The sequence below is a fragment of the Carettochelys insculpta genome, chromosome 11, assembly GCF_033958435.1.
Source record: "Carettochelys insculpta isolate YL-2023 chromosome 11, ASM3395843v1, whole genome shotgun sequence".
Lineage (NCBI taxonomy): Eukaryota > Metazoa > Chordata > Testudines > Carettochelyidae > Carettochelys > Carettochelys insculpta.
In genome coordinates, this window is record NC_134147.1 from 16637658 (window position 1) to 16866477 (window position 228820).

At 53.6% G+C, this 228820-nt stretch overlaps 10 protein-coding genes, 1 long non-coding RNA gene and 8 other non-coding genes across 24 annotated transcripts; 14 read left to right on the forward strand and 5 right to left on the reverse strand.

Annotated features, from left to right (window-relative positions):
* Nucleotides 1-24931: 24931 nt before the first annotated feature.
* LOC142019391 (small nucleolar RNA SNORD26) lies at nucleotides 24932-25007 on the forward strand. Its single transcript, XR_012647053.1, has one exon. It is a non-coding gene; the product is annotated as a small nucleolar RNA SNORD26 (small nucleolar RNA).
* A 3657-nt stretch (nucleotides 25008-28664) lies between these two features.
* On the forward strand, nucleotides 28665-28733 carry LOC142019390 (small nucleolar RNA SNORD27). Its single transcript, XR_012647052.1, has one exon. It is a non-coding gene; the product is annotated as a small nucleolar RNA SNORD27 (small nucleolar RNA).
* Nucleotides 28734-28952: 219 nt separating this feature from the next.
* On the forward strand, nucleotides 28953-29030 carry LOC142019407 (small nucleolar RNA SNORD28). The gene has a single exon (XR_012647066.1). It is a non-coding gene; the product is annotated as a small nucleolar RNA SNORD28 (small nucleolar RNA).
* Nucleotides 29031-29436: 406 nt separating this feature from the next.
* Nucleotides 29437-29564, forward strand: LOC142019394 (small nucleolar RNA SNORD22). Its single transcript, XR_012647056.1, has one exon. It is a non-coding gene; the product is annotated as a small nucleolar RNA SNORD22 (small nucleolar RNA).
* A 347-nt stretch (nucleotides 29565-29911) lies between these two features.
* On the forward strand, nucleotides 29912-29981 carry LOC142019392 (small nucleolar RNA SNORD30). Its single transcript, XR_012647054.1, has one exon. It is a non-coding gene; the product is annotated as a small nucleolar RNA SNORD30 (small nucleolar RNA).
* A 348-nt stretch (nucleotides 29982-30329) lies between these two features.
* LOC142019406 (small nucleolar RNA SNORD29) lies at nucleotides 30330-30401 on the forward strand. Its single transcript, XR_012647065.1, has one exon. It is a non-coding gene; the product is annotated as a small nucleolar RNA SNORD29 (small nucleolar RNA).
* A 239-nt stretch (nucleotides 30402-30640) lies between these two features.
* Nucleotides 30641-30707, forward strand: LOC142019393 (small nucleolar RNA SNORD31). The gene has a single exon (XR_012647055.1). It is a non-coding gene; the product is annotated as a small nucleolar RNA SNORD31 (small nucleolar RNA).
* A 250-nt stretch (nucleotides 30708-30957) lies between these two features.
* On the forward strand, nucleotides 30958-31083 carry LOC142019395 (small nucleolar RNA SNORD22). The gene has a single exon (XR_012647057.1). It is a non-coding gene; the product is annotated as a small nucleolar RNA SNORD22 (small nucleolar RNA).
* A 4096-nt stretch (nucleotides 31084-35179) lies between these two features.
* Nucleotides 35180-42690, forward strand: WDR74 (WD repeat domain 74). 2 transcript variants are annotated; one of them, XM_075005742.1, is made up of 11 exons: nucleotides 35180-35428; nucleotides 35515-35621; nucleotides 35816-35937; nucleotides 36648-36711; nucleotides 36916-37059; nucleotides 37414-37515; nucleotides 38294-38394; nucleotides 38763-38818; nucleotides 39116-39258; nucleotides 39428-39484; nucleotides 39732-42690. In XM_075005742.1, the coding sequence occupies exons 1-11, from the start codon at nucleotides 35368-35370 to the stop codon at nucleotides 39909-39911; spliced, it is 1137 nt and encodes a 378-aa protein (XP_074861843.1). In that variant the 5' UTR covers nucleotides 35180-35367; the 3' UTR covers nucleotides 39912-42690. The 2 variants fall into 2 exon arrangements, with proteins under 2 accessions (XP_074861843.1, XP_074861842.1); XM_075005741.1 differs by having other exon boundaries at nucleotides 35184-35428; nucleotides 39729-42690.
* A 14540-nt stretch (nucleotides 42691-57230) lies between these two features.
* STX5 (syntaxin 5) lies at nucleotides 57231-64714 on the forward strand. The gene is made up of 12 exons (XM_075005042.1): nucleotides 57231-57359; nucleotides 58051-58112; nucleotides 59377-59587; nucleotides 59697-59767; nucleotides 60053-60108; nucleotides 60446-60516; nucleotides 60721-60837; nucleotides 60990-61046; nucleotides 61156-61237; nucleotides 61454-61554; nucleotides 61649-61770; nucleotides 62006-64714. The coding sequence occupies exons 3-12, from the start codon at nucleotides 59396-59398 to the stop codon at nucleotides 62163-62165; spliced, it is 1029 nt and encodes a 342-aa protein (XP_074861143.1). The 5' UTR covers nucleotides 57231-57359; nucleotides 58051-58112; nucleotides 59377-59395; the 3' UTR covers nucleotides 62166-64714.
* Nucleotides 64715-67936: 3222 nt separating this feature from the next.
* NXF1 (nuclear RNA export factor 1) lies at nucleotides 67937-79364 on the forward strand. Of its 2 annotated transcripts, none has more exons than XM_075006179.1 (21): nucleotides 67937-68078; nucleotides 68480-68693; nucleotides 69052-69217; nucleotides 69500-69583; nucleotides 69863-69967; nucleotides 70280-70360; nucleotides 70933-71002; nucleotides 71098-71186; nucleotides 71303-71410; nucleotides 71493-71602; nucleotides 73301-73337; nucleotides 73429-73497; nucleotides 73680-73735; nucleotides 73906-74013; nucleotides 74468-74526; nucleotides 74802-74917; nucleotides 75138-75180; nucleotides 75327-75399; nucleotides 76951-77133; nucleotides 77229-77289; nucleotides 78379-79364. In XM_075006179.1, exons 1-21 carry the CDS (start codon nucleotides 68048-68050, stop codon nucleotides 78415-78417), a joined length of 1902 nt encoding a protein of 633 aa, XP_074862280.1. In that variant the 5' UTR covers nucleotides 67937-68047; the 3' UTR covers nucleotides 78418-79364. The 2 variants fall into 2 exon arrangements, with proteins under 2 accessions (XP_074862280.1, XP_074862282.1); XM_075006181.1 differs by having other exon boundaries at nucleotides 74471-74526.
* On the reverse strand, nucleotides 75457-79844 carry LOC142019372 (uncharacterized). The gene is made up of 4 exons (XR_012647045.1): nucleotides 79809-79844; nucleotides 78115-78248; nucleotides 76726-76876; nucleotides 75457-76641 (listed from the first exon to the last, which is right to left on the reverse strand). It is a non-coding gene; the product is annotated as an uncharacterized LOC142019372 (long non-coding RNA).
* Nucleotides 79519-80860, forward strand: TMEM223 (transmembrane protein 223). Its single transcript, XM_075006184.1, has 2 exons — nucleotides 79519-79893; nucleotides 80363-80860. The coding sequence occupies exons 1-2, from the start codon at nucleotides 79578-79580 to the stop codon at nucleotides 80653-80655; spliced, it is 609 nt and encodes a 202-aa protein (XP_074862285.1). The 5' UTR covers nucleotides 79519-79577; the 3' UTR covers nucleotides 80656-80860.
* A 404-nt stretch (nucleotides 80861-81264) lies between these two features.
* On the reverse strand, nucleotides 81265-96905 carry LOC142018891 (serine/threonine-protein kinase D1-like). Its single transcript, XM_075005095.1, has 18 exons — nucleotides 96765-96905; nucleotides 94775-94913; nucleotides 94382-94510; nucleotides 93916-94070; nucleotides 93392-93587; nucleotides 92549-92632; nucleotides 91362-91515; nucleotides 90953-91076; nucleotides 90276-90353; nucleotides 89874-90123; nucleotides 89435-89463; nucleotides 88831-88903; nucleotides 88373-88479; nucleotides 87762-87923; nucleotides 87143-87241; nucleotides 86639-86906; nucleotides 85937-86022; nucleotides 81265-81456 (listed from the first exon to the last, which is right to left on the reverse strand). Exons 1-18 carry the CDS (start codon nucleotides 96903-96905, stop codon nucleotides 81265-81267), a joined length of 2466 nt encoding a protein of 821 aa, XP_074861196.1.
* Nucleotides 96906-111235: 14330 nt separating this feature from the next.
* ZDHHC24 (zDHHC palmitoyltransferase 24) lies at nucleotides 111236-118706 on the reverse strand. 2 transcript variants are annotated; one of them, XR_012647030.1, is made up of 4 exons: nucleotides 118378-118706; nucleotides 117339-117616; nucleotides 115097-116736; nucleotides 111236-111864 (listed from the first exon to the last, which is right to left on the reverse strand). XR_012647030.1 is itself a non-coding variant. In XM_075005871.1 (4 exons), exons 1-3 carry the CDS (start codon nucleotides 118653-118655, stop codon nucleotides 116426-116428), a joined length of 867 nt encoding a protein of 288 aa, XP_074861972.1. In that variant the 5' UTR covers nucleotides 118656-118706; the 3' UTR covers nucleotides 111236-111864; nucleotides 116424-116425. The 2 variants fall into 2 exon arrangements, 1 of the variants encoding a protein (XP_074861972.1); XM_075005871.1 differs by having other exon boundaries at nucleotides 116424-116736.
* A 2110-nt stretch (nucleotides 118707-120816) lies between these two features.
* On the forward strand, nucleotides 120817-154595 carry ACTN3 (actinin alpha 3). The gene is made up of 21 exons (XM_075005259.1): nucleotides 120817-121131; nucleotides 133484-133598; nucleotides 134064-134183; nucleotides 134672-134758; nucleotides 136600-136687; nucleotides 136964-137042; nucleotides 137478-137559; nucleotides 139646-139731; nucleotides 140356-140448; nucleotides 140955-141185; nucleotides 141743-141890; nucleotides 142921-143071; nucleotides 144049-144157; nucleotides 144304-144444; nucleotides 145084-145266; nucleotides 145582-145716; nucleotides 148560-148739; nucleotides 149029-149175; nucleotides 153002-153067; nucleotides 153190-153348; nucleotides 153897-154595. Exons 1-21 carry the CDS (start codon nucleotides 121000-121002, stop codon nucleotides 154053-154055), a joined length of 2691 nt encoding a protein of 896 aa, XP_074861360.1. The 5' UTR covers nucleotides 120817-120999; the 3' UTR covers nucleotides 154056-154595.
* Nucleotides 154596-159822: 5227 nt separating this feature from the next.
* Nucleotides 159823-172288, reverse strand: RCE1 (Ras converting CAAX endopeptidase 1). Of its 2 annotated transcripts, none has more exons than XM_075006183.1 (8): nucleotides 171952-172288; nucleotides 171174-171268; nucleotides 169696-169775; nucleotides 169059-169137; nucleotides 168445-168612; nucleotides 160884-160955; nucleotides 160300-160362; nucleotides 159823-160140 (listed from the first exon to the last, which is right to left on the reverse strand). In XM_075006183.1, exons 1-8 carry the CDS (start codon nucleotides 172203-172205, stop codon nucleotides 159911-159913), a joined length of 1041 nt encoding a protein of 346 aa, XP_074862284.1. In that variant the 5' UTR covers nucleotides 172206-172288; the 3' UTR covers nucleotides 159823-159910. The 2 variants fall into 2 exon arrangements, with proteins under 2 accessions (XP_074862284.1, XP_074862283.1); XM_075006182.1 differs by having other exon boundaries at nucleotides 169696-169779; nucleotides 171166-171268; nucleotides 171952-172286.
* A 5658-nt stretch (nucleotides 172289-177946) lies between these two features.
* TOP6BL (TOP6B like initiator of meiotic double strand breaks) lies at nucleotides 177947-212448 on the reverse strand. The gene is made up of 18 exons (XM_075005920.1): nucleotides 212386-212448; nucleotides 209657-209798; nucleotides 209516-209569; nucleotides 207672-207781; nucleotides 206484-206567; nucleotides 206172-206227; nucleotides 204601-204672; nucleotides 194264-194468; nucleotides 193208-193355; nucleotides 190225-190371; nucleotides 188577-188698; nucleotides 187806-187916; nucleotides 184524-184622; nucleotides 183438-183676; nucleotides 182989-183155; nucleotides 181827-181944; nucleotides 180654-180737; nucleotides 177947-178143 (listed from the first exon to the last, which is right to left on the reverse strand). Exons 1-14 carry the CDS (start codon nucleotides 212446-212448, stop codon nucleotides 183575-183577), a joined length of 1515 nt encoding a protein of 504 aa, XP_074862021.1. The 3' UTR covers nucleotides 177947-178143; nucleotides 180654-180737; nucleotides 181827-181944; nucleotides 182989-183155; nucleotides 183438-183574.
* Nucleotides 212449-219739: 7291 nt separating this feature from the next.
* Nucleotides 219740-228443, forward strand: LOC142018987 (acylphosphatase-2-like). 2 transcript variants are annotated; one of them, XM_075005289.1, is made up of 5 exons: nucleotides 219740-219843; nucleotides 221591-221685; nucleotides 223763-223779; nucleotides 225570-225679; nucleotides 227843-228443. In XM_075005289.1, exons 2-5 carry the CDS (start codon nucleotides 221631-221633, stop codon nucleotides 227955-227957), a joined length of 297 nt encoding a protein of 98 aa, XP_074861390.1. In that variant the 5' UTR covers nucleotides 219740-219843; nucleotides 221591-221630; the 3' UTR covers nucleotides 227958-228443. The 2 variants fall into 2 exon arrangements, with proteins under 2 accessions (XP_074861390.1, XP_074861391.1); XM_075005290.1 differs by lacking the exon at nucleotides 223763-223779.
* The last annotated feature ends 377 nt before the right edge of the window (nucleotides 228444-228820 follow it).

Here is a 228820-nt window from a genome sequence, read left to right on the forward strand (position 1 = left end):
TCAAGCTGGGCAGCCCCCAGCCAATAGGGTACTGTCCCGCCACAGTTCACCTGCCTCGCTGGGTGCATGAGGCTTAAGGTTCCTGAACCTGACAAGTGACTGAAATTTGGGCACCAGGCAAACCAATAAGAAAATCAACAAGAAATGAGAAATCAACAATTTTAAGCTTGCTTGCTGGAATGTGCGGACCATGCTGAACGGCTTGGCTGAAGATCTTCAGGCCATCAGTGACACCCGAAAGACCGCTGTCATCCACGAGGAACTGAAGAGGCTCCGAGTTGGTATTGCTGCACTGCAAGAGACGCGACTCGCAGATTCAGGATCTCTAAAGGAAAAGGACTACACCTTTTTCTGGCAGGGTAAAGCCCAAGAAGAACCCAGACAGCATGGTGTTGCCTTTGCTGTCAAACACCCTTCTACAAATGGTGGAATTAGTCATGGGCGGATCCGAAAGACTTCTTCAGATCACGCTTCAAACTTGCGCTGGTCCCGTCCACCTGATCAGCGCTTATGCTCCAACCCTGTACGCCACACCAGAAGTAAAAGACAAGTTCTATGACATGCTTAGTGTTGCTGTAGCACAAATACCTGCTCGTGAACAACTGTACATCTTGGGTGACTTCAATGCAAGAGTTGGAGCTGATGGGGCCTCATGGCCTTCCTGCTTAGGACACTTCGGTGTGGGAAAAATGGATGACAATAGACAGCGTCTCCTTGAACTGTGCACATACCACGATCTGTGCATCACAAACACATTCTTCCAAACAAAGCCACAGCACAGTGTCATGGAGACACCCACGCTTGAAGCATTGGCATCAACTAGACGTGGTCATCACTAGGCATAATAACCTCAAAAATGTCCTTCTGACGTGCAGCTATCATAGTGCTGACTGTGATACAGATCACTCGCTAGTTTGCTCCAAGCTCAAGCTGAGACCCAAGAAGCTGTACTGCTCTAAACCTGCTGGAAGGCCCCGCATTGACTCCAGAAAGACGGCAAACTCGGAGAAAGCTGAAAAGTTCAGAGAGACCCTCCAGGAAAATCTGCGCAGCGGCCCTGGGGGCGCCGATGCGACATCCAAATGGCAACATCTGAGGGATACAGTTTACAACACGGCCTTGTCGGTGTTTGGAAGAAGAGCTAGAAACTCGAATGACTGGTTCGAAGCTAACTCCGATGAGATGATTCCAGTCATTGAAAAGAAGCGCGTTGCACTCCTGGAGTACAAACGCTCACCGAGCCAGAGTACCCAGCAAACACTTAGAGTGGCCAGAAGAACAGTACAGCAGACAGCCAGGCGCTGTGCCAACAACCACTGGCTCCAGCTATGCAGCAGCATCCAGAACTGTGCTGACTTTGGTAATCTCAGAGGAACGTACGAGGGTATGAAGAAGGCATTAGGACCCACCCAGAACAAGATGGCACCTCTGAAATCTAAATCTGGTGAAGTCATTGCTGACAAACCCAAACAGATGGAGCGCTGGGTTGAGCACTACTTCGAGCTGTACTCACGCGAGAACGTTGTGGTTGACACAGCCCTCGATGTCGTCGAGCTCCTACCAGTAATGGACAAACTGAATCAAGAACCGACTGTGGATAAACTGAAGAGAGCCATCGACAGCATTGCAGCAGGAAAGGCCCCTGGCCAGGACGGCATACCACCAGAGGTAATCGAGTGTGCCGCGGACACACTCCTGGAACCCCTACATGAGCTGCTGTGCCTGTGCTGGAAAGAGGGTGAGGTTCCACAGGATATGCGCGACGCTAACATTGTAACGTTGTATGAGAACAAAGGAGACAGAAGCGACTGCAACAACTACCGTGGAATCTCCCTCCTAAGCGTCACTGGTAAACTGTTCGCTTGCGTCATCCTTGGCAGACTGCTGAGAGGGTGTACCCCGAATCGCAGTGCGGATTCCGCGCAGAGAGGTCTACCGTTGACATTGTCTTCTCTCTAAGGCAGCTGCAGGAGAAGTGCAGGGAGCAGAGGAAGCCACTCTACATAGCCTTCATTGACCTGACCAAGGCCTTTGACTTAGTCAGCAGGGATGATCTGTTCAAACTGCTCCACAAGATAGGCTGTCCTCCACGGTTACTCAAGATGATCCAGTTGTTCCACGAAGACATGAGAGGAACCATCCAATATGACGGCCCATTATCGGATGCTTTCAGAATCAGGAGCGGCGTCAAACAAGGATGCGTGCTTGCTCCGACGTTGTTCGGGATCTTCTTCGCACTCCTCCTGAAGCATGCCTTAGGATCTTCAACAGAGGGCATCTTGCTGCACACAAGATCTGATGGGAAACTGTGTAATCTTGCAAGGCTGAAAGCTAAGTCTAAGGTGCGGGAAGTCCTCATCAGAGACATGCTGTTCTCGGACGATGCTGCTGTAGTGTCTCACGCAGAAGACCAGCTTCAAAAACTGCTGGATCAGTTCTCCAAAGCGTGCAAGGACTTTGGGCTTACCATCAGCCTAAAGAAGACAAACGTACTCGGTCAGGATGTTGCTGAATCCCCATCAATCAGCATTGACAACCATACGTTAGAGGTCGTCCACGAGTTCGTTTACCTCGGGTCCACCGTCACTGACACCCTGTCATTGGACACTGAGCTAAATAGGAGGATCGGAAAAGCGGCCACAACTCTGTCCAGACTGAGCAAGAGAGTGTGGAATAACAACAAGCTGTACACTCACACCAAAATGCAAGTCTACAGAGCCTGCATCCTCAGCACCCTCCTTGATGGCAGCAAGACTTGGACCCTGTATGCCCGCCAGGAAAAGAGGCTGAACGTCTTGCACTTGCGCTGCCTCAGGCGCATCCTTGGAATATCATGGAAGGACAGAGTGACCAACACCGCCGTCCTCAAGCAAGCTGGAATCCCAACCATGCACACCCTCCTCAGGCAGTGTCGGCTCCGCTGACTTGGCCACGTCCACAGGATGAGTGATGGAAGGATTCCAAAAGACATCCTGTATGGTGAGCTAGCCTCTGGCAAAAGACCTCCTGGATGCCCCCAGTTGCGCTACAAAGATGTCTGCAAGAGAGACCTAAGAGAGAGAGACATCTAGCTGGACAAATGGGAAGAACTAGCAGACGACCGCAGCAGATGGAGGCAGGGGTTACACAAGGGCCTTCAGAAGGGCGAGGTGAGGATCAGACAGCTAGCCGAGGAGAAGCGAGCGCACAGAAAGCACACTAAGGACTTGCCAGACACCCACCACATCTGCAAGAGATGCAGCAAAGACTGTCACTCTCGTGTGGGTCTTCATAGTCACAGTAGACGCTGTAAATGAAGTCCTCGATTTAAAACTACAAAGGGTGTGATCCATAGTCTATGCAGACTGAAGGATGCCTACTACTACTAAGAACAGATTAAATGAGTTTTATTGAGGGAATGTTTTAAATACAGCAAGGAGCATAACAAATTAACATACACAAGAATATATCATCTGAGAAACCAGAACAGGCTATGGAGCGTAGTATACGGTAAACAGTATCTTAGTACTTACACAAGGATCCCATCTAGTCTCAGATAGACGAAACACAGTTACAAATAGCAGATAATATAAAATATCGGCCTCTTAACCAATCCTTACCCTGAGAAGAAAAAGGGAGAATATTTTACAAGTAACAGACAATATAAGATATTGGCCTTTTGATCAATCCCAATCCCTAGGGGAAAATCAAAAAGGGGGGTATTTTACAGATAATAGACAATAAAAAAAATATCAGCTTATTGGCCAATCCCTGAGAGAAAAGGAGAGAAGAAAAAAGAAATCTTTGAACATAAAACTCCCCAACCCATTAAGTGCCAGGGAGAACAGAATAAAATAAAATTAAATAATTAAATAAAACAATACAATAAGAGAAAAAAATAAAAATAGATAAAATAAGAAAAGAAAAAAAAAACACAAAGGAGCTTGATAATCACCTGTCACAATATTGGCGATGGCCCGTGATATGCTCTATGTAAATGTCCCTGGACCACCTAATGGCATCAGACACCATCAGCCTGTGCATCATTCGTGCATAATAGCGACTGACCTCGCAGGCCTCCAGTACCTCATCATTCAGAGGGTCCCAGGCACCCAATGCCCCCACGAGCAATGCATGGACCGCCACCGAGTCGCCCCGGGACCGCAGGGTGTCCGCCAACGGGGCATCCTTTTGTAGTTTCTTGGCCCGGGCATCGCGGAAGGCCACCATGGGGTTTTCAAAGGGTTCCGTTATGTCCACGATGAGGACCTTCTTGGACCGCTCATCCATCACGACGATGTCCGGCCGCAGAAGGCTGTCAGTGCCAGGGATGGAAGAGTCTACGGCGACGGATCCAAGGGTCAGAGGCAGGGCTTTCACCAGACGGTCCTGGACGGCGTTATGGCGGTGCTGCCAAGCCGCCGAATGCACCATGCAGACACAGAGGACGTGAGGAAGAGTCTCCAGTGGATATCCGCAACGCCCGCAACTTTTATTATGGGTCCCGTGGCGGACAGCGCCGTTGAGCAGGACGCAATTAAGGCGCGCTCGGTGGATGAAGTGCCAGTCGGCAAAACGGGTGAAGTTGCCAGCCCAGAGGAAGCGGTTACTGGCATCCCGGCGGCTGGTGACGTCAAACACCTTCCCCTGATCCGGTTTCTTCTGCAGGACCTCGGCATATTGGAGCAGAGGGGTTTCTCAGCGATCACTCCTGGGGATAGCAAGGCACAAGGCAGCTCCTGGGTCCCAATGAGATGCCAAAGGAGTAGCAGAAGAGCAGGCAGCATCTGCATCTGAAGGGGATCCTCTGGCTACCATCCTTTTTGAAGCAAAAGTGTGGAGCAGCAACTGGAATCTTCATCTGGGGAGCAGAACAACCCTGGTCCAGCAAAATGGCTTCCACAAGAGTCGTCTTTGCAGCTGCAGCAGTTTGAGTCTCGGGATAATGTCTGTTGAAGATCTTCATCACACAGCAAACGTGGCGATAGAGAACCACTGCCACAGTTAACCCTATTGCTGGCATTCTTCATTAAAGTCTTCGTGCAGGTGCTACTGGACACCTGACTGCAAGATCTCCTTGTCTTTGCAGAAGTTGTCCGAGAAACCCCAACCTTAGCAGTTCCCTTCCCAGTGACAGCCATTAAATGAGTTTTATTGAGGGAATGTTTTAAATACAGCAAGGAGCATAACAAATTAACATACACAAGAATATATCATCTGAGAAACCAGAACAGGTTATGGAGCGTAGTATACGGTAAACGGTATCTTTGTACTTACACAAGGAACCCATCTAGTCTCAGACAGACAAAACACAGTTACAAATAGCAGATAATATAAAATATTGGCCTTTTAACCAATCCTTACCCTGAGAAGAAAAAGGGAAAATATTTTACAAGTAACAGACAATATAAGATATTGGCCTTTTGATCAATCCCAATCCCTAGGGGACAATCAAAAAGGGGGGTATTTTACAGATAATAGACAATAAAAAATATTGGCTTATTGGCCAGTCCCTGAGGAAAAAAGGAGAGAAGAAAAAAAAAAGTCTTTGAACGTAAAACTCCCCGACCCATTAAGTGCCAGGGAGAATAGAATAAAATAAAATAAATTAAATAATAATTAAATAAAAAAATACAATAAGAGAAAAAAAATAAAAATAATAGATAAAATAAGAAAAGAAAAAAAAACCCACAAAGGAGCTTGGTAATCACCTGTGTCAATATTGGCAATGGCCTGTGATATGCTCTATGTAAATGTCCCTGGACCACCTAATGGCATCAGACACCTTCAGCCTGCGCATCATTTGAGCATAATAGCTACTGACCTCACAGGCCTCCAGTACCTCATCATTCAGAGGGTCCCAGGCACCTAATGCCCCCACGAGCAATGCATGGACATCCACCGAGTAGCCCCAGGACCGCAGGGTGTCCGCCAACAGGGCATACTTTTGTAGTTTCTTGGCCCGGGCGTCGCGGAAGGCCGCCATGCAGTTCTCAAAGGGTACCGTTATGTCCACGATGAGGACCTTCTTGGACCGCTCGTCCATCACGACGATGTCCGGCTGCAGAAGGCTGTCAGTGCCAGGGATGGAAGAGTCTACGGCAATGGATCCAAGGGTCAGAGGCAGCGCTTTCACCAGACGGTCCTGGATGGCGTTATGGCGGCGCTGCCGCCAAGCTGACGAATGCACCATGCAGCCACAGAGGACATGGGGAAGAGTCTTCAGTGAATATCCACAACGCCCGCATCTTTTATTGCGGGTCCCATGGCGGACAGCGCCGTTGAGCGTGACGCAATTAAGGTGCACTCGGTGGATGAAGCGCCAGTCCGCAAAACGGGTGAAGTTGCCAGCCCGGAGGAAGTGGTCACTGGCATCCCGGCGGCTGGTGATGTCGAACACCTTCCCCTGATCCGGTTTCTTCCGCAGGGCCTCGGCATATTGGTGGCAAATGGTGCTCTTTAGCAGGTGCTCCAGCAGGGTCCGGGTGGATAGGGTGACGATGGTATGTCCCTCAGTGGCAATGCGGGGGATCAGGATGCCCAGTTCCTGTTGTTCCTCTCTCCACACCCAACGGCAGCCAATCCGCTTGCCCAGGCGACGGGAGGCGTTACGGGCATGTGACCAGAGAGATGACAGGTCGCCTCCGTCCCTCCCAAACTCGCCTTTGAGGGAGCCGACCAGGTCTTGAGCAGTGGGAGCTCTGCCGATCCTTCCTCGTGTCGTGCCCCTCAGGGCATTCTCCGCAACGGTCTGCACTCTCGGGTCCAGACAGGTCAGGAGATGAAAGGCATGGGTAATAGACGCCACATCGCACAGGTCCCCCATATGTGGGATGTTAGCGGCTCCTTGCCGGTTGGAGATGTAAATGATGTCTGTGGCAGCTGTCGGGGGGAGATACGTCCATTTCTGGACCAGGTGACGGATGGTCTTGTCTGCTTTATTCAAGGGGACTTTGGTGACCGCAGAGCCACGGAGGGTAAAGGAGATGCGTGGGATGAGGAATGTATTGAGTGCGTCGATCTTCTGCCACGGTGCGAGGAGGGAATCATCGAGGCGTTCGGCGTCCTTCAAAATCCCACAGATGGTGTCCTCAGGCATGCCCTGGATCCAGACCCCCGTCGGCGTGCCCAGGTGTTGGCAAAATTCCCCCTCCTCCAGGGGGATCGTGGGCTGGCCCTGGACGGAGAACACGGTGGGCCTAGCGAGTGTCGTCAACATGGAGGGAGGCGCATTTTTTGCATTGACGCGCAGACCCATCCATTTGGCAGCCAGACCGGCGACGTGGAGCATTCGCTGGAGAGCCTCATCACTGTCAGCAATCAGGACCAGGTCGTCTGCGTGTGCCAGCACATCAACCCAGACGCCGAAGAGGTCCAGCCCGTCCCTGCCGCTGGAGATGGCCCGCAAAAGCGGCTCCATGGCCAAGTTAAAAATAATCGGGCTGAGAGGACAGCCCTGCTTGACGCCACGATAGATGTGGATGGGGGCGGTCTCTCGGCTCTTAACCCCGTATCGACTGCAGAACCGGTCAGTCAACCACACACCTCATCTGCAACCAAAAGTATTCAATCAGGCAGCAGCAAGGACAAAAAAGAAAAGGGGGAGGAAAAAAAAAAGAAAAGCAGGGGTGCCGCTGGAGGCGCACCCAGAACCGTGCTGCGTTCCGCGGAAACTGCTAAATAACAGAGGAAAAGTTTGAAAAAAAGACTTGCCGTGGGAAGGAAACTTTCTGGGCTTTTAAACTTGCATGAAGAGCGTTAAAAGCAGACTCTTCTCCACAGAACAGGTTTCAAAGCTGCCTTCAGTTGTAAACTTGTGACAGAAAAAGAAAGAGAGAGAAAGAAACACCCCTGCGTTTTGGCCAGGGTTACAAACAACCTCCATCCCGACACGTCTAACTCTGAGCTTCCACTGGATCGAGTTCCTGAGGCCAGCCGGCCTCCCCCCAGCCCAGCCTACGAGGAAGAGCTACTGGACCCAGGCTCAAATAAATACACGGCGGGGGGACAAGTCACAAACCAGGAAGGGAGCGAGTTCAGAGACGTGAACTTGTCATCCTGGGAACCGCAAACGTACGCTGTCCCCTTAGGCGCGCATCCTTTTCTTCCTTTTATCAAGAACGAACGTCTGTTCGCCTCGTCTCGTACACCCGACGCAGTCGAGTCCTGGGAGCTCGGACTTCTTGATTTGAAAGGAGAGGCAGAAACAATACTGCCTTCTTTCCTTTTCTTTCTAAGGACAACAACCACAAGGTCACCTAAGCGCTCCTAGATCCCCAGGTGCGCTCCTTTCCCAAAGGCCGGTTGGCGGGGCCCAGCCCCACACTCGTGGGAAGGGAAGCGTGTTCAGACGGGCGACAAACAACCAGAAGACTGGGGCAGAAAAGACGAAGAGCAGAATTCGGCTGGGCCCGTGGCAGGAGCGGGGAACCTTTATAAGCACAGCATCCAGGCTGGGGGGCAGGGCTTTGGAGTTTGGAAGGGGTTTCTATTTCCCTCTGTGCCTCTCAGGATTAGACGGTAGGTACTGTAAGGCCTTCCTCCCCGTTAGCTTCACAGGTTAAATTGTATCCCTTGTCGAAGTTGTCTTCTAGCACAGCAAGAAGTCCTGTGGCACCTGAGAGACGAACAGATATTTTGGAGCATAAGCTTTCGTGGGCAAAGACCCGCTTCATCAGATGATGCGCCTTTGCCCATGAAAGCTTACGCTCCAAAAAGATCTCTCAGGTGCCATGGGACTTCTTCTCAGTCTCGAAGATACGCGGCTACCTCTGTGATAACTTGTGTCTTGTAGTAATTCCTGATCTTGTCTGAAACGCTGTACAATTGTTTGGTGAGAGGGGAAGGGGGGTGTGAGTGAAAACCATCACAGATGCTCAGGAGATCAACAAGAAGTGGAAACTTTCAAGATCCCAGGAAACCTGCATTGTATCCTGAGGCTGAATTGAATTAGCAGCACTGAGGATACTTGGAGACGGGGAGAGGACCCCCGCCCAAGAATGAAAGACAAGGATGGGCAGCCTGACAATCACCGTCCCAGAGGAACTCTGAAAAACACAGACAGACACCTCCCTGCGGGGATGATCGCAATGGGAACTGACATGTCTAAGAAGGGAAGCTCTTGCCATGGGACTCCGGGCTCGGTCCTGCAAGCCAAGCCTGGCAAGAGTCTAGGAAGAGCCCTGTCTCCCGATGCGGGGATAGCTCAGGGGATCAAGCGCTGACATGCTTAAACCTAGGGTTGCAAGCTCAACCCTTGAAGGGGCCGTTTAGGGATCTTGGGCTCGTAGAACGGCGGGGAGCAACAAGTGATGGTGCTCGGTCCCGTCAGGAGGGCCGGGGCGTGGCCTTGATGACCTCCTGAGGTCCCTTCCAATTCTATGAGATGTGTAGATGTGTCTCCAGGGTTCCTCACTGCTGCTAATTCAACTCAGCCTGAAGACACAAGGCAGCTTTCCTCTTACCTTGAAAGTTTCCACAGAATGTATACCTTCTATTGTATTAATGCTGCCTTGAGCCACCAGGGACTGGTAGCTAGGCGCCACCTTCAGGCCTTGTGTGATTGTCTTTATAAAGCTGCTTTTCTGCTGGACCTCAAATACTTTACCTTGGTCCGGTTTTTGCTTTAGGTCCTCAGCATAGTTTCAGCGGATGGTGGCCTTGAAGACCCTTTCAGCATGGTCCTGACCGCTGGGGGGGTGGTAGCGTGATCCTCACCTGGTGTGCGTGGGATCAGCACACCCAATTCATGCTTCTCCTCGCACCAGATCCAGTGGCAGCCGATCCTTTTCTGGAGGCAATGGGTAGCATTGCGAGCCCAGGACCACAGAGGGGACAGGTCTCCTCCGTCCCTCCCGAACTCGGCCTCCAGGGATCCGCTCAGATGCGTCACCACATCCTGAATTAGCAGCACTGAGGAAACTTGGAGACAGGTAGAGGACCCCCCACACCCTTGCCCAAGAGTGAGAGACAAGGATGGACCGTAAACTACAAGATCTCTAGCAAATATTCATTAACCTGAATTACCCACCAGGAGAAACAAAGAAACAAATTGACAGGGCCAGACAAATACCTAGAGACCAGCTACTCTAAGCTAGGTCCAAAAAGGCCAATAACAGAACACCACGGGTCATTACCTACAGCCCCCAACTCAAACCACTGCAATGCATTATTAAAGACCTACAATTTATCCTTAATCAGGATGCCACACTCCAGAAGCTCCTAGGTGGCAAACCTGTTCTCTCCTACAGACAACCTCCCAACCTTATGAGGATTCTCACCAACAGCCACAGTCTATACCACAGGAATACCAGTCCAGGAACTTTTCCTTGCAAGAATGCCCATTGCCAACTTTGTCCACATATCTATTCTGGGGATACTATCACTGGACCTAACCAGGTTATTCACAGAATCACGGCCACAGTCTCATGTTCCTCAACTAACATCATACATGCCATCATGTGCCAACAATGCCCAGATGCTTTGTATATTGGACAGACTTCAAACTCTCTTAGACAAAGAGTTAATGGACACAAAACAGAAATAAAATCACTTCTGCTTCACAAACCTGTCAGTCAGCACTTTAATACAGTGGGCCTTTCTGTTAATGACCTGAAAGTCTGTGTTTTACTGAAGAGGAATTTTCACAGGCGTTTGGAAAGAGAGGCTGCTGAACTCTTTTGTATTCAAATTTGACATAACACGTGGTTTGAACTGGGATGACAATTTTCTATCTCATTATGAGGTCTCTTTTACATACTTTGCTTTATCTAATTCTTGACTTCACCCCACCCCTTCTGCCCCTCTGCTCTCTGATATGATCACCTTGATGATCATTTTTCTGATTTGTCAACCTTGATTACTATTTTTCTTTCTCTGGGCCTTAAATATTGAGTCTGTTCTGGTACGGCTATGGGCTGAAGAAGTGGGTCTGTCCTATGAAAGCTCATCACCTAATAAATTATTTTGTTAGTCTCTGAAGTGCTACTGGGCTGCTTTTTTGTAATCACCATCCCAGGGTAACTCTGAAAAACACAGACAAACCCCTCCCCAGGTAGATGATCGCAGCAGGACCCTGCAAAGCCCCGAGACTCAAATGGGAACTGACATGTCTAAGAAGGGAAGCTCTTGCCACGGGACTCCAGGTTCAGTCCTGCAAGCCAAGCCTGGGAGGAGTCTCAGAGGAACCCCGACTCCGCACTCAGTCAGCCTTGCCTGGCCAGTAAGACTGACTTGAGCCGCCGTGGAGTGGTTGCTATACACGTGTGATTGCCTTTGTAATGCATGTGCTCGCTGCTTTTCTACTGTACTCGCCGTAAGTGCTTTACCCTGACATAGGGCCCATGTGCTTCTTACAGGCATAGCACATGTAGGGGTTGCTGAAGGTGGGAGGGGAGCCACCAGAGCCCAGTCTGTCGCTGGAGCAGCCCACCAGCTAGGCTGCATGCTGGAGGGGGCTGCTGGAGGAAACTCTTAACGCACCCTGCCTCAGACCAGCGCAGGGCTGGGGGCGGGGGAGCCAGTGGATGTTGGAGTCAGCCTGCACAGCACTGGTCTGGCAGTGGGTGCAGGACAGGGTGGCCACTCCCCCGTGCAAAGAGCCCCTGGAACAGCTGGAGACTTGGGGGGCAGTAGCTGGCTGGGGGTTTCCCCAGAATGCCCCCCAGACAGGCTTCAGGGGGCACTCTGGAGGCGGGAACCAGCCCTCGGTCCCTCCCTCCCAGCAGAACTCATTGGCTCTGCAGTGCAACCCGGGCCCCCTGGCGCGTGCTGTTGGCTGGGGAGTGCTGCCCTGGCCCTAGCCCTCTGGGAGGAGCTGGGGCCAGAGCAGCACCATCCTCACTGCCACCACTAGCTCTGGTAACCCCCATCCCAAAACCTCCCATCCCCCTGTACCGAGAGCCCAGCCCAGGTGGAGAAGTGACCTGAATGCAGGGAGTTATGGTGTGTGCTGGGTGGGCCTTTTAGCCTCAGCATGTGGGCCACAGAGAGCGTGCTCTGAGTAGTGGGTCTCAGACAAGGACAACAGAAAGACAAACAAAGCCCCCTGCCTGCTTACTGCTGCGGCTCCAGCTGAGACACCTCCCTGCCCTTTGGCACCAGCCCCAGGGTGGGTCGAAGGTTCACAGTTCAGGGCTTCCCGCTGGACAGATTAATGCTTCAGGGGTGCCAGGGTAGGTAGATTTTATGGTTCTCCTGTGAAGCACAAACTGAGTGATTGGCTGTTTCTCTGAGGCTTCCCTCTCTCCCTCACCCTGCAGCCAGTCCCAGCCACACCCATTCAAAACCTAGTTCACTCTACCCTCTCCTCCCCTCCCCTGGCTTGGCTATTTGTTGCTCTCTCATCCTGGAAGGCTTCGCTGTAAGAGCAGCAGTGCTGAGGAATGACCACCTGCTGGGATCTTTCCCTGCTGTCAAGAAACACTCACACACCACACCCTTGCTTACCTAACACTGAAAACTCTCCCAATTTTTCCAACTCTCCGGTTTGAGGGGTGAATGACAGTACCCTGGGGTCAGACATCTATTCTTCCATTTAGCTCCACTATGCACATCTCTGAGAGATTCTTTCCTTTGCGATGGGCTGGGCCAGATTACCAGGTGGGGCCCAGACTGTTACACACAAACATTGATTCTTCAGCAGTCTAGCAAAGGCACTTTCCAGTTCTAAGGGCTTTTCCCCCGAGCACCTTTGCTATTGGTTACTGTGCAGAAACAAAAAGCCTCATTTTAAGCAGCAAAGCGTTTTACAGCTGTGTGTCTCCCATACTGCCCTTCTCTTCCAATTGGTAAGTTATCTTAGCTCCTGGCTACTTTTTAATATTTCTGAGGCGGGCAGAGTCTCTGACACTTGAGTACCTTCAGAGACTGTCATGGAGGTGATTTTCTACTCTCAAATCCTTAGAGAAACACTAGGATCGGAACCATCTTCCAATCCTTTGTATTTAGGCATAACCAAGGGAGAAGGTAACAACTAACTTTATGTCTGTCTGTCTGCCTGCCTACCAATAACCTACTGCTTCCACATTTCACGTGAGACTCCAAACCCTAATTATGGTGCCCCCATTGGTGGGCTGGCCTGGGCAACGGCTTTCATAGCTCACCCCCCAGGCCAGCCTGGGCGGTGACAGCATCAGGGGATTAGCTGTGTGTCACCAGTGAGGCAGTGAGACAAGCCAGGCTGGAGAGAAAAGGGGGCTCAGTGCTCTTGCAGCACATGGTTGGACCCTGGGGATCCCCACATGGCTGTACACACCAGTCAAGCAGCAATCACCCCACAGACACACCCTGCAGGCAGACAACTTACTCCAAGGGCCACTTTCCTCCATCACCGGGAGAACTGCCACTAGCTGCTCCAGCCCAGGAGCTCCTCTGGTCAGTTAGGACTTGATAACCCTGTGAGGTTTCTTGCAGCCTTCGACTACAATTCTATCACTGTTCTCTGAGTCTAAACCCTGTTCTCCCTTGAGTAGCCCCACCACCTTGTTAAGGGTTGAGAGGTGCTAAAAGACTGAGGGAAGCTCTCTGCCTTGCCTACAATGCCTCTTAGGTTCAGCATGTGGGCCCCTGAGAGACTGTGGTCTGTACTAGTGGGTCTCAAACAAGTGTAGGGAATGTGGCAGAAGGAACGCAATGCTGCTGAAGGCTGGGAGGAATGTGTCTCCCAGAGGTCATCTGCATGAGAATGCAAAGGGCAGCAGGTGTGATACTGAGGCTGGGAGGAATGTGTCTCCCAGAGATCATTTGCATGAGAATGCAAAGGTGTGCATGTGTGATACCTTTTCAGGCAAAACCTAATGGGTAGCAAGTAAGCCATGAGATTTGGTCTGTTGTAAACATGTAGTTGTAAAATCACAATTTAAGCTGACACAATGCGGGAGTTGTGAGATCTCACCAATGCTCTGGGTTGTTGTGGGGGACAGGGCAGTCGCCATAGCTGCGTAAGGCATTGATTACATAGGGCTCCCTGGTTTAAAACATCATGAGAGAGAAAATGAGGAAGCACTGGTTGAGTCAGTTAGTTGAGTGCTATAGCCTTGCTTATACCCTGGCTATATAGTTGTAAATCTAGTTTGATTAATGTTCCCCGCCTGTTGAAAGATAAAGCTGGATACTAGGATGTTTGTGAAATCCCATAGCTATGTCTACACGTGCCCCAAACTCCAAAATGTTGAAATGCACATTTAGTGCTTCATTAGAATGTGGGCTGCCGCGGCACTTGAAAATTGACGCGGTTTGCTGCTGCACATCTCGTCCAGACAGGGCTCATTTTTGAAAGGACTCCGGCTACTTCGAAGTCCCCTTATTCCTATGAGCTCATGGCAACCTGCGTCAATTTCGAAGTTCCGTGGCAGCCCTCATTCTAATGAAGCGCTGAATATGCATTTCAGCGCTTCATTAGTAAACTTTGAAATGGCCATTTGCTTGGCCATTTCGAAGTTTGGGGCACGTGTAGACACGGCCCATGTGAGAGATACCAGGAGCTGAAATCACAGAGTGGCAGCTGAGGCCACGCAGAGCTGAAATCACAGGATTCTGCCTTAGGGTGATCCTAAGCAGTGGGTTTGGGAACGACGGCGGGCGGCCGGTAGGAGGGGCGGTGGATGATGGTGACTGGCGGGCGACGGTGGGCGGCTGGTGGCAGCAATGGGAGGCTGCAGACAAGTGGACAGCTAGTACTACCCTGGTGATGTATCTGCAGGCTTTGGGTTTGGGACTGCACCGCAGAAGGTACATCCTGTAACTGTGTGTGGGGTAAAGGGCCAAGAGCCCCAGCAAGAGACTGGGTTCAACTGCATATGGGGATGGTATCTGGGTGAAGGGGGTTTGTCTGTTCTTTGCTTAGATATACTGCATCTGTCACTGTAACCTTGGGGTAGGTTATGGTCATTAAACGAGCCATTTCTATCTCAGACTCTGTGCTTGCGAGGGGGAGGCGGGGAACCGCCTTACAGGCACCCAGCACAGGGGTGAAATTGTCCCAGGCCACTGGGTGGGGGCTCGAGCCGGTTGGTTGTATCCTTGACAGGAAAACCCCACAAGAGATGAACCCGGCCCTTCTGGCAGGCATCTGGCGTTAACAGAAGGGTTACACAAGGACAAGAGAAAGATGAAAAACAAACAACCCCCATCTCCTTACTGATGTGGCTCCAACTGAGACACCTCAGTCCCCTATAGCACCAGCCCCATGCGGGTGGGGAGTCATAGGTTCAGGGCTTCCTGAAGGACAGATTGATGCTTCAGGGTTCCCAGGGGGAGTAGGTTTTTATAGGCCCCCCTAGTCTCTGGGGTGAAGCACGAACTGAGTGATCCAGTGGGGGGGGGGCTGCTGGGGAGTGGGACAGGACTGGGGGGCAGGTCTGTGTGCAAATTGGGGTGAAGGAGAGGGCTCTAGGTGGGGCTCTGGGCAGGAGGGAAGATGCAGTAGACTGAGGGTGGAGGTCTGGGCAGGAGACTGGGAAAGGAGCGAGCTGGGGGTGGGGGGTCTGGGTGAGAGGGTGTTTGCAGGAGGGAGGTTAGTGTTGGGGTCTAACTGACAACCCAAATCCCTCCCCTCCAACCCTCACTGACTTGTCTCCTCCCCCCCAGCGACAAACAAAAAAAAAACCCCTCACAGACGGGGCCCTCAGCTGAGAAACAGAAGAAAAGAGAGACTCCCCTCACCTTCTGTCCCTATGGTGGGGGAGGTGCCAAGGCTCAGGGCTGGATTAACTCTTTTGAGGGCTAGTAGGATTGTGTCCCCCTCCTGGACTCTTGGGTGGGGCAAAATGAGGGCATCACTGTGCGGGAGGAGGTTGCTCTGGAGCAGGCTGGGTGTGAGGGTCCGGGCAGGACAGGGTGTGGGTGCAGCGGGGGAGGCGCCTACCTGGCACAGTTCCTGTGGAGGGCTGCATATGGCTCTGTGCAATCCTACTTGCTTCAGGGAAGTCCTCCTTGCAGGCACCACCTCCCCTGCTGCTCACATTGGCTGAGATTCCTGGCGAATGGGAGCACTGGGGGGGAGGGGGCGGTACCTATAGGGATGTACACCCCAGATAGAAACACATGGTGCCAGCTATGGGTGTTGTGCTAATCAGCTGGGAAACACCTGAGTCTCTCCTGGACACCCGCCCAAAGGGCTCAGAACATGAGAACCCATTATAGTCCTAGCCGTCACAGCCTCCGCAGGCAAGCAGTTCCACATATTGACTGTGTGCTATGTGAAAAAATATTTCCTTTCATTTGTTTCAAATCTGCTGCCCATTAATTTCATTTGGTGCCCCCTTGTTCTTATACTATGGGAATAAGTAAATAATTTTTCCTGGTTCACTATCTCCACTGCACTCATAATTTTATACACCTCTGTCATATCCCCACTTAGTCTCTTCTTTTCTAAGATGAAAAGTCCTAGTCTCTTTAATCTCTCTTCATATGGTTCCTGTTCCAAACCCCTCATCATTTTAATTGCCCTTTTCTGAACCTTTTCTAATACCAATATATCTTTTTGGAGATAAGGTGACCACATCTGTTCACAGTATTCAAGATGTGGGTGTACCATGGTTTTATACAAGGGCAATAAACTATTCTCAATCTTATTCTCTACCCCTTTTTTAAAGATTCCTAACGTCCTGTTTGCTTTTTTTGACTCCTCCTGCACACTGCATGGATGTTTTTCAGAGAACTATCCACAATGACTCCTAGATCTCATTCCTGATGAGTTGTAGTTAAATTAGCCCTCATCATATTCTATGTATTGTATCTCATGTACAAGAGTCTTTGCAACAAGAATCAAACTATGTATTTTCACTGCCAGTGTGAAATGACTTAGTAGGGGTTGATCCTGCTTGAAGCAGGGGGCTGGACTAGATGACCTCCTGAGGTCCCTTCCAGCCCTATGATTCTGTGAAATCGGTGCTGCTGTATGGTTCGGAGACATGGCGTGTTGTCCAGAGCAACATTAAAAAAATTCAGAGGTTTGTCAATAAATGCCTTAGATATATTCTCCAGCTAAAGTGGTACAATAGAATACCAAACCAAACCTTGTGGACTAAAACAAAACAGAAGCCAATGGAGGTCCAGATCAGGAAGAGAAAATAACAATGGGTGTTGATACATCTTTGTTTTAACTATTTTCTCATTGGAGTTTTTAAAGATTGCAAATATTTTGACCTATCTAAACAGTCATGTCTACCCTGAAGGACTGATTAAATCAGGCAGACAGACCCTGCATCGTTCTGCTGCCAAATTTATTTGGAAGGCAAGGAATTCTGCTAATTTTTTTATGAGGCATTATAGTAGAATGTTCAGCCTATAACTGGTGATCCTGGTGCCACTCCACTGGTATTTAAGTATCAGAGGGGTAGCCGTGTTAGTCTGGATCTGTAGAGCAACAAAGGGTCCTGTGGCACCTTATAGACTAACAGAAAAGTTTAGAGCATGAGCTTTCGTGAGTTAACTCACTTCTTCAGATGCTGGTATTTGTAATTCCACTGGTATTTGTAATTCCAACCCCAATATTCTGTGGGAATTGAGATTATAAAGACCAATTTTGTTTAAATCCAAACTTGTCATTTGCTACCTTTTGAAAATGACAAGACAATAACATATGATTATTAATAAACATTCTTTCATGAGCTTGTACATTCAAAACATTGTTTTGCATTGTATCCAATGAACGTCAGCGTGAATGACAAAAGCCTTCCCAGAATTCTATGAAAAATCTAGTCCTAACTTGGGATGTAATCGGCTAGTCAAGCATACAACTACCTGATAGTAAATGCTTATTGGATAATAGAGTACCGAAGTGACTAGTTGCTTTGAAATGTACAAGAGCCACAGCGAGGTTTCTTGCACATGTCAAACTGTAAGTGCTTACTGACTAATTGAATAGTCAAAGGAAAAAACATTGACTACTCGATTAGTTGATTACACAACATTTAACATCCTGAGTTCTAACCACTCACTGAAATTCAATCCTTGGACTCAATCCATTAGAATGCCTCCTGTTACATGTGTTGAATATTTGGGATATTCATCTAACTTACAATTATTCAAGGCCTTTTCTTCACTGCTGCAGCTTCAGTACAACACTGCTTCATTTTTATAAATGGTAACAGAGAGTAAGCCGTGCTAGTCTATACACTAGTAGTAGTAGTAGGCATCCTTCAGTCTGCATAGACTATGGATCGCGCCCTTTAAAGTTTCAATTGAGGACTTCATTTACAGCGTCTATTGTGACTATAAAGACCCACGAGAGTGACAGTCCTTGCTGCATCTCTTGCAGATGTAGTGGGTGTCTGGCAAGTCACAGAAAGCACAATGAGGACTTGCCAGTTTGTACACTATCAAAACAAAAAGCAGTCAAGTAGCACTTTAAAGACTAGCAAAATAGTTTATTAGATGAGCTTTCGTGAGACAGACCCACTTCTTCAGACCATAGCCAGACCAGAACAGACTCAATATTTAAGACACAGAGAACCAAAAACAGTAAGCAAGGAGGACAAATCAGAAAAAGATAATCAAAACAGACATCAAAACACTCCAGATCCACAAACCAGTTAGTCAACATTTTAATGGAATGGGGCATTCTGTCAATGACCTCAAGGTATGTGTGTTACTGAAGAGACATTATCACACCGTTTTAGAGAGAGAAGTGGACGAGCTGACTTTTATATTCAAATTTGGCACATTAACACATGGTTTAAATCGTGATGGGACCTTTCTGAGTCACTATAGGGGCTCCTCTGCATACTTGGCTCAATCTAATTCTTGATCTTCCCCCACACCCCTCCACTCTCTGATTTGCTCACCTTGATTATCTTTTTCTGATTTGTCCTCCTTGCTTACTGTTTTTGGTTCTCTGTGCCTTAAATATTGAGTCTGTTCTGGTCTGGCTATGGTCTGAAGAAGCGGGTCTGTCCCACGAAAGCTCACCTAATAAACTATTTTGCTAGTCTTTAAAGTGCTACTTGACTGCTTTTTGTTTTGATTTTTATAAATTTTCTTCCTTCCACCCAAACCCTAACAGAACTGGTGGGGTGGCAGGGAAGCCACCATGCCCCCTACCCCTTTCTCTAGCAGAAGTGCTGGGTGGAGCATGATGATGACACCTAAGGAAGCCCTGCAACCAGGCCACTCATGCAGTTCTGTTACTCAGGAAACTCTCACTCCCTTGGATAGACTTAAGACTGCAACACAGGATTATACCTTCTCTGCTCTTTCTGATGTGGAAGGGTGGGGAGTGGGGTGTAATAGAGAAATCTCTGTAGGATTTGGGAGAAAGGTGGAACGGCAGGGGCGTGGGAGGAACAAAGCTTCGGTCACAGGGAAGTTGCTACAACGTGTGGGTCTCTGTTTAGTGGGTGCACAAGTACACTCCTCTGTATATGGCTGAGGTTTCATTCCCATTAACGACTGTGGTTTAAGCATCAGTTTACAATAAGGGTTTTCAATATTGGAAAAGTACTTCTGTGTGATAGACTTTGCCTTACACATGCAGAGACAAACAGTGCACCCCACATGTGTGCATTTGCTACCTGTGGCAGCAGTTGCAAGCTAGTATTGGCCACAGGACACAGCACTAGATGAATCAATGTACTTGTCAGCACCAGTAAACTTCCAGATATCAGGGTTTTGCAATCCTTTATTCTGACTGTGACATTTCAGCTGTGTCCGGTTCAGATATTTATTCCAACTCCTGGGCAATGCGACTTGTACTGCAGCCTACTCCATAAAAGGCACGCATGCCTTGATCCACAAGGGGAACACCTGCTGTATATAGGAACTACAGAATTTCTCTTGTAGGTGTATATATGGCCTTGATTACCATCAATCTCAGCACCGCATTAGAGGTCTTCAGTTCAGAGGGCTCTACGTAATATTTTTATGATTTAAACTGAGCCACTGAGCCCAACAGAAACTTTCAGTTAACGCAAAACAGGTGCTTTATCTTGTAACTTCATGGCAGTACTGTAGTACGGTGGATTTACTGCCTTTGTGTCCTCATGGGTCTTTGGCTCTGTTGATGATAACCAGAAGGCTGCTTGTATGCATGTCTAATTATATGAGACCAATAATCTCAGTAGACCCCGCAAGATTCCCCAAAGCCCACAGACCAGGTAAGGATCAAAGGTGCCCAGCCAGGGCTTATTGCCAAGCGTGGTACAAATAACAGTTGTCAAGTATAGTGTACTGCACTGATACACTGTACAGATGCACCTGCAGCAATGGACTGACACAGCCAGTGGGAATTCCACTGCCCCCCGAGGTCAGAAAAAGACAGTCTGCAAGACCCCCTGTTATATATGGGTACAAACAAAGCACACTTTACTGCTTACATTTGTCAGGTTGCCACCCATCTCCCTGCACCTCGTGGTTTGGTTAGATCATCTCTATCCATCATGCTGTCATTTTAGACCCTTTCCTGAACCTGGGTCTGTATCTGTAAGGAATAGGCATCAAGGTCTTTTTTAATGAGCTCTGATTTCGACTTATACCAATTATTGTTCTGCACCTGACCCAATTAGTGTTTTGTACTCTCAGCCCTGTCTCTGCCAAGTTCTGTTAGCAGAGGCCTGCCTCTTGCTCAAAGCTTATCTTTGCTTTGAGCCATGTTTTGTCCATTGATGCTAGGCCTCAGGCCTCAAACCAGGCCTGCGCTGTATGGGCTTAGGCCTTCCATTTTACCACAAGTGCTACTATTAGCACAGTTCCACGGTCACGGCTGGAGTATTACCGACTTGCTGCTGGAGCTGTACTTACAGTGTCATATAACCCCCTCAGAGTGCCTGCACCTAGAACTGGATTGTATAGATTAGCATCCCCACTACTGGAACAAGAGCAGTGGTGACAAGAATGAGAAATCTGAAACAGGGAAAGATGGATTGTAAAGAAATCCAAGATTGTTGATATTGAGGGTGCACTGAAATGAAGGGTGAATTTTTCATTCATCTTAATGGAAATTAGAGGACGTTATAAATGTTCTGGACAAAGTTAGACCAAATACTATTCATATCTTGATTCACAATCGAGCCAAAGGAGTAATCCTGCAAAAAGTCACTAAGTTTTGTCATCAACTTCAGCTACATCTCTTAGTGTTTTACGTTAAAAAAATCCTACAGTAATACAAGACAAACTCAAACAGGTATGTCCTGGCTTGAAGCTTTCTATACCCTGTAATCCTAGAACAGGAGATTTTTTAAGTATATTCAGGGCCATTTCAAAATTTGGTTTTACAGTGGGACTGTAGCCATACCTTTAGCTAGAACATCACAATGATTTTACAAAGGACAATGTCGGCTATCATTCCACATATCCTGCTTGCGCCTGTAGCCAAACAGACTACCTGACCATGGATGCCTGTACCCAGATCCTGGTGTGGTATTGCAGGGACTGTGGCTTGCAACTCCATCTGACTGAAAGTCCAGCTGGGGAGCCCATGCTATGTGAAAGATGCCTTCTGTTGGAATATCTCAGGGAGAGCTACAGAAGAAGGTATCTAGACTGAGAAGCATCCAAATCCAGGACAAATTCCTTGACCGTCTTTATGTGGAGAGAGCTGTGGTGGGGAGGAAGCTATCCCTTTACCAGACTGCTGGCACACCACTGGTGGTGGAGGAAATGGCTCAGAGGGACACTGTCAGCTGGTCACTTCTAGTGGAGACCCCTGCTACCAATCCTCCCACCATGGTTCTGGAGAACAGTTATTGTTGCAGATACAAGAGATAAGGAACCCACGCCCTCCCCTGCCCAAAAGCACTACAGACAAAGCTTTATATCCCCAAGGTTGGGATGCCTGCAGCCATGTCTAAGAAGGAAAAGCAGGATCATGGTGGTTGGATACTCTGTTCTGAGGGGGGCAGAGACATCCATCTTTCACCAGACATGTCATCTTGGGAAGTCTGCTGCCTGCCCAGTGCCCATTAAAGAGGCATTATCAAGGATTATCTGGCCTTCTAACTACAACCCTATGCTGCTCTTCCATGTGGGTACTAATGATACTGCAAGGTGTGATCTTGAGCATATCATGAGTGACTACAGGGCTTCAAGGAGGGGTGAAGGAGTTTGGAGAGCAGGTACTGTTCTCTTCAGTCCTTCCAGTCAAAGGTAGGTGCCTAGGCCAAGATCAGGTGCATGCTGGAGGTGACAACCTGGCTGCAAAGATACCGTCATCAGAAGAGCTTTGGCTTCCTTGACCATGGGCTGCTGTTCTACCAAAGATTGCGAAGCAGGGATGGGCTTCACCTTTTGAGGAAGGGGGGAAGACCATATTTGGGTGCAGACTGAATAACCCAGTGAGGAGGGCGTTCAGTTAGGTTTAGTGAGGGCCGGTGATCAAAGCCCACAGGTAAGTGATAAACATGGAGACCTAGGAGATGAGTCAGAAATGGAAGGGAGCATGGTCTATAATGTTAGAGAAAAGGGAAGCACAATGCAGAACTGGGAGCCAAAAATCTAAGCAGTATCTTACATAGCTGCCTACAAATGCAAGGGGCACAGGAAATAAACAAGAAGCACTTGCAGCCACACAGTTACTTACACCTCTCTCAAGCTGGAAGTGACCTCAGGAGACCATCAAGTCCAGTCCCCTACATTGTAAGCAGAACAAAGCACTACCCCTTTTTGCCCCCTACAAGGGTTGAGCTCAGAACCCTGGGGTCAGTAGACTAATGCTCAAACCACTGAGCTATTCTAGGTGAGATCAGAGACCTGCTAGGATAACACACAAGATTGGAATATTAGTATAGAAGGCTACAGCTTGTTCCAGAAACACAGGTGGAAAAGTCTATTAAATATATTTTCACTTGGACTGAGGGGGAGATGGATCTGGAGACAGACTTGTTGAAAGCCTGAGCTAGGATGGAAGTGGTGAAAGAAGAAGGGTGCTATGCTAGAGATCTAGGAGACCATCCCACCAGGCAGAAGGGGTGGCTTAAAAAGAAGCCCGGACAGCAAAAAATGTAATCCAAGGGGCAGCAATTGCTGTTGAGGGGGAGCTCCATCCACCCACCCAGCCATCTGCTGGGAAAGCAACACAGCGGGACGCGGATTCTCCAGGAGACGCGAGGACCGGACTGGAGACCACCTTTTGTCTCAGGAGGTGGAGAACGCCACGACTGAGGAAGCCGCTCTGGAGGCGGTTTTAACACACGGGGAGGAACTGCCAGACAATGCACAAGGCGGCTAGAGAGCGAGCAGCCCCCCTGCGCTCAGGAGCTGCGCACAGGCAGGAGCCCCCGTCACCCCATGGCAAAGCGAATCCCAGCAGCACGTGCAAGTGTGGCGCGGGCAGCGGCACCCGGCCGGGGCTGCAGGCAGGGAGAGCCGCGCGGCAGCTAGCCCTGGACCGCGCCGGGACACGCCACCCGCAGAGGGGACAGGCGGGACGGCGCGAGCGTCCGCGGGAGACGCAACAGGGCCCCACTTTTCCCCCCCGGGCGGTGAGCTACTCGCGCTCCCTGCCCCCGGCCCCGAGCGGGCTTTCACCGAGAGCAGGACGCATGCGCATTGCGGCCAACTTTTGACGCAGGCGCACTCCGTGTTTTTGTTTTCCCCAAAGCCACGACCTTCCCGCCGTTTCCTCAGCCTTTATGTTCTCATTACGCATGCGCACACGTCTGTGTGTACCGCCCTCCCCCCCAACCGTTCGGCCGTCTGTCCCGCCCCCCCCGGCCTCCAATAGGTGCACATGCGCATTCGGCTTTCCTCGCGCCGTATAGCGACAGGGCAATTTCCCAGCATGCCCCGTGGCTCCCGGGTATTTAAGTCCCGGCGTGAGGTGTGTTCGGCCATTTTTGCCGCAGCTTCCTCGTGAGCTGTGGAGGTGAGTAGGGCGGGGCTGGTTTGCGACCATGCGGCGCGATTTCTAAAGCTCCTTCTGGGGGGAGAGGGTGGCTGGCACTGACCCCGCGGCGGGAGCTACGTTCTGCGCGCTGGGAAGGGCCGGTGCCGTGTCGGGCGGCTTGCGGAGCGGGTCCGTGTACCTGGCCTGGCCCCCGCCCTCCCCCCATCCCTGCAGCCCCTCGCCTCACGGTGTCTCTGGCGCCCCCTGGCCCTCACCCCCACCCCGCCGAAATTCCAGGTCGCTCCGCGGCTCCTCTGCCGGCCCCTGGCTGCCCGCCGCCGTCCCACCACCCCCTTCTCCCGGTGTCCTCGGCAGCGCGCGCTGTAGCGCTGCCCTGGCAGATCGGCTCCCACGTGTAACAAACGCGGGTTCTCCCCATCCTTGGGGAAAGCAGTGGCGGGCGGGTGGGGTTTCCCGCTTCTGCGCCAGGTTCCTAGGCAAGGGCTGAACCGTCGGCGCTGCCCACCACCACGTGCCAGAGACGGCAGCCTGGGGCATCTTCGTCCGCCGGGAGCCCCGTCCCCGCTGGCCATTGGTGTGGGTGGGAAGGGCAAGGCGGAGCTACGCTGGCAGGGTCTGATCTCTCCGTGATGAGCCTTGTCACAGACCTGTGCTGACAGCCCTGTGAGGACCCAGAACGTTTCTGAGGAGATCAGACCTGCCTTTTTCCCGGGGTGGCCACGGGCTGGTGGAGGACTTGTCCATGTGGAGGTGTTTATTCCATGGTTCTGATGCTGTTTCTCTGTGTGCAGGCTTTAAAAGGTGTCTCCTCGTGCCTGCCAGGTGAGTTACAAGCAGCTTTTTGTATGCTGGAGCTTGTGTACCACTGGTTGACTAGAGATGCATCTCCCATTCTTGCTCCTTCTGAGGGCTCAGCCCAGCTCATATGGGCTGCTATTCTTTGGTGTTTCTGGTACTGGGGACCCTTACTGTGACCATAGAGCCCGTGGATAAATTTATAAGGCTATGGCAATCGTATGGCCTGTGCTTTCTTAATGGCTGAAGTTCCTAGATAATTGTTTTGGATGGGAGTGACTCAAATGGGACATGCTGCTAGGGCTGATATGTTAGTGTTACAGGAGCAGGTCACTGCTGTTAATTGGCTACCTGGTAATGGGTGTACGTGAAGTGCTGCGAAGATGATAAATGCTGAACTCTCTCTTTCTGAAATGTCAGTGGAGAAAACCTTTACCAGATTCTGAGTGGCACTGATCTTAGCTCAGATGGGGATGACATTGAGATCCTGCAGCCTTGTACTTACATCCTGCTGGTCAGCAGGAGTGAGGGGACAGCAGGCCCTTGTGGAACAGTCACAAAAGAGCCCATAAGGCCCATGTTCTCATTAACATGGAGAATGACTAGGCCAAACCTTAGGGATGGTGCTCTTAGAGGAGAAAATTCAGTGATTCTGCAGTGTTAAGGTTAATTTCTCTTCTCTTCTCAGGCATGGGTGCTAACCAGTCATGTGTATGTGTACCTTCTTACCATGTGAGTAGACAAGCTTTTTTTCCATCTCTGATGAAAACATTTACATAGCATGTGGAGTAATTGACTCAGGAGAAACCATTTTTGTTACACCAGGGCTTGGGTGCAGCTATCTTTCCTAATGCAGATACAGAGGGTGGGAGCAGGGAAACTGTTGCTGGGAGGCTTAAGTGGGTCTCATCCACTGATGCTCTGTTAGGTGGGGTCTTCTGCATGGGTGTCTCATTTAGACTAGTACAAATGTGGTGCTTGCCTCAGAATTGTCTGGGCAGCATGGAGAGGGATGGTCAGTGCTGGCTTGGAGTCTACCTATTGGACTGATCCAAAATCCTTGCTCCTGATCTCTGCAGCAGCACTTGAGTTCTACATGTTGGTTTCAAGGAAATGATCCTGCCTGCAATGTCAGTGTCTAGCATTAAGTGAGAATGGGGATTTGTGGTTCCACAAAAGTTTCTCCTCATTCCTATGTGACTGGCAGTTAAATTCGCTGAGTAGTTTAATAAAATCGTAGAATCATAGAACACTAGGACTGGAAGGGGCCTCAAGAGGCCATCGAGTCCAGTCCCCTGCCCCGACAGCAGGACTGACCATTATCTACACCATCCCTGACAGACATCTATCTCATCTGTTCTTAAATATCTCCAGTGAGGGAGATTCCGCAACCTCCCTTGGCAACTTATTCCAGTACTTGACCACCCTGACAGTTAGGAACTTTTTCCTAATGTCCAACCTAAACTTCCCTTGCTGCAGCTTAAGTCCATTGCCTCTTGTTCTCTCCTCAGAGGCCAAGAAGAACAAGTTTTCTCCCTCCTCCTTATGACACCCTTTAAGATAGCTGAAAACTGCTATCATGTCCCCCCTCAATCTTCTCTTTTCCAAGCTAAACAAGCCCAATTCTTTAAGCCTTTCTTCATAAGTCATGTTCTCCAGACCTTTTTATCATTCTAGTTGCTCTTCTCTGGACCTTCTCTAATTTCTCCATCTTTCTTGAATTGGGGTGCCCAGAACTGGACACAATATTCCAGCTGAGGCCTAACCAGTGCAGAGTAGAGCGGAAGAATGATTTCTCGTGTCTTGTTCACAACACACCTGCTAATGCATCCCAGAATCATGTTTGCTTTTCTGCAACAGCATCACACTGTTGACTCATATTTAACTTGTGAGATTGAAGTGACATTAGAGGAGGTTTTGGAATTAATTGATAAGCTGAATAGTAACAAGTCTCCAGGACCAGATGGCATTCACCCAAGGGTTCTGAAAGAACTCAAATGTGAAATTGCAGAGTTATTAACAGTGGTTTGTAACCTATCCTTTAAATCCACTTTGGTACCAAATGACTGGAAGACGGCCAATATAACACCAATATTTAAAAAAGGCTCTAGAGGAGATCCTGGCAATTATAGACCGATAAGTTTAACATCAGTACCAGGTAAATTAGTAGAAACACTAGTAAAGAGTAAAATTGCAAGGCACATAGAAGAGCACGAATTGTTGGGCAAAAGTCAGCATGGTTTCTGCAGAGGGAAGTCGTGTCTGTCTAATCTATTAGAATTCTTTGAAGGGGTTAATAAACATGCGGACAAGGGGCACCCAGTGGACATAATATACCTAGATTTCCAGAAAGCCTTTGACACGGTCCCACACCAAAGGCTTTTATGTAAATTAGGTGGTCATGGGATAGGAGGAAAGGTCCTTTCATGGATCGGGAATTGGTTAAAAGACAGAAAACAAAGGGTTGGAATAAATGGTAAATTTTCACAATGGAGGGGGGTAACTAGTGGTGTTCCCCAGGGCTCAGTCCTGGGACCGATCCTGTTCAACTTGTTCATCAATGATCTAGAAAATGAGGTAAGCAGTGAGGTGGCAAAGTTTGCAGATGACACCAAGTTGTTCAGGACAGTCAAAACCAAAAGGGATTGTGAAGAACTACAAAAAGATCTCAGCAAACTGAGTAATTGGGCAGCAAAATGGCAAATGAAATTTAATGTGGGTAAGTGTAAGGTAATGCATGTTGGAAAAAATAACCCAAATTACACGTACTACATGATGGGGTCAAATTTAGCTACGACAGATCAGGAAAGGGATCTTGGAGTTATAGTGGATAGTTCTCTGAAGACATCCACGCAGTGTGCAGCGGCAGTTAGTAAGGCAAATAGGATGTGAGGAATTATTAAAAAAGGGATCGATAATAAGACAAAAGATATCATACTTCCCCTATATAAAACTATGGTACGCCCACATCTCGAGTACTGCGTGCAGATGTGGTCTCCTCACCTCAAAAAAGATATATTGGCATTAGAAAAGGTTCAGAAAAGGGCGACTAAGATGATTAGGGGCTTGGAAAGGGTCCCATATGGGGAGAGGCTAGAGAGACTGGGACTTTTCAGTTTGGAAAAGAGGCGATTGAGGGGCGATATGATAGAGGTATATAAAATCATGAATGGTGTGGAGAAAGTGAATATAGAAAAATTATTTACCTTTTCCCATAATACAAGAACTAGGGGACACCAAATGAAATTGATGGGTAGTGGGTTCAAAACTAATAAAAGGAAATTTTTCTTCACACAGCGCACAGTCAACCTGTGGAACTCCTTGCCCGAGGAGGCTGTGAAGGCCAGGACTCTATTAGGGTTTAAAAAAGAGCTTGATAAATTTTTGCAGGTCAGGTCCATAAATGGCTATTAGCCAGGGATAAAGTATGGTGCCCTAGCCTTCATAACAAGGGCAGGAGATGGATGGCAGGAGATAAATCACTTGTCTTCTGTTCTCCTCTCTGGGGCACCTGGCATTGGCCACCGTCGGCAGATGGGATGCTGGGCTTGATGGACCTTTGGTCTGACCCAGTATGGCCATTCTTATGTTCTTATGTACTAGAACCCCTAGATCCCTTTCTGCTGTATTCCTTCCTAGACGGTCTTTTTCCCATTCTGTATGTGTGAAACAGATTATTCCTAAGTGCAACACCTTACATTTATCTTTATTAAACTTCATCCTGTTTACTAGTTTGAGGATCACTGCAGTAATTGACAGTTGTAGGCTGCAAGCTAAGTTGCTGCACACCTTTCCTTTTAATCACTGCTGCCCTGAGGGCAAATAGTTGGGGGAGAGCTCCACTAACCCTTGCCCCACTTTGAGTCACCCCTAAGCCTAGAGCATCCTCATGCATCCCTCAGCCCAGACCCTGTACCTTCTGCACTGTAACCTCAGTGCCCCCCTCCCATGGCTGGAGCCCCTTGGTTTCCTACCACATGAATTTTATGTGCACCATTATGAAGGTGATGGACATGAATAAACTCATTATGCTCAGGGGTGGGTTAAAACTAGAGGGAACGTGACTGCAAAGAGGGTATTTCCTGATGACCTACTCTGCTCCCCTGCTGTTCAGTGATGAATGCAAATAGACAAGCATATGGCTGAGTCTCTCTGATGCCAGCTTCCTTCTGAGAACTTGGGAGACCTTCCCCAGGATGAGGTGATTCTCTTGGCCTAGGAATAGAGTTAATTTGCCCTTCTGTTTCAGGTTACTTACATCACCAAATGGAGTCTGCCCTTGTATACTGGTGAGTTTTGGGAGTTGGTTTCTGTGGTACTGGGAGGCTTGCCGTGCTAATGCTCTGCTGATTACTCCCCTTTGGTTTGAGTTTCCAAGCCCCGTCACAGTCTCCTTGCCATGTGATCTTAAACTGTTCCTCTGAAAAGTTTTTTGAAGACCATTGATCAATAGCATGTTAGAGTTCTGATGGCATCTGGCCCTTGGGCTGGAAGTGCTGGTCATACACAGGCACCTGTCTTAGGAGACTTTGTCTTCCCTCTAGGTGAACTTCCAGGGTGAATTTGTCTCAGGTAGGTAACTTTCCTACTGTCTCTAACATGGTGTAGGACCTGGCCAGTTCCCCAGGTAGCTCTGATCTGGGTCATTACTTTTGACAGTTGGCAAATGGCAGTTTGAAAGGATGACAACAGTGTTAGCTGGACGACACTTGTCTCATGGCATTTGAGTTACCAAAGCCCTGATCAGACTGCTCTGTTTCTGCTGTGAGATGAAACTTGTTCCTGTGCTCACTGATGTAGTTCTTTTCTCTACACAGGTGAGATCTCAATATGTGAAAGGTGAGTGACCTACATAGTGCTAGCTTCACCTCTGCCAGCTGTCCTGATGAGGAAACTTGTGCCTGTCTTACTGTCTGTCCTGGTACCAGAACCTGCAAAGGTTGAACCCACTGGTACCGGCAGCATGATAGGAGGAGAATATGTTCCCAAAGGGAACAGTCTGATGGGACATTGGGCTGGGTCTGTCTCTCACTGAGTGCATCCTAACCCTAAGGTTACTGTTGCCATTGTATAGTAGCTAATTAATCCCTCCTTTTCACATCAAATACTGCTCTGCATATTGCCATCTCATGCAGGAGCAGTATCCTGTAAAACAGTAAGGGGAGAGGATGTAGTCAGTGAATTGCACTCAAGAACATCACTACCCAATAGAGAAAGCAAATGCTAAAAAGATGATCTGGTTATTTTCAGGTTATTACAGTGAGACTTGGCCAGCTCCTGACCCAGCTGACCAGGTAAGGGGTCAAGAAGCTGCTGCTTGTTGGGTGGGGCTCAGTTCTAGCTGCCTGTTCACACTGACATGATGAACTCTTCTTGGAATCTCGTTCGGCTGAATGTTGCTGTTGAGACTCAGACTCTGAAGCTTGTTGAGGAACAGGCCATAGGCTTGGCCTTTAATCCAGGGGTGCAAATTAGAATTCAAAGATTCGGATCAAATAATCTCTCCTCTCCTAGGTTAAAGAGGCCAGAATGGATGGTTCCACTGCAGTGAGACATGGGTAAGTGCCCTTGAGCTCTCTCCAGGGCCCTTTATAAATAGCCCTTGCAGAGACCAGATGCTGCAAGTGCCCCATGCTGCCTTTCTGGGGCATGGAAGGAGTAGAGCTGCATGCTGGTGTCAGGGTAGCCAGCTCTTGGTGGATTATTCCACTCTGGTCATGTGTAGGGGGCAGGCACAGAATTGCTGTTGCAGGATCAGGGTGTTCACCTGCAGTTTTAATGATGAACCAAACTAGCTCACTTTGATTTTAACATAAATATGAAAACACTTGAACAACTGAGGAACTGCAGAGCTAGGGATGAGTTGGAGGCATCTGTGCTGGGGAGTTGCTGACTGACTGTTCTGTCCCACAGGTGGCTGGTGGCATGGGGTCAAGTGCCTGGAATGGTGAGTGATGACTGGGTCTGTCAGCTGGAAAGGAGGGGTGGGCAAGGGTGACCAAAGCAGAAACCACATCTGCCCCTTGCTGTGAGCTGCATGGCAACCTTCTGCCCCACCACAGGGGATCCTCACCTAGCCTCTGGCTCCTCAGTGATGAGACACTTACCGCCCCAGTCTGATCCCTGTGACTGAGTGGTTCCCTCTGAGTCCAGGAGCCTGGCAACACACTGGGTTTCAGAATGTGGAGGGCTGCAAGGAGCAGCCACCAAGAGTTGGTTTTCTGTTTCAGGAACTTTTGCTTCCAGTCAGGAAATGGACAGTCTGCTGCTAGAGCTGCAGGTATGCTGAGAACTCTGGCTAGGGCAAGGGAGTACTGCTCCCTTCATAACAATGCAGTGGGAATAGAATGTGTCCCCCACCTGTTCCTGGGCTGGGGGGTCAGCTGTGGGCTGGTGCCATGTCCTGATGAGGAAAGCAGGTTACATCTAACTGTCAATGCTGGTCTAGATCCTGCCAAGGCTGAACCCACAGGGCTGCTGGAGAGAGAGAGGAGAATATTGTGTTCAAAGGGAACAGTCTAATGGGACTTGGGGACAAGGGATGTGGTATGCCAAAGGAAGCACTTCTCCTGTGCTTGTGCCTTTCTCTAAGGGCTGCCTGGAAGCACAGCTCATGGAAGCAAAACTGAGTATATTTGACTTACTTTTATTTGCCCTCAGTGCTGACTCCCATCTTCAGGGATCATACTACTTGTGCTGGTGTTCCCACCCCACAGCAGGGCACACCTCTATTGGATGTAAATTTGTCACCCCAGTCCCTTTGCTTTCCTCAGGGATCAGATGGAGCACTTACCCAGTTGATGCTTAAGCATGGGAGTCCCTCTCCCTGTGCCAAGCACTCCTCTCACTGGTCTCCTTTGCTCCTGCAGGTTAAAATGTGTGGACCAGATGCTGCTTTGCCCATTACATCTGTTCCTGGCAAGAGTGGTCCCTGCTGAGCTGTAACAAACCCAGAAGCAGCTGTGGAGATGGGGGCAGTCAGCCCTGTGTAGTGTGTGTACATGTATAGACTTTAAATAAAACACTTCACCAGAGGCTCACTGCAGCCTCTTGTCTTGATTAGGGGGTGTGGTGGTAGGGTCTCATTCTTGGGGGAGGGATAGCTCAGTGGTTTGAGCATTAGCTAGCTAAACCCAGCATTGTGAGCCCACTCCTGGGTGGGGCAGAGGCATTGAGGGACCTAGGGCACACTCCCTTTTTTTAAAGGGAGGGTGCTTGGTCCTGCCATGAGCACAGGACTGAACTCAATGACCTCCCAAGGTCCTTTCCAGTTCTGAGATGTTGTATATCCATCTATTTGTTGGGGTTACCAGGTGGAGCAGGTCACTGCTTGCAAAGTCCTGCAGCAAAAGGGTTGCAAGATGGATGGGCTCAGGGTGCCTCTGCTCCACTCACTTCAGAGCACTGGGGCCCTGTTCCACCAATGATGAGGGGCTGGTTTCTCTGCCTGCTATGCCAATCAACCTAAGTGTCCAGGGGAACCCTACCACCAAGCAGGACTATGAAGTAGTTTGCTGCCCATCTTTGTTTCTATGTAGAAGCAGCTGCTGGCAGTTCCCAGCAGCCTCGGGATGGGAATGTCTACACATATCCCCATGACCAATGTGTTAAGCTGTGGGGGTTTGCTATGGGACCCCTAGCTTCCCTGCTCACGAGCCGCTGCCCCAGGTAAGCACCATTCCCTCAACCCAGCCTGGAGCCTGCATCTAAATTCCACCCACAGCCCTTATCATCCTGAGGTAAACAGGATGAAGTTTAATAAGGACAAATGCAAAGTGCTCCACTTAGGAAGGAACAATCAGTGTCACATATACAGAATGGGAAAGGACGGCCTACGAATGAGTACAGCAGAAAGGGATCTAGGGGTTATAGTGGACCACAAGCTAAATGAGGCAGCAGTGTGATGCTGTTGTGGAAAAGGCAAACGTGATTCTAGGATGCATTAACAGGTGTGTTGTGAACAAGACGCAAGAAGTCATTCTCCTGCTCTACTCTGCGCTGGTTAGGCCTCAGCTGGAGTATTGTGTCCAGTTCTGGGCACCACAGTTCAGGAAGGATGTGGAGAAATTGGAGAGGGTCCAGAGGAGAGCAATGAGAATGATCAAAGGCCTAGAGAACATGACCTATGAAGAAAGGCTGAAAGAATTGGGCTTGTTTAGTTTGGAAAAGAGAAGATTGAGGGGGGACATGATAGCAGTTTTCAGATATCTAAAAGGGTATCATAAGGCAGAGGGTGGGAACTTGTTCTTCCTTGCCTCTGAGGATAGAACGAGGCAATGGGCTGAAATTGCAGCAGGGGAGGTTCAGGTTGGACATTAGGAAAAAGTTCCTAACTCTTGAGGGTAATCAAACACTGGAATGAATTGCTAAGGGAGGTGGTAGAATCTCCATCACTGGAGATATTTAAGAAGAGGTTAGATAGATGGCTTTCAGAGATGGTCTAGAAAGTGCTTGGTCCTGCCATGAGGGCAGGGGGCTGTACTTGATGGCCTCTCGAGGTCCCTTCCAGTCCTGCTCTTCTATGATTCTATCAGTTGGCACAGGCACAGTGACTTGGACCCATTTTGAGCATGACCACAAATTCTACAAACCTGTTTGTGCTGGCAGTCAAGGGTTCATTGCTCAGGAAGTTGAGGGCTAGACTAAAGAAAAGGCCTTGGTCTGGATTGCCAATCCTATAGAGTTTGGCAGGGACACTCCAACTGGCTTAGTGGGCTCCCTTTTGGCCCCTCAAGGGATGGACCATGGGGCTGCAGGACACCAGGTACAAACCAGCAAGAGGCCTAGTGCTCCTGGTATGGCACAAAGAAGCAGTGTCCTGCTCTTGAGAACAGCTCCTGCACAATGGTATAATGGGGTAGCAGCCACCTTCCTTCCCTGGTTTCAGCTCTTGTGCTGGCCAGGAACAGCGTCAGCTACTGAACTGTGGTGACTAGGCCAGAGCTGATATCTTCACTGATACCATGCATCAGTCTCAAGTTGAAGTGACTCCTGGTGTGTCTTTAATTCTCTCTTGGGGCAGGGGGGCAAGTGAGAATGACAGGCAGAGGATTAAGATTCCTGCCTGTAATCAGCTGGCTATGGTGGAGTGGGAGAAAGCTGGTGGAAGTGTGCCCCAGTTCTCTCCTACCTCAGAGTGGTCATGGAGCTCAATCACCTCCTCTCACAGCAGAACCTAACACCACACTGACTTACTCTAACCTGACCCAGATACTCAAAAGCCCCCATCAAAGATCAAATTCAAAATGCTGGGTTGACAAGGCTAATGATGCAACCACTCTAGCTACCTCTTTGCTCAGGGTGCTCTACTTAACATTCATCTCACTTCTGTAGTGCGTTAACCCTCACCTCTGTGGACCTGAGTACAACCTGCCTTCAGGCCCCCAAGGGATGGAGTCATGTTTGGGGTACCATTGGAACCAGAATCCAAACTTGTTAAAATTAATTGCTCTGGTCACTGTTTAGGCTTGCAGTGAAAGTCTGTACTAAATGATACACTACCAGCTGCTGGGGCCAGTGTAGCCAGGACAGTAACTGAGCTGTTAACAGCTGCCATCTCCATGTGGTTGCTTCTGATATAAGTTGGTGTGCTTCAATGGCAAGCTTGCATCCCTCTGCAGGGCAGTTGTGTGTGGAGGATGTGACCAAGGCTGATGTATATGCCAGCTCCATGATGCAGAGTGAAGGATGTGGTGTAGTGGCTGTGTTAGTCCCAGGGTGTAGATTATTGCAATGTTTCCAAAATGGCATTCTGCAGAACCCTGGAGTTCCTTGAAGTGGAAATAAGGGTTCTGTGAGAAAATTCCATTCCAGGTTTGGATGCTGCTGCTGCTGGATTCTCTGCAACTCCCTGCCCTGTGGCTGCTGAAACTGTAAAACTAAATTTAATTGGTTTAATGTCCAGCAGGGTGGTGGGAGAGATCTGGCTGTTAATTAAACTTAGTTTTATTATTTCAGTGGCTGCTGGGCGGGGAGCTGCAGCAAGCCCCTCACTTGCCCCACTACCCAAGTGCCCAAATCCCTCCCTTGGGCATGGCTCAGCTCACCCCTGGCAGCCGAACATCTTTACGCTAGCCTTCCTTTTGCTGGTTGCATGTGGCCACCTACCGTAGCCTCACCCGGCCAGTGCCACAGATAGGTTAGACCTGGGGGCTGAGGCCAGTTAATCCTGGAGTTAAAGGTGGGTGGTTTGGGGCTTAGGGGTTAGGCGTGGTGATGGGGGCGGGGGCAGATTTGTGGGATGAGGGATAAAGCTAGGAGCTTGTGGGGGCTGAGGTGGTAAAACCTGGACAGAGCCTCGGAATGGGGTTCTGCAAAATTATTTCTGGTTTAAAAGGGTTTCATGGCCAAATAAAGTCGGGAAACTGCTCTATGCTGTGACTGTTGCGTGTGGACCCAGCTCCCACCTCAGCTTTTGAATTACCTTCACGGTTCTGATCCCTGAAAGCCATTAACGACCTCCCCCGGCCGCTGGCGAGCAAAGAGCGAGGCCTTTCCCCAGCGTGGGGAGGGGCAAAAAGCGGCCGCTGGATCTGTTCCAGCGTTCCTGGAAATAAGGGGTTGGGGGCAGACAGGAACGTTGGGAGTAGGACTAGGTGTCGGGAGGGAAGGGTTCGACGTGACACCATCTACCGGAAGTGGCTTCGACCGGCCCTGTCACGACGCGCGCAGTCTAACAAACCTCCGATTCGGGACGCTACACTTTATGCGGTCCGTCCCCGCCCCACTTCCGCTCTTCTCGCACATGCCGGCCCCCTAGGACAGGCAGGAGGCTGCGAGTCGGAGCGGACAGAGAGAGGTACCGCGACAACATGGCGTCTCCTGCGCGGTGGAATCACGTGTGGGTTGGGTCCGAGACCGGGATTCTGAAAGGTACCGGGGGAGGGGCGTGTTGGGGGGGGGGGGGGGAGGGAATTGACTCCCCCCCGCGCCGTGACCATGTCCCGTCTCTCTCCTAGGCGTGAACCTGCGGCGGAGACAGGCCACTAATTACGTGGCGGCCTCGGCGCTGCGCCGGGACGAGGCTGTCTGCGCCATGTGCTGGGGGGATCTCTCCGAGTCCGAGGTGGGGGCCTGCGGCAGGAGCTCGGGCGTGTGGCGGCGAAAAGCGGGAGGGAGATGCAGCAGCCTGGGGCCGGCGGGGGCGGTGAGATGGCCTGGGGCGCGGGGAAGAGAGGCTGAAGCCTGGGGACCTGTGCGTGGGGGTGGGGGGGTGAGGGGACGCAGCAGCCTGGGATGCCCCCGACCGTTTTTCTCCAGATCCTTGTCGGCTGCCTGGACCGGTCAGTGAAGCTGTTCAGCACCGAGAAGGGGAAGTTCACAGAGTCATGGCAGTGCCTCGGCGGGGAGGGCTCCTTCTGTGGCCTGGCTGTGCATGACAGGTGAGTCTTATGCCATGTACCGGGCAGCTGCACCAACCTCCCTTGTGTTTATCATTAGGTTTTTATCATATCTGTGGGCCCATTTAACCCCAAGGTTTACTCATCACTCCCCATCTCTTTCTGGAATTGCTTCTCTACAACTCCAGCTCTTTCACAGTCCGCCCTCCTGGGGCTCAGACACATGGACTTCTCTATTCCCCAATCTCTCTCCAGATCCATAGTCCATCTAACATTGGATCTCCTGCACTGAACTTTGGGAATTGATCATCCCCTGCTTTCTGCCACCCCCAGATTAGACCCCAGCATCCCTTGAATGTTCTGTCACAACTTGCGTGTATACATTTACCTTTGGCTCATGCTAATAGGTCTAGCTGTCTTGTTTCTTGCAGCAGCTGATGTTGGATGCTTCGGTCAGAAACTTAATCTGCACTGCTTCCCAGTGGGAATATATGATTTAGGTGTGTGTGAGAGAGAGAAAGAGAGAGAGAGAGAGAGAGAGAGAGAGAGAGTGTTTCATTCACCTTCTTTCAGTAGGGAGTTTGAGTCCCCTTTGTGTCAACCCCTCCTAGCCTGCCTGCCTGTCCATCCATCTAGCCCCCTAATTCTAGCTGTGAGCATGGCCTGGGCCTGCTCTTAGAAACTAACAGCGACTTATTTCTCTCTCCCAACTACTTGGATTTTCTCTCTCTCTCACTGGTTGGCACCGGCAGTTCCTTCATTACTTGCGTGGAGTCTGGTCTCCTCAAGGTCTGGAGGAATGCCTCATCTGAAAATGTAAGGCTCTCAAAGAGAGATACTTGGGGTAAGGGATGATGGGTTGGTGGTGGGTGATGCTGCATTGGGAAGAAATCTGAGGCCAGATTGGGACCAATGCTTGTTCCTTGCACAGTGGTTCCAGGGAGCCAAGCCATGTCGGGACAATTCTTGATTGCACTGTAGGGAGTAATATAACTTTCTCATTTTTGTTGCCCTTTTTAGGTGGAAGTCCAGGTCGGGCCTGGCGTGTGCCGTATGCGCCAGAACTCAGCCCAGCCACAGTGCGTGGGCACTGGTGGGAAGGAAAATGCCTTGAAGGTCTGGGACCTGCACCACCCTGAGGAACCCATCTTCCGTGCCAAAAACGTGAGTGCCTATCCTGGGCGTACATCCAACCAACCTGTGCCCTAGGGAGCTCTGGCTGTGCTTACCCTGCCCTAGGGAGCCCTGGCCATGCCTCCTACTAGCATCTCCCTTGGCTGTCCTGGTGCAGGGAGAGGATCCCTTGTCTCTTGTGAGAGAATCTGTCCTGATCCACCCATTGCTTTCTGGTGCTGAGCCTGTGCCTCTCCATACACACTCATCCCTCCTCCCAATCCCTGGGAAGATCTGCATTTCACCTCCTGGCCCTGCTTGGAGCACAGCACCTTCTTGGGTCATTTGGGAGCAAGCTCAGCCAGGCTTTGTGATTCCACTTACCTCACCTTGTCCTCCCTGCAGGTGCGGAATGACTGGCTCAATCTCCGGGTGCCTGTCTGGGAGTGTGACCTGCAGTTCATACCTGGCTCTGAGAAGATTGTCACTTGCACTGGACATCACCAGGTAGGAGCCTGATGGTTGGATTGAGATGCAAAGGAGGGACTGGCATGTGCAGGGGGTTGTTAGTTGAGGGACTTGGGAGGGATGGGGTGGGAAAGGAGACAGGGTCTGGGGAGCAGTTTAGGGTCAGGCAGTGAGGGGGATCTGGGGACAGGGAAGTGGAGGCACAGGATGGGGGTTAGGGAGTAGGGGATGGAGAAAAGGATGGGCAGGAGGTTGTGGAGCTGGGGAAATGGAAGGAAGAGAGCTGGGGGTGATAAGGATGTAGAATTAAAGCTGGAGGCACTGGCAGATGGGGAAGGGTATCGGGATCTGAGGTGCAGGAGAGATGAAGAGTTGAGGTAATGTAGAGAAGAGAGTTGGGGCAATAAGGATATAGGATTAGAGTCTGAAGGGGCTGTGGCAGTTTGGGAGGAGGATCAGGGTCCAAGGGGTAGAGGATGGAGGGATAAGAGAGCTGTGCAGGAGTGGAGAAGCTGGCGCAGCGAATGAAGGGTGGGGAAGCTGTGCAGAGGAGCGGGGGACCTGATGGGGAGGAAGGGGGTCAATCTGAGAGGGTCAGAGGTGGGAGGAGTGCGGAGCGGGGGGAGGGCGGGGGGGTCGGTCTGAAGTGCAGAGGTGGGAGGAGTGGGGGATCTAGGGGAGGGGCATTCAGGAGGTTGGGAAGATGGTACCCAGACAGTTGCTGACCTCTGGTGCTCGTTTGCTTGGGGCAGAGCAGTTGCTTATCAGGGAGGGGGTTTGCAGGGCCACGCTGACCCCATTTGTCTGTCTCTCCCAGGTGCGGTTGTATGACCCCAGTTCCCCACAGCGGCGCCCTGTGCTGGAGGCGACCTACGGGGAGTACCCCCTGACAGCCCTCTCCCTCACCCCTGGGGCTGAGTGAGTCGCTCTCTCTGCTGGCTGAGGGAGGGCTCTGAACATGGGCGGGGGAGGGCAGGGCATCACCCTGAGGCTCGGAGCGAGGCGCTGACTCTGAATGCCCAGGGCAGGCAGCTGAGCAGCTCTTCAGAGCTCCGCAGCGAATCTGCCTTTTGGTTCTGTTGGGTGGGAGGCAGCACTGGCTCCCGCATTACACGGGGTGCGGAATCCGGTTCCTGGGCTCTGTTCCCAGAGGTCAGCGGAGCTGCTGGTGCCTTCTTGCTGGGCAGTGGTCGGGTGGAAGCCTGGCTGGGCAGTACTGCCCATGGGGTGGGGAGTTAGGGCACTGGCCCCTGTCCTGCCTGTCCTTGACCTCCATCTCCTTACAGCTCTGTGGTGGTAGGGAGCTCCCACGGGGACGTGGCCCTCATTGACCTGCGGCAAGGTGAGCAGGAGCTGGGGGGTGGCTGCAGCCCACTGTGCTTAGCTGCTGCCAGCTGCAGCACATGAGGGGCTAATGTTGGGGGATCGGATGAGGCTCTGCAGAGGAGAAGGAAGGTTGCTCCCTTGGGGGTGAGGGAGAAGTGCCTCTTGGGGAGGTGGGGGTGGGATTTGGCACGGTTAGGAGGCAGAAGTGGGCTGAGGTGGAGTCAGTGGGGAACATGGTGCTGGGCCCTCCGGCTTGGATCTGTGGTGGTGGGACTGGGGGCTGGGTCGCTGATGTCTGTCCCCCTCCGTGCAGGACAGCTGGTGAAATGCCTGAAGGGCTTTGCCGGGAGCGTACGGAGCATCCAGTGTCACCCAACCCTCCCGCTCGTGGCTTCCTGTGGCCTTGACCGCTTCCTGCGGGTACATAACATTGAGGACAAGCGCCTCATACACAAGGTGAGAGCTGCACCTTCACCTGTCCGATGTACCGCACCCCTGCGGGAAGGACCTCCACACGCAGCCCTCGCCCCCCTGCTGGGAGTGGCCGGCACTGCTGAGAGTCCCTCTCCTGCTTGGATGTATTGCTGAGTCCTGATCTCTGACAGAGGTTCCCCGTTGTTGGCAGGTGTATCTGAAGTCCCGGCTGAACTGCCTCGTGCTGACTAGCCGTGAGAAGTGGGAGGTGAGTGTGGTGGGAAGAGCGGGAGCAGAGGTGGCTACTTCTTAGGGTGGGAGCTCCATGGGTGGGGTCACTGCACCTTGGCTGCCTCTCTGCTGGCTGCACGGTAACTCTATTGTGGGGAGAGAGCCCAGGGAGCTGCCTCCTGCTCCCCTCAACCTGCTGAAGGTGGCGGGCAGGGACCCCGCAGCCTCAGCATGGGACCGCAGGGAGTGCTGCTTGTTTTGACTGTGCTGCTGCTCCCCAGGAGGAGGAGGAGCCTGAACCTGCAGCCCAAGCGGAGGTGAAGGAGGAGGAAGATGAGCTGTGGGATGGAATGGAAAGAGTGGTTACCAAAACCGTGCCCAAGCGCAATGCAGATCCCAGCAGCCAGGAGAGCCAGCAGAGGAAACGGCCCAAGAAGCAGAAGCGATCCAGTGCTGGGCCTTGACGGGACGAGCGGGGAGCCTGGGCCCCTGCTGGAAGGATCATGAACTTGCTTCTCACCCTGCCGATGGGGCTGCCTGCCTGCATGAGGGAGGGGGAGGCTCATGTCTGCTGGCCAGAGGCACCGTGCTCTCCATTGCTGCTGAAAAGGCTTGGGGTGGTGGAGGGGGGGAATTACGCCAGCCCTAGGTGGGGCTAGCAGTGTCCCAACCTCCCAGAGAATGCCCCCGTGGTTGGGCCGACTGTGCATGTGCAGGTGGATTGAGCTGGGGCAGCTAGAGCCCTGAGGGGCTGAAGGGCAGAGCTGGCCCGTCCCATGGGCCGTGCCGTGGCGGGAGATAAGCAGGAGCTAGGGCCATAAGGGGGAATTTGGACTCCCTGCATCCCCAGATGTGCTGGCCATCGCTGGCCGTGTGCCAAGAACCAGGCCCTGGTAAAGACCAATATCAAGAACTTTTGACAGTGCCTTGTGCTGGAGCCTGGGCACGCGTGCACACACGTATCCCTGCTCTCAAGCGATCTAACCCTGGGCAGCTCCCCTCCCTCTGCCTGGCGGCACTGGAGCAGGGGTTGGGCTCTTGTACTTAAAAAGAATTATATGGGGTCTTGTGCAGGTCCATAAGACAAAAATGTCACATTCACTGGCAGGGTGTGGGGGTGTGAATCGCTGCTTCATTGTAGGCATGTGATATTCTGCACTCACGTAGATGCACAAAAAACAATCAGTTGTTGTGCTCTGAGGTTGAGACCCAGGGTTCTCCTGCAAAACACCTCAGATCGGTGGTTCCCAAACTTTTTGGCATCATCCCCCCCCTGCTTTTGATTTTTGAGAAATGCTCGTGGCCCCCCCAACTCTTCTTTACCATCGTCCAACCCCCTTTTAACAACAAATTCAATTCGTAATTTAAAATAAACACAAACTTGATATAAGGGTGTTGTTTAAAATTAAAAATAAGCACAAGTAGTTTTTCTTGACCCCTTGCGGGTGTCTGGTGTGGCCCCAGCAGGCTGAGCCCCATGCCAGCTGCCAGAGCTGCCTAAGCCTCATGCTGCCAGGACCAGCTGCCTGCCCACCAGCCACCCACCCCAGCTGTGGGCCAGGTGCCTGAGCCACCTGCCCAAGTTCCACGCTCCCAGGGCCAGCTACCCACCGGCCAGCCCAAGCCCATAAGCTGCCCGCCTGAGCCCCTCTCATCCCACAAAGCCGGGCACCACCAGCTCCCTGCTCTTACCCCATAGCCCTCACTTAAGCTACACGCCCCCAGCTCCTCCTCTAAGCCCACTCTCCTCCAACCCCCACCTTTGCAGGAGGCAGCTGGTTCCACATGGTCCATGTGGGTCTTAGCTGGCTGGCTGCCTGCTTTTTATAGCAGCTGTGCCGGGTCATCCACATCAAATGGCAGGGCTGAGAGCTGGACGCAAAGGCTGGCTTTTTCTTTGGGTGCAGGGGAATGAGGGGGAAAGCTAGGTTGCCTCATGCACCCCTCCTGGAATTTCTTCATACCCCCCTCCCAATTTGGGGAACAATGTCTTAGCTTTATGGTGGGCCCTCTCATGCAAATCTACACTAGTTAGAGTTAGTCTGTATCTACACACCATATAAAAGCAGTCCTAGTTAATGTGGAAAACCGTACGCACTCGTGGCTGTGTAAGTCATCCCTGTTGCCACATTCACTTTCAAAGAGGGCCTTTGGATCCACTCTCCAAAGGAGGTGCTTGTCTTGGACTCCCAAGGTCCTCAGTAGGTCTGGTCTTTCCCACTTGGCAGGTCTTTACTGTCTTGGATCTGGTCTTATTCCCTTCCGCAACTGCTGCAGCTACTGGGAGATGCTTCCCTTCCAGGACTCCCTCTCACACCTCATTCGTTCAACAGGGCAGTTGATTAAGTAGAAGGGGAGAGACCTACTACCAAAGACTCAATACAGTTTCTACCAAAAGACTTAATATGGAGTCCTCTGTATGTCTAGAAAAAGACTTAATACAAAATGAGTAAGAAAACGGTACAGGTTTCTTTCTATATGAAAAGATTTAATACAGGGTTATAAGCAAGTGGTTTAGAAACATAATACAAGGTTATAAAACAAATACAAATTTATCTACATTGGACCATTCAACATTCATAAGCTGAATCAGTCCAGTAGAACTTAACCATTATTGTTTGTCTTTCAAGTGCTGCTGGACTGCTTTTTTGTTTGATAAGTTGAATCGGTCACTGTAGTGCAAATAAGTGTATCTTAAAGCTTTTAAGCCAACAACACATGGCACACATAACAGGCAAATGCAGCACACTAGCAATACAGTTAGCAAAAGGTAGTCCATAATACCTAGCATGCCTTGGATGTGGGGAACAAAGCTGTGATAATATTGTACCATATATTCTTATGGAAAATAGTTTCCATATATTCTCTGGTGTCTGTTGTGAAAACTGAGTCAGTTTTGTTTCTTGAAGTGATTGAGTATTCAAATCATGCCAGCCAAAGTTAACAGAAAAGATAACTTATCTCTCTGTGTCCGCTTTTACGAGACCGCTGTTGGGAAAGTGGATGCATTCTGCTGATATCCCTGTACACCTCTTGCCATGAGGTAGAAGGGATGTCCCAGCAGGGGTGTGTTTCATGACATTCAGCCCCATGTGGACAAGCCAAATGTCAGGAGAGCCTCTCCCAACAGAACTGTCGGCAGGAGATAACACAAATTGTGGTGCACAATGTGTATCTTTTCCTGACGTTTCCCTGTAGTGTAGCCTAAGCTCCAATGAATAAATGTTTTCCCATACACACTGATATTGTTGATTATGCAAACTTGTGTTACGCTTATGTTAGTGGTGTCCAGCACTTTAACTTCTAATTTAGTCTTACGCAAAACAATTTCCAATACCCTCTTTGGGAACCTTATTTTATTTTTGTTAGCTTCTCATTTTTCCTTGCTATATTAAGCAAATCCAATAGCATCCAGTAGTTTACATGGAAAGAGTGTTTGAAAGCAATTGTATTTTCACAGGGCCTTCACTGCGTTATCCCTTGCCATAATTAGGGAAAGTGTTAATGGCCGCCTTATACAACATTCAAGTGCATTCACGGGAGTTTGCAGACAAGACTAATTAAAACAATTCAGTTAACAGATTTTTGTTTTCAGTAGCCAACGTTTTTACATATTCTTCCTTTTCATTAGTAATTTAACCTTGTGCTCTAAGTTTGTCTATGTGCAGTCTTTATTTTTACAAACAGCTAAACCTTGCGTACTGCATGTAATTTACCTTTAAATGTGCCTTTATTACCTTTGGGTGCTTTCCTGTTTTCCTTTTGCTTATTACTCTTTTCTTCTGTTTAATGCAGTAGTGTTTTTAACACAGTACACATCATTACTAGCATATAAGATCAACAGCTCAAGACAAACAATAAACCGAAACATAATCTTGAGCACAACAGTGGCTCCATGGGTGTTTTAAGTTGTTCTTCACCTGACACCTGGTTTTTCTGTGCTGCTAGAATAACATAAAGACATTTTTCCATCACTTTGATGGGGAGGAGGGGAAGGTGGCAAATTATTACTTAAAATTCTTATTTCTTTGGAAAATGTTCTTGCTGGTTTCTTTGTTTTGTCTGCAATTACCCACATAGTAACCTGTGTTTTTGGTTTGTAGGCAGGTCAGGTTTTAAGTGTTTGGGGTGAATTATTTTACTGGTTGCTTTTTACAGTCATGAGGTGGTGTACCTCAGATTGCCTCTTACACCACAGGTTGGGTTAGTAAGGTTTTTATGCTGTGCCCAGCTTTAAGTTTATTTACAAACAATAGCCAATGTAGCTTATTGCCTTTTATTCTTTTGGTAAGCAGAAGATGAGTTTTCAATTACCATTTTAGCAAGTTTCGAGTTGTACCATGCTTTCTGGGAATCACTGCACTCCAGTAGCACTATAAAGACTAACAAAATAATGTATTAGTTGTTGAGCTTTCGTGGGAGACACCCACTTCTTCAGACCTAATACATTATTTTGTTAGTCTTTAAAGTGCTACTGGACTGCTTTTCTGTTTTCATAGTGTATAGACTGGCATGGCTTTCTCTCTCTGTTACTAAGCATATCCTTGGGATTTGAGTGAATGTGAAGCAGATCCCACTTTTGTATCTGTTTTTAGATTTTAGCACTATGCATACATAATTGCTATGTTCTCCTACGGTTAAATTAAGCTATCTTGTTCTTACATGACTGCCATTTTGTTAGAATACAGACTAACGGCTACCTCTCTGTTATCTTGTTCTTAGGTTTGACTTTTTCCCAACTTCCTCTATGTGGGGTAGTAAATTTCCCATAGATAACCCTTTTAGCAAATTTGACTCAAGCTTTCACATTTAAAGATTGTCTCCTTCCCTGGATTATTTAGACACTCCTTTGGAAAAGGTCCCGCTTCCCTCTAGAATGGCTGCAAAGATACCAAGAATTCTTTTGGTATAACACTTTTCCTTCTTAGCATGTTCAGTTCTCTCCAGACTTTGCAGAGTTAACAATGCACTTTTTTAAAAGTTACTTGTATATTCCCCAAAATGAGAACTTCATTAGTTCAGCTATTACCTTTCCAAGGATTATTCCAGGGATTTGAATTTCAAATGTCTGTACATATTGTTACTCTGCCTTTTGAAATGCCGTGGCTCCCTACCAGTTTTTTAAGTTTCTCTCTTTGATGCCTGTCTGCTTTTCTAGGCCTGATCTTCTTGCTGAACAATCCCTTTTCCCCAGCCACAGAGGCCATGTCTACAGTAGCCCAAAACTTCAAAATGGCCATTTCGAAGTTTACTAGTGAAGCTCTGAAATACATATTCAGTGCCTCATTAGCATGTGGGCGGCTGCGGCACTTCGAAATTGACGCGGCTTGTCCAGACGGGGCTCCTTTTCAAAAGGACCCTGCCGACTTCGAAGTCCCCTTATTCCCATCTGCTCATAGGAATAAGGGGACTTTGAAGTAGGCGGGGTCCTTTCGAAAAGGAGCCCTGTCAGGACGAGCCGCACGGCGGTGAGCCGCGTCAATTTCGAAGTGCGGCGGCCGCCCGCATGCTAATGAGGCGCTGAGTATGTATGTCAGCGCTTCATTAGTAAACTTCAAAATGGCCATTTTGAAGTTTTTGGCTAGTGTAGACATGGCCTTTAAGGGGTTATGGCACCCACCCTTACCCAGAGTCCTAAACATTACCAAGAATATTCTTCCCAGTCCACAGTATGACAAAGTAGCCCACAGTACAGTGGACGCCCAAGTTATGTGAAGGTTGTGTTCCTGGGCAACCTGGTGTAACACAAATTTTGTGCAAGTTGGGAGGAACCAGGAACCAGAGGGCAGTCTGGCTCCCAAGCTCCCCTGTGCTTGCAGGACCAGAAACTGAACAGCAGGGGTCAGTTTTGTGGCTCCCAGAGTGGTGGGGAGCTGGGAACCCAGGTGGCAGCCTGGCTCTTGGCTCCCTGCCAGTGGAGGGGAGCCAGGAAACTGAGGGGCACATGGCTGGTCAGTTTCCCAGCTCCTGCCAGTGGGGAGCCAGGGGCCAGGCTCCCCGCCACTCTGGGGAAACCACTCCTGTCGGGGTGGCAGCCAAGAGTCAGGCTTCTGCTGCAGACAGGAGTGATGAAACTGCTTCTGTCAGGGGCCGCAAGAGTCAGGCTGCTGTCCCAACCAGGAGTGGTTTCCTGCTTCTGTCAGGGGTGGCAGCAAAGATTCAGGCTGTGGCTGTTGTCCTTGACAGGCGCTAGGAAACTGACCAGGGCAGCAGATGGTCAGTTTCTCCACACCTCAAGTGAGAGACAGCCTGGAGCCAGGCACCATCTACCCCCACGCCCTCAGCTGAGTTAACCTGAGATACTTGCAAGTTGAGTGCACATCTCTCAGGCTTCCGCTGTTGTACTTAAAAGAACCGCGGGGGATCTTTTGCAGGGGAATAAGGCAAAACAGCACGTGTGCAGGTAATACATCAAGCAAACGCTACTTTATCACAGGCACACAATGCATTACAGTCACTCACAACACACAAGCACCCACTGTCCTGTTACCAACTACTTGCCGCCGCGCCCCGCCCCCCCAACTTCACTAACTCACTTAGCAGCAGCGGGAGGGACGGAGCCAGGCTTCTCCCAGTCCGGAGCCAGGCTGGGCTGTTGACAAGACCCAGGGTCCCCACACATGAAAAAACTAGCCCTGCTCAGCCTGTGGGGAAGGGTCCCGCTACGTGACCCCCGCCCCCACGTGCAGCCGCCGCTCCCCTCGCTCTGCCGGCCCCAGCCCCTGCCCGGGGAGCTGCGCTGGGCTCGGCCGGGAGTCGCTGCCGGGCGCTGACCTCACAAAGCCCCGGGAGCCGCGCAGCGCCCGGGCCGCGCTGCAGGCGGGGCAGCGCACCCATGGGCTGCGTGCAGTCCGGCCGCGGGCGCGCCGCCAGGGCGGCCGGAGCAGAGGGGCCCAGCGGCACCGCAGGTGGGGCAGCTCCGCGGGGGAGGAGGCCCTGCGGGACTGACCCCTGGCAGAGGCAGGGAGGGGTCCTGGCGCCCGGTTGGGGCGGGGGTTACACGTGGGTACGCGGGATCTATGGGGCTGGGGCCGTTCGCAGGGGAGCTACGCATGCGTAGGCGCGACTTCCAGGGGAGGGAGCGTGCGGGGCTCACCGCCGGGGGATAGAACCCCCCAGGGGAAGGACTCTGGCGCCTTCCTGTGCTCCCGGAGCGAAATCTCTGCCTGGGGGGAGGCTCCCTTGGCCCGTCCCCTCCGGGGCACACTCCCACCCCGGGTCAGCTGGGGGTCCCAGTGCACTTGGCGCCCCACGTCTTTGGGGTAAGTCTCGGGGGGAACTCCAGGCCCACAAGGGGACATTCCCACCTCTGTGTGGCCCAGAGCGGAGTGGAATCCAGGCGGGGCCAGCTCAGCTGTCCATCCACTCTCACCTCCTGGGCCCCACTGTTCTCCTGGAGCCAGGGATAGAACCCAGCTCTGCATCCCGCCCCGGGTGACCACCCATCCCGGCTTTGGCAGGACAGCCCCAGATTTGGGACACCAAAAAGGCCTCCCTATTTATTTTAGAAAAGGGACTAACTGTCCCGTATTTTCCGCCAGCAGCTGCACATGCTGCACATGCTGCATATTCCTATGAGCAGCCTTGGTCCCTAAGAGCTTTTCCAACCATTCTGAAGGAAGGTGGGCCCCTTTCCCAAAGGAAAGGGCGATAAATAATCCATTGTACATGACTGCAGCAGGCAGAGACAACCTGAGTGGAATAATTTGACTCCAGACAAATCAGTAAATGGAAATAGGGAATTTCCATTGGAACTTTACTGCCTTTGATCTTGGAGTGGTTGTGGAAAAACAATTAGAAAGAGAATTAAGCAAAAAAAATGTTTTTAAATGGAAATATATTTGCGCAATTATATAAGAGTTTAAGGATGCAAACCAGCACTCTTGGGCTGTAGAATCCTATTTATATGGTTTAAAACGAGTTGGTTTTTGAAAGATTTCACTAAAAGCTGTCTGAATCTTTCATTCAAAGCTGGAAAATGGACAGATGCTTTTTTGCCAGATACAGGTAGCTACTGTGAGTTGGCTTTGCTATTGAGCATTTCAGTCTTGGGTACCGCAGTGGTTTTAGAAAGTTAAAGATCCTTTTGGGGTAGAGGACATGGCACGGCCAAACTGGCTAGTGGGGAGAGACCCTGATGCTTGTCTAGTAATAAAAAAACAGATAAAAGAGTTGCAGGAGAATGCAAAATTAAAGAGACTTCTGGGGCAACAGCAGTGGAAAGGACTACAATAGAAACCAGGTAGGAACATGAAGTCTTCAAGTGACTCTGAGTCACTTTGGTAAGGAAACTGTAAACACAACACATTCATACCTCATATGAAAAGAGATCTATAACTCATGTAATTATTGTAAATAAAAATAGAAATTATAGTATGGAAGACATGTGCATTCTCTCATGGAACATGCAGTGTATACCGTAAAAGAGGTAAAAAAACATCAATTATTTATTTCATTAAAATCCTCTAGCAGCTCCAAAGAGGAGCCAGAATAGGTTGTTTTCTTTTTCAGATGGCTGTGCACTTTGGAAACCGAAGCCAAGCCAGAACCAAAGAAGATCAGTGAATATAAGAAACAGAGCTTAACCATTAAAAAAAAAATCTGTCCAAAAGCTTTTTGTTCAACTGTGGTGTAAAGTAAATGTTATGAAGGGAATACAAACCTACATGGCAGCGTTATATACATGAAAAAAGAGTAATTCCACTAAATCTAATTGTGTACAAGATTAAAATGCCTGACAATGAAAAGAAATCCTAATAATGGCTGAGAGTTATTCTATTAAGGAGCTATTGTATACTTCTTGTTAATTGATTTCATGCACTAATTTTATTGAATTTCACTAACTTGCTGTCACTGGAATTTGGTCAAAATGGTTGAAGACTATTAAAAGGACTTTATGGATAGAATTTAAACTTTACAATGCTTAAACTTGCCAAGATGGGGCAGCAGCCAAACTGGAAGCAACTAATAAAATTGGCATTCAAGCTAAACCATTTGGAACTTGTATGTCACTTTGAAATCACATGGACGTAGCGTGGCTGTGGGAACATGAGCAAGCATTTCCAGAAAAGCTAGCCGCAGCAGGATTGCATCCACTAAATGAGGAACTGTTTTCTCTCTGTCACTAAATGAGGAAGTGTTTTCAACAATAGCATCTGCAATATCATAGCTTACATGTGAACAAAGCAAAAAATGTATTGATGAAAAGTATTGAATTGTTTCATAAGCATGAAATGGTAATTAATTAATTTTGCTACCATGAAAGGTCAAAAGCAAAAATGTTTATAATAATATTATAAATACATGCCAGGGTGGATTGATTTAAATCAAGGTGATATCAATCATCCCGCCAATACATCATTGATTTAATTTTGGAGTAAGCCATGAGAATTAGCTAAACTGAACTTTTATTTTAGGCCTAGCAACATCCAACACCCCAAACAGCTTGGGAATTTACTTGTCAAATCACACTTATATTAAAAGGCCTAGAGAGAGTCTCAAAGAATGAGGCATTGGAAAGTGAATTATTTAAGTTACTAAATAATTGATCCAGTTGATCCACTCAGCCAAAGATGCAGCTTCATCCGCATAATTTTCTCCCAGTAAGCAGTTTTCCTTACGGTAATTCATTCTTGCAACTAAACCCTGCATCATCTTCAGGCACTGCTTATACTTGAGACATTTTCCTTTTTTACCCAGGATGTAAATGTGTTCAAAATAGTCACAGAAAAGGTCTCCCTTACACACACAAGTTATAACAGTTTTTCTGTGGCAAAAGCATGGGGGAACATAGGAAGCTGTGTGTGCTAAATAATGTCTTCCCTTTTTCTTTCTGGTCTACTCCACTCCAATGATCCTTTCTGTGCTGCTTCCATCCTTTTCTACATATTGTCTCTCTGTCTTAAAGACAATACTTTAGCCAGTCACAACAGAGGAGTTAGTTAAGGTCCACCACACAAGCAAAGAACAAAAACAGCCCTATCCACCTTGGGTCTTTATATGTTACTCTTTAGTCTGCGCAGAAATTAAAAACCCAGACTTTCAAGAAGCGATAGCTGGGGGTTAGGGCTGGACAGACTAGAGCCACTAATTCATTTTTATGAGACTGTAATTGTATGTGTAGCATGTTGGTGATGAGAGGTAACTGTTACTTTTAAATGAGAGATTTTTATTGATGAATTAAAAATAAAAAATCTGATTTTAAATTTTTTTTAAATTAATTATTATCCACTCTGATGCATGCTAAATAAAGATCCCTAAATGACAGAAGAAAGAAGGTTACTCCCTTTTAGCCCCCCCAGAAAAGTTAAAGACGCAGTACAAGGGAGATAATCCTCACTGGTGCAAAGTAAGAAAGGAACAAGGGCCCCATACCATGAAGTTTTGGTGCAGGGGTTGGGGAGATCTTGGCCAGAGTGTTATCAGTGGGAGTACTATAATTCACAGGACATATATGATGTTGCATGGCAGTGACAAGGTGTGGCAAGTCCCAGAGCTGGACTGCTGTTTGCATCTGGAAGATACTTACACAGGCAGGTGTAATGTCTTATTGGCATTACAAGTAGGTTCACTCTGGGGAAGCAGTCTCCAAATTACACAGTACAGCTGAGATGCAGGAAGTTGTTGAAACAAGAAAATGTCTATCTTGGTAATGGCCAATATTGTCTACTGGCCAGAAAGAACCACTTCTGCTCAGGACCCAGAGAGTGCTATTTTAATTGGCCTTTGTTCTATTTTACACCTGAATTTCTAGTGGCGATAAATGGAAAGATCTGCTTATTTTGTACCAGTTTTTTATAATTGAAATGAAAGTTAAAATTGCAGCAGCACGTTCTAAAGGCAGAGCAAGCTTATGGTGTAGAACTACATCCATAGTAAAGGAGGCCGTTTAACAGCTTGGCAGTTATCAGTGGTACTGTGATGATTGTTCTATTAATTCTATATTGCAGTTTGGCAGTGGTGTACAATTTTCCAAAATTGCAGCAGTCTGTCTGAAATTCTTAAGGGAGTGAAACCCACATAGTATGTAGGATTTCAAAGTGGGGGATGTAAAATAAATAACAAATGAAAGAATTAAAATTAGCTTACATTTGGCAGAAGAATGGTGTTTTGTAAAGAAAGGCCTGGAAAGTAACTACTTGTAGGGCCAGCAGGCATGAGGTAGGGAGGATCTCTGGTTCAAAGAATAACTAATGACATAAGGGAACATTTCTGAAGAGAGAGCTTCTGCCGGATGGAGTGACAGCAGATGGTTTTCAGTAAAACAGACTCCGTTTTAGCATGAGCCAACAGCGCCCTTCGCACCCCATCCGCTAGTGCCACGGCGTCCAGTATGTTTGCTACTCGACACGTGGTAAATAGGACACACTGTGGCAAATGCATGCATGACCTAACTCACAAGAAATAATTCTTACAGTAATGATTAAATACTAAATAGATAATACTAAAGTAACAATGCTTTGAATTTGTCACACATGCTCAAGATGATTAGCCCAGGGAACCCCTGCAAGCACGGATGCCACCCGTGCTGAAAGGGAGCATGGCAGGGCATGGCAAGGATGGGGGTTTGGTATCGTGCCCTCTAACGTTGGGGAAGCACCGCGGCCTACGTGGTTCTTGCAGGAAGCAGCTGGAGCTGTGCCACTCCCAGCCGTGCCGGGGGTGTGTGTGTGGTTGTTGCAGGCTTAGGTGGGGTTCAAAGCTTTCCCGTCGTTTGCCTTTCTCTGCGCAACAAGTCGTGTTGCCGTACTTGTGCCTGTGATTAGGATGTCACCTCACGATTTCACGCGAATTCGAAGGCTAGAAGGTAGTATTTTGCTACTGTTATTTAATAGTTTGTATAATATCATGTGAGTAACATGGAAAGAAAACAACCAGAAGTGTGGTGAGCTTTGAATTCCTATTGGACACTGCTGCCCTAGTGTGGCACAAAAACCTGGGGCCCGTGTGAACTCAGGTGCAAAGGAAAAATGGTTGATGAGCAGGTAGGATGGGCTGAGTTGCTGGGGGAGGAGGGGAAGAAGGCTGTAAATATTATTTGGATTAAGCTTAGGTATAAGGGGTGACCTGTCATGTTTTCATCTGAAATCAACACCTGATTTCCCCCCCGCCGCCGGCCCCAGAATCATTTGTTTGTTAAAAGGGTAAGAAAAAGTTAACTTCTGATGCGTCCATTGCCCATATACTATCTGGCCTTGTTGGGGCTGATCAGTCGCCAACTGGTTTAGCCCATTTGTAAATATCTTGATGAAATACTTCTGAATGTTTCGCTCCTGTCTGGATGTGGTAAAATGTTCACTGTTTAGGCCGTGTAAGAATATTTAGAGCAATTGTATAAATGATTTGGACTTAGGATTTAATAAAGGAATTTGTGGTTAAATGAGTGTCATGGTAATATCCTGCATAAATAACTCTAACCAAAGGGACAGCTGGGCAAGGCCTAGGGTATGCAGGTGATCTGGTCAACATGCTGATAGCCTACGCTCCTCCCTTACAGACAGGAAGCTCCTGCCTAGGAACAAGCAGCTGAGAATCCTGGAACCTGCTGCTCGAGTGCATTCCTCTGAGAGCCTCAAGATCCGGATTATCTGGAGACGTGTCTCCGTCTTTGGCAACCGGCGCGATTCCATACAGAGCACCAAAAGTACTACATCGGCCACCTCGTTGCCTGGGCCCAGCAAGCCTGTCCCAGAGCGTGGTCCGCTGGAGGCCAAGCCTCCACCCCTTGATGGCTGCCCTGCAGCTGACAGTGAGGGGAAATAAACATAATTTTAATCACAGCTGATTCTGGGCTGGGCTTACTGCCCCAGCAGGGCATGGAGATGGGCCAGTGGCCTGGGACAGGGCCTCCTGTGCAGGGTGGGGCTGGGCAACCCAGGGTGGGGTGGGTAGAGGCCAGGGTGATGTGTGTGTCTGGGAGTTACAGGGAATTCATCCCACTCACTTCTACCCCTCACCCCCACTGCAGCAGCTGGGAGCTGTGGGGAACTCACTATGGCAGCTGGGAGCTCCAGGGAACTCAGTGTAATGGCCAGGAGTCGTGAGGAAACAGAGTACTCACTCCATTTCCCTCCACCGCCAATATTTGCAGATTTCCCCATTTGCCGTGCGGTCAGGAACGTATCCACCGTGACTGGCAAGAGGGTTCCTGTATTGCAATTAATAATACTCATTTTTCATCAGTAGCTGCTAAATGTATTTTACTGCAGCAGTGCCTTTGACCTTGAGCCTGAACAAATTTAATCACATATGTAACTGTACTCATGTGAGTAGTCCCACTGCAGTCTAGACCAGGGGTCTGCAACTGAAAGAGTGAGAAGAGCCATTTTTCAAATTCAGTTACAAAAATCAATACTTCAAGAGCCACAGTGCATGTGACTATGAGATAGTCCTTAATAAATACATAAAAAAGAAATCAAACTGTACTCTTTGTAACCCCTGTTTTAAGAACAGCACAAACAGGATGATTTTTACCAGTTAGAAAGTTGTTACCCACGTCTTCCGGCTTTATCCCCACCCAGCAAACCTGCCAACCTCCCCATCTTCGGGCTTAACCCCTTCAGCCCCAAACTGCCATTTCAACTACAAACCCACCTCCCTATCTCCAGGTTCAACCCCTTCAGCAGAAAACCCAGGATTTACCTGGCTCGGCCAAGGAGCTCCACTCACTGTCGTTGCTCCCCTAGCCTGTGAGGGAAGGCTGAGGAATTTGGGCTTATTTAGTGTGCAGAAGAGAAGACTGAGGGATGATTTAATAGCAGCCTTCAACTTCCTGTAGGGGAGCTCTAAAAGGGATTGAGAGGCTGTTCGCAGTGGTGACAGACAGCAGAACAAGGAGCAATGGTCTGAAGTTACAGACGGAGGGGTGTGTCTGCACTTGCATTCCTCTTTTAAGAACATAAGAACATAAGAATGGCCATACTGGGTCAGACCAAAGGTACCCATCAAGCCCAGTATCCCGTCTGCCGACAGCAGCCAATGCCAGGTGCCCCAGAGAAGGAGAACAGAAGACGATGATCAAGTGATTTATCTCCTGCCATCCATCTCCTGCCCTTGTTCTGAAGGCTAGGGCACCGTACTTTACCCCTGGCTAATAGCCATTTATGGACCTAACCTGCAAAAATTTATCGAGCTCTTTTTTAAACCCTAATAGAGTCCTGGCCTTCACAGCCTCCTCCGGCAAGGAGTTCCACGGGTTGACTGTGCACTGTGTGAAGAAAAATTTCCTTTTATTAGTTTTGAACCTACTACCCATCAATTTCATTTGGTGTCCCCTAGTTCTTGTATTATGGGAAAAGGTAAATAATTTTTCTATATTCACTTTCTCCACACCGTTCATGATTTTATATACCTCTATCATATCGCCCCTCAGTCGCCTCTTTTCCAGACTGAAAAGTCCCAGTCTCTCTAGCCTCTCCCCATATGGGACCCATTCCAAACCCCTAATCATCTTAGTCGCCCTTTTCTGAACCTTTTCTAATGCCAATATATCTTTTTTGAGGTGAGGAGAGCACATCTGCACACAGTACTCTAGATGTGGGCATACCATAGTTTTATATAGGGGAAGTATGATATCTTTTGCCTTATTATCTATCCCTTTTTTAATAATTCCTAACATCCTATTTGCTTTACTAACTGACGCTGCACACTGCGTGGATGTCTTCAGAGAACTATCCACTATAACTCCAAGATCCCTTTCCTGATCTGTCGTAGCTAAATTTGACCCCATCATGTTGTACGTGTAATTTGGGTTATTTTTTCCAATGTGCATTACCTTACACTTACCCACATTAAATTTCATTTGCCATTTTGCTGCCCAATCACTCAGTTTGCTGAGATCTTTTTGTAGTTCTTCACAATCCCTTTTGGTTTTGACTGTCCTGAACAACTTGGTGTCATCTGCAAACTTTGCCACCTCACTGCTTACCTAATTTTCTAGATCATTGATGAACAAGTTGAACAGGATCGGTCCCAGGACTGACCCCTGGGGAACACCACTAGTTACCCCCGTCCATTGTGAAAATTTACCATTTATTCCAACCCTTTGTCTTCTGTCTTTTAACCAATTCCCGATCCATGAAAGGATCTTTCCTCCTATCCCATGACTGCCTAATTTACATAAAAGCCTTTGGTGTGGGACCATGTCAAAGGCTTTCTGGAAATCTAGGTATATTATGTCCACTGGGTGCCCCTTGTCCGCATGTTTATTAGCCCCTTCAAAGAATTCTAATAGATTAGTTAGACACGACTTCCCTCTGCAGAAACCATGCTGACTAGAGCCCAACAATTTGTGCTCTTCTACGTGCCTTGCAATTTTATTCTTTACTATTGTTTCTACTAATTTTCCTGGTACTGATGTTAGACTTATCGGTCTATAATTGCCAGGGTCTCCTCTGGAGCCTTTTTTAAATATTGGCGTTATATTGGCCATCTTCCAGTCATTGGGTACCGAAGCAGATTTAAAGGATAGGTTACAAACCGCTGTTAATAACTCCGCAATTTCACATTTGAGTTCTTTCAGAACCCTTGGGTGAATACTGGTCCTGGAGACTTGTTACTATTCAGCTTATCAATTAACTACAAAACCTCCTCTAATGTCACTTCCATCTGGGAGAGTTCCTCAGATTTGTCACCTAAAAAGGCTGGCTCAGATTTAGGAACCTCTGTAACATCCTCAGCCGTGAAGACTGAAGCAAAGAAATAATTTAATTGCTCCGCAATGGCACTGTCTTCCTTGATCGCTCCTTTTATATCTTTATCGTCCAAGGGCCCCACTGCTTTTTTAGCGGGCTTCCTGCTTCTAATGTATTTAAAAAACATTTTACTATCATTTTTTGAATTTTTGGCTAGCTGTTCCTCAAAATCTTTTTTGGCTTTTCTTACTACATTATGACACTTAATTTGGGAGTGTTTGTGTTCCTTTCTATTTTCCTCACTAGGATTTGACTTCCATTTTTTAAAAGCCTCCCTTTTCTCTCTCACTGCCTTTTTAACATGGCTGTTAAGCCATGGTGGTTCTTTGTTAGGTCTCTTACTGTGTTTTTTCATTTGGGGTATACATTTAAGTTGGGCCTCTAGTATGGTGTCTTTAAACAGTTTCCATGCAGCTTCCAGGGATTTTAGTTTAGTTACTCTACCTTTTAGTTTCTGTTTAACTAGCTTCCTCATTTTAGTGTAATTCCCCTTTTTGAAATTAAATGCCGGAGTGTTTGACCGCTGCGGTGTTCTTCCCAACACAGGAATATTAGAAGTTATTATATTGTGGTCACTATTTCCAAGCGGTCCAGTAACAGTTACCTCTTGGACCAGATTCTGCGTTCCAGTCAGGACTAGATCGAGAATTGACTCTCCCCTTGTGGGTTCCTGTACTAGCTGCTCCAAGAAGCAGTCATTTAAGGCATCAAGAAATTTAATCTCTGAATCCCGTCCTGAGGTGACATGTACCCAATCAATATGGGGATAATTGAAATCTCCTATTATTACTGTGTTTTTTATTTTGATAGCCTCTCTAATCTCCCTTAAGATTTCAGCATCACTATCACTGTCCTGGTTAGGTGGTCGGTAACATATTCCTAATGCCATATTCATATTAGAGGCATGAATTGTTATCCATAATGATTCTATGGAACATTTTGATTCCTTTAGGATTTTTGCTTAATTTGATTCTATATTATCCTTCACATATAGTACCACTCCGCCACCCATACGACCCATTCTGTCTTTCCGATATAATTTATATCCCGGTATGATAGTGTCCCACTGATTGTCCTCATTCCACCATGTTTCTGTGATGCCTATTATGTCAACCTCCTCCTTTGATATGAGGTACTCCAGTTCACCCATCTTATTAGACAGACTCCTAGCATTTGTGTAAAAGCACTTTAAAAAACTACCACTATTTATATGTCCGACTTTCACAGACGCATTGGATTTTTTTATATGCGATTGTTTCACATCTGATCTTGCCCATATATTATTTCCCACGTTCCCTGTCTGACTAACTTCTAGGGAATCCCTATCTATGGAGCCTCGTGTAAGAGAAGTCTCCATCCGATCCAGGTGCTCCCCTGCACCAATCGGCTTTACTCCAATTCTTAGTTTAAAAACTGCTCTACGACCTTTTTAATGTTTAATGCCTCTTTTGAAAGAGGTATGCAAATGAGGTAAATTGAAAATGCAAATGAGGTATAAATTTGCGTATTCCACACCTCATTTGCATGTTCTAATTTCAAAAGAAAGCCAGTGTAGACGCTGCTCTTTCGAAAGTAAACTCATCTTCGAAAGAATCCTTCTTCCCTTTATTTAATGGGAAGAAGGATTATTTTGAAAATGGGGTTTACTTTCAAAAGAGCAGCGTCTACACTGGCTTTCTTCTTTCGAAATCAGAATATGCAAATGAGGTGAACATGCACATTTATACCTCATTTGCATGTTTGATTTGCCTCATTTGCGTGCCTCTTTCGAAAGAGCAATGCAAGTGTAGACACACCCGAGAGGAGTAGGTTGGATATGAGGAAAAACTATTTCACCAGGAGGGTGGTGAACACCGGGATGTGGTGCCTGGAGAGGTGATGGAATCTCCATCCCTAGAGGCTTTTAAGTCCTGGCTTGACAAGGTCCTGGCTGGGATGACTTATTTGGGGTTGATCCTGCTTCAAGCAGGTGGCTGGACTAGATGAACTGCTGAGGTCCCCTCCAGCCCTATGACTTTAGGACTCTATAATCTGCTCCCTGCCGGGGGTGACCATCACGATACTGCGCATGCCCGGTAATTCTGGTGAAACCACTGCCCTCGCCTTGCCCTTACTGGGGGCTCGTCGGCGGCCGCTCGCGCAGGGCTGGGCGGGGGCGAAGGCGGGAGCGGGGCAGCCAGGGTGTGCGCAGCGGGGGAGAACTCCCTGCTGGGAGGCCAGGTAAGGGGCGCTGCGGGAGGGTCCCCGAGGGCAAAGGGGCAGCCCCGGCTGGGCACAAGGGGACTGAGGCACCGCTCTGTGCGGACCTGGGGCGCGGGGGGGGGGGTCGATGTGACCAAGAACAGCCGCCCGTGTTCCCCTCGCTGCTAACGGGACAACTCGGGGCGGAGGGTGGGGGGGCACCAGCACCCGCGGCGGGGAAGTGCCGCGTTTCCCAGGGCTGCTCGGAGGCGCCGGTTCTCCCACCCGGCGGCGCCTACCGCGGCCCCACAGAGCCGCCGAGCGAGCAGCGAGCGCCCCGGGCAGCGAGGTACTCGTGCTGCGCTCAGCCACCGCCGCTGCTCCCGACGCACCGCGCTCGGCCGCCGGCGAACTCCTGCAGTCCCAGCCAGCGGTCACCAGCCACAACCGGCAGCCCCTTCGCACCGGCGGGCCGGGACGTAGGGCCCCGCGTCGGGGGGCCCCCGCTCTGGGCCGGGGAGGCGCGTGAAACACCCCCCCTCCCCCCAACCACGAGGGGCGACGGCCGCCGCCGCGCGCTGAACACGCAGGCAGGGGCCGGCCCGCGGGGCTCAGTAGGGCACGGAGCCGGCGAGACCCAGCATGGCCCCTTTAAACAGCCACTCGCCGGGCAGGGGGCGGGGCACGTCTGCGTGGCGCGTTGACGTCTTACGTGAGGTGTACGTGGCAGTGACGTTGTTCCCGGCCGGCGGGGGGCGAGACGGTAACGACCAAAGCTACAGACGCGTCTCGGTGAGTCCGCGGGGCCTGGTCCCCTTCCCTCTTCTCTGCGGGTGGGGGTGGGCCTGGCTGGAGCAGCGCCGCCTCTACGCATTCCCTCCAGGCCCCCGTCCCCTCCCCCCTCCCCCCCCAGCTCTAGGCTCCCGGAGCCCCTCCCCCCCATCTCACCTCTTGCCTCGTCCCCCCGCCGCTCCCCCCACCCCCGCCGCCCAAAGCCTCCTGCCCGGACTCCCCGCCCTGGGGCCGAGCGGTTAGCACGGGGAGCTGGGGGTCAGGACTCCTGGGTTCTCGCTGTGCTGGCGTTCTGCGCCTCATTCCCCGTCTCTGTGTAATGGGCTAGCGACACGGCCTGTAATGCCGTGGGGCAGCTCTCACCAAGCGGCCCGACGCACGGGGTGGGTTTACTGCCGGGATAGTCCATAGACAGACTGTGGGCTGAGTCTGGGCCACCGCTTGCTTCCACATGGGTCACAAAATCTCTACTACTTGTTGTGGCGGTGGGAAAGTGTTGCTCAGGAGACTGGCCCTTGACAGGAATTTGGACCTTCACAAAAAGAATTGACCCCTGTCCACAGCGCCACGGAGGGACCCAGGGGTTTGTTTACTCTGGGTTCTGTGTGAGAGCTCTTCCCCCAGGTCCACCTCTTCCTGTCTCTGCTTGCGTGTGTCACTAATGACCTGCTGCCAGGATCCCTGCCTGGTGTGTGGGGAGCTGCCGGTGGCCCTTGAACAGTTTGCATAGTGGGGGTGCTGAGAGCCATTGAACTACATGTGATGGAAACCACTTAAAGGCAGAGGGTGCAGGTGCATTTCCAGCACCTCTGGGAGCTCCCAGTGCCTGTCACCAATCATCATCATGGTAGGGCTTGGCTGAGGCTGCTCATATGGGGACTGATCCTCACTCAAATCTGGGACAGAATAGCGTCTGCAGTTGGGTGAGGGATTTCTTCCTGCTTCCTTGCCTGGCTGTTCCCTTGCACTGTGGGCCCCACAAAGCATTCTTCTCTCTGAACTGCAAATGAATTGGCTTAGATCCCTCTTTGAGCTCCTTGGAACCTTGATCCCACCTGGATCCTGCATGTGGGGCTGCACCTGGAGAGAGCAACTAGGGATGCCTTGGAGCCACCTAGCCTCCTTGCTGCGGTGATGGGAGATGAGTGGGCCAGGGGATGATAGTGTGTGTGCTTGTGATAGGGAGGGAGAAGAGGCTGATGGGGACTAGCAAGGGGGAGAGTGTTCTGCCATTAACTGAGCGCTTGGACTCCCCTCTCCCTAGCACCAGGTTATGAGCCTCAATGAATACGAGAAAACGCCACGGCTCTAAGAACACGGATCAAGGCGTTTATCTGGGGCTGTCGCAGACACAGGAGCTGCCCCTGCCTGCTGTCTCCACTGTTGCCTCGTCCCTGCCCTTCCCGGACACCATGTCGTGCCGCGATCGCACCCAGGAGTTTCTCTCTGCTTGCAAGTCCTTGCAGAGCAGACAGGTGAGTCCTCATTTCCTGGTGGGGGTGTGTGTGTCAGGCCTGCTGCTTGCTAGTTTGGGGGATGCCGAGGCCCAGAACACCTGAGGTCATTATGTGTGCCTCCTTTCAGAATGGGCTGCAGCCGAACAAACCTGCCCTGAATGCCATGCGCCAAAGGAGCGAGTTCACCATCATGGCCAAGTGAGTGCGTTCAGTGACCTGGTCTTGGAGGAGGGCTGGGCCAGCCAAGGCTTGGAGAGGGAGCTCCGCAGCTGAGGGTGTGTGGGGCTGACTTAGGATCAGTGGGCAGGGAAGTGATCATGTGGGATGGTGAAGCAGGCAGTTGGCCTGGGATGGGCGTGGGGGAGGGGGTTGTTGGGGTGGGAGTAAGGAGAGAGTGCCCTCCTGGTGTATTTAGTGAGCAGGCTCCAACTGGGTGAACACAGACCCTCCCCAGCTCTGGTCTCCCATTCTGTTTTCTCCCAGGCGCATTGGGAAAGATCTCAGCAACACCTTTGCCAAGCTGGAGAAGCTGACTATCTGTGAGTGGGGGTCAGGGCAGGAGGGGGCAACTGGGGGTGTGCGGTCCCATATGGAGAGGCTGGGGAGTTGACGTTGTTTCTCGCCCGTTTCTAGCCATTGTGAACTCGAGACACAGACTTGCCTCACTCGGCTGGGTTAGGCTGTGGGGCCCCTGGGGAAGGGAACTGGTTATGGCCCTGTGTGTGAGTGGGGTGGCTAGCTCTGACCCTGGGGGCCATGATAAAACAGTGCACCTGCAGTGGAGGGAAGGAGCTGAGGTTTCTGTGGGTTGGCCTTGGGGCTTCCCCATCCCCACTGCCTGCTAGGCCTCCCTGTGACTCCCCTTTCTATCTTCAGTGGCCAAGCGGAAGTCCCTATTTGATGACAAGGCGGTGGAGATAGAGGAGCTGACCTACATCATCAAACAGGTGAGCGGGAACTGGGCTTAGCACCTCCTGGTGGCTGCAACAGAGACGGCCTCTTTATTTGCAGGGGTGGGATGGACAGGAATGCACGGAGCTGGAGCCTGTGTGCGGCAGCCTCAGCTGGGTACGAGCCAAAGGGCTGCCAGCTCCTGGGAAGTGGGGTCAGGAGGGGCACACACATGACACTGGAACACCTCACCTCCCCAGGACATCAACAGCCTGAACAAGCAGATTGCCCAGCTTCAGGAGATTGTGCGGGCCAAGGGCAGCCAGAGTGGGCGGCACGTGCAGACCCACTCCAACACCATCGTGGTGTCACTGCAGGTGAGGAGCGGGGCTGGAAGAGCCAAACGTGGGGAGTGGGCAGCGTGCCGAGTGGTGGGCAGATGGATTTTGGAGAGGGCTGTTCTGAGCTGGAGGGGGAATAACTGAGCTGCTCCTGTCTGCATTTGGACCTTTTACTTTCTCCCTTTCAGTCCAAACTGGCCTCAATGTCCAATGATTTCAAGTCCGTACTGGAGGTGAGAACGGAGGTAAGATCTGAGTCCATTCCCGGTTGCCCTCCCCCGGAGGAGAACTAGCATATTGAGAGGCTGTCTGCCCCCGTCTAACCCCTGCTCCGATCTCTCCTTGTTCCCCTAGAATCTGAAGCAGCAGCGGAACCGGCGTGAGCACTTCTCCCGCACCCCAATGTCCACCCTGCCCCTCACTGCTGGCAGTTTGGGTGAGTCCAGAGCCCCTTGCCTGGGAGGGATGCTTGGAGGAAGGAGGTTGCCCACTGTGTGGGGGTATAGGTGTCATCTTCAAAGGAAGGGAGACCAGCAGGTAACTTCTTGTGTAGAGGCAGGGCTGGCCCTTGCCTCTTGTGCAGAGACGTGGGGCTTGGCTGCAGGATGCCACAGTCTCCAGCAGGCATGACTGCCTTTGCTTCTCTCTGCAGGTGGTTCTGCGATGCTGCAGGATGAGCCCCAGCGGACAGGGGATGTGGCCATTGACATGGACAGCCGGACGAGCCAGCAGCTGCAGCTGATTGATGAACAGGTGCTGGTGGGGGGAGATGGGGAGGGGCTGCTCCAGGGACAGGACGGAGGGATCGGGGGCTGCCCCAGGCACTGACTCCCCTTCACTGCTGTAGGATTCGTATATCCAGAGCCGGGCGGACACGATGCAGAACATTGAATCCACCATCGTGGAGCTTGGCTCCATCTTCCAGCAGCTGGCACACATGGTGAAGGAGCAAGAGGAGACCATTCAGAGGTACCAGCTTCACAGGCCTGAGTGGGGAGCTCCTGCTCCCTTCCCTGCACCTCTAGTGGGGGCCTCATCCCCTGGTCCAGCTTCGGACAAGCTTCTCACATAGAGTGGTGGCCGTCTGAAACCCACTCACTTGGACAAGAGCCATCTCTGTCCCACCCAGAGCCTGGAGCTAGGCCTGGTGGGTGGGGGAGCTCAGGGCCCCGTCACTTCAGTATTTCTCCTCTCCGCCCTGCAGGATTGACGCCAACGTGGAGGACGCTCAGCTGAATGTGGAGGCTGCGCACTCTGAGATCCTCAAGTACTTCCAGTCAGTTACCTCCAACCGCTGGCTCATGGTCAAGATCTTCCTCATCCTCATCATCTTCTTCATCATTTTTGTGGTGTTCCTGGCCTGAGCTGTCCCCTGGCGCTGGCCCTCCCACGGCACCTGGAGCCCCGCCCTCCCTCTGGCAGAGCCGCTTGTGGAACTGTGTGAGCCAGGCTCTTAGTTCTCTCCCAGCTGGGCAGCCTGGTGCCAGAGGGACTCTCCCTCCTCACGCTGTGACCCATGGACTCAGCTACTGCTCTGGGAGTCCCCAGGCTGGATGTCCAGGACTGAGCAGGGGCAGGCGGGTGTTTTGGTTCCCGTGTATGATCGCGCCAGGACCCTGCAGCGAAGGGCACTGACTCCCACGTTGGAGTAGCTCCAGAGCTGGGACTCTCACCAGAGCCCACCTCTTCCCTCAGATGGGGCTTCGCCTTCCGCTCTCACCAGCTGTCTGCAGCCAGGACCGACTGCCTCCACCCCGCACTCATCGCCTAAGAATTCCCTGGGGTGCATGGCGAAGGGCTCACCCCGGATGTGCCTTTGCCAGCCCTGTGGGACATCGGCTGAGTGATCGGTTCGCCCCGTGCCCTCCACCCCCAGTTTATTTTGTGTATTTAAGTCTCCCTTTTCCCATCCCTATAGGGCTGCCCTGAGCATCACCCCCCAACTCTGCACCCCACCCTGGCCACGTTGGTGCCAGTGTAGCTGGGGCTGGCCCTGGCAATGGATAGGCCCATCTGTGCAGCACTCAGTCCCGAAGAAGAGGTGGGTGTGTCTTTCTTCCTGCGTGTTGCTGCGCTGTTGCCTATGTAGCACCACTCGCTGGCCTTGGCCAGAGCACTCCCCCTGTGCTGATAGCCCCCCCGGGGAGCAGCACTGAGCTCCTTGCACCTGAGCTTTGGTTGTGCTGAGAGCAGCAGAGCTCAGTCCCCTCCCCGGGCTCCCAGTAGGAAGCTGGGTGTGGTTCTTTCCCTTAAGCTCCCAGGAGGTGGTGGAGCAGGGGGCCCCCTCCCCACCTCTCTGTGGTCTCGCTAAATCCCAGCCCCGTATGCGATGGTGCTCTTTCCCACAGCAGAGCGGGGCGGGGCTGGGGCCTTATTCCTCCCCCACAGGCATTCTCATGTTGTATCCTGACCAATGGCTGGTGTAAATAACCCTGCCCTGGTGAAGTCCAGGGCCTTATGGGACTGATCACAGTGACTGAGATGACTCTACTGTGACCTTACCCTCCCCCAAACCCCTGATTTTTTTTTTTTCCCCCACAGTCACCTGGTCTTAACATTCCAATGTGGGTGCTGCCCCTTCTAACCAATAAGAGCCCCTCTGCAGTCAAGCGATGGGCATAGACCTATGTCCAGTGGGGAAGAGGAGGCAACTTAACTTGCCTTTTCCTAAGGGGGAGGGATGGATGCAGAGTCAGTCTGGAAAGAAATTAAAGCTTGACTGTAACTCAGCCTGCTGCTGGCTGTGTCTCTCCTGCACATTGGCCCCTGGGGCTGGCACGAGGCTGGGGAGGAGGGATACCCCAGTTATCCTGGGTTAGGGGTAGCAGGAGGTCACATCTGCCAAGCTGAGGCCTTTGCACTCTGGTATCCTACCTGAGAAGCTTTTGGGGGGACCTGCTGGATCCTGCGCTGAGCCTGCTAACCAGCTGGCCAGAGTTGGACAGTGCCCTTTAGCTGAGAAAAGTTGGGAGGGGAAAGACTGGGGCCACACCATCCTCTGCAGCCTCGCAGAGCTCAGTGTGCCCTGCCCTACCACCTGGGTCAGCTGGGTCTGGCCCTTGGGGGCTTGGATGGAAAGAGGGAAAGGGACCTGGGCTTGGCTTCCAGGTGGAAGCTGCAGGATCACTCTCCAGGAGTGGTAACAGGAGAGGAGGGAAAGCACTAGGTTCTCCCTTGGGCTGAGCTGAAAGTAGCGAATGGAGGTGAATTGTATATAAACCAGTTGCTGGGGTGGAGGTAACAGAACTGCTGCTAGTACAGTAATTAAGAGCTGCTGGAGGTGTGGGGACCAGGAGAGGGCCAGGCTTAGTGGGAACAATTCAGTTCTGTCTCAGCGCATCGGGCGTCAGAACCAGGAAGGTGCAAATGTGAAAGGAGACTCTCCTTGCAGGGAATGGGTGGAAGGATCCAGGCCTTTGGGTTCCCCAGCTCACTCCTGTTTATTGGGGTGTTAGTGTTATGACAAGTCCTATAAACCATGGCAAAGTAGGTGCCAAAGTTTCAGAATAACTGTGGCCCAGCCTGTTCTCCAGCTGTTCTGGTCTCTGGGCAGAGCCCCATCATAGAATCCTAGGGCTGGAAGGGACCTCAGGAGGTTAAGAAGTCCAGCCCCCTGCCTAAATCAGGATCAACCCTAACTAATCATCCCAGCCAGGACTACGTCAAGCCGGGACTTATAAACATCTAGGGATGGAGATTCCACCACCTCTCTAGGTAACACATTCCAGTACTTCACCACCCTCCTGGTGAAATAGTTTTTCCTGATATCCAACCTACATCTCTCCCTCTGTAATTTCAGGCCATTGCTCCTTGTTCTGCTGCCTGTCACCATTGAGAACAGCCTCCACCCTCTTTAGAGCCCCCTTTCAGGAAGGTGAAGGCTGCTATTAAACTTTGGTTTGCACCCTCCTGATTGGAGTATTAAGCTTTACACTGAGGTATCTCCAGCAAGCCAGTTTGCCTTAGGGCCAGCCCCTGATGGCTATGACCAAGAGCATTGCCAGCAGTTACAAGTGACCGGGCTTCTCCTTAAACTCCCATATTCTTAAGGTAAAAGTGTAACAGAACAGTTTAGGAAAATGAAGATCTTCGAGGCATGCTAACAATGAGATCACCCATCTCATTTATGGGACCCCAGTGGGCTAAAGTATTCCAAACTGTTCCACAAGAGTTGAGATCCCCCTGAGGGTATGTCTACCTTGGGATGTGGGTAGTGCAATAACTCTATTGCTGGCAGGAGAGATCTGATGATTTAAAAAAAAAAAATGCTCCAAATGGATGGTGGTAGCTGTATTCCCAGTGGTAAAGTGCTGTCTATACTGGTGCTTTTCAGCCTTAAAACTTTTATCACACACAGGTTGTGTCTACACTGGTACAAATCTTCAAAATAGCTACGCTAATGGCCATTACAAAGATTACTAGCACTAGTATTAGCACGCTTCCAGCCCCAGCACTTCAAAAGCACTGCTTTCGAATGCCCACAGCTACAGAGGGGTCCTTTTTGAAAGGACCCCGCACATTTCAAAATCCAGAAGAATAAGGGGATTTTGAAATGTGCAGGATCCTTTTGAAAAGGACCCCCGCGTAGCTGCGCCAAGCCGCAGGCGTTCAAAAGCAGCGCTTTTGAAGTGCCGCGGCTGGGAGTGCACTAATGCTAGTGAGGCACTGAATATTCAATTCAGTGCCTCATTAGGTAATCTTTGAAATGGCCATTATGAAGATTGGTACCAGTGTAGACACGGCCAGGGAGTCTTTTTCACACCCCTGATAGTTGTGTACAGGGCAGTGTAGACACAGCCTTAGGCACATCTGCTGGATCAGTTTACCTTTGTGGTGCAAAAACCCTTTGTCTCAGGAAGTGCTTTGCTGGAGATGTTGCAATCTAAGATTGAAACAATTCATGGCGTTCATCCCGTAGGGTACTGGTTCCTGAAGCAGCTGTGGAATGCTCCCTCCATAGAATACATACAGTCCCCGGTCCCCAGTGATGCGTAAGGCATTTAATGCATTAATTGTGGTCCCCAAAGATACTGCCTGGAGTATGCATTTTGTTTGTCAGGGATCTCTTGTAGTTAGGGCTCTGGAAAGTGTCCATCTGACAAGTTGTTCTGGTTGGGGAGAGGGGGAAGGATGTGTAGGACAGCTCAATAGTTAAGAGTATTGGCCTTGTAAACCCAGGGTAGTGAGCTCCAGCCTTTCAAGGATCTGGGGCAGGTTACATTAAAAAAACAAAACAAAACAAAAAAACAGTCGGGTGGTGATAGTCCTGCGGGGGTTTAGACTCAATGACCTCTCAAGGCCCCTTCCAGTTGTATGAGATACATATATCTCCATGTTGCAGCCTTTTGTTTCAGGATTCATACCTCCCTCTTTTTCTAGCCCTACTGTATTAGTTTGTGGTGGTAAGTGTCAGAGGGGTAGCCGAGTTAGTCCATATCTTTAAAAACGACAAGAAGCCTTGTGGCACCTTATAGACTAAGATATTTTGGAGCATAAGCTTTTGTGGGCAAAGACCTACATCTGATGAAGCGGGTCTTTGCACACGGAAGCTTATGTTCCAAAATATCTGTTAGTCTATAAGGTGTCACAGGACTCTTGTTGTTTTTGTGGTAGTCATGGGAAACTTTTGTTCAGGGCCCTGTTGTGCTGGTACTGCACAAACAGATCAGAGACAACCCGTGCTACAGTGTGTTTACAATACTGCCTATTTCAAGGGTTAAACATAAGTATGAATTTGCCCCCATAAAAATCACCAGATTTCTATTTCATAAAATGATTGGTGGTGGGGTGGGGGTTGATTTCTTTGTGATCTGGTTGGCAACAGCTTACATCTTTTCTCTCCAAGACCGGGGGGCTAGAGCCTTGAGAGTAATTTTAAGTGAAAGTTGTGGTTCCCATGTGATATCCTGCCTCTAGGGACTTTAGAAGAAACAGTGCAAAATAGGGTCAAAGGGCAAGTGAGGAAGAGCTGTCCTACTCATTCTTCCTGGGTGCATTTACCTTATAGCTAGGCCACACTCTCAGAAAACCATCATCCAGCATAGTCTGTCAAACTCTCACAGGGAACACACAAGAGGAAGACCTCAGATGAGGTGAAGATCTGCTGACGTTGAAGGATGACAACTGGGGTCAGCTAGAAGTTTTGTCCCAAGACAGATTGAAGTGGAGGAGACTTGTAGATGACCTGTGCTCCATGTGGAGTACAAGGGTTAAGTAGTAGTAGATCTACTTCATCCCCAGTGCAAAGGGTATTATGGTGTCACAATGAATAGAAGGGTACAGGCCTGCAAGTTGCTCCTGTGCCCATAAGGAAGGCAGGACCTTTGGTCACAGCTGTGGCCATAGTGGAGAGGTGGGATCATAGTACTCCCCATGCCTGCTGAAACTGCGATGTGTTCACAGGGGTGGTCCCAGGGACTGGGGTTGCTGCCTCAAGAACTACAGCCAGACTATGGCGCTATACCTCATAGAGCTGGAATGGACCTTCAGAGGTCTTCAAGCCCAGTCCTGTCCCCTGTACTCACAGCAGGACCTATCACCATTCCTGACGGATTGTTTTAATGGATGTGCCCCAGCTGGCCCCCTGAAGGATGGCGCTGACAACCCTGGGTTTGGCTGGCCAATGCTCAAACCACTGAGCTACCCCATACCACGCAGGACTGGAACCCAGGACCTTTGAGGTGTCAGGGGAGAGGGCCAAAGCGAGATGCTCTGAGTAGCTACTGAGATGCGGGGGTTACCCTGCTACACACTTCATGAACACATCTGATAGGGCGAGCTCCCAGCTGCCGCAGACCAGGCTCGAACCGGGGACGTCGGAAGAGCTAGCCCTGGGGACTCCCTCCCAGCAGCTACAGAAAGGGAAGAGAGGAGGCGCTTTGGAGCATGCGCAGTATGGCTTTCTCTGCCGTTTCGAGCGGCACGTTTTTCTGAGCATGCGTAGTAGCTCCACCGCTTCGGGAGCAAATCGGGGTGGGGGGGGCGGAGTTCGGCGCACGCGTAACCTCTCCCGGCGGAAAGCGTTTGAAGCGCCGTACGCCTGAGCCGCCGCGCTGCGCGTGCGCAATGGCTTGGGTTAGCCCACCCACCGCATGCGCACGCGTAGCTCGGCGGCTCAGGTTGTTTACGCATGCGCTCGGGCAGCCGAGCCGAGCGGTGGAATCGGTTGTCTGGTTCCCCGCTCGGTTAACTCCTGCGAGTCTCTTGCCCCGCCCAGCGGCGGCGGCGGCGCGCGGAGCCGCGCTCGATGGCAGAGGAAGGGAAAGGGGGGTACAGCGGTGAGGGGCTGGGTGACGCGGAGGGCTGTGCCCGAGGCCTTTGGGCACGCGTGGGGGCGGGGCCTTCGGGGGCGGGGGCTGGGGTCTTGGGGGGCCTGTGCAGTCCCGGCGGTAGGGCTGGAGGGGGGTTGGTCTCCCTTGTGAGCTAGCTGGGGAATGCCCGATCCCTGCCGCCTGGCCCAGTGCGGGGGAGGCCAGGCTAATGAGGGACTCGCGGGGGTGGGTGGAGCTGGGCCCCCAGGCTCGCAGGGGAGCGCTGCGCTGGGAGTCAGGCACGGTGCTCTTTCTTATGCAGCGCCCGGGAGGGTCCGGGTGCTCGGGTAGGTGGTTTGCTTGTGTGTCAGGCATTTAAGGAGGGAACGTTCGTGGATGGTGTCGGACGAGCCTTCTGTTCTGCGCAGAGCATGATGACCGCGTGGGTGGCGCAGGTGGGAGCGGGGGGTTCCCCGCGAGGAGGAGGAAAGGCCGAGTCCCCTTCCGAGGCAAGATGTACAGCGACGTGAGCCACCGCGCGTGGAGCCGAAGCGGAGCAGGTCACAGCCCTTCGGGTCAGCTGGAGGAGGGCGATGGAGATGTCCCCATGAGCGATGCCCATGACAGCCCTCGAACCAGATAGTGAGCGAGAGGCGCTGTTGGCAGCGTGTGTGACGGCGCGGCGCTGGGTGGTGGGGTGCCAGTGTCAGTCAGACCCCACTGTGGGGGACTGCGCGGTGCAGTTAGGGGGATATTATTGGGTGCTCTGCTCCAGGGAGCACCGGCTCCATTCTAGCCCTTGACTGGGGAGCAGGGAAAGTTATGCTGGTTTTCCTGCTGGGACTAAGTAGGGCTTCTGTGTCTGGAGGCTGCTGCAGCGATTTTATCCCAGTGTGGTGTGTACCACAGGGGGTCAAGCAGGTATTTCTGGGTCCATTAGCTTTCAAGGTCTCCCCACTCTGTGATTTTTATGCTGAGTTTTCGTCTCTCCGTTTCCCAGTTCTCCCTATGGGTCGCGGCTGAACAGACGAGGAGATGACTGGCACAGCCGGGGCCGGGGAGGTGCCACGAACATCCAGGTCACGGTGAAGCGAGAGCTTAACCTCCAGGAACGGGAGGAAAGCACAGCTCGCGAAAATGTCCGGAGGAGATGGTACAAGGTCACAGTGAGTGCTGGCGGGAGTAGGGAATGTGGCTAAATCCCTACCCCTATCTATTGCAGGTCACCTTGACACCCTGCTCCTCTGACTTACTGAAGGAAGCAAAATGTCTGGTCTGACTGCTGGGTTTGTGGCCAGCAGTCACCTCTGTGGCAGTGGGAAGGGATGGACTCTGTTGCACACTGGTTGATGTGCCCATGGGGCTGCTCCCTGAGACCTCCCTTACAGTCAGCCCCATAGTTTGCTGCCAGCATATAGGCTTCTTATAAATGCCTTTTTTTCCCCTAGATTCCTTATGGAAAGAAGTATGACAAGTCGTGGCTTGTGAGCTCCCTCCAGGAGGTGTGCCGTGTCCCCTTTACTCCAGTGGAGGTGAGAGCTACACTGGGATATCATACAGGGAGACAGACAGGACCTTTGGGTTTTATCCCAGTCTCTGGGAGGGGAGAGGAGCCTAGTGGTTGCAGCAGGAAGGCCCAAAAAGTCAGGACAGACTACTGAGCTCGCTTCCTGCTTCTGGTAGACTTGCTGTGCAGGCTTTGTGAGTCAGTCCTCCTCAGCTTCCCCAGCCATGGAGCTGCAGGGATGGGAGTGCCTGTGGACAGGGCGTGAACACCAGGGCTTGCTGACTTGCTTGTCTTCTACCCTCAGTTCCACTACGACCAAAGCCGGGCCTGCTTCTACGTTGAGGATATGATGATAGCCAATGCACTCAAGCAGGTGTCACGCAAGCTCGTAGATCGAGACAACTACAAGGTATGGTTCCCCCTCGCCTGGGCCATTCTGGAAAGCCCCCCCCCCAGGTGAGGGAGGGACGAAATTCCTCAGACTGGCCTTGTTCTTGCCTTTCCCAAGGGGACTCCTTGGGCCAGGCCTGATCCCTGCTGTTTTGTCTAGATTAGCATGGGAACATGGCCTGTGTCCGATCCCCTCATAACCTGATGGACACTTCTCAGCACCGCATAGTCCCTCCTCTGTGGTACCTCCCCGCCCCCCAGTGTGTTGACATCGGCTTCCTGCCCAGTACTGGCTCTTGCTCCTCCCTGAGCCGGATTGTCTCTCTTCCAGGTGGTGCTAATTGTCCACCACTCATCCCCACCCCTGAGTGTCAGGAAGGAGCTGAAGCCGGAAGAGATTGAGCAGCTGAAGGTGAGTGCTAGGGGGTAGCTCTCCTGTGCCCCCTGCTGGGCTCTGCAGGGAGGCTCGCTGTGGTGTGGAGAGTGCTCCAAGCCCACATCAGCTCTTGGGAGCGCTCTGGGAAATGGGTCTGTTTCCTGTTGGGGGCACTGCTGGTGCATACTGAGAGCGAGGGACGTGGGAGAGAGAAACTTGTCTGGCTTGTCACATTGCAGTGGGCCTGGGCAAAGCATCCTCAAGACTCCACCCTGTGGCTCCAGCACGAACCTCCCTCTTGCCTCTGCAGTCCCCTTCTGGGGTGGGTGCGAGGAGCCAGGCAGGGAAGGAAGAGGCTGTGCTCCTGTGTCCCCCTCTCCTCCTGTTCTCTCCTCCAGGCCACTGCTTCCCTCTCCTCTGTCCTCCCTGCTCCACTTGCTGTGGTGTGGACGTTAATTAGCTCTGGGCCTTGATGCAGGAAGCTCTCCCCCAGCTGGCTCCCATCGGACACTTGGGAGCCAAGCAAAGGACCTGCCTGTCTGCTTCAGCTCTCTGTTGCTGGGCTTTGCAGACCAGTCCCCTTTGACCCATGGTGTCTGTGCTTTCAGCTCACTATGAGTAAGAGATATGATGGCTCTCAGCAGGCCCTGGACCTGAAGAACCTTCGCACAGACCCAGGTGTGTGTTCTCCTGGCAGGGGGTGGAGCTGGTACTGAGGATGGGGAGGGGACGGGGCCATGGCCTGGTGTGCTCAGCCTGGGTGTCTCTTTCAGACCTGGTGGCACAGAACGTTGACATGGTGCTGAACCGACGGAACTGCATGACGGCCGTGCTGCAGATCATTAAAGATAACATCCCAGAGGTGAGGCGTGGGGAAGCTTCCTGAGACTTGAGCTGGGTGCTTGGGGCCCTACCACCCTGCTGGGATGGGGAGCTGCGCCTTGGACTCCTGACCCTCTGTCCCCTCTGCAATTGTAGCTGCTCTCCCTGAATCTCAGTGGCAATAAGCTGTACCAACTGGATGACCTGGCGGAGCTTCCCCACAAAGCCACCAATCTCAAGATCCTCAACCTGTCCCGCAATGAGGTAGGTGCTGCCAGCGTCCCTGCCTCGGCCTCGTCTCCCGTGGCCTTGTGCTCATGTCGTGCCCCTCTCCTGCTCTTCACAGCTGAAGTCTGAGCGGGAGCTGGACAAGGTGAAGGGGCTCAAGCTGGAGGAATTGTGGTTGGATGGAAACTATCTGTGCAACAATTTCCGAGACCAGTCCTCTTATGTCAGGTCAGTGGCAGCCTCTGGGGCCTGTGGATGACCTGGCCTCAATGGCTTGGCCTGTCCCTCCCGGTGGAGGGCAATGCAGCGGAACAAAGATGCCACCCGGATCCCGGCCTGTCTTGCCAGTGAACTCAGAGATGGTGTCTGTTGTCCTGTTCCCTTCCCTGACTGTGCTGAGGCTGTGGGGCCTCCTAGGCGCATGGGACCTGAACGCTGCACAGCTGATGGAAGTGGTTTCTATTTCAGCCAGTTTGGAGCCCTCTCCCCTTTCCGCACAATGCTCCTGTTCCCCATAGTAACCCACAGGTCCTGCCTCTGCTCTGCTCTGCTCTGCTCTGCTCTCTTCGCCTCGCCTCGCCTCTCCCCCTCCTTCCCTCTTCCCCTTCTTCCTCTTCCTCTCCCATCCTGGGGACTGGGACTCCAGGCCGCACAGCCTCTTCAAGCTTCCCTGCTCCTACGCTGGCCATGGGAGATGCACTGTTCTCATCTGCTCTCCCGAGTCACTCACAAGAGGGGCTTGTTGTCTCTGTCCGAAGATGGAGTTTCAGGGGGTTGCCCCTGCCTATCGCTCTGCACCACAAATGCTCCCGGAGCTGTTGTGATGGCCAGTCCCTGCGTCCCCCCCGGTTTGGCCCTCAACGATGGCTGGTTAGCCAGAGACGGGTAAGATTCCTCACGGGAGGAACAACCTAAGACAGGCACAGCCGTGCAGTGGCCAAACCAGACCGCACGGCGGTCAGCGCAGAGGGGTGCTCCTGGCGGCGGGGCCTGGCACATACCACGTCGTTCTCTTGTGCTGTGTGTGAGCAGCTGCACACAAGCCCATCAGCGGCCCCAGGTCCTGCCATGGCAGCGGGCATGGCAAGGGCTAGCTCGGAGCAGGAGCAGGAGGCCTGGGCTTTTCATTGACCAGAATGCTGCATTCTCCAGAGCGAACCTCCCTCGAGCCTCTGCAGCCCCTCTCTGGGGTGGATGTGAGGAGCCAGGCAGGGAAGGAAGAGGCTGTGCTCCTGCGTCCCCCTCTCCTCCTGTTCTCTCCTCCTTTCCTCTGGGCCACTGCTTCCCTCTCTCCTCCCCTCCTCTGTCCTCCCTGCTCCACTTGCTGTGGTGTGGACGTTAATTAGCTCTGGGCCTTGATGCAGGAAGCTTTCCCCCAGCTGTAAGTTGGTTGCAATGACGACGGTTCCATGATCAGTGGGAATCCATGTTCTCTCCCCCCGCTATCCTGCCCCTGTCTTCCCCGCCCCACCCCCACTCTCTCTCCTCACTGGAGATTAGCCGCATAGGTGAGTAAGAGCCAGGTAAGTGTGGAGCCCTTCAGCCATGCCGCACCAGCCCCACAGCGTTCCTGGGCCTGTAAATTTGCCTAGGCTTCAAGATCTGGGGGGGGGGTGGGGGGGAAAGATGAATGGAGTAAAGCCCTGGTCTCTTCCTCCCCCACTTGGCGGAGAAACCTTGGGGCATTTGTTTTGTTCCTGCCACTCAGCCCCTTGGTGATGTGTCCCTGCCCTGCTGGGGCAAGAAGAGGGTGCTGCATTGGGAAGCGGGGACTGTGGTTCTGGGCTCGGGGCAGCTCTGTTCTAGGGCCTGCGGAGTCAGTGCCAAGGGGAGGGGGGTGGGGTCAGAGGGAAGGAGGCCCCAGAGGGGTCAGGCTGGGCCCTGATGGCTCTGCCACCTCACTGATTCATGTCCCGTTTCTGACAGCGCCGTCCGCCAGCGGTTCCCGAAGCTTCTGCGCCTGGTGAGTGAGCTGCGCTGAGCGGGGGCTGCCCCGTTCGAGACCTGCTGCTGGGGCCCACTCTGCTCACTGCTCTCCCTTTGCCTCTCTGCAGGACGGCCACGAGCTCCCCCCGCCCATTGTGTTTGACGTGGAAGCGCCCACCACCCTCCCTCCCTGCAAGGTAAAGGGGCCAGGGAGTGGGGGACTTGGAGCAAGGCCACTAATCACTGGTGGGCGGGCTGGGGTGCAGAACGGGGCTGGGCAGAGCCAGGCAGGGCCTGGGGCTGGGACAGGGTATTCTGGGGGGATGGCTCCAAGCCAGGGCACTAACGGGTCCATTCTCTGATCCCCTCTTCCCCCCAGGGCAGCTACTATGGCTCAGATGACCTGAAGGCACTGGTGATGCGCTTCCTGCAGCAGTAAGTATCTTGACATGGGGATGAGTCCGGGAGGGGGCGTGTGTATCTGTTCCAGTGTCACGGGTGGGGGCACAGGGCAGTCAGGGGTTAGGGGAGCTCCGAGGTGGGATAATGAAGTGGCTGCTCTAGCAGCACAGCCTCCCTGGGCTAACTCGCTCTCTCCCTGGCAGGTATTACTCTGTGTACGACTCTGGTGACAGGCAGGGACTGCTGGATGCCTACCACGATGGGGCCTGCTGTTCCCTCAGCATCCCTTTTCTCCCCCAGAACCCCGCCAGGTATGTCCCCTAGGGCTTAGTCCCTGCCCTCCTGAAGAGCATCCCCGCGGTGAACCCAGAGGCCCAGGTCCTGTTCCCAGCATAGGAGGGCTGGGGGTGTGGGGCTGGGAGTCAGGACGCTTGGGTTCTATCCCCAGCTCTCGGGGAGAGTGGTATCTTGTGGCTAGAGCCGGGGGGGGGCTGGGAGCCTGGGTTCTGGGTTTTCTCTCTGGCTTGACCCCAGTTCACAGGGTGTCCTCAGGCACCTCCTTTCCCCCTGTGTGCCATTTCCCTTCTGCTAATTGGGGCTCGTCCCTCTCCTGCCCAGCAGGGCCAGACCCCCTCTGCTCCCATTTGTAAATCTCAGGGAGCCGGGTAAGGGAGGAGCTTTTCATTACACTTCACTGTGGGGCTGGTGGGGCACAAGCAAGGGAGCACCACCCCCAGCTCCTCACTGGACTTCCCTTCTTCACAGAAGTATCCTGAGTGAATACTTCAAAGGCAGCAGGAACGTAAAGAAACTCAAGGACCCCAGTAAGTGCATATGGGGAAGGGGGCTGCACTACCCTCAAAGCGGCACTCCTCTCTGCGGGCTCAGGGCAGCTACTGCCCGTTGGGAAGATGAGCTGTGGCTGTTCAGGCTGGTGTGGGGCTTTTGAGTTGGTTATGCTCAGGGTAGATGCCCCCCCGCCCGCCTGTGAGTGACCAGCTCAGACTTGCTGCAGACTCAGGTTGGGGTTTGGAGGGGCAGAGTTGAGGGTGTGGTACTTTGGTGCTGTGACCGGGTGGGGTCTCACCTCCCCCTCCAGCTCTGCGCTTCAAACTGCTCAAGCACACAAGGCTGAATGTGGTGGCCTTCCTGAACGAACTGCCCAAGACCCAGCATGACATTAACTCCTTTGTGGTGGACGTCTGCGCACATACGGTGAGTGCCCTGCCCCCGGCTGGGCTGAGCTGGGCTGCAGGGAGGGGGAATGGGGGCAGTGCCCCCACGCCAGGGGAAGGGCTGGCTGGCTGCAGGGGACTGGAGGAGCAGAGGGAGGCGGAAGTCACTTGGTCCATTGGGGAGGGCAGCACAGGTACGTCCCCTGGGCTGTGGGGATGGTGAGGGGATGGCGTTTCAGTGACCCCCTCTCCTATTGCAGAATACGCTGCTGTGCTTTGCTGTCCATGGGGTTTTCAAGGAAGGTGAGTGTCCAAAAGCCCCCATCCTCCATTTCTCAGCGCCCCTCGCTCCTTGCACCTCTCCTGGCTAAGGACATCCTGCCCCACCCCCGGTGGAAGGCCCTTTGCCCGTTCCCATTCACAGGGTTCTGCTCTCTCTCTCTCTGCAGTGGAGGGCAAGTCCCGGGATTTGGTTAGAGCCTTCACCCGCATGTTCATTGCTGTGCCAGCTGGCATCACAGGGTAAGTGGGGAGAAGGGGGCACTGAGGTTGGGGGTGGGTGGAAACGCAGGAGGGATCTCCATGGATGTGCTGCAGTAGAACAGGCTGGAGGCTGCTGTCCCTAGGCAAAAGGGTCAATAGCCTTTCTTCCCCTGTGTGCCCAGCCTGGAGGTGGACGGGAGATAGTTGGGATTCCCCCCAGCAGTGCCTCACCCCCATGTGTGTGGAGGATGGACAGAGGGGATCCTTAGCACCTGCTTAGTTCCCGGGGTGGGGGATGGCAAATAGATGGCAGTCTTCCTCCCTCTTCCCAGGGCGTGTGCAGAAGGGATGGGAATCCCCACAGTCTGTTGTCCTCAGTTCTTGTGGGGAGGGAATCCCTCAGGTTGCGTGTGTGTGGAGGAGAGATGCGAATCCTGGCTTCTTTCCCTTCACTTGTGGGCTCTGAGTGGGGGATGTATGATGGGTTGGGCCCTTCGGTGCCGTACCCTAATGAGGTGTGACTCCACTGAGCCTGTTTCCCTGCCACCTTAGTCCTCCACTACCCTCCCTGTCTTTTCTGTGTCAGAGACACTAGCCTGCCGCAACCCAGCCCCCAGGTCTGGGCTGGCCCCCAAAGCTGCAGCTTTCCACTGCAAACAACACAGCGAGATACGTGTCTCCAGCGCTGAGCTACCCGGCCCCAGTAGGGCCCAAAGCCTCGCATAAACCCCTTATGGACAGCATAAGCTGGTGAAATTCTCTGTCTCAGTATAAGGAGCGAGATACACAGACTCCTTCCTTCTCCCCTGCCCCAATATCAGTTACTTACACTGGGTTTGTTAATAAACAAAACTGACTTTTTGAAGTATAAAAGGTAGGATTTGAAGGGGTCTTGAGCATGCAGAATCAAGTAGGTTACTAAGCAAAGGAGAAAACACACATTGAGCTTAAGACACTAAAGAAACTAGTTACGTGTACTATCTCGCCCTCAAGTAATCATTGCAGACTAGGCACCCTTCCAGTCCGGTCCACTTCCTTCAGTTCAGTCTTGCTTGTTTCCAGTACTCATCTCTGGTGGGGTAGCCTGGGAGAACTGACAACCAAGATTATTCCCTTGTTCCCCACCTTTTAGGTTGATTTTGAAAGAGGGGGAATCCTTTTGAGTTCAGTTTAAACTTTCCCTCTGCTTCTGTGGAAAAGTACAGCATCCACGATGGAGCCCAGCATCAGGTGATGTGGCCACTTGTCTTGGTGGGACTCGCCACAGACCCTCCTTCTAGGCTTAAGGGAAAAACAAATCTATTCAAAGATTGTTGTCCTGAGTATTGGGCCATTAGTTCCTTGAGTATGACTAACAGGCCTCACCTGGTACAAGTACCTCAGTAACACAGGCTTATACTTCATATTTCTAACTTCAAATACAGGAGGGATGCACGCACACCAAGAAGCCTGTTCAGTAGATTACAAGCTTTCCAGTGATGTCTCACATAAAGCATAGTCCAATTGTGTCATATTCCTATAAAGAATACAGAACACTTTGTCTAAGGCTGGGGATTCCCCAGTGCCTCACTCTCCCTCCCTTTGCCACAGGCTGTGCATCGTGAATGACCAGCTGTTTGTGCGCAAAGCAAACACGGAGGAGATCCGCAAGGCCTTCGTGATGCCGGCCCCCACACCTTCGTCCAGCCCCGTGCCCACGCTGTCGGCCGAGCAGCAGGAGATGCTACATGCCTTTGCCATGCAGTCTGGCATGAACATTGAATGGTCCCAAAAGTACGTAGGCCCTGGGAAAGGTTGTGGGGACGGGCAGAGGGGGTTGTGCTGCCCTCTGGCCATCGCTTGCTCATTGATAGTCTCCCTCTGCCTAGGTGCCTCCAGGACAACGACTGGGACTACAGCCAAGCAGCCCAGGTTTTCACCCAGCTCAAGGTGAGCCTGGGTCTGAGCCTAAGGCCCTCCCTGGGGGTTGGAAGTCTGACTCCTGCACCAGGGGAGGGGAGGAGTCAGGGGCATGTTCATTCCGTGCTCAGAGATTGAGGGCAAAATGGGGCCAGGAACCACCGTGGTTGCCTTGGCCCTTTTTATATCCCCACAAGGATCTTCTCTCCTGGGGCTGTGTTCTGCAGGAGCCTGGGCTGCCTCATTCTCTCATAGGCCAGGGGACTTTGCATACCTCCCCACCCCTCTGCAACATCTCTCAGCTCCTGTTTGCCAGCAACCAGCCACTGGGAGTTGAGCGATTTTGCTGGGGTTGGGGGCTGTGTACAAAGCCTCTTTCCACCCCTTCAGCCCAGATCCATCTGGAACAGCGGCTAGTCACTTTGAGCCAGCTGGGGCTGCTGGTAAGTAGGGAACTTGTCTGAGAGTGCTGCCTCCTGGCCAGAGCCTGCCTCTAGCACCCCAACTCCCTTCTACAGCCCTCCCCTGGCCAGAATCCTCTCCTGCACCCCAATCCCACCCCCAAGGCTCCCACCCAACCCTCTGCACACACCCCTCCCCTAGGGCACAACTCCGCCTCAGACCCTCTACCTGCATCTATACCTCACCCCCAGGGCAGAATCCTCTCCTGCACCCATGTCCCCTCCCAGGTGCTGCATCCCAATACCCTACCCCAGGTCACAACTCCATCCTTCACCCCAGCTCCCTCACACCCACACCTGCACCCCACTCCTCTACCTTGAGCCTTTCTGCATCCAATCTCTATCCCAGACCCCACACTCCCCCCATAGCAAAGTGCTGCTTTGGAGCACTTACCAAAATCTGGGGAGTGGCCCCTTCTCCGTGCCCTCTTCCACACATCTCCTCCCCTAGGCACAGGAAAGGACAGCCTGGGGGAGGAAAGCCTTGGGGCTAGGAGGAGGACTCCTGTCCACACCCTGTCCTTGGCTCTGGAAGGGAGGTGGTATCAAGTGAATGGGCGAGTGGCTGGGAGGTAGGGGGTTCTATTTGGCCTCTTCCTGGGTGCCAGGGCACTGTAATGCTCAGAGTCCGAGTGACTAGTTCCTTGATCTCTTGCAGACAGAGGGGAAGATCCCAGAGGTGGCGTTTCTCAAGTGAGCAGCGACCCTGCAGTTCCCCCATGGCTGATATTTTATTTTCCATGACAGTTTTTGTAAATAAATGCAAGTTTAAAATAACAAAGGTGGGGGATCATCGCTGGGAGCAGCCATGGGGCCTGGACTCTCAAAGGGGCAGCCCCTGCAACATGCCCGTGGACTTGGGGGTGATGCAGATGGTTCAGGCCGTGCTGCCCTGCCTCCATTTCCAGCCACAGAGGAACCAGGAGAGAAGCAGATGCTGCTGGAGCAGCTTGGAGGACAGAGCCAGGACTTTTCACGTGGAGGGGAGAAATGACTTTTTAAAATGTTTTTAAAATGAGTAGTTCTAGGAGTGGCTTCTGGGCCCAGGCTTGCGTGTGCTACTCATAGACACCACATCTCACTTTCCCTGCAGCCAAGCCAAGCTGGCCTCACACCTCAGCCCTGCTGGGTTGCAGGCCCCCCTCCCTTAACTTGCACTTTCCTCAGGGGAAAAGCAGCCGTAGGGGCTTGGCGATGTCTCCCTGAGGCAGGCAGAGCCTGAGAGGGGCAGAGCAGGTGCTGGGCAGGCCTTTGCCCCCTGCCAGTCATCTCTTGGAGCTGCTGTGCAGGTAGGTGGAGCACAGCTGTAGGAATAGGACAGGGTTTTCCAGGGGTGCTGATGCGTTGTGGTTTTTGGGAGAACTGGAGCAGTTACTGTTCTCTTCTATGGAGGACTGGGTTTGTCAATGGCCATGCTCCACTTTGCCCCCACCCCAGGGGCCAGGATGGTCTGCAAGAATCCCGGGGGGGGTGACTGTTCATTTCCCTGCATCTGCGGGAGCAGATCTTGTTTTCACCCTTTTAGGAGGTGCTGGGGCATTTGGCTAAAGCAGATGTGTGGGGCAGAGCTGGGCCCTGTTGCTCCCCTCTGTGGCTGTGCGGGCTGGGGCCTGCATGTTCAATAAAGTGTTTGTCAGGCTCTGGGCTGAAGGCTACGTTGGATGCATCCCCCATTAATCCCAGTCACCCCTCCACACACAGATCCCCGCGCACACCCCCACGCGAGCCCAGTCACCTCCAGGGCTTCCCCGCGTTCTCCCAGCCGCGCTGCGGCTTGGGGGGGGCGGGGCTCTGCCCGACGGAAGGAGCCGCCGCTCTGACTACCAGTCCCAGACGCCCCCGGGCGGCAAGGAAGCGATGGCGGGGGCCGGGCAGCTGCGGCTCTGGGGCCTGCGCTGCTGCACGTGGGGGTCGGGGGTCCCCTGGGCTCGGCTCGGCGGCGCGCGCGGCTCGGCGGGCCCGGCGCGGGGGGCGTCCCCCTTGGACACGCGCGTGCCCCGGGACGTGCTGCTCTTCCGGCACGAGCGGGGCCGCTTCTTCCGCCTGCTGGGGCTGTTCTGCGCGGGGCAGTTCGCGTTCTGGGCCTACCTGGCGCACCTCGCCCACAGCACGCTGCGGCCCGCGGCCTCCGACAGGTGGCGCTACGGCTTCTCCGTGTCCTGCCTGGCCGTGGGTGAGCGAGCGCGCCAGCGCGCGCGGGGCGGGGCGGGAGGGGGAGCCGGACCGGGTTCCCGCCGAGCTTTCCTCCCACGTGCGCCCGCCGCTGGATGGGGCCCCGCTCATTGGCTGGGCGGCGCCGCCAACGTTCTGCGCACCCTGGCGCGAGGGGTGGAGCCATTGCGCAGCGTGAGCCCCGGACCCGGCCGTGGGACCTCCTGCGGGGGGGGGGGCAGAGGCCGGGGTGGGAGCTGCCTGGACCCTGGGGAAGGGGGGCCGGGCGCCGCTGAGTGGTGTCACCTCCCGCCGGTGGGAGTCGGGGGAGGCCGCCGCCGGCCCCGCCGCTGCCCTTTTCCAATGTGTAGTTCCCTGTAGCCCCGCCCCGGGCCCCCCTCCAGTTTTGCAGCAGCCCCAATCCCAGCCCCGCAGCCAGCGCTGTCTGGAGGAGGCTGATGGCGCCTGGGGGGGTCCTCTGTCCTTTCCAGGTTCGCTGATCGTGGCTGCCGGCTTCGTGTACTCGCGCCGCTATGTGTGGCAGGTGGTGCTGCACCGGGGGGCCCGGGACGTGACCCTCAGCACCTACTACCCCTTTGGGCTGAGCTCGTCCTTCACCGTACCCCTGCGCCAGGTCTCCTGCACCTTCCACCGTTCCGAGGTGCCTGCTGTGATTCCCCTCAAGGTCAGGGGGCGGCCCCTGTACTTCCTGCTGGACAAGCAGGGCCGGTTCTACAACCCCCAGCTCTTCGACCTCACCGTGGGGGCTTACAGGAAGCTGTGACGGGGAGACAAGGGCGCTGGAGGGTCCTGGGAAGTGGCTGCTGGGCAGCTGAAGAACACAGACTGGGGGCAATGGACAAGTTCACACCACTCCCCCGTCCGTGCCAGCCTCCCACCTGGACAACAGGGTCCACCCCATTGAGGGGCACATTATGGCCCCGGGGTATGGGGCTCTGCTTGTGTGTGCTTGAAATAAAAGTGAAACTGTGAAGCAGCTGCTGTGAAGTCCCTGCCAGCCCTGAGTGTCTGGGGCTGTGACAGGGTTGGGGAGGGGGCGTATGGGTCACATGCAGAGAAGGAATACTTGGGTGGATGGGGAGTGTGTAGGAGGGAAGGCACGTCCCATGGTGGGCCTGCGGATCGGGGTTGGGGGGGTTCTGAGAAGGTGAGATTTCAGGTTGGAGGGCTGAGATCAGGCAGCATTTGTGCAGGAGAATTGGAACCTGTGCCCCCCCCCCCCCCCCCCGGATGTGAACGAGCTCCAGCAACACAGGTGTGCACCCTGGACTGAGCACTTCGTGCCAGGTTTGGGAAAATCAATTTATAGGGTGATGTGGTGCTGAGGGGTCCCAGCCCCGCTTCCCATGAGCAGTGAGTCCTGGGGGAGAGCTCAGCTCCCCTGGTCTGTATTGTCGCTGTCCCCTTCCTCTTCCAGGCTAGGCTGAGTGCTGAGTCCTGAGGGCCAGGCCAGCCCCTGTTCGCGGGCAAGGCGCTGCCAGCGGGCGTCATCACTTGGATAGGTGAGGTAGCGCTGCCCCACACGGGTCTCCAGCTCCCGAAGGGCCAGCCAGGTCTGGAAATCCTGGGGAGATGGAGACAGCTCATCAACAGGTGTGGCAGGGGAGAGGGAAACAGCCTCTTCCTGTCAGAGACCAGGGAGGCACAAGGTACCGGGGAAGGGATGGGCAGAGGGGGTTGAGTTAACCAGGCCTTTGCGGAGGGAGGGCTGGAGAGTGGGTACAAGCTGGGCAAGGGAGAGCTGGACACCGAGTTCTGGGGTGGATGGAGGTTATGGATGAAGTCAGGTGGAAGGCCTAAGCCTGGTTTGAGGCCTGAGGCCTAGCAACAAAGGACAAAACATGGCTCAAAGCAACGCTAGGCCATGAGCAAGAGGCAGGCCTCTGCTAACAGAACTTTGTACAGATGGGGCGGAGAGCACCAAATACTAATTGGCACTTGGTCCAGGTGCAGAACAATAATTGGTATAAATTGAAATTACAAGGTCTTAACCAGCTCATTTAAAAAAAGACCTTGATACCTACTCCTTACAGATACAGACCCAGGTTCAGGAAAGGGTCTAACATGACAGCATGATGGATAGAGATGATCTAACCAAACCACAAGGTACAGGGAGATGGGTGGATCTAAGCAGCATCAGGAGGTGGTAAACTGACAATGTTGTAGGACGGTAACTTGATACACCAGTAGTGAGGTGTGCTTTGTACTGGTATATAAAGTAATGTCTTGATGGGGACCATCTTGTCTGACCTAGGGGGGCAGTGGCATTTCCACTGTTTGTCTCAGTCCATTGCAGCAGGTGCATATGTACAGGGTATCAGTACAGTCGGCTGTACCTCTCAACTGTTGTTTATACCTTGCTTAGCACTAAATCCCAGCTGGGTGCCTTCGATCCTTACCTGGTCTGTGGTTTTGGGGACGCCTCAGCTGCGGTCAGTGGGCCCGCCTCATTGAACACACACACACTTACTCACACACATAAGCAGCTTTCTGGTTATCATCATTGATGGAGCCAAAGACCCGTGAGGACACCATGGCAGTAAATCCACCGCGTCATGCTGGTGACCCGACCTGTGGTAAGCAAGCGAGCTGTCCCCTGTGAGATTCATGATCTAACATGACAGAAAGCCATAAGCTAGGGAACCCCCTCCTCCCGCCTTCAAACGCCCCCACAGTATGATAAAGAATGCACCTGCTGGATTACTAGAAACAGAGGTCCATTTAAATTTTAAAAAGCAAGTGGGGAAGCACAGACTGGTATTTGTAATGTCATCACAGAAACTGAAGCTTTAAAGAATAAGGAAAGCAGAAAAGTCAGAACTGTGCAAGAAATGGCAATGGCTGTAAGATGTCTCAAGCAACATGCGCTTCTGCTTCCCCCCTCAGGTGCAGTACAAAAATAGAGAACTAGAAGAGGTAACGCGGTCAAAAGACCATGGAAGGCACAAGCCCAGCTCGTAGGGCAACAAGCAGTCCAGATCCACGACATGCTTGAGCAGTTAAAAGAAGAAGATAAAAGATAAGAAATAGCTGTTAAAAATTGCAAAACAAAAATGTACCATCCCCTGGTAGTAAGAAAAACACTTCAGGTGCTTTTATAGTGCCTGAAGGATTGGGACAGAATTGGAAGCAGGTGGCCTGGCCAAATTAAAAGATGGAACATGGGATGTGGAATGGATGCGGTACTGGGGACAAAAGGAATGATGCAGATGGACCACCATATATAGACCTATGGTCACAGGCAGCTGCACCAAAACCACTGTCTTATGATGAGAACCAGGTTTTGGAACTACCTATACCAAAACCTAGATCCATTCCTGTTAAAATGGGAAGCATACCTGGTAAAGGAGGGAGTCAGCACCCTGATAAAGAGGAGCCTGACTCCTCCCAATTGGCACCGCACCTTTCTCTTGAAGTCTCCCTCATAAATAGACATTAAATGATATACAACGTACTGCCCAGAACCTTGGTTAAAAGCGGAGAATACAGTAACAAAGAGTGTGAAGAAATAAGTCATGGGCACTTCAAGCGAAAGGGTTAACAGATTAGCTTGATGTTTTAAAAAGGAATGAATGAATGCATGTTGTGTGAAGGGAAGTAAACCTCTGCCTTGGAATGATTGGATGGAAAAGGTAAAAACAGCTTAACTGTTCTATAGTTTTTGCTCCAATTAAGTTTTCTCATCCAAAAACAGCAGCACACTTCTCCAGAATGTCATGTGCACCAAGCTGAAGAGGTAGCTTATTGGATTACTCACAACAGGCTCATTCAATTCATAAATTAGCATATTTACTTTAGCAACTTTTATTACACCTTTTTCTTCTGACTTCCTAGATTTCCTGCTAATCATGCAAGCTTGCAGTTGTGCTTGCAGCTTCTCATTCTCCTGTTTGAAAATTTCAGGCAGCACCCACTTATTTGCTCCCCTCACCCTGCCTCTTGCCATTCTGCAATCTCTCCAACCCTGGGTGCAGTCACAGGGAGAGAGTATCCTGAGCTCTCTGTTCTCCACTGTGCCAGCTGAGTGTTTGTTTTTACTGTGATTTTAAAGACAGTTTCCAGTAGTATCTCCAAACTTCACACATGTCCTAAGCAGGCATACATGCCAAATAAAATTAAGCAGGTACAAAATTGGCCACAAATATTAAAGCACACAGCTATCCTCAAAGAGACACAGAGTCAAGAAGTACATACTGCTTCAAATATCAGAGAGGTAGCTGTGTTACTCTGAATCTTCAAAAACAAGAAGAAGTCCTGTGGCACCTCCTAGACTAATATTTTGGAGCATAAGCTTTTGTGGGCAAAGAAGTGGGACTTCTCTTTGGTAAATGAGACATTCATACAGCATTATCCCACTGTGCGTTTGGTAATTAAAACTGGTTTGGAAATTAATCAAGCTTGCTGCATGAAACGAAAAGGATGGTGGCTGGGTAAGTGCCATGCTACAATTGCTATTAATAACACAAACAGGCTGGGCTCAGTTGGTACAGAAACAATTAGTCACTAAGGAGGTGCAGATACAAAACATGCTATGTGCATGGGGTTACTCTCACTTCTCAATGTCAGGCCCCCAGCTGTCCTGCAGGTAACACAGAATTTTGTGTCCCAGTGGTGGGAACAATCCAAACAGGAACGCCTGCTTTTTGTCCAACAACTGGGCTAACGCTGTCACTGACTCATAGCAAAGCTAAGCTGTAAGCAAGAGGCAGGCCTCTGCTAACAGAACTTGGCACAGGCAGGGCTGAGAGTACAAAACACAAACTGGTAATTGGTGCAGGAGAACAATAATTGGTATAAGTTGAAGTAACAAGGTCTCACCAGCTCATTAAAAAAGACCTTGGTACCTACTCCTTGCAGCCACTGGCCCAGGTTCAGGAAAGGGTCGAACATGACAGTGTGATGGACAGAGATGCTCTAAGCAAGCCGGGGTGATGAGTGGTAGCTAAGTAGCATCAGAAGCTGGTAACCTGACAATGTCAGAGGGTGGTAACTTGATACAGCAGCAGTGAGGTGCGCTTTGTTTGTACCTGTATATAACATAATGTTTTGGGGGGACCATCTTTGTCTGGCCGAGGGGGGGCAGTGGCATTTCCACTGTTTGTGTCAGGCCATTGCAGCAGGTGCATATGTACAGGGTATCAGTACAGTAGACTGTACCTAACAGCTGTTGTTTGTACCTTGTTTGGCAATAAATCCCGGCTGGGTGCCTTTGCTCCTTACCTGGTCTGTGGTTTTTGGGAAGCCTCAGCTGTGGCCAGTGGCCTACCTCACTGAACACACACACACACACACACACACACACACACACACACACACACACACACACACACACACACACACACACACACACACACACACACACACACACACACACACACACACACACAAGTGTCTTCTGGTAACCATCACTGACGGAGCCAAAGACACATGAGGACACCACAGCAGTAAATCCATCAAACTACAGTGTAGAGCCAGAGCATGGGTGCCTAGGGCTTGCAGGAGGAGGGAAGGCACCTGCAGGCTGGGATGTGGCAGGGATGGTGGGGATTGGTGGGGGGGTGGGGTGGGGTGGGGGGGAAGTACCTGAAGGTGGGGGGTGTGTCTAGGGTGGGTGAGGGAGGGAAGGTACCTGCAGCCAGGGGTGTGGTAGATGGGGGAGGGGTAGAGGGAAGGTACCTGCAGCAGGGGTGTGGTAGATGGGGGAGGGGTAGAGGGAAGGTACCTGCAGCAGGGGTGTGGTAGATGGGGGAGGGGTAGAGGGAAGGTACCTGCAGCCAGGGGTGTGGTAGATGGGGGGGGGTGGAGGGAAGGTACCTGCAGCAGGGGTGTGGTAGATGGGGGAGGGGTAGAGGGAAGGTACCTGCAGCAGGGGTGTGGTAGATGGGGGGCGGTGTGTGGAGGGAAGGTACCTGCAGCCAGGGGTGTGGTACATGGGGGGTGGGTGGAGGGAAGGTACCTGCAGCCAGGGGTGTGGTACATGGGGTGGGGGGAGGGAAGGTACCTGCAGCCAGGGGTGTGGTACATGGGGGGTGGAGGGAAGGTACCTGCAGCCAGGGGTGGTTCAGTGCCTTGTTCACGCTCAGTCGCTTCCTCAACTTCACCTGCAGCAAGTTGTGGATGAGGTTGACCGCTGGGAGGAGAGGCGTGGAGGGTCACATAGGCCAGGTACATAGACCCTGGTTCCCCCCTCACCCCAGCGAGCACAGCCATTGGTGGCCAGGGTCCTCTCACACCTACATTTCCTGGAGGTGCTCTAGGGCCGTTGTCCACAACCAGGGAGAGATGGGGACTATGAGCAGGTTTCTGGGGGCCTGCCAGGCAGCACCTGGATTAGACTCACTGGGACCCAGGGCAGAAAGCCTGCAGCCCATGGCCCTGAGTCCTGCTAGCTGGGGCTTAAGCAGAAACCTGAGCAGCATAACTTGCCCTGTTTGCTACCACTTATGGCCGGCCTTAGCTCTGCCATGCAGCCAGCCAGCTGTTGTGACCCAGCTGGGCAGTGGAGGCTCTTTAGCATGTTTGCAGGGAGAGGGGCTCAGAAAAAGGCTGAGCACCTCTGGCCTGGGGCTGCTGAAGGTCTGAGCAAGCCATGCTGTGGAGGCGCAGGAGTGGCCTGAGGGGTGTATGCTGCGACTGACGTGCTTTGGGGGAGACGGGCAGGGTGATATGGGCTGCTGGGAGTAAGCAGAGGCTGCAGGCCGGCCATGGAGGTGCAGCTGGCAGCATGAAGGCTCCGGGTGTCTCACCCTCCAGGGAGATGCTGGCCCAGGGCTGCCGGGGGTACATGAAAGCTGCGTTCTGGATCTGATCATTGACCTCCTCCTCCTCGTTGAAGGGGAAGGTGCCACTGAGGCTGACGTAGATGATGACACCCACAGCCCACATATCCAGCGCGCGGTTGTAGCCATGCTGCCGCAGCACCTCGGGCGCCAGGTACGCCGGGGTCCCCACCACCGAGCGCCGGAAGGACGACTCTTCAATGATGCGGGCGAAGCCAAAGTCGCAGAGCTTCACCTGCGCGGGGAGAGGTTAGCACGGGGGGGGCGGAATATGGAGCATTTCCCTGCTCGGATGCATGACTGCGGGGACCCGCTGGCTCGAGGTGACGGCGAGGACACTTGGCCTCTCCTCTCCGGGGGGCGCCAGTTCCAGGCAGGCAGTACGTTCCTGGCTGAGAAAGGCCGGGCGAGTGGGTGGGATGGGGTGAGAGCTGGGCTGGCAAGACGGGGCTCCAGGAGGGCCTGTCCTACCTGGGGGTAGGGTTCATCCGAGGCCAGCAGCACGTTCTCTGGCTTGAGGTCACAGTGCACGATGTTCCTGGCATGCAGGTGGCGGAGGGCAGACAGGATCTGCAAGTACAGGGGATGCCCCACCGGAGGGGTTGGTTACGTGCCGTGTTGGGGGGACACCTGCCAGGCCCACGCTCAGCCTGGCTGTGGCCTGGGGACTCTTGTGCTGGTGTGACCTGCGACCCAGTCTTGGCCTGGCACTGGGAGCAGTGAAGGGAAGGCGTGTGTCCCTGCGTTGCGATGGCAAGGCGCGTGTGACAGCACTTCCCCATGCCGAGGGGTGTGCACGGTGAGCCTGAGCGTGGGGCGCAGCGGTGACAAAGCCACGAGGCTGCCAGGCTCATTTGCGCGCTGTGGTTGTGCTGCAGGGAGGGGCCGTGCCTGGGGGCAGGGTGGCAGCCGGGGCACGGCGTGTGCCTTGGCACAAGGCCACTGAGTGCACCCCGGATGGGCGCGTGATGGGTGCGGCCTCGTTACGCCGTCCAGCAGGGACACCGGTGAGGAACCCCCTGCGGCACGGTTTGCTTGGTCCCGGCGTGGCCCTGAGGCCAGGCGGGGAGGGAAGAGCCGGGGCACTGACCTGGGCGGTGAGGAACTTGGCAAGGGGCTCTGGCAGCCGCCCGGTTTCGCTGGACAGGATCATTTCCAGCATGTCGCCGTGCAGCCGCTCCATCACCACAAAGAGCCGGTCGGGGCCCTCGAACACGCACTCCAGTTGCACCGCGCAGGGGGAGTGCAGGCTCTGGCAGGGGAGAACACGGAGCTGCCTGAACTGGGATCCTGCCCTGCCTTGGACCCTCCCGCCAGGGGCCCTCCTCTGCCCTCAGGACTCACAGCCCAAGAGCCCTCCCAGCCACTCAGACCTGCTCTGGAGCCTGCGGGTGCTTCTCCCGCAGCTAGGCTGCCCTAGCGCTCCCTCGGGTGCAGGGACCCAGCAAAGCTCCCCATGCATTGGGAAAGGGAGCAGGGCCTGGCTGGCCCTTGCCCCCTTTTCCCCTCTGGGGTGGGGTGGAGGCAGAAGTGCCAAACGCATCCATGGAGGAGACCTCTGGGCCTGTGAGTGGGCAGCCCCTCCCAGAGGGGAGTCCCCGTGTCCCTCCCTCTCCCCAAGGGGCTTCCCTTTTCCACACTCGCCTCCTTCTGCCACTCCCCCCCACAGGGCCTTTGTGTCTCCCACCCCCAGGAGCTCACCTGCAAGATGGAGACTTCATTACGGAGCTGATTCTCCTGCCGGGGAGGGAAGCGCAGCTTGTCGATGACTTTGATAGCCACATCCCGGCCAGATTTCCTGTGTTTCCCTGGTGGGGGGCAGAGCAGGGGTGTCAGGGCAGGGGGGGGGGGAGTGGGACAGGGCTGTGGGGCAGAAGGCAGCAGGGCTGGGGCGGGAGGGGTGAGGGTGGGCTCGGGGGAGACGTGCATTGGCACAGCGCGGGGGAGCTGCAGGACGGCGATGCGATGAGCACAGCTCTGATGCCTGGGGAACTGTAGCGAGCACATTTGTCTCCATGGGGCACACGCGTGAAGCAGGACCCTCAGGCTGTGCCCCGCGGGGGGATCAGCACTGAGGAAATGGGACTACTGGGGGGGCCCAGGAGGAGATGGGAGGTAGGGCAGGAGCTGGGGAGCAGGGTTGCGGGAAAGGCACCTACCGCCATATACCACCCCGAACTGCCCAGCACCCAGCACCTCGTCAGGGAAGAGCTGATAGGAACGGCTGATGGCCTGGGGAGAGGGTTGCGTGGATTGAGGCATGGGACCAGGGTAGGCCTACCGCTCCAGCAGCTGCACCCCGCCACCATGCCCTGTGCCTGGCTTCCTCACCCCGACGCCAGCCCCCATGTTGCTCAGCCCCTTATAGAATCATGGAATACTTATTATTCCCTTCCAGCATGTTTGTGACCATTGAAAACTGCTCTCTGAGAATGGGCATCCAGGCAGTTACGCACCTGCCTTACCGTAACCCTGTCTAGCTTTTATTTCCCTAGTGGTGGTGGTATTATTATTGGAGGAAGGTCCTTCAAGACTGTATCAAATGCTTTCCTAGAATCTACATATACCACAGCTACTGCTCCCCCCGCTTGGTGCCCTAGCAAAGAAAGCTGCCAGGCTGGTGCGGCGTGATTTGTTTTTTTTATAAAGCCACGCTGACTCTCACTTACCACTGCTACATCTGACCGTTACTTCCCTGTGCCACGTCAAGCACCCCAGGCCCCCACGGTTCCCCAGTCCCCGCTGCCACCCTGTCCAACTCACCATGTCAGCCAGGGACTCATAGTCAGAATCTGCAGAGACAAGAGACAATGGAGGCGCAAGAGGAACCTGGCCCCGCTGTGGACGGGGACAGCCAGACCCACTGCCCTGTTCCCCCAGCTGCAAGACAGCCAGGGCTCAGATGGTCACTGGGGGTGTTTAGCCAGGGATCCCTCACTTGGTACTGAGATGCAGCTGGCATTTGGGGCCTGGCACAGGGGCCGTTGAGACGAGGTCCCGCCAAGCACAGCGATGCAGCTGGTGCTGGGGAGTGGCACAGCGGGTGTTTAACACAGGGACCTCTGCCCAGTGCTGAGATGAGTCTGGCTCTGCAGAGCGGCATGTGGGCTGACGAATCAGGGATCCCTCACCCAGCTCTCAGATACTGCAGGCTCTGAGGCGAGGTTCATGGCTGCCTATACAGGGACCCCATAGTACTCACTGGACTGCTGGCCAGAGCTGTCAGGCTCAGGGTTCACAGGCCAGAGGGCCTGGCGGATGGCCCTGGCCCAGGCCTTTCCAGCCTCTGCCCTTGTCCAGACCTGGCCTGGCTCCTGCTCGCTGCTGTGTTCGCCCACGTAGTACACCAGGGCTTCCGTCACCAGCTCAAAGCAAGGGGGGCTCCCACCTGGAGTCAGCGGCACCATCCCCTCCCAGGGGCGGGTCTGGAGGATCTCGGACAGCGGCAGCTCCTGCAGGAAGAGCGAGGCCATTGGGCAGGCTGGGGCAAGGAACTGGGGAACGGGGGGGCTCTTTGCAGGGGGTGAGGCACAGGCTGCTTCGGGCTGGGCTCAGGGGAAGGAGGTGCTGTGGGGACTTGGAGGCAGCGGGGGGGACCCCTCACCTTGTAGAATTTGTTTCCGCTCTCACAGTGAAAGAGGCTCAGGCTCTTGCTGTCCAGCACCCAGTAATGGCGCTTCCGCTGGGAGGGACACAGCTGTTATTCTGTGGGGCACATGCTCATCCCGCCCCGGCCCCCCAGCCCAAACCTGTGCCGTCCCACACCCCCAATCCAACAGTAATCCCCCTGCCTACTCCCCAAATGCCAGCCCCAGCCAGCCGGGAACCCCCCCAACAGCCCCAGCTAGCCGGGAACCTCCCCCCCAACAGCCCCAGCCAGCTGGAAACCCCAACCCCCGACAGCCCCAGCTAGCCAGGAACCCCACCCCCAACAGCCCCAGCCAGCCGGGAACCCCCCCAACAGCCCCAGCTAGCCAGGAACCCATCTGACAGCCCCAGCCAGCCGGGAACCCCCCTCCCGACAGCCCCAGCCAGCCGGGAACCCCCCACCCCCGACAGCCCCAGCCAGCCAGGAACCCCACCCCGCAACAACCCCTGCCCCATCCGCTAATTAGTGTGCCTCCTTGTGACACCCCGCCCCCCCCGCATGGCCCCGCCCCCTGCCTGCCCATGACCCCGCCTCCCATTTTCCTGTGACTCCTCCTCCCCCAGTGCAGCTCCACCCGGGACCTCAACGCTCTGGTGGCTCAAGCCCTGTCCCAGCTGCGCCGGGGCACTCACCATGGGGTCCCTGCTGGTGAAGTGCACCACCCAGCCCTCCAGCAGGACGGTGCTGCGCCGCCTCTTGACGTGCCGGCAGGACTGTACCACCCGCATCAAGGGGATGTAGCTGCTGAAACAGGGGCTGGCGCCAGGGGAGACCAGGCCTCAGACACTGGACTCCCCCACCCCAAAAGTACCACGCCCCACCCCCGCCTCCGGGCTCCCTGGGGCCAGGCTCCTGCCTGGGCTCTGTGCCCGGTGCTGGCCGGGGTGGGGGGGGTGATGGCTGGTGGTTAGAGCTGGGATCGGGCGTCTGGATTCCTGCCCTCACTGGCCCTGAGGGTGACGCCCTCCCCACTGCAGGATGGAGCAGTAGACCCAGGGGGCCCACGCACCCCACCCCAGCACACCCCTCCCGGGGGTCTACCTGAGGCTGGCGTGCAGCTCTGCCTCTGGAGTCTCAGGGCTGGGCTCTGTCTCTTCTGTGTCCTCTGCCAGCCCGTGCCCACCGGCGCCCTGCCCATCCGCCTCCCCTTCGGCCAGCTCTGGCTGGCTGGCTGGGCACGCTGGGCTCTCTCCATCTGTGTGGGTGAAGGGGGAGCGAGAGCTGTCCCGGCCGAGAGCAGAGGAGCACAGCGGGGAGGCTAGGAACGGGCAGGGGCCAGGGCTCCTGGCTCCTGGGCCTGGCTGGGGGGAGACAAGTGCTGGCCAATGGTTGGAGCAGGCAAAGGCTGGACGCAGGGGAAGGGGTCAGGGCTGCCTTGTACCTGGACTGGAACTGGGAACTGGGCCTGGCCAGCCTGTCCTGCCAAAGGGGGCTCAGGCCAAATGTGTGAGTGTTGGACCCAGACTCGGGGCACCGGCCACCCCCAGCCCCCACTGGGCAGGAAGAGAGGGTCTGGGCTCTGTGCACTGCCCGGGGAAGAGGAGGGGGCCTGGGGGTTCCCAGAACTGCCTGGGCCCTGGTGGGGATGAGTCTTGCTGGGGGGGGCGGGGGAGAGCTCTGGGCTGGGTGCAGCGCAGGCGTGCAGCTGGACGTGGGAGAGTCAGGGCTGGGTCGCAGAGACTGGCAGGCGCAAGCACAGGGCTGGCTGCAGGCGGGCTGTCGGAGAGGGGGTGCGTGGGTCGGGGTGCGGGGGGGGCGGTTGGTGGGAGGGCAGGGCTGGGTGTGGGGGTGGCTGGGGGGGTGCAGGGCTGGGTGTGGGGGTACCTGGAGGGGGATGCAGGGCTGGGTGTAGGGGGGGGGTGCAGGGCTGGGTGTGGAGGGTGGCTGGAGGAGAATAAGGGGGGGGGGCGCTAAAGGTGCGGGGGGGGGGGCTGGGCCAGGGTGCTTTGGGCCTTAGGACAGTGTGTGCCCTCGTGGGGAATTGGGACTCGTGGGCTCCGTCCCCAGCGCAGGGAGCAGGACAAGAGCTTCCAGCCCCGCCACACTGAGCACAGTGGAGCCTTAATGCTGTCCAGGCAGGACCCCTGGGCTCTGCCCAGTGCATTGTGGGTAGCAGTGAGGGGCACCCCCAGGGGTCTGATGGGGTGGGGGAGTGGGGCAGAGCTGGGGGCAGGACTGGGCAGGGCCGGCTATGTCCCCTCCCTGCCCCCCAACATCCCTGGCCTTACCGGCTGTGCCAGGGGCCAGGCCCTCCCCCACGCACTCATTTGGCACAAACTTCTCGCAGCGCTTGTGGCAGTTGAACTTGCAGTCTGTGAGGGGCAAGCAGACAGGTGGTAGGGCTGGGGCAGCGCCCAGCCGGGTCCTGCTCCCCTCTTCTGCCTGGGGGGGTCTGCGGAGCGGTGGGGCTGGGTGCCGCTGGCTCAGGCTCCAGGCAGCCTCAGGCAGGGCTGCTGAACTGCTTGCAGGGAGGGCAGCTCCTCCCATTTAGCTCCGTCCCCCAAACGCTCCGACGACGTTGCCTGTCACACCGAGGGGGTGTGTTCCCCCAGAATGTGCGACTGGTCCCTGACAGCCCCAGACGAGTGGGGAGGGACGTCCCGCCTGTGATCCCCCCACACTCTGTGCAGGGCTTTCCTGACAAGCAGCCCCTGCGGCACAGGGAAGCTCCCGGGAAGGCAGTGTCCCTGGGCCAGCGGGCAGCCGTGAAGGGGGCAGCTCCCTGGGGCAGAGAAGCGAGGGGGTGGGTGCTGGGAGGGGCCATCAGAAGGAGCTTCCAGTGCTGAATGGAGAAGTGATGGGGGCAGGGCTCAAAGCTGGGCTGCCAGGTTCTGTACCCCAGCTCCCCAGTGGGGCCACAGTCACCCTGAGGTCAGTCCCTTAGCCCCAGCCCAGTCCCAGCCCGGGGTCAGCCCCCGCAAGTTCCCAGCCGGGTCCCAGCCTGGGGTCGGCCCCCACAAGATCCCAGCCGGGTCCCAGCCTGGGGTCGGCCCCCACAAGATCCCAGCTGGATCCCAGCCTGGGGTCGGCCCTGTACCCCTGATGCTCCACATGCTCCCAGCCAGCGGTACCTTTGCACTGCAGCCCCTGGCGGAACAGCCCTTTAAGCAGGCGCTTGCAGTGTTGGCACATGGTGGGCCGGGTGTAGGAGTGGACCTGAAAGGTGTGTGGCACCTTGACCCGGTTCAGATCCATCCAGTCCTTCCAGAGCGGGCGGCCAATCAGCGTAGGGCCCTGAGCCCTCTGGCCCCACTTCCAGTGACTGATCTGCAGGGGAATCAGCATCAGTGTCAGAGCGTGGTGTGTGTCCCTGCCATCCCCTGACTCCCCACTCGCCCTCAGTGCACCTCACTGTCCAGGCGCCAGCCACCCCCGCATTCTGCTGTAGCCCGAATTGCTGCTTAGCCTTCCCCATCCCATTCAGCTACCGCTGGCTCCTGGACACGGGTTCTAGCCAGCTCCGGGAGGGGAGTGCAGTGTAGTGGTTAGAGCACACAGTCGCTTCCTTTGCAGGGCGTCTCCATCACCACAGCCGGTCAAGAGCCCCCCCCCCAGCCCAGAATCCCTCCCCTGCTGCCTGGCTCCTGGCTCCTACCTCCTCCAAGCTGCCCCCCACGCTCTGGCCGAGGCCCGGGGCTCTGGGGCTGGTGAGAGTGCCCAGCGAGCGACTGGTCAGCTGGCTCCTCCTCACACCCCGGCAGTTGTTGGGGATCTTGAAGGCACACCGCTTGTGATAGTTCAGCCCGCAGCCTGGGGAGAGAGGGCACAGAGGACTGGACTCCCTGCCAGGCCCAGCCTGGGGGCAGATAGGGCCCATGGCAATAGGACTGGCGACCCCAGCTCCAGGAAACCAGGCAGGCCTGAAAGTAGAGGGCACTGGTGGGGGAGCTCAGCCAGGCCTGGGGAGAGAGGGAATGAGTCCCAAAGGAACCCGGAAAAATCTGAAGGCAGCGTTGTCCGCCCCGTGGGAGCCAGGGGACCCAGGCAGGTGCGGAGATGGGGGTTTGGGTCAGTCGAGGCCCAGGAGACTGGGGAAGGGGCGGACACAGGTTGCTCCATACCTTGACACTTTAACCCTTGGCGCACCAGCCCCCAGAGCATCTCCCCGCAATAGTCGCAGAAGGCAGGGGCCTTGTAGGAGTGAACAAGCAGCACATGGGGCCTGATAGTGAAATCCAGAGAAACTGAGGCTGCGGGGGGGAGAGAGTAGAGTGAGGGTGGGGGTATGAAAGTGGACATGGGAGTCCAGGGCCTGCCCCTTTGTCGGGGGCTGGCTCCGATCTGCCCCACAGGATGGGGATGGGGAATGGAACCTGGACTCTTTCCCCTATGGGGGGTGGCGGTTCTGATTTGCCCCCCGGTCAGAGCCTGGCTGGCTCAGAGAGGGCAGAGGGAGGCGGGTGCGGGAAGCTGAGGCCTCTCCCCGCCAGGCCCCGGTGCCTCAGGACTCTCACCCGGCAGTACGACCTCAATCAGGTCCCCAGCACAGGCGCCGCTGTCTGGGCCCAGGTGCTCCAGCAGGTTCTGCAATGTGGCGTTGTGCCGGAACAGCAGGATCTTGTCCGACACCCCCAGGAAGCCGTATTCAGGGAACTAGGGGAGAGAGGGCATTGGAAGCCAGGAGATCCCACTGCCTGCTCTGAGCCGGGCACAGAACTCAGGAGTCCTGGGCTCTTCCTGGGGAATTAGGGGGAGCCAGAGAGTAAGCTCAGCCCTGGGGCAGCGTGGCTGAATCTCAGCTGGCATCAGAACGGACCCAGTCATCAGAGCCAGGAGGCTTCGCTATAGCTCCAGGTATTGCTGCTCCCAGCCTGCAGGCTCCAGCTCTTCCCAGTACCACTCCTTGGCTGGGCAGCCTCCACAGAGCCCCCAGCAAGCCAGGGCTTGAGGAAGAGGGAGTGGGACGGGAGCCCAGACATTCTCTCCCCACCCCCCACTCCGGCAACTCCAGCCTCCTGGGCTCCTGTAGCACTTCCCATGTTCACGTTGGTACAAAACAGCTGGGTCGTCTCCTTGTAACCACACGGAGCTAAAATGCAGCTGCTGCTGGGGCGGGGCAGGTGCAGGGGCTGTTTACACAAGGCCCCCTCATCTAGTGCTGAGATGCAGCCACCTCTGGGGTGGAACGTGGCAGCTGTGTAGGCAAGACTCTTGAACTTGCTGCTGACAGGCAACTGCTTCTGGGCTGGAGAGTGCAGGGGCGGTTTACACAAGGCTCCCTCGCCTGGATCGGAGATGCAGCCCCCCTCTGGGTGGAGTTATATGAGACTCCCCTCTCCTCACAGCCAGGCAAGCCCCCGCCCCCTGCAATGCAGCAAGTGAACAAGGAGCGGAAACAAGCTGCTCTGCTGGTTAGGGTGGTTTCCTCTGTCACTGGCTCGGTGCAAGGGGACTGGGCAGCCGAGGAGGGGGCAGGCCCTCCGAGCGCAGGTAGGAAGGACAGGGCTCCGCTTGACCCCAGCCGCAGTGGAAAGATTGACTCAGCAAGGCTGCTGCAGCACCCCCAGCCGCCCCAGGGCTACCTGCGCTCTGCTGGCCTGCTGGTGATGGGACCTGGGGGGAGCAGCCAGAAAGGCGGGGGAGCCCTCTGAAAAGCCACCCGGCTGTGAATGGGACAGTGCAGGGCTGCAGCTGGCGGGTGGACCCAGGTGTCCTGGCTCAGACCCCCTGCTCCATACTATTAAGGGCCTCATCCGCGCTCCAGGCCTGGCCCAGGGCACCCTGCCTCGGACCACATCATCTTCCCTGGCCTCGAATCCCGTCTTCAGGAGCTGATGAGCTCAGACCCCTGCCCTGCCCCCCGCCCCACCCGTCCCCTCAGGGTGCTGTCCAAAAGCCCTGAGTGCCATGAGGTTTCCCAGCAAGTGAGACACCCCCAACCCTGGCTCCCGAGCCTGGTAGCAGAGCCCTTCCCATCTGGCACCCCACCTCAGGGGTGCCGCAGTTCCCCCCAGGCTGTGCCTCATTTCGTCTCTCTCTCTCAGGAGAACAGCAGATCAGTCTCTGGGCATCAAGAGGGAAGGAGGAACGGGGTGGGGGTTGGGGGGGGGCCTGTTTGCTATTCCTAGCTCGGGGGGGGGAGTGAAGTCTAGTGGTCAGAACAGGGGAGGTGCTAGAAGGCAGGATTCTTGGCGTCTAGTCCCAGCTCAGGTGGGGCAGTGAAGCTGAATGGTTAGAGTGTGGCTGGGGACAACCAGGACTCTTGGCTTCGGCTCCCTGCTCTGGGAGGGGAGTGGGGACTAAGGGTTAGGACAGCTGGGGCTGGCATCGGGCACAGCTGCTCTCCCGCTAGGTGGATGTTGCATACCCAGCACGAATCAGACAAGGAACAAACTCCCTGTCTCTGGGTGCAGCCCCTGGGGTTCCTTCCCACCCCTGTACACTGGATGCTGCTCCTTTCACCTGCATTTCCCTCCTTGCACCCCTCCAGCATAGCCCCATTACCTTCCTCTCCACCAGCTCCATGGCCAGGTGCCGCAGGTGCCCGTAACCCAGCTCCTCAGGGGGCAGCATGTATACTTCTCGGGACAGCCCAATCTGCAGGCGCACGGCCACTGTGCCCAGAGGCTGGGACTCCAGTGCCATGGGCAGCCCTGAGTGCCCAGGGAAGGGGGTCTTGTGCCGGATCCACACCCACAGAGGACACCTTCTGAGGGTCTCACGTGGGGATGGGGTGGGGCGGGGCAGGCAGGAGAGCAAGGGGGCCTTTCTCAAGTTCCCTCACAGTCCCCACACTGGCTCCCTGCACCACCCGCCCCACCGTTTCTTTGAGCTACAGGAAATGCAGCGTTAACTCTCTGCTCCCCGAGGACAGACCTGTCAGCTGATAGTGATGGGCTCAGGCAGCACAGCCTTGTGGGTTAGTTAGCACATGGGGCGGGCGGGCCAGGATTCCTGGGCTCTGTGGGTCTGTCTCCAGCTGTGGGAGGGAAAGGGGGGGCTAGTGGATTACATAGAGGGGGCGAGGGAAGTCAGGACTCATGGCTCCCATTTGCATCTCTGCTCGTCTCAGGGTATCCAAAAGTCAATTCTTTTTCGAAGTCAAAAAATTGGATTTTGAAAATTCAAATCAGATTTTTAAAAAAATCAACAACTTGCAACATTGCTTGTCTATAACTAGAAGACAATTAAATCTCCCCACAAGCATGCTACTCCTGTGCTACAGTCTCATAAACATGAATGAATGGGTGTAGTCTAGTCGGTCCCAACCTGGGGTCCGCAGACCCGGTATTGCAGGGGGTCGGTGAAAAAGATAAATCATAGAAAATAGAATTGGCTTTGTTGCGGGTCTGTGAATGTTTTGGAGGGTGAATGGGAGTCTGCACTAGTGAAAAGGTTAGAAACTGCTGGTCTAGTCTGTCCCGCTTTCTACCAGCTCTTGCTTCTTGGAAATTTGGGGCTTTCAATTTCTCTTTTGCAGCAGACTAAAGTCACACGTGCAAAGAAAGACACAGGCTGAATAGTAACAGAGAAGGAGCTGTGCTAGCCTATATACTAGCAAAACAAAAACGCAGTAAAGTAGCACTTTAAAGACTAACAAAATAATTTATTAGGTGATGAGCTTTGGTGGGACAGACCCACTTCTTCAGCCCATAGCCAGAGCAGAACAGATTCAATATTTAAGGCACAGAGGACCAAAAATAGTAATCAAGGTTGATAAATCAGAAAAAAATATTATTAAGGTGAGCAAATCAGAGAGTAGAGGAGCGGGGGGGGCACAAAACAGACATAAAATCACTCCTGATCCACAAACCGGTCAGCCGACATTTTAATGGAGTGGGCCATTCTGTTAATGACTTAAATGTTTGCGTCTTACCGAAGAGGAATTTTCACACTACTTTGGAAAGAGAGGCTGCTGAACTCTCTTTTATATTCAAATTCGACCCATTAACGTGGTTTGAACGGGGATGCCAATTTTCTGGGACATTATAGGGGCTCTTTTGCATACTTGGCTTTATCTAACTCTTGACTTCCTTCCCCCTCCAGCCGTCCCACGAAAGCTCATCACCTAATAAATTATTTTGTTAGTCTTTAAAGTGCTACTTGACTGCTTTTTTGTTTTGACAGGCTGAATAGGTTTGTTATTGTCTGGTGTGTGACGGAGAAGCAGGGTCAAGCATGGCTGTGGAGTTAGTTAAGATTCTGTTTTGAAGACAGAGAGACAATATATAGGAAAGTACAGAGGCAGCACAGAAAGGAGCAGTGGTGTGGACTAGAAAGAAAAAGAGAAGATGTTATTCAGTGTACACACAGAACTTCCCATATTCCCCCAGACTTTTACCACAGAATGACTATCATGGCTTCTGGGCATAAGGGAGACCCTATCTGAAGAAACTTATCCCCTGGGTGAAAAAAGGAAAATGTTTCAAGTGTAAGCAGTGCAAAGAGGAGATGCCGGGTTTAGTTATTATATATTATATATTACATTACATTATATATGCCATTATGTGCCAACAATGCCCTGTCACTATGTACATTGGACAGACTGGGCAAAACCGTCACCAAAGAATAAATGGACACAGAGCAGCCATCAGGAATCTCAATGCACGTAAGCCGGTCAGTCAATACTTCAGTGGAGTGGGCTATTCTGTTAAAGACCTGAGAATGTGTGTCCTAGAACAAAGAGAATTCAAAATCAGATTACAGAGAGAAATTTGTGAATTGGCACTCATATTCAAATTCGACACATTAACACGTGGTATGAACAGAGACATTCAATGACCTCACACATTACAAGGGCTGCTTCCTTTTCTCTGATGCTCGTAATTCTCTCAGGCAGGACAGCACATCCCCACTCCCCTCCTTCAGTCCTATGTACTTGATTTGTCAGTTTTTATTGCAATTTCTTTTGGTCCTTTGTACCTATAGATGCCAGTCGGTATTGGAAATGAGATTGATCTGAAGAAGTGGGTCTGTCCCATGAAAGCTCATCACCGAATAAATCATTTTGTTAGTCTTTAAAGTGCAGCACCAGAACCGTCTCGCTACTGTGTACAAAGCATCGTGTGCAGCCAGCACCTCCCCCTTCCTCCTCTCCAGTGTTTCACGTTCGTGTGTGTCTGTGTCTTCCTCAGTCTTCACTGCTCTGAAGGCGGCTTAGGCTTCAAGCCAACACTTTGAAGCTGGACATGTTCCACGTTAGCCTTGCAACAGTGTGTGCATCCATTCCCAATGAAAAAAAGCACGCAAAACCACACCTCTTGCCATAGCTTTCCAAAGGGAGGGGCAGGAGATAAGTGCACAATGGGAGGCTGACAACACCCCCCCACCCAGAACTCTTTTGTCCTGTGAGACACTGGGGTGCTTAACCCACAATGCAAGGGGGCAGCAGGAACTGTGGGATAGGTACCCCCAGTGCATTGCTGGCGAAGTCGAAGCTACTCACCGACTGGGGATGCCTTCCATCAACTTCATGTGCCCGAGTGGACACGCACAGTCAACTGTACGAAATCGGGTGCTAAAAAATCGACCTGAACAAATCCGCCCTCCTCTCCTAGCACAGACGTACCCTCAGTGTGGAAAGGTGAGAGCCCCTGATCTAACCCAACCCCAACGACTTTCTTCCATTGCTCTAATGTGGGGTTCCTGGCTGGTCCCCATGACTCCAGCGATCAGCTGAGAATCACCCATAGATTGCAATGAGTCAGGGCCTGATTGTGAACTCAGAGGCTCTGGGTAAAACTGAAGCCGCTCCCTTCCGGAGTAGAATTGGAGCCAACTCCTGCTCTCTACACCCTCTGCTGGATCTGTCCTTGCAGCGTGTGAGGGGCTGCCCGGCCACAAGGCAACGGGGATGAGCTGGAGCTGTTATGCTCAAACCCAGGTGACAGGTATCAGAGAGGGAGCTGTGTTAGTCTGTAGCGTCGAGAACAACAAGAAGTCTTGTGGCACCTGATAGACTACAGATATTTTGGAGCAGACGCTTTCGTGGGCAAAGACCCACTTCCTCAGATGCAATTACACCCAGGTCAGGTCTCTGGATGAACAGCAGAGGCCAGAGCCCCCAAGTACAGTCTGTGTGCAGGAGGGAGGGCTGAGGACCCATCAAAATAGTAGCTGGGGAGGGGAAGGGAAAGCTCCAGGGCGGGGGCCTGCAACCTGCGGCTCTGGAGTCCCACGTGGTTCTGTACAGGACTTCTTTGTGGCTCCCAACACTATAATTGCAAAGTAAAATCACCACCACCAACAAAAACCCTCCTGGTTATTTTTGATAAACAAGGAACATCTAAAAGCCCAAATATGAACAATTCATAGCTAAATGGCAAATGAGACGTGATCTCAAAACGGTGGATAACTCCCCTAAGCTGCGTCTACACGTGCACGCCACTTCGAAGTAGCGGCACCAACTTCGAAATAGCGCCCGTCGCGTCTACACGCGTCAGGCGCTATTTCGAATTTAACTTCGACGTTAGGCGGCGAGACGTCGAAGTCGCTAACCTCATGAGGGCTACGTCTACACGTGCAGCCAACATCGAAATAGTTTATTTCGATGTTGCAACATCGAAATAGTCTGTTTCGATGAATAACGTCTACACGTCCTCCAGGGCCGGCAACGTCGATGTTCAACTTCGACGTTGCTCAGCCCAACATCGAAATAGGCACAGCGAGGGAACGTCTACACGTCAAAGTAGCACACATCGAAATAGGGATGCCAGGCACAGCTGCAGACAGGGTCACAGGGCGGACTCGACAGCAAGCCGCTCCCTTAAAGGGCCCCTCCCAGACACACTTGCACTAAACAACACAAGATACACAGAGCTGACAACTGGTTGCAGACCCTGTGCCTGCAGCATAGATCCCCAGCTGCCGCAGAAGCAGCCAGAAGCCCTGGGCTAAGGGCTGCTGCCCACGGTGACCATAGAGCCCCGCAGGGGCTGGAGAGAGAGCATCTCTCAACCCCCCAGCTGATGGCCGCCATGGAGGACCCAGCAATTTCGACGTTGCGGGACGCGGATCGTCTACACTGTCCCTACTTCGACGTTGAACGTCGAAGTAGGGCGCTAGTGTGCTCCAGAGAGGGAGGGAGAAGGTTTGGAAGTGAAAGCCGGGCAGACAGTGGTACAAACACACACATAAAGTGAGAGGAAACAGAATATGTAAGAAGTTTGTGGTCGTCCTGCAGTAAGCAGGGATCCCATTACACATCATTGTGTGCGTTGTTCTTAAGACGGGGGTTATAAGAAGTACGGTTTGATGTTATTGTAAATGACCATCTTGAACCGACGGGCATTGCGGCTCTTGAATTGTGGAGGTTTTTACCAAACTGGAAAAGAATGGCTCTTCTCGCTATTTTGGTTGCTGACCTCTGCACCAGCGACGGCAATTGCAGCTGGCCAGGGAGCAGCGGTAGTGGTCCCGCCATGCAGACGCCCTGCCCTCCCTGTCCACGCAGCTATCTACCTCTCCTGGGCCTCCCAGCACCCTCTCTCCCCACCCAGAGCCCTGATGCAGAGTTCTCCCCAGACAGCGACCCCCCACCCCGCAGCCTTCCACAGACCCTCTGCCACCTCCTACTCTGCTCCTCCATGGACACACAGAATCATAGGGCTGGAAGGGACCACAGCAGTTCATCGAGTCCAGCCCCCTGCCTGAAGCAGGATCAACCCCAACTAAGTCATCTCAGCCAGGACCTTGTCAAACTGGGACTTTAAAACCTCTAGGGATGGAGAATCCATCACCTCTCTAGGCAACACATTCCAGTGCTTCACCTCCCTCCTGGTGAAATAGTTTTTCCTAACGTCCAGCCTACACCTCTCCTTCTGTAACTTCAGACCATTGCTCCTTGTTCTGCCGTCTGTCACCACTGAGAACAGTCTGTCACCCTCCTCTTTAGAGCTCCCCTGCAGGAGGTTGAAGGCTGCTATTAAATCACCCCTCAGTCTTCTCTTCTGTAAACTAAACAAGCCCAAATCCCACAGCCTCTCCTCACAGGCCTTGTGCTCCAGCCCCTTAATCATTTTTGTTGCCCTTCACTGAACCTGAACCACCCCCCAATCCCTGACTCCTCCAAAACCCTTAGGTCCCATCTTGCCCCACCCCCATCACGCTCTGCCCCACAGCTCCTTCCTGAGGCCCACCTAGGCTCCCCCCATACTGCTTAGCCCTAGCCTGTACCACCAGGAGCCACTGCTAGGCATCTCCGTCCTGTTGCTTCCCTCCATGGCGGCGTTTAGGGACCACCGCCGTGACAGCATTACAAACAAGGGCTCTGATCCGGAACTTCCGGGGCTCTGGGGTTCTGGGACCCCCAAGGCAGTCCGTCCGGGACGTGGGTGTGGCTGGGGGCACAATAGAAGAGGGGAGGGACTGAGGGGACCGGGATGCAGGGGGAGCAGAGGCCCACAGGCACCATGGACTATCTGACCGTGCCCCTTGTGGCCGGCAACCAGATGGAGAAGCCTCCGTACAAGGAGGAGACACCCCCTGTCTCCCAGGTCTCCTCGCACCCCACCTCAGCCTCATCCCGTCCCCTGAACACAAGGAAAGGTAATGGGGGGGGATTCCTGGAGAGCCCATCTCCTCACACTCCCCCACCCCAGTGCCCAACCATGTCCCAGGGAGAGAGTCCTCACTGTGCCCCTGAGCCCCCACAGCCCAGCACGTCTCCCTGAGAGCCAAAGGTAAGACAGGGCTCCCCTGCCTTAACACCATCTTGCAGTCAGGGATGGTCTAGACAGTGCCTGGTCCTGCCACTGGGGCAGGGGGCTGGACTCGATGGCCTCTCAAGGTCCCTTCCAGTCCTGATATTCTAGGATTCTATGCTCACCCCTCAACGCCCCCTGTCTCTCCCACCCCAAGACCCAGCACCACGGCCTGAGGCGAGTCAGGAGGAACATGGCACCTTACTGACCCCCAAGCACCGCAGCCTGCCCTGCCCTCAGCCCACACCCCAGTCCGGTTCCTGTCCCATCTCTGGCATCTGTGCCTAGGCAAGGCCTCCCGGCAGGGCTGGCCACCACCAGGCACCATGGTCCTGCTGCGCCTGGCGTGGGAGAAGGTCTTGCCCTGGCTGCTGACCCTGCGGGGCATCATCCATGAGTTCACGCAGCTGCTGGCCTTCGAGCTCTTCATCCTCACCATAGTTGGCATCCACACGGCCATGCTCGTGGCACAGACCTTCGTTGCGGTGGAGGTCCGCGGAGGTGAGGCTGCCCCGGCCCTCCTCTGGCCACAGGGCTCATCCCATTTCCCCCCCTCCCCAGTCACACTGTCCCAGCCATGGGGCTTGATCCCCCACCCCCTTGCCCCAGCTCCATTGTTTTTCCACCGAGCTTGGGCCCCTCACCCACCCTAGGACAGACACCCTGTCATGGGCCCATAGGGTTGGCCTATTGTTTTCTGTCCACCCAGGGACATCCCAGTTCCTTTTCACCTAGCCGGTGGCCTCCCCTGCTAACCTAAGAGATCCTGCCCTTCCTGCTTGAGGTCCCCACATTCCCCAGCCAAGCAGTGACGTGCCACATCTATCGCCCTTTAGGCACTACCTGTGGTCAGTGCAGCTGTTGCAGGGGACCTGGTGACCTGGCTGAGCCCAGGGTACCTCGTGTGCTGGGTGGTGGACAGGCTCATGGGGAGCGGCAGTCCCTGCCCCGACGCGCTCACAGGCTGACTAGGCATGGGGAAACTGAGGCACCAAGCCGTGAGGACTGCGCCCCAGGTCCCACGGGAGATCAGCAGCAGCACTTGTGTGCCTGCGCTACCCGCTAGGACCGTCTCCTCAGAGACAGAGAGCGAACCAAGGCGTCCTGGTGCCCACGCTCACTAGTCCACCCCGTCTGCATTCAGGAAGGGAGCTGAGTCCTGTCTGTGGGGGCCTGGTGCTGCACAGGCTGTGTTCTGTAGACCTGGTGCGGGTGACAAGGGCGGTATGGCCTAGTGGGCACATCCACGCACAGCCGCCTGCTCTGCCCCTCAGAGTGGTTCTTCTCTGCCATGGACGCCATCTTCTTGTGCGTGTATGTGCTGGAAGCGCTGCTGAAACTCGTCGCGCTGGGCCTCGACTACTTCCGCAACCCTTGGAACGACATTGGTGAGTCACCGCGCGAGGGGAACCCTGGCTGGGACCTGGGGCAGAGCAGCTCCGGGGCTAGGCCCATGGGAGGGCTGAGATGACTCCTTTAGCCTTTAGGATGTGTACAGGTGGCCCGGGGGTGAGGGCACAAGGCGGGGGCTGAGTGCTTGGCAGGGAGGGGTGGTGGGTGTGCAGGTGAAGGAGGCGTTAGGGGGCTGTAGTGGTGACCCCAGTGCTGCTACTTCCTCATCCCATCTCCCCCCCCGGCCCCAGATTTTTTCATCATGATCTTGATGGCGTTGGACGTCCTGCTGCCAGCCCTCCTCTCCGCAGGCCACGCAGTCCACAGCGACGCAGACAGCCTCTTCCGCGTGCTCCGCATCTTCAAGGCCATCCGGGCACTGCGGGTCCTGAGGCTGCTGCTCAGGCTGCAGTCAGTGCCTGGCAGGCCTGGGGGTGGGCTGGGGGAGTAAAGTGCCAGGCCCTGGAGCTGGGCCCTGCTGCAGACCTGAGCACTGCACCTTTGCTAGGACCCCTGCCTTCGCCCGACCTCCCAGGGATCCTCAGCTGAAGGCCTCTGTGCTCTTTCCCTGCCCCTCTGGTTGGTCTTTCCTGCTGTGCTCCCCTGGGTGCCCATTGCTCCCTGCCCCATGTGCTCTGGCCACTGTGTGCCCATTCCCCAGGTGCTGAGCCCCTGCCCTGAGCCGCCACATATCTGCTGACCCCCCAGTGCCACCCACTGGATCCCCTCGGCCCCCACGTGGGCCCTTTTCTGGCCAGTGCCCCAGCCGCAGCAGATCCCACAGGGCTCCTGCAGCTCTGAGCCTCCCAAAAGCCTGTCTCTACCCCCAGGGTGCTGGAGAACCTGCAGGAGCTGACGAGCACCTTCGCGCTGTCCGGCCCGTCCATCGGGGCCATCCTGCTGATGATGCTCACCTGTCTCTGTATCCTGCACAGGGGTGGGGTGGGGGATCTGTCCTTCCCCAGGGAGAGTGAGATGGGGGCTGCTATGCAATGCAGGGGGGGGTCCCTCTGCAGGTGGGGGGGGCTGCAGTGATGGTTCTCTCCTGGGGATGTGGGCATGTGCTATGGGGCAGGCGCTCGCTCTCTGCGGGGGGCAGGATGGGGGTGCAGAAGGGGCTGTGGGGTGGGGGTAGAAGAGGCTCTCTCCCTGCGGGTGGGATGGGGGCGCTCCCCGGCAGGAACCTGATGCACCCCAGGGCTGTGTGGTGCCTCCCCACACCTGCCTTTAGCATGACGCAGCCTTGTCTGTGCCTGCTATAAATCAGGTCTCCAACCCCAGCAGGTTCTGGGAGCAGCAGCCTGGCTCCAGACCCCTTTCAAGCCCCACTTTCTGCCCAGGGCCTGACACACCCCAGCCCCCGCCTTCCCCCACCCACGCTCAGAGCACATGGCGCTGTGTCCCTGGACTGCCCAGACCTGCGGCTTCCAACGGCTCTGTGCAGAGCAGCCAGTAAGAGTCAGCTGAGGCCCATCGCTGCCTGGCACCATTTTACCCACACTGAGAGGGAAGCACTTGGAAGAGGGGAAGGTACTCAGGCGTAGTCAGCATGGATTCACCAAGGGCAGACCATGCCTGACCAATCTGATTAGCTTCTATGATGAGGTAACAGGCTGTGTGGACATGGGGCGCTCAATGGATGTGATACACCTTGACTGTAGCAAAGCTTTTGAGACAGTCTCTCACAACATTCTTGCCCTTAAGTGAAGGCAATATGGATTGGATCCATGGACTGTAGGGTGGCTAGCAAGCTGTCTAGAAGATTGGGCCCAATGGGTAGTGATCAACGGCTCTATGGAGGGATGGCGGTTGGCTTCAAGCGGAGTACCCCAAGGATTGGTTCTAGGGCCAGTGTTGTTCAACATCTTTATTAATGACCTGGATGAGGGGATGGATTGCACCCTCAGCAAATTTGCAGATGCCACTAAGCTGCGGGGGGGGGGACAGGTAGGGACAGGGTCCAGAATGACCTAGATAAATTGGAGGACTGGGACAAAAGAAATCTGATGAGTTTCCACAAGGACAAGTGCAGAGTCCTGCACGTGGGAGGGAAGAATCCCAAGCACTGTTACAGGCTGGGGACCGACTGGCCAAGTAGCAGTGCAGCCAAAAAGGACCTGGGGATTACCATGGATGAGAAGCTCGGTATGAGTCACCAGTGCTCTCTGGTAGCCTAGAGGCTAGTGGCATATCGGAGTGCATTTCCAGCCGACCTAGAGAAGTTATCATTTACCTCTGTTTGGCACTGGTGAGGCCACATCTGGAGTATTGCGTCCAGTTCTGGGCCCCCGCCCCGACTATAGAAAGGATGTGGATGCATTGGAGGCAGTCCAGAGGAGGGCAACGAAAATGATTAGGGGGCTGGAGCACAAGCCCTATGAGGAGCAGCTGAGGGATTTAGGTTTATTTAGTTTGCAGAAGAGAAGAGTGAGGGCTCATTTCATAGCAGCCTTCAACTTCCTGGAAAGGGGCTCTAAAGAGGACGGAGAGGCTGTTCTCTCAGTGGTGACGGGCGGCAGAACAAGGAGCAATGTCTCAAGTTACACAGGGAGAGGAGTAGGTTGGATATTAGGAAAAACTACTTCACCAGGAGGGTGGTGAAGTACTGGGATGTGGTGCCTAGAGAGGTGGTGGAATCTCCATCCCTAGTGGTTTTTAAGTCCTGGCTTGACAAAGTCTTGGCTGGGATGATTTAGTTGGGGTTGATCCTACTTTGGGCAGGGGGCTGGATTTGATGTCCTCCTGAGGTCCCTTCCCACCCGAGGAGTCAACGATCTAAGTTCTGCACCACTTCATTTGCAGCCAGCTCAGACTGGTGCTCAGCAAATGAGGTGCCCCCTTGTGAAGAAGCCAGTACACAGTCACCAGGCAGCCCTTGTCTGACAGGAAACGTGGTTTTCCACCCTTGGGGGCCAGGTCCCCAGACACAGGCTGGCAGGCCACACGGCCAGGTCAGGTCCACAATGGATGGAGCGGCTGCACATGCCTTTTGTGATGATAGCTCTGTGATGCTGACTTGTCTCTGAACCCTTGTGTGATGTTTTTTGGGGAGCCAGACCACGTTGCAGCCTCAGCAGGGTCCTGTAACCCCTCTGCACCCCACCCAGGTGGCCATGGGAGGTCCTGTTGCTCCTTACCCCTTTGCTCCCAGTCATGTTCTCGGTGGTGCTGCATGACCTGTTCCAGAACTCCGATCCCCAGCACTTCGGGGAGCTTTTTGACACCATCTTCACCCTCTTCCAGCTCTTCACACTAGATGACTGGTCCTTCATCTACCTGGACAACCTCCAAGCAGGTGAGAATGCATTAGCTAGAGAGGTGGTGGAATCTGGCTGGCGTTCTGTCCCTGCGCTGAGAGGGAAGTGGGGTCTGAATGCCCAGAGCAAGGGAGACAAGAGGCTAGGAGCCAGGACTGCTGGGATCTAGCCCCAGTTCTGGGAAGGGGGTGAGGCCTTGTGGGTTATAGCAGGAGGGCCAGGAACAAGGACTCCTGGGTTCTTTTCCTGACCCTGCCGCCCAATAGGAGCTCAACCTTCTCTTCACAGGTGCCTCGTACATTATCTTCTTCCTCATGGCCTACATCCTCATCGAGTACTTCACCTTCCTCAAGTGAGCCCTGCCCCCTCAGCACATTGGTCCTCCCCTCGCCCAGTCCCTTTTCAGCCTACACCCATATCCCTCTGTCCCCTCCACCAACCCTCCTGGTGTTCAGACCCTGGAGAGGAAAATGACTACCTATTCCTCCCCCACTTGAGCCAGCCAGTTCCCACATCTGGGGGATCAGAGCCAGTGTCCCAGCCCACGCCCCACCCTCCTCTCTCTCTCTCTCTCTCTCAGCCTAGTCATCGCTGTTCTGGTGGACAATTTCCAGTTGGCCCTGATCAAGCGCCAAGAGCAGCAGAAGCAGAAGGTGCTTCTCCCCCTCCCCACAACCTGAGGACTGGGGGTGGTGGGCATGGGAGGAGCTTTTTTCAGCAGCCCGGCTACTTCAGCATGGGGTGGTGGTGGTGGTGGTGGGGTGGCTAGTGGCTTACAGCAGGGATTTGTAGTTGGGACTCTGGGGCTTCAGTCCCAGCTCTGGGAGGATAATGGTCTTCAGTAGTTGTGGGGGTGGAAGGGGACAGGCTTTCTACCCTGGCTCTGGGAAGGGTCTCTAGTGGTTGGAGCCTGGGGGCGGTGCTGAGGTCAGGGCACCTTGGGCCTCTTCCGAGTTCTGTCCCTGAATCCCTTCGTGCCTGAGATTCTCCCACCGACACAAGCGGGCAAACTGGCTTCCCCGCATCAGCCCCAGCTTCAATGCTGGGCTTGTCCCGACCTTCCCGCTCCACACTTGAATTACAGAGCCTGCTGCAGCCCAAGGAGAGCAGCATAGAAGATATCGTGTCAGGGAAGCCAGCTCAGGGTAAGCTCCCTTCCCCTAGCTCTGGGTGGTGGGGGACGGGTCAAAGGGGCAGCATGAACCCTCCTCTCTCCTCTGGGTGAAGGGATACGAGGTTGCCTGGGCCGATGGGTCTGACCCCGCCCCAGTTACCAGGTTAGATGCCCAAGTGCCTGCACTGTGGGGAACCCCTGTGGGGGGGGGGGCGCCCTGTCTCTATGACCTAGTCAGCCCCCTGACGCTGTGGGGCGAAAGGGCTCCAGACCAGGGGAAAAACCCAGCAAAAGTCGTCTCACCCCCCCCGCCCCGCCAGCCCCCGCTGTAGGTTGCTTGCTGCCGTGCGGTTCTCCTCCCTGGGGTGGGGAAGGATGGAGCCATCCCCCCGCCCACTGGATCTCACAGCCCCCTCTCTGCCTACAGAGGGGCACAAGGCCACAAAGCCAGGGGATGACGAGGCCCTCCTGGCTCGGCTCATTGAGTACATGGACAGCAGCGAGAGGTGAGGGCCCCTTGCCACAGCCTCTCCCCTTGGGATTAGCCAACCTGGGCACATCACAGCAGGGGAATGGGTCTTTCCAGCCCCTTCCTCCAACCAGCTCCACAGGTCCATCCAACCTGGTATTCCCCCATGCTCTGTGGGCCCATCCAACTTGGTATTCACCTCCACCCGGCATTAGCTCTGCAGACACATCCGACCTGGTGTTTCCCCCCCACCCGTCCTGAATTAGCTCTGTAGGCCCATTCAACTTGGTATCCCTCCACCCCTGCATTAGCTCTGTGGACCTACCCAACCTGGAATTCCCCCATCCCTTTGCTCTGTGGGCCCATCCAACCTGGAATTCCCCCCCACACACCTTAGCTCTGTGAGCCATCCAACCTGGCATCCCCCTCATTATCTCTGTGGGCTCATCCAACTTGGTATCCTCCCACCCTCACATTAACTCTGTGGATCTATCTTACCTGGACTTCCCCCTGCTCCTTAGCTCTGTGGGCCCATCCAACCTGGTATTCCCCCCTTAGCTCTGTGGGCCCATCTCCCCTGATACCCACCCCCCCTCAGATCCATGGGCCCATCTGGCCTGGCTCCCCTACATCAGATCCATAGGCTCCCTGGGCTGGTCTCCCCCCCACACACATCAGGTCCAGGTACACAGGTACCCAGAGGGGGCCCTGGCAGGAGAGATTCCATAAGCAGCAACCCTAAATGGGGCTGGTCCTGCCCCCTGGGAAGTCACTGTGCCCTATCCCAGCAGGGAGAAGCAGCTGCTCTTCCACTACCTGCAGCTGATGGTGTCAGTTGAGCATCTCCAGCAGCAGTTCCGCTCCCAGGCTGCCACTAGCGATAAAATTATTGACAGCTTCTTCGAGGTGAGGGACACCAGCACTGAGCACAGGAAGGAGAGGGAGGGAGAAGCCCCAGGGCCTGGGCCAGGAGGTGAATACTGCGCTGGATGGGTGCAGGGGTCTGACCCAGGAGGCGGGATACAGGACTGGAGGGCCCCAGGGATCTAAGTACAGCAAAGAGGGAAGGATATTGGGCATGATGCACCCATTGCTAGAAAAAAGCTGTCAAGGCTCGGTTGGAGGGACCTTGAGGGGCAGGAAGCTCCACTGCAGAGCACCATGCTGCCTCGGCCCCTCGGAGCAGGGATCAGCCAGGGAACCCCAGCGGCCTGGGATTCTAGTCGCTCTCCTTTCTTCCTTGCAGACAGCCAAGCAGGACTTTTCCCTCAACTGAAGAGGCCTATGCTGGGAAGGAAGGATGTGTCTGGAGACCCCAGCACTGCAGGCATGAGGCTGGGCCAGGCCCCAGACCCAGCCCTTGCCCAGAAGTTGCCATGGCTATCATTAAAAGGCTCCTGGCCATTAGGCTCCAGGAGAAATGGTGCATGAAGGCTAGTGAATGGGAGGGGAAGGCTGTTAGGTTGCCGTTGTGTTCTCCCAGCTTGGGCCTGCACTCCTGGGAACTCACCCCAGCTCTGATGCTGTTCCAAAGTACACTGGCTCCTGGCCGGCCCCTAAACACCGAGATTCAGAATCTCAGCAAAAGGTCCTTGTGGCTCCTGGCCTTGACAGCTGAGCCTGTGGAGAAGCATTTACAAGGGCCCGCACCACAGTCACTCAGCCCGGCTGCCTGCCTGCACCGGAGGAGGTCACCAGCTGTCCAGGGAATCCTGCTGAGCTGGTCCTAAGGCCTTTGGAAATCTCTCTCAGCCAGGCTGATTGAGGTCAGCAGCTGGGAGCAATGGCACACAGAGTCAGGTGGGGAATGAGGGGCAGAGGTTTAATAGACAGGGATGCCCCCACAGGGCAGCTCCCCTGGGACGGAGGAATGCTGCAAATGCTGCATCTCTTGGGAGCTGACATAAAGGATGCACAGCTCTAAAAACCATGCTCTGCTTCCGCCTGCAGATCTAGTACCAGGATCAGGGATGCCTGCAGGGGATGCAGCTGGGGCTCAGAACATCTCCCCACAACAGACAAATCAGTCCTCAGGCACTGTGCACCCTGGGCTTGGAGCCTTTATTGGAGACCAGTGGGAAGAGGGTGCCCCAGGGAAAAGTCCCCTGGGAGAATGGCTGGTAAAATGATGGCTCCAGCATCTGCAGGGTGGTCTGTCCTGCTTGGCTGGGCCATGGGAGAGCTGTGCAAACCCTGCAGTTGTAGCCCTGGACTCGCGGGAGGGCAGTCTTGAGCCGCTAGGGCTTGGAGAGGAGTAGAACCAGCAACTGTAACTGTAACATTCGTGGGGTTTGGAGGGCAGTGGGCTGGGAGCCAGGATGCCAGGGCTCGGTCCCTAAACTGGACAGTCCCTTTTCCTCTGGCTGCCTGTTTACCGGCCCCACTACCTTGGGTCTGTTACGGCTGTGAGCTCTTCCGGGCAGCAACTGTCTCTTTCTGTACTTGGGCTGCACTTGGAACAACGGGGCTCTCAGTTTCAGCTGCGGTCTGTCCTCTGCCTGGCACAACAGTCCCAACACCTGCGAAGTCCAGTGCAGCCAGGCCCCAGGTCAGATGGGGATGGCACTAGTCCAGAGGGCAAAGCAGTGCTTGGCACTTGCCCCTTCTTCTGGAGAGAGACAAAAGCCAAAGCCAGCTTCCCTGCAGTACCGCAGCACCATCTGGAAGAGACCTGCAAGCAGAGAGAGAGAGAGAGATCAGAACTGACCTGCGCCATCATCATGGGCCAAGCCTCCCATGGGCCAAACCCAGAACGGTTTTGTGTCCTCCCCTCGGCCCCTCTCAATGCCTGGCAGGGATGGGGAAAGGGGAATAATCTCTGGCTCCCAGCTGCAGACCGGCCAGCACATATTTACTCCCCTTCTCAAAGGTCTGGGACTGCCAGCTCCATACCCACCAATGACCAGAGCAGAGCAGCCTAAGCAGGGGATTAACTAATGCAAGGGTTGGGAATCAGGAACTGAGTTCCAGCACTAGGCAGGGGAGGGATCTAGTGGTTACAGCAAAGGGGTGGTACAGTAGCCAGGACTCCTGGGCTCTCCTGCTGACTCGCTAAGTGACTTTGGGTAAGTCCCTTCCCTCTCTGGTTGCCTGTGTCCTCTCCACTCCTTATTCAAACTCTTGGAGCAGGGCCTTTCTCCTACTGTGTGCTGCACATGATGGGGGGTGACAGAGAGGCCTTAGGTGCTATATTAAGACCAACAGAAGAGCAGTATTCTTAGCTTGGCTTTCTGTCTGCCCTTCAGCCCTCCAGCTACTGACCGTTACCATCACGAGTGCATTTACAGTAAACCCTTTCATGTCCGGCATCCTATTATCCAGTACTCTCAAATAACCGGCACTTTAGCCATAAGTAAATGTTAGTTATGTTTTCCATTAAGTACAGCATAGTGAAAGTAAATACAAATGAATACAGCAAATACAGTATAAGTTTACAGCACACAGCACTACTGTTGTTGGGTAAATAAAGTACTCTGCATACATTTTTGTTTTTTTATAGCTAATCTTGTTTTTCTTTAGTGTTGTGCATTGCTACGTTCACCTCTCTATTATCCAGAATACGTGAATATCCGGCAACCTCCCAGTCCCAGGGCTGCCAGATAGGAAAGAGTTTATTGTATCTAGTGAGGCATTTATAGATGGGGAAACTGAGTCACAGAGCAGGGACTCTGAATGAGAGAAATGTAGGGCTGGTAAGGACCTCAGAAGGCCATCTAGGCTATAGCTCCCTGATGCGGCAAGATTGCATAGATCCACACCAGGGGTCTGCAACTCCCAGAATGTGTGCCAAGAGTGGCACACAAGCCGGTTTTCATGGGTGCACAAGGTGGGAGCTCAGTCTCTCCCCTCCTCCCCCATGCAGCCGGGAGCTTGCTCAAAGCCAGGCCACCTGTGGACTAACAGAAAACCAGCTAATGCTGCCAACCACCTCCTAAACGGTAACGCTCTGCTTCTTCATTGATTTATTAATGCAGCTCTTGTAAGTAGGACTACAAGCGATTTTAAAAAGTCTCACTGGCACTCGGGCTGTACAGAGGTCAAAAGGCCAGACTTCAGCACTCTACCTCGGAAAGGCTGCTGACCCCTGCTCTAGACCATCCCTGAAAGGCGTGCGTCTAAACTTGCTCTTAAAACGGCCAATGAGAGAGATTCTGCAGCCTCCCTGGCTGAGCTGTTTAGTGCTTAACACTAAAGTTTATCAAGTTTCTCTTGCTACCCACCACCCTGACTCTCCTTTGCTGTGAAGTAAGCCATTTATGCCTTGTCCTGCTCTAGGTGGACATGGAGAACAATCACTTTCCAGCCTCTTTATTACAACATTTTACATATGTGAAGACTTACGTCCACCTTCAGCCTCCAATTCTGTCCCCTGAACATGCCTAATGCTTTCAACGGTTCCTCCCAAATCCTTGCTCTGCTCTGGACTTCCCAGTTTGTTCAGAGCTATCCTAGAGTATGGGGCAGCAGATGGGACCTTGAACTCCCACTGAGGCCTCCACTGAGCAGAGCAGAGCAGAGCAGAGCAGAGCAGAGCAGAGCAGCTCCTTCTGTATCTTACACCCGCCCCTCTTGCGGACAGAACCCAGAACAGCACTGGCCTTTTTCAAAATCCCATCATGCTCTTGGTTCACGCCCAACGTACAGCCCACTACACCCCAGACCCTTTTCTGCAACTTTGCAGCCTACCCAGCATGTCCCCATTTGGTAGTTGTGCATTTCATTCTTTCTTTCTAAGTGGAGGACTTTGCACAGCTTTTCACCTTGCTGATTTCAGACCTCTCTCTATAAGAAGGGAGCTCCCAGTGAACAAGGTGTGGTGTTCGACCTGTGCCCTGCAAGGCAGCACTACCAGGAAAAGGAGTCTCTGAAGAAAAGAGCCTGAAGAGCGATGGGGGAAGGTGGACCTGGGGGCACTGAGAGCAGCTGGGGGGAGAGGGGCCAGTGCAGTGAGGAGGGCGGACATGGGAGCCGATGGGGGTAGTGGGTTGGGGACGGTCCTATGATGATGGTAGCTGGGGGGGGCGAAAGGTAGGGAGTAGGGTCCCGGGGATATGAGGTCATTGCAACACAGGGAGCTGTGGTGACAGGGAGGTATGAACTAGTGGGATCCTTAACCACATTCTCCACACCCCACTGCCTTGTGGGTTATCCTGGGAAGGAGAAAGGCTAAGGGAGTGAACCCTGACAGACAATCCAGAGTGGAGTCCGAAGGCAGTTCGGTGTCAACTTCTGGCACTGTCCCCGCAACTCCTGCAGCTGAGCTGGTACCAGACGTGGAGGTTATCCTCTCCTTTGGACTATATCAGTAAAGCCGAGAGGGGGACACTGGTGTCTGGGCAGCCCAGAGTCTCCATAATACATGCCCAGGCTCGCGCCCAGAGAGGTACTCCGGCATCGCTGAACAGCGCTGATTTCAGATCAATTCTCCAGTTTATCCCCATCATTTTTCATTCGAATTCTGTGCCCCAAAATGCTTGTGGCTCCTCCCAGCTTGGTCTCATCTGCAAATTTTACAAGCACACCATACTCTTCACTCCATCGTCCAAAGCATTAGTGCAAACACTGAGTAGTACCAGATCCAGGACAGACCTTTGCAGGGCCCCACTGGATCCCAGTCTGAGAGCAAACCATGGATAGTCTTTGAGGATGGTCCTCTAGCCAGCTGTGCAGTCACCTTATTGCAATTTCATCTAGATGACAATTCCCTAGTTTACTTATGAGAATGTCCATTGCGATTGCATTAAAATTTTACTATAGTCCAGATGTCACGTCTACTGCTTCCCTCTTATCCACTTGGCCAGTGACCCCGTCAAAGCAGGAAATTATATTGGTTTGGTGTGATTTATTCTTGGCATGTCTACACTGGTTATTACTTATTACCGTATTATCTGCTAGGTACTTACCAACTGGTAGTTTAATCATTTGTTCCAGTTTCTTCAGCTCACTGGTCTATACATTCCCAGGTCCTGCACTTCCCTTCTTTTGAAGACCGGTACTATGTTTACTATTCTCCAGTCCCCTGAGATTTCACTATCCTCTAATGCAGTAATGGGCAATAATTTTCAACGAATTTTTCCAAGAATTAGGCAAGCGATCGGGGCCACACTCTTTTATGATATTACTAGAGGGGATGTGGGGTCTGGAATGGAGATTAGGTACAGGAAGGAGCTCTGGGCAAGGGACTGTGGTGCAGGAGTAGGTGTGGGTTCTTGAGGGGGTTTGCTCTGGTGCAGGGTCCAGGAGCGGGGGGCAGGGTCAGAGAAGGAGTTTGGTTGCAAGAGGGGCTGTGGTATGGGAGGGGGTGCCAGGAACACGCTCTAGCCAGGAGGCGGTTATCATAGGTGACTCCCTCTGGCCTCCCTGCGGAACCCTCTTGAAGGCTTCCTGGCTGCCATGGCCCCTCTGGTGTTATTAGATTTTTAAAGGAACTTGAGAGATATTACTGTAACCTCTGTATTAAGTTTGCACCAAATCTTGTGCCAAGTGGGCCATGGGAGGTGTCCAACGAAAGCTGGTAATACACTGAATCTGTTTATGCTGCTTGTATATCTGTACCATTTTGGTAAGTGAAATTATGAGAGTGGCTCTGTGCTTGTATTAGAAATGTTTTAGTGCTGGGATTCACAGTAGAAGTTGTGGTCACCTCCCAGCCCAGTGGCGATGGGCTGAACAAAGGAAGAACCCCATCAGACTTCAATGCACATCTCAGGAATTTGCTGAATAGACCTTGTCAGCTCTGGCCCTCCCTTTTACTGGGACCCCACTCTTTAATGCCCCTCTGAAACCAACCCCCCCACTCATGCATCTGATGAAGCAGGTCTTTGTCCACAAAAGCTTAGACACCAAAATATCTGTTAGTCTATAAGGTGTCACAAGACTTCTTCTTCTTGTTCTCGAAGCTACAGATTAACATGGCTACCTCTCTGACTGATACTTGTTCTCTGAGAGTAGTTATTAACAGTACAAAAGCATGCTGGAAGGGCGTAACAAGTGGGGTTCCACAGGGGTCTGTTTGGGGATCAGTTCTGTTAATACGTTCATCAACAATTTCAATATTGGCATTCTTTAGAGAATCTCTTCTTGTCCAACACTAGCAGCAGAGCTGGGAACAGAACCCCGGAGTCCTACACCTCAGCGCAATACCGATTACATCAGTCAGCTTGTGCCGGCAAGGCAGCATGTCCCTAGCCCTTCCTGTCCCCTCAGCAGGGGGGGTGCTCCTGAACCCACCTTCAGAAAACGACTGGCTTGGCAGAGGGCTCAGAGCAGGGAGCTCTGCTCTCAAAGGTCACGCCATCCCCAGGAAGGGGAGAGGCCAGGAGCGGGCACAGCCAGACGAGGTGCCACCTGTCCCCTAATGCCTCCTGCAGGTTGCGGTGCCAGCCCAGGTCATAGCTGCGGTTCTCCTCAAACCACTCTCTGACCGTCTGGCCACGCAGGCTCAGCAGCACATGGAAGAACAGGAAGCCGGAGCAGAAGAGGAAACCAACCACACAGATGTCAGCCATGAAAACACAGATGAAGGTTGAGGTGCTCACCTGGCCTGGAGAAACACAAGGGGGCACTGTCAGAGCTAGAAGCCAAGCACTCCTTAAGGGTGTACGTAACATTCCCCACACAAAACCAGGTCTTGGCATATTCTCATTAACCCTGCCCTGCTCCACTGACATGCAGCTGCCTCTGGGGTGGGACACAGGGACTGTTTGTAGAGCGATATCGTAGCTGCCTCTGGGTTTGGGACTGAGGGAGGGCTGGGTGTCTCTGGTGACAGGGGAATGGGCTGTGGGGTTGCTAAGGAGCTGCCTGTGCTGGAAGAACCCCCCAGGCGTGCACACAGCCCACAATCTGCAAAAGCAACATGTGATGTGAGGGCTGCCTCCGTTTTCAAGGAGATGGCCTACAAGGAGTCTTCAGTGGGCAGTGGATCAGCAGGTGATTAAACCGGGGCCCTTTACGGAGCCTCTGGCTGACACCTTAAAATTACCAAATCTTGGTCAGATGTTCTGGAGGCTCAGCACCAACTCAGGCTGGGTATTTCCTAGGGCTTCTAAAGCCAGCCGAGAACAATGTGGTCCTGGGGAACCACTGATGCTCAGCCCCCACACGTGGAGGGACCCGTCCCAGCAGCTCCTGCCACAGCTGTACCCGTCAGCAGCATGAGCCACGGCATGAAGAGGAGGAAGATGCTGGACAGGGTGACTCCTTCACGCAGGAGGTCCATGAAGATGTCACCGTTGAGCAGGCTGGCGTACAGCAGGGCCGCCCAGCCGTGCAGCAGAAGGCACAGGAAGTAACGGTAGTTCCGGTAGCCCACACACTGGCCCAGCAGTACACAGTGGTGGTCTCGGCGCAACATGCACACATTACAGGCATAACAGTGGTGGCAGCGGGGGGGCACGTGGGACTGGCAGGTGTAGCAGTACCTGGAAGGCAAGCAGAGAGAAATGATGCAGCATGTCCATATCCCTGTCCCCTCCACCCTCCCAGCTACCAATGTTCCTGGCGCTAGAAATAAGAGTGGCAGTCCCAGAAACAGGACCATCCTGGGCAGAGATTCCCCAGCAAAGAACAGTGGCAATTGTTCTCAACCCCCTTCCAGGCCACTACGACCCCCAGCTTGTAGAAAAGCCTTTTCATACAGACTGCAAATAGTAGCATCAGACAGAGCTCTGCCACCAGGCTCACGGCACTAAAGTTTGGGTGGTGCCGAACTGCAGTTGTCTCAGGTGGGGCACAGGTACTGTTTATAAAAGGGATCCCTTGCCAGTGCTGAGATGAAGCCATCGTGCGAGTGGCAGGATTAGGGAGGAGGTGAGGCTGTTTATACAAGTTCTCTTGGCTGGCAGGGAGATGCAGCCAGCTCTGGAGTGGGGAAAAGGGTTGTTTATACTGATCCCTCACCTGGCAAGGAGGTGCGGCCAGCTCTGGGCTGCAGAATGTGGCAGGGGGATGCAGACAGCTCTATGGTGGGGAACGGGGCTGTTCATACAGGGGTCCCTCGCCTGGCAGGAGATGAAGCCAGCTCCGGGGTGGGGAACGGGGCTGTTCATATGGGGGTCCCTCGCCTGGCAGGAGATGCAGCCAGCGCTGGGGTGGGGAGCGGGGCTTTTCATACGGGGGTCCCTCGCCTGGCGGGAGATGCCGGAGCTGAGATGCAGCTGCCTCCCTCTGTCCCGGTACTCACGCCCAGCCTTTGCCCACGGCGGCTCCCGCCAGCATGACGCCGCCGATGCTGGGGCTGGTGGTGACGAAGAGGCCCATGTTCCCCAGCACGTTGGCCAGAAGGAAGAGCAGGGCCGGCAGGTGCAGGGCCAGGCCCGGCGGGTCGGGGTCGGGGTCGGGCCGGGACCCCCCCGCGCGGAGAAGCAGCCACAGCACCTCCCCGGTCACGGCGGCCACTAGGGCCAAGGTCACACACAGGGGCAGGCACCGCCCGCCCCAGCCGGACGGCACCGTTGCCATGGCGAGCGGCCGCGGGCCCACTCGGCCTCCGCTTCCGCGTCCAGCTCGCCACGGCGCGAACAGCCAATCAGGAGTGGGGAGCGCCGCTGTGTCCAGCCTTCCTTGTGACGGAAGCCGTGGTCGACCAATCAGAGTGAAGGGAGGTTGTCTTGGTGCCCAGTTGGGGAGCCGCGTTACAATGTCCGGGACGGGGCGGGGGTCATGGTGCCCAGTCACTGGACCAGGGTTACAATGGCCCTGCCCCGTGTTTCCCAGGTCTCGAGCCTGTGCTCTTTCCCAAAGCCCCAGCTGGGTGCAGTCCAGCCGCTGCCCTGAAGTTCGTTTGGTGGCAGCTCCTTTGGGTTGCTGGTTGGGCACAGACCCTCCAGTGCCAAGTGGGAGCCTGGGGACACCCTCTTCCACTGCTGTCGCTGCAGGAGGTCACCCCCTGCGATGGGGCAGGTGGTGCTGGACAGGGCCTTGAAGTCCCTGAGTGAAGTAGTGTGGGGGTGGGGGAGAACTGTCATTTTCGGGGTGGCAGCCAACCCCTTCGAGGGGCCTAGTTTGCAAATGGTGGGAGTTCTGGGATTTGGTACTCGAGAATGTGGGTTCTCCTTTGAGACTTCCTCTCCCCCTTCCAATCACTAGCCACTTCTGGGAGCTGCCAGCCGCTGCTGCTGGCCTGGCTGCTAATAATAGCCCTGGTGTAACCGGAGCCACAGCATATTGAGTGGATGCTTTAATGCCTTCTCCATTGCTGCTAAAGTGGGCGAAAATCAGCATCAATTCCTCCAATGTCCCCAGTGTTCCCATCCCAGAAGCATCTCTCTTGCCCCCTCACCCCACCCAAGGCTGCCCTGCAGGTGTCTGGGGTATTTACTTCTTGCTGGGATGGCCATGGGCTGCTAGGCCACAGCCTCTCTGCCAGGTGCTGGCTGGTGGATATTATACTGCCCTCCCTTGCATGGTGCAGGTATCATAGTGACGTGTTCTTCCTTGCAGGCACCTTGCAGAATGGTTAGACCTGTGTTTGCATCAAGCATTGGGGTGGGGTGTGTCAGTTCCTGGTTTTAGAGCTGGGAAACTGAGGCACAGAGGGGTGGGGCTTGATAAAGGCCACATAGCAGGGCACTGGCAGAGCTGGGACAGGAACACCCCCTCCATCCTGGCTTTACCATTGGCCATGCTGCCTCCCTTCGATTTTTCAGCTGATGATGCCATGTGCGTTTCTCTCTCTGCGGTGTCCAAGAAGCTCCCTGTTCGCCCCACGTGGCGAATGGGGCACCGGGGTGTGGTGAAATGCAGCTCAGCGGAGCCGCATACGAGGAGCACCACTCCACTCACGCGCCCCACCAGCTGGTGGGATGTGTGTGGCAGCAGCCATGCAGGCCACCCCTGCAGCAGTTTCCCTGGTGTGGCTCCTTCTGTTCTGGTGCAGCTGCACCACTCCTGCAGCTCCTGCTTGGAGCTGCCCAGCTCCGTCAGCACTGGTGCAGCACCCGCTGGGAGCTGCATGGCTTTTGCTGCCCCAGCACAGCTACAGCAGGGGGTTGCCTGTCTTTGGGGGAGAGGGCAGCGAATATGCAAGGGTCATAACCGTAGGTGTGGCAATCTCACAGAGCTGGAAGGGACCTTCAGAGGTCGCTGAGTCCAGTCCTCTGCCCTCTTAGCAGGGCCGAACACCAACCCTGGCAGATTTCTTTTTATTTGCCCCTAAATGGCCCCCTCAAGGGCTGAGCTCACAACCCTGGGCTTAGCAGGCCAATACTCAAACCAGTGAGCTACCCCTCCTCCCCTTGACTTGTTATTGGACTCCCTGTTCTAGCCGCTGCCTTGGTCCTGGATTCCTCCTGATGACTTCATGGCCTTTTCCAGGTCTGACACCACTGCTCCCCATGGGGAACTGCCCCTCCGCCTCCGTGCCCCGCTGGGGCTTATTGTGCATTTCCTGTCCCCAGAGTGCCAGGAAGCCTCCCCCAGTCTAGGTACAGGGTCCCTTTAAGAGCCTGCAAGGGAGGGGGTGTCTGTGGGCCTGCCAGCAGCTGTCCTCACCCTCCCTGCTTGGGACAGCCCCTCTGCACCCTCCCCTTGGCCTTTTAAAGGTGGAACCTGATCCCTCTTCCCCAGGCTGATAATACTTAATGGGGACCAGTCACGTGAGTGGCTTTTGACCAGGAGTTGGGACAGGGCAAAGCTGCCACCCGCCAGGGGCAGGGGGACCTGACCTCCAGGAGAAGGGAGCTGGTGCGTCGGGCAAGGGGCAGTGCAGAGCAGCCAGCAGGGCCTGTGAAAGGGACGACGGACCGGGGCTAAGGGGGAAGGGGAGAGTCGGACGTGCAGAGAGAGGCCAAGAAGACAAGCCAAGATGACCACGCAAGTAGAGAGCCACATACACTACAACCATTCGTACATGGTGACTGAAGAGTACATGCAGCAGGAGGAGGACTGGGACCGGGACCTGCTGCTAGACCCTGCCTGGGAGAAGCAGCAGAGGAAGGTGGGTGGTTGTGAGGATCAGGCATGGAGAGGGAGGGCAGGGTGGGAGCCTTCAGAGTGGTCCCACAGGGTGCCCAGGTTTGCAGAGCTGGGCAAGGGGCTGTTCTGTGTGATGTGGAGTCAGGACTGTGGGGTGGGAACTTCAGAGAGGTGTCAGGCGCTATGGTTAGAGGCCGGTCCAGGGCCCCATCTCTGGAAGAGAGAGTCAGGGATGTGCTGGGAGCTGGAGGACTGGGGTGAGGAATGCTGGGCAGGAGAGAGACCCAGTTAGACATGGACGGACGGGTGCAGAGTGCAAAGATTTGGGGCTCTGAAGAGGCTGCCACCGAGTGGTGCCTGGAGCTGTATGGGTGGATTCTGGGCCCCATCTCTGCGAGGGGCAGAGTCCGAGCGCTGCCAGGTGCCTGGGGCTACAGGGGCAGGCGCAGGGACCCCTCTCTGCAAGGAGCAGCCCCTGGCCTGTGTGCAGGGCTAGCGAGCCAGGCCCCATGCCATGTAGGCTCGCCAGGAGCCAAGCCCCAAAGCGGCAGGTGTGAGATGATTTCTGGAGCAGGCAGCAGCTGTGCAAAAGTAACTGATACGGCGTGATGCCCCTTCCCACTCCCAGCCCCAGATGGGTGACGCCAGCAGTAGGGAGTTGGAGGAGGCGGCTGCATGTGTCCTGGAACAGAGTCTGTGGCGTCCAAGCTATGCCAGGAATGATGGGGATGCAAGGAGCCTGCTGGGCTAAATATACCCGCCTGCCTCACTGCGATCTGGACTCGGGGCAGGCTGGGCACCAGGGCTGGCAGCAGGCTCCCCCAGGTGTGTGTGGCATGCTCAGCTGCTTGGACCGTTGCTTGTGCATATGGCCGAGGTGTGGTGCGTGCTGTGGGTGTGAGCAGCTCTGGGATTGGTGTACACACACACGCACAACCCCACATACACTGATCCACAACAACCCTCCTCCCCCCAGTACAACAGCCCCCCGGCCCATACTCTGTCCCACAACAATCCCTCTCACATACACATGAGCCCTTTGCTTATTCTGCCCCACAATAACCCCCCCACCACACACACACAGCAGGCCCCATGTACTCACTGGTTCACAATAGCCCCCCCAACACACAACAGCCTCCTCACATGCACTGACCCACAACAACCTCCCTGCAACACTTATTCAGAACACCCTCCCATACACAACAGCCTCCCCACATACACTGAACCACAACAACCTCCCTGCAACACTTATTCAGAACACCCTCCCATACACAAGAGCCTCCCCACATACACTGAACCACAACAACCCCCCTGCACACACTGATTCACAACAACCCCCCTCCCACACAACAGCTTCCCTGCATACACTGACCCACAACAGCCCCACATCCAGCAGCCTCCTTACATACACTAACCCACAAGAGCCACCTCACACACACACACACACACACCAGTCGCCTGCCTACATTGGCCCACAATGACTCTCCTCCCACTGCCACAACAGCCCCCCTGCATTCTCTGACCCACAAACATCCCTCTCTCACACACACACACACACAACGGGCCCCCTGCATATGCTGACCCACAACCACTCTCTCCCACACAGAGCAGCCCTGGACATGCAATAACCTACAAGTCCCCTCACACTGACAACAGTCCCCCCTGCAGACACCAAACCGGACAGCCTCACTCTGACACACACAGCAGTGGGCCTGATCCTGGTCTGAGCCTGCAACCCCTCTGGGCTGTCTCCCTGGCAATTGGTACAGTGTCCCTGAGGTGAGCGGTAGCTGAATCAGGCCTAGTGAATTCTGTGCCCCCGTCCCAGGAACCTCTGTCCAACTCCATGTTCATCTGCCCGGGTTGGATCGGGCCCAGGCATGCCAGAGCTGAGCACAGCTCAGGGTGCTAACCCAGACCCCTTGTCCCAGCACCACAGACCAGGGGCTGCCTCGGGCAGGCGTACGCAATGCTGTTCCCCTCGATCTCCATCGGGTGCAGGTCTCTTCCCTTTGGTTCAGCCCAGCCCAGCCCAGCCCAGCCCAGCCCATCGGGGTCTTTCTCCCCTCTCCTGCTTTTGCGGCAGTGGCTCTGAGCAGGTGGGAACGGGGCAAGGGGAGATATGCCTTCCTCACACCAGCCCTCACCCTCATCCCCAGGGCCAATGTTCCCTCTGACCGTATCCAGTCATGTGTGGATTTTTTCCATCCATGTGCAGAATAAATTTTATCTGCACTGAGGCGTGTGCAAAAGTGCACCACCAGGAGAAACAAAACCTACCTGTGGGCACTGTGCTAATCAGCCAGGCTGCACTGAAATAGCTCCTGCCTACAAGCTCTCAGTTTACAGGGAACGCTGCCCAGCCCCTCCCACTTGTGCCTCTTTGGGCCATAACAGCAGGCTCTAACCTGGCACTGTGTTCCCAGGGAGGTGGCATAGCTACGTCAGGTGGGGAAAGGCTATTGGAGCCCCTGGGCCAGGGGATGGCCAGGCTGCCCCTCCTGGCAGGGAGCGCTGGCCAGCTAGGGGCACATCACTGTGGGAGAATGCCACCTCCTTGAAATAGCTGCCTCCAGTGTAAAGGTCAGGATGTAAGGCTGGGCCAGGTCCTGATCCTCCCTACAGCAGCGTAACTCAGGGATTCCCTGGCTGACTCTGGACTGGCCCTGGGGAAGCTGAGATCAGAATCTGGCCTTGGCTGCATTGCGGTCTGGGGTGACCCTGGAGATCAGAATTCAGCCCTTTCTGCTGGCACAGGTCCCCACAGAATGGTGCTGTTATGAGTCGAGCTGCAGGCTGGGTATTGCCAGCCCTTACCCGGCCCACCCAGTCCTGCCCTGAGCCCTGCAAGTACCACCCACTCACACAGGCCCACCCGAGCCAAAAGTCCCCCCTCTCCAGGCAGGTGCTTGCCGGTCCCTGCTCCACTTTCGCCTGCTGTCTCTTTGACCCCACAGTTCTTAGCCTACGGCATTCCCTGCTTCAGGCTAGCAGTGAAGCTGGGTGTGCAGAACAGCGGTACGGGGTCAGGACAGAGGAGAGCAGGCAGAGGGGTTTGGCCCCCAGCTGAGTTGGGTGCTACACCCTGAACTCTAGCGATTGCGGTCAGGAAAGTGCTTTGTCTAGGGCCAGATTATACGGTCCTTGCAGGGCTCTACCCTTCTTCTGTGCAGCTGGGGCACCTCCAGGCTGTCTCTCTTGCAACTGGCAGCTGGGCCAGGCCTGTGGGAGTTTGCACTGGCTCTGTTAGACTCTTGTGCGGAGATGTCAGAGGAGGGCCCAGTGCACAGGGTGTGCATGTGTGAGTGTGAGTGTGTGTGTGTGTGTGTATTCTGCCATATCAGTGCTCGGTGTGCCTGTGTGCCTGTGTGTGTGTGTGTGTGTGTGTGTGTGTGTGTGTGTGCACGCGCACATGCACCCCAGCGGGTCAGTGCTCGGGAGGGGGCCGACACAATACAGACAGGTGACGTGCCCGGTTGTTTCCTCTGAGAACCTGCCCGCCTCGGGGTCCCCAGGCTCCATGCAGCCTGTCGGAGGATTTGCACGTCAGAGAGGCTGATTAAGTTGTATGCTGTGTGGGGCAGGGACCGTCCTCCTGTCCTGGGTCTGTGTATGCCTAGCCCCGCCGGGGCTCCTCAGCCCTACCTCCATAGAGAATAGGCCAGAGGAGCGGATTGTCTGCCCCTCACACCCTCATTTGCAGACCAGAGATAGTTACATGAGCTTGGGAAGCAGTTCCTGCTGAGGCAAGTGGTTTGGGGGATTGGGAAGGGGGATCAGTTAGCTGCTGCTATTCCAGACGCCTTGTCCTTGTAAGGCGGTTTCTATAATAAACTGCCCCTCGCCCCCCCCGGCTGTCCCCTCTGCTTCCCGGGTGAGGTGAGCTCATGTGGGTATTTTGGAAGAGGACACCTCTTAATTAGGCTATGGCCTGGCAGAGGGGGCGGGCTGGGGTGGGGGCTGGAGCAGGCCCGCAGCCTGGGTGGGCCCTGCTGCTGGGGTCCTTCAGGAGAAGCTATTTAAAGAGGTCTGCAAGGGACTGTGAATCAATACAAAGACAGATGGGGGGCAGGACACTTGCTCCCATGGGCAGAGTGGGGGGCCTGAGGGAATATAGTGTGTGCTTGAAGGAGAAGAGGGAGGCTGGAGTGCGGGTCTGAGGGAAGTGGGATCTAGTGGTTAGGACCCCGGGCACTGGGACTCCTGGGCTCTGCTCCCAGGCCTCGGCGGGGATATGTGGTTTAGAATGGGGATGAGGCGGGTGGAATTCAGGACCCCTGGGTTCTCCACACTTTTCCTGAGTGACTTCGCGCTGGTCCCTGCCTCGGGTTTGCTGTCGGTAGGCTAGGACCTAGTGCTGTCCTCAGACAGAGGTTTGCAGAGACCTTTTGGGAGAGGGGTTTCCCAGCCTCCCTGTCACAGGTGTCACAAAGCCCGGCTGTACCCAGACAGCTCTGCAGAGCCCCACATGGCCGGCTCACAGCCCAACTGTACCCAGACAGCTCTGCAGAGCCCCACATGGCCGGCTCCCAAGCTGACTGTACATAGCTCTGCAAAGCCCCAGGCAGCTGGCCTGCAGGGTGACTGTACCCAGACTCCCCTGTTCTTGTGCACTCCCCCTCCCCAGGGTGAAGAGGCCAGTGGAGGCAGTGGAAATGGCTGTGCAAAGGGCTGGGGTGTGTGGGGCGGGACCACAATCAGCAGGTCTGGGAGGGTGCTGCTGTTCTGGTACAGGAGTGCCTGTCTGTGCTAAGGGCCCTGTAAATCACAGTCCAACCCCCTTCCCCTGCAGCACCTTCCTCAAGGCTGTTTCTGCCTCCAGCCCCAGTCTGGTGGAGAACCAAAGTTTAGCGCCCTCTGGCCTGGATTTAAAGCCCCCAGGTCCTGGAGGAGCTCCTCCCCCAGAAGAGGGGAAGCTGCGCCGGGGGGAATCCCCCGCCCCCACTTAATATCTGCCTTTATACCAGAGTGGATTTGTCCAGCATCTGCTCCCAGCCTGCGGCCCTGCTAAGCGTTTGTGAGATTCTTGAGTTCCCTCCCATGCTGGGATCGCCAGGCCTGGATCAAGGTCCAGCCCCCTGCCACCCCGCTGAGTCTTGGGGGCTGCCTCAGCCTCCGGCCAGCCATTCTGCACAACCTTGGTCTTTTCCAGCACAGCCACCGGTCTCACCTGGAAGATGGAAGTGGGGGATCCCTAAGCTGGGTACAGCCAGGACTGGGAAAGGAGTGGGGAGGGATTTGCCCTGGGGATGCTCAAGTGCTGGGTGCTTGGGAGGCGGCTGGGTGTAACCACACAGTTCCTTGAGCAACGGGCTGGAGCCGGGGGGGGGAGGTCTGCCTGGCTGAGCATCAGGGGAGTGACCCGAGCAGAGGGCATGAAAGCTGGAGAGCCTGGGTGTCAGGAGGAGCCACGTTGGCCAAAAGATGAGCTGGGCAGGGCACTGGAGGCTTGCTGGGAGCACCAAGCTCTCCCTGGCCCCTGCAGCGGATTGGAAGATGGGCATAAGGGTGCGATGGACAGAGAAAGGACTGGAGCAGGGGTGGGGAAGGAGGAAAGCTGGCTGATTGGCTAGATGGACGGGGAAGTGGGGACGGCTGCTTGGCTGGAGGGGTTGCCTGGGCCTGGCTGGAAGCAGACGGCTGTGGGTGGGTGTGTGAGGGTAGCTGGCTGGCTGGATGCTGCTGCAGTGGGTGTAGCTGGGGAAGCCCCTTGGCCGGTGTCAGCTCCCAGGATGTTTACCAGCACCCACAGGGAGGGCAGACGCTCAGACAGTGGCAGTTTCTCCAGCTGGGGGCCTTGAGGCTACTCTAGGGAGGGTTGCGAGCTGTCAGCCTCCCCCACATCCTGCTGCGCCTCCAGCGTTCCTAGCGGTGTTAAATACAGAACGTGTTGGTTTGCCGGTCGCACTCAGGGGCACAAAAGTCTGAGAATCACGGTGTGACTGTGTTAGCTGGAGCCAAATCCCTTAAGCCCTTGTAAATAGCAGGGAATGAGCCACAAATACTGCTGCCCTAACAAAGGATTAGCCCCAGAGGCTCCCAGCCCTGCTGGCAGGCACAGGACGGAGCTTCCCAATGCCAGCGGAAATCCGGCTGTGCTGTGGCTCCTGCGGCCCAGGTAGATGCCCGCTGGGTGAGCAGGGGCCCTGCAGAGCGCATGGCTGGGGGAGTGGTGGGGTAGGAGTTGGGAGCAAAAGCAGGAGCCCCGCAGATGTGGCCTACACCGACAAAGGGGACGGGAGCCCCTTCCCAAACAAAGGGTGTGTTGACACCACCACCCCCGTCCATCTGCGCAGCTGTGTCTGCTCCGGGAGCTACACCGCGCAGGGTGTTTTGGTCTCATCTCCGGTGGCCGTCGCTGTACTGCTCTAGCCCCAGCTAGGCCTGGGCCTGGCTTCTAAACCCCCCTCTGCAAGGGGACCGGTGTCTAGGGGTTAGAGCCGAGGGGCTCCGAGCCGGGACCCCTGGGTTTTCCCCTTAGCCCTCGGAGGGGTTTAGGACCTAGGGATGGAGGAGGGGTGGGACTCATGACTCGTGGGTTCTATTCCCACCTTTCTTCTGGCCTTGCACGAGTTCCTTCTTTTCTTGATGCTGCTGTTTGCTGCCTGCCCTTTGTCTATGCAGCTGAGTTCCTGGGGGCAGCCTGTGCCTCTCACTGTGCACACAGCTCTGCCGGGCAGTTTGGTCAGCACCTGTACCCGGGGGAGCTGCCCCACGGGAGACTCCACCTCCCCACCAACCATTTGCCCCTCTTTCCTGGGGTGGGTGCGTGCAGTGTCGGCTCCTGGCCCTGCTCAGCTCTTGTCTGTAAGCATCACAAGGCTCCTTAGGTCTGAGATCTCCCCATGGCAGCGCCTCTAGCTCAGCATCCAGCCCCCCTGCCCCCCTCAGAATCGCAGGGCTACTTTAGTGTCTGGCCTGGGGGCCATTCCTGTGGCACCAGGGGCCCCTCCCCAGACTCTCACAGTGTGCCCAGGGGCTCTGCCACGGCTGCCTGCACTGCCCACCCTCATCCACATATCCCAGGACCACAGCAGCCCCTAACCTGAGAGCTCATGTGTAGGAAACCCACGTGGCACCGTCCCCTGGTAGGGCTGGGCCTGCACAGAGGCATTTGAGTCTGCCCCGGCCTCCAAGAACAGAGAGTCAGCAGCAGGAGTAGGGGCAGGGCTGTTTTGCTAGTGGGGTTCTGCAGGGTCTGTTCTAGGCCAGGTCTGCTTAACATTTTCACCCAGGGTGGGGAAGTAAATATCACCTCACTGCTGGGGAAGTCTGCATGTGGCACAAGGATGGGGGCGTGGTCAGGACAGGCCATCCCCCCAGAGCAGCCAGGATCGCCTGGTAAAGTGGGGCTTTTCGAGCCCCCGGGATCTGAATACTCCAGCCACATGCAGAGTTATAGCCCACGTGAGCGGGTGGAGCAGGGAGGACAGGCAACACACCGCAGAATCAGGACAGTGTCCTGGGAAGCAGAGGGGGTCAGGGTGGAAGAGGGACTCAGCACAGGCCCCCAGCGTGACTGGCACGACAGCGAACGTGGCCTTTGGATGGATAACCAGGAGCAGGTAGAAGGTGCTTTCCCCTCTAGACATGGCACTGATGAGGCTGGTACTGGGTGACCGTGCACAGCACTGGGACCCACACTTCAGACAGACTGCTGAGAAATTGGAGCGGGTGCTGAAAAGAGCCACCCACTGCTAATGATTCAAGGGCCAGCGAACTGGCCCCATTGTGAGACTGACAGAGCTCCGTCTGTTTTGCTCCTCCAAGAGCTGCTTGAGAGGTGATTGATCAGGTGTCCCAGGATGGGGAGAAAACCTTCAGCACGAGAGGGCCCTTTAATCTAGCAGAGATGGCAGAACAAGAGCAATCAGAACAGCCGTACTGGGTCAGTCACACCAATGGTCCCTGAAGCACAGCATGGTGTCTGCCGACCTGGCCAATCCCATGTGCTTCAGAAACAGAACAGGCAACGATCAAGTGATCTCCTGTTCTCCATTCTCAGCTTCTGACAAACAGAGGCCAAGGGACACCGTCCCTGTCCATCCTCACAGCGCTCGATGGACCTGACCTCCATGGACTTATCTAGCTCTTTTTAGAACCCTGTTCCTGGCCTTCAGGATGCGCTCTGGCAAAGAATAATCTGATGAAGTGGGTCTTTGCCCACGAAAGCTCATGCTCCAAAATATCTGTTAGTCTACAAGGTGCCACAAGACTCCTTGTTCTCCCTCTCTGATACAGGTCATCTGTGCGCTGGGTGAAATACTTTTGTTTTAAATCTGCTGCCTACTGATCTCATTTGGCGCCCCCTCCTTCTTGTGTTACATCACAGAGGCACTAACATCTCCTTTGCTACTGTCTTCACTTTTATAGACCTCTATCATATGCCCGCTTAGTTGTTTCTTTCACCAGCTGGAAAAATCCAGTCTTTTTAAGGTCTCCTCAGACAGCAGCTGTTCCATACCCCTAATCAGTTTCATTGGTCTTTTCTGCGCCTTTTCCAATGTATCTTTTTTGAGATGGGGCAACCAGGCCTGCACACAGTATTGAAGCTTTGGGCGTACCTGGCAGGGCATAAAAGCAAGACAACCTCAAATGAGAAATAAGGCCCATGTTTCTGGAAGAGGGTGATTATCCAGTGGAATGAACCCCCACGGCAGGGCAGGGTCTGCAGCTACAGGCCAGTTGCCTTTCTGAAAGCCACACAACTGCCTGCACTGAATGCAGGGGTGTCTGGGGGCCAGTCTCTGGGGGGGAGATACAGGCCGGCCGGCTGTGTGCTTCAGTGGTCCCTTCTGGCCTTGAAATCTACGAAAAGCAGGCACCAAAAGGAACAGAGTTTGCACAAGGCCAGTGGCTGAGCCAGGGCCGAAAGCCAGGCATCCTGTTACCAGGTGCAATGTGTAAGCCGTTAGATCATCATGGCTCCCTTAAGAGTTCATCGTCACCCTGGCTTGAGAGTGGATGCTCAGAAGGCACCTGCTCCACACCTGTGAGTCATCCACTAAGCCCTCCAGCAGAGCCGAAGGGGAGTGCACAGCCCCGGTCACTCCTCGGGGGCCTGCTTGGGTGCGGGAGCTGGCAGCTTGGCCTTCGGATGAGGCTGTGAAATCCTAAATATAACCCCGTGGCCGAGCTGGAGAAAATGCTGCAATGACACAGGGCGACTCTATTTATAAATCATCCAGCGGGCGTCTTCGGAGCTGGGTCTGTCTGCGCCGGGAGCTCAGGTCGTGACAGCTTGAGGCAGCATGCTGGTCAGGGAGTCACAACAGCAGGGTTCTGTCCCCTGTGTCGGGAGGAGAGGTGGTCTGGTGGGTTACAGCTGTGGGTGGCTGCGAAGCCAGGCCTCCTGGGTTGTATTCCTGGCCCTGACAAGTCCCAGCCCTTCTTGGAGCCCACAAGCTATACGGGGTAGACTGCCCCTCACTCTGGGTCTTGGCAGCAGCCATTGTGACGGCCCTTGATGCTACTGTCACCCAGCAAGGCTCTTAACAATGACTGCTCCTCTTCTGTATGCTGGTGGTCATCTCCAGTGGGGAGTGTTCTGGTGACAGTAAAGATACAAATGTCCTGTAGATCTTGACTCCATCCAGCTGGAAACTCTCCCCCCTCAGTCTATCTCATTAGGCTGCCACAATCTTTGAAGTTCTTCCATGAGCCATAGAGGCTTCCAGCAAGCCCCTTCTGCTTAGGTTAACCAATGAGAGGGGTTTTACATTCCTATTGAGTTTGCTACATCTTTTAAACCCAAGTGCGAACCTTTCTTCGGTCAGGGGACATCGACCCACAGAAAAACCAGTCAGGGGCCGCACTCAAGTGGAAAAGCAACTCCCCACAAGTTGGGGGCGGGGGGCTGGGGCTTGCCCCGTCCAGCCGGATGGTGCTCACCAGGCTCTGCAGCACAGGGCTTCCAGCCTGCAGCAGGGAGCCTCGCGGCAGGCCGGATCAAATTAAGTGGGGAGCCGGATCCTGCCTGCAGGTCAGAGGTTCCCCACCCCATTGTAAACCTTCTCTTTGCTTCAGGAAGTGGCATCTTTTGCCTCCCGTCGCTGGGACCCTTCAACCGGAAGCCAGGAGATTGTGCTGGGTGTGAGCCAGGGCTTCCCATCGCGCTGCCCCCGGCAGAGAATTTTCAGGCTCTCCCTTTTGTGCCCCTGGAAACTGATCTTGCTCAACTGTTGCGTTGTGCTGCTGGGGAGAGGGGTGTGCGGGGCCAGGGGTCCTCTGCAGGGCCAGTGCACAGCAGGGTCTCCACAGGCAGTTAAACCATCGAAAGGGCAGTGAGCCACACCCCAGAGCTGGAATACGCTGTCCAGACAATCCTGCCCCATGGGGTATGGGCCAGGAAGAGAGTGCAAGGTGGGGGGTGGTTCTAAGGGACAGTTTAGGTGACCCTAGATAATCCAGCCAGCTGGGGACATCCTGCCCTGCCCCCCACCAGCCTGGCTACATCCTGCACCCCCCCGCCCCCACAGTGTGAGGAATTCACAGCTGTGCAACAGGGACTTAAAGCTGCGGGGCATTAGCGCATTGTCACCTGTGCTGGCTTGAATCAGTTCTGGGTGTGTGAGAGAGAGGCCACCACCGCTCCTGCAAACACACACGCCATCTGAGGGAGAGCGTTGGGGCCAGGATGTAACACGTGCAACAATGCCCAAATCTTCACAGCCGTGGACCTGTTCTAACGGCCAGCCCCTCTGCGTAACACCCCTCCCCCAAGCACAGGGGTCTGTGCACGCACACACTCCTCCCCTATGCGCCACGTACTTTATGGGGGGGCTCTGCAGACCTCCACGCCCAGTGCTATCAACCTCTGCAGTTTCACGGCAGCTGTCTTGCTACCGAACCTTTCCCATCAACCCCCAGTTCCTGGAATCCTGGGCTTCTCGGCTCCCATTTAAGCCCAAAGGTGCACTCTTACCCTGGAGGACCAGGAAAGCCCCTGGGTGGCATGACCCCACCAGGGTTAGGATGCTGGGGGCAGGAGGGCGCACACAGAGTGGGAGGCACCCTGGGATACTCTGCTGCTCAGGGAGAGGGGGGCAGGGGGAGTGTGGGACCATTGTTCGAGCCACCCAGGTCTCATCCCACCCATCCGCCCTCCAAGGAAATCCCAGAGGCTGAATCCCAGCAGCTGCTCTGTTTGGGGTGGCTGGAGGTGGGGGTGGGGGCGAGAACAGGCGTACCCTCCCCCTGCTGTGCTCCAGCCAGGAATGAGGCTGCATCCTGGCTTCAGGGAAGGAGGAGGGGAGCATCCCCTGCACCCCCTGGGCCAGTGGTTCGGGAGCAGGAGCTGGAGCAATCTGTACTGTGGAAGTTGGGGGGACGGGGTGCCAGAATTCCTCACTGTCCCTTCTCGGAGACACTGGTGGCAGCCAGCTAGCCACTGCCCGTTGGCTGCAGCCTGCAGATCATGAGCTCACCCTGCTGGGATGCCCGGGTACATCCCTTCCCCAACCATGCAGATCTGCAGAGTCAAGGATTGCTGTAGGCCTGACTCGCTCACCCCTTCCCCTCCCAGACATCCTGGCTCCCAGGCTGGGCTAAATATGGGGTGGTGACGTGTGCAGGGTCACGCACACACCAGCAGCACGAGCAGGGACACACGCATGCACATGTGTTAGTAGCAGAGGTCAGGGAGCCTGGAGGCCGTGGGGGCAGCAGTGCGCGAAGCAGGAGATGGAGGGTGTGGCAGTTTTGGGGTCCCTGGGGTTTGGGAGGGAAGGGGGAGGGGGAGGGCTCAGCAAGAGGGGATTTGGGGTGGGGCTGGCCTACAGTGAGAATGTGGGGGGCTAGTGGCAGGACTGGCCACCCCTGGGGTTAGGTGTGGGACTCCCCTGGACTGGCAGGGGGCAGGGTTAAGGGCAGGGCATGCCAATGCTGGGGTTGGGGTCAGAGGTCAGTGATTCCAGGGCTGGGGCTGGCTTATGGGCAGAGCTTGGTGTCCATCCCCCACAGCAGGGCTAGGGATTTTAGAAGTCAGTGAGGCTGGAGGGTCTAGTCTGTGCCTGGCTTGTGCTGCAAGGCTCCTCGGGGCCCCCGCTCTGCTCCTCTCCCCAGGGTCTGGCATGTGCCGAGAGCCGGCTGGGCTGGGTCCCTCTGCTGATCCTGCTGGTGCGGGGAGCTGAGCAGGACATGCTGTGGGGTGACCACGGAGGAGCGAGAGGGGAGCACCCCAGGGAGGGTGAGAAATGGGAGGCAGAGTGAGGGGAAGGCAGCCTGTCCCTACCTACACCTACCCTGGTGCTGGCCTGGGAGTAGCCCAGCCCTTCCCACCTCCTGTCCGCTGGGCTGTCCTGTTTCCGGGGGCGGGGGGGCAGGAGCTGTGGAGGTTTCTCCCCCCGCCCCCACCAACCCCTCCTCTCCTGCAGACATTCACAGCTTGGTGCAACTCCCACCTGCGCAAGGCCGGCACCCAGATCGAGAACATCGAGGAGGATTTCCGCAACGGCCTGAAACTCATGCTGCTGCTGGAGGTGATCTCGGGTAAGGTGGAGGGGTGGGCGGGGCGGCTCCACGGTGGCCCCGAGGGAGTGCAGGTGGGGGTGGGAACCATGCAGAGCCCCCAGTGGGACAAGGAGCCACGGGGGAGCGAGGGGGAGGTTCATGGGAAGACGAGATGGGGCACTGGAGGGCGGTGGTGGCTGGGTATGTGGCCCCAACGGGGTCATGTGCCGGGGGGTGTCACAGTGGCTGCGGGTGGGGGGGCCTGGTGAGGGGGCGTGTTTGCTTTGTGTGGTGGAGCTGGGGGAGTGTCTGCCACCGACTTTGCCCCCAGAGGGGAGCGTGCGAGGAGGGTATGTGGGAGTGGAGGGGGGGGGTTGAGCTGCAGGCACGCGGGGGCTGCAGGGGACCCAGTGATTGGAGGTGTGGGGTCCCCTCACCCCATCACCACGAGTGGAGAGGGGAGTGGGGGGGGCTCTCTGACTGGTGTTTCCCCTCATCCCCCAGGTGAGCGTTTGCCAAAGCCAGACAAGGGCAAGATGCGTTTCCACAAGATCGCCAACGTCAACAAGGCGCTGGACTTCATTGCCAGCAAAGGGGTGAAGCTGGTCTCCATTGGGGCGGAGGGTGAGTGGGGCGGGGAGGGCAGCAGCCCTGGCTGGGGCAAGGAAGGCTCCTAGCTCTGGCTCAGCCTCCTCCTGTGCGCCCCATTACCGCGGCGATGCCAGGCCCCCAGCCCTACGGCTGTGGGGTTGGGAGGAGGGTGCTGTGCGTGTTGGTGGGAGGGGAGGCTCCGGCCGCACCCTCCACGAGGGGCTGGGGAGCCTGGTCGGGAAGAGCCCTGTCTTGGGGGTGGAGGGGGCAGCCCTACTTCTGGGCCTGAGCTGGAGACATGCAGACCCCTGAGCAGCACAGGTGGCGGGGCAAGGGGATCAGGAGCCTCTGGGCTTGTTTCTGTCTGTCTGGCTTCCCCACATATGCTCCCTGCTGTCTGTCCATCTGTCCAGCCCCACCTCCCTACCCCTGTGCACCCCATTGCCCTCCCTGTCCTCACCCGCCCCCCATTCTGTCGCTCTGCCCCCACCCCCAGCTCTGACTCCCTCCGCCCCCTTCAGAAATCGTGGATGGGAATCTGAAGATGACTCTGGGGATGATCTGGACAATTATCCTGCGCTTCGCCATCCAGGACATCTCCGTGGAAGGTGCGTGTGGGGCCAGACTCCACCCCTTTACCCACCCCGTGCTGTGTGCTGCAGACACCCATCTGCATTGGTCTCTGGCCCACGTCCCTACAGAGCCCCCTATGCCACAGACCCACGTGTCTCCTGGACACTACACACACACACACACACACACACACACACACACCTATAGACTGTGCACCTCGTCCATCTGCTTACACACGCCACGCACATCCCTTGTACACACCCCTGTACGCTGCACATCCCATGCAGCCCCAAGGAACACCCCATACAGAGCTATCTACAAACACACACTTCTTCATAAGCCTGATACGTGCATCCCAGAGACTGTGCACTCTGTATATCTCATATATATCTGAGTGTGTGTGTGTGTGCACGTGCGCGTGCACCTCCATCGCTGAGTCTGGTTCCAGAGCTCCTCTGAAGGGATAAGATCTAGGACCACCAAATCTGCTATGCAGCTTCCTCTTATCAAACTTAAAGCAAGGTCGGGGTTTGGTTGTACCAGGAAAACGGGATGCTGGAATGTGATTGTTGCCCAAGGAGCAACGCCACCGGATGGGCAGTGCCCTGCCCTAGCTCCTGCACCCCCCGTGGGATCGGGGTGTAGGGGCTCACTCTGCTCTGACAGGTGCTCCAGCTAGGAGTAGAACCCGAACATGGACCCTACTGCTGGGCGGGGGGGCAGAACAGGACAAGTGCCTGTGTGCGACCCCCCCACTCTGAGTGCATCCCCTAGAGCCCAGAGTCTCCAGGCCAGTGTGTCCACTGCCTGAGCCAGTTAAGAGGGGGTGTCCCAATCCCTCCTGCCCCCATCATTGCTCACCCACCCAATAAGTGGGGGCTTTCCCACTTTACCACACCCTCCGCGTACACCCCTACACCTTACATACCCCCTGTACATCCCAGGTGTGTACACCCACACCAGTGTGGGATGGGGAACCTTTTCGTGGCCGGGGGGCACTGACCCACAGAAAAATCAGTGGGGGCCACGCACAAGTCAAAATTAAAGAAAACCCTCACTTGCACTCAGTGTGGGGTGCCAGGCTTGGCCTGCTCTGGCCAGCTGGTGCTTGCGAGGCTCTGAGGCTTGGGGCTTTTGGTCATGGCACAGACGCGCAGCAGGTTGGATCAAATCAAGCAGGGGGCCAGATCTGGTGCATGGGCCAGAGGTTCCCCACCTCCGATCTGGTCTCATGCTACAGGGCTGGAGCTGGACAGGGGCAGGGCAGAAACTTTCTCCAGTTCCTAGTTGTCCGGCTCGGTCTGGGTGTGTTTCTTTCCCTCTCTGAGGCAGCTGGAGATAGGCCGGGAGACAGGATGGCCAGTGCTCCCAGGTGGGCCAGAGAACCTCTGGCTCGGCCGCCTGGCTGATATGTCTTGCTCCCAGGCTCAGGGTCTAAACAGATGGCTGGATTTCGGGTCAGAAATAAATGTTCCCTCTCATTGGCAGGGACCTCTCACTTCCCATTGCAGCACAGGGCCTGGGTCACCCTTGGGTTGTATCAAATCCATTCCGTGGGCCTGAGCTGTACTTGGCCTGGGTCTCACAGTAGGTCAGTCTCCTGAGGCCTGAACTGCGTTACCAAAAGCAGCTCAATGCAGGCGTAGCTGGGTGAGGGTCTCTGGCCGGGCTGTGCAGCAGGGCAGACTGGGTGATCCCATGGTCACTTCTGGATGGGCCCTCTGTGAGTCTGAGACGGCCCTGCTGCCCCACGCATCCACCACTCAGGGCTATGGGTCAGGGTCTCCCATAGCATCACCTCAGCGCTGATCTGCTCCTCTGCCCCCCATGTGGCTGGGCCAGTGGGGTCTGAGTCAGGCGGCCTGGTCTCTTGCAGAGACTTCGGCCAAGGAAGGGCTCCTGTTGTGGTGCCAGAGGAAAACGGCTCCGTACCGGAACGTCAACGTGCAGAACTTCCACATCAGGTAGGTAGCGCCGCGGGGAGGGGGGGCGTCACTGGGAATCGGGCCTTTCCCCTGCGGCCTTCCTGGGTGGAGCTGGCTGGGGCTCCCAGGAGCCAGCAGCTCCAGCAGCACTGGCTGGAGTGAAGGAGCTCCTGGCAGCTGGACTGGAGGAGGGAGCACCAGGCAGGACTGGGCTGCGCGGGTACTGCCAGGCCCTAGCATGGCGCCTGCAGCTGGCGGAGAGCATGGCCGAGGCTCACCTGACTTCTCCGTCTCCTCGCCCTGGACGCGGCGCAGCTGGAAGGATGGGCTGGCCCTGTGCGCCCTGATCCACCGCCACCGGCCTGACCTCATCGACTACGCCAAGCTCCGAAAGGTGGGACACCCCCAGCTTCCAGCTGCCCCATCCCCATCCCCCCCGCTGCTTCCCTCTACTCCCAGCCCCCTCCCCTGCAGCTCCCTGCCCGGCCTCCGCCCCAGGGGCATTGGCCCTGCTTCCGGGCACTGCTGAGCTCCCCATTTCCGCTCTTCCTCCTGCCCTCCACGGCTGTTTGGCCCAAAGGTGTCCAGCTTCTTCGCTGCCAGATCCCCGTGGGCCACGCCAGCCAAGCTTGGATCAGCAGCCCTCCCGCTCACTGCCACCGGGTCAGCCTGCCTCCTGCTGCACGGCTCAGGCCCCCTTCCTGCCCTGCTCCTGGCGAGGCCCCATCCCCTCCCACTTTGTCCTGTCTTCCCTGCGGCTCATGCAGCCCGTGCCCCCGCCCCAGCCTGCCGCCGAGCCGGTCCAATAGCTCTGCCCCTCTGTGCCCAGGATGACCCCATCGGGAACCTCAACACAGCCTTCGAGGTGGCTGAGAAGTATCTGGACATCCCCAAGATGCTGGACGCGGAAGGTGAGTCTGGGCGCTTGTTCCCATGCAGCACAAAGGGGTCTGGGCCCCCACTGCTCGGCCTGGCCCTGCGCCCAGCCCTGACTGGAACCTGGTCTGGGCCCCAGCGCCGACCCTGCCCTGGGCTCCCAATCCTCATCCCAGCTCCTAACCCTTCAACAGGAGCCACTGCTGAGGAGGGACATGGGGTGGGGGGTGCTGGCCATGTGACCGGCCCCCCATGCCCCCTCCCTGCACCACACCTAGCCTGGGGGGGGCTGAGAAAACCACATCTGTGCCCCTCCCCACTCCTTCCCCCCTGCTCGCCCCAATCCCCATCTCTTCCCTGCCCCTGCTGCCCCGAGCAACGCAGCCTCGGGGACAAGGGGTCTGGTGGTCACCAGCAGTGGTGGGGGAAGCAGACGGATGCTTTCTGGGCTCTCAGCTGTGTCTCTCGGGAGCAGTGGGAAGGCAGCCGTAGCCAGGAGCAGTGAGAGCAGAGCTAGTGAGGGCGGCATCCCTCTGCTTTCCCCACTGCTGCCAGTGTCCGGGGGGGACCCCTGCTGCTGGCCCCCAGCTCTCCCTTGGGCCCCCGGGCCACTGAGAAGCTCCAGCCCTTTGTCCCTTCCACCCACAGCACTGCCATGGCTGAGTCGGCTCGGCCTGGACACATGACCAGACCTCCCAGCTTCACCCCACCAGCTCTGCCCTGTGAGTCCAGCTGAGATGGACTTGGCAGAGCCTTGTCACACCCCAGCTAGGCTCTGCCACGGCTCCAAAAGGAGCAGGGTGTGGGAGTCCCTGGGGAGGCCTGAGGTTTGTACAGAGCGGTGGTTCCCCGTGTCATTTGGCCATCGAGCCCCTTTCAGCTCGAAAGAATTCTGCAGAACCCCTAAGAACAGTCATCTGTATGGAGTGGAGACAACAGACCAGAGTCCATTTATAGTTGTCCTGGTTACCTTTTGAAGCACAAACTATCGGCCGCCTATGGGATAGTCACATTCAGTCGCCACGCGATCGACGCCCCCGGAGCGTGCGCACGGGGACAAGAGGCACTTGCACCACGGCCAGCTGTGTAGTGCCGGCACCGTCCCTGCTCGCTGGCTACGCCGGCGTTACCCAGGGACACTTACCGTGGCAAACACGCGTGCACGAAAGTTATTTTTAATAACATTCATAAACGCTTACGTATTAATTATCCTTTTCTTAAATCCCACAACGTCGTTGTAATGGAATTTCTCGCGGGACCCGATTTTCCCGTTGCGGGACCCCGGGGTTCCCTGCAACACCGGTTGGCAAGCACTGGCACAGGGAGATAAAGGCTCCAGCACCCTCCAGCTGCTCGGCCCCAGGCAATTGGCCAGCACAGCTGTAGTCACCACCTGGGCCAGGCTCTGGCTCTGTGACTTCTGGGCATAGCTCAGTCCTTGTTCCCAGGCAGGGCTGGGCTATTTTACGCCCCTCTCAGCTCCCTGGCTCTCTGGGCTAGCATTGCCCTGCTGGCTCCCTTGTGGGTGCACCAGTTTCTTAACGAGTGCACTCCCTCCAGCCGAGCTGGGAGGTGACGCTCACCCCGTGTCTCCTGGGCTGGGTGTCCCTTTATTTCAGCCACAGCCGGGTATCATTGCAGACACAGCCTACGCTACAGGGGGGTTCCTGTCGCTGTACCAGGCCTCTCCCTGAGAGGTGGGAGCAGCAGGAGCGGCCTTCCATCCCGCAGCCCTGTGCATGCTAGGGGTGGAGAGTCTAGCTATGTCACCTCCTGGGTAGCCGTGGCTGTGCCGACGTACATTTCTGATCCAACCCTGAGAGCAAACCCCATCTCTGCCCCCACTGGCAGGCTGCACAGAGTGCCGGAGGAAACGGAGGCACACGTAGGACCCATACACATATTACAAAAGCTTCCCGCTGTGTCACAGGCATGTCCCGAGGGAAGGGCTGGGGCTCGGAGGCGCGTGCTGGGCACATGTGTTCCAGGAGGTGGGGACAGGGGAGCTGCAAGGGCCACGTAGGGTTCTGTGTTGGGGGCACTGTGACTCCTGTGTGCAAGCGGGTGTGGCCAGGTCACCCCTGCACCTCCCTGCACTGAGCTGCTCTTATTTCTCTGCAGATATTGTCAACACGCCCAAGCCCGACGAGAAGGCCATCATGACCTACGTGTCCTGCTTCTACCATGCCTTTGCAGGAGCAGAGCAGGTACCTGCCTGCGTGCGTGGCTGTGCTCAGCGCCAGTGGGGCTGGGGCTGCCGCAGTCTCGGTGGCGGGGGGCTGTGTGCTGCCCACCCCCTGGAGACCCCAGGCGATGTAGGGATCCTGTTGCGCTTGCACAACTGGGCTTCCCAGCTCAAGGGGCGGGGGGGGGGGCAGGTCTGTGCAGCGCCCTGCCCAAGCGGGCCCTGACCTCAAAAAAGAATTAGCTACATTCGTGGAGGGCAGGTCCACTGACAGCTCTTAGCCGGGGTAGGCAGGAACGGTGTCCCTGGCCTGTCTGTCAGAGGCTGGGGGTGGGCGTCAGGGGAAGGACCACTCTGGGGATTACTGTTCTGTCCTCTCCCTCTGGGGCATCAGGCGCTGGCCTCAGTCAGCAGACAGGACGCTGGGCCAGACGGACCCTTGGGCTGAGCCAGTGTGGCCGTTCTTATGTATGTTCTTTGCTCAGGGTCCCTGCAGGGCCCAGCACAGCTGTCCCGCAAGGCCCCACGGATGCTCAGCTGGGCCCCGATCTCAGGCAGGGGCAGGGAAGGGCTGCGTGCAGGCTGCTCGCACCTCCCCCCGCCCGCCCCCAGCGAGAAGTAACATGGTTTTCTCCCCACCCCCCAGGCCGAGACAGCTGCCAACAGGATCTGCAAGGTGCTGGCCGTCAACCAGGAGAATGAGAAGCTGATGGAGGAGTATGAAAAGCTGGCCAGCGAGGTACCAGCGCCCCCACCCTGGAGCCGCCCTACCCCTCGCCCCACCACCTGCTGGGGTTTGCCCCCAGAGCTTGGGGTGCTGGAACGAGACAGCAAGGCCCCAGTGGGCCTCCAGACTCTGGGAGTCTGTCCTGGCTGCAGCAGGGGAGGGGATCTGGTGGGTCAGAGCAGGGGGCAGAGTGGGCAGCCATGTCTCTGGGTTCCCCTTGGCTCTGGGAGGGTGGCGGGGGCTGGTGGGTTACTACACTGGGGAGTAGGAAGTGTGGGCGTGCCACAGACCCTGAGCAGTGGGGACATACGGGCCGGATGGGTGGGCAGCGGCATCAATGCTTGTGGGGGGGCGCGGGAGGGGGTGCTGTGCACTGCATCCCAGCTGCTTGTCCCCACGCCAGAGGGCCAGGCTGGGCAGTGGGGCGCTAAGGGCCTGCGGCTCTGCCCTGTGGGTCGGGTGGGGCTGGCACAGACACCAGCTCCCCTGGTGACCCCCCCCTCCCCCGGCTTCCCCAGCTGCTGGAGTGGATCCGCCGCACTATCCCCTGGCTAGAGAACCGCGTGGCTGAGAAGAGCATGAGCGCCATGCAGCGCAAGCTGGAGGACTTCCGGGACTATCGCCGCGTGCACAAGCCGCCCCGCGTGCAGGAGAAGTGCCAGCTGGAGATCAACTTCAACACCCTGCAGACCAAGCTGCGCCTCAGCAACCGGCCCGCCTTCATGCCCTCCGAGGGCAAGATGGTCTCGGTGAGCCACGCGCCCGCCGTGGGGCCTGGGGGGCTGCCACCCAGCCACGGGCGCTGGCTCGGCTCCCACCTGTCTCAGCGAGCCTGCACGGCTCAGCCAGGGGGCAGAGACCTCATGGGACAGGGGCCTAACATGCTTGTCGAAGGAGGGTGTGCTGGGGCAGGGAAGCCTGGATACCGTGCCCGGGGGGGAGCCCTGTGTGCTGTGCCCAGGGGGGAGCCCCGGTGGTGTGCCCATGGGGGCAGCCCTGTGTGCTGTGCCCATTAGACAGGAGCCACATGCACTAACGATGATGAGGACGCACATGGGACGTGAACCACCACAGGGCTTGTCAGCAGCTCTGGGACCCAGGCTGCTGCATCCAGGGCCAGTGAAGACCAGGTCCTGGGGCTCTGCCGTGTGTTTCTGCCCCCCCGCAAGTGGGCACAGGCTGGCTGCGGGTGGTACAGCCGCCCCAGAGGCCAGGCAGGGGCGGGGCACGGTGGGGCTGGGTGCCAGCGCTGGGGGTGGGAGGAGGGGGTCGTGCCCAGGCTCACGCATCTCTGGGGTGGCTGCAGGATATTGCCAACGCCTGGAAGGGGCTGGAGCAGGCGGAGAAGGGCTATGAGGAGTGGCTGCTGACTGAGATCCGCCGCCTGGAGCGCCTGGAGCACCTGGCCGAGAAGTTCAAGCAGAAGGCAACGCTGCACGAGTCCTGGACCAGAGGTATCAGCCCCTGTGCCTAGGCCAGGGACCCCCCAGGCTGTCCTGCCTCAGGGCTCCCCACAGGCACCCCCCACCTGCCTCAGGGCTCCCCATCCCCCACAGGCACCTCCCACCTGCCTCAGGCCTCCCCATCCCCCACAGGCACCCGCCTTTTGCCTCAGGGCTCCACCCCCCACAGGCACCTCCCACCTGCCTCAGGGCTCCCCACCCCCCCACAGGCACCTCCCACCTGCCTCAGGGTTCCCCACCCCCTCACAGGCACCTCCCACCTGCCTCAGGGCTCCCCACCCCCTCACAGGCACCTCCCACCTGCCTCAGGGCTCCCCACCCCCCCACAGGCACCTCCCACCTGCCTCAGGGCTCCCCACCCCCCCACAGGCACCTCCCACCTGCCTCAGGGTTCCCCACCCCCTCACAGGCACCTCCCACCTGCCTCAGGGTTCCCCACCCCGTCACAGGCACCTCCCACCTGCCTCAGGGTTCCACCCCCCACAGGCACCTCCCACCTGCCTCAGGGCTCCCCACCCCCCACAGGCACCTCCCACCTGCCTCAGGGCTCCCCACCCCCCCACAGGCACCTCCCACCTGCCTCAGGGTTCCACCCCCTCACAGGCACCTCCCACCTGCCTCAGGGCTCCCCAACCCCCCAGGCACCTCCCACCTGCCTCAGGGTTCCACCCCCCACAGGCACCTCCCACCTGCCTCAGGGCTCCCCACCCCCCCACAGGCACCTCCCACCTGCCTCAGGGCTCCCCACCCCCCACAGGCACCTCCCACCTGCCTCAGGGCTCCCCAACCCCCCAGGCACCTCCCACCTGCCTCAGGGCTCCCTCCGCATGGGGACTCCCCACTGTGGCTCTCCCCAGAGGAGTCTGCTCCTGTCCCCACTCCAGCAAGCGCTACTCCAGGCCCTGCCCCCTCTCTCGAGGGTGGGGTGGACTCTGTGCTCGGCGGCTGCCTGCTCCGTGCCCTCGACGCAGGGCAGGGGCTCAGAGGGCAGCGCTGGGGCTCAGGCCGTGCTGCCCTGCAGGGAAGGAGGAGATGCTCTCGCAGAGGGACTACGAGTCGGCCTCGCTCATGGAGGTGCGAGCGCTGATGCGCAAACACGAGGCCTTCGAGAGCGACCTGGCCGCCCACCAGGACCGCGTGGAGCAGATTGCAGCCATTGCCCAGGAGCTAAAGTACGTGCTGGGCTGGGCCCTGGTCTCCCCGCCAGAGCTTGGTGAGAACCCAGGAGCCCTGGCCCCAGCCCCCAGCCCCCTGATTGCACCAGTAGCCCCCACAAACTCGTAGTGCTTGGCCAGGTTGGCAGAGTACCAGGCTCTGCACTCTGCCCCGTGGCTGTGTGCTCTGCCCCATGGCGCTCCCGTGGCTCTGTGCCCTGCCCCATGGCGCTCCCGTGGCTCTGTGCTCTGCCCCATGGCGCTCCCGTGGCTCTGCGCCCTGCCCCATGGCGCTCCCGTGGCTCTGTCCCCTGCCCCATGGCGCTCCCGTGGCTCTGTGCTCTGCCCCATGGCGCTCCCGTGGCTCTGCGCCCTGCCCCATGGCGCTCCCGTGGCTCTGTCCCCTGCCCCATGGCGCTCCCGTGGCTCTGTCCCCTGCCCCATGGCGCTCCCGTGGCTCTGTGCCCTGCCCCATGGCGCTCCCGTGGCTCTGTCCCCTGCCCCATGGCTCTCCCATGGCTCTGCGCCCTGCCCCATGGCGCTCCCGTGGCTCTGTGCCCTGCCCCATGGCGCTCCCGTGGCTCTGCGCCCTGCCCCATGGCGCTCCCGTGGCTTTGTCCCCTGTCCCATGGCGCTCCCGTGGCTCTGTGCCCTGCCCCATGGCGCTCCCGTGGCTCTGTGCCCTGCCCCATGGCGCTCCCGTGGCTCTGTGCTCTGCCCCATGGCTCTCCCATGGCTCTGCGCCCTGCCCCATGGCGCTCCCGTGGCTCTGTGCTCTGCCCCATGGCGCTCCCGTGGCTCTGCGCCCTGCCCCATGGTGCTCCCGTGGCTTTGTCCCCTGCCCCATGGCGCTCCCGTGGCTCTGTGCCCTGCCCCATGACTTTGTCCCCTCCCTGTGGCACACCCATGGCTCTTTGCCCTGCCCCATGGTCCCCTCTTGGCTCTGCTGGGTAGCACTGGCCATCACCCTCCACCTCTCTCCCCATCCCCCGCAGTGAGCTAGACTACCATGACGCCGCCTCAGTGAACTCCCGCTGCCAGGCCATCTGTGACCAGTGGGACACGCTGGGCACACTGACCCAGAAGAGGAGGGACGCGCTGGAGGTGAGATGGGCCGCAGACGGGAGACAGCTCCTGCAGCCAGGCGCGGGGGGGAGGGTGGGGCCTGGGGACAGGCCTGCCCCTGTGCTGGGGTCTGGGGAAGGGAGGTGCGCTGCTCCCCCTAACCCTCTGGCTCTGCCCCTCACCAGCGGGTGGAGAAGCTGCTGGAGACCATTGACCAGCTGTACTTGGAGTTTGCCAAGAGAGCCGCCCCCTTCAACAACTGGATGGATGGGGCCACCGAGGACCTGCAGGATATGTTCATTGTGCACAGCATTGAGGAGATCCAGGTGCGGCCGCATGGGGTCTAGTGGTTAGAACCGGGGCTGCTGGGAGCCAGGACTCCTGGGCTGTGGCCTGGCTCTGCCTCTGGCCTTGGGCAGGGCGCTTTGCACAGGGCACGTTCTCCCTGGAAGCACCTAGAAGTAAGCCATGGTGTTACCCCTTTGGCTGGAGAGAGCCCAACCCCGTTCCTTGTTAACGCACAATTACCCCACGTTCTAGCCTTTGCCAGAGCAGTTGCCTCACTTCCCTCAAGCAGCAGCTCTGCCCCCCCAGGGGATCTGGCTTTCCCAGGCTCACAGAGCATTGTCCCTCCTGGCCTCTCACAGCTGCGTAACCAGGGCTCCCTGCTCCCCAGTATCACCAGAGACCAGTGTCCCTGCTGCTGGAGCCAGAGGGCGGCAGCCTGATGGCTCGGGTACCTCTTGCACTGCTCATTAGCTCCATGGCTGTAACTCTGAACAGCCCACGCACCCATCCTGCAGGGATCTGGGGGCCAGCGGGTCAGTGCTGTGCACACCCCACCTCACACAACAGCTTGGGAGGGAGCGTGTCAGACCTGAGCCAGCTTACAGGGCCGTGGGCGGGGCTGCGAGGGGCTCTTGGCGCTGCACTTCCCCCAGGACAGCTCTCTGTCCCGCCTGCAGAGCCTGATCACAGCCCACGAGCAGTTCAAGGCCACGCTGCCCGAGGCTGACAAGGAGCGCGTGGCCACCCTGGGCATCCAGAGCGAGATCCAGAAGATCGCCCAGACCTACGGCATCAAGCTGAGTGGGGTGAACCCCTACACCAACCTCTCGCACCTCGACATCGCCAACAAGTGGGACACGGTGAGTGCGGCCAGGGAGAGAGGGACCCAGCTGGCCCTCCCCCCTCCGCCTGTGTCTGTCCCACCCCACCGTGCACCTAGCTGTCTGATCCAGCACATCTCACCCCGCCACCCCCCATCCCTGGTCCCATCTGTCTGTCACTCTGTCAGTGCCTGTTTGTCCTGCCCCGGGCCTCCCACCCCCAGCCCTGTTGCTCTTGGGGCTTTCACTCCCCCCTCATTGGAACCCCACCTTCCCTGCCCATTGCACTCAGCCTCCCCCGTCTGGAGCCCAGTCCCACAGCCTCTCTCTCACCTGCTGCTCCTCCCCACACAGGTGAAGCAGCTGGTGCCGCAAAGAGACCAGACGCTGCAGGAGGAGCTGGCGCGGCAACAGGCCAACGAGCGTCTGCGGCGCCAATTCGCTGCCCAGGCCAATGTCTTGGGGCCTTGGATCCAGACCAAGATGGAGGTGAGTGCACCAGCGCGTGGATTCTAAGCATGGCTCTGGGAGGAGAGTGGGGGCTAATGGCTAGCGTGGGCTGGAGGGCAGGGCTCCTGGGTTCTAGCCATAGCCCTGGGAAGGGAGCGTGGACTAGCCAGGAAATCTGTGATGATCTAAGACTGAGAAAAGAGTCCTGCAATGGACTCTAGGTTACATAACAAAGGATGAGAATAAACAAGTAACACAAGTACATCGAGGCAAGATTAGAAAGGCCAGGGCACAAAATGAGTTTAAATTAGCAGAGCCATAAAGGGTAACAAGGACACAGTCTACATATACACTAGAAGTCAGAGGAAGACCAAGGGTGGGGTAGGCCCATTACTCAATGAGAAGGGGGAAACTTTTTTGGTTCAATTTCCATTAAAACGGTTAGTAACCGTTATCAGAGAGGGAGCCGTGTTAGCCTGTATCTTCCAAAACAACAAGAAGTCCTCTGGCACCTTATAGACTAACAGGTATTCTGGAGCATAAGCTTTCGTGGGCAAAGACCCACTTCTGCATCTGATGAAGTGGGTCTTTGCCCACGAAAGCTTATGCGCCAACATATCCATTGGTCTATAAGGTGCCACAGGACGTCCTGTTGTTTAAGTGACCATTGGACATCAAATGTGTAAGGGGAAAGAGAGGTAGGATCAGAGGCTAAAACAGAGAAAAATACTTAGACAAGTTAAATGTCTTCAAGTCACCAGGGCCTGATGAAATGCAGCCTAGAATACTCAGAGAGCTGACTGGGGCAATATCTGAACCATTAGTGATTATCTTCAAAAGTCATGGAAGGCAGGAGAGACTTCCAAAGCCTGGAAAAGGGCAAATATGGTGCCAGCCAACGAACAGGGACATAAGGCCAAGCTGGGGAATTATTGACCAGTCAGCTTAACTTCAGTACCCGGAAAGCTAATGGAGCAAATAATTAAGCAAACAATTTGCACACCTAAAAAGTAAAGTGGTAAGTAACAGCGAGGATTTGTCTACAGCAAAACCTGTCAAAGGCTACGTCTACACTAGCCAAAAACTTCGAAATGGCCATGCAAATGGCCATTTCGAAGTTTACTAATGAAGCGCTGAAATACATATTCAGCACCTCATTAGCATGCGGGCAGCCGCGGCACTTCGAAATTGACGTGGCTCGCCGCCGCGCAGCTCATCCAGACGGGGCTCCTTTTCTAAAGGACCCTGCCTACTTCAAAGTCCCCTTATTGCTATGAGCAGATGGGAATAAGGGGACTTTGAAGTAGGCGGGGTCCTTTTGAAAAGGAGCCCTGTCAGGATGAGCCGCACGGCAGTGAGCCGCGTCAATTTCGAAGTGCGGCGGCCGCCCGCGTGCTAATGAGGCGCTGAATATGTATTTCAGCGCTTCATTAGTAAACTTCGAAATGGCCATTTGCATGGCCATGTCAAAGTTTTGGGCTAGTGTAGACACAGCCAAAGCAACTTAACAGCCTTGTTTGGATGTGGGGGAAGCAGTAGATGAGGGATATCTTGACTTTAATAAGATTTTTGATACTGTCACCCACAACCTTCTCATAAACAAACCATAGAAATACAACCTAGATGGAGCTGCTATATACGGTGGATGAAAAACTGGCTGAGAAGCTATTCCCAGACATTAGATATCAGCGGTTCGGGCCGAGGCAGTTCCACAGGGATCACTTCTGGGTCCAGTTCTGTTCAATATCTTCAACAGCAATTTAGATAATGGCGCAGAAAAACATAAAGTTTGTGGACAATATCAAGCTGTGAGTGTGGCCAAGTGCTTTGGGATATAGGACTGAAATTCAGAATGATCTGGACGAACTGGAGGAATGGTCTCAAGTAAACAGGGTTCTGTAAGGACAAATGCAATGTACTCCACCTAGGAAGGGTCAAGCAGCTGCACACATTTATTGCCTAGGAAGGAGGGCTATGGGAAGCTGAATGTGAGTTAACAGTGTCTAACACTGTTCCAAAAAAAAGGCAAACATCAATCAGGACATGAGAGGTAATTTTTCTGATCTACTCTGTGCGGATTAGGCTGCAACTGGAGTACTATGTCCAGTTGTGGGCCCCACATTCCACAGAGAAAGTCCTGAGAAGTGCAACAAAAATGATTCAAGGTCTAGAAAAACATGACCACGGAGGGACGATTGAGAGCTTTGGGTGCATTTGCTTTGGGGAAGACTGAGGAGGGCGTGATCACGGTTTTTAAGTACATAAAAGTTTTTACAAAGAGGAAGGAGAAAATCGTTCTTAACCTCCAAGGATGGAGGTGAATTGCAGCAAGGGTGGTTTAGGTTGGACATTTGAAAAAACTTTCTGTCAGGGTGCCTAAGCATGGGAATAAATTCTTTAGGAAGGCTGTTGCTGGAGGTTTAAAAGAGCAGGTTAGACACACACCCCTCTTAGGGATAGCCTAGATAATGCACAGTTCTGCCTAGAGCATGGATGTCCAACCTTTTGGCTTGCCTGGGCTGCATTGAGTGAAGATAGTCTTGGGCCGCGTACAAAATGTATAATATAGTTAATGTATATAAATCACATAATAATGTTAAAAGTTTATGATCTTGTGGGGCTGCATTACTAGCTGTCCAGGGCTGCATGCGGCCCACGGGCCGCAGGTTGAACACGCCTGGCCTAGAGTGTAGGGAACTAGAGTAGTTGACCCTGTGAGGTTCCTTCCAGTCCTACCATTCTGTTATGCTGTAATGGTTAGAGGCGTGGGGAGCTAAGCGCCAGGCCTCCTGGGTTCTCTCACAGTTCTGGGAGGAGAGTGGGTCCCAGAAGACGAGCAGGGCACAGCATCCTCACCCAGTGACAGCCTTCTGCCCCTGCAGGAGATTGGGCACATCTCCGTGGACATCAGTGGCTCCCTTGAGGACCAGATGAATCATCTCAAGCAGCATGAGCAGAACATCATTAACTACAAGGCCAACATTGACAAGCTGGAGGGTGACCACCAGCTCATCCAGGAGGCCTTGGTCTTTGACAACAAGCACACCAGCTACACCATGGAGGTGAGAGGCCAGACAGGCTGGGGGTCTCCTGGGGAGTTGTCTCTGACTAAGGCAGGGACATTTGGGGTGATGGCTAAGGGTTCTGGGAGAGGGGCTGTGGGGCTTGGGAAGGGTGTTGAGGGGTCCTCTCAGGCTGCAGCTGTGCCAGTGGGGGGAAGGTTGTCATGAAACACGGGGGAACAGGGGGCTGAGCTTTGTTCATGCCGCACTCTGTGTGTGTAGTACTATTCAGGGTGTTGCTGGGGGGGTGATCCCCCAGATGCTATAACCCCTTCTGCTCTCCCCACAGCACATCCGAGTGGGCTGGGAGCAGCTGCTGACAACAATCGCAAGAACCATCAATGAGGTGGAGAATCAGATCCTGACACGGGATGCCAAGGGCATCAGCCAGGAACAGATGAATGAGTTCCGGGCATCATTCAACCACTTTGACAGGGTGAGACACAGCCCTGCATCCATATAACCCCCACTGCCCTGGATAGCCCTGCCCCATTATCTTCCCGGATAACATCCCCTGCCCCGGATAGCCCTGCCCCATCCATCCATCTCCCACCCCCCATAACCCTGCCCTAGAATCATAGAATTATAGAACAATAGAGGTGGAAGAGACCTAAAAAAGCCATCAAGTCCAGCCCCCTGCTCTAAGCAGGACCAAACCCATCAGATCAGCCCCACCAGGGCTTTGTCGAGCCGAGACTTAAACACCTCCAGGGATGGAGACTCCACTACTCCCCTGGGCGGACCATTCCAACGCTTCACCACCCTCCTAGTGAAAAAGTTTTTCCTAATGTTCAACCTGGACCTTCCCAACCGCAACTTGAGACCATTGTTCCGTGTTCTGCCATCCGTGACCACTGTGAACAGCCTCTCTCCTGCCTCTTTGCAACCTCCCTTCAGTAAGTTGAAGGCTGTTATCAAGTCCCCCCTCAGTCTTCTCTTCTGCAGACTAAACAGTCCCAATTCCCTCAACCTTTCTTCATAAGTCATATGCTCCAGCCCCCTAATTATTTTGGTCACCCTCTGCTGGACCATCTCCAGTGTATCCACATCCTTCCTATAACTGGGGGCCCAGAACTGGACACAGTACTCCAGATGCGGCCTCACCAAAGCCGAATAAAGAGAAATAATCACTTCTCTGGACCTACTGGCAGCGCTCCTCTTGATGCAACCTAATATGCCATTAGCTTTCTTGGCTACAACGGCTCACTGTCACTCACGTCCAGCTTCTCATCCACTACAACTCCCAGGTCCTTTTCTTCAGAACTACTACCGAGCCAGTCGGACCCCAGCCTGTAACAACGCTTGGGATTCTTCTGGCCCAAGTGCAGGACTCTGCACTCGTCCTTCTTGACCTTCATCAGATTTCTTGCAGCCCAGTCTTCCAATTTGTCTAAGTCAGTCTGGACCCTGTCCCTATCCTCCAGTGTATCTACCTCTCCCCCTAGTTTAGTGTCATCTGCAAACTTGCTGAGGGTGCAGTCCAACCTCTCATCCAGGTCATTGATAAATATGTTGAACAGAACAGGACCCAGAACTGAACCTTGGGGCACTCCACTAGAAACCGACCACCATCCCGACATCGAGCCGTTGATCACTAGCCTCTGGGCCCGACCTTCTAGCCAGCTTTCTAACCATCTTACCATCCATTTATCCAATCCACATTCCTTTAACTGGCCAACAAGAATATTGTGGGAGACTGTATCAAAAGCTTTGCTAAAGTCAAGATAAATCACATCCATTGATTTTCCCCTATCCACAGAGTCAGTCATCTCATCGTAGAAACTAATCAGATTGGTCAGGCATGACGTGCCCTTCATGAATCCATGCTGGCTCTTCCTGATCACTCACCCCACCTCCAAGTGCCTCACAATGACTTTTTTGAGGAGCCCGTCCATGATTTTTCCAGGGACTGATATAAGACTGACTGGTCTATAGTTCCCTGGATCATCCTTCTTCCCTTTTTTAAAGATGGGCACTACATTTGCCTTTTTCCAATCATCCGGGATCTCTCCCGATCTCCACAACTTTTCAAAGATAATGGCCAAGGGCTTGTCAATAACATAGGCCAACTCCCTCAGAACTCTAGAATGAATTAGGTCTGGGCCCATCGATTTATGGACATTTAGCTTTTTTAGATAGCTCCTAACCTGTTCTTTCCCCACCAAAGGCTGTCCACCTTCATCCCACAATGCATCACTTATCGCATTAGTCCGGGAACTGTCTTTGTCTGTGAAGACAGAGGCAAAGAAAGCATTAAGTACTTCCGCTTTCCCTACATCATCTGTCACTGGGTTATCTCCCTCATCCAGTAGGGGCCCCATGCCCTCTCTGATCACCTTCTTCTTGCTAACATGCCTGGAGAAGCTTTTCTTGTTATCCTTCACATTCCTCGCGAGTTGCAATTCCAGTTGCGCTTTCACCTTCCTGACAACTGCCCTACATTCTCGAGCTATACATTTATATCCCTCCCTAGACATCTGTCCCAGTTTCCACTTTTTGTAAGCTCCCTTTTTGTGCCTAAGTTTTCCAAGGATTTCCCCATTAAGCCAGTCTGGTCTCCTACCATATTTACTTCTCTTGCTGTGCACTGGGACGGTTTCTTTCTGTGCCTTCAATAGGGCTTCCTTAAAATACTGCCAGTTTTCCTGGACTCCTTTTCCTTTCATGGTAGCATCCCAGAGGATTCTGCCCATCAGGTTCCTGAAGGAGTCAAAGTCTGCTTTTCTGAAGTCCAAGGTGTGTAATTTGCAGCTCTCTTTCCTTCCTTTGGTCAGGGATCCTGAAGTCTATCATCTCATGATCACTGCTTCCCAGCTCGTCCCCCACTTCTACCTTCCCTATTAGTTCCTCCCTGTTTGTAAGCAGCAGGTCGAGCCTCGCATGACCTCTGGTCGGGTCCTTCAGCACTTGTACCAAGACGTGATCCCCAACATTCTCCAGAAACTTCCTGGACGGCTTGTACACCGCCGCATCGGTCTCCCAACAGATGTCAGCGTAATTAAACTCCCCCACGATAACGAGAGCCTATGATCCAGAAACTTCTCTCAGTTGTCCAAAAAAAGCCTCATCTACCTCATCATCCTGACTTGGTGGCCTGTAGCAGACACCAGCCACCACATCTCCAGTGCTGCCTACGCCACTAAGCTTGACCCCTAGACTCTCAACAGGCTTTTCTCCCTCTATGTACTAGAGTTCCAAGCAGTCACAGTGCTCCCTTACATACAGTGCAACCCCCTCCTCCTCTTCGCCCTTGCCTGTTCTTCCTGAACAGTTTATACCCTTTCATGACAGCGCTCCAGTCATGCGAGTCATCCCACCAAGTCTCTGTTATTCCAATCAAGTCATAGTCCTTGGACTGAGCCAGGGCTTCTAATTCCTCCTGCTTGTTACTCAGGCTTCCGGCATTGGTGTACAAACACCTTAGATAAACAGTCGATCTCTCCGCCCTTGCTACTCGAACCAGGGGTCCACTTTTGTTGTACATTCCTCTTTGCATTTCTTCCCGGCCTCCAAGGTCCTTTCTACCCACAAGGTTTCGGTCACCTTCCCCCGGCGAACCTAGTTTAAAGCTCTCCTCACTAAGTTTGCAAGCCTCCTTCCTCTCTTGGTTAGGTGGAGCCCATCTCTTCCCAATAATCCTTGTGCCCGGAACGGCGTCCCATGATCAAAGAATCCAAAGCCCTCTCTCCAACACCACCTGCGTAACCATGCATTTACTTCCTCAATTCAACGGTAAATGGCCCCTCAAGGATGGAGCTCACAACCCTGGGTTTAGGGGGCCAGAGCTCAAACCACTGAGCTATCCCTACCCCCACAGAGAGCCTGGGTAGCGCCGCCCCCCCGTGAGAACATTGTCCAAAAACCTCACTCTCCCCAGCTGCCTCCCATCTCGATGATCCAACCCCCCATCACTGCCACCCATTCCCAGCTCTGCCAGTGCCCCTCAGCGCCTACCCCGGGCTCCCTGCTCTCCCAGCCCTGCGTCACCCCCCGCTCTGCCAGTGCCCCTCAGCCCCAGCCCTGGGCTCTCCCCACCAGAGCTCTGCTGATACCCCTCAGTCCCAGCCCACAGTCTGCAGCCTCAGTGGGGGATTCTCAGTGGGTCCCAGCGGTGGAGCGCTCCTCCCTCGTTAGGGTCGGTGCAGGGCTGGGTGCACATACCGGCAGCCGGAGCTCACACTGCCTGGACTGTGCCCATGCCTGGTGGGACATTCCCAGCCTGACATCTGCTCTTCCCTTCGGCCACCCCTGGCCACGCCCAGAAGAGGAATGGGATGATGGACCCTGACGACTTCCGTGCCTGCCTCATCTCCATGGGCTACGACCTGGTAAGAGGTTCTCCCCTACAGGCGGGCCAGCACTGGCTGGGGGAGAACGGCCCCCCCGGAGCCCCCACTCCCCACTGCCTACCTCTGGGCGGCTGCAGCCTCACCCCCATTCTCACCCCCAGGGCGAGGTGGAGTTTGCCCGCATCATGACGCTGGTGGACCCCAACAACACGGGCGTGGTGACCTTCCAGGCCTTCATCGACTTCATGACCCGTGAGACAGCCGAGACCGACACGGCCGAGCAGGTCGTGGCCTCTTTCAAGATCCTGGCGTCAGACAAGGTCAGTCCAGCCGGGTCCCCTCCCCAGCCCCTCTGCAGGCTCTGCTGGGCCTGGTGCATCTACCTCAAGGCCTGGGACCTGTGGGGTAGCAGCTGATGAAGGGCCTGGGGTTGGCCTGGCTGCAGTGCATGCTGGGATTGGTACCCCCCAGGTCAGCTGGGGTTTCCCTCAGGTCTCTTGTTTGCTGTGAATAACTGGGGGCCGGTTTGACTCCAGCCCGCCTCCTCCGGCGCCTAGCCCCGAGCCTGTCAGGCCCCCGACTCGCAGGCACGTCAGGGAAGTTCCTCCCTCCCCAGTCTCGGCAGCAGCATCCCCGGGGTTTCCGAGCACCTTGGCTCCGGCCCGTCGGCACAGGGCGCTCTGCTGGCACTGGGTGGCCCCGGGGCGAGTCCCCGCCAGGCTCGAGCAGCCGGCACACCCCTCGCTGCAGCACTGCGGTGCCCCAAGCTCGGTGCCCCAGCCCAGCCAGGGGCTGGGATCCCCGCTGGGCCCCCGCCGGGCAGGGGCTGGGCTGCTGCCTCTCTAACCACTCCCCTGCCCCCTTTCAGAACTACATCACGGTGGAGGAGCTGAGGCGGGAGCTGCCCCCGGAGCAGGCCGAGTATTGCATCAGCCGCATGACAAAGTACACCGGGGCCGACGCCGTGGCGGGCGCTTTGGACTATGTCTCCTTCTCCAGTGCCCTGTATGGGGAGAGCGACCTGTAACCCCACCCGAGAGCCCCCCCCGCACCTCTCAGGATCGACACCCCTCCCGCCACCCTGCCCTTGGAAGGACGACACGCCGAGCCCCATGCAGCCTGGCCAGATGGATGGGGATCTGGCTGGGCTCGGGCCCTCCAGGCCCCACGGCTCGCCCCTGCCCCCCTCAAAGCCCAGCTCTCACTAGGAGCCACCTCTGCTCCGGGACTTCCCTGCTGCCCACGTAGATGTGTGCCTCCCCAGCCTGGGCCAGTCCCCCCTGGCCAGCCGTGTGCCTCCCCTCCCCCTCCAGCCCTGGGAGCCTTGTGCTCCGAACCCCACCCCGCCCACTCAATGCCTGGCACAGGCAGGAGGTGGGGCCGGTTCTCAGCAGCTCTGTCCCCAGCTGGGGGCTGGCTGTGCTGCCGAGGGGTCGCCAGGCCCCAGCCCGGCGGTGCTGGTGCAGGGAGCTGCGCAGCGGGGCTGGGAGGAACTGGGGAGCAGAGCCAGGTCAGGCTGGGCCACGCGCACGCCGTACACCCGCTAATAAATGTAACACAAAAGAGAGACCCACCCCCCACTGGACATCTGTGCAGTGTGTCTGGGAGCCTTTGCCCCTGGGCTGCAGCAGCTCCGTCCCAGGGCAGAGCAGGGTGCGCATGGGTGAGTGCTGCTCTCTGTGGGGCGGGGCCTCGGTGGGTGCAGGCAGAGGGAGCAGAGCTGGGCTGTGCTCAGGTTCCCAGTGCTGCCGGGCAGAGGGGATGCCTGGCTGCAGACGGGTGTGCGGGAGCCAGCGGGGATGGCGATGCCTGGGCCTGTGCTGGCAGCAGGGAGCGTCCTGGGGGGTTTTCACCCTGCAGCCCAGGGCACAGGAACTACAAGCACCTCCCATTATGAATGTGAAGGGACTGGCAGATCAAACTCTCCAGGGCCGTTCCTTCCTGGGGCGTCAGCCCCTGTGCTAGTCGGCATCTCCGCCCCCACTTAGCCAGTGTCAGCACAGCACAGCGCGAGGCAAGTGGTGAAACCCTACACCCACCGCTCGGCTGGGGCCAGGCCGGGGCAGCGCCAGCCTCCTGGGGCAGCTGCTGGCGTGTCACTGCCCCTCCAGGAGGTTCCTCTAAGAGCCACTGACGAGGAGCCCAGTGACTAGTTCCAGGGCCTGGCCGTGGGCAGGAGTCTGGGCTCCATGGGCGTTAGGCACCTCAGCGGCTTTGTGGCTGTAGGTCTAGGTGGCGTCTGCTTAACACCTAGTGACTGAGCCCTGCCATCCCCCATGACAAGTAAAGCAGGATTGCAGCAGTGCCTGCGAGCTGCAGTCACGGCTCCCCCCCACCCCCGCCAGCCATGCTGCTAGGTGCTGTACACAGACCAGCCAGGGGCCCTGCCTCCCAGAGCACTTACAGCCTCCCACAAGAGCCGACAGCAGAGCACCTGCTCCATTTTTTCCGTCCACCGGGGGGGAGGGAACAAATTTTGCTGTGTGCACCAAGACAGGCACAGATGTGCACCCCCCAAATGGAAACCCAGGCTGCTGGCTGTGGGCGCTCAGCTGGCTGGCACAGGAATCGCTCCTGGCCCACAGGTGGAGTTGGCTGACCGGGGAGCCCAAGGAAATGGTGAGACACAGCTGGTCAGCAGGGAGGCTGTGGGCACCAGCAGAGTGAGCAGTGTCCTTTTCTCCAGCTCTGGCACAGGACCGTTTGGCAGAGACACTGGAAGGCAACTCAGGCAATGGCTTTGTGGCTGTTTGTGGGGAGCTCCTCCCCTGCCAGTGGGGCAGTACGAGGCGGGTGGGAGCACCAAGGGGCCTGAGTAGGCAGTGGAGGCTGGGTTCTTAGTAACAGCTAGGAGATGAGAAGTTGGCTGGGGCTGGGCTTCACCAGTAGCGACAAGCAGCTTAAGGCAGGAGTAAAATGTCACTTGTCTGCCATAGGTAGTGGTGTTTAGACAGCCAGTGGACGGGGGGAAGGCACCTGCCCCACAAGGACCCCTCCACCCAATAGCTGAGCTGGGATAAAACCTGGCAGCCGGGCTCTTTGGATGTGAATGGGACTCTAGTGGGCTGGGGGTGTGTTAGGAGTCCTGGGTTCTACTCCCCAGCTGTGCATGGCCTGGGGTGAGTCACTCCCTACAGACTTGGGGCAGCTATTGTTCCTGGCTCCCTGCCTGCAGCCAAGGATTGATGGCTCCTACCCAGTGTTCGCCCTAAGCGGTGGGCAGGTGCAGCCACTCAGGAGCAATTCAGATGCTCCCCAGCTGATTAGCAGAGCACCTCAGCCTGGTTTGTTTCTATTGGTGGTGTGCATGCACATAAAGAAATTTATTCCACGCACTTATGGCTAATTGAGGATTTGGTGGCTTGGGAGTGTTTTTTATTGTGTTTGCTTTGGGGGAGGAAGGGGACTATATCTCTGTGGGGCGCAGGGACTGGGCTTTTTAAATCCTTCCTTTGCTGTGACACAAGTTCCAAGTAGGGTTCCTGGCTCTTAGACGCAGGTCTGGGGAGGGAGGTTTGCCCAATGCTTAGGAGAGTGGCCAGGACTCCTGGGCTCTAGTCCTAATCTCTGTATGACCCTGGCGAAGGCACACTCCACTTGTTGGCTCTCTGTGTCACTGGTGGTAAAATGAAGCCACTACCACCCCTGGGCTGTGTTTGACTCGTGGCCCCACTGGGGTACGGCAGTGGGAGGGGGGATGACCCCACTGGGGCATGGCGGCGGGAGGTGGAATGAACTGGCAGCGATCTTGGTGCTACAAAACTGCTGCTAGATAAACATGCGCCAAAGCAGTTGAAATGAAAGGGATACGACCAATGAAACCAGCAGCTCCTTGTGTAGCACTGCACACCCACAGTGGGGTGGTTTGTTGCTAGGGCAGGAGGGCAGCCCCCAGCTGACTCCCTGAAGAACACAGGGGCCAGATGATCTCTACAGCCATTGCCCCCAGCTCACATCTGCCAGGGGAGCCACAGCATGGGTTTGAGCCAGCTCACCTACATGGATGAAGCATGTCCCGCCCCCAACTCCAGCCTGGGGGAAGCTGCCCCACTGAGGATGCAGCCCCTTTGTTAAGCGTCTGCCTTTCATTCCCAGTGTCACTTTGTCCAACGTACACTCCCGGCCCTGCCTGGCCTGTGCAGGGGCTGCAACACTCTTTGGGCACGAACCTCCTGCCGCGGGGATGCAAGGCCAGGCTCCAGAGCCCCCCACCGGGACACGTAAGGGCTGTACTGGTACAGAATAACGGTCCCATAGCCCATTATCCCGGTTTCCAGCCGTGCTGGGCCACATACTTCACAGCCAGCAACCAGAACAGGGCGATGTATCAGCTGAGCCCTTCCCGGCAGCGCCGGGGCTTAGGGCGAGCCCGAGGAGAAGCCCGCCGGGAGCTCGCTTCGCCCCGTGAAGCCAAGCGCTGAGTGCCACGAGCTGCCGGGCAGTGAGACCACGCGCCTGGGTCACCCCTGCAGCTCGTCCCCGGGCAGCACGCGAGACAAGTCACCCGCCCCACACACACGCGGCGGCGGGGCGCGGCGCGGCGCAGAGCCCGCGGGCGGAATGAGCCAGGACGGCCCAACAGCTGGAGAGACCGGCGGCCAGTGCCCCGCTCAGATGTCCCTCCGCGGCGGCTCTGCGCCCCGCTGGCCGCGCTCCGCTCACCCGCTGCGCTGCAGCCGAAGCCCCCACCCCCCCGCGTAAGCCGCTCCGCTCCGCCGCGCCCCCCTTGCAGCGGCGCCGCGCGTGGGCCGAGCCCCGCCCCTCGCCCACTGGCAGCACCCCCGGCCGAGGTGAGCGCCGCGCGTCCCCGGCGACATCAGACCGGCCCTGCGCGCGACCGACCTACGGACCCCAGAACCAAACCCCTCCCGTAACTGCGCATGCCTGCCGCAACCCCCACCCCACGAACACTGCGATCCGGGCCGTTATTGGCCGAGGCGGTGGCCAATGGGGCGAAGGAAAAGCACGGAAGCGATCCTCGAGCCAAGGCGCAGCCGCTGCGCGCGCCGCGCGCTAGAACGCGCCCGCCCGTGACGTAGGCTGACGGGTGTCGGGGTAGGCGCTGGCCACGGCCGTTCTCAGGTTGCCCTGGGCCCGGCCCAGCGCTGGGACTGAAGTGCCGTGGGTGGCTCTGCCCCCCCCCGCGCACCGTGTGCGCAGTTCTCACGGCGAGGGGCGGTGCGGTCCGGTCCGGTCCGGTCCCTTTGGGCCAACCCCAGCGCTCCCCGCGGCACGTTCCGTAGACTGAACATAGCGCACAGCGGGAGCGGGCAGCACAGCAGCGTTTATGGGTTCGTGGCCCCTGGCCCGTACGCGCAAACAAAGGCGGCGGGCGCTGGAGCAGCGGGGCCGGAAGTTTTTGCCAGGTGCCGCTCCCCACGTGTGGGACGGATGTCAGGGGCCGCACTTGCCGTATCAATGGAATTACCACCCACTGCGGGGCAGGCGAGGAACGGCCCCCGGGCTGCATCCCGCCCGCCCGCCCGCTACAGGAAGGTCGCGACGTTTGTGAATTTAACAGCTGTGAGTTCAGTTATTCGCAAGTGGCTGGGGGAGTCAGCTCACGTTCCCTTGCTGTGCTCTGCGGGCGGAGTGAGCTTCCAAGCACCTCTTCTCCCAGCCCACCGGTCACGGTTACCGCCCCGGGTACCCACATGGGGTCACTGACGTAGGAGGGGTCGGAAGTACAGGAGCCCTCCATCCCGGGCAGACACACACTGCGCTGAGCGCCCTACACCTCCGGGGCTACAGGCGGAAAGGAGCCGGGGGGGAGGGGGCGAGGCTGGGGCAAGGGGCTGAGGTACCTGCGCTGGAAGTCGGTGTGAAGGGGACCAGGTAGAGATTCTATTCCAGCAGCTGTGGCAGCTCTTTCAGCACCAACATGCCCCACACCACAACAGCGTCATTTTACTCGCAGCAGTGGCAGCTTTCTGCCCTGGCACAGCCCATAAAGAGTGGGATGCCTGGCCCCACCTCTAGCCAACGCCACAGTCTGGCCACTCACCGGATCCCCACAGCCCCACTGCTGGGCTCCGGCTCCCGCCGACTACTGCCCAGAGCCATCCAGGGCACCAGAGCCCACCCAGTTCCGCTGCCCCAGCTGCCCACGTCTGCCAGGAGAGAGTGATGATGGTTGGCTCTGGCACCTGGGGACCTCCAGAGTGGGGACCTGCAGCAGGCCCAGGGAGTTTCCTTCTGAGCCTCAGCAGGTATCCAGTATTTGCAAAAATCAAACATTTGCAAAGGTTCTCAACACCAAACCCTTGCGACTGTCATGACCCTACTGTATTTATAAGCTGCTGTCAGGGTAGCAGGGGGGGATGGGAGCTTTTTAAATAGCTGTAGGAAGCTCAGGCGGTAGCCAGGCTGTGCAATAGCTGTTATTTAAAAGGCTTTAGGCTTATGGCTCCCAGCTCCCATTGCTACTGCCTGGCTGCTCCCTGGGGTTACTGCATTTATTTAAAAAGCCTGCAGCTCCTGGCCCCCTCCACTACCCCAGCAGCAGCATATAAATTGTATGCAGGCCAGATGGAGCCCCAGGCTGGATGAGAGTGGTAGGTGGGCCATATCTTACCTGCTTCTGCACTAAAGTTTAACACCATTTTGCAGGTTTTTTTTACAGGCTAAATATTTGTTATAAAGATGTAAAGTGAGCACTGTGCACTTTATTACATCCAAAAATATTTAATAAGGAGGTGCAGAGTTACCTGGGATTAACCAGTGGCAATTTACGAAGGTAGTTGGGGTGGGGGGCAGCACGGCTACAGCTGCAGAATAATGAAAACAAGTTGGCACACCTTCCAAACTACTTTAGTAATAAAAAAATATATCTCTTGGTCTCAGCGGGGGTGGGTGTCGGGTCTGAAACCCGGGCCCCCGGTGTCAGGAGCACACAGAGAAGCTGGAGCTGGTGGCAGACAGGGAGCACACTGGGATGTCTCCAAAGAAAGCTGGGTCAGTCATGGGGTGCAGGAGCAGGAGAAAGAGCACCATGCCCAGAACATAGAAAAGGACAACGGTGAGGCGCTGAGGATGCTCCAGGGCCGCACAGATGGCAGGGAAGCCAATGTAGTTGCAGAAGGAGTGGCACAGCACGGGGCCAATCAGGTGTCCTGGATGGGTGAAGAAAAGAAGGTTTTGCAGCCAAAGCCTGGAGGCAGAGATAGGGAAGGGACTGAGGCCTGTGGCTTCATGCCAGGCTAGGAGGGACTCTTATTTAAACAGCTGTTTCCAGCACTGCCTGGGAAGGGAAGGCAGCCTGCCCCACTGACCTGTCCTAATGAAGATGAATGCTGTGTAGGCCCCAAAAACAGCTGTGTATGAGAACTGGAACGCTGCAGGGGACAGAAGAGTCTTTTAAGTAATTTAAACTCACTTTCTAGCTTAACATTTTAAACCCCCCCCCCATTATACTTCCACACTGTTTTGCATTTCAGCTTAAATAAACATTTGTATTCCTGGTTGTGTTGACTTGACCGATTAAACAATTAACCCTCCTCTCTAACGGATGTCTTGTACGTCTGTTTCCTTCACTGTTCTGCCCTTTGCTTTTCCTTTCTAAGTAACATTCCTTTGGTGACTATTTCGTCTCTGCTGCCCTGTGATGACTGAACACCACCACCATTTACTGCATCCCTTCTTTTCCAGTGCCCGTCGCTGCCAGTTTGTTCCCAGCTAATTAGCACTGCCCTCATTGTGCTTGTGATCCACCAGTCTCCACCACAGTGGTATAATATACGTACACCTCCCCAAAGGCGTCTGCACCTCCTGATGGCTCGGTGGGGTTTAGGGGGCGGTGGACCATGACTGCCCTTGGTAATGGGGAGGACATGCATCACTCCCCACAACGTCCTACCTGCTGACAGGAAGATGCTGGCCACACTGCCTTGGCGGAACCGTAGCTGTTCAATAACATGGTGGAAGTGAGCTGGAAGAGGGAAATGCCTATGAGTACCTGCAGCCAGCCCGGCACCCCATCTCTAGCCTCCACTGGTGAGAAGCCAGCTTGAACCAAGCTGCACCTGCTCCCCAGCTCTGTCAGTATGGCCCCCAGTGGGCACCTGGCAGAGAGAGGTGCATAGGGATCTAATCCTTGCACTGCTGCGTACTGCCTGTGGTCAGGCAGCTCTCTGGGAAGGATCCAATTGCTTCAAGCCAGGCCAGGGAAACAATGATTACTAACCTCTCGTACCTTGTTCTCCAAGACGTGTTGTGCACGTGCATTCCAAGGTAGGTGTGTGAGTGCTGCGTGCATGGACATCAGAAACTCTTCCCCTAGCAGCCTCCGTTGGCTCAGCCCCCTGGAGCGGGACTGGCGTGCGGCGCTATACGCAACCCTGCCTACTCGTGTTCCCTTGATTTTTAACATTCACCGGCAGAATACATTTTGTTAAGGTGCGTGTGGATGTGCGCACCAACAGAAACACAGCCAGCCAGCCAGCCAATCAGCTGGGCGGTGCCTGAACCTATGCTGGCTGGCTGCCAAAACACTCAGCTTACAGGGAACACTGCTACTGAGCCATCCCTCCCTCCATTCCTTCTTGCAGGCTACGCCACCAGAGGGGAAGGACCGGGGAGGACTGGGAAGTATGTGAACACCACACCTCAAAGAACAAGTTGCGAGGGGTCAGTTAAGGTCTTTTCTTCTTAAAGGGCTTGTTCACATCGATTCCAGCCTAGCTGACTCCCCCGCTACCCCCCTGGACGTGGGGTGGGAGTCAGTGCTCTAGCGATTTCAGGACTGCTCTGCCTACAGCAGCCTCCTTGTGGGCCTGCTGATCAATGGAATAATGAGCCATGAACGTATGAATGGAGGACCGGGTAGCTGCCCTGCATATGTCCTGAATGGGAGCCTGGGCTAAGAAAGCCGTAGAGGAGGCCAAGGCCCTTGTAGAATGTGCAGTAATCACCAGTGCGGGAGCACCTGCCAGTCCGTAGCATTGAAGGATGCAGGCCATAAACCACAACGAGATGTGCTGAGAAGAGACCAGGAGGCCCTTCGTGTGGTCTGCAACTCCCACAAAGAGCTGCAATGACTTTCCAAAGGGCTCTGTGCGGCCAATGTAAAGACAAGTGCTCTACACACATCCAAAGAGCGCACCACTTGCTGCCTCGCATTAGTACGTGGCTTTGGACAGACAACAAAGAAAGACGTCCTGACCTAGATGAAACTGCGACACCCCTTTAGGGAGGAAGGCAGGTGAGGTGTGAGCTGCACCGTGTCCCTGCGACAAACCATATACAGGGACTTGGCTGTGAGTGCCCACAGCTCTGAGATCCTTCTAGCCGAGGCGATAGCTGCGAGGAAGGCCACCATCTAAGAGAGGCAGAGGAGCAACAATGTGGCTAGAGGCGCAAAGGGTGGGTGCGTCAGCCTGGACAGGAGCAGGTTCAAGGCCCAAGCAGGGAGCAGCCGTCTGACCTAAAGAAAGGATCTCTCCGAGCCTTCGCTCCCACAAAGGGGTTTACAAAAACTAAGTGAGCCTCTGCCCCAGGGTGAAATGCTGAAATGGCCGTTAAGTGGCCTCTAACGCACAAAAGGGCTAAACCTTGTTCCAACTGAGCAGATAATCCAGAATGGAAGCCTGAGTGGGGGTTACCTGGTATTCCTCACACCAACACAAGAACCTCTTCAAACTTAGCAAGGTATGTGGCTCTAACGAACGTCTTCCTAGTGTCTAACAGGATTCTCTGAACCTGAATGGAGCACTGGAGCTCCAGGGGGTTCACCAATGAAGCTTCCATGCCAACGCGAGCAGTGACCATTAGGTCCATGTGCAGAAGATGCATGTCATCCTGCATGATTGGGTCTGGGTAAAGAGGAATCTCTCTGGGCAAATCCACAGACAGCTCCAGAAGCATCGTGCACCAGTGCTAGCGTGGCTAGGCTGCCGCCAGCAGGATCACCTTGTGGAGTAATGGGAATGGGGGAAAAGGCAAACATCAGCTGGTTCTTCCAGGACAGCATGAACATGTCCGCTAAGGACCGCAGAATGAGCAGAATAGGGGGCATTTCTTGATCTCTAATGTGGACAGGCTGACTTGGGGAACTCCCCAGCAACAGAAGATGGATCGGAGAACGTTGTCTCTCACTCACCATTCACGAGTGAGGAACAACATGCTGAGGCAGTCCACTACCACACTCCTGACCCCAGGGACATAAGAAGCCTCCACAAGCATGCAGGGGGCTAAGTCCCAGAGAAGGAATAACTCTTGGCACACTAGTGATGACCTCACCTCCTACTATGTAAAATATGGCGGTGGCATTATCTGTCAGAACTGACACGCTGTGACCTTGCACAGTGGTGTGAAACGTCTGACAAGCCAAACGAACCACCCTCAGCTCCTTGACGTTGATATGGAGGAGCAGCTCATCACCCGACCGCCTGCCCCGTGTCCACAGTCCTCCCACGTGTGCTGCACAACCGAAGTCCAATGTGTCTGTAACTTGGGTCATCTCAGGCTGGGGGGCCTAGAACGGGACACCGCACAGTCAAAGGGTCCATTGTCCACCACAACGATGTATGTGGTGTGTGTTGTGGAATGGTCAGAACCACTCCCAGGCCATCCCAGCCCAGACAGTCATTGGATGAGAACCACGCCTGGAGGGGCCTTTGTCTCAGCTTGGCGTATGCAAACAGGTACATGCATGCTGCCACACGCCCAAGAAGGCTCAGGCTGCTCCTGACCATTGTTATAGGAATGTGCTGCAGGAACTGGATGAGGAGGACTATGGTTGGGAATCTCGACTTTGGTAGGAAGGCTCTTGCCACTGTGGAGTCCAGAATTGCCCATATGAACTCTATCCTTTGGGTAGGTACAAGCGTGAACTTCTCTGGGCTGAGAATTCCCAACCGTTGAAAGGTACCGCTGCCAGTGTGGACGTGAGTCTCTCTGGAGTGGCTTCTCAACAGCCAATCATCGAGGTCCAGGTCAACCTCCACTCTCTGTTTGCGGCCAAACACAGCCACCACTGCCACACACTTGGTGAGCAAGTAGAGGGACGTGGAGAGACTGAAGGGGAGCACTGTGAATTGGCCGAGGTCTTGACTTACCACAAAGTGGAGGAAGCGCTGGTGCTGGTGATAGACGGTAATATGAAAATAAGCGTCTCTCTTGCTGAGGGCTGAGTACCAATCCCTCCACGTCCCAGGAAGGGATAACAGAATTCAGCTAAAGCATGCGGAACTTTTGCTTCAGCAGAAACTTGTTGAGGTTCAAAATGGGCCTGAGGCCCCCTTTTGCTTTTGAAATTAGGAAAGAGTGGGAAAAATTCCCTTTCCCCCTGAACTTCTGATGAACCTCCTCTATGTCCCCTAATGCCACAAATGACGGCTGGAGGAGCTGTTCATGAGAAAGGTCCTTGAAAGAAGAATGGGGTGTGGGGGTAGCAGGGAGGGGAAGCGCAGAGCTGTGTCTACCATGCATAGGACCCACCAGTTGGAAGTGAGAAGGTCCATGCCCCGTAGAAATCAGAGAGGTGACTGCCAACATAAGAAGAAGGATCCGAGGCAGTGCTTGAACATCCCATTAAATACCTGGCTTAGAGCCCAGCTGGGACTTGGTAAGGCCTTGGTTTTGCCCTGATGAGTGGGACAGGCCTGGGCCTGCCTCTGCGCTGATAAGAGTCTTGGTGGGGGCGAGACTGGAAGTGGTGCTGACGGGGCTGTTACTGCTGTTGAGGTTTAAAGGGCCTGCGCTGCGTGGCCAGGTTATGCACCCCCAAGGAACACATCACGGCACTGGTGTCTTTCAGGCTATGCAGATGAACATAAGTTTGCTCTGAGGACTGGAGCCACGACGACTTCTGCATAACCTATTCCTGTCGAGAGAGAGAGGGAGCCGCAGAGTCAGACGGGTCCAAGGAAGCCTGAAGGGACATCCTCACCACGGTCTTCCCCTCTCCTTGACTTACTTTGACTTGAACCCTTGTTACTCGGGGTGGAGCACAGGTCATCTACAAGTCTCCTCCACTTCACTCTGCCCTGAGGCAAAACTTCTAGCAGACCCCAGGAGAACCCCAGTAACATGTTGTCCTTCAATCTCAGGAGATCTTCTCCATGTTGTCTGAGACCTTCCTCTTTTGTTGTCTCTGTGCAGGTTCCATCTGAGAGCCTGCCAGACTACGCTAGATGATGTTTTTCTGAGAGTGTGGCCTGGCCATCCCCACTTTCTTCTCTTGATCTGAACGCTCTCCTCTTCTATCAATGCCACAAATTCTGCCCAGGAATGTTTCTTCAGGAGTTCCTTAAACTTCCTGGTGGCCTCCCAGGTTTTAGCTGTACTGGGTGAGGACAGCCTGCTGATTTGCTATCCTCAGCTGCAGCCCACCTGCCACATACATCTTGCACCCAAGTATGTCAAGGCACAGTCTCCTTGGCCCTGGGAGCTGCTGCTGCCTGGCCTTAGTGTTCCCACTGATTCACCACTGAGATCACCAAGGGGCAGGGTGGGGGTTTGAGTACAAGTACTCATAGTCCTTGGAGGGCACATAGTATTTTCGCTCCAACCCTTTTGCCGTTGGTGGAATACAGGCTGGGGTCTGCTGGATTGTTCTTTTGTACTGTTTTTACAAAGGGGAGGGGGCCAGGATGTCTACCATGGAATCTTCAACTTCCGTCAAGTCCTTCACTTGAATGCCCAAATGGCAGAGCAGGTCCTGAAGGGCTCCGTGACCAGCCGGGGGAGGACTCAATCACAATGCCAGTTGCTCACCGGCGGATGAGGAGGAGGAAGCAACTGGAGAGATACAGGGTCCTCCTGGTCTGCAGTGGGATCCAGCTTGTGCAAATCCCCGTGGTGGCTGGCAGGCAGAGCACACTCGAGGAAGGATGAAGCTGAGTGGGTTTCTGGGCATCCTTGGTATTTGACACTGTGGCAGGTGCTTTAGAAAGTGAGGCCTCCGGAGGCCAAGGCATGGGGGGACAAGGGCCCTGGTGATTTAGGGTGGTGGACCCTGAGACTGATAATCTTGAGGCCATGAAGGGTGCCCCTTGAGCCTTGTGAGATGACCAAGGGGTCCAAAACAGCCACTGCGGTGATGGTGGCCCCTGAGGTTACCAAGACACATGCCAATCCACTCACTCTGTACCAGGAGGCTCATCTGGTTCCTGTAGAGAGGGCGGACTCCCCTTCAGATAGGGGCAACCAAGGCAGAGCTGAGGAGCCCTTCACCAGAGGGTGGGATGGAGCTGATGAAGACAATGAATGGCGCTGGGATGATCATGACGGAAGCCTGTGCCAGCTGCCCAACCTGTACCAGTAGCCCTCACTAGGTGATGGGGCTGCTCCATCAGGCCCTGGTGCTGGGGATCGGAGCTGGCCTTCCAAGCCCAAGGAGGAGCAATGTCGGCCTTGGACAGGTGGGGAGGCGGAGGTGTCACACGTCAGTGCTGGGAAGTGGTGCTGGTTGTGTATCAGTGCTGGTGAGAGCCGAACTTCTCTGCCAGTGCTGCAGGAGGGCACAGCTCTTATAGAGAAACAGCTGCAGGCAAGGCACCGTGAGCTAGTACAGAGCACAAGTGCAAACCCCACACCAGAGATGGTCGCTGGTGTTCTGGCCAGGACCAGTGAGGCCCACGGTGCTGGTCCTGAGATGGAGAACACATCATCACCGTCAACATGGGCTTGCTTCTCAGGATGCAGCGTTTCTGTGGTGCTGGGGTTTCCACACCTCTGGTCACAATCACAGTGCTGCCATCTTAATGAGTTCTTTAACCACCTCAGAGGTGTCAGGCAGCAAAGGCTTGATTAAACCCTCCACCATGCAGTCACTGGGAGAGCCACCCACAGCCAGGATTACTAGGGCTGGCAGTGCCACTTCTCTCTACCACATAGGGGGGGCTTGCTAGATCTCAGATGGAAATGGCCCCTGTCACCCGTTCTGTGCCTACTGGCTGCTGGAGAATTGGAGTGGTGCCACAGCTGGGGTTCCTGCTGCAGTGCCGGGTATCTACGATACTGGCGTTCTTTAGTTGTGCTGTAGTCATGGAGGTTGCTGTTGGACATAGGTTTACAGCAGGACCTGCAAGCCTTGAAGCCTGGGGTTTGTGGCACAGCCCATCTCCCATGGCAGAATATAGAGCACTACCTACCACCAAATCGACTATTACCATAGAATCATAGAATTCCACTGCTGGAAGGGACCTCAGGAGGTCATCTAGTCCAATCCCCTGCCTAAAGCAGGATGAACCCCAACTAAATCATCCCAGCCATAACTATGTCAAGCCAGGACTTAATAACCTCTAAGGATGGCGATCCCACCACTGCTCTAGGCAACACATCCCAGTCCTTCACGACTCTCCTGGTGAAATAGTTTTTCCTAATATCCAACCTACACCTCACCCTCTGTAACTTCAGGCCATTGCTCCTTGTTCTGCCGCCTGTCACCACTGAGAACAGCCTCTCCATCCTCTTTGGAGCTCCCCTCCAGGAAATTGAAGGCTGCTATTAAATCACCCCTCAGTATTCTCTTCTGTAAACTAAACAAGCCCAAATCCCTTAGCCTCAACTCATAGTTCATGTGCTCCAGCCCCCTAATCATTTTTGTTGCCCTCCGCTGAACCTGCTCCAACACATCCACATCCTTTCTGTGCTGGTGGGGAGGGGGCCCAGAACTGGACGCAATACTCCAGATGTGGCCTCACCAGTGCTGAAGAGAAGGGACTAATAACTTCTCTAGATCTGCTGGAAATGCTTCTCCTAATGCAGCCCAATATGCTGTTAGCCTTCTTGGCTACAAGGGCACACTTATCAACAAGGATGACGAACTAACTCAAAACTGGAATGATCGAGGCATAAGCGAGGGTGTGACGCACTCGCCGAGCAAACGAGTAACGTTCCAGCGTGGCCACAGACAGTCAGAAGGAACTAAGTGAGGGGTGGGTCAGCAGGGTCATAGTCTAGGCCATATACCGGCACCACTCCAGGGGGCTCCCTGGTGAAGCTACGGAGACTGCTGGGGAAAAGTTTCTGAGGTCCATACACACGGCACCCGCACACTGAAATTGGAATTGACGTGACCAAACACCCAAAGAAGAAGTGCGGCTCTGACAGACTCACCTATGCTCAGTGGGGCTGGGGAGGGGAGCCGAGATGCTGAACTCGGCCCTCCTCCCAGTACATCCTGGTTCACTCACTCAGTTGCTCAGGGCTCTCCTGGCCAGGGAACAGAGGGTCAGGGGAAACCCCTCAGCGTCACTGGGTATGGGGAGAGACTGTAATGCGGAAAGGCAGGAGGGGCAATTCTCCACATGCCCCCTGCCTGCCCCCACTATCCCAGCAACCAAAGGACTGGGGAGAGAGAGGCTGTGCTCAGAGCCCTGCTGTTGACCCTGCTGGGGTATTATGCAGTTGCAAGGCAGGGGGTAAGCTCTGCTGGACACCGGGGGGCTTGGTCGGGAGCGCTGGCTACTTACCGACGCCAAAGAAGAGCGGACAGGTGAAGATGGCTGGCCCCAAGCCGGTGCAAGGGATGAGCATGGGCAACATGCAGGCCCGGAACACCAGCTCCTCCGTTAGGGGTGCGATCACCTGGTTGCGGAGCCAGCGCATGTCGCTCATGCACAGAGCCCAGAAGCGGGGGTCTGCAGGGAGAAGGCAGGAGCGTTCTGTGCTTGGCGCTGCCGGAGGCCTGGACCATCGCTTCCCTCCCTAGTGCCTCTCATCGCAATCGATCTGAGCAAACAGCAGACCAGGCCGAGGATGGCCCCTACCCCCCGACTCTGGGGCTCCCCCCATCCTCAACCCTGTGCACTCTCACTAGCTCTGAGTGGCACCCAGGAGACAGAGAACTGCCAACCTACGCCCACCAGTGCCCTCAGCTCCCCGTTTCAGGCAGGGCGGGCTAGATACATTGCGCTGGGAGCTGGCACTCCTGGCTCTGCCGAGGGCTTCAGGTGAGTCCCCTTCCCCACCCGGCCTTTGTCTATGAGACTATAAGCTCCTCCGGGCAGGGACTGGCTCTCAGTGTGTCCCCCACCGCAATGAGACAGTTTTGGTCTGTATCCACCGCTTGCCACTGAGGCCTTACCAAACATGACCTTCAGTCCATCAAGCCAGCCCCAGGGACAGTCCATCGAGAGCTGAATGAGGGGCCCGAGGAACAGGACCTGGCATAGAAAAGGAGGTCCTGAATGAGCGCCCCCATTGGCATTCAGGGTCATGCTGGCTGTCAGTCCTGTGTCATCCCGCCCCCAACCCCCAGACAGCAGCCTTTGTTCAAATGTCATATAAAGGATCCAGGCGTCTGGTTCCCTGGCATTGTAACGGGCACCTAAAGCTCCTGGACAGTTTGGAAATCTCAGCCTAGCTCTGTATCTGGCCATTAAGCCCTGTCTGTTCAGCAACAGTCCTTCCAATTGAGCCCAGAGGGGTGGCTCTGCTGGGCCCCATTCCACTAGCACGGTTAGAAGAAGGGAACCCGCACTACAATCCCATCACACCCTGCAGCGAAGGCAGCAGCACAGGGCAGACCACTGAGCTGTGTCCCAGCTGCCTGGCATCTGTGTTCCCCGCCATGCAACAGTGAGCCAGGCTGGGATTAGGCAGTTTGACAGGTGAGCCTGTGGCCCCCAAGGAAAAGTAGGCACCTACTCGAAGCAGAGCCTCTACCAGAGGCCTGGCACTTCGAGGCAGGGCAGTCTTAGGGCATTAAGCCCCACACATACCATGGTGAGCAACAAGGGCAGTAGAGTTGCTGGCACGATGCCCTCCAGCCGGAAGCCCAACAGAGCTAGCAGGGATATACCTGGCTGAGCAAAACACAAGACACATGTGGATCAGCACCATTCAGGCACCATCACCTCCCCACCCCAGCCAAGCTTTGCAGCCAGCTCCTGCACCCCAGTGCATGGGGCTGGCACATGGGGCTCCTGGGTTCTTTTCCAGCTCTACCAGAGACCTCAGGCTAGCCCCTTCTCCATTCTGTGCCCCTACTTCCCCGTCCACCCTGTGTCCGTTTACACCGTGACTTCTTTTGGGCAGGGCCAGTCTCTCACTGTTACCTGTACAGCACCCGGCACCAGAGGGCCTTGATTTTGACTGGGGTCTGTGCAGGGCCAGGATGACAGGGGCTCCTGATCTTGATCAGGGTGTGTAAGCATCCATGTAGTACAATACTCGGAGCCAAAGGGTGAGACAGTGGCTGGCACGACACTGACTAAGCCCTTGTCGGTGCTACCAAGCCTCGCCACAGAAAACTGTCTTTTGGGGACAGAAGAGTGAGAGCGTACACACTTCAGTGTGGATTTTGTCCAGGAAAGTGCCCAGTTTTGGTAACAAAAAGCTTCTGCCTCTCTGAGTGACCTTTTTCTTTTCTTTTCTTTTCCCCTCCCTTTATTGTCAACAAAGAGCCAGTGTAGATGCCCCTGTTTGTTTGGACAGAACCGGCTTCCATCAGCATCTCACGCCTGCCCTGATGGCACTCCAGTGTTTGGATTGCTGTCCTGCAGGCATGTGCCTTCCGCCCCTTTCAGAGCTTCCAGAACTGTCTGTGTGCTGCTGTTCGGGAAGCAAAGAGCAAATCACTGGAATGCTCTCGCACTATAGGAACACAAGGGCAGGCACACTGCTGTCATGAGGGGAGTGGCTGGGAGAGTGCTGTGCTGCTTTGACACTTCCAGCATGAGGAGTTCACAGAGCTACTTATGATGCCGCTCCTCTCGGGGCAACTGAGAGAGCCGTGGGAGAAATGGGAATTCCGACTCCAGCTTCCCCCAGTGATGCACTCTGGGATACATACCCTCAGGGCATTGCTCACACTGGATGTGATGGTGCCCCAAATGTAAACGTGATCTGTCAGAGGGAGCAAGTGTGAACACCCTGCGGCAATTTTCGTTTTATTGACTTTTGGGTGCCAACATAAGTTTTGTTGACAAAACTTGGCAGTGCACACAAAGCCTAGAGGGCTCTCCTGGATGGGATTAGCCAGCCCTCCCTAGACGTTTCTGATGGGAACCAGGAAGGAGGGGGAATGTGAGGGGCCAGGCAGCTACAAGGAAGTCCCAGTGTCACCTGACTACCCCTATCAGCCACATGACTGTCCCAGCTTGCTACAAGTCACATGACTCCTGTCCCACTTTAGGCATTTAATCAGTGTGTGTGTAGGGGGAGGGAAAGCGACCAAGGGACAGTCCTACCTTAATACCTGTTAGCTCCTTCCAGAGCCAGAGGAAGAGCGGCGAGAGGCCAGAGACAATCAGAACACTGGTGAATCGCCGCTTGATCACAGCTGGGTGGTCTCTGCAAATGGAGACAAACCTTCAGGGCACAGAGGAATGGCAGCTGCTCTGTCATGCAGCCTAGTGGCTAGGTCTTCAGGACTCCTAGGTTCTAACCTTGGCTCTGCAATGAAGCCACCCTGTGGCTTTGGACTACGCTTTTCTTCCTTGTGTGTCCATACGCAAGCCAGGAAAGCCAAGTTTATTTGGGGACGAGAATCAAGTCCTGCTGTTAATAATAATTTCATGCTGGGGATAGAATTCCCCAAACCTATAACCCTCCGGCCTTTATTTTTCTTCCTTCCCCCTCTCCCTTCCTGAACTTCCTCCTTCCTCCCCATCTCAGTGGCTCTTTCACTGGGGCAGGTGTCTCTGGCAGCCTGGATTGGTACTGGAGGGGGGCACTCACCAGGACTCAGAGCTCAGGGGGCCAGGTCGGTATCGGGAGATCATTCACGGGGGCAGGTGGCTGAGGGGGGGGTGTTAGTACCAGGGAACACTCACCCGGGCACATGGCAAGGAGAGCGGCAGGTCAGTACTGCGGGGACACTCACCAGGGAAGTTGGCTCAGCAGAGCCAGGCCGATACCGGGGACGCTCGCCAGGACAAGGAGCTTGGGGGGCTGGTGCCAGGGTGAGGAGTTCGGGGGATCGGTACCAGGGCCACTCACCGGGGCGGGGGACTCCGGGGGCCGGGGCCACTCACCGGGGCAGGTGGCTGTTCCACACGTACAGGCTGCCCACGTAGGCGCAGGCCAGGCTGAAGCAGGCGAGCAGCGCGGCCCAGCACAGCGCGGAGGAGCCGGGGCCCGGCGCCGGCCCGACAGCGGAGACCCAGGGGGAGCCGGCCGGGTCCGGCGCCTCCGGCCCGCCCGGGGCCGCATCTGCTGCAGCCGACATCGCCCGGCCGGCCCGGCCCGCCCCCCGTGACGGGAGAGGGGCGGGCCTAGGCACCTCCATAGCGCTCGCGGCCTGGGCTCCGCGCCCCACGTGGCGGGACCGTTCCAGCGCCCCGGGATGTGCCCGAGCAGCTCCGTGTCCGCCCCCCGCCGCGCTGCCCAGTCACCCCTCGCTACCCATCGCCCGCACCCCACCTCCGCTACCCCCCGCAGTAATCCCTCTGCAGCCTCGCCAGTCTCCCCGCCCTCGCCAATCACCCTCCCCCGCGCCACCGTCCCAGCCCTTTCAGTCCCCTCTCTTGCGCACTACTGCCCCAGCCCGCTCCCGTCAGCCCCCCCCCCCCCCCCGCTATCTTCTACCCCTCCCTGGTCACCTCCCTGGTACCCACCCACCAGCCTCCCACTACCCTCAGCACTCCTGGTCACCTCCCACTGCCCCCCCAGCACTTCCCAGCCACCTCTCCTTTACTCCCCCACCACCTTTGGTCACCCCCAGCCCTTCCTAGCACTTCGACCAGCTCTCATTTACTGCCCACCCGCACTTCCAGCTACCCCTCCATCATCTCCCCCCAGTACCCCCCAGTCAGTCCTTCCACTACTTCCCATCAGTCCTTGGTCAGTCACACCCTCCCCTGGCTCCACAAAGCTCCCCCCATACTCTGAACCCACAGTACCCCTGAGCTAGGACCTGTCCACCACCACCTTTCTCTGATACATCCATCATTCCCTTCCACCCCAGGAAATACACCCATTAGCCCTTTTGTCTGAGAATTTCACAGCGGCTCATGACCATTCTGGCAAAGGATTTGGGGTCCTTGTCCCCTTGTTATCAGGGCAAAGCAGACACACTCAGCATGCAGCAGAGCTGGGAGGAGGAGGAGAGGCAATTTACCTTACAGCAGCTTGATTTCTTTTAGATGTTTTTGTCAGAGCAGATGTTCCACCATAGGATGTGAGTATGCCTGTGCGCTCTTGATTGGAGACACAAAGGAATACTTGTGGCCTATGCCCAGTGTTCCCTGTAAGCTAAGCACTTGTGCAGCATTCCAATGCCACCCAGCTGGATTAGCAGAGAGCCCCCATCTAGGTTTTGTTTTTACTGGTGGTGCACATTCACGTCTCATTGCACATAAATTATTCTGCACACAGATGGAAAATATTACAGGAAGACATTGCTTCTACCAATGCAAAGCAATACTTCATGCTCTAAATGAAGGTATACAGGCAGGTGTGAGCCCACTGCCTTCTCAGTCCCAAAGGCAGAGACTCCACAGAAGGGAAGGAAGAGTAACAGGTGGAGCACCCATAGGGACAAAAACATCTTGAAGAAGCCAAGTTACTGAAAGGTAAATAACCTCTCCTTCAAGTAAGTACATGGCCCTATGGCTGTTCCACCATATGAAGTTGCCAATCAATAATTCAGAAGAGATGGGCTCTGAGAAGAAAAGTCAAGAACCTCAAAAGCAGTGTCATCTCTGAAAGCAGGTAAAAAGCATAAAGTTTGGCAAAGATCAGACCAGAAGACCAAGTCACAGTCTAGCAGATTTCCGCTGTCGAAACATCTTTCAGTAGAGCCATAGATGTGGACTGAGTTCTAGCAGAACATGTCGTCACTCAAGGAGTGGGGCTGTACCTCAATTCTTTAATAACAGTTAAAATACTATCTGAAACCTCCTCAGACAATAGCTGTGTAGAAATAGTCATGGTCTTACCAGCAATGTCTGCTCATGAAATTTACAGTTGTATGCTGAAGGCTGGCTAGATAGACCACTGATGTGTCTATATGATGGGGGAGACAATTTCTAGCATCTTAGCAACTCTGAGCATAAGGCCTGGGTTCATGCTTTACCTGCAAGTTGATGTAATGCATCGCTGCCCAGTTGTCTAGCATTAGTCTGACTAAGTGGCTGTCAACTAAGTGTCACAGAGGCAGGACTGGCAGGCATATCAGAGGGCGCTCAGCTCCAGGATGTTGATGTGAAGCATCAATTCTTTCAGAGACCATTTACCTTGAGCTGTAATTCATTGCAAGGGACCTTCCCATCCTAAAAGAGAAGCATCTGTTGGGAAGATATTTGATGGTGTGGGACATGAGAATGGTGTTCCCAAACAGGCTCTTTTCTTCCACCACATAAGAGAATCCAATGCCTTGTGAGGCCCTGGGGGCTGTTTGGAAGGTATCATGCAGCTTGGAGTTACTTGTGACAGGCAGGCAGTTAAAAAGCAGGGAAGCATGGGCAGCAGGTAATGTAGGCAAGGGAAGGCATGGCCTTCCCAAAATTGCCTACATTCCCTGCCCCCCAGGAGGTGCTGGGAAGGAAGGAGAGGAATTGATTGGCGGCGCTGCCAGCGGCAGGAGTGGGAGCATGGTTGGTGTGGGAGCACAAGCACCTGGTGGCCGGGCCTCACTCACAAGGCAGAAGGACCACACACTCCATCTTGGAATGCTATCATACAACAGCGGGAAGGTCTGAAGCCAGGCCAGGAGAAAGAAATCAGAAAGTTGACAAGTAGTTGGAGAGTCCCCAAAGAGAACATCCTGACAAGCAGATAATAAGTCCCCAAAGAGAACAGCTGGGGCAAGTAGGTGGTAAGTCCCCAAAGAGAACATCTTGGTTGTGCAACATCAGAGGGTCCCAGGGGGAGGTTCAGAAAATGACCAAGGACAGAGGAAATCTTGTAACATGTTCTGACAGGCTGGGAGGACAGAAAGCCCAAATTAGGTAACAAACGCATTAATTGGCCAGGTATTGAACCCCCAAGTAAGAAACAGTATAAAAGGTGATTTAGCAGGAATAAGGGTGTGGGCTCCTGTACACGAGGCGGAGGCTGGCAACTTCCAGTCCAGACAGCAGACCCCGGCCTGATCACCCGGACGTCACCACCACGAAAGGTCCCAACCAAGCCGTATCTCTAACTTGAAGGGCCGCTATAACGTAGTTGTTCGTGAGATGTGGGAGCATTGGATGTTATTGGTAAGTTACATGTAATTATATATAGCTATATGTAACCTAGTGTTTAGCCTATGCCAAATAAATAAATATATATATATATTAGACAAGTGTTAAGTAGTTGTAGTTACGAATAAATGAATCAATCACTATTGGTAAATACCACTAGCTGGACTAGCTGGGGCTGTATAGAGAATTATTGGAACTTAGAACAGCCACAGGGCATTGTGGTGTTCACAGTCGGAGTGTTATTGTTCGTGGTACTCATAATACTGTGGAAACCTAGGTTTTAAAGTAGATACACTGAATCACATATTGCTGCTACACTATATAAGGCTGCTATAAAGGTGGGGTGGTCGGTCCCGGGCCACCTGACTCCCCCTGCTGTATCAAACCCCATGCGCACCCATGGGACCCGGAGTAGGTCGGCACATCGTCAGTTGGCAGTGGTTGTTACGCACCTGTTAATTTTTCTCTGTGGGTGGTCCAGGGCTGAACCATCCAAAGAGTCAGCACCTATGCTTGGAGGGGTCCCCAAAGAGGGTGGAAATGGGGGTTTGAGTCAGTACTATGAAATCGTGGCCCAGTGCAATGAAGATTGCTGTGGTATCAAGATGGATGTGAGATCCTGTTGTATTTCAGAGCTTGCATAAGAAGCCAGTACTAGGAACATGCAGTAGTTCTCTGCAGATCAGGCAGTGCTGCTGCAGTAGGTTATCTGGCGGAGAGTTAACAAGACAAGTCTTCTTACACAGTACCAAAACCTTGGTACCTGACTCAACTGGAGTGCCCACAGCACCCTTTAGGGGACATGAAGTATCCCAAGGGTGGGTGTTATGGGATGGCCTTCCCTTTCTCTTCATTCCTCTGGTTGGGAAGATGTGCTGCTTCCTCTCCAGAGTCCTTGTGTCTGTGGTCACAAATGAGGCTGGACCAGTGACCAGAGTGGTTGACAATGTTGAGGCTGATGTGTAGGGGAGGAAGTGGACTCCTCCAGAACTAGGCCTTCTTCCATTAGGAAGAGTTTAGTTAGTTTAGCCTCCTTGTCCTTTTTTGGATCTGCCCTTAGTTCTCAGACAGACCTCGCACTTTGAGGGGATATCCCTGGAGCCCTGTAGGCAAGTCAAGCGTCCCTCAGTGCTGGGGAAAATAATTGTAACTACACCTGACAGAGCTGCCTCTAAAGCAGTGGTTTTCAACCAATGTGCCGCAAGAACTATGTGTGCTGTGGAAATTCCATCCATTTCCCCTACCCCTGGCTCTGTGCTGGAACAGGAGGGGAGGGGGGAACTGATGACATTTCACAGCACACTTAGATGACCCAGTGTCAGCTCGGGATTGAAGCAGCAATTTCCTCCTGCAGCTGCTTTGCCCCTCCACCCCCTCTGCAAAGAGCTGAGGGGAGAGGGAATTGATGACCCTGTGCCAGCGGGGGGCTCAAACAGGAAGGTTGCTTTATTCCCAGCTGGCTCGGGTTTGTCAATTTCCCCTGGCAGAGGGTTTGCAAAGGTGCCTGTAGGGGAAATTGACAAGCATGTGCCAGCTGGGACTCAGGCACCCTTGCTGCTGGAGCACCCAGCTGGCGCAGAGTCATCAATTCTCCCTCCCACCTGCCATGGCTCTGCAAAGAGTGGAGTGTGGGAAGGGAAAATTGACCAACCACGCTCAAAAGGACTGTCAGGGAAGGGAACCTGCTCTCTGGAGCTGCCCCCTCCCCTGCAAGCAATCCAATAACTGCTTCCATGTATGATACTGAAGAACCCAAGAGTCCTCCGCCACAGCCATGTCTCTTGACAACAAAGCCATCTGCTGGTACTTGGGACAAGGGACCAACTTTTTTCCATTTTTGTACAATTCCTAGCACAGAAGGACCCTAGTGCATGATCAGGGCTCCTAGACTCTATTCCCATCCAGCAATAAAGAACAAGAACCCCAGTGAATAGAGAAGTAAAAAAACAGATTGACAGGGCCAGACGAATACCCAGAAACCAGCTACTTCAAGATAGGCCCAAGAAGGCCAACAACAGAACACCACTGGTCATCACCTACAGCCCCCAACTCAAACCCTTGCAACACATCATTAAAAACCTACAACCTATTCTAAATCATGATGCTACACTCTGGAAGGCCCTAGGTGACAGGCCTGTCCTCTCCTATTGACAACCTCCTAACCTAACGAAGATTCTCACTAGCAATCACAGGTTACACTGCAGTAATACTAATCCTGGAACTTTCCTTGCAACAAAACCTATTGCCAACTCTGTCCACATATTTACTCTGGAGATATCATCACTGGACCTAACCACGTTAATTGTAAGATCAGGGGCTCATTCTCATGTTCCTTGGCCAATATTATAAATGCCATTATGCGTCAGCAATGCCTGTCTATAATGTACATTGGACAAACCGGGCAAACGCTTTGCCAAAGAATGAATGGACACAGAGTAGACATCAGGAATCTCAATACACATAAGCCAGTCAGTGAGCATGTCAATGGAGTGGGCCATTCTGTTAAAGACCTGAGAATATGCATCCTACTACAAAGAGACTTTACAAGCAGATTACATAGGGAGATTTGTGAACTGGGCTTCATATTCAAATTCAACACACTAACACTTGGTATGAATAAAGACCACAACTATCTCACGCATTACAAGGACTGCTTCCCTTCCTTTGATGTTCGTAATTATCTCAGGCAAGACACTAACACCCCCCACCCCTCAACCCTCTCCTTTCAGTCCTATGTACTTGATTTGTCTGTTTTTATTACAATTTTGGACCTCTGTGCTATAAATTCGGGTCTGGACTGGAAATTATATAGATCTGAAGAAGTGGGTCTGTCCCACAAAAGCTCATCACCTAATAAATCATTTTGTTAGTCTTTAAAGTGCTACATGACTGCTCTTTTATCCCATTGAATAGATGTTCTTTATTTGGCTTTGTTTGTGTGGGGAGCAGAGCTATTCTCATACATCTGCTAAGGCTGTCTCCATTTCAGGATGTCCATTCAGAAAGATTAGAAATCTCCTGTAGCCACAAGTGGTCGCTCTGCAGGACAAATACAAAGAGGCATTGGTCTGTAACTGGACAGGAAAGAAAAGCAGCCCCACTGGCAAGGGAGTTAAAACAGCATCTGGAGGCCCTGTCCCACTGTGTCAGGTACTGCTCACACATCCAGGCCAAACTCTTCAAAAGCAAAGAGTGGTAACAGGAGCCTCATTTTTGAGCATCCAACAACAGGTGCTATAAAGGAGCCTGATTTCCAAATAGTGCTTGGCCATCACCTTCCAATTCAGGCCCCTTTCAGTGCTCTCATGTTGGGCTATTAAAAGCCTGGCACCACCAATGATGGATGCTTTTGCAAACAATAAATGGATGTTCTCCATCCCAAAGAACTTCCAGTCTTTACCTTATGCTAAACAGGGCCCTTTTGGCCAAGATACAAAAGGCATGTGATTCTCACAGCTGTCAATGGGCTCCTGGAATCCTGGCCTTACTCTACCCACGAGACACCACTCCCCTCCTAGGGATGAGGCTATGATCTAGGAGTCCTAAATCCCACCCCAAACTGCTTTAACCCACTAGACCCTGTCCCACACTCCTCCCAGAGCTAGGAATAGAACCCAGAAGTCCTAACTTCTAGTCCCTGCCCCGCTGCACTCTAACCCACTAGACCCCACTCCTATCAGTGTTCCAGATGCCCAGACCACCTTGCTCTCACATGAAAACCAGACCCAGACTTTTGTGTACTCAGAAGGATTTTTGAAAAGAAAGCTCCACAGCCATGTTTCCATATTACTCCTGCTTGATAATCCCTAGCCCTGGGGCTGGCCTTAGGCTTAGTCTAGGCTAGCAAATCGATTTCAGATATGCAATTCTAGCTATGGCAATTGCATAACTAGAATCGACGTATCGGAAATCGACTTACCTGACTGTCCTTACTGAGGGAGGTCGACAGGAACATTCTCCCGTTGACCTCCCTTACCTCTCGCGATAGTGAGGAGTACAGGGGTTGGTTGCCAACTCCAGACAGATCGATTTCATGAGTCTCCACCAGATGCGCAAAACTGAACTCTGGAAGTATATTCTAGGGCAAATGGCGCCCTTGGTGAATTTACATTTTGGTGCTCCGACTGTGCTTATGGTGCCTCTCATAGCCCCTGGTCTGTCATTGGCTCCCTAGGCCCCACACACTCTCCTCCCACAAAGCCTTGCACCTGACTCCTGTACCCATAACCAACCCAAGTACTGTACCCCCTTCACTCCTACTCCCAGCACCTACTGTGCCCTCTGCACTCCTACTCCTGGCACATCCTCTATACTATGCGTCCTTCATTCCTACCCCTTTGCACCTCCCTCCTGTGCCTCTAGATACCCTCCATTCTGCTCCCTTCACTCCTACCCACTGCACCACCCTCCAGCACCGCAGCAACTTGGACGAGGGCTGGGAGTGAGGCGTGAGCTAGAGGATTCCAGAGTTGCAGCAGGGTGCAGCGCAGCCAACCAGATAGAAAGGGTGCTTTGAGCACTGCTTCTCTTCAGCTATGACTGTGGCTGCCCCCTGCTCCACCTGAGCCCTCCAACCTGCAAGGGCCACTTGCCACTGCCTGGTGAGCAGGGGCTGAGCTCCAAGTCCTGGGGGGGTGGGCAACCAGAGCCCATACCCAAATTTTGTGGTGCTCTATGCAGCTGCATGTTTTACCTATCAATGGGGACACCCTGAGCAGCGCTGCTGCTCCAGAGGAGTTGGCTGTTTGTCCAGCAGCCTCCTGCTGCTTGGGTCTCTCCATGCCCAGCACTGCTGCCTGCTTGCCTGCCTGCCATCTCCATTAGGCAGCTGTCGTTAGCAGGTCAAGTGGAGATCAAAATCCTACTCAAGGTCAGGTGTGAAAGTAACTTAAATTTCTTACAAGTACTGTCATATTACAACCCCTGCCTCCGAGGGGCCTCAGGGCAGGAGGTTGCAGGGGTGATATGACAGTACCTGTAACAAATGTAAGTGTGAGTTGGAATGTGGAGGGTTCAAGGCAGGGGTTGGAGAATATCAGGGCGCGGGAGGGCCTCAGGGTGGGAGAGGGGGCTGTGTGTGGGGTGCAGAAGTCAGGGTTCGGGTGAGAGGAGAAGGTAGGAGGCTGGGAGTGTGAGGGTGTTAGTGCCATTTTGCAGGCAGGGAAGGTGAGGTAGAGAGGCAACACACATCAGAATGCTGCACTGATTGATTCCCAAGGACAACGTCCTTCCTTCAGGCTACACCCCTCCTCTGGACTGGAGAACACAGCCCTCTGTGTGCCATCCAATCTGGCCCTTCCCTTTTGCTCAAGCCCAGATGATTTCTGGAGAGCTTTTTTCCTGACCAACCTGCCACAGATTCTCACTGCTGCTGGCTTCGCTCTCTGATACAGCGGTAAAACCTTCCTCTCTTTCGCCTAGGAACATGCTGGCATCTGCTCCTTCCCTGGGACACCACAGGCAAGAACTCAGCTGGCTGCCAAAGTCTGTCATGAGATCATCTGTTTTTGCCTGTGAGCCTCTCGGTGGCTCTCGCTTTGGAGCCACACCTGCGTTTTTCTCCATGTTTGCTGTCTTCCTCCTCTTAGTTTCACTCATTTCTCCCCACAAGTCAGCTTTGTCCAGCAGAAAGGCTGTAAACATAAAATGAACATGGTACTCTCACAGTAACTGTCTTGCACTGTTCTACCGCTGGGAAATGCTGCATAGCCAACTACCCAGTGTCTGATATACTGTATGTGAATGACACCTCTGTACCAGGCTCAGCAAAGGCCTCTTATAATTCTAGGGGCTTGTGAATCTGGTAGACACAAACTGAGCATAGCCTGCAGCTGGAAGGTGAAGAAAATCACACTACGAATAAGGGGCAAATCTTTAGCCAAAAGGGTGATTCCCTATTGGGAATGGTTGGGATTTCCTATCACTTAATGGCTTTACATCTAGATTAGATGTCTCCTTGAATGATCTGTTCTAGCTCCACCATCCAATCAAGGCTGAATGTAGGATGAGGTTCTTTGGTCTATCTGATACAAGGGGTCATGCCAGATGGTCAGAATGGTTCCTGGCCACGAAATCTCTGGACAGATGATGGGCAAAATCCACTGGAGTCTGCATGAATGCAGACAAGAGTGGGCCATTCAAACATCTCCAGAGCTGGGGTAGCAGAAATAGTAATTGCACAGGAAAATTATTTAGGAGCCATCATGGGGCTGCTCAGTGGGGAACAGAGGACAAGGGATTTAGAGAAAGGAATACAAAATTAAAGGGTATTAAGGGTAGACACAGGCCAGCCAAAGGAGCAGGGCACAGGACTCTTGGGTTCTATTCCCAACTCTATCACTGGCCTGTGGCAGGATGTTGGTCAAGTCCCTGCCCCTCTCAGTGCTTGTGTTTCCTGTCCCATCTTATGTCTGTTCTGATTGCCTCTCACTGTGGGTCTATGCAGCGCTCAGTGTGATGTGAATCTGACCTCAGCTGGAGGGGTCTGTGCAGAGCCTGGCACAATAGGAGCCCTAATGTCACTCATTCAAAGAATAAAAGGCAGTATGTGGTTGTTCTATGAACTGCTGGGCTACCTATCTAATCTGTTTGTAACAAGGCAGCTGGATCCAAGCACCTGTGTGATCATCAGAAAGAGGAGTTGTGGGAATCTGGGTAGCTATCACTGGGAAGAGCTGTGTGTGTATGTGGGAGGAATGTGTGTCCTCTGTACATTGTCATACCTGGCTCTGAATCAACAGAAGTGATGCTGTCAGATGCCTCTTCCTGCGACAGCTTCTGGCCAGATGTTGGTAAGTCACATGCAGAGAGCCAAGCTGGGTTGGCATCTTCGAGTACCTGCTGTTGAAAGTTATCATTAAATCTGATGATTGGGGACAGCGGCCAACCTGGCTACACTGGAGAACTGGAGAGGGGAGGCTGAGCTGATGCGAAAGTGGAGCATGTCCCCAACAGGCATGCAGAACTGACTGGACTGCTCCCCAAGCCAAGCACCAAGCTCTCAGCATACCTGGCAGTATAGGTGCATTTTGGATAGCTGTTACACAGCAGCTGGAGATGTGTATGCTGCTCAGGTGTGTGTGTGCCCAGTGCACAAAGCCAGACAACTTTTCTACCATGGGGTCTTTAATGTGAATTCTTCAGTATAGGGCAGGAGATTACTCACAGGGGGACGCATCTCAAGGAACCTCAGTTACCGCATGAGATGCAAAGCCCCTTTTCTCTGAGTGCCGTCCCTCTGGATGTTCCACTTCAGGTGACTGTAAAGCAGTGCCCTGCTGTGGAATTATATGCAAGGCTAACGCTTTGCCACAGAATTGCATCTGAGCCTGAGTTTTGTGTTAGTGGGTCCTGATTAATGCATGTTAATTTGGACAGCCAAGTGGTGGTTCGACATATTTCTGTGATTGATACATTATTCAAAAAGGCTGTTGAGGTTCGAATTGGTCTCACTGCATGAACTCTGATCACCATTAAGGGTTCTCTTTCTTGTTGTTGATAGCATAAGTGGATGCAGTTGGAGATTCTGAACATCTCTGTTTTGATATTGCAGATTCCTTTGGAGAGAGAAACAATCTCAGTGATGTTTGGAATGAACACTTGATCTTAGCCCTTTACTTTCCACTACTATTTATACCCTTCTGGTGTGCGTCTGTCACATTAGGTAGAATGTGAATGTGTGTCTAACATTTATAGAGTGTAGGATTCTCTCTTGTGTAGTTACATTCTCTCATGTGGGTTACAATAAAACATAGGTAGGTGAACTGATTGGTTGAGATGAAAGAATACCTTGGGAACAAATTTTGGGAGTGGTCATAGTATTACTTTGCCTTTGAAGAATATGGTTTAGTTAGGGCAGGCCATGAGAGCCCCTATTTCACTTACTCTTCATGCTGAAGTAATCATGTCCAGGAATGCTACCTTCATTGAAAGATGTAGTAAGAAACAAGTTGCAAGTGGTTCGACTAGTGCTTTCATAAGTCTTCTAAGGAACAGGTTTAAATCCCATGCTGGTGTGGGGTTGGGTTTTTCTGGGTACAAATTCTGTATACCTGTGAGGAAATGGTTTGTCATAGGTGTGTGAATATTTTAGACACTACCTATCTTATGAAGGAAGCAGTTAAGGCTGCTAGGTGTGTACATTAGTCTTACGTATGGCAAGTCCTCATTGTTTCAATTCTAATATGTATTCCAAGATCAAATCAAGTGGTGTTTAATAGTAGAAATCTCTCTACTAGGGCTGCTTCTTTGGTTAAGTGGAAATATTTTCAATTTGGTCTCTTGCCTGGGGACTCCTATTACTGCAAGCCTGCATTCAAGCCCTTCTGGAGTACCTGTTACATCTTCAGTCCTCAGTTTGTTGATAGGCAGCTTAGTGGCAATTTTGACATTTTATCCTCCAGTCCAAGAGAAATCAGTTTTCTCAGACACCATAGTAGTAAGATTTTTTAAAGGTGTCATTCTTCCTTCTCTACCAGAGAAGGAAATGTTTCCTTTGTGGGTCATTAACATTGTGCTGGGTGTCCTCATGGATCCTCTGTCTGAGCTCTTGGCATCTTGTTCTCCGCTTCTCCTGTGCCAAAAGACAGCATTTCTTGGGATGTAACTTCAGCAAGGAGAGCTACAAAGCTCTAATGGCTGAACGTCTATATGCTCAGTGCTTCAAAGACAAGGTGATTGTGAGAACACATCCTAAGTTTTTGTCTGAAGTGATAGTACATTTTCACGTGGACCAAACAATCTGTGTTTTTCTAAAGTCGTGATCAAATGCAGACAAACAGTATCTTCATTCCTTGCACGTGAGACAATATATGGCATTTTGTTTGGAAAGAACTAAGCCTTTTTATTCATCACCTTAACTTTTGTTTCCTATGTGGCTCTAACGACGGGCCAGATGATTTCTGCAGAAACCAGTTGTAGCTGGATAACATTCTGCATTACAACGGCATATGGGACAGTTTGGACTTCACCTCCACAGAAGCTAGGAGTTCATCTGATGAGGGCACAAGCAATATTAGTCAGATTCCTCCAAGATGTTCCGATAGTGGACATTTGCAGGGCAGCTCCTTAGTTTGCCATATGTACTTTTACTAAACATTGTGCTAGGGTTGCATTTAGAGCAGATACAAGTTTGGGGAAGACAAGTGCTACAGTTGCTCTTTAAGTAGACTCTGAGCCTCTCCTCCTAAGTTGGCCTGATAGGATCTGATGTGGAGTGTCTCCATCTGTGATGGAACAATCCACAGTGAATAGTCTGTAGGAGACTCCAGCCACATGGGACTCGGTAGAACCTAGTATCTCTCATGCTCCAACACTAAATAGTACTCTCATACTGTGATCATAGCTTGGGTTGGTGGATATGCACTGGGACAGATAGACATAGATCAAAGAGGGGGGACCACAGGGTGAAATTGACTTACTTTTGTAATGTTACACGTGACACTGGGCATCAGTCGCTTCCGAGTGATATTTTCAAAGGCTGATTGAATGGCTGCCATAAGCTCTGGGGTATCTGCAACCTGTGCACATTAATAGAATCCAGTCACCTGAGGAAAGGTGCTTTGGATTCTCAAGAACCTCTCCTTTGAAAGGTTCTCATGCCTCCATGGTTTGCAAGAGGCCTTAAGCTACCTCCAACCTTACGAACTCTTCTCTGGCACTTCATCTAATGATGATGCTTTCATGACTCTGCTGAAGGGGAACAGAATTTAGGGGTGGGGGAGAAATGGAGCCCCAAGAATGGCCTCCAAATCCAGAGAACAGAGCAGACAACAAACTCTCTGCCACCTGCCACACCACCTCTCCAAGAGCCATGCCATCACAATACTAACATCACGGTGTTTCTTCAGATACTAAAAACTTGCTCGCATGGGAGAACAAAACACTTGGAAGACTGTGTGACAGCGCCATCTGGTGACTCCTCTCATGACACTATTAATCCGGCCTTAGCAAATCCACAGTCCATTTTAGTTAATTTCACAGTCATGGGGTTTCTTAAATTGTAAATTTCATCATTTCAGCTATCTAAATCTGAAGTGTCGTGGTGCTGTAATTGTAGGGTTCCTGACCCAACAAGGAGTAGTGGGGAAGTCACAAGCTTATTATGTGTGTGTGGAGAGGAGGTTGCAGTATTGCTACCTGTCTGCGCTGCTGCTGCTGGTCCCAATGGCACTGTCTTCAGAACTAAGGGCAGTGGTTTTTTGTGTCACTGCTTGCCAGAAGTGAGTACCTCTACTTCAGCAGCCCCAGCTATGAGATTGGCTGGGGGTGGGGGCAGGGATCTGGGAGTACTGGCACCTTTCTTTTTTTACAAAAAAGGCACTGTGTAAGGGTGTTTCCAGTGCATTTTTTCTAGAAAAAAAGGTGGCAGAACTCAAGCCCCAAACTGCCCCCACATTGGAATTCAAGCTCCAAACTGCCCCCCTGCCAAAACTCAAACCCCAAACTTCCCCCTGCCCCTGGAACTCAAGCCTCAAACTATCCCCAACACCCGAACTCAAGGACCTCCAGGCTTAACACCCCCAAACTGCACCTCCTCTCTCCCCCAGCTGGCTTAACCCCCACAGCCCCAAACTGTACCCCGTCTCTCCCCCGAGTGGTTTAACCCCCACAGAATCCCAATCTGCACCCCCTCTCAACTCCAGGCTCAACCTTTCACTGCCCCTTCTCCCCGGCAGATTAACCTCCCTCCCCAACCACCCCCACCCCACCCCCAGGCTCATCCTCTTGCTGCCCCCTCCAGGCGGCTTAAAACCCTGCCCCACTGCAACCCCAAATCGCATTCCTCCCATCCCAAAGACTCACCTTATCCAACAGCTCCACATGCTGCTGCTTCTTCGCTGGCTGCCTGCTCTTTATAGCAGCTGTGCAGCAACCCTCAGCCCTCCGGCTCACCTACATAAAAAGGCAGAGGCAGCTCCCAGTGCCCTGCCATGCTGAAGGAAGGACTCAATTTAATTGATTTAATAGACGGCTGTTAAACCACTTGAGTCCTCCCTTCAGCATGGCAGGGCACCGGGTGCCGGAAGAGCATGGCCTAGCAGCAGCAGCAGCCGCCACATATGGCTCCTTAAAGAGCCACATGTGGCTCAGAGCTGCCCAGCTGTGTGTTAAAAATGGTGGCGCCAGCAAAAAAGGTGGTGGAATACCGTTCCATGGCATTCCACTGGAAAAAAAGCCCTGAGTATGTCTATAGTGACCAGGAGATCGACCCGATCAGGGTTGATTTTCTGTGGTTTGATTTCACGTGACTAGTGGGAACACATGAAACCAAACTATCAGGGCTTGACAGCTGATCCCTGTACTCCTCATTATCGTGAGGAGGGAGGGAGGGCGACGGGAGAGTTTCTCCTGTCAATCTCCCTGTGTGAGGATGGCCAGGTAAGTCGATCATAGATATGTCGATTCCAACTACACAGTTGTCGTAGCTGGAATTGCATATCTAGGACTGACTTTCAGGTCTAGTGTAGAATGCTCTCAGAAGCTGGACAGTGGCAGCTGCTGGCTGGGACCCCAGTTTTGAAGGTCAAGTGACTCAAGCAGCAGCACGAACCAAAAGATGACATGGCATGGTATTGCCACCCTTACTTCTGCGCTGCTGCCTGCTGTGATGGGTCCTCAGTTAGCAGCTGCCACTCTCCAGCTGCCCAGCTCTGAAGGCAGCAGGGCAGAAATAAAGTTGGTGTGGTATGGTATTGCCACCCTTACTTCTGCGCTGCTGCCTTCAGCTGGCCTTCCAACTGGAGTTGGAGCTCTTTGGCCCTCCAACTCTGAAGTCAGTGTAGAAGTAAGTGTGGTAATACTCAGTATCAGAGGGGTATCTGTGGCAGTCTGTATCTGTAAAAACAACGAGAAGTCCTGTGGCACCTTATAGACGAACAGATTTATTGGAGCAAAAGTTTTCATGGGCAAAGACCCACTTTGTCAGATGCATGTCATCTAATGAAGGGGTCTTTGCCCACAAAAGCTTATGCTCTAATAAATCCGTTAGTTGATAAGGTGCCACGGGACTTCTTGTTGTTTTTGTGGTAATACTGTGATCTTCCCCTAACATAACACTTGTGACTCCTTCCTGCAACTCCCTTTGGGTCAGAACCCCCAATTTGAGAAATGTTGGTCTCTCCTGTTAAATTTGTACAGGATAGGGTAAAAGCACAGAAAACACCAAATTTCATGGGGGGGGTGGGAGATCAGATTTCATGATCTGTGATGTGTTTTTCATGGCTGTGAATTTGATGGGGTCCTACACATTAATTCTAGAGTAGTCCCTGACGGCTATCAATTTCATCAACATCAAATTCTGTTGGGGATTATACAGACCTCCACTGAGATCAGGGTATGATTATGCCAGATGTTCCACAGATCCTGACCAAGATTGGGGCCCCTGTCTTGCCAGGAGCTGCCCTGACCCCAGGGCAGCCAGGGGCCCCCATCATGTCAGGCCCTGCACAGACACATAGAGAAAGAAAGTGCCTCCCCTGAAGAACTCACAATCTAAAGAGACAGAAGGTGGGAGGGGCAACTGAGGCCCCAAGATGGAAATGGACTTGCCCGGAATCACCCAGCAGTTCAGTTGCTGAGCCTTAAGACAACAGTAGCCCTGAATTCCAGTTAAGTCAGCCCAGCTAGCCACTGAACAATGCTGCCTCTCATGGAGAATTATAACAGCATCTGAAAAAGTCGACCACACACACAGTTGTTACCTGCAAACTCTGCAGACATTTCTGTCTGAACTGGTTGTTAGTGCTGCTGGAAACCACACTGGAAATGGAATTTAGGATGACGGGCAGGGACAGCTTCAACTTCCGCTGGTTCTGGAGAGGGCCAAGGACATTTTACTGCATATTTCCATTCCCATCACCAGCCCTCCGTGTGGCCACCAAAGACTGGGGCAGGAAACCAAGGTAAACCTGTGGTGGTGGGAAGCTTAAGGGGGAAGAATGGGATGGGCCTACTGGAACTGGCTCAGCTACAAGCAGGATCAGCCCAACACCTAGGAAAAGCACCCTGCCATCTAGTGGGTTTAGGTTTCTTTTAGATGGTGTCATCCGCAGCAATTCAGCAGCCCCCAGCCCAGTCCTAGAAAACTGGGATTGGGACTAATCCCAAGAGGTCAGCACTCTGTACTTAGGAGTGCAGCAGCTCTCACTGACTGCTGATTCACCCACTCTACTTCTTGTGAAACCTGAAGTTTTGTGCAGACATTTCTAAACCAAGTACTTACCCAATCCCATGCTGCTGAACTGGCAAAATCTCCTGAGAGCATAGTTCACAGGAATCTGGCTGCAGGATATGTGGTGAAGCCAGTAATACAACAATGAGATCAGAAAGAGCATGCACGAGCAAAACTCACCCCAGTATGACAGCAGGCTTGAAGAGGATGGAGAGGGGAACCCAGATAGAAGAGCTGCCCCTGTGATGTCCAATGCCTGGGCTCTGTACAGTCTAATGCACATACCAGTACCCGCTCCTACCTCTCCTCTCTTGCAGTGCTCCTCCAGCATTGCGTCAATGACAGCCTGGGCCCCATGCTTCACTGCCTGCTGGCTGCACAGGAGAATCTGGTCCAGATGGGATGCAATCAGGCGTCGGGCCCCTAGTAGGGTCACAACAGATAAGAGCACATTGGGTTTGGTTCACTTAGGCTATGCCTAGATTGCTGAGAACTGTGGGAAAAGATATGCAGATTGCACAAGATATTTGCATATCTCCTGCTGACAGTTTTCTGGGAGAGGCTTTCCCGACATTTGGCTGTCCACACAGGGCCAAATGTCAGGAAACCCCCCCTCTGCCGAAACATCCCTTCTTTCTCATGGAATGAGGAAAACAGGGATGTCGGCAGAACGCTTCCGATGCGGCAGACTTCTGATGAGAGACCTCCGGTCTCCCGACAGAAGCACGCAGTTTAGACGAAGCCTCAGGGAAGAATCGTTTTTAGGCAGTGATGGTAGAATTCCAAAGGTAAATCTGTTGTTATTTATGCTGCAGGATTGTACAGAGGATCCAGCCAAGACCAGGTCCCCACTGTGCCAGGTGCTGCACAAACCCTGACTGAGAGCGGGGCCCTGTCCTCCCGGGTGCTGCACAAATCCTGCAGGAGCAACAGGGCTCTCTCAAGTTTCCTGTAGCATAGTGTCCCATGCTAGGACTCCCAGCATGCTGGTTACCTGCACCTCCTTTGGAACCTGTGCAGTGTCTCCCATGCCTGGAGCCCTGACCTCTGAGGTGTGGGCAGCACCTATCACACTGACCTCACTCACTCAGGGTCTATGCAGCTCTTGGCACAACAGAAGACTTAATCTTGGTTGAGGCTCTAGGAGCTAATCCTAAAATACACATTGTCTTTGTTGTTTCCAGCCTCTAGCAGGAGACAGCGCCATAATGAGGGTGGGACGAGCAGGGCACTCACCCTGGGCACAGCATAATCTGGGGGCACAACTCCAGTAAATTGCAAGACCCGCTCCCCCACTCCAGATTGTCCGTGCTGGCCTCTGCCCTTGCCTGCGCTGGCAGCTTCTGGGAGCTAATGGGGTAACCCCTCTCCCAGGCTGCAGGCCTCTGCCCCCTTCTCCTGGAATAGGCAGGGTCTGAGCTTCCCCCTTCCCTCCCTGCTGCCACCTCCATGTGCATCTGGCCAGCCCAAGCCTTTAGGTGGTTTGGTGTCTGTTCTTAGAAGGGAAACAAGATTTCTGGAGTTTCTTTAAAGCTCATTATTTTATGATGAGTTTGTCATGCTAAAGGCACATAAAGTAACTTTACAGAAAGTATTAGCATTTCATCATTTATTATATGCTCCTTTATTTATATTGTTTGTTAAGAATCATGTTTTCTTTATTCATTGTTATTTTCAATTATCTATGTAAAATATGTTCCTCATATCATTGAAACCATATTTTTGTCATATTACTGTACTAATTAATATTTTTGTGGATTTGTCTTGAGGTAATGATAAATAAAAATGAGTAAACTAAATATATTTTTAATTTCGTACTGGGGGCTGGGGGGAGCATAAATATTTTGCCACTGGTGCAAAAATACCAAGTTATGGCTCTGGCAGGAGATAAACCCAAGCACTGGGCTGGCACGTTACCCTAGAAAAGAGTCGAGAGATTTTATACATACAGAAATCATATGATGGCTTATCCTGAAATGGGTCTGAGTAGTGGAGAAAGAGGAAGAGCAAGAGGGTCTGCTCCCAAGTGTCTGGATCCTCTTCGTGGCTTCCACCGTCCCAGTGTAGTTTATATCTGACCTCTGGGCTCACTTGATCTGGGGGGCAATGAACATCAAGCAGCATTTTTAAACCAAGAGTCATGGCCAACGCTGCCATCTTTGATCAGACAAATGGCTTCATGATGCCAGTGCTGCACTGCCAGGATGGCTCTCAGCACCCACGATTTCCGACAGCTCAGATCCCCCTTCGGCTGTACTGTGGTAGCGCCAGGGGGCCAGCACCCCATTCTGGTGAGTGCTGTCCAAATATACAGTGAGAGTCCCTGCCTCAAAGAGCTCTGTGTCCACAGCCAGGTCTACACCCAGCCTTCCTCCTGCTACAAGCAATGCCGGGGGTGATTTTTTTAACTGATCTAGTTATAGTGTTACAGCTCCTTGTGTGGCCAGTTATACCATGATAAAGGCGCCTTATCTGGGTACAGCCTAGGGAATAGCTATACTGACCTAAAGCACATTTGTCCCAGTATCCACAGTGTACACATTAGGGGGCTGCCCCACTTTAATTACACAGGCACAGTTAAAGCAGCACAACTTGAGTGAGCAGACAGAGCCTTGACCCCCCGCAGAATTAGAGACACAAAGAGCAGAGGGAACCAATGAAATGCTTCCACTCTGCCCTCTCAACAGCATTCCCAGCCCGCCAGCTACACAGCGCCTGGGGAATGTTTTGCAGTGGGCAGCCAAGGGGGCCTACTGAGATGGAAGGCCTTGAGGCTGTTCAGAGGCAGCTGCCACCAAAGGCTGCATGGGGAGAAGTGCATGCTGGGCAATGGAGATGTGCATGGTTTGCGCCGCGTGTTAGGGGAGGGGCATTTAGGAAGATCTAGCCCTCACACCTAAGATAACGTTGGGATCCTGTGGCATACAATGGCATGAGGGAGAACAAAGGGTGCATTAATAATGGCCACTGTCCATAACTGCTGTGCTTCCTAGAGGCACCATTCAAGATCTGGGCCCCATCATGCCAGGTGTTTCACAGTCCCCACTGAGACTGCGTCCCTTGTCACACCAGGCCCTTTACTGACACACAAGACAGTCCCTGCCTCACAAGGCAGGAGAAACAGCCACCAGGAAGAAAGGGAATGGCACAAAGTAGGCAGCAGGAGACAGGAGTCCTGAGTCTCATTCCTGTGCCTGCCTCTCTAGACCACCTACTTCACTACCCAACCCAGTGCACTTATGCTTCAATGGCTATTAGCCAGGAGGGGCAGCAGAGCTGTCCCGTCCATAGGACGAGGTGGGTGGCTGCGCCAGGTCCCATGCTTTTGGGGGTCCACAACAGCCGCCCCATCTCATGCTATGGACAGAATGGCCCTGCAGGGATGGGAGGGGGAGGATTACCTGGGGCACTGGGCAGGCAGGTGAGGGCAGGCAGCGGCGGCAGCAGGGGGTTGCCCCCCGCCACTCCCCACAAGGTGCAAGTGGCAGCCTGCTCTGCCCTGCTGCAGCCTCCTGCTCAGTGAGCCCTGCGGCTCCGTGGTAGTGGGAAGCAGCCCCCGCTTCCTGCCATACACAGAGAAGCAGGACTCAGCGGGTCAGGAGGCCACAGCAGAGCAGAGCAGAGCAGCACAGAGCAGAGCAGGCTGCTGCTCGCACCCCATGGGGGGAGGAGGCCAAGAGGAGGCAACCTCCTGCTCCTGGCACTGCCTTGCTTCCCTCCTGCCCCAGGATGGCTGGGGAGGGAATCAGGGTTGAGGGTGAGGACAGAGCAGAGAAGGGGCAAGGCCTGGGGTACTGTGGGGGTTGTCGTGGGCCCCACCCCTCTCTCAGGGCAGCCCTGATGGGTAGGAATGGTGTCCCTAGCCTCTGTTTGTAAGAAGCTGGGAATGAGCTACAGGGGTTGGATCACTTGATGACTCCGTTCTGTTCATTCCTGCTGTGGCACCTGACATTGGTCACTGTCAGAATCCAGGACACTGGGATGGATGGACCTTTCGTCTGACCCAGTTGAGCGCAGGGATGTGAAATCCTGTTTAATTAGTTAACCAGTTAAACCAGGTGGAGCATCACCACCTCCAGCATGCCTGTGGCCCCAGCTGCTCTAGACAGGCTGGAGCACCCCAACCCACGGTGTGCCCACGGCCATCGTGGACCCAGGCTGCTCCAGCTGGGCTGGAGAGCCCCTGCTCACAGTACTCCCAGGCTGGGCCTGCTGCAGATAAGGACTGTGGTGAGCCACATGGAACTGGAGCATGGGTGGTGGGTTGCTCCAGCCCCCCCCCAGTTAATTATAAGACTCAAATGGTTAGGATGAGGCATACCGATTAACTGGTGAAACATTAACATCCCTAGTACGGCTTTTCTTATCTTCCTACGTACCTGCAAATAAACTCTGCAGCAGAAAAGTCTCAGAGCCTTGGTCAACTGGGTCAGACTTGCGATAAGGGGCCAAAACTAACGCAGATGACCGGGCTTGGGTTAGAGTCCAGGCTCTGAGACCCACCCCACTGCTGAGTTGCGTAGCCCAAACCTGAACAGCTATTTTTAGCTCTGTAGTGTGAACCGTGCCAGTGCCAGTCAGTTGACCCAGGCTCTGAGACATGCTGCCATAAGATATTTTACAGTGTAGACATATCTTCCCTCTCTTCTCTTTCTTTACCACTGACTCGCCTGCCAAACTGCCACAATGGCACTGTAGTGAGCTGGGTCAGATTTTGCCACAAAATCACCTGTTCAAGTCAGAAAGAACACAGCTGGATTTTCACATGCTTGTCTTGTTGGCAGCAGACAGCTTCTGATTTGTCTTGAGAGCTGAGCCAACCATGCTGGGAAGCTCTTACTACTCATCTGTGTAGCACCCAAGACAAGAGTTGGGGATCTTTAGATTCTAAGGCTGTGAGCTCTACACATTTGCCTTTAAGAATGACAGCACCTTCTTCCTGTCCTGGATCTGTGTCCAGGGTTGCCCGATAGTTGTATTTCTCCCATTCTGCTATATTGGATGGGTCACTGAAGAACAAAGATGATTTCCCCTTTGCATCAAACGATACGGGCAGACCTGCAGGGTCATAGAAAAATATGTATTGCTGGATAAGGGAAAAAACAACATGAGACTTGAAGGCAAAGAAATTTGAGTGCAACCAACTTGTTTCCCTCTCCTGCAAGTCAGGATCTCTAGTGATGAGCACTTTCCTGCAGTATATGCCAGAGGCTCCCCCTTGTAAAGACGTGTATTTTCCATCTGATCTTTCAGTCCTAGTATTCTCAGGTGCTACAAGGTACAGCAGCTACCAGCAAGAGTGGTTTTGGAGACTTGCTGGTCCTTTACGTGACAATGGATATTAAAGCCCAAAGGACCATTCTTACATCCTTCTCTGGCCTGCTGCAGAGCACAGGGGAGTTTTGCCTGGCATGTTTTCTCTGTGGCAGCTTTTTCTCTGTGGCTGGATCCACAACTGAATGCCTCTCAGGATCAATGAAATCCCCACAAGAGCTAAACCTGACTCCTCTGTTCATTGTGAGTGGGGAAGATGGCACTAGGACAAGAAGGTGCCTGGGCCTATGTGAGAGGAAGAACACTGCACAGGAGAGGGCGCTAACATGAGACTCAGGAAGCCCCTGTTCCAGTCCTTGCTGTGCCACAAATGCTGTGGGTACCTTGCCAAGTCACTTAGCCTCAGCGTGCCTTAGTTCTCCAGCTGTACAAGGGGAATAGCAGCACTGCCCTGTCTCCTAGGGGATGGGAGGGTAAATACAATAAAAAAGTTTCAGGTGCTAAGGCACTACAAGGGCGAGAAGACAAATAAGCATCTTGGCGGAGGAATACAAATATTGTGGGCTAGACTGCTTTCAGCTGAGATGGCTCCTAAGGCAGTGTCTCCTGTTTCAAACATCCTTCTCTGGTCCAATTCACCGCTGGCAGCAGGCCCATGGGCCCCTGAAGCCCTGGTCAGCCCCAGGTGGAAATATTTCTTCTGATAAAGGATATGGAGACAGCAGCTATCTTAGCAGGCTGATTGGGATACAGCTTCAGGCAGGGGCACAGCGTTGCAGCCGGTGTTACTTCCAGCTCCCCAGGAAAGCCAGTTTCAGCCACTTTGTGGGGAATCAGGAGGTTGACAGCCTTGCCCGGCAGAGGGTGGATTTTGTCACAAAGGAAGTTAGCGCCACAGGACACCAAGCTGTCCACAACCCTACGTGGGACGAAAATAAACAGGAAATAACAGAATGACTGCTGTCACAGATCAGACCAATAACCCATCTGCTCTGGTACCTGGTCTCTAGTCCTCACCAGTCCGTGGCAATGATCCAGCTATTGTTATCTATTTTACACCAGGACCTGTAGTGCCAAGTGCACAGCAAGTTTCTGTTCTGAGACTGGGCACCCTATCACATGGGGTCCCATACAGACCCTGACCAGGACAGGCAGGTTCTGTAAAGCACCTGGCAGAACAGGGCTCATATCTCAGCTGGCATCTACGCAGTGCCCAGCAGAACAGGCTCCTAATCACAGCTGGAGCATATACAGCACCCAGCACAAGAAGCGGTCCCAGTTTCAGGGAGAGTCTGTGTGGCACCTGGCATAAGTATGTGTGCGTTGGGGGGCACTCATTAGTGCCTCTGGAGTGAGACTGCAATGTGAATAATTGCCATGTGAGATGCATCCTCTCCCAGGCAGATGGATAACAGCAGCAGCAGCAGCAGATTCCTCTGGTCCCTGCAGGCAGAGCAGTGTACACTCCTGGAAAGGCACTTTCCCTATGAAATGACTCCAACCTGGCCGCTTTCACAGGACGCAGTGCATGCTTCAGTTCCTGCAGGCAGGGCGGCAACTGCTCCCCATACCCACGTAGTTTGGGCAGAGCATGAATAGCACTGGATTGAGTACAGACAGGTCTGGGCTTGAGCATACACACACATCTCCTAGAACTGGAAGGGACCTCTGGAGGTCATCTGGTCCAGTCCCCTGCCCTCTTGGCAGGACCAAGCACCCTCCCTGACATCTATTTTTCCCACTCCCTAAAGGGCCTCCTCAAGGACTGAATTTACAACCCTAGGTTTAGCAGGCCAATGCTCAAACCACTGAGCTATCCCTCCCCCCGAAAAAAAAGAAGTCTACAGTTCTCCACTCTACCAGCTGAGCGATCGAAGGAAGCTTTTAAAACAAAAAAAAGAAAAGCTCCACTTCTCTCTGCCGAGGAGACAGTGGCCCCTGACAAAGTCACCAGCCTGTCAGCCTGCCATAGAAACACTTACGTCCATGAGTCTTAGTTGTCAGTGGGCCTCACAATGCTAAAGCTAAATAAGTGCAGCATTAAGAACTGCTTGCAGGAAGCCATTGACAATCACAACTTTATTCAACCCATAAATTGATGAACAATCCAACAGATGCTATTATTCATATACTCCACTAGGTGGCAAACGATGTACATTATGTACTAACTGGGCATTAGTGCTTGACTGAGAAATTTTTGATGGAGGGTTTCTGCCAAAACATGCAGTGTAGCTGAATCAAAATGTTTTTGTGGCAGCATGTCAATTTTGATGATTTTTTATGGAATTCTCATTGCATTCCAACAACAAAACATTTCACGTTGATACAGTAAAAGTGTGTAATTGTAATGTTATTTTGATTCACTTTGTTCCACTATTGTACTGAACCTTAAAGATATTAAGCTAATACTTTGAAAGAATACAGACACGTAATTTAAATTAATCAAAGCAATAAAGTCAAAATGACAACGAATATCAGAATGAAACATTTTGGCATTTTAAAATGAAGCAGTTTGCCATGATCCAATCAACCTGCTGATGGTCCTGAATCAGAAGTTTTCTTTCACAGGAGTTTTAGCATTTCAGCTTCTCATTCGGATTTGGAATGAGTTTTTGCCCCTTGAGAAGTCACCGTTTTCCATGCAACAGAAATTCTGGTATACACACATCTATGTGTAACTTTTTATATGTAACTCCTGTAGCAGGCATAAGCATTTACAGGGCAGGACCCCAGCAGTCAGCAAAGCAGAGCACAGGTCTGAAACGCATTGACTGCAATAGGACTTAAAAACATATTTAAAATAGTAACAGAAAGGTAGCCATGCTAGTCTGTACTCCAACAAACCAAGGCAGCAGAAATGTAGCCCTTTAAAGCCTAACAAAATGATTTATTCAGTGATGAGCTTTTGTGGGACGGACCCTCTTCATCAGATCCATGAGTGTCCCACAAAAGCTCCTCACCGCATAAATCATTTGGTTAGGCTTTACAGGGCTACATTTCTGCTACATATTTAAATACTTGGCTGAATTGGAGCTGCCCAAGGGAGTCCATTACTTTAGGAGCTGGCTAGATGGCGCTAGAACATCATGGGTGTAGAATGAAAAATGGTTACTAACGGTTGTTTTTCCAGAGGTGCTGGACATGTCCGTTCCATTGTAGGTATGTGGGGACACCAAGCCTACTCGTTGGAAAATTTTCCCCTCAGAGTACCCACTAGGGCAGCTCAAGGACTGTCTACTGCTGCACCCTTATAGTGATGGTACAAAGCACTCAGATGACTCCATTCCCCCTCAGCTCCTTCTTTCCAGAAAACTCCAATGCAGAGGAGTAGAAGGGCAGGTCTTGGAAAGGGCATGTGTGGCGCATTTCAAAGAACGATAGTTATGGGAGGTTAGTACCCATTTTTGCTTCTCTGAGAGATTGCACATGTGTATTCCACGCTAGATGACTTCCAAGCAGTTGAATAGGTCGAGAAATCAGAGTTTATGGACACACTGATTGCAGCACAGATCCGTCAAACTTGGCATAATCTCTGGATTGTTGAGTGATTTTGTAATGGAAGGAGAATGGGTGCACCAATGACCAGGTCACTGCTTTACAAATGTCCTAAATAGGGAGCTGCACTAGGAATGTTGCTGAGAGTGCTTTCAGTCTTGTGGAATGAGCAGTTAGATAAGCTGGTGGCGAAACACCTGCGTGATCCTAACAAGTACGACTACACAAAGTGATCCAAGACAAAATTGTTTGTAAAGACAGTGGGAGGCCCTACATCCTGGCAGCTACCACTGCGAACAGATGAGTGGACTTTGAGAATGCTTTAATCCTATCTATGTACAAAAATAGGGCTCATCTAAAAGAGTGAAGGCATTCACACTTCCAAAGAGTGAAGGCATTGTTCATTCCTATTTGCATATGGCTTTGGGTAAAAGATGGGTAGGTAGATTGCTATGAATTGCAAAATCACTTTGGGAGGAAACTGTGATGAAGACATAAATACACCTTATCTTTAAAGAAGACTGGGAGGGCACAGAGATCCAACACACTTCTGTCCAAATTGATGGCCATTAAGACAACTACTTTCCAGAAGAGGTATAAAAAGGACCACGTTGCCAAAGGTTCAAATGGTGACCCCGTGAGATTTGAATAGACTAAGTTCCAGTCCCAGGGAAAAACAGGTTATTTTACTTAAGAGTACAACCTTTGAGGAATCAGATACACTTGTTATTGGAAAAAAGGACCATTTATCTACCCACAGGTGGAAAGCTAATCTCCTTGCAAGATGCACCTTTATAGAGGAGATTGCTAAATCTTGTGACTTCAGGTGCATAAGGTAATCAAGTATTTCCTGTAAGGATGACTAAGTGGGTGAGACTCCATGCTGCAACGCCCAGAGAGAGAACCGCTTCCACTTTTAAAGTTATGCAGCCCTGGTAGAGGGCTTTCTATTAAAAACCTGACAAACTTGCTCTGAGCAAGCTTGCTCTCTGGGATTTGGACATGGAACTTCCAAATTATTACATGAAAGAAACTCAGTTTTGGGTGGAGCATCCAACTGTGGTCCTGAGGGATCAAGTCCAGTTGTAACAGAAGCAGGATTGGAGTTGTCACTGAGAAGCCTAGAAGAATCAGGCCATTCCAGGACTATCAGAACAACATGGGCCTGGTCCCACTTGATCTTTAGCAGTACTCTGTGTACAAGCTGGATAGGGGAGAAAGCACAGTAAAAATGTTCTGTTTCATGGTATCAGAAAGACATCCATGAAAGAACCAGACTGGCCTGTAGGGAGCAGAATTGGTAATACTTCCTGTTTCAAGAACACCTACAGGAGGGCTTAAATACAAGACAAACAGGTCTCTCTGGGGAATCCCCCATTGCTGCAAACAGGCCAAACTGGATGACCAGGAATTGATAGTGCATGTGTTTCACTACAAATCTGAGGAACCTTTTGTGCCTTTGGTATATTGAGACATGAAAACATGATAGAACCTCAGACTTACAACCTCCAGAGTTACAAACTGACAAGTCATCCACATTTCTCATTTGGAACTAGAAGTATGCAATCAGGCAGCAGCAGAGACAAAATTAAAAAAAAAAAAAAGCATACAGTACAATACTGTGTTCAATGTAAACCATCAAAAAAAAAAGGGAAAGCAGCATTTTTTTCTGCATATTAAAGTTTCAGAGCAATGTTAAGTCAATGTTTACTCGTACACTTTTGAAAGAACAACCATAACATTTTGTTCAGAGTTACAAATATTTCAGACCTCTGAACACCCTCCATTTCTGAGGTGTTCTTAACTCTGAAGTTGTACTTCACACATCTCTTAAATTAAAGGCAGCATATCAATCCCCGGATCCAGAGAAGGGATAATGGAAGCCAGGATGGTTGCATGGAACTTGATTCTCTTAAGATATTTGTTGAACTGATGCAGGTCTGAAATCGGGTCCAATACCATCCCAACCCATATTGCCAGGAGAGCTGTACAATCTTAGACAGGCAGAGACTGTGGCTGCGGGGCTAGGGTTGAGGGTGGTATAGCCATGCTGCTGTGAGGAGCTGTCAGCACAGCGTGCTGGCTCCTGGGTGCAATGGGATCATGCTCCTATCTGTTGTCAGCAGTGGCTCTTGGGAATAGAGCCCTGCAGCTCTGCAGATCCTGTTGTCGATCCGCTGATATCTACATCTGTAGATAGACACTTCTATCTCTTCAGCGCCCAGTGGTCCATGGTAATATAAGACCATGCATTGAAGAAGTGGGCAAGACACTTTGTAAACAAAGGAGAACATGGTCTGGCATCCTGGAAATTCATATGGCATCCTCAAGCATCCTGTCAAAACACCTGCTTAAAACCCCTGACTGTCTAGATGAGACAGGTATTGACATCAAGGCAGAAGGGGATAGTGGCTATGTCTAACCCCTGCTTCTTTTCTTCTGCAGATCCTGACAAGCATCCAGCGCAGAGTGAGAGATGACTGTTTGGGCCCACAGTGCTTCCTTGAAGGCGTCCTGGAGTCTATTAACCCATGCAGCTTTGCATCAGTCTATTCTGAAACGAGCATATCTCCTTTAAAAGGTAGGTCCTGAAGGGTTTGCTGGCACTCCCACAGGAGTCTTGAGGACTGCAGCCACTAACTTCTGCACATGACCACTGCCAAACCATGAACCTGTCTGCTGAGTCAGCCACATCCTAAGCATCTTGCAACAAGATTCTCATCACTGATTTTCCCTCATCCACCAGTGAGAGCTCTTGCTTAGTCTCTTGTGAGAGCAAGTCCTTGAATTTCTTCATAAAGTCCCGCACATTAAAATCATACCTGCCCAGCAATGCCTGCTGGTTTGCAATTCTGTTTTGTAATCTCCCAGAAGAATACATTTTTCTACCAAGCAAGTCTAATTTCTTTGATTTTGGAGTTGCACCCTGATGACCCTGTCTTTCTCTCTCACTAGCAGCAGATACCACCAGGGACCTGGGAGGGTGGTGGGAATGGGCATACAGGAATTCATAACAGGAACAGGGTTCACACCTTTTTAATGTGGATTAAAAGGGATGAGGAGGTCTGACAGAAGATCTTAGCAGGGTCCATAATAGCCTAATTTAAGAGGCAGGGCTACTTTTCAAGGGCCCAAAGCAGTTAAAATGTGAAGTAGACTATGGAAGGACACTTTCAATACCTTCACATGCATGCCCAGATTTAAGGCCACCCTCTTTAACAACTCTTGATGAGCTTTAGAGTTAGGGTTAGGGTTAGGGTTAGGGTTAGGTGCCCTCTCCTGAGACTGCCTTGTCCGGGGCAGAGATCAGTACTGGCTATGGAAGCTTTTCATCAAGTTCTGACTTTGCATGGTCCAGCTTTGCTGGGTCTTGTAGTACAGCATTGAGCTTGGTACCAGAGTCCGGACTGGAGGGTGCCTGATGGGATGATGCCGCCTCCTCTTCTGAGGCTACTGAATTGGAGCGCCTGGAATAAGCCATTGAAGGGGCCAGCAGACCAGCATAGGACCCCACTGACCTCCTGGCCATGCACTTGATGGTACATAGACCTGGGCAGAGAAGTAAATGGGGGAGTAGCAGAAACAATGCCTTGGATAGGTAGAAATGAGACTCAACATATGACTCTGATAACAATGAGTCTTTGGTAATCATAGTGGTGCAGTTCCCACCAGTGGTGCAGTCTGGTGTTGAGATGGAGATGTGCACAGTGAGGTAAGTTTCCCTTTTGATGGTGTCCAAAGGCCTGGTACTGAACAGTGATCAGAAACAAAGAGTTCCCTCCTGACTGCCGGCACCGATAACACCAACTCTTGTACTGCTGATGATACTGTTACTGACTGTGAGAGAAGGTCTCTGGCTGTGGCCTCTGATGTGGCTGGTGTGGAGATAGCATTGGTATTGCGTTGTGCCACAGATGTACGTGGCTCATCTGGTACCTGACTCAATAGTGTCTGCATAGTGCTGGAATCAATGGTGCCAATTTTGCAGTACCAAGACGGAAGAGTGCCCTGCTTTAGGTTGCACTCTACTCTGATCCCCATGCCTGGCCCTCTTTGGCACTGGGATAGTTCCGTCGCAGCTAACTGTTTCTTGTGCCTTTTCCCAAGCCTTGGGGATAGTGATGAGTGCTGAGACTCCAGTATGGCAGGAGAAGCACTCTTTATCCGACTGACCTGGCTCAGATGGAGGTCTTGGTTCCACCTCCATGAAAAAAACCTTCTGTTTGACCTTCCAGTCCTTTTTTGTGCAAGGCTTAACGTTTCTGTAGATCAGGCAAGAAGTTCCCAATGTGAGCTTCTCCCAGGCATTTCAGGCAGCTTGAGTGCATTCACAGGCATAGCCCTTTTATAGGAAGCGCCAGGCTTAAAGCCTGATGGCTGAGCATGTCACAGAACTGGGAAACAAACGAAAACTCTTCTAAGACACAAGTTACAGAACTTCACTGAAATTGACTACAGCTATGTTCAGATACCAGAGAAGATGGCCAGTGAGCAAGCTCACAAAGCAAGGAGAAGTTCCAGAAACTGTCACAGGCAATAAGAAGGAACTGAGGAGGTATGGGGTCAGCTGGGTGCTATATCTTAGAGCTAGAAGCCCCTGGCTGCAAAGGGTGCTTGAGCCACCCTGACCAGTAGTATTATGGGAAAAGATCTCCAGTGACTGTGTGCAAAGCGCATACACACTTTAAGCGCAATGCACATGTGCAACCACTCAGAAAAACTACTAATATTCCTCTGTTCCCAGTGCTTTTGAACCCAGTATTTTTTCAGTGAGATAAACTGGGCATCTGTGAGGTTTCCTGCTCAAGAGATTAAAGCACACAGCTTTCTTGCTTCCAGACAGGAGTCAGGGTCAAGCCCTAGGCGTTGCTGGTTTACTTGCTAAATTAACCCTTTCTTTGCCTAGTGCTCACTCCTGATTCTTCCCAAGGAGGAAACTCATCTATTGTAGAGGCAAGAAGGGCCCCATTCAGTGATCTGAAGCCCTGCATCCAATGGGCCATCACTTGCAGCTGAGCTACAGAGTATCATGTACAGAAATGCCCACTATGGATTTAAAGACTCCAAGTGATGGAGAATTCACCACACAGCAAGGCCATCTGCATGTGTCCTTGTAGCCAAGAAGGCTAATGTCACATTGGGCTGCATTAGGAAGAGCATTGCCAGCAGAACTAGAGAAGTTATTACTCTGCTCTGTTCAGCACTGGTGAGGCCACCTCTGGAATATTGCATACTGTTCTGGGCTCCCCAGTATAGAAAGGATGTGGATGCACTGGTGCAGGTCCAGTGGAGGGCAATGAAAATGATTAGGGGGGTGGAGCACATGACCGGTGAGGAGAGGCTGAGGGATCTGGGTTTATTTAGTTTGCAGAAGAGAAGAGTGAGGGGCAATTTGACAGCAGCCTTCAACTTCCTGAAGCAGGTCTCTAAAGAGGATGGAGAGAGTCTGTTATCAGTAGTGCCGGATGGCAGAACAAGAAGCAATGGTCTGAAGTTACAGAGGGTGAGGTGTAGGTTGGATACTAGGAAAAACTATTTCACCAGTAGGGTAGCGAAGCACTGAGATGCGTTACCTAGAGAGGTGGTGGAATTTCCATCCCTTGACATTTTTAAGTCCTGTCTTGACATAGTCCTTGCTGGGATGATTTAGTTAGGGTTGATACTGATTTAGGCAGGGGGCTGGACTCGATAAGCTCCTCAGGTCCCTTCCAGCCCTTTGAGCCCTACGATTCTATGTTGAGTGGTGCTGTGGCTCTGCCTCATGGTGTGATGCTGGTGATTTATGATGCCGGGGTTCCTTTACTGAGCGCTATCAATAAACAAGGCAAATACAACTTAGATGGGGCTACTATAAGGTGAGTGCATAGCTGACTGGGTAACCATTCTCAGAGAATAATTATTGATGGTTCACAGTCATGCTGGAAGGGCATAATAAGTGGGGTTCCACAGGGATCTGTTCTGGGACCAGTTCTATTCAATATCTTCATCAACGATTTAGATATTGGCATAGAGAGTACACTCATTAAGTCTGCAGGTGATGTCAAGCTGGGAGGGGTTGCAACTGGAGAAATGGTCTGAGCTAAAGAGGACAAAGTTTAATAAGGACAAATGCAAAATAGTCCACTTAGGAAGGAGAAATCAGCTTCATACATACAAAATGGGAAGCAACTGTCTAGGAAGGAGTACTGCAGAAAGGGATCTAGGGGGTCATAGTGGACCACAGGCTAAATATGAGTCAACCATGTGATGCTGTTGCAAAAAAACCCCAAGATTCTGGGATGCATTAACAGGAGAGTTGTGAGCAAGGCACAAGAATTCATTGTTTTGCTCTACTAAGCACTGATTAGGCCTCAAACGGAGTATTGTGTCCAGTTCTGGGCACCACATTTCAAAAAGATGTGGAGAAACTGGAGGTGCAGAGAAGAGGAAAAAAAATGATTAAAGGTTCTAGAGAACATGAGCTATGAGGGAAGACTAAAAGAACGGGGCTCGTTTAGTTTAGAAAAGAGAAGACTTAGAGGGGACATGATAGCAGTTTTCAAGTACCTAAAAGAGGGTTACAAGGAGGATGGAGAAAAATTGTTCTCCTTGGCCTCTGGGGATAGCACAAGGAGCAATGGGCTTACACTGCAAGAACAGAGGTTTAGGTTGGACATTAGGAAAAACTTCCTAATTGTCAGGGTGGTTAAACACTGAAATAAATTGCCAAGAGAGGTTGTGGAATCTCCATCACTGGAGATTTTGAAGAACAGGTTAGATAAACGTCTATCAGGGATGGTCTAGACGATGTTCGGTCCTGCTGTGTGGGCAGGCAACTGGACTCGATGACCTCTCGAGGTTCCTTCCAGTTCTAGTGTTCTATGATTTTATGATTTCCATACACCATTTTCTGTACCAAAACTTGGGCACACCACACCAATGAACTCTTGCCTGGATGCTTGGGTGCTGTAGGTCTAAGAGTGGCTTCCATTAGAAGCTGTTTTACATTAAAATCTCTTTCTTTTTTCTTGAGAGGCTTGAAAATCTTGCAAATTTTGCAGTGCTCTGGTTGATGAGCTTCCCCAGGTAGTGTAAGCAGGAGTCAGAGGGATCACTGTTTTGCATTGGCTTTCAGCAGGAACTGCAAGCCTAAAAGCCAATGCAGCTGGGCAGCTGGCAGGACAGAACGATCCCAGCCACCAAGAACTAACAAATACCAACAGAAAGAAAACTAACATCTCTGACAACTCTAACTACTTCTAACTAATTACAAATTATGAAGCTAGAGAACACTTGCAAGCAATAAACCATGTTCCAAAGCCATCACAGATGGTAAAAATGGACTAAAGAGTGGTCAGGTCGGCAGCACCATGAAGATGTCACTCCAAGGGGCTCCACAACCAACCCAATGGAGACTGCTGGGGAAAAAGTTTCCAACTTGTATGCATATGGTGCATACCTGATTGGAATCAACATGAACAAACAATCGAACGAGAACATGTTCTGCCTTTGTCTGTGAGATCAGAAATTATGTCCCTAGGTTGGTACTTACCACCTGTCATCAAGTCCTCTCTTACCTCATATAATGTCTCCGATCAGTAAGAAGCTTTATTCCATTCAGCACAAATGTACTCTCTCTCTTCTCTCCACTAGAGAGTGGAAATTAACAAGACAGGATTTTAACTCAGTAAGCATCACTTTAGAGTATCACCAAACCATTTTTAAGCAAGGCAACTCGTCCCATCCTTATGATAGAAAGGAGACAAATCTGTTATAGTGGCTGGCCTAGAAAAGGAAGAATAGGAGCTTGTGTTCATTCTGTCTCCTAATGCAGGGGCTAGGGAACATTTGGTAAGAGTGAAAAGTGGGAGATTCAAAACCAATCTAAGGAAATATTTTTTTCATACAGTGTGTGATCAGCCTGTGGGATTCACTGCCACTGGATAGTACAGCGACTACGAACTGAGTGCAAATCAAACAGGGATCAGATGCTTATGACAATATTAAGAATATACCAAATACACATTTTAAGTGGAACAAATGTCTGCTTGCTTTACAAAACTCTGGTTTTTCCAGATGTTTAGTTTGTGTGGACCCTACTCATGGTTCCCACTCTCCCACATGCACCATGATGAGCAGGATACACACAGACAAAGACTTGAAGAAGGACAATAATTTTGTCAGGGATACTTAACCTCCTCTCTCAGGGATTACGCCAGTTTCTGACTATTAGAGATCAGGGTCAGACTAGGCCTAACTTCATTCAAAATTCAGGTCAACATAGCTGCATCATTCAGGAATGCAAAAAAATCTGCTCCCTGAGCAATGGAGCTATGACAATGTGGTGCCGATTTAATTCAGTCAATAGAAGAATGCTTCCATCAACCTAGCTACTATGGCTCTGGGAGGTGGTGTTTTTACAGAAATGGAAGACCCCCTTTCACTGGTGTAGGCTTGTCTACACTACAGTGCTATGCCAGCATAACTATGTTGATGTGCTTATGTCATTAGAGTCCCACAGTGTAGACATAGCCCAGCTGTTTTGGGTGAAAATTGTCCAAAGTGTGCTTATTCTGGGGCAGCAGCACCAACAGCTGCTGAGGGCCCCAGGGCAAAGTGGGAGGGGGGGGCATGGCTCCACACCCTGGAAATGGCAGGGCCAAGGGCGGAAGCAGTGGGCCTAGGGCATTCAGCCCTTAGCACTGCCCAGACCATGGCACTGCCACTCTGAGCCACACACAGCAGTGCTGCTGTGGCAATTCAAAGGGGCCTGGAACTCCAGCTGCTGCCAAAATAGCAGGGTGCCCGCCAGAGCTCTGGGTCCGTTTGAAACGCCAGGCCTGGGGGGAAATTGCCCCCCTCTTCGCTCCCTTCCTCTATCGACAGGCCTGCCCTGGGGTTCTTGCATCTTCCTCCAAATGTTGCCTTACTTGTCCTGCCCACACGCAATCACTCTGGATAGATCTTCCCCAAAAGCATTAGGCACTGTTAGAGCCAGGACTCTGGACAAGGTGGACCTGAGGTATGATCCAGTCCGACAACACCTATGTTCTCCTGAGTGCCGGCCTGTGTGAAGTGCCCTGGCAGCCCCATCTCATAAATTCACCACCACCTATCACATGAGCATTCCCATCACTCGCTTACTGACCAGTACGTCTCTGCAGACACGGCACCATTCACGTTCACGCAGTAATGGAATCTGATCTGTAAATCAACAAGGTATCAGGAGAGTCATCTCGTTAGGCTGAGCACTGCACACACCCCTGCCAACTGGGCTCCTCTGGGCTGGCTTCTGCCCAGACTACCACATAGATCAGGGCCCCCAATGTAGTTCAGTCACATTCCCACTGCCTGGGGCAGGGGCCAAGGGTGAGCCTTCATGCCAAGCAAGGAGCCCTTTGCCCAGAGGGGACTTCCCACTACCACAGCTTTGGTGTCACTGCAAACCACGTAGCATTACCTTTGGGTGGACCATGCTGATCTTGTGTATGAACTGTTTTACTGCCAGACAGTCCATCATCAGATCCCCAGGCCTTTCATGGAGCTGAGGATAAAATAAAGAAGTTGATTTTCCATGGCCTAAAACACAGCCACAGCTTTGCTGCTTGCAAGGTCACTGCAAAACCACAGAAATGGGAGCACCTCATGGGACAACAGCAATAAGAGGGATGTCATCACCGACAGGCAAAATAAGCTTCCAACTGATAATAAGGCTCAATTCTCCCCATGTCTGAGCTATGTGGGACTAGACCAGCTCTGAGTCAGGAAACCCAACTACGTGATACAGAGCCAACCCAGCCCCACTCCAGCATGAGTTAGAGCCACCAAGAGAGAGACCTAACATTTACCGCTTGCAAGTCAGCAAAATGAACAGCTCCATGGTGTCTCCCGCCTGACCCGATATCAGGGTTGCCCTGGTTAATGCTAACAGAGTTATGGCCAGAATCCAGCCACCTGAATGACACAAAGAGACATGTACATATGGGTCAGTGTTCTCAGATGGGTGCCTGAAGTTGGGCACTCATGACCTGATTTGTATACACCCCCTACTCCCACCAGTGACAGCAGGGACTGAGCACCCCCCTCATACCACAGGAAATCAGTCCGCTCTATTTATATTTAGGGACCTAAATAAATGGCCTAGATTCCAAACCAGCTGCACTCCAGTGCCTTGTGGCTCTGGAGCAGTTGGTTGTGGGGCATATCGTAGGAGACCCCGTTCCCATTCTAGCTCCATTGTCACACAGTCATCAGCCAGAGATTACCTCCGCTAGAAAGTGGGTATTTGCTTCAGGAAACAAATTATGGTACTTTGGTAATACTCTGAGGGCCCAACTGAGATCAGCAGCCCATTGCACTAGGCACTGACGATAATCTCAGCTGAAATTATTGTTGGAGTATATGTAATGTCTAGCCTGATAGGAACCTTGATCTTGGTTGGTGTCTGTAGCTGCTACATTAATACAAATACCTGGTTAGTCTTTAATCTCTGGGAGCCCAATTCTGCATGGTGTACAGCACTATCAACTTCCACTAGAGTGAAGCCAACTGTCTCCCAGGAGGCGCACAGCCTCTGGCAAGGTCAGGCTCCAAGTTGGGTTCCACGTGATACTTGGAAGTGACTTTGAGAAGTAAGACCAAGTCAAACCTTGAAAGTGATCTGGAGTGCAGTAGAATCCAGGAGCTCATGGCTACATCCACCTGACATCCAAGGCCTGGTCCAGGGCACAGAGAGCTCAGCCAGCAGCCCCTCCATTTCTGCACAAGGGAGAGATTCTGGGTTACATATGCCAGAATGAACTAGTTCAGTCTGAAGCTCCATGCTACCGAAACCAATCAAACGCACTGTCTCCTATAGAAACAGAGTGGCACTTAAGTGAGTAGGGCACAAGCCAGGACTGCTGGATTCTATTCACTGCTGTCACTGACTTCCTCTTTGTCCTTGGGAAAGTCCTTGCCCCTCTCAGTGATTCTGTTTTCCTCACACCCTGTGTTCGCTTAGCCTTTGAACTCTTTGGGGCAGGGACTGTCTCCAACAAGGTGTCTGTGCGCCCAGCCCTATGGGCCCCCATTGTACTGGGAGTGCCACAGACTCACAGTGACAGTCCTTTCCTGCAAGAGCTTGTAAGTCAACTTGACACATGGCAGGAAGGAGCACAGAGACATTGAGAGGGGAAGAGACTTGCCTAGGGTCACATCGCAAGTTGCTGACAGAACCAGGTGTGCTGATGCCCAATCTTGTGCTCTGTGAACACTGAAATCTCACTACAAATAAATTAAAAATAGAGTCACTTTAGCGAATCACCACACAAAACTGGGTCACTAGAACATATTGAAGGGTGACGGGACAAGCTGAGCTCAGCTCCCTTGCTGGGCCTTGCAACTTGAAGCAAAAGACCAGAGCCCCGCTCAGACTGGCCCAGTCACTCTTCCATCAAAAGGATGTGGGGTCAGCTGACTGGGCCAAATTTAAGTGAGCAGTGCTGTGGTGCCAGGTTGCAATGCTATTCACACAAATTGTGGCAGGCCAGACGGGACACAGGTCAAACCTGAGCAGTGCTGTTACCCTGGAGGCTGCAGAGCTCAGAGCAGGAAGCCAAATGCAGCCAGCCCTGTGCATCAGGAGCTGGGAGGGAGCAGGAGAGGTCCTGTTTTCTGGCAAGTACCAGCCCCACTATGAACTCCTACCCTGCAGGTGGGCTACATCCCACCTTTCTTACTCCCTGCTCTGCCCATCAGCCCAGGCCCCCAGTGTACCTCTCCTGGACAGTTGGGCAATTCCTCATATGTCAAGTCACTGATTCTGGACCCCAGCCACCCTGCTCTTCCCCCAAAGTACCCCAAGCCCTTCAGCCCCCAAATTCCCTACCCTTTTACCTTATCGTCCTATGCCAAGGCTCCCTAAAACTCCCAACTTCAGCCTCACTACTCCTCTTCGTTTTCCCTGTTCACCTCCAGGTGCCCAAATTCCCCAAACCTTCTTCTCTGTGAGCTCTGGAGTCTCAGCCTAGTTCCTCTCCTGCCCCATTGCTAGTGAAGGCAATTTGTAGGGATGTCTGGGTCACAAAAGGACACAACGTTTTACAAATGGGTCCTGAGTGCTCTAGGTGAGTAAACTTTCTCTACAGATAGTTGAGTCCACAATGGCCCACTCTGTGGTTCTTCACACCATGCCATGAATCATGTGGTAGGGGGCCAAGGAGACATAAAACCAAAGGGACCTTGGTGTGATCCAATCTGGCAGTCCCATTGTCTCCCTTTTGTAATGCTCTCACTGAGTGTGAAGAGGCATCACATCACCTGTCAGAAAGGGGTTAATTCCCACTGAGGCTCTGGATTCAGCGAAAGGAGATCCCTGAGTGGAGAGCTGTAGTCAACAAAACTCAGAACAGAAAGGAGCATCTTTTTCACAGGGAGGAAGATCAGCCTCTTGAACAGCATCCCCAGGGTCTGCCTGGGCATCTTTGGAAACAGATTTGAGGGTTTTTGTACCTTTCCAGATCTGCTCATTTGAGATTGTAGAGCAAAAATTCCCTGCTGCAGCAACTGTGGGGAGAAAATACAAGGTAGGTGTTAAACCCAAAGGAACAACACAGCCACACCAGAGTCCTTATTCTGCTTCACTCTACTCACTAGTGGTGGTGCCCTGGAGCTGGTTTCTATCACACGTGGAATCACTGAGATTAGTGGAAACTAGCACTATCCCTTCCAGGGCTAATCCTTTTAGCTGCCTTTCTTCCTCACTCTTAAGGTGAATGATGAGATATTCCAAAATCTGAAATGGTAGGAACAGCACAAAAATGATCAGCCTCTCCTGGGAAAGCACGCAAGCAGGAACCTGCCCCAGAGAAGTGCAGCTCGTCTCTGAAAAGCAGCAAAAGGTGCAGTGATGATCATAGGGACACAGGGGTGGCAGATGTGGGGTACTGAAAACTGTTAGAAACGTGATCGCTCACTTTAAACTTTTAGTAGGTTTTCTGGTCTTGCTTCCAGACAAGGAACTCTGTAGGGGAGCCTCTGGTCTCAGTTTAGTGCAGACTGAGTCCTTTCCACACTAAGCCTGCAGCAAGACAGGGTGAGCTGGGTCTCTCTGCATTAGGTTGCAGCCTGCTTCATCTGTCCTTGAATTTGTAATCTGTTCTGAACTCTAGGAACGGGAGTAGTGCAAGGCAATCTTCCTGCGAGACTATTTACGGTTTTGTCTGACTTCCCCGTGTTTGTCAGGAACATAACAGCATGGAGCTCCTGGGTCACTGAGTCCAGCCCCTGCTATCACAGGCAACTCTGTCCCGGAATCCCAACCAGTGCTGTTTTTGAGCTTGTATTTGCTGGTACTGAGTACTAGCACCTCTTTTCACTAACAAAAAAAACACTGATCCCAACCACAAGTTTCTCACACTTCATGTTAGAACTAACCAAGTTGTTGACCCCATAAAGTTGTTCTGGACCCTCAACTCCTCTGCCAGTTAGAAACCTTCCTCTCTTTTCCCACCAACATTGACTCCTGGCCAGTTTCTCTCTGTTTGTTCTTGTGCCAATGCTGTCCTTGAGCTTCAGCAGCTCTATTCCGTCCCTAGGTTCCTTCCCCAAATGCATTCAGAGAGAGCAATCAGATCTGTTTTTCGCCTTTCTTTGGCCAGGCTAGGCAAGACCAGCTGCACAGAGCTGATTGATCTTTGCTATTTGTTTCACTGTAGCATCTCCCATGGAGAGCAGAGACCAGTTTTGCTAAGCATTATACAAGCACACGCTAAAGTCCTGTCTGCACACAGAAGTGGCCCTGGTTTAATTCTCTACGTCTAGTGACAGGCTTACAACTTGCTCAGTTTGGACGCAAACAGCCCAGGGTAAATGTATTTATACAAAGATAGCTCACAAGGGGAATAAGCTGTAATGAGATAAGGCACCTTTATCCCAATATAACTGCATCACAGTAGAGGCTGTCTTAGTATAACTATATTGGTAAAAAAATCCCATTCCTAACCAACCTTGATATAGTAACTGTATGCACAGAGCAGACCCCAAGAGTTCGATCTAAATAAACATGGTATGGGAAACGAAACAGGGGCACAAGTATGGCAAGGAATTTGCCCCAGGTAAGTGGCAGAGCTGGAAACAGAACCCAGCAGTCCTGATTGCCCACTCTCCTTGTTATAATCCACTAGATCAGTGGTGGACAACCTGCAGCCCACATGCACATGCAGCCAATCAGGGTAGTCTGATTACAGGTGACAAAACATTTTTGACTTTGACCATCCCCAGGCACCACCTCCTGGAGCTCCCAGCTGCTGTGGTTCACCACTCCCAGCCATGGGAGCTATGGAGGTGAGACCTGCAGGGGAAGGGCTGCAGGGATGTGGTAGCCACTGCCTCCCACAAGTCCCATTGACTGGGAGCAGTAAACAGCAACCACCAGGAGCTGCAGGGGGCAATGCCTATGGACCATCAATATCAGGAACGTCTTGCAGTCTGTGAGCAGATGACCCTGATGGAGCTGGCCACCAATGCAGTAGATGCTCTTATCCTTCCAGAGTCAGAAACAGAACCCAGGAATCCCAGCTCCCAGCACTCCCACATGACTAGACCATAATTCAGAGTGGGCAATAATTTTTGGTGGGGGCCACTGCAAGATTTTGGTAAGTGGTCTAGGTCTGCACTTTTCTACGGAGGGATGTGGAGTCTGAGATCTGCCTTGATGTGTCCGCAAGGCTTGGAAACTGGCCATTGGGAGCCAAGAAATCATGCTGAACTGCTCTGCCACTAGCACAATCTTTCAGCTCCCAGTGGCCGGCATCATGCCACTCAGTCCCTACTCAAGCAAAATCTCTTAGCTCCTATTAGCTGGCTAAAGGGAACTGAGAGATTTTGCTGGGGACGGCACCTGAAGCTCTCCCTGCTCCTCATTGTAGGAGCCCTCAGCAGGATGGATTAAAAGGCTTGGCGAACTAGATGCAGACTGCAGGCTGCAACTTGACCACCTCTGCCCTAATCCCTTTCCAGAACTGGGAGACAACCCAGGAGTCCTTGGTGCCATCTCTGTGCCCTAGCCAGAGAGCCATGCAGCCTTCTCCATCTGACTCTCAACACTGTATTAATTCACAGCACAGCTCCTGCTTTCCTTTGATGCTAGCTCCATACATGGGGTTGTAAACCCCTTGGGGCACACACTGAGCCAGGCATCACCTGTGACATTACAGTCCCATGCCACATGCCCATAATCCTGCAGACCCGCTGGGAAATCAGACACACACCACTCCACACAGGGCTGGGAAGGGGAGAAAGGCCTTATTAACAAAAGAGTTCCTTGTCACGCAATAGGCAGCTTTATGAGTAGAAGTCTCCTGTATTCCCTGGCCCCTCACCCTGGACTCTGCCACGGCATAATCCCCCTGCAGCAGGATGGAAAGTGGATTAAGATCTTTCATGGCAAGTCCCCGCTCTGCCAGTGTCACAAACAATCTCCCTTTTCATGAAGACATTAAAGCCAGCAAGAGGTTGCAAACCTGCCACCTTGATTCAACTGGATCTGCCATTTTAACCCTTTGGTAACTGGCTTAGCCTGAAGAGACCAGGTTTTGAGCCTCTAAACATGGAAGGATCTAGCATTTGGGATGTCATGCAGGGTTAAGGTTTCATAGCTGAAGCCCTCAAGTTTGGGGAGCTGTGTTGAGAGCAAGAAGTCTCTCTCAGCTGGACTGCTACTAGATCACAGGAGGGGGGCCCCAAACCCAAGTGCACCCTAAGCTTTACTCTCCTGGGTAGGGGACAAAGTTTAAGCCCAAGAACTTCAGCCCCAGGTGGCAGACCTGTAACCTGAATCCCTCCACCCAGGGCTGAAGCCCTTGGGCTTTGTCTTCAGCCCCAGACAGTGGGAAGCAAGGCACAAAGGTCTTGCACAAAGTCACCTATGGGATCCGCAACTAAGACAGGAACTGACTCAGATCTAAGCCCGTGTGCAATTTACTGAACACTTCCTAGGTGCAGAGGCACTCATTCCCTGTGCCATATGCAAATACCTCTGTATGACACTACTAGCTTCCACAGTAGTATTGCTTAGGTTGCAGTTACTTGCTAAAGCCCTAGAAAGTCCATGCAAGAGTATCATTCCTGCCTCTCCACCTGCAAAGGCACATGCAGCATGAGCACGCACATGCACACGCACACAAACAGTTAATAATGTGGGAAACTTGCACCTCCTGATTCTGCATTTGTGATGCTTGTGGCTTACACGAGGACATGGGAGGACATACTGGTTCTATTTATTCCAAGAAAGAAGCAAGGACCTGTGTGCCAGGCACATGCCTAGGACTTCAAACTCAAGGGTTACTGCAGCTCTGCCACTGACCATAGACAAGATCCAACTAGATGTCTGTTTCCTCTCCTATCAGTTGTCCCTCTAGACTGTAAACTCATTGGAGTAAAGACTCTCACCCTCACTAAATGGCTATACAATGCCTGGCTCAGTGCCACCCTGGTCTCAGCTGGGACTTAGAGGAGCTACGGTCATGTTAATATAAACTGAGAAGTTTTCTATGTCCCTTGTTATTTTGAAGAGCTGTTGCACCAATACAGTCGTCCATTCTGGAAGTGGCCACTTCGACATCAGCCTCGGAATGAGCGTTATGGTCTATCGAGGGTCCAAGCCTCTGTGATGTTTTACTAGTGATCACAGGCACCCCAGTGTTTAACATACTGAGCTTAAAGACCTGATAATTTGTGTCTTAGGACAAAGAGACTTTGCAAACAGATTATATACAGTTCTGAATTGGAATTCATATTCAAATTCGACACATCAACACTTGGTATGAACAGGGACAGCAATTACCTCACACGTTACAAGGACTGCTTCCCTTCCTTTGAGGCTCATAATTATCTCAGGCAAGACACTTAACATCCCCCACCCTTCATCATCCCCCTCCTTCGGTCCTATGTACTTGACTTGTCATGTTTTTTGGACCTCTGTACTTATAGATGCCAGTCTGTATTGGAAATATGATTGATCTGATGAAGTGGGTCTGTCCCATGAAATCTCATCACCAAATAAATAATTTTGTTAGTCTTTAAAGTTCTACATTTCTGCTGTTTTGTTTTGTTAAGACTACAGACTAACACGGCTACCTCTGTTACTGTGCTGAGCTTAAGACACCTGATTTTTCAGAAAGCCCCAAGGACTTCTCAAGGAACTATGATATGATTGGAATAGCAGAGACTTGGTGGGGTAGCTCACATGACTGGAGTGCTGTCATACATGAGTATAAACTGTTCATGAAAGATAGATGGGACATTCAAATTTTCCAGGCCATTTCTGCATACCTGTAGAGTAGTGAAGCTGAATATGGTGGCCAGAATGGTCTCACTGGGACCCTGTTAGATACCTCCAGGAGGCCAATAACGTTGAATTTTACAATGCTCCTTTCGGACTACCCTAAAGTCGACCATGCAAGGTCGATTTTGGTGTTACTCCTCATGAAAATCAGGAGTACAAAAGTTGACCTTAGAAGCTCTTAAAGTAGACAGAATGGACCCTGTAGTGTGGAATGGTTGCTTAGAAAAATTGACCTATGTCAGCTAAGTTCAACCTAACCTCCTAATGTAGACCAGGCCTTAACAGAGAAATTGTCAGTGAACTTAAACAAATAAACAAACAAAAAAACAAAAAAAAAAAAAAAGAAAAAGAAGCTAACAAAAAGTGGAATCTTGGACAGATTACTAGGAAAGAGTATAAAATATTACTTGAGCTTGTAGGAGTGTAGTAAGGCCACAGTGCAATTGGAGTTACAGCTAGCAAGGGATATAAAGGGTAACAAGAAGGGTTTCTACACATATGTTAGCAACAAGAAGGTCAGGGAAAGTGTGGGATCCTTACTGAATGGAAGAGGCAACCAGGCAGAGGTGTAAAAAGTACCCCAAAAAGTCACATAGGTAAAAGTACAGTTACTTTGCAAAAAATGTATTTAAGTAAAAGTTAAAGTATCCTTACCAAAAACAACTTTGGTAAAAGTATAAAGTTATCTTATCTTGGTAGTACTAAAGTATCCAGAAGTAAAAAGTAGCCATTCAATAGAAATTTGTTTAACCACCTGAGTTATCATAGGCCTCCATTTATTTTTTCATATATACTTATGTGTGTATGTACGTGTGTGTGTGTGTGTGTGTATTATATACACACTTACTATGGATTTATATTTCAAATCTGGAATTTAAACGTAGTCGTAGCCTTCATTTATAAAGCTAAAGAGTGACCAAATTAAATACAGGAGTCAAAGTACAGAAATGTACTTATTTTGTCCACATTCACAAGTATGCATTTTAGCATTGTAATGATTAATTACAAAAATGTTTGTTCAACCTTAGAAGTAGTTGATTTTTAAAATTATCAGAGTCAAGCCTTAGGGAAAATGGTGCCCTGGACAAACTTGCATTTTGGTTCCTCTGCCCCCACCTCCTATTTCCCTTGGAAGCTGCTCAGTCCTTTGCTCCTCTGTGTACAGGGCTAATATCAATCCCCTTTGCAAAGGGAGCTGTCAAAGTCCTTCTTAGCCAAGCCCTTCCTTTAAGAGCTATATAGGGAATTGGTTATTTTAACTTAAATCACAGGTGGGGAACCTAAGGCCCAGGGGGGTGGGAGGGGGCTGGATGCAGCCCCTGGCTTGCCTAGATCTGCCCCCCAAGACTCAGGGATTCCCCCCAGCATTGAGGAGCCCATGCTGGAGTTCCAACCTCCTGCCATCCTCTCATGGGGCTGGAGCACACAAGATCTACTAGGCTGGGCCCTTCAAGGGGAATGTGCAAGGGAAATGTATTTCTTCTTCTCTGTTGGGGGCCACATCAGTGAGCGTTCTGTTTGTTTTTGTTTTTGCTTCTCACTTGTATGTGACCCTGAACTGCGGCCCCTAACCCCAGAAAGGATCCCTACCCCTGAATTAAATATTTTCCCCCAGATATGACACACAAAAGGCAACTGCTCTTTTTGAAAGGCATCAGAGTGTGAAATGAAACAGTGGGTAAAAATACCTGAGGGGTCACTCAACCTTCAGTGGGTTCTACCTCCCAAGTTTGAGATGTTATGAAGAAGCACTGGCAGCTCTCTTGCTGCAGCAGCACTTGCCCCTTATGCCTAGTGCTTGGCCTGCAGCTCATGGTGAGCTCCATGCTATCGGCTGTGGGCGACATCTTGCCCATGGCTCTCCTGCAGCCCTCTAACCACTCCTGACTCACCAGTGGTGTAATTTCAGATTGTAGTGGGGCTGGGGAAGGCAATATTAACTGTCATTCCAGAGGAAACTTAGGCACTTGAAGTGTCTAGCATTTGGGGGGGATTTTTTTTGAGGGCGGGGTTCAAATAACTTAAAAATTAGGTGATTTAACAGTACACAGCAATCCTAAATATTTCCATCAGTAATAATTAAATCAGCTATAGATAGGGAAAGCAAGAAAAATGTGGCTTGAGAACTTGTTAGAGTTAAAATTCAATGATATAAACTTCTGAACTGGGATTGTAACAAATGGACGACTGAATGAATAGTTAAATCAACAACTCATGTCTGGTATTAGGGTATTTATTTTATATATCTTGACATGTTCTATAGTGGATTTTGCCGTTCTGTTGTAGTCATATTGGTGCCTGCATGAGAGCCACAAAGTGAGCGAAGTAATATCATTAATTGGAGCAAATATGGTTGGTGAGAGAGACAATTTTTGGAACTCCTCAGAGCTCTTCTCCAGGTCTGTGAAGCTCAAAAGGGCTAATCTCTCACCAACCAAAGCTCTTTCAAAATAAAAACGCTGTTACCTCACCCACCATGTCTCTGCGTTTTAACAGCTTTAAAGCTTGAACTCTGCATCTCAGCTTTGTCTGCCATTAAAATTTATCAGACCTCCCTCCATAATTTCCCACAACTTTGAAAATTATAAAACTACAAAAAGCTTAAAACATATTACACATAAATTATAAAAAATAAAAAGTGCATTCCACCAAGCCTTGTTATGAGCCAGAACAGCAGGGGTGAAACACTGCAGAGGGGATGGGGCACAGCCTATATTCCCACTAAATTCCTCTTTGTTTAAGTGCCTCATTGAAACTGCAAGTCACAGCAATCACACCTTATCCTTCCAAAGAATGAGGAAGGTTTGCAGGTTAAGATGGGAACAAAGAAAAATCCTTATTCTTAATCTTGATGCAAGAATAACACTGTGCTCAGAAATTTCTCAGCTCAGAAGGCTCCCTGACCCGAGAAACTTCAGCGTACTGAAAAGTACAACTTGTAGTGAGATCATAAACAAAACCTGAGGGTGTGGCTAGGTCATCAAGAATTGAATGAAAAGTAAATGTGCTTCAGCCATCCAGCCAGACATCACCCACTGTGACTCCTTTCCCTAGGGAACTCCTGGGAGAGCTGCTTTCAGTAACAGTTATCTTTTCTGCATCCACCCACCTACCTCACATTGGGGAAGCAACAGCAGCAGCCCCCACATCTACCCCCAAAAAGTGAGCAAAACTTCTAAGCCAGCCAGAGCAGGAAGACAGAACCAACTGCTGGTGGGGAGGGGCACAATTAAAAGGTTCCCACCTCAAAACTCAAGTGTCATCCCCACTCCCCAGTTCATAGCCCAGTTCTCCTCCTCAGTCCCCCAGTGGAGCTTAGGAGGAAAAGGGGGTGAGGGTGGACCCAGACCTCCTCCACATTAAACTTTCACCCAGATAGCAGGGTTACTTTACATCCCAGCCAGCCAGCCAGCACACAGAGGGAAGCCACACACACACTAATATCCTCCCCATACACCAGTCAGCCAGAACAGAGAGAATACACACACTTCTTCAACCCCCAGAAAACTCAGCCACCCACCCTGAGCCTCTTCAAGCACTGCCTGCCCCACCCTCTTCCCACAGGACTTCTACAGAGTGCCTCCTGTCCTAGGGAGAATGGAGAGCCCCTGACATGGCCACACACCTTGCTGCTTCTCCCGCCAGAACAGAGGAATTACCTGAGACAGAATAAGCGCTGCAACTGTTGTCCTCCCTCCTGGATATCCCCTCCTACCTAACTGGCTCACCTGCAGGTAAAATCACATGAGACTCTTCATATGCACCCTTCTCAGGACATCACCTTGGGCAACAGCCTCGGTCACTGGGGATGGTAGATACTGCATAGATACTGTTTTTGAGTGAAAAGGTATTGATGCAGCTATTAAAAGGCTAGTAAAAAGGTTCTTCTTTGGCAGGGTCATTGTGCTTGTTGTTTTTTTTTTTTTTAAAGAAGTTGTCACTGCACGATGATTGGATAATATGCATGTGAGTAAAAAGTACAGTACTTTCTAAAAAAAATTACTTAAGTGAAAGTACAAGTTCCATGAAAATAGATTACTTGAGTAAAGTACAAATCCTGAAAAAAGTACTTGAGTAATACTTGAGAAAAGTCTTTCTACTTAGTTACTTTACACCTCTGCTACTGGGTGGCAGATGATGTGGACAAAGCTGAAGTATTCAGTGTTTTTTTCTCCCCTTGTCTTCGCAGACAATGTCAGCTCCCAGGTTGTTCCACTGGGCAGCACAGTATGGGGAGGAGGTGAGCAGCCCTGAGTGGTGAAAGAACAGGTTAAGGACTATTTAGAAAAGTTGGATGTGCAGAAGTCCATAGGCCTAATCATAATACATCCAAGAGTGCTGAGGGAGCTAGTGGATGTGATTGCAGAGCCATTGGCCATCTTTGAAAACTTGTAGTGATCGGGGGCGGTCCCAGCCAGCTAGCTGACTGGAATAAGGCACATATCGTGCCCATCTTTAAAAAAGGAAAGTAGGAGAATCCATGCAACTGCTCAACCTCCAGAAAAATCATGGGGCAGATCCTCAAAGAATCCATTGTGAAGCAGTTGAATAAGAGTAAGGTGATCAGCAGTCCCAGAAGGTAGCCGTGTCAGTCTGTAGCTTCACAAAGAACAAGCAGTCTGGTAGCATCTTAAAGACTAACAGTTCTATTTATTAGGTAATGAGCTTTTGTGGGCAAGACCCATTTCATCAGAGTTCTGATTAATACGCTGGTGCTACAGGACTGCTGGTTATTAGAAGGTGAGGAGGAAGAGTCAACATGGATTCACCAAGGGCGAGTCATGACCGACAAACCTGACTGTCCTCTATGATGAGAGAAGTGGCTGGGTGAATGCGAGGAAAGGGGTGGGTGTGATCAGAGCCACAGAACAGTGCACCCAGCAGCCCAACCTATCCCCTCACTGTTCCAGATGACCCCACCCACTCCACGACCCCCAAAAGACCCCCCACCTCAACTGACCCCACAGCCCTCAAATGACCTCCTCCCTCCTCCCCTCCCTCTTACGTCACAGCCCCCAATGACCGCCTCACACTCAGCTGACCTGAGCCCCCAAAGACCCCCCCACCTCGACTGACCCCACAGCCCTCAAATAACCTTCTTCCCCCTTACGTCACAGAATCAATGACCCCCCCCTCAGCTGACCCGAGCCCCTAAAATGACCCTCCCCCACTCACCTGACCCCAGAGCTCCCGAATGACCTCTCACCTCACGGCCCCCAAATGATCCTCCCCCTCCTACGTCACAGCCCGCAGTGTCCCCCGGCCCGACCCCACAGCACCCGGCTTCTCCTCAGCCTCCCACGACCCCCACCCCCGCACCGTGCGCGCGGCCGTTCCTTCCATTGCACCGCCTCGTCCTAGTAACGCTCATTCCCGCCCGCGGGAGCGCGCGTCGGCCAGCTCCGTCCCCGCGGGAGCGCGCCTCAGCAGCCCTATACCCCGTCCGTCTCCAGCTCCCCTCACAGACCCGCCGCTCTCCGATCCCGCCGTCCAGGTCTGGTTCCGCCCCCTTCCCCCTCCCGCTCCCGAGGCAGCTCTCCCCCGCCCCGCCCGGCCCCCACGGCAGCCCCCTCGCAGCCCGCGCTCTCCCGCCAGCCACCCGGGGCTGATCGCTTGGCCCCATCCAGAGACCGCCCCGATCCGCCCCAACCCCCCGTGTCCCAGCCCCCTCGATCCGCCCTCAGCCCTTCCGACCCCCATGTCCCAGCCTCCCGCCCCGCCCCGATCCGCCCCCAGCCCTTCCCTGCACCCTGTGTCCCAGCCCCCCACCCCCATCCGCCCCCAGCCCTTCCCTGACCCCCCATGTCCCAGCCCCCCAATCCACCCCAGCCCTTCCCTGCACCCTGTGTCCCAGCCCCCCACCCCGATCCGCCCCCAGCCCTTCCCTGACCCCCCATGTCCCAGCCCCCCACCCCGATCCGCCCCCAGCCCTTCCCTGACCCCCCATGTCCCAGCCCCCCAACCCGATCCGCCCCCAGCCCTTCCCTGCACCCCATGTCCCAGCCCCCGCCTCGATCCGCCCCCAGCCCTTCCCTGACCCCCCATTTCCCAGCCCCCCGATCCGCCCCAGCCCTTCCCTGCACCCTGTGTCCCAGCCCCCGCCCCGATCCGCCCCAGCCCTTCCTTGACCCCCCATGTCCCAGCCCCCACCCCGATCCGCCCCCAGCTCTTCCCTGCACCCCATGTCCCAGCCCCCACCTCGATCCGCCCCCAGCCCTTCCCTGACCCCCCATGTCCCAGCCCCCCGATCCGCCCCAGCCCTTCCTTGACCCCCCATGTCCCAGCCCCCCCGATCCGCCCCCAGCCCTTCCCTGACCCCCCATGTCCCAGCCCCCCACCCCGATCCGCCCCCAGCCCTTCCCTGCACCCCATGTTCAAGCCCCCCGCCCCGATCCGCCCCTGCCTGCCCCTGACCCCCCATGTCCCAGCCCCCACCCCGATCTGTCCCTGCCCTTACCTGCACCCCACGTCCTAGCCCCCCACCCCGATCCTCCCCCAGCCCTTCCCTGCACCCCCCAAGTTACAGCCCACAGCCACCATCCAGCCCTGTCCCCCACCCCCTTCCTCATCTGCAGGGCACCTCATGCCTGCAATTTATTCACCTCCAGGCCCTAGCTCTGCCCCCAGCCCTCATTCTTCCCACCCAACACACGTGCATTGCTCCCCTCCTCCCAAAGCTGGCCCACCCCCCTCCTCGCTTTCCAAGGGCAGTGGAGAGCAGGGAAGAGGCAGCATGGGACTGGCAGTGAGTGTTACCAGGGGGGCTATCCCTGCACTGGACAGGAGGGATAGTGTTCTATGAAGGAGGGCAATACCATTAGCCTTACTTTATAGATGGGGGGAAATTGAGGCACCAGGAGAGGAAGTGACTTGTCCAAGGTAACCAGGCAGGCCAGTGATGGACCCAGGGCTCCCGAATGCTAGTCATGTCCTACCACAGCACTGGTGTTGGGTGTTTGGTGGGGCAGGGTAGCATTGAGGTGAGCTGGGGGGTTCCCCTGGCATGGGTGTAAGGGCATTTGGGAGGGGGGAAGCCAGGCAGATGGTGCTGAGCATGGAGGAGGAGGGGTTGGCTGTGGTATTTGTGAGTCCAAGGGGAGAGGGGTGGGTGGCAAGAGTGGCTTGGCCTGCTCTTTTCTCACCATCCAAAGACTGCTCAATTTAGTAACAGGCAGACGGCATGCAGCCTGCAGCAGATCGTATAACACGCTGTGCTGTAAACCCTTGTTCACTCCCACCAGCTTCCCATCTGCAGCCCACTGCACTAGCTCATGCCGTGACATGGCTTCCTCAGGACTCTGGGCCCTGGATTATGAGGTCTATGGGGATGTGCAAGGTAAGTGTGCTGAATTCTGCACTCTTGCCCTGCGCCTCACTGACTGTGTTGCAAATGGAGAGGATCATTCCTCTGCTGGCTCCAGCCAGGGATGCTGCAAATAGCCTGTGAAAGGAGAGTCTCCCCTGTGTCAAACTCCCTAACGGCAGGGACAGCTGCTACCATGCAGCAGGGTCAGGAGGGTTTCAGTGAGCCCCAAAAGAATCGATTAAAGCCAGTACCCCAGGAATAGGGGACAGGGAGCAATTTCAGACATGTCGGTGTTATCTTGAATAGTGTGTTCAGCATGGGGGAAAGGCTGTTTCCCTCTGTCCATCTCTGGGCAGATCCCATCTGGGCTACTCTTCCCAGCTTGGTACCCCTTCAGTAGAAGACAACAGAGATTTCATCCTTTGCACATTGCACAACCCCTGAGGAGAGCGCTTTTCTGCTGGAGGGGGTGGGGTCCGATGTGTTGAAGCAGGGACATGGGGCTGAGAAGCAAGTCTTTTGGGATCTAGAGAGAGCTCTTGGGAGAGGAGCAGGGTCTGGCGGTTAGAGTGAGGGGATGGGGGCGGACTTGGCATCCAGTCTTTGCTCTGAGAGGGAAAAAGTGCCATGACTGAATCACAGGCATGGTAGACCATATTCTAGCATTCTCTTTTTAGCCCTGCTGCTTATTTGGTGAGCATCCTTGGATAACTGACTTTGCTTCTCTGATCCATTGAATGCTGTGAAGATACAGTCATGTCTTAGCTTAGGCATGGACAAAATCACACCTGGGGGGCTGGATGCAGCCAGCCAAACATTTCTCTTTGGCCCACCCAGCTGATTAGCAAAGCATGCACACTGACAACCAGCTGCATGTTTAGAGGTGCCCCTCCCCACACCTTGTTCCCTCTGCCTCCGGCTGCTTCTAGGATTATCCTGCTAGCTGTTCAGAGGGGGAAGGGAGAGTGGAGTGCTGAAGTCAGGGTGTTCCCCTGCCCCATACCCCATCTCTGCAGAGTAGGGACTGGGGAGAGGGAGAGACACAGTGGAGCTGCTCCAGTCTGAAGCATGAATGGTAAGTGACTCAGGAGTGCAGAGTAGAGAAGCGGGAGACAACAGAGCAGGACAGATTTCCCTAGAAGAGACAGAGGGTGGCTTCTCTCAGAAGCTTACCCAGCAGCAGCCAGCACAAAGACACTGTGTCACTGTCACACATACCCAGTCTTTGCCACACACACAGTCAGTCACACATATGTTGAAGCACACACTCAATCTGTGTCACAAAGCCTGCCTCTCACACACAAAATGTTTCTCTGTCATGCTCACACACTCTCTTTGACTCTCTCTGTAGCCCCCAGCCCCATCCCTTCTCTCCAAGGTCCCACACATTCCAGGGGGCCTAGAGCTGTCTTGTGGCCAGTACCAATATCCATGGTGTGGCCTCTCTGCGGAAATTATTACTCACCCCTGCCTTAGCCTGATGCAGAAGTCACTGGATGAGGTTCTGGGACCTGGGTTCTGCAGGGGGAGCAACTGAATGATCACAATGGTGTCTTCTAGCCTCAGATTTATGGAGTTTTCTTTGCATCCAGATAGGACTGGTTCTTGGGGTAAATTAGACGATGCCAGTGCCTGCTGTGTGATTTGCATTCATACCACAGATGCTGAAGGAAATTTCACATCACCATGGAGCTGTAGGCTCTTTGGGAGCCTTTGGAACTCGTTGCCACAAAAGCTAAAGTTCTGAGCAGGAGACAAAGAAAGACTGGATGTTCCTGTGGTCGCAGGAATATCCAGAGTTAGAGCAGTACATTTTACAAAACAAACGAGGTCTGACAAGAGCAGACCCTCATCAGACTCCAGGGCACAAGTTCATGATGGTCAGGGACTTCCCAGAGACTTTCCAGAGACTTCCCATGGGAGCAAGTTATTTCAGTGCAGCAGGTTGTCTGCACTTCCCGCTGAGCAGTTGGTGCTGGCAGTGCCAGGATCCCAGGATCGACGGCCCCTGATCTGATTCAGGCTGCTGATTCCTGCATGTCTGAGAAGCAGAGCTGGCATTTATTGTCAATTTGCAACTGACTCATCTGTTCTCTCTTCTTGCCAGGTGTCTTCTTTAGAAAGGTAAGTGGGTATGTGGGGTGTGAGCAGGGGTAAGAGGGTACGGGGATGGAGGAGCCAGCTTTTAGGGTACAGCCCATTGTTGGGTTGCATGGCATTATCTCCTCAGTTCCAACTACCTCTACTTCAGACTCTTTCCAAGACAGTTTGAGCAGCAGTGGGTGGGGAGGAGGAACTAGGCTAGTTAGAGGCGCTACCGACCAGGAGCTGCTGTCATGGCCCCCAGGCCAGCAGTAGTGTTTGGAGATCGTGGAAGCTACCTGCTTGCTGGAGTCTAAGGCAGAAGGAGACCAGATAAACTCTTGGGCCTGCAGGTGCAGTGGACAGTTCAGAGGAAAACTGGTGAGAGAGCATCGAGTGCAAGGAAGAAGGGAATTCCTGGGGTGAGCAGCATGCACACTTTAATGGCCATACAACTGACACCACAAGAAGTTTTGAAAAGTCCCAGTGTGGTTTTTCACGAGCCTGGTGCAATAAATATAAGTGCCCAACCTCCTGCCTAGCCACTCTGCCTTGCTCCTGGGCACTGAAATTGGCTGGTGCAGATCTCCCTTAGTAATGCTCAGGGCATGGTTAGCCTGCGGAATTAACTGCTACTCGATCTCATTGTGCCTGACAGCCGAGCAGCGTTCACAAAAGGACTGATGATTTCAGTGGTAACAAGAATGTCCGAAGTTAATATAGTAAATATGAAATGATAGAGAAGGAATCATTTGAGAAGGATCTATCTCCAGCATATAACTGTTGGGGTCAGGAAGAAATTTCCCCTGGGAGCAGGAATCTGGCAGCCTCCTCAGAACAACAGGGACAGGGCTGCTGCTAGAGATGGGATACTGAGCTACATGGACTCCCTGTTATGATCTTCCCCTATACGGTCAGTGGCTATGTCCCTAGCAAATAGTCAATCCGTCACTGTCCTTCCCCTTTTCAAATAGTAATGGTAATAAATAGTGTTTTGGATAAGATGATGGTTAAGCAAGGAAGGATTTGGAACGATTTACCGTGTGCGGTGGTAGTGGCGGCACAAGCATAGGGAAGGGAATTATTTTAATCTATGCACACACCGAACAAAGCCTCTAATCTCTTTCCAGTGTTTCCTAGAGTAAAGGCCAGTAGGTATAACTGAAGTGTGGATCACATAAATGGAGCCAAATCCATCATACCTGTAAGGCCGAGAATAGGCTTTAGTGGTGTACTAGGCCTCTTTCTTTTCGAAGCAGTGATGATCAGAGCTGTGAATGTAGCCAGCCCTCCTGAGTATGTCCTGCAACTTCACTGGCTAGTATCATTGTGTAAAATCAGGAACAGGTGCACAGAGACCTGTGCCTTGGGCCCTAGATACTGGAGCCATCTGATTACAGTGGATCCTCAAGGCCATTAAAGGAAAAAAATCACATTTCTGATGCTCCTGTTGGGAAGACAGGGTTCAAACATGCCCCAAGTGTAGCTAGTGTAAGACTATCTGCCTGAATCTGAGACAACTGCCAGGAATATGGTCACTCCTCTGCAAAGGCATATGGATAGCCGGAAGCCTCGCAGGAAGCAGGGAGAAAACCAAGCTTGTCCCAGCCCCCTCTCTAGGTGGAAGTTCCCCCGGGCAGACCAGCTGGAGACAGACTCCTCCGCCTCAGAATTGTGTTCCCCCATGGCTATGCAGAGAGCTACATTCTGGACAGAGTATACCCTGGGCTGTGCCAGTCAAATTTCAGCCCACAGGGCAGGAGAGACGGATCTGAGGTAAATGCCAACTGGCTCTACACAAGGCCTTGATAACCTCATCTCTTCCTCTCCAGTACACGGAAGAGCAGGGCAAGAAGTTGGGCGTGGTTGGCTGGGTGAAGAACACCCCCCGTGGGACTGTGACTGGGCAGGTGCAAGGGCCCAAAGAGAAGATTGAGATCATGTGAGTATCCACCAGGCTTCCTAGCTCACCAGTTGGTACAGTATTAAACATGGTTGGTGCTCACCCTTCTGCGCAGCAGAGCAGGGGGAAGTGAATAACTGGCAGGCACGGGGTGGTGGGACTGCTTTCTCCCCCTACTGATGAGGTCGGGGGCTGCTGGTATCACTCCAGGTAAGAAGGAGGGACAGGATCCCAGGCTTGCTCCCCAGATGTGGAGAGATACAGAAAAGACTTCTTCAGTGATCCCAACACTCCCTTCACACGTGTATATCAAATACAAACTGCACGTGCTGAAGGCCATTTATAGCATAGCTGAGCACCTGCCCCATTCTAAGAATTCCCAGTCTTTTCAATGCAACTACCAATCAGCTTCTCCCAGTAGATCAGGTTCCCCATTGTGCAGGTGCTGCAGGCCTCAGTCCAATTGAACTCACATTCCCCATGACACCAAGTGCTGTCCAGAGCCCCACAACTGAGATGAGGGCCTCCTTATGCCTGGCATTGCACAGACCCTCCTGACTAGGGACCTCGCCATAATGCTGGGTGCAGCACAAACCCCCTGACTGAGATCAGGGCCCATCTGTTTTGGGCATTGTGCACTCCCCCAGACTGAGACTGAGGTCCAGTGTTCTCTCCTGAGTGGCCAGTGAGCACCTGGGTAACCACATAGGAGAGATTCAAATGCTGCCTACATTAGCAGAGCGCCCACGGCCAACAGCTTTTGTTCTTATTGGTGGTGTGCCTCCACACATGCCTCAGTGCACATAACAAAATTTATTCTGCACATGGATGATAAAAATTAGCAGAAAAGTTGTGGTCCCATTGTACTAACATGTACCACAGCCCTCTGAGTAAGACGGGGACACCATTGTACAGCAAGACAATTCCTGTCTCCCTCCCCTCACTCTACATTTCAGCCCAAACAGACAAATGGTAGCAGAAGAAACAGGCACAGATAGGGGAAGGGCCTTTTCCAAGGTCAGTGGCAGCAATAGGAATAGAACCCAGGAATCCTAAGTCCCAGCATTGGGCCATGCTGCCTTTCTAAGAAGGACTGTCAAAATGCCTAATCCTGAGAGTTGCCCTGACATTCTGGATCGCTCAAAGGTGGGAAACATCCCTTCTTGAAGGCGCAAAGCTACTTTCAAGGACTGTGTTCTCTCCAGTGATCTGCAGGCCCGAGGTGGAAGCCACTGTGTTTGGGGAGCAAGTCTGATGCCTCCCCTGTGGGAAGGAAGGGGTTAAAACCTGGACATGGGGAGCAGGATCATAGACTGCCATGTTCCCCATTTGAAACCCTTCTACCTCTAACTAGGGCAGTTCCCCTGGTGCTGCTGCCCCAGCCAATCAATGTCTGGAAAATCTGGGCCTTGGCTTGGCCCCAATTAGCATCCCCTCCAGAAGGGACCTAAGAATTTGCCTGATTAATTCCTCTCTTCTGGGACCTGCCTGCCCATCCCTCATGGCAACCGGGAAGGGCAGGCGGGGCAGCTTTCCTAGCAGTCAGCTCTGTCACCTTCAGAGCGATGACAACCGGAGGCAGTTTCCATAGTAGCACATCCCCCTTCCATCACCTTCAACATTTGAAGACAGGGAGAAGTGGAATAGTTTCTATAGAAACCAGTCTCCCCCCATCTCCACCACCTTCGGGGCTTGAAGAAATTGGGGCTGCTTCTATAACAAGCAGTCTGTTCATTCCCCCATCCCTTTTCACAAACCAGATAACGTGGGGGTGGGGGAGCTTGGTTTCATAGCAACCAATCTCCCCAATCTTTGCTTCAGGTCCTGGAAGGAGATAAAAGAGGAGGCAGGTTCGACACAGAATTTACAGGCTGAACTTGTTTGTGCGAGATCCTGGCTGGGTATGACAGCTGTGTGAACAAGGAGCCAGGACTCCTGGGTCTTGTTCTGTCCTCAGCTTTGGGAGAGGAGTGGTGTCTAATGGTTAGCGCTGGGGGCTGGAACTCCTAATTTCTGTTCCTGGTTGAGAGGGAAGTGGGATGTGTAGGTAAAAGCAGGGGCCGGGGCGAGGGACTGCAATCCAGGACTCCTACATTCTATCCCTGGCTCTGGGAAGGAAGTGGGGTCTTAGTTAAAGCAGGGGGACTGTAAGCCAGAGTTATCCTTATGGATGCCTTTGTGTGCTCTTCCCCACCTGCACAGGAAGAACTGGCTACGCAATGTGGGGAGTCCCATGTCCCGCATTGATCGTGCTGTCTTCTCCAATGAGAGGGAAATCTCCACCCTGGAATTCCCAAACTTCACCACCAAGTACTAGAAGGTGGGACCAGGACCACAGCGACCCCTTGCCTCCTCATTGGGGGACCTGATGAAAATAACCCCTGCTGGCTGGCTGCATCTTCGGGGTGGAATGGAAAGACCTCTGCCCTTTCCTGCATCCTAACCTGGCTGCTGAATATGTTTTCCCCTGCTGCTCCCAGATGTCAGGGTGTGGGCCTGGCTCCCAGCAAATGGACCTGTGAATTCCTTTGCCAGCCTCTCACTAAACTCCCATTCCTCAGCAGGGGCCTTGGTCACAGAGCATTCAAAACCCCTGCACACGATGCCTGGCTTTGCACATAAGGGCCCACCCTGTGACTTGAGTCTCACCTCCAAATCTGCTACATGCTACTACAAAAAGCTGCACTTCCCCCATAGTATTTAATCCGTCCCCATGGCAACGAGGATGCCACCTGTGCTACCCCTCCCATCTGCACACTGTATTTCTGCAGAGAGTCTCAGTAAAGATTACCTGAGAAAGTGAGACTGTTGATGCCTGTGCCATTGTGTTTACTTCCTGGGTGGGTAGGGCCACCCTGGCTGTATTTAAAATACAAGTCCAAGAGGAATGGTGTTCTTCACTTGGTTTTTAGCCTATAAATAACAGCATCGCACCTCATTTCCTCTCCCTTTGGGCTGGAGGTGATTCAGCAGTATAGGTCATGCTGTCTGTGAGCCACTGAAGGAAAGGGAAGGGGTCTCTGCTAACCTCCCCCAACCCACCATGATGGTCTCAGTAGCAGATTAGAGATGGGCTGGGATTGCCCTGGGGTGAGATTGAGACTGGAATACTGCATGCAGTTCTGGGGGATCACTTTTTCAAAAGGAAGTCGAAAAAAATTGAAGAGGGTGCAAAGAAGA

Coding starts and splice junctions, on each gene's coding strand:
- WDR74 (XM_075005741.1), top strand. CDS start 35,368: ATGGCGTCTCCTGCGCGGTGGAATCACGTGTGGGTTGGGTCCGAGACC. Junction 36,712..36,915: donor GGAATGCCTCATCTGAAAAT/GTAAGGCTCTCA, acceptor TGCCCTTTTTAG/GTGGAAGTCCAGGTCGGGCC. Junction 38,819..39,115: donor CCTCATTGACCTGCGGCAAG/GTGAGCAGGAGC, acceptor CCCTCCGTGCAG/GACAGCTGGTGAAATGCCTG.
- STX5 (XM_075005042.1), top strand. CDS start 59,396: ATGAATACGAGAAAACGCCACGGCTCTAAGAACACGGATCAAGGCGTT. Junction 60,109..60,445: donor GCTGGAGAAGCTGACTATCT/GTGAGTGGGGGT, acceptor TTCTATCTTCAG/TGGCCAAGCGGAAGTCCCTA. Junction 60,838..60,989: donor CCATCGTGGTGTCACTGCAG/GTGAGGAGCGGG, acceptor TCTCCCTTTCAG/TCCAAACTGGCCTCAATGTC.
- NXF1 (XM_075006179.1), top strand. CDS start 68,048: ATGGCAGAGGAAGGGAAAGGGGGGTACAGCG. Junction 69,968..70,279: donor TAGATCGAGACAACTACAAG/GTATGGTTCCCC, acceptor TCTCTCTTCCAG/GTGGTGCTAATTGTCCACCA. Junction 73,338..73,428: donor TCCCGAAGCTTCTGCGCCTG/GTGAGTGAGCTG, acceptor GCCTCTCTGCAG/GACGGCCACGAGCTCCCCCC.
- TMEM223 (XM_075006184.1), top strand. CDS start 79,578: ATGGCGGGGGCCGGGCAGCTGCGGCTCTGGGGCCTGCGCTGCTGCACG. Junction 79,894..80,362: donor CGTGTCCTGCCTGGCCGTGG/GTGAGCGAGCGC, acceptor TGTCCTTTCCAG/GTTCGCTGATCGTGGCTGCC.
- LOC142018891 (XM_075005095.1), bottom strand. CDS start 96,905: ATGGCACTGGAGTCCCAGCCTCTGGGCACAGTGGCCGTGCGCCTGCAG. Junction 94,914..96,764: donor TGGAGCTGGTGGAGAGGAAG/GTAATGGGGCTA, acceptor TCTCTCCCCTAG/TTCCCTGAATACGGCTTCCT. Junction 90,354..90,952: donor TCACCAGCAGGGACCCCATG/GTGAGTGCCCCG, acceptor TGTCCCTCCCAG/CGGAAGCGCCATTACTGGGT.
- ZDHHC24 (XM_075005871.1), bottom strand. CDS start 118,655: ATGGCAACGGTGCCGTCCGGCTGGGGCGGGCGGTGCCTGCCCCTGTGT. Junction 117,617..118,377: donor GCCGTGGGCAAAGGCTGGGC/GTGAGTACCGGG, acceptor CTTGCCTTCCAG/GTACTGCTACACCTGCCAGT. Junction 116,737..117,338: donor GTGGCTCATGCTGCTGACGG/GTACAGCTGTGG, acceptor GTGTTTCTCCAG/GCCAGGTGAGCACCTCAACC.
- ACTN3 (XM_075005259.1), top strand. CDS start 121,000: ATGACCACGCAAGTAGAGAGCCACATACACTACAACCATTCGTACATG. Junction 145,717..148,559: donor GGATCCAGACCAAGATGGAG/GTGAGTGCACCA, acceptor CTGCCCCTGCAG/GAGATTGGGCACATCTCCGT. Junction 148,740..149,028: donor ACACCAGCTACACCATGGAG/GTGAGAGGCCAG, acceptor CTCTCCCCACAG/CACATCCGAGTGGGCTGGGA.
- RCE1 (XM_075006182.1), bottom strand. CDS start 172,205: ATGGAGGTGCCTAGGCCCGCCCCTCTCCCGTCACGGGGGGCGGGCCGG. Junction 169,780..171,165: donor AGGAGCTAACAGGTATTAAG/GTAGGACTGTCC, acceptor TGTTTTGCTCAG/CCAGGTATATCCCTGCTAGC. Junction 169,138..169,695: donor TGCCCTTGTTGCTCACCATG/GTATGTGTGGGG, acceptor TTTCTATGCCAG/GTCCTGTTCCTCGGGCCCCT.
- TOP6BL (XM_075005920.1), bottom strand. CDS start 212,448: ATGAAAGATCTTAATCCACTTTCCATCCTGCTGCAGGGGGATTATGCC. Junction 209,570..209,656: donor GCTCCAGGGCACCACCACTA/GTGAGTAGAGTG, acceptor TTCTCCCCACAG/TTGCTGCAGCAGGGAATTTT. Junction 207,782..209,515: donor AAATGAGCAGATCTGGAAAG/GTACAAAAACCC, acceptor TCCCTTGTGCAG/AAATGGAGGGGCTGCTGGCT.
- LOC142018987 (XM_075005289.1), top strand. CDS start 221,631: ATGGCTTCCTCAGGACTCTGGGCCCTGGATTATGAGGTCTATGGGGAT. Junction 225,680..227,842: donor AAAGAGAAGATTGAGATCAT/GTGAGTATCCAC, acceptor CCACCTGCACAG/GAAGAACTGGCTACGCAATG.